Source organism: Dermacentor albipictus, chromosome 2 (genome assembly GCF_038994185.2).
Source record: "Dermacentor albipictus isolate Rhodes 1998 colony chromosome 2, USDA_Dalb.pri_finalv2, whole genome shotgun sequence".
NCBI classification, from domain to species: Eukaryota; Metazoa; Arthropoda; class Arachnida; order Ixodida; family Ixodidae; genus Dermacentor; species Dermacentor albipictus.
In genome coordinates, this window is record NC_091822.1 from 68,563,407 (window position 1) to 68,818,955 (window position 255,549).

General features: G+C 46.3%; 2 protein-coding genes and 2 long non-coding RNA genes across 8 annotated transcripts; 2 read left to right on the plus strand and 2 right to left on the minus strand.

Moving 5' to 3' along the window:
• The first annotated feature begins 693 nt into the window (after positions 1–693).
• LOC135903177 (3-beta-hydroxysteroid sulfotransferase-like) lies at positions 694–35,544 on the plus strand. The gene is made up of 3 exons (XM_065433579.2): positions 694–915; positions 28,034–28,143; positions 34,570–35,544. Exon 3 carries the CDS (start codon positions 34,570–34,572, stop codon positions 35,542–35,544), a length of 975 nt encoding a protein of 324 aa, XP_065289651.1. The 5' UTR covers positions 694–915; positions 28,034–28,143.
• A 2,984-nt stretch (positions 35,545–38,528) lies between these two features.
• Positions 38,529–237,164, plus strand: LOC135903197 (putative sodium-dependent multivitamin transporter). Of its 5 annotated transcripts, none has more exons than XM_070533662.1 (17): positions 38,529–38,740; positions 160,491–160,613; positions 172,284–172,544; positions 182,512–182,577; positions 195,820–195,871; positions 197,419–197,486; positions 202,864–203,021; positions 206,834–206,974; positions 211,863–211,992; positions 216,023–216,111; positions 224,712–224,821; positions 226,279–226,346; positions 226,432–226,518; positions 226,648–226,820; positions 228,873–228,973; positions 229,608–229,702; positions 236,032–237,164. In XM_070533662.1, exons 2-17 carry the CDS (start codon positions 160,503–160,505, stop codon positions 236,188–236,190), a joined length of 1,869 nt encoding a protein of 622 aa, XP_070389763.1. In that variant the 5' UTR covers positions 38,529–38,740; positions 160,491–160,502; the 3' UTR covers positions 236,191–237,164. The 5 variants fall into 5 exon arrangements, with proteins under 5 accessions (XP_070389763.1, XP_070389761.1, XP_070389764.1 ...); XM_070533660.1 differs by lacking the exon at positions 38,529–38,740 and adding an exon at positions 137,178–137,284; XM_065433599.1 differs by lacking the exon at positions 38,529–38,740 and adding an exon at positions 148,765–148,894.
• Positions 172,384–222,099, minus strand: LOC135903198 (uncharacterized). The gene is made up of 3 exons (XR_010564749.2): positions 220,837–222,099; positions 211,829–211,982; positions 172,384–172,520 (listed from the first exon to the last, which is right to left on the minus strand). It is a non-coding gene; the product is annotated as an uncharacterized lncRNA (long non-coding RNA).
• LOC135903196 (uncharacterized) lies at positions 185,070–190,375 on the minus strand. The gene is made up of 3 exons (XR_010564748.2): positions 189,969–190,375; positions 189,093–189,206; positions 185,070–186,753 (listed from the first exon to the last, which is right to left on the minus strand). It is a non-coding gene; the product is annotated as an uncharacterized lncRNA (long non-coding RNA).
• Positions 237,165–255,549: the final 18,385 nt, after the last annotated feature.

Consider the following 255,549-nt stretch of genomic DNA (forward strand, 5'->3'; position numbering starts at 1 on the left):
GGATTTGCAAATATCTATAATAAGATTCTCGGATTCGGCCCAGGTTTCGCGGTCAGTATCCTTCCCACCAAAGCATACGAAATTGGAACGACGGGCCCTGTCCTCGCTGTCGTCTAGCCCATGCACAAGGTCAGACAATTTGTTTGCGTTTTCTTGGACGAGGCACTGGACGTCGTTAACTTGGGCTTTAAGGGGGTCTAGTGAGGCGCATTCTTCTTCAATTTTTGTTAGTCTTGATTTTATCTCCTTAAACGCTTTCTCTTGTTGAGCCAGTCTTGCGTGAATTGATTTCATGTTGTTTAGAAGGGTTGATTGCCCGTTTTTTAGCTCGTCCAATGCCTCAAGCAATTCATTGTGCGAATCTGTCTAGCCTGAGCGGGTGTTAGATCCAGGTCCAGGATCTAGTTCAATGTCCCCACATAGCAACAGAAGGCGAAAAATGACATGTGCGCAGTCGCTTGCAATGGCAATACAACAAAGTGGACTCGGCAGCACTATCAAATCAGCGTAACGTGTGCGCTTCGCAAAAAGAGGGTAAGGATTGTTTACCTGCACGGAATAAAGGCGAGTCATTTTGACGTAACTGTCGTTGGAAGTACTGCGAAGTCCACTGAAGGGGGTGTTGATTCCGGGGGGCTTTATACGTGGTGATGGCGATGAAGATTGGGAAGCTGATAGTTCTGGGAGCACGAAAGGCAAGCTGAATGGCGATTCCGGGTGTGGCCCTGCGGGGCAGGAACGTCGGTCGTTCGGTAGATCGTAGGCCACTGCAGGGCGTTGCGGCTGGAACCGTGCTTCCGCTATGGTGGCAGGATTCCAGGACCGCGAAGTTCCGGCGCTCGGGACAGCAGCACGGCAGGTGTAGGAACCGGGCGTCCATGAACAGGCAAGGAAGAGCAGCTGCACGAAATAAAGGCGAGTCATTTTGACGTGACTGTCTTTGGAAGTACTGCCGAGTCCACTGTCCAACAGTGGGCTGGGATCTGTTCCTGTGGGCCAAGGATGTCGGGTACGCCCGCTGCTAGGCTCGGAATTCATGTACGGGGCACACCCGCACGCCAGCAGCACGGCCCCGCGCCCCGGATGCCGTCGCCATAGTATACACGGTGATGCGGGTACCAGCGCTAACTCTGGAACCTTCAGCGAGTCAGGTGTAAAAGCCGACTCGCTTGACCTGCAGAGCAGATTTTCGACGATCGTCGAATCTGCTCGCCGCTGTCGCTGTGCTTGAGTTAAAAATTTAAGTGGTTTTTACCTGCCAAAATCCCGATTTGATCATGAGGTATACCGTAATAGGGGACTACGGAAATTCGGGCTCTATGTGGTTCTTTAACATGCACCTAAATCTAAGTACACTATACTGTCCGAGTACGACTTGTTTTGCAACACTTCGCTCTGCTTGCAACGTGCCGCACGAGACAGATTGTCCGCGCCACGAAATAAATCATGTAATAAAATCACGAAATAAAATTATGTAAAGAGCTGCAATAAAATTCAGCGCGAGGGAGTATCGTAATAGTCGTTCAAATTTTTGCTTCCTTGTTTATTTATTCACTAATTCCAAAGCGTTACATGGCTCATAAGGTGGAAAAATCGGAGTCCGGCGTTGGCGTAACTACACGGTGGTACGAAAGGGCTACGAACCCTCAACCTTTGATGGCAGTCGAACACACGTCCTCTGCTATTAAGGCGACTATAGTGAAGGCACAGTTAATTACGTAAAAGTTAATTAAGGCAGCAGAACTGAAGATCTTTAGCCGGAGTCGAACTCACGACATTTGGTGCTAATTGAGGCGAAGCTAATCAACATACAGTGAATTCAGCCAAAGTTAATTAAGGCACTCGCACCCACGAACTTTGGTGAGACTTGAACCCTCATCCTTTGGTGGAATTGGAGCCCCCGTCCATTGGTGGCAATGGAACACACGACCTCTCGTGTTCATTAAGGTACAACTACTAAGATATAGTCATTAAGGCATTGAGCCCATGACTTCTCATGCGAGTCAGACCCACCACCTGTGATGTTAAGACATAATTATTTAATGCATTTGAACCCTCGACATTTGGTATTAATTAGCACAAAGATAATTAAAGCACAGTTATTTCAGATATAGTTACTTAAGATACTCAGACCCAGGACCTCTACTGAGAGCCGTACGCTCGACCTCACGTGGCAGTTGAGCCCACTACTTTTGGTGATAGTAAGGTGAAGGTAATTGGTTCTGCAGGCGTGAGTATTTTTCTGAGTATTTTGCGAAGGCCGGCACAAATTACAGATATCCGCGCACCTGTGTCGACGAGGGACTTCACTGGGACTCCACCCAACTCCACGTCTAATATAATTCCGAGGCCAGGCAATGTGATCAGAGGATATGCAAGCCGGGTAGGCCGGGTCGTTGATGCAGCGTCACCTCCAGGAGCTGCACCGACTACATTTTCTGTGGCACGAACGCGAGGGAAGAATAACGGCAGGCCTGCGGTGAACGAGACTGAAGACTTTGGGGCAATGGTGACCAGCTGGTTCGGAACGTCGTAATTATGTTGTCGGTATTCGTAGATGAATGACGCACAAAGAAACGGGGAACACATTGATCTGGATGGTCGGATGAGGAGCTCCACCTAGATGACCAACCACTGCGGCAATGACGAGCTATATGCCCAACACGTGAGCAATTGAAACAAATCTGCCTATTGTCCGACGGCGAGTTGGAACAACACCACCTAGATAGCACAAGGCCTGTTCACTACGCTCCATGACGTCATGCTACTTGGCCCGAAATCTCTATTGCCAAGGCTGGCGTGACGAAAGCGGCGTCGTCAAAGTCACGGTTGCTTACTCGGGAGCATCCCCATTAGATTCTATGGCAGTCGGGCCAGGTAGCATGACGTCATGGATAGGAGTGCACAGGCCTTGTGCTATCTAGGTGGTGTTGGTTGGAACCGCTTAAAACGGCGAAGCAGTGGTTGGCCGGGGCCGGTCCTGACTGACAGTGGCATCGCGAATGGGGCAAGGAGACAGGAGACCTAAGTTTGCTCTCTTGTCTGACAACGGCCTGTATAGGCGATACAGAACTTGGGTTGTCTCGGCAATGCTGACGAGGAACGGCGAGAGACATGGCTTCGAACTCGGGACGAATTAACCGCGTCAAATGTTCTTGTGCAGACAGATGATTTCCACGTGGGCGTTCTTCACACGAAGACGTCAAAGTTGCATTTGGTAACACCTTGATGTGCTGCGTAATGCGGCGACTCTTCTCCAGTTCGAAAGTGCAGCACTCTTCGTTGATCGCTTCTACCGACTCATAATTCTTGCAGATAAGCAGATTGAATGCGTCAGCTGCTATGCCCTTCAGGATGTGGCCATCTTGTCGGTCTCGTTCATGTCCTTGTAAGCTTTACGACAGAGCGCGAGGACATCTTGAATATATGCCACGTAAGATTCTGTTGACGTTTGCGCACGGCTCGATAGATCCTTCTTCGCCGCCAGCTGACGGCCAAAGAGCTTTCCAAAGAGGTCTAGAAGCTTCTGCTTACAGACGTCTCAAGGCATTATGTCGTGTTCGTGTGTCTCGCACTATGCTAGCGCAGTGTCTCGGAGGTAGAATATCATATTCTCTTCCATTAACGTTCGGTACCACTGATTATTTTATTATTTTCGTTTACACGCTCGTACCAGGAAATCCAGTCTTTAATATCCGAACAATCAATACCATAGAAGGTCCCTGGGTCTCGCGGCTGGCACAACACGACGGAGCTGAGAGTCTGCGGCACTGGAGGTGGGCGGTTGGTCATTGCGGCACTTCGGCTATCGATCATCGTGTCAGGGCTCACGCAGGGACAGCTGCGGAGCTCCGCGTTAGTACCCCACACCTCCACCAAAATGAGGCGTGGCGGAGATAAGCACGAATGTTGTTTATTTAAGGGTGCTGAAGCACCAGCTGGCCCTAGAACATGGCCGCTGAAACGCCCTAACAACAATGCTCCTTTGTCATCGTCTCTTGTTTGTACGGCCTGTTCTGCATCACGACAATATTATCAACGCCGACTCGGAGGCCAACATTTTAGGGATCCATCGGTGTCGTCATGTTAGAAATCTTGTATTTTGTGTTGACTGATATTGAAGGCATAACCACCGCCCCGGTACACATGGTAGAAGTGGTGGAACCAACAGTCTGTACCTTGTTTTGTCGGAAGTAGGAAGCATGCAGGTAGTTCCCCCGCAGGGGCGTCTGCGTGAGCAGGCGTTTGGTGTGTTGCGACACCACGGACCCGAGCACATGAGGGTTGGACCCTCCCGCGTGTAGCCGTGCGCGGCTTAGCCGTGTCTGGGGAAGAGGGGATCCTGGGGGTTGAGCTGAGGCTGGGTGTTTGGACCTTTAAGGCCCCCCGGCGGAGGCAACACACCCCTTTGGCCTCTGCTTCACATAGACAACACCCCCGGACTGACCCACCCGGGGGAAATCGGTAGTTGCCTTTTCCTGTCTCTCTCTCCCTACAACCTTCGTCTTTTCCTTACTTTCCACCTTTCCTGTCTCCTTCTCATTTCTTTATTACTTCCGACCTTCCTGGCAGCAAGGGTTAACCTTGTGTGAGTAGCCAACCTTGGTTATATCATATTGGGTTATAGCGGCAACGTACAGCTGGCGTTAGCAGGCCCTGTTTTTCAGACCCTGCAGCGTCCCCTTGTTGGACTCCATGGTGGATGGCTGGCGTTGCTGCCGAAAACTACACGTCCACACATGGCTACTTCCTTCCCTCCACTACTTGATCGCCCTCACAAAAGAGGGCGCACCGATGAAGTCTTTCAATTTTTTGGCCGCCAAAAAGAATCGTTCCCGCGTTTCCATGTTATTCATTCCGCAAAACCAGATAAACCAGTAAGAACTATCTCACCCTTCCTTGTTCCGAAGTCATTAACTGAAGCCTTTGGTCCTGGATATAAGGCGTCGAGGATGGCAAGCGGTGATCTCCTCTTGGAGCTCCGCGATCAAAAACAATATGAAAAATTGTCAACATTAGTGTCATTTGGGGAAACCCAAATAATTATAACCCCGCACCGCACGATGAACACCACCCGTGGTGTTGTCTCTGATGATGACTTGATGGAGCTCACTGAGACTGAACTCTTGGAGGGCTTCAGTGACCAGAATGTTGTAAATGTTAAACGAATTAAGATGAGGCGAGATGGAAAAGAGATCAAGACGAAACACCTGATACTCACTTTCGCCTCAAGTGTCCTTCCCGAGTCCATCGAGGCTGCTTATATCAAACTTCGTGTTCGGCCATACGTTCCCAATCCTCTCAGATGCTTTAAGTGCCAACGTTTCAGCCACAGTTCACAGAACTGTCGAGGCCGGCTGACTTGTGCCAAGTGTAGTGACAATGAACATTCCTCCGAAACGTGCCAGAACACTCCACATTGTGTCAACTGTGATGGCGAGCATGCCGCATACTCACGCGCCTGCCCGTCCTGGAAAAGAGAAAAGGAAATCGCTAACATCAAAGTCAAGGAAAACATATCTTTTAAGGAGGCACGTAGGCGGGTGTCATACCTGTCTAAGAGCAGCTTTGCCGATGTGGCGCGTAAGGGGGCAGCGTCACAACGGCGTCCGGCACCTGTCCGACCCACAAACAGTGAGTCGGCAGTTACACCGTCTGCCCCCACGGTGGTTGCAGCTAGCGCTGCTCCGCCAACCGAGCAGAAGGGACCTTCTACCCCGAAGTTGGGCGCAGCTGAGGCTGCTCCAACCACCCCGGCCCCTTCCAGCGCTGGCAACAGCCGGCGCAGCCAAATTCCCCAGGGAGCCCCATTGACCTCCGGGCCGGTGGGCGCAGCGGTCTTGCCCTCCAAGGCGGGACTCTCCCTGATAACTTCTCGCTCGCAAGAGCACGTGTCCGGCGCCTCACAAGAGGCAATGGACACAACACCTATCCTCAAGGCGCCCCAAGCGCCTAAGGAGCGGCGAGGATCCCTCGAACGCTCCAGAAAGGGCAGAACTCCCGTTACAGGGCCTCGAAAGGGCTCTGTAATTTAATCTCTGTAATTTTGATAATCACTACTTCTGTACACACAGCACCTACTGACCTCCAATATGGATACACAAATAATTCAATGGAACATCAGAGGTCTTCTTAGTAACCTTGATGATCTGCAAGAGCTTATCCAAAAACACAATCCACTAGTGCTGTGTCTACAGGAAACACACCTAAAACCACAACATTCAAACTTTCTCCGGCCGTATATTAAGTTTCGCAAAGATCGCGATGATGCTGTCGTATCATCAGGCGGCGTTGCCATTTTGATTCATAAAAGTGTTTCCTGTCAGCGTTTACAGCTACAAACGCCCCTTGAAGCAGTGGCGGTTCGAACTGTTCTTCTGGATAAACTCGTCACCATTTGCTCGATCTACGTACCCCCACACTACAAATTAAACAAACATGAATTTCAGTCATTTATAGACGAGTTGCCAGAACCCTATGTTGTTCTGGGCGATTTCAATGCGCACAGCTCCCTGTGGGGCGACTCTCGTACAGACGTGCGAGGTCGTCTTGTTGAACACTTCCTTTTTTCTTCAGGTGCGTGCTTGCTGAATAAGAAGGAACCCACATATTACTCCCTAGCAAACAGAACCTTTTCTTCAATAGATCTTACCATAGTTTCCCCGTCCATACTGCCCGAACTCGAATGGGAAGTCACGAACAATCCTTACGGGAGCGACCACTTCCCTATACTGATAAGAACATCTAAAGAAAACGAATATCCTCCGCAAACTCCTAGGTGAAAGATAGACACAGCTGACTGGGAGAAATTTCGAACTCTCACTAACATCTCATGGGCCGACATGTCTTCTCTAGAAATTGATGCTGCTGTGGAGTATCTTACATTATTCATAATAGATGCCGCATCAAAATGCATATCCGAAGCGAGTGGTCTGGCATGCAGACGACGTGTACCGTGGTGGAACAGCGAATGTAGGATCGCCCGTAAGAATCAGAACAAGGCGTGGGGGTTGCTACGCGCTTCTCCCACTGCAGAGAATCTTATGAACTTTAAGAAAACTAAATCCCAAGGCAGGCGAACCCGCCGACAGGCCAGAAGAGAAAGCTGGCACAAGTTCTTATCGCGTAATAACTCGTTTAGGGATGAGTCCAAAGCCTGGAACAGAGTTAATAGGATTAGAGGGCGGGAAACACATTCACTCCCCCTGGTAAACACACAGGGCGATACACTGCAAGACCAGGCAGACTCACTTGGGGAATATTTTGAGAGCGTTTCAAGTCAAACAAATTATACACAATCCTTCCTCAAATACAAACAAACAGAAGAACGTAAGCCATTAACAAGAAAAGGTCGAGAGAATGAGCCTTACAACCGTCCTTTTTGTATTGCCGAATTGAGAGCTGCCTTGAGCGCTTGCAACAGCTCCGCACCAGGATCTGATAGAATCATGTATGAAATGCTCAAACACTTACACAATGACACGCAGGTTACACTACTCACACTTTTCAACACCATTTGGGATGCAGGGTGCCTTCCAGCTGCATGGAAGGAAGCCATTGTGATCCCTGTTTTGAAAGAAGGCAAGGACCCTTCCTCAGTGGCAAGTTACCGCCCGATAGCCCTCACAAGTTGCATTTGTAAGGTGTTCGAAAAAATGATAAATCGGCGACTCATCTTTTTCCTTGAACAGAGCAAAATTCTTGATCCTTATCAGTGCGGCTTCCGAGAAGGACGCTCCACAACTGACCACCTTGTACGTGTAGAAGCAAATATCCGGGACGCATTTGTGCACAAACAATTCTTCTTATCCATATTCCTCGATATGGAGAAGGCGTACGATACGACGTGGCGTTACGGAATCTTAAGAGACTTGTCAGAAATGGGCATCCACGGTAATATGTATAATATAATAGAAAGCTATCTGTCAAATCGTACCTTCCGAGTAAAAGTCGGCAATGCACTTTCACGCCCTTTTACGCAAGAAAGGGGTGTACCCCAAGGAGGCGTGCTCAGCTGCACGCTCTTTATCGTGAAGATGAACACGCTTCGTGCTTCATTACCACCCGCCATCTTTTACTCTGTCTACGTTGACGACACTCAAATAGCTTTCAAATCTTGTAACCTCGCAGTCTGCGAGAGACAGGTACAGCATGGCCTGAACAAAGTCTCAGTGTGGGCAGACAAGAATGGATTTAAGATCAATCCTAACAAAAGCTCTTGCGTTCTTTTTACAAGAAAAAGAGGCCTGGTTCCGGATCCTTCCTTAGAACTGTGTGGACAACGAATACCTATCAGCAAAGAGCACAAATTCCTAGGTATCATACTTGACTACAGACTCACTTTCGTCTCCCACATTAAACATCTTAAAGAAAAATGTCTGAAAACAATGAATATAATGAAACTTCTATCCCAGACTACGTGGGGTAGTGACAGAAAGTGTTTAATGAATCTATATAAAAGCCTCATTCGATCGCGACTAGACTATGGTGCCGTGATTTATCACTCTGCCGCCCCGAGCGCACTAAAGATGCTAGACCCAGTGCACCATCTAGGAATCCGACTGGCCACTGGTGCTTTCAGAGCGAGTCCCATACAAAGTCTATATGTAGAATCAAATGAATGGTCTCTCCACCTACAGAGATTATACATTAGCTTTTCGTATTTCCTTAAAATACGCTCCAATCCTGAACATCCATGTTTTCATAACGTTACCGATATGACGTGCGCTACACTTTTCAGCAATCGTCCCTCCATAAGACAGCCTTTCTCGCTGCGTGTGAAGGAGCTTAGCGAGGAAATGCATGTCCCACTCCTCGAGCATCGATTAATGCACCTAACCAAGCTCTTACCTCCTTGGGAGTGGCAGGTGATACAGTGTGACATATCCTTTATAAAAGTTACAAAGCACGCTCCTGAGGCCGAAATCCGAATGCATTTCCTAGAGCTCCAGCACAAGCACTCATGCGCAGAGTTTTACACAGATGCTTCGAAGTCAAATGCCGGGGTATCTTATGCAGCCGTCGGCCCATCGGTTTGGGAATCCGATGTACTGCATTCGGAAACAAGTATCTTTACGGCCGAGGCCTATGCATTACTCTCTGCTGTAAAGCACGTAAGAAAATCGAAACTTCCAAAAGCAGCGATCTATACAGACTCTCTCAGCGTCGTGAAGGCCTTAATGTCACTCAGCAAACATAAAAATCCCGTATTTAATCAACTATATTCGGTCTTGTGCAAAGCGTACTCAACTAACCAGAACATCATAATATGCTGGGTCCCTGGCCATAGGGGAATCAAAGGTAACGTTCTGGCGGACGAGATGGCCACGTCAATCACATTGCAAGCTGTTAACCCTACCGTTGCAGTGCCTGTCACAGATCTGAGGCCTTTCTTGCGAAGGAGGCTGCGAGATCACTGGCAACACATGTGGGATGCGGAAACGGATAATAATCTCCACCTGATAAAACCACAGTTAGGATTTTGGCCGTCTACTACAAAATCGCGCCGAACGGATGTCCTATTCTGTCGTCTCAGAATAGGACACACGTTTGGCACCCATAATTTCCTACTCACCGGAAGTGAGCCTCCAGCCTGTGGGAGATGCGGAGAGAGGCTGACCGTCCTCCATGTCCTCCTGGAGTGTCGGAAAGCCGAATCTGACAGAAAGAAACATTTTCCGTTAGCATACCGGCAGCATATTCCCCTTCATCCTGTAATGTTACTCGGCCCAGAACCACTCTTCGACACTAACGCAGTCCTAAGTTATCTGAAAGATGTTGTGTTGCATGTTGTTAGCCCAACATGTTCGTAGCGTCTGCTCTCTTCAGAGGATGGCGCTGCGATAGTTTTTTCGTGTAGCACGTGCCTCTAGGCCCTTGTGTTTCAAGGGCTCTGGCGAGGCAACAGTGCTCCAGGCATTTTTACCATCTCATATATTTTCTATTCTGCATCATTCTTTTGCGATGGATTTTAATGTTCGTAGTATTCGTCATCTGTCATCGCCATAATTTTATAACAAGTTAATTTTACGCACTTTACAGCGAATATTTTTAGGCCACTTTACAGCCAAGTTACATGTTCCATAATACATCGTCAACATTACCACTTGTAATGGCGCTCTTTGGCCAAACCTGGCCCTTGCGCCACAAAAAACCACACATCATCATCATCATCATCATCATGCAGGTAGTTCACAGTTGCTTCACTGGTGAGTGATTCTTTGGATGCCTTTATACTACGTCGGAGAGGCGTCCTGCAGTAATCGTAGGTGCCACAAGGCTGATGACCGACACCCTGAGGGTGTGAAACCCGCTTAAGAACTGATGCGGAAAGTGCTGATGACGGTGGAGAATAACGCCTGCAGTCGTCATTCGGGCGCACAAACACGATGGTATAAATCAATCCCCGAAACATGACGAAAATCCACACTCAGCGCATCTGTGGCAATAGTCTTGGCTAAAGTGCGCTGTCTAGAGCTACGACAATTGTTCTAGCTATGCAAGCGCACCGCGGAATGCCGATGATAACGCGGCAGGCCTCTTGCAGGCTCTGAAGTGCTCAGTAATTTGACTTGCAGGTATTGGACTGCAAGGAATGGGGTAGAGGGGAAATTCAATGAAACGCGCCTTGTACAGCTTTAGCGTGAAGCTCACTGGTGATGCCCATCTCTTACCTGCACAGAATTTGACAGCGTGAACCGAAATTCTACAGAACCCAATTTAAACTGCGGGTCAGAATGAAAAGCGGAGCAGAACGTTTGCCGTAGGTGGCGAGGCACTACTAAGAGCCATTTGCGGCCGTCATTGTGGTAGTTGCGGTGGTATAAAAGTCCGTCCCGGATTGTGAAATGCTGCGCCTGTCGGCACAGCGCTCGATGTGCCGAAGTTGCCGGAGGATTTGACAAAAGTCGAACATCATGACGATCCATGGGTATTTTTGTTGCTCCGATGCCATGTCCAGGATGTCAAGTAGTGAGATTTGGATACGGCGCGATGTTTAGCAGGATCAGGAAGAATGCCTTGTTTGGAGACAACGTGGCCTAATATAGTCAGTTTTCGAGCTGCAAACCAGCACTTTAAGTTAAGCTGGAGACCAGCATTCCGGAGACAGGTCAAAACTTGATGTAAACGTCGAAGATGGGTCAGGAGAAATCAGGAGAAAAGACGACAACGTCGTCGAGGTAGCAGAGGCAAGTATGCCACTTCAGGCCGCGTAGGATGCCGTCCATCATGCGTTCGAAGGTGGCGGGCGCGTTGCACAGACCGAACGGCATTACAGTGAATTCATACAAGCCGTCTGGTGTTACAAACGCGGTTTTCGAACAGTCAGCGTCAGCCATGGGCACCTGCCAGTAGCCAGAGCGGAGATCTAAGGAGGAAAAAAACTGCGCTCCTTGGAAACGGTCAAGTGCGTCGTCGATACGTGGCAACGGGTATACATCCTTCCGGGTAATCTTCTTAAGCCTTCGATAATCGACGCAAAATCGTACGGTGCCGTCTTTCTTTATAGCTAGGATGACTGGTGATGCCCAAGGACTACTAGAATGCTGGACGACACCGCGATTGAGCATATCGTTCACCTGGTCATTGATAACGCGTCTTTCAGTCACCGATACTCGTTAGGGACGCTGTCGAATTGGTGCATAGCTCCCAGTGTCGATAGTGTGTGAAACAGTCACAGTCAAACAGCCGAGTGGTGTTGCTTGGCAGTCAAAGACGAAGAGAAGCCTCGGAGCAAGCGAAGAAGTTCGTCGCGCTGCGTCGTCGTAAGATCACTGGCAATAGCTGGCGTAAAGGAACGCGGCAGTGACTGAGGAGGCGATGCCTCGAGAGCAGCAAGATAAGTGGAGTCGTCCATCGTGTCAAATATTGAAGATGTGGTCAGTGGCTCTACTCTGCCAAGGCTTTCACGGCGGCGTAACGTAACTGGTTTAGCCGATGGATTGGATAGGCACATGAGAGAGGCGCCAGCTTTGAACTCGAGGACGTTGAATGGCAGTGGTAGTGAACGGCGGTGAACTAAGAATTCGGACGGAGCGAAGAATACTGTGCCGTCATCTACAGATTCGCAAGAGATACTGACAAGAGTGGAAGACCAGGCAGGTATAACGGTGTCGTCTGAAACAGCGACTTTGCGACAATGGTCCTTATGGTTAGTGATAATATCGGTCGAAAACTGAAACAGCTCGATTTCAGCGCGGGCGCAGTCCATGATCGCATGATGTGGGGAGAGAAAGTCCCAACCTAATATGATGTCGTGTGAACACGCTGTCAACACGATGAATTCTATATTATACAGGACCTCCTGAATTACGACGCGAGCAGTGCAAGCGCTGGATGGCTCGACGTGCTGACATTACCGGCACGGTTACTCGCCGCACGCAGTTGGCCGTTCCCGGGCTGCAGTGAGGCGTTCGTGTTGTCCACTTCTCCTGTGTCCGTGTCCCCACGCCTTACCCCTCCTTTACATTAAGAACGGATTTCTATATGCCTGTAACTCCGTCATAGTGGAGGCTATGCTCGGTCGCTCGGCTCAGCAGGCTCCGTAATCGGCATTTCATCGCTACTCATCATACGTCACGCTTTTGTGCTAGTGTGCTATGACGTCAATATTTTGATTCTTCCGCTGTGACGTCAGAACTGCCGCGCTAGCGATGGGTCTCGACCACGACAAGGAGCTTTTAATTACTTTTTGGGGGTGAATCAAAATTATTTTGAAATATTTGCAGCATCCAGTACCTCATTGTGGGTGTCCTTGCATACGGAAGCAGCCTACAACATGCTTTCTTTAGCCACAAAATTTGGTGTCCCAACCCGTTTAATGCCTGCTTCACCGCTGCCGCGGCTCAGTACGGCATTGTACTATCTTCGGGATCTTATGCGGTAGCTCCGCGAGTTCCTTGGACCTGTGACCTTCTACCCGGTTCTGTACCTCAGTGCGCGGCTATTTTGCACCCTCTACGCAGGCTATTAGGAACTGCGGAGGGAATAGCGGGAGCTCTTACTTGGACTGACGAAGAATGCAACGCTTTCCATCAAGTCAAGGAGGCTTTGGCAAACGTTGCTTCGATTGTGTATTCGCAGTCAAGCGTACCTCTGTGCATCATTATCAATGCCTGAAACGTGCCCTACGACGCAGTTCTACAGCAGCTGAGCAATGGAGTCTTGTGCCTGGCAACTTAGTTCTCGTGAAAGCTGACCCTTTCAGAAGAGCGCTACAGCACTTACGACCGAGAGCTGCTTGCCATTTATGCCGCCATCCTGCATTTTCGTCGCTATCTGGGAGGCGTGGATTGCTTTGTGCTTACCACAAACGTCCCACGTACACCTAGAGTCTCCCGACTTAGGACTGAGGAACGCACAGCATCCACGAACTGCGTCACATGTAACAATGATAGGCTGAGATACGCGCTAAGAAGTGGGTAGACCCGAGGAATGCTTGGCATAGAAAGACGGGTCGGTAACCGCGAAGATGGACATGTCTTAGTTTCGAGCGTTGAAAATGGCAACGCTATAGGCTGCTTCTGTCGCCTAGCGCTTTCGTTTCTGATTTGCTAACTTCAGTTTCAGTTCTACGAAAAGTTCCGCATGCAAACAAAAGTGGAAAGGGCCTAAAGTTCGCTCTTGTTCTGTGTGTATATCGTTTGATGTTTCGCAATAGGGCTGAGGATTCACCAGTATTGCACAACACTCAATTTATCTATCGGACATAGAACGAGCAATGTGCATTGTATGGCTGAAATGTGGGGCAGGTTAGCCAGACGCACGAAGGAAACACCCAGGGACACTTCTATGCTAACAACACGGCACATGGGACTGCTACGGAAAGTTAAGTTTGTTCTTTTCTCCTTGAAGTCGAGCAAAGCCTCTTCAAGGTGATTATCGGCGTTGAAGAAGAATGAGGAAGGTTGGAAGCAAAAAAACTTGAAAATATATTGCAACGAAAATATTTGCATAGTCAAATGCAGAGTTAGCAAAAGAACACTGATTCAAAACACACAAGTAAACAGCGCCTTACTCTTCTATTTTTCTTAAGTTAGAGCCTAGGACAACTGTCACTACATACGACCCACCAAGTCTCAGTCTTCTACCACTAAGTGGTTACGGCTCAGACTAGCGTTGCGTCGCAGGGAATCTTACTGGTACATCAGGTTTAGTTAATGATTACGGGCTCTATAACGTAAAACTATTCCATTATGTTTTTATTTCAATCCCCTGACGTCAAACTCGCGTAACCGCCAACGTAAGCACCGGGCAGTCATCCCCAGGGTTGTCTGAACAGACCAATGAAATGCTCTCCTTGTTCATAGGAGGTCACTTTTGTTTGCCTGAAAAATGAATAACATTGCCTACACTGAGCGGCTTCTCTTATCTAATTGGCTGAGGAGAGGCGAGGAGCACGCTGAAGTGCAGAGGAATTCGACAGGGCCGAGCCACTGCGCTAAAAGTCGATAACCGAATGAAGAAGGTGGCGCCGGCGCCGGCTATTGGTCCGTTTTTCCTTACTTTGCTTGCGGTGGCTGGGCGAGAATCCCTACGGCATGCAAAGGAAGCCTAAGAATGACGCTAAAACGGATCCTCATCAAAGACGAGTTGACAGATTGAGGTCGTAAACCTGCCGAAAGTTCCCGAAAATGTTACACGGCCACGCAAGCAGTTTTATTCTAAGCAAATAAATCCATGCTCTCCGGCAGGTGCGAGTAGCCAGCGCCTGAGCGACCGGCGGCAGCCATCTTTTGTTCCTTTCGGAACGGGGCAGCCTGCGGCTATTCAGAAGGAAAATTAATTTCGTTCGGCATATCAACGCATCTTTAATGCGTACACGTCACTTTGAGGCCATGAGCTTTTGCGGTTTTATGACGTCGCGTGACAGGCAGGTGAAATGGCTGCAGTTCGAAAACTTTTGACGAATAGCTGGGGGCTAATGGCAAAATTGCGTCGACTCAGAAATAACTATTTTTCTTTTTTCGGTGAAATCATGCATAATCAGTGTGTCATAATCAATGCATATCAGATGGGGAGCTATTGCGGTTTTCGCGACGTCGCGTGACAGACAGGTGAAGTAGGGATGGTCCAAAAAAGTTTTTGGACAATTGCAGAGGGCTGATTACAGAATTCGAATAGTTTTACGTTATAGCACCCTACAGCCTATAGACTCGTCTCAATTGTTATAGATAAAAGAGACAATTAAAAGGGCGGTAGGACCGTTAGCCCATCCCACAGAAGCAGTTGTCAATGAGAGTTGAAAGTCCGCTTAAGCCGTAACCCAAAGGGTTGGCCTTACTCTCAAAAGTAAATGCATCGGAAAACAACCCTGTTTTCCCTCTTCTAACAGCTTCGTCTCCCCCTCCTATTTCCAAGTGGTCAGTGGTGGCCTCAGCAAACACGCCAAGCACGCACGATTTATTGAGGCTATCTCGAACCTCAGCGGCGTTTCTAGCCAGCAGGAGGCTCGGGTGCTGGTGTCCCAACACCGCGTACCGCAGCACCCTTTAATTTTTTTCCTCGTGCAAAAATAATGACCGTTGGCGGCTTGCAGACTCGATGTTCTTAAGACGACGTTCTCCGAACGCGATCTCCGCATGCGCACCGCGCCTCTATCTACGGCGCGCACTGCAAGTTGCAACTCGACACCAAGCGGGCTCTCCTCAGCGCTCAAAACAAGATACACGTTGCTGCCGCCCGGATGCGTAGGGATGGTGGTGGTGGTGGTAAACATCTATTTCACTTATTTACAGAGAGAGTTGAGGACGACCTTAAGAGCCGGCCCCTTACAAAATCCAGGAGGGGTCCCTAGTCCGTGTCTCCTGAGGCCTCCGTGGTGGCTCGGGCCCTGGGCACGAGAGCTGTTTGGCTCTCTAAGCTAGAGCAGCCAAGGAGGGCAGCCTCCCACCTCTCTCGTGTGGGTGGCGGGAAAGATGAGGGTAAGCTGGGTTAGAGGGGCAAGCACACACCATGTGGAAAACGTCCTTGAACGCGTAACCACAGAGTGGGCACTCCCCAGAGAAAGCAGGGTTAAAGTACTGTAGTACTGCCGGGCACAGTACCATGTTAGTATAGAGAAGGAGGAACCAGCGCTCCTCTGCCTTGGTCAAAGCTTTAGCGGGGGGTTTAAAGCGACCGTGAGTGGATAGGTAGAGCTGAGTGATTACGCGGAAAGCAATGTACAGATTTGGTTCTAGATCCTGAGACGGTGGGTGTGGAAGCGACGCCCGGTGGTGGAGCGCGCGGGCTGAGGCATCAGCGGCCTCCTTTCCTTCTAAACCCGTATGTGCTGGAGTCCAGATGACTATACGCGTCTCAGGATGGTCCCGGTACTCGCCTTCTCGTAAGATGTTGGCGGCGCGGCTGGCTATTCGCCTTTTTTCGAACTTTCGGCAGGCACGCTGGGAGTCGGTGACGATGACTCTGCAGTCAGGATCTGCTGCGACGAGTGCTGTGGCGACTTCCTCCGCATGTGTTATGCTTGGGGCACGGAAAGTGAGGCCCTTAACGTGTTCGTTTTGCCGGGAGTGGGCCCCCGCTCTGTACGCGTAACACTTGGACAACATTGCTAGGTCCCTCTAAACCTCGGCGGCGTCTCTAACCTGCAGGGGACTCGGGAGCAGGCACCACAACAACGCGTACAGCCGTCCTACTCGAGGCTTCTCTGCGTGGACCTATTATGACCACCGGAGGAATGCCAACCCAGTGCGCGTAAAACCGCGTTCCCCGAATCCGTTCTCCGCATCCGCACGGCGTGCCGCGGCTCTTCATGCGACACCACGTGGGCCGTCCGACCGCTAAAAAACAGAAACGGTTGCTGCCCGGACGCGCTGGGGAGTGGACGCCTCCCTATTTCTGAAACACATGGGCAACTCGCGGCACTGCGAAAGTACATACAAAACAATCATGCAGCCCTACACCGTCCACTCTGTATGTTCGAGAGATGAGCGGCCTAACACGGAAGATATGTAACAAACGTGGGCTCTAGCTCTGCACAGCGACAGTCGCACTGAGGCATTCACAGTTCCTGGTTGGGAGATCAGGCGTCGTGGCGGTGGCTAGGCGTGCTTGGCTTCCGACGGCGGTGAGCGCTGTCGGGTTGTCGACTTGCTACGCACGAATAGTCAGGACTTGGCCCGAGCTCAGGAACACAGCTCTGGCGTGTAGCCTGGTTCAACTTGGACATTGGTGGCTAGGCTTAGGTTCAGCGGACGCAGCGCGAGAACGTAGCGCATGTTCCGGAGCGTTAGCGCTGAAACGTCGCCCGAACATGGCAGCACAGCAGCAGTGGTGAGAGCCTGGGTGACCGCCAGCTCAGCAGGATCTGCAACGATGGTCGAAGCCGGGGTGAGGCCTGGTTCGTAGTACAAGACCGGGCTGTCGGAACGTGGCCCGGCGTTCGATCGGCTCATGATACACGCCTTTGGGTCTGGTTCCGTCAACTGTTGAGCCCCGCCACAAGAGCTGACATATCGTGGCACGCGCACCAGTCAGACGCGCGCTCGCACTCCGGCGCCGCACACGAAACACAAGCACTGAAATCCCGCGCATTCCGCTTATGGTCCCTGTGCACCGAGCAAAAGCCTCTAAGTGCCGTCCTCTTATCACAGCATCTATGTCGCCGCCATTTATATTGAATTATTGTCTGTATTAAATTTACAGTTCTTAGTCGCTCATGTTTTTATACTGACGCCCCTGACACTCACCTTTGCGTGCTGAAAGCCATAGGACGGCAAAACACTCATGGGCTGACACACTCAGACTCAGACTAGATACTATATTGTTGGGAGTGAGTTCGAGTAAACTCTGCTGATTACAATTCTCGGGCGCCTGGGTCAGAGTGCGGCCGGTTGAGCAGAACTTTAGTGAGTAGGAGTCCTAATGAGCCCGGCTGAGTAGAATTCGCTGTGTCTGACCCTGTGTGAAGCCCTAAGAAAAAAATTGGAGCACCATCTCCCCACTGGAGAACTCTCATCTAGTGGGTAACATTTTTTGCAATAATTCCATATGAAGTCTATACTGTTCCCTTGAGACCAGGACTACCATATTTTAAGAGATAAGCAACACCAAAAACCTCACGCACACTCTGAGGGACTCCCCTCCTTCGTAAGGGGTTCCGGTTGTTCTAGTGCCTTTTCTCTCGTATAAGGGACCCGCCGACGCCCGCGTCTGCGTTCCAGCGCGTTTTGTTCAGAAGCTTCTCTATTTTGCAAACATTATTTTATGACTGCTTGCGTCTTCCGCACGTACCATGCCTGCGCTGGCTGTCACCTCCATTCTAACTGCGATTCTGTAAGCGCTGCGTATTGTCCATGGATGTCAAGTGCGCCGGTTGCGCATAGAGAAATTTTTAACAATAGTTTGGGCTTTCCCCGCAGGGGCGTCTGCGTCAGCAGGCGTTTGGTGTGTTGCGCCACCACGTACCCGAGCACACGAGGGTTGGACCCTCCCGCGTGTCGCCGTGCGCGGCTTAGCCGTGTCTGGGGGAAAGGGGATCCTGGTGGTTGAGCCGAAGCTGGGTGTTTGGACCTTTAAGGCCCCCCGCCGGAGGCAACACACCTCTTCGGCCTCGGCTTCACATAGATGGCACCCCCGGACTGACCCACCCGGGGGAAATCGGCAGTCGCCTTTTCCTGTCTCTCTCTTCTCAAACCTTAGTCTTTATCTCTCACTTTACATCTTTCCTGTCTTCTTCTCTCTTCCATTTACTTCCTTTCTCCACGGCGGCAAGGGTTAACCTTGTGTGGATATCCTACCTTGGGTACACCATATTGGGTTATAGTGATGCCGTACGGCTGGCGTCGTGCAGGCTTGCAGGCGTCGTGCAGGCGCCCACCACGGAGCCCCTCTTTGGGCTCCGTGGTGGGCGGTCGGCGCTGTTGCCGAACATACACCTTTTCCTATGGCAGCGCAAGCCTCTGTTGTTTATGATCGGCGTTTGAAGAGATGCCGCACCGAAGTACCATTTCAATTTTCCTTTCAAAGCAACGCCTCAACATTTCCAAAGTACTATGTAGTGCATAGTGAAAGCAACATTCCGGTAATGAAACTCTCTCCTTTCCTGGTGGCGAAGTGTCTGAAAGACAAAATCGGACCAACATACAAAGCATCCAAAATGTCTAGCGGGGATCTCTTCCTAGAACTGAATAACAAAGATCAAGCAGATAAGCTCTCTGAACTTACCAGTATTGGCGAAGCGACAGTAACTGTTTCAGCCCACAGAACACTTAATACAAGCAGGGGAGTAATATCTGAAGAAGACCTTATTGGTTTAAACGACGAGGAACTGCTGGAAGGTTTCCAGGAACAAAATGTCACCAAAGTACAAAGAATAGTAATCCGAAGAAACGATCAAGAAATCCCCACTAAACATGTTATACTCACCTTCGCAACAAGCGTAATGCCTACTTCACTCGATGCAGGTTATGTCAAAGTCAATGTGAGACCGTATATCCCGAATCCCAGACGGTGTTTTAAGTGCCAAAGATTTGGACATGCTTCACATGCATGCTGAGGACAAACAAGTTGTGCTAAATGCAGCTCCAACGACTACCAATCAGAGAATTCCACTTCTTCGCCACATTGTGTTAACTGCAAGGGAGTTCACCCCTTGCTGGAAAAAAGAAAAACAAGTCATTGCACTAACTGTTAAAGAAAAAATCTCGTTCTCCGAAGCCAGAAAAAGACTGTCGTACCTTCCCCGAAGAAGTTATGCCGAAGTGACGCAGGCGGGGGCAGCGTCACAGAGGCCTCCGGAGTCCTCCGAGCCCACGCGCAGTGGTGCCGCAGTGACTCCTCCCGCCCCCGTGGTGGAAGCAGTCAGTACTGCTCCAACCTCTTCGACGGCCCTGCAGACACCAGCCCCGCAGGGCCCTAAAATCAAACGAACCGCATGGCCCGAGGCACGTGTCTCGGCGCCTAACTCTCGGTCCTCCAGCGCCTCAGAGAGAGCGATGGAAGTCGACACAAAAACTCCGGTGTCATTGACACCGTAGGACAGGCGCTCTCTCGAGCGCGGTAAGAGGGACAAAATCCCAATAACAACTCAAAATCATCATCATCATCATCATCATCAGCCTGGTTACGCCCACTACAGGGCAAAGGCCTCTCCCATATTTCTCCAGCAACCCCGGTCATGTACTAATTGTGGCCATGCCGTCCCTGCAAATTTCTTAATCTCATCCGCCCACCTAACTTTCTGCCGTCCCCTGCTACGCTTCCCTTCCCTTGGGATCCAGTCTTTAACCCTTAATGACCATTGGTTATCTTCCCTCCTCATTACATGTCCTGCCCATGTCCATTTCTTTTTCTTGATTTCAACTAAGATGTCATTAACTCGCGTTTGTTCCCTCACCCAATCTGCTCTTTTCTTATCCCTTAACGTTACACCTATCATTCTTCTTTCCATAGCTCGTTGCGTCGTCCTCAATTTGAGTATAACCCTTTTCGTAAGCCTCCAGGTTTCTGCCCCGTAGGTGAGTACTGGTAAGACACAGCTAATGTACACTTTTCTCTTGAGGGATAATGGCAACCTGCTGTTCATAATCTGAGAATGCCTGCCAAACGCACCCCAGCCCATTCTTATTCTTCTGATTACTTCTGATTACTTCTTTGATTACAACTCAAAATAAGAAAGCGTTAACCTAAAGGTTATCGCTCATTTGTATTAGCCTTTTTAGATCCATGTCACTTATACCACACCTCTTTATTTTTCCGTAATGCTATTTCTTATCTTTCCATTTTAATATGGCTTTTAGTATCCACTGGAATTGTAGAGGGCTTTTACACAACTTATGTGACATTAAAGACATATTAATAAACTTCTCTCCTGTAGCCCTGTGCTTACAGGAAACAAACCTAGGCGAAAAACACAAAAACATTTTGAAAGGTTTTACTGTTGTACGGCGCGACCGTACTCAGGCGAACCGGCTGTCAGGTGGTGTAGCCATTGTCCTGCCAGTTGGTATAGCAGCCAGAGAAGTTCCCATTAACACTCACATAGAAGCCGTTGCTGTCACCGTTTTAGCTCACAAAACCATCACCATTTGCTCAGTATACATTCCGCCGCATTTACATTTTACCGTAAGAGACCTAGAGTTAATTTTAAACCAGCTACCCGAACCATTTTTATTAGCCGGTGATTTTAATTCACATAACACGTTGCGGGGTAGTCAACCAACTGACACCAGGGGTCAAACGCTTGAAGATTTTATTCTAACAAATAACATATGCCTTTTAAACACCGGTGCGGCAACTTACTACTCCCCAAGCACAGGCGCTATGAGTTGCTTAGATCTGGCACTATGCTCTCCATCTCTCTTTGACGATTTCCAATGGAGTGTTATTGACAACCCCTACGGTAGTGACCGTATGCCTGCTATTATTAAAAAAAATCTCCTTCTCCTACCATACCATTAAGACCACCCCGTTAGAAACTCCACCTAGCAGACTGGCCTGTCTTTAGTGAAAAGGCCAGTCTGGATAACATATCAGATGAGCTAACCATAGATGAAATGAATGATAAGATCACCGCCTGTATACTTGCTGCAACAGCGGAAACAATCCCACAATCCTCTGGCTTATTAAGAAAAAACCTGAAATCCTGGTGGACGAAGGAATGTACACAAACAAAAAAACAACAAAACAAAGCGTGGGGTATCTTTCGGCGATACCCAACACAAGACAATCTACTCTCCTTCAAAAAAGCAAAAGCGAAAGCCAGGTACACACGCAGACAAGCCGAAAGACAGTCCTGAAAAAATTACGTCTCGTCTATAAATAGTTCAATAACATCCAAACGAATGTGGGATCAGGTTCGCAAGTTTAGAGGCGACTACGCTTCTTACACTATCCCCATACTATCACCTCCAGGCACGCAAACAAATATAGACGAACAAGCAGACATATTAGGACAACACTTCCATAATATATCAAGCTCGGTAAACTATTCAGCTGAATTTCTAAAACATAAGCAATAAGCAGGAAAACTAAAGCTTCCGACCACAGGAAGTTCAGAAAGACCGTATAATGCCGCTTTAACACTAGCGGAAATCAATATAGTACTAACAACTGACAAGAAAACAGCACCCGGTCCGGACAGAGTACATTACGCGATGCTCAGTTCAGTTCAGTTTATTTCTTTAATAAGGAGGAGACATACATGTTTACATAAGTATACAGAAGGAGGTCCCAGAGCATGTGGCTGAAAGGGGACCTCCTGACAGAAAATATATACATTAAAGAAAATACAAGGCATAAAACAGCAATACAGTAGTCACAGTGATGAAGAATATTCAAAGTATAAGTACAAACTGTAAAGTAACATGAAGTCAATAGCTAGTCGTACAAATAAAACAGTAGTTTAGGGCATTCGCAACATAACAAACCAAAATACTTATAAAGGCTATAAATGAGAGAATAAGAAAACTAAAGAAAAAAGAAAAAAACCGGCAAGGAAATGAGCAGGAGTGAGGTGAATAGCTTAGATATGTGGATTATTTTGGCTATCTAGTAGGAAAGTGAATAATGTTTTCTTGAAGGAACTCAAAGAAGAAGAGTCCTTGACATTTAATGGGAGGCTGTTCCAAGTGGATACTGCTGCGAAGTATCCAGATTGTTTTCCATAATTAGTATGTATTAGTGGTAATAAGAAATTGTTGTTAGCTGCAAACCTTGTGCGGTTCAAGTTAACCAAAGTAGCCGTAGAAAATATATTTACTGGAGAAGAATTACGTATTACCTTAAATAACGTTATGGCTAATTTATATTTAACAATATTTTTTACTGAAAGTATTCTGTGGTTGAAAAGCATATCAGAAGCACTGCAGTTGAATGAGCTGAATGACAATATCCGGATGGCTTGATTCTGCAAATGCTGTAGTGGTGCTATATGAGTTGGATATGTGTTACCCCATGCTGTAATGCAATAATTAAGATGGCTGTGAATAAAAGAATAATACAAGGTCAGCAATGTTGGTTTGCTAAAATAATATCTAGATTTAAGTAAAATTCTAATACCGGGAGAAATTTTGCGCTTTAAATAGGCGATATGCTTCGTAAATTTTAAGTTTGAGTCAAGAATTATTCCAAGAAATGAGCATTCATTAACTGCACTGATGTTAAGAGAGTTTAGGTTGACAGTGGGAATGAACTCTGGTGTCCTGTGATTCGAATGAAAAAGCATAAAAGACGTTTTGGTAGGATTTATGCTTAGCGAGTTAAGCTGGCACCACGTTAAAATATTTTTCAGATCAGTGTTTAGCTTAATAGTCAGGGAAGTTAGTGAACGATCGGTAGCAAGTAATGTAGTGTCATCGGCGTAAAGAAAGGCCTCAGTTTCTGTTAAACAACCGGGTAAATCATTTATATAAAGCAGGAATAGTAGCGGGCCAAGTACAGACCCCTGCGGAACCCCTTTATTGGTTATTCTGAAATTAGAAAGTGAGGAACTAAAATACACAGCTTGTTGTCTATCTGTTAGGTAACTTTTTATAAGTGCTAATGCTGGGCCATCGATGCCTACTGCTCGTAGTTTAGTAAGTAAGATGACGTGGTTTATTGATTCAAATGCTTTGGATAAGTCGATAAAAATTGATCCTGCGTAGAAACCGGCATCTATAGCGCCTTTTATTTTATCCGTGAAAGAAAGTATAGCACAATCAGTCGAGGATCCTACCCTGAAGCCGAATTGATTTGGCGAAAGAATGTTAAATTTTGAGAAGTACTTAGTTAAGCGTTTTTCAAGACCTTTTTCGATAATCTTGCTACAGAAAGGAAGAATTGCAATAGGGCGATAATTAGAAATGTAGGAGCGGTCACCCTTTTTAAATACTGGAATAATTTTTGCTTTTTTCAGTTGACTAGGAAATACTCCAGTCTTAAAGATTAAATTGATAACATGTGATAACGGGCGAGCGATAAGATGAGCTACTAATTTAATATTAATAGAGCTGATTTCGTCCAGACCTGCTCCTGTAACCTTTAAATCTTGTATGATATTAATTATTTCATCTGGGCCAGTTGGAAATAGGTACAATGATTGTAAGCATCGTTGAAATGATAGTTGATTATCAGTGGTATGATCAGAGGAATGGTCACAAAAGAACTCATTAAATGCGTTCGCGATTTCATCTGCTTGTTCATACGTGCCGTCTGATGAATGAAGCGTATTTATTGGTTTAGCCTTATGGCTTCGGTTCAAGAAGGAATTTATTACATTCCACTACCGTTTTGTATCTGTGCCGGCTTCAGCTATTCTTAATTCATAATATTTTCTTTTGGCTACCCTGAGCTCATCTATCTCCTAATGCAGTTGAATCCTTGCTTCGTTTTTTTAATAAAATCTGGGAAACGGGAAAAATGCCGAAAGAGTGGAAGAAAGCTATCATAATTCCGTTCTTGAAAGCTGGAAAACCTCCCACAACAGCAACCAGTTATAGACCCATAGCACTCACAAGTTGCCTTGCAAAGTCCTATGAAGCCATCATCAACATAAGACTGACATACCTCCTTGAAACAGAGAACATGCTAGATAACCATCAGTGTGGATACAAGAAAGGTTGCTCCACAGCAGATCACCTAGTCCGGCTCGAAGACGAAATACGTGCGGCCTTTCTACACAAACAATATTGTCTCACTGTTTTCTTTGATTTAGAAAAGGCCTACGACACAACTTGGAGGTTTGGTATCTTAAGGGACTTAGCAGATTTAGGAATCCGAGGTAAAATGCTCAAATGTCTAGCCGATTTCATGTCGGATCGAACATTCCAGGTGCGGTTAGGAACGACGCTGTCACGTATATTCATCCAGGAAAATGGAGTGCCACAAGGATGCGTACTAAGTACAACACTCTGTTAACAGTCATCCCCCCCTCTGTTATGCACTCCATATATGTGGATGATCTGCAAATAGCGTGCCACGCCTCAACCTTACAAACATGTGAAAGACAGCTCCAGATAACAATAAATAAACTAACCGAGTGTGCTGAGAAAAATGGCTTCCGCTTCTCTACTCAAAAAACCGTTACAGTGCTATTCTCGCAAAAACGAGGATTGTACTTAGACCCGCTTCTAAAATTGAATAATGTCGCACTGCCGGTAAAACAGGAATATAAATTCTTGGGAGTAATCTTTGATAAAAAACTAAACTTCCTAGCCCACATTAAAACACTAAAAATAAAGCATTGAATATCCTAAAAGTTCTGTCTCATAAGCACTGGGGTTCCGACCGAACCTGTCTTTTACGTATTTACCGGTCTCTTGTGCGTAGCCTTTTAGACTACGGCTCCGTGGTTTACGGCTCAGCCAGGCAGTCCTACGTCCAACTCCTTGATCCAGTACATAACCTTGGATTGCGACTGGCAAGTGGTGCCTACAGAACGTCACCCATTCAAAGTTTATATGTTGAGTGTAACGAACCATCATTACAGCAGCGCAGAGCATTATTAACATTCTCTTACCTTCTCAGAATTCAGTCATCACCGCAACACATATGCTACAACTTCGTCACACAGTGCAACTCACGCTTACACTACACAAATATACCAAACATGATTAGACCACTACTCCTGCGGTATGAGAAATACTGTCAGGATTATGACATCCCCCACGAAGTCCTCCAGGTCGCCAAGAAACCACAACGGTTGGCGCCATGGTACAATTTCACGCAGTTGTGCGACGGGACATTAACACATTTAAAGAAAAGAAACACTCCACACGAACACATCATGCAAGAATTCCGTGCTCTTCAAGACAAGTATCAAAATCACATGGAAATCTACACGGATGGCTCCAAAACAAAAGAACACGTGGGTGTAGGGGCCGTAACAGAAAATTGGGAAACAAGTGTCCGTCTACCAACACATGCTTCTGTTTTCACTGCTGAAGTTTATGCTGTATGGGTTGCAGTTAAAAAGATTGTCACTGGCAAGCACAAAAACACAGTCATATACACCTATTCCTTAAGTACACTGAAAGCTCTACATCTGAAATCTGAGTGTGAACTCCTGATAGGAGACATTTTAAACATGTTGGTGCTTAACGAATACGGGAGGTCAATTCGTTTCTGCTGGGTCCCAAGCCATGTTGGGATACCAGCTAACGAAGCAGCTGATAGATGTACATTGATGGCAGCGCACAAAGATATTACAAACACGACACTCCCATATAATGATAGCATCCATGCAATTAGAAAAGCCTTCACGGTAAAATGGCAACGCGAATGGGACCGTTGTGCCGACAAGCTACATCTCACGAAACCCATAGTTGGCGAGTGGAAGTCGTGTTATCATCAAGAGCGGTTCATCGAAGTAGTTTTATGCCGGCCATGCATTGGGCACACACACCTCACACACAACTACTTACTTACGAAAGAAGACACGCCAACATGCGAGAAATGTCAACAGCCACTAACAGTTATGCACATATTACTCACATGTACGCAGACTGAAACACACAGACGAACACTTTTGCACAAATGATATCAACTACACATACCTTTACACCCTGCTCAGATTTTAGGTGATGATCCGCTAGTCCCATTATGTGACGTCCACAAATTTCTACACGACACTGGGTTTTTACATAAAATATAGATTACTAACCCAGCCTTTTCCTTCACAAACTGGATTTTAAAACACCGCGTGTTTGGCGCAGCATAGCCTTAGCTGCTTTTGCGCCATTAAACCCCATTTACCTAACTAATTAACTAACTAACTAACTAACTAACTAACTAACTAACTAACAGTTTGGGCTTTGGTAACTCTGTGGGCTTTAGGCGGATGTTTGTCGGTACCTGGGTTCTTTCTGTCAAAATACGGTACGTGATGTTTGTGCGCACACAAGTAGGGGACAGAAGTTTGTGTCTTCCCAGAATATTTACGTATTCAAAGCTAGAGGGTGTTGCGGGCTTTCGGGATACGAAAGGAGAGGACGAACGCAACGCAGCAGTAGATGAACCCGCGTACGTAGCCAATGAATGCTACGCAACCTTTATTTATGACTGTTTCTGAGTGGCTTTCGTTCATTTTGCCTATCTACGATGACATCAGCGGCACTTTACATAGCCTAGCGAAGGGTTATTATATCTTGTAGGAAAAGTTCCGCGTTCGCGATGCCCTTTAAGAAGCGTCTAAGTTGAGGCAAGCGAAATCGCGTTTGGCATAGAAAGATGACAAGTCTGCCTAGACCCGGCGTGGTGGCTGGGGCGTAGCGCTGCTAAGCTCGAGGACTCACGATCAAATCCCGGCCTCGGCAGCCGCATTTCGATATCGTTTCCATGCTAAAACGTCTCATAAAACCTCACACTAAGGAACCCAAACTGGTCTTGCTGGGGAGAGTGCCGATTCAAGTGGAGACCATGGATAGCGATTGGCGGCAGCATGACAGAGGGCGAGGTGGACACAGGCACTCGAATCTATCAATGTCTATCAATGTCTATCAATATATGTGAAGACAGTCAAGAAGACTGATTAACTGATGTCTCAAAGGGAGCGAGCTTTAAAGCGATTTCTCAGGCACTTTGGAAGTGTTTAATATGTGTATGTATGTGGTTCTTTTGATAATTAATCAATGACGTTCTGCTCTGCGGCTACTGCGGGACTTTCACGCTAGTGTCATTGCCAGACAATACCATCAGCTTTCAATGCCACAGCCATACGAACCTCTGGCAAGCCTCCAACGTTGGCGGTACAATGCGAAATAAGAAACAACAATGAATAATTATTGGCTAAATATTCGGGGTAATAAGTTGCACATTTCAATTGGGTATACACCAGGTGAATTTTATTTTAGGATCAATAAGTAATAATTAGGTTCTAAATAAACATATCAGTGATGACGCCCACGCAGAGGCATTGCAGCATCACCGTGTCAGCTTTCACCGCTACAGCCGCACTAACTCGTAGCTTAATTCTAAAATCGAGCCGCTATACCACGACGTAAAAAAAAAACAACATAAACACGAATTAGTGTCTAATATATATCAGCTGTTCTATTCGAAAGCATTTATGCAAACCAACTTCTGATTATAAGCATTGATCACTATGTTTCAGATCCAATTCTCGGCTCCGAGAGAACTTGCGTTGCATTTATATTTGAAATCGATGAGGCCGTCACACGTCATCCTTCACTGCCGCAGAAGAACTGCTGAACCAGCGTCATTGTAAGTAAAGATTGGATTACTATTTTGTCAGTCGAAACTAATCTAGTTTAATCTAACTACAAAGCGAAAGAATCGGTACTTTCATCACGCGCGCAGTTAAGACCTAACAACATTGCAGTTAATGAGGACTTTTCACCCGCAACTCGACTTGCCCGTAAAAAACTAATTGAGTTTGCGAAATCACAACCAGACTCGCCACAGTTTAAACTCAGCCACAAGAAACTGCTACTAAACAACAAATGCTACATGTACCACTCTAACTCGAATAGTATTCAGGAAATGCCAAGACGCAACGTCGGCCTAAACCATGTTTCAGCTGCCTCGCAACACGCTCCTACTTAGGGACACGTGAGGGGCAGTGGGCATGTGCAAAATAATCAAGTCAGCATCCTTTATACTAACATCAGAAGTGTTCTGAAAAACCGTGACTCATTATCATCCGCAACTGGCACGTGTTCAGCCCATATAATAGCTTTAACTGAAACATGGCTCTCGAATGACATTCAAGACTCAGAACTGTTTCATGATAACAAACAATTCACGATATACCGCTGTGACCGAACAGAGCGCCGTGGTGGCGGCGTACTTCTTGCCCTTTCGAAATGCATCCCATCGTCACCCATTCACATCAGCACCAATCTAGAATCAGTGTGGGCTACAGCAACTCTGAACCATCAAAAGGTAATTTTAGGCGTTTGCTATCGTCCACCTTCCTCGTCACCCGCATTTACCAATGAATTGCATGATATCATTAGTACCATTACGACAAAGTTTCCTTCTGCACCTCTTTTCTTATTTGGTGACTTTAATTTTCCTAATATAGTTTGGAACAGTGATCTACCTAACTTATTATCTTCTTCTTCTGATTCAAAAGATTTCTTAGGTATTTGTACTACATTTTCATTAACTCAATTAGTCACACAAGCCACGAGATTAACATCCACTTCCGCAAACATTCTCGATTTGATCCTAACCAATCGTCCCGATTATGCCTCTGCCATCCATTACTTACCGGGTCTCAGTGACCACTTATTGCTAAATATTCATTTTAATACTGCGTTTGTGAAACTTCCGAAGACTAAAAAAATAATTAGAGACTATAAGAGAGCTAACTTCGAAGCAATAAATAATGAACTCAGTCTATTTCTTAACATATTCATGAGTTATTTTGAAAATCGTAGTGTGCAGTCAAACTGGAACATGTTTTCGGCAGAGGTAAATCGCTTAATCAATAAACACATCCCAAGCCGTACTATAACATGCAACCCGCGCGCGCCTTGGTACAATAATCATTTAAAACGACTATCCAACAAAAAAAGACGACTGTATCGTTCCGCGAAGCAATCACCCACTGACTCACGTTGGAAAGCCTACACATTAGCATCTAACACCTATGTAGCCGCACTCAAATGCGCTAAAGAAACATTCTTATCAACCACATTACCATCTATGCTGATAACTAACGTAAAAAAATTTTGGCGTGTCATACATCCACCTTCCGATGATTCTATCACTCTTAACACTGGCTCTGGTAACCCTGTTCCGAAAAACCTATGCGCAACTCTCCTGAATAATAACTTTGTTAAAAATTTCTCGTGCACAGTTGATATTGAACTACCTATCTTGAATGACTATAATTTCTTAACTATGCCTCCAGTGACTGTTGAAGTTCCCGGAGTAATGCGACTAATAGACTCATTGAAGATGGATTCGTCACCCGGCTTTGATAACATCAGTGCTAAATTTCTGAAAAACACCTGCACTTATAGTTCCATTATACTAACCAAAATATTTCAACAATCACTCAACACATCTACTGTTCCATCAGAATGGAAAATAGGAAAAATAATTCCTTTGCACAAATCTGGCAGCAAAACATCACCTACAAATTATCGCCCGATATCATTAACCAGTACCTGCTGCAAACTGCTAGAACACATTATTTTTGCTAAAATTGCGGATTTTCTTGAATCTAATTCATTTTTTTCGTCATCACAACATGGTTTTCGAAAATCATTTTCATGTGAATCACAATTATTAACATTTACTCACAAACTACACCAAATACTCGACTGTTCTTCTCTTGCCGATTGCATCTTTTTAGATTTTTCGAAAGCCTTTGACAAAGTGTGTCATAAACTTTTACTTTATAAACTAAGCAAATAAAACCTCGATCATAACGTTCTCAAATGGATTGCGTCATTTCTCGCTAACCGTTCTCAGTTCGTAACAGCTAATGGCCATGACTCATCTCATAGCGACGTTCAGTCCGGTGTGCCCGAAGGTTCCGTCCTGGGCCCTCTATTATTCCTTATCTACATTAATGACTTACCTTCAGCAATAACCTCTGACGTACATTTATTTGCAGATGACTGTGTAATCCTCAGAGAAATAACTAACGAACACGACATCTCCCTGCTTCAGGCCGATCTCAATAACGTCAGCAAATGGTGCCGATTGTGGCGAATGGAACCGAACATTAACAAATGCAAATTTCTGAGAGTATCCCGATCTAACGATAATCTGCCTGTGTACTACTTGAATAACGTTGCTTTAGAATCTACTAACTCATATAAGTATTTAGGCCTACATATAACATCTAAATTAACATGGAATCATCACGTCGAATACATAATTAATCAAGCTAACCGCTTGATGGGATACTTACGCCGTAACTTTTCTCATGCTCCCACTCCTTTAAAATTACTACTTTATAAAACCCTGTTACCGCCAAAATTAGAGTACGCTGCAGCTATATGGGACCCTTACCACGAAAACCTAATACATTCCCTTGAACTCATCCAAAACAACGCCACTCGTTTTATTCTATGGAATTACTACCGTGGTGCGAGCGTTTCTTCTATGAAATCGAATCTGGGTCTTCAACCGCTAGCAACACGTCGAAAAATTTCCCGCCTTTCATTTTTTCATAAGCTATATCACCACCCTACACTTCACCCAAAATTCGTATCTCAACCATACTACTTATCTCACCGTACAGATCATCATCATAAAGTTAGAATTGGTACATGTAACACGACACACTTTTTACACTCATTTTTGCCACTTACGTCGAAAGATTGGAATGAACTTCCTTCTGACATTGTTTCCATTAATAACAATGATCATTTTCGAAAAGCACTAGCTAACAATATATAATAGCAAACATTTGTACGAACTGCTCCTGGTGTTTTCCTTTTTCTTGTTTAATGTTACTTTTATATGTCAAGCTCTATTACTGCATTTATCATACTTACAGCTAACATTGTATAATTAGCAAATATTGTGTATAAGCTCATGATTTGTTTCCTCCTTATTTGTTGTATAACCCACTCCCCTCTCTAATGCCGAAAGGCCCTGAGGGTAAATAAATAAATAAAATAAATAAATAAATAGTGTTTCTCTTTAGCGATCACTCACGTGGTGATACATGGTCTAGGGCTACTTCTTTCGGTAAAGTTACAAATCATTGTGGCTCAGAATCATCAAGCAGCTTTAAATATGTGGTATGCTCTACCCTCGATGTATTTGCCACTAAGTGAGTTTACCACTGCTCCACGGCGAGGGTGGGTAGTGAGAGAAGATGGCAACAGAACACTCCACTGCGGCGCGAAACGTCATCGGTGAGGTTGTAAACCTCGGTGGTGTCCGTGAACCGAGTGGGGTAGATGAGGTGGGGGAAAGGTGTTTGCCTGGAGTTGTCAAAGGCGTCTGACCTCTGATCCTACCTCTGATATTGTGAAATACAGGCGGGTGGGGGGGGGGGAGGTGATGACTATAGCATGCTGTTTGCGGTAGATTGTTGTGTAATTTGTCAATTTGTCGATATATCATTGGGGGAGCGAACTAGGGAGTCAGGTGTAGTTGCTTCATCGCACGGTGCGCGTGAGTCCGAACTAGAAAGCGCGCGCTGGCCGCTGTCCAGGGCGCCCGCCCGTGATATGATGCGCGGGTGACATCACCAGCTGGTGGGACGTTGTGACCGTCGCCCTTGATGCTCCAAGCCCTTCACAAAACAGCAAAGTAGCGCAATATGCGGAGGATGGTTGGGAATTCGCATGGTGTGATTAAAACGCGACTCACGTAGATTATATGATTTTCCAGACTAGCCCGCAGTAATAAATATACTTTCGTGTTAAAAAGTATTCCGCCACATGGTAAGACGCAAAGTCTGAAAATGTTGTCCTTGCGTACACCCTTAGAAATATATTCACCTGTTGGAGCATATCTTTTGGCCTAACTAAAACCACCTGTGACGATATATATATATATATATATATATATATATATATATATATATATATATATATATATGTGTGTGTGTGCGTGTGTGTGTGTATTTCGTGTGTTTCCTTGCTTTAATGATGCGGTCGCCATAATTACACGCCGCGAACCGCTGACAAAGCGTTCAATGCGCAAAGTGTGAACTGTAATACACGCACAGTGTCGCTTCTTGTTGAGGTACAAAATAATCCGCACAAGGTGTAAACATTTCCTCACAGTCTGAGAGTACTTGCTTGCACATGACGCCACAATGGCAGCAGCGCTGCTCTAAACATAAAATTAATTCAGCAAGATTTCAATGTGATATAATTGTTAGCCTCATGGCCCCCCAATTTTGTATTGCTGTTTTTCTTCCTTCCTAAGCTCTAGCGACTTGCTGCGACCGTATACATATTCAAGTGATGAAAGTGGGAACGCGTGTTCTTCCAGCTGACAAAGAAAAGAGTCGTGGGAAGACAACATTCATATGGGGACGGATTACCAGCGAAGCTTTTTAACGTGCATACATGGGCTGCATGCGTTGTGCTATTCATTTCTTTTTTCATATGACTTCACATAACGGCGACACAAGCGCCGCCGCGATCGCAGTATCACCCGTGTGCCTTCCGCAACCGCTGATGCAGCCGCAGCGCCTCCTCAGGTACGCGTGGCGTTATAACAATGGAAACGCAAGCCATGGCACACGCACCGTTGCCACACTCTTTCACAATCTCCCTATCTGTCTCCATTGCTGCAGCACGGTCGCCACACTCATTCCTTCTCCCCTACTCGTATCCCTTGCTGCAGCGCTGTTGCCAGACGCATCAGTTTAAGAACAACTTTTGGGATTGAAAAAAATTTGGCCTACGATTACGCTACTCCCTAACCCGAATTTCGAGAGCAGCTGTTTAGGCGTTTCGAATTCGCGAAAAATTACGGCAAGAAATTTGCTTCTGAAGGACAATGTCCTCTCGGCGGTGGCGCTGAGCCTCTGTTTGGACAGCTCGTTTAGCATCAGTCTGAGACGAAGCATTTCCAGCGGTTACATCGCTCATTATTCATAAAGGAAGCGTCTACACAGGAACGGGTCGCTCGTGCGGAGCGCATTCTCTGAGAGCGGCGGCGACGGCGGTGGCGGCACCGCAAGCTAAGTAGAGTATGCGCGCGGGGTCTGAAGCAACGCCGGGGCTTCGTTTCTGCGCTGTCTGCATGCCTAATCGTGCCGGCAGTACAAATTCCTCATCGCCCTTTTTGCCATACCCCCCTCAGCTTTCCGCCTCCTGATTGTGCTGCACTCTCCTTTCGGATTTTCTCCTCGCCTCTTTCGTCCTCCCGCTGCGCTCCACGTTCGCTTTCACCTTTCGCTGTACTCGTTCGCTCGGTTACGCCGACGCCGATGCTCGCCGCAGGAAATGGCGCATAAGAGCTGCGCTCTAATCGACACTTATGCAGTGGCGTAGTAGCTCGATCGAAGTCAGATAGGCTGAACCGCAAATTTACAGTGTCAGTGAGACAGAACTGGTTGCGATTGGGATGCCACGTTTACTGGTGCTTTCTGTTTAGTGTCTGCAGGTGTACATAATTCGGTCTGTGAGGGTCTCTGGGGCACGTGCGCGTTATGAGATTAGCATTCCTAGCATACTATCTCCGCCCTCCACAGATTCAAAATAATGATGTTTTAATCAACGCAGTGTGTCGCTGCAGTGCTTAAATGTTAATCATAATAAAGTCGACAGTCATCGTGAGGTGGATTATGACGAAATTGTTTTTCTGGTATCAGAGGTATACGAATATACTGAATGTTCCCACGACACTAAGTTTTCTATGTGGACATTGGGGATTGTCTGGTTCCAAAAAAATATTGTTATCAATCGTGCATGCACTGCCTGTATTTCAAACGTTTCTATCAGGAATGCTTTATGTTATGCCGATACTGACATACCGTTACTGATCCTAAAGTAGTCAGAACGCAAAGCTAAATAAACATGAATGCACGCATAATGATTAAGACTATCGTTCTAGGGCAACATAGGCCCCAAATGGTGCAAATTATTGTGATAGTATAACTCAGTTCTCAACGTCTGCAACTAACTATCTCTTTAACTTCCGCAAAACAAAAGCTGCATCCGGTCGTCTGCAAACATATTATGCTCTGTTTTCCAGATGTCTGTCAGGACAACGCAACGTCGAACACCAGCTTTTCAGATGATAGACGGTGTGCCAAGGTGCATCGATGTAGACCCCGGCACCCTCAGAGAAAACTTGAAGTTCCGAGCTAAAGAAGGAGATATCGTGCAATGCACGTTCCCCAAGAGTGGAACCAACTGGATTCAGTACATCACCCAGCAGATTTTAAGGCGAGGCGAGCCAATGAATGACTGCCGGGAATTCTGCGACGGCTGGCGTTTCATCGACTATATGAACAACAAAAACTGGAAGTCGCCCTACCCACTAAGATCATTCTCGACGCATTTGCCCTTGCCCATGGAACGTGTCAACGATGAAGGCAAGTACGTTTACTTGGCTCGCAACCCTTGGGACGTGTGCGTGTCGTTCTACAATATCGCGACCAGAATAAGCTACTATGATTTTCAAGACGGCACCTTCGAAGAATTAGTAGACGCTTTTCTCAGCGGGAACTTTGGGTACGGTGACTACTTCGAGCATGTGGCGGCGGGATATGCGTTGCGCAATCAACCGAACTTACTATTCCTTACCTACGAGGAACTCAAGAAAAACACTCGAGACGTCGTGCTCAGGCTGGCGTATTTCGTGGGTGAAGGCTACGGACGGGTCCTAGAGCAAGACGAAGAGCTGCTGAAGAAGGTGCTTCAGAGCTCAACGCCGGCGCATATGAGGAGCGTAGTAGTGGTTGACCTCGGCAGCGATTGGCACCCTGAGTTGAGACTGTCACCGTTGCGAGGGAAGGTCACTTGCGAGGAGGGCTGCGGGGGCGATAAAACTCAGTTCGCCTACGTCAGAAGCGCGAAGGTTGGTGGCTGGAAAGAGTACTTCACACCCGAATTACTTCGACGAATGGAAGCGAGAATTATTGAGCTAGAGAAGACGTCTTGCTTCATGGACCTGTGGAAAGACTTCCGTGCCGAAGCTTGTAGGGTGTCTTCAAGTTGGAACTGAGTAAAGAAACTATTCAATCACATGGTGAGGAATTTGAAGTAGAAATAAATAATTCATTTCGCTGCTCAAGTTCATTTTCATGGGCAAAGTCATTCGGTTCTTAAGGAATGAAGATAGCTGTGTCTACCTCGAATGATTGGCACACATTGGGAACTTTATGTCGTATGTAGTGTTTATTTTTTGTGAGTATTGTGCAGTGGCGAAGACAGAGAAAATGGCCCAAATCAAAGGAACGAATGTCAAACCAGGGCTAAGTTCAGGTAGGTAAGTAGCACTGAGGAAAGGAAGAAGGGAGAATACATTAAAAGGAAGCTTTAGCTCGGGTGCTCCTATCTAAATACATATAAAAGTAGAATTCCTTTTTCTCAGCAATCGCTGCACCAAATTTGACGAGGTTTGCTGCATTTAAAAGAAAAACAAAGTTAAAATCTAGTGACTGTTGGTTTCGAATTTTTCACTTAGGTTTCGAATTCTTGATAAAAATTGGCAAAAAAACGAAAAGTTTCAGCAAACGAAACTAGAAAGTTTACAACTGTAGCTCAGCAAGAAAAAATTTTATCACAATTCTGTGAATTGCATTTGATACTACATCAAAGCGGACAAAGTTGATATGTTACACATTAATATAAAAAAGTTCAGTAATACATAAATGCGACTTTTGCAGAACCATTCTACACAACGTAACAAATTCACGTAACCTATAAATTGACAAATCGAATTTGTCCGCTTTGAGTGATCGAATGAATACCGGTTACAAAATTACAAAACTGCAATATTTGTTCTTGATGCAGAGCTGTTAGTTTATAAACTACGTGCGTCTAAAATGTTTTCTTTTACAGAATTGAGGACCTAACTGTCAATTCCGCTTCCAACCGTCACTAGAATTTAACTTCGTCTCAAATGCAACAAATTTCATCAAAATCTGTCGAGGAGTTATATAAGAAGAGCGTTTTTGCATTTTACATGTGTTTCAATAGGCCGCATCGGAGTTGGGCCCGAGCTAAAGCTTCCTCTTAAGAGAATGGCACAGAACAGAGAACATTATTGAGGTCCATCGGAACGTGCACTAGCACGTAGCGGGCCGCTGCCACGACAGGACAGAAAGGCCTAGCCTTTCCACCATGGCGCGGTCCCGTTGGACTGCCTATAGTTGAGCTTCAAAATCGGGACTGCGTAGCGCAGCCTCCCACTTGGACGACGTAACGTCTTCGTCGGCCCGTAAGGCGGGGCACTGCTAGAGCATGTATTTTAAGTTGGCAAAATCTTAGCAAAGCGCGCAAGTGTTTGATGTTTGAATTACGGCATAGACCGGGTAAAAACGTGAATAATGTGGGTTAACCCAGGGGATCGATTTTTATTAGACATATCATAAGAAGCCAACCACCACTGACACCAAGGACAGCATAGGGGAAATTATTTGTGCTTAATAAATGAAATACAGAAACAATAAATTAATGGAAATGAGAGCGCATGAGAAAACAACTTGTCCCTGAATGTGGGATCGTTCCCCACCTGCGGCAAGTTGTATTTGTGGATTGTGCATTGTGGAATGCATTGTGGAAGGAAGGATAAACGAAGCATCATTGTCTGGAGCACGATAGCAAGCGCAGATTACTGTCGGCGGAAATGAGGCTTTAGAACAGGTGAATAATATTTCGATGGGAGAGTCAATAACATGAAATTTCAGGCTGCGGTGTGTTGCTATGAGAACGCCACCGCCTCGTTGACCCATGCGATCGCAGCGCAAGACATCACAGTTGCGGAATGCGGTCTGTACTTCGCTATCCGTTATGTTCTCATTTAACCAGGTATCTGTTAGTACGACTACATTGCTTTCGGTGGTGTTGATTAGGCTAGATAGAGCATCGCGTTTAGGCAGGAGGCTTCTAATGTTAGTGTAAAGGACTGAGAGCAAGTTGGGAGTGTTTTTTGGGTGTGTTTTGATGATAGCAACGGCGTTCGAGGTAACACTGATTGCGATACGTGATCGATTGTGTACGTCATGGTACCGATTGCCATCCGGTAATGTCGAAGGGTAAATTTTTTGTTGTTGACTTTTAGCGTAATCTATGAGGTTTTTACGGCCAATACGAGTGTTACGGGAGTAGTCTTCCGATACGCTGTGAATTGTACCCGTAAAGTGTTTTGTGTTTGAAAGAACCTGTTCCTTGGTTTTGACGTGCGCGAACTCTACAATAATAGGGCTGTTCTTTTCAGTATTGAAATTACCAAGCTGGTGGGTCCGTTTTATGTCCAAAGGTTGGATTGTGAGATTTAGCTCGGATTTGCAAATATCTATAATAAGATTCTCGGATTCGGCCCAGGTTTCGCGGTCAGTATCCTTCCCACCAAAGCATACGAAATTGGAACGACGGGCCCTGTCCTCGCTGTCGTCTAGCCCATGCACAAGGTCAGACAGTTTGTTTGCGTTTTCTTGGACGAGGCACTGGACGTCGTTAACTTGGGCTTTAAGGGGGTCTAGTGAGGCGCATTCTTCTTCAATTTTTGTTAGTCTTGATTTTATCTCCTTAAACGCTTTCTCTTGTTGAGCCAGTCTTGCGTGAATTGATTTCATGTTGTTTAGAAGGGTTGATTGCCCGTTTTTTAGCTCGTCCAATGCCTCAAGCAATTCATTGTGCGAATCTGTCTTGCCTGAGCGGCTGTTAGATCCAGGTCCAGGATCTAGTTCAATGTCCCCACATAGCAACAGAAGGCGAAAAATGACATGTGCGCAGTCGCTTGCAATGGCAATACAACAAAGTGGACTCGGCAGCACTATCAAATCAGCGTAACGTGTGCGCTTCGCAAAAAGAGGGTAAGGATTGTTTACCTGCACGGAATAAAGGCGAGTCATTTTGACGTAACTGTCGTTGGAAGTACTGCGAAGTCCACTGAAGGGGGTGTTGATTCCGGGGGGCTTTATACGTGGTGATGGCGATGAAGATTGGGAAGCTGATAGTTCTGGGAGCACGAAAGGCAAGCTGAATGGCGATTCCGGGTGTGGCCCTGCGGGGCAGGAACGTCGGTCGTTCGGTAGATCGTAGGCCACTGCAGGGCGGTGCGGCTGGAACCGTGCTTCCGCTATGGTGGCAGGATTCCAGGACCGTGAAGTTCCGGCGCTCGGGACAGCAGCACGGCAGGTGTAGGAACCGGGCGTCCATGAACAGGCAAGGAAGAGCAGCTGCACGAAATAAAGGCGAGTCATTTTGACGTGACTGTCTTTGGAAGTACTGCCGAGTCCACTGTCCAACAGTGGGCTGGGATCTGTTCCTGTGGGCCAAGGATGTCGGGTACGCCCGCTGCTAGGCTCGGAATTCATGTACGGGGCACACCCGCACGCCAGCAGCACGGCCCCGCGCCCCGGATGCCGTCGCCATAGTATACACGGCGATGCGGGTACCAGCGCTAACTCTGGAACCTTCAGCGAGTCAGGTGTAAAAGCCGACTCGCTTGACCTGCAGAGCAGATTTTCGACGATCGTCGAATCTGCTCGCCGCTGTCGCTGTGCTTGAGTTAAAAATTTAAGTGGTTTTTACCTGCCAAAATCCCGATTTGATCATGAGGTATACCGTAATAGGGGACTACGGAAATTCGGGCTCTATGTGGTTCTTTAACATGCACCTAAATCTAAGTACACTATACTGTCCGAGTGCGACTTGTTTTGCAACACTTCGCTCTGCTTGCAACGTGCCGCACGAGACAGATTGTCCGCGCCACGAAATAAATCATGTAATAAAATCACGAAATAAAATTATGTAAAGAGCTGCACTAAAATTCAGCGCGAGGGAGTATCGTAATAGTCGTTCAAATTTTTGCTTCCTTGTTTATTTATTCACTAATTCGAAAGCGTTACATGGCTCATAAGGTGGAAAAATCGGAGTCCGGCGTTGGCGTAACTACACGGTGGTACGAAAGGGCTACGAACCCTCATCCTTTGATGGCAGTCGAACACACGTCCTCTGCTATTAAGGCGACTATAGTGAAGGCACAGTTAATTACGTAAAAGTTAATTAAGGCAGCAGAACTGAAGATCTTTAGCCGGAGTCGAACTCACGACCTTTGGTGCTAATTGAGGCGAAGCTAATCAACATACAGTGAATTCAGCCGAAGTTAATTAAGGCACTCGCACCCACGAACTTTGGTGAGACTTGAACCCTCATCCTTTGGTGGAATTGGAGCCCCCGTCCATTGGTGGCAATGGAACACACGACCTCTCGTGTTCATTAAGGTACAACTACTAAGATATAGTCATTAAGGCATTGAGCCCATGACTTCTCATGCGAGTCAGACCCACCACCTGTGATGTTAAGACATAATTATTTGATGCATTTGAACCCTCGACATTTGGTATTAATTAGCACAAAGATAATTAAAGCACAGTTATTTCAGATATAGTTAGTTATGATACTCAGACCCAGGACCTCTACTGAGAGCCGTACGCTCGACCTCACGTGGCAGTTGAGCCCACTACTTTTGGTGATAGTAAGGTGAAGGTAATTGGTTCTGCAGGCGTGAGTATTTTTCTGAGTATTTTGCGAAGGCCGGCACAAATTACAGATATCCGCGCACCTGTGTCGACGAGGGACTTCACTGGGACTCCACCCAACTCCACGTCTAATATAATTCCGAGGCCAGGCAATGTGATCAGAGGATATGCAAGCCGGGTATGCCGGGTCGTTGATGCAGCGTCACCTCCAGGAGCTGCACCGACTACATTTTCTGTGGCACGAACGCGAGGGAAGAATACCGGCAGGCCTGCGGTGAACGAGACTGAAGACTTTGGGGCAATGGTGACCAGCTGGTTCGGAACGTCGTAATTATGTTGTCGGTATTCGTAGATGAATGACGCACAAAGAAACGGGGAACACATTGATCTGGATGGTCGGATGAGGAGCTCCACCTAGATGACCAACCACTGCGGCAATGACGAGCTATATGCCCAACACGTGAGCAATTGAAACAAATCTGCCTATTGTCCGGCGGCGAGTTGGAACCGCTTAAAACGGCGAAGCAGTGGTTGGCCGGGGCCGGTCCTGACTAACAGTGGCATCGCGAATGGGGCAAGGAGACAGGAGACCTAAGTTTGCTCTCTTGTCTGACAACGGCCTGTATAGGCGATACAGAACTTGGGTTGTCTCGGCAATGCTGACGAGGAACGGCGACAGACATGGCTTCGAACTCGGGACGAATTAACCGCGTCAAATGTTCTTGTGCAGACAGATGATTTCCACGTGGGCGTTCTTCACACGAAGACGTCAAAGTTGCATTTGGTAGCACCTTGATGTGCTGCGTAATGCGGCGACTCTTCTCCAGTTCGAAAGTGCAGCACTCTTCGTTGATCGCTTCTACCGAGTCATAATTCTTGCAGATAAGCAGATTGAATGCGTCAGCTGCTATGCCCTTCAGGATGTGGCCATCTTGTCGGTCTCGTTCATGTCCTTGTAAGCTTTACGACAGAGCGCGAGGACATCTTGAATATATGCCACGTAAGATTCTGTTGACGTTTGCGCACGGCTCGATAGATCCTTCTTCGCCGCCAGCTGACGGCCAAAGAGCTTTCCAAAGAGGTCTAGAAGCTTCTGCTTACAGACGTCTCAAGGCATTATGTCGTGTTCGTGTGTCTCGCACCATGCTAGCGCAGTGTCTCGGAGGTAGAATATCATATTCTCTTGCATTAACGTTCGGTACCACTGATTATTTTATTATTTTCGTTTACACGCTCGTACCAGGAAATCCAGTCTTTAATATCCGAACAATCAATACCATAGAAGGTCCCTGGGTCTCGCGGCTGGCACAACACGACGGAGCTGAGAGTCTGCGGCACTGGAGGTGGGCGGTTGGTCATTGCGGCACTTCGGCTATCGATCATCGTGTCAGGGCTCACGCAGGGACAGCTGCGGAGCTCCGCGTTAGTACCCCACACCTCCACCAAAATGAGGCGTGGCGGAGATAAGCACGAATGTTGTTTATTTAAGGGTGCTGAAGCACCAGCTGGCCCTAGAACATGGCCGCTGAAACGACCTAACAACAATGCTCCTTTGTCATCGTCTCTTGTTTGTACGGCCTGTTCTGCATCACGACAATATTATCAACGCCGACTCGGAGGCCAACATTTTAGGGATCCATCGGTGTCGTCATGTTAGAAATCTTGTATTTTGTGTTGACTGATATTGAAGGCATAACCACCGCCCCGGTGCACATGGTAGAAGTGGTGGAACCAACAGTCTGTACCTTGTTTTGTCGGAAGTAGGAAGCATGCAGGTAGTTCCCCCGCAGGGGCGTCTGCGTGAGCAGGCGTTTGGTGTGTTGCGACACCACGGACCCGAGCACATGAGGGTTGGACCCTCCCGCGTGTAGCCGTGCGCGGCTTAGCCGTGTCTGGGGAAAAGGGGATCCTGGGGGTTGAGCTGAGGCTGGGTGTTTGGACCTTTAAGGCCCCCCGGCGGAGGCAACACACCCCTTTGGCCTCTGCTTCACATAGACAACACCCCCGGACTGACCCACCCGGGGGAAATCGGTAGTTGCCTTTTCCTGTCTCTCTCTCCCTACAACCTTCGTCTTTTCCTTACTTTCCGCCTTTCCTGTCTCCTTCTCATTTCTTTATTACTTCCGACCTTCCTGGCAGCAAGGGTTAACCTTGTGTGAGTAGCCAACCTTGGTTATATCATATTGGGTTATAGCGGCAACGTACAGCTGGCGTTAGCAGGCCCTGTTTTTCAGACCCTGCAGCGTCCCCTTGTTGGACTCCATGGTGGGTGGCTGGCGTTGCTGCCGAAAACTACACGTCCACACATGGCTACTTCCTTCCCTCCACTACTTGATCGCCCTCACAAAAGAGGGCGCACCGATGAAGTCTTTCAATTTTTTGGCCGCCAAAAAGAATCGTTCCCGCGTTTCCATGTTATCCATTCCGCAAAACCAGATAAACCAGTAAGAACTATCTCACCCTTCCTTGTTTCGAAGTCATTAACTGAAGCCTTTGGTCCTGGATATAAGGCGTCGAGGATGGCAAGCGGTGATCTCCTCTTGGAGCTCCGCGATCAAAAACAATATGAAAAATTGTCAACATTAGTGTCATTTGGGGAAACCCAAATAATTATAACCCCGCACCGCACGATGAACACCACCCGTGGTGTTGTCTCTGATGATGACTTGATGGAGCTCACTGAGACTGAACTCTTGGAGGGCTTCAGTGACCAGAATGTTGTAATGTTAAACGAATTAAGATGAGGCGAGATGGAAAAGAGATCAAGACGAAACACCTGATACTCACTTTCGGCTCAAGTGTCCTTCCCGAGTCCATCGAGGCTGCTTATATCAAACTTCGTGTTCGGCCATACGTTCCCAATCCTCTCAGATGCTTTAAGTGCCAACGTTTCAGCCACAGTTCACAGAACTGTCGAGGCCGGCTGACTTGTGCCAAGTGTAGTGACAATGAACATTCCTCCGAAACGTGCCAGAACACTCCACATTGTGTCAACTGTGATGGCGAGCATGCCGCATACTCACGCGCCTGCCCGTCCTGGAAAAGAGAAAAGGAAATCGTTAACATCAAAGTCAAGGAAAACATATCTTTTAAGGAGGCACGTAGGCGGGTGTCATACCTGTCTAAGAGCAGCTTTGCCGATGTGGCGCGTAAGGGGGCAGAGTCACAACGGCGTCCGGCGCCTGTCCGACCCACAAACAGTGAGTCGGCAGTTACGCCGTCTGCCCCCACGGTGGTTGCAGCTAGCGCTGCTCCGCCAACCGAGCAGAAGGGACCTTCTACCCCGAAGTTGGGCGCAGCTGAGGCTGCTCCAACCACCCCGGCCCCTTCCAGCGCTGGCAACAGCCGGCGCAGCCAAATTCCCCAGGGAGCCCCATTGACCTCCGGGCCGGTGGGTGCAGCGGTCTTGCCCTCCAAGGCGGGACTCTCCCTGATAACTTCTCGCTCGCAAGAGCACGTGTCCGGCGCCTCACAAGAGGCAATGGACACAACACCTATCCTCAAGGCGCCCCAAGCGCCTAAGGAGCGGCGAGGATCCCTCGAACGCTCCAGAAAGGGCAGAACTCCCGTTACAGGGCCTCGAAAGGGCTCTGTAATTTAATCTCTGTAATTTTGATAATCACTACTTTTGTACACACAGCACCTACTGACCTCCAATATGGATACACAAATAATTCAATGGAACATCAGAGGTCTTCTTAGTAACCTTGATGATCTGCAAGAGCTTATCCAAAAACACAATCCACTAGTGCTGTGTCTACAGGAAACACACCTAAAACCACAACATTCAAACTTTCTCCGGCCGTATATTAAGTTTCGCAAAGATCGCGATGATGCTGTCGTATCATCAGGCGGCGTTGCCATTTTGATTCATAAAAGTGTTTCCTGTCAGCGTTTACAGCTACAAACGCCCCTTGAAGCAGTGGCGGTTCGAGCTGTTCTTCTGGATAAACTCGTCACCATTTGCTCGATCTACGTACCCCCACACTACAAATTAAACAAACATGAATTTCAGTCATTTATAGACGAGTTGCCAGAACCCTATGTTGTTCTGGGCGATTTCAATGCGCACAGCTCCCTGTGGGGCGACTCTCGTACAGACGTGCGAGGTCGTCTTGTTGAACACTTCCTTTTTTATTCAGGTGCGTGCTTGCTGAATAAGAAGGAACCCACATATTACTCCCTAGCAAACAGAACCTTTTCTTCAATAGATCTTACCATAGTTTCCCCGTCCATACTGCCCGAACTCGAATGGGAAGTCACGAACAATCCTTACGGGAGCGACCACTTCCCTATACTGATAAGAACATCTAAAGAAAACGAATATCCTCCGCAAACTCCTAGGTGGAAGATAGACACAGCTGACTGGGAGAAATTTCGAACTCTCACTAACATCTCATGGACCGACATGTCTTCTCTAGAAATTGATGCTGCTGTGGAGTATCTTACATTATTCATAATAGATGCCGCATCAAAATGCATATCCGAAGCGAGTGGTCTGGCATGCAAACGACGTGTACCGTGGTGGAACAGCGAATGTAGGATCGCCCGTAAGAATCAGAACAAGGCGTGGGGGTTGCTACGCGCTTCTCCCACTGCAGAGAATCTTATGAACTTTAAGAAAACTAAATCCCAAGGCAGGCGAACCCGCCGACAGGCCAGAAGAGAAAGCTGGCACAAGTTCTTATCGCGTAATAACTCGTTTAGGGATGAGTCCAAAGCCTGGAACAGAGTTAATAGGATTAGAGGGCGGGAAACACATTCACTCCCCCTGCTAAACACACAGGGCGATACACTGCAAGACCAGGCAGACTCACTTGGGGAATATTTTGAGAGCGTTTCAAGTCAAACAAATTATACACAATCCTTCCTCAAATACAAACAAACAGAAGAACGTAAGCCATTAACAAGAAAAGGTCGAGAGAATGAGCCTTACAACCTTCCTTTTTGTATTGCCGAATTGAGAGCTGCCTTGAGCGCTTGCAACGGCTCCGCACCAGGATCTGATAGAATCATGTATGAAATGCTCAAACACTTACACAATGACACGCAGGTTACACTACTCACACTTTTCAACACCATTTGGGATGCAGGGTGCCTTGCAGCTGCATGGAAGGAAGCCATTGTGATCCCTGTTTTGAAACAAGGCAAGGACCCTTCCTCAGTGGCAAGTTACCGCCCGATAGCCCTCACAAGTTGCATTTGTAAGGTGTTCGAAAAAATGATAAATCGGCGACTCATCTTTTTCCTTGAACAGAGCAAAATTCTTGATCCTTATCAGTGCGGCTTCCGAGAAGGACGCTCCACAACTGACCACCTTGTACGTGTAGAAGCAAATATCCGGGACGCATTTGTGCACAAACAATTCTTCTTATCCATATTCCTCGATATGGAGAAGGCGTACGATACGACGTGGCGTTACGGAATCTTAAGAGACTTGTCAGAAATGGGCATCCACGGTAATATGTATAATATAATAGAAAGCTATCTGTCAAATCGTACCTTCCGAGTAAAAGTCGGCAATGCACTTTCACGCCCTTTTACGCAAGAAACGGGTGTACCCCAAGGAGGCGTGCTCAGCTGCACGCTCTTTATCGTGAAGATGAACACGCTTCGTGCTTCATTACCACCCGCCATCTTTTACTCTGTCTACGTTGACGACACTCAAATAGCTTTCAAATCTTGTAACCTCGCAGTCTGCGAGAGACAGGTACAGCATGGCCTGAACAAAGTCTCAGTGTGGGCAGACAAGAATGGATTTAAGATCAATCCTAACAAAAGCTCTTGCGTTCTTTTTACAAGAAAGAGAGGCCTGGTTCCGGATCCTTCCTTAGAACTGTGTGGACAACGAATACCTATCAGCAAAGAGCACAAATTCCTAGGTATCATACTTGACTACAGACTCACTTTCATCTCCAACATTAAACATCTTAGAGAAAAATGTCTGAAAACAATAAATATAATGAAACTTCTATCCCAGACTACGTGGGGTAGTGACAGAAAGTGTTTAATGAATCTATATAAAAGCCTCATTCGATCGCGACTAGACTATGGTGCCGTGATTTATCACTCTGCCGCCCCGAGCGCACTAAAGATGCTAGACCCAGTGCACCATCTAGGAATCCGACTGGCCACTGGTGCTTTCAGAGCGAGTCCCATACAAAGTCTATATGTAGAATCAAATGAATGGTCTCTCCACCTACAGAGATTATACATTAGCTTTTCGTATTTCCTTAAAATACGCTCCAATCCTGAACATCCATGTTTTCATAACGTTACTGATATGACGTGCGCTACACTTTTCAGCAATCGTCCCTCCATAAGACAGCCTTTCTCGCTGCGTGTGAAGGAGCTTAGCGAGGAAATGCATGTCCCACTCCTCGAGCATCGATTAATGCACCTAACCAAGCTCTTACCTCCTTGGGAGTGGCAGGTGATACAGTGTGACAGATCCTTTATAAAAGTTACAAAGCACGCTCCTGAGGCCGAACTCCGAATGCATTTCCTAGAGCTCCAGCACAAGCACTCATGCGCAGAGTTTTACACAGATGCTTCGAAGTCAAATGCCGGGGTATCTTATGCAGCCGTCGGCCCATCGGTTTGGGAATCCGATGTACTGCATTCGGAAACAAGTATCTTTACGGCCGAGGCCTATGCATTACTCTCTGCTGTAAAGCACGTAAGAAAATCGAAACTTCCAAAAGCAGCGATCTATACAGACTCTCTCAGCGTCGTGAAGGTCTTAATGTCACTCAGCAAACATAAAAATCCCGTATTTAATCAACTATATTCGGTCTTGTGCAAAGCGTACTCAACTAACCAGAACATCATAATATGCTGGGTCCCTGGCCATAGGGGAATCAAAGGTAACGTTCTGGCGGACGAGATGGCCACGTCAATCACATTGCAAGCTGTTAACCCTACCGTTGCAGTGCCTGTCACAGATCTGAGGCCTTTCTTGCGAAGGAGGCTGCGAGATCACTGGCAACACATGTGGGATGCGGAAACGGATAATAAGCTCCACCTGATAAAACCACAGTTAGGATTTTGGCCGTCTACTACAAAATCGCGCCGAACGGATGTCCTATTCTGTCGTCTCAGAATAGGACACACGTTTGGCACCCATAATTTCCTACTCACCGGAAGTGAGCCTCCAGCCTGTGGGAGATGCGGAGAGAGGCTGACCGTCCTCCATGTCCTCCTGGAGTGTCGGAAAGCCGAATCTAACAGAAAGAAACATTTTCCGTTAGCATACCGGCAGCATATTCCCCTTCATCCTGTAATGTTACTCGGCCCAGAACCACTCTTCGACACTAATGCAGTCCTAAGTTATCTGAAAGATGTTGTGTTGCATGTTGTTAGCCCAACATGTTCGTAGCGTCTCCTCTCTTCAGAGGATGGCGCTGCGATACTTTTTTCGTGTAGCACGTGCCTCTAGGCCCTTGTGTTTCAAGGGCTCTGGCGAGGCAACAGTGCTCCAGGCATTTTTACCATCTCATATATTTTCTATTCTGCATCATTCTTTTGCGATGGATTTTAATGTTCGTAGTATTCGTCATCTGTCATCGCCATAATTTTATAACAAGTTAATTTTACGCACTTTACAGCGAATATTTTTAGGCCACTTTACAGCCAAGTTACATGTTCCATAATACATCGTCAACATTACCACTTGTAATGGCGCTCTTTGGCCAAACCTGGCCCTTGCGCCACAAAAAACCACACATCATCATCATCATCATCATGCAGGTAGTTCACAGTTGCTTTACTGGTGAGTGATTCTTTGGATGCCTTTATACTACGTCGGAGAGGCGTCCTGCAGTAATCGTAGGTGCCACAAGGCTGATGACCGACACCCTGAGGGTGTGAAACCCGCGTAAGAACTGATGCGGAAAGTGCTGATGACGGTGGAGAATAACGCCTGCAGTCGTCATTCGGGCGCACAAACACGATGGTATAAATCAATCCCCGAAACATGACGAAAATCCACACTCAGCGCATCTGTGGCAATAGTCTTGGCTAAAGTGCGCTGTCTAGAGCTACGACAATTGTTCTAGCTATGCAAGCGCACCGCGGAATGCCGATGAAAACGCGGCGGGCCTCTTGCAGGCTCTGAAGTGCTCAGTAATTTGACTTGCAGGTATTGGACTGCAAGGAATGGGGTAGAGGGGAAATTCAATGAAACGCGCCTTGTACAGCTTTAGCGTGAAGCTCACTGGTGATGCCCATCTCTTACCTGCACAGAATTTGACAGCGTGAACCGAAATTCTACAGAACCCAATTTAAACTGCGGGTCAGAATGAAAAGCGGAGCAGAACGTTTGCCGTAGGTGGCGAGGCGCTACTAAGAGCCATTTGCGGCCGTCATTGTGGTAGTTGCGGTGGTATAAAAGTCCGTCCCGGATTGTGAAATGCTGCGCCTGTCGGCACAGCGCTCGATGTGCCGAAGTTGCCGGAGGATTTGACAAAAGTCGAACATCATGACGATCCATGGGTCTTTTTGTTGCTCCGATGCCATGTCCAGGATGTCAAGTAGTGAGATGTCATGTCTGTCGGTAGAAGTGCTGCTGTCTGAAGTAACTGGGGAGAGCGAGAGGGCATCGGCGTCGGCGTGTTTGCGTCCAGAGCAATGGACGACACAGATATCATATTCCTGGATTCGGAGGGCCCACCGAGCGAGGTGGCCCGACGGGTCTTTTAGGTTGGACAACCAGCAAAGAGGATGATGATCCGTCACCACATCAAAACGTCGACCGTAGAAATATGGACTAAATTTTTTAACAGCCCATACGAAAGCCAGGCACGCTTTTTCTGTTACTGAGTAAGTGGCCTCAAGTTTCGTGAGGGCACGACTGGCATAGGCGACTACGTATTCGGCATTAGTGTTCTTGCGTTGTGCGAGCACGGCACCAAGGCCGACACCAATGGCGTCCGTGTGAAGTTCTCTAGGTGCGCTCGGATCAAAATGGCGCAAGATTGGCCGAGACCTCAGTAGGTGACGAAGATTAGTAAAGGCATCATCAAAGGTTTCCGACCAAGCAGAAACTTCATTGTCGCCTTGGAGAAGTAGGTTTAGTGGTGCGATCACAGTAGCAAAATTGCGAACAAAACGTCGAAAATAAGAGCATAGGCCAATAAAGCTGCGTAGTGCTTTGAAGTTAGTGGGCTTTGGAAATTTGGATACGGCGCGATGTTTAGCAGGATCAGGAAGAATGCCTTGTTTGGAGACAACGTGGCCTAATATAGTCAGTTTTCGAGCTGCAAACCGGCACTTTAAGTTAAGCTGGAGACCAGCATTCCGGAGACAGGTCAAGACTTGATGTAAACGTCGAAGATGGGTCAGGAGAAATCAGGAGAAAAGACGACAACGTCGTCGAGGTAGCAGAGGCAAGTATGCCACTTCAGGCCGCGTAGGATGCCGTCCATCATGCGTTCGAAGGTGGCGGGCGCGTTGCACAGACCGAACGGCATTACAGTGAATTCATACAAGCCGTCTGGTGTTACAAACGCGGTTTTCGAACAGTCAGCGTCAGCCATGGGCACCTGCCAGTAGCCAGAGCGGAGATCTAAGGAGGAAAAAAATTGCGCTCCTTGGAAACGGTCAAGTGCGTCGTCGATACGTGGCAACGGGTATACATCCTTCCGGGTAATCTTCTTAAGCCTTCGATAATCGACGCAAAATCGTACGGTGCCGTCTTTCTTTATAGCTAGGATGACTGGTGATGCCCAAGGACTACTAGAATGCTGGACGACACCGCGATTGAGCATATCGTTCACCTGGTCATTGATAACGCGTCTTTCAGTCACCGATACTCGTTAGGGACGCTGTCGAATTGGTGCATAGCTCCCAGTGTCGATAGTGTGTGAAACAGTCACAGTCAAACAGCCGAGTGGTGTTGCTTGGCAGTCAAAGACGAAGAGAAGCCTCGGAGCAAGCGAAGACTTTCGTCGCGCTGCGTCGTCGTAAGATCACTGGCAATAGCTGGCGTAAAAGAACGCGGCAGTGACTGAGGAGGCGATGCCTCGAGAGCAGCAAGATAAGTGGAGTCGTCCATCGTGTCAAATATTGAAGATGTGGTCAGTGGCTCTACTCTGCCAAGGCTTTCACGGCGGCGTAACGTAACTGGTTTAGCCGATGTATTGGATAGGCACATGAGAGAGGCGCCAGCTTTGAACTCGAGGACGTTGAATGGCAGTGGTAGTGAACGGCGGTGAACTAAGAATTCGGACGGAGCGAAGAATACTGTGCCGTCATCTACAGATTCGCAAGAGATACTGACAAGAGTGGAAGACCAGGCAGGTATAACGGTGTCGTCTGAAACAGCGACTTTGCGACAATGGTCCTTATGGTTAGTGATAATATCGGTCGAAAACTGAAACAGCTCGATTTCAGCGCGGGCGCAGTCCATGATCGCATGATGTGGGGAGAGAAAGTCCCAACCTAATATGATGTCGTGTGAACATGCTGTCAACACGATGAATTCTATATTATAGAGGACCTCCTGAATTACGACGCGAGCAGTGCAAGCGCTGGATGGCTCGACGTGCTGACATTACCGGCACGGTTACTCGCCGCACGCAGTTGGCCGTTCCCGGGCTGCAGTGAGGCGTTCGTGTTGTCCACTTCTCATGTGTCCGTGTCCCCACGCCTTACCCCTCCTTTACATTAAGAACGGATTTCTATATGCCTGTAACTCCGTCATAGTGGAGGCTATGCTCGGTCGCTCGGCTCAGCAGGCTCCGTAATCGGCATTTCATCGCTACTCATCATACGTCACGCTTTTGTGCTAGTGTGCTATGACGTCAATATTTTGATTCTTCCGCTGTGACGTCAGAACTGCCGCGCTAGCGATGGGTCTCGACCACGACAAGGAGCTTTTAATTACTTTTTGGGAGTGAATCAAAATTATTTTGAAATATTTGCAGCATCCAGTACCTCATTGTGGGTGTGCTTGCATACGGAAGCAGCCTACAACATGCTTTCTTTAGCCACAAAATTTGGTGTCCCAACCCGTTTAACGCCTGCTTCACCGCTGCCGCGGGTCAGTACGGCATTGTACTATCTTCGGGATCTTGTTCTACACGATGTTGCAAATGGGTCGCAAGCCCCAAGGGAAGCGTTGGCCTGGCGGCCTGGGGCACAGCTGGAAGCATCCGAAAGTCCTGGCAAAGGATGAGTCCACTGCTAACAGAACAACTTGTTTATTTTAGCATCGCAAAAGAGCGGCGGTCAGGTCGACCGAAGTGGAGAGACGGGAGACGATGTTACTCGATGGAAGAAATCGAAGCCTCTCTTGGCGTCCGGGGGCAGCTGCTTTTATACTCTCGGAGTCGAGGGCAAGGAGGAACAGCTCGGGATAGGGCGCACGTGACGGCGGCGCACGGACACGTTCAGACGAGTAGTGACGCATCCACCGGGCCGGCGCCGGTCAGACCTCCTCGCTTTACAGTTGGGGAGCTCCTCTCCCTGGCTGCCGCTCTTTGATAAGCGTGGGCACCAACATACACACACACACACACGCACACACGAAGACACGTGGCATTGAAACATGCCTGGACGCGCATGGCAGGAGGCGTTCCCGCAGCGCTGAAAGGGCCAAAATGTCCGCCGCCTTCAACGAAGCCACGGCGTCCATTGCATCCGCGCCGGCTATACCGCGCGTCGGTTTCTATGCAAGAGGGGTGAACTACATCCATTGTAGCTGCGGAATCACGAAGCACTCGGCACTCTTTCCCGTTCACGAATAGGTTTCGCATGTAATGCTCGAGAAGCTTCATGTTCTCTTCAGTGCTGCATAATGACAAAAACACGACTTTTGTTTTTGTTTCTGGACACTGCGCCGAAAAGTGACCCGGCTTCTGGCACGTATAACACACGCGCGCTTGCCTCGTGTCGAACCGCTTTCTGCGTTCGGCTTCGGCTGCCGCCGTCTCCTAACGTTCGGTCGGACTGCTTTCACTCGCATCCGCACTACGTGTGTCCCCGCTTGCTCTCATCGGCGTGAACTTCGGCCTCTCAAACTTGGAGCCAAATTCACCCTTTTGACCGTCCTTAGCTCCGCGAGCCCGACGCGTCACAATCTCCTCGGCTAGCTCGGCGGCTTTAGCCACTGTACTAAAGTCTGGCCTATCCAAGACCCAGTACCGCACGTTCTGAGGTAACCGACTATAAAACTGTTCCAGCCCGAAACACTGCAGAACTTTCTCGTGGTCACCAAACGCTTTCTCTTCTTTGAGCCACTCCTGCATGTTTGACATAAGCCTGTAGGCAAACTCTGTATATGACTCCCTTCTACCTTTCTCCTTTTCCGGAAACTTCCGACGGAACGCCTCCGCTGACAGCCTGTAATTTTTTAGCAGACTCGATTTCACTTTGTCGAAATCCTCTGCCTCCTCTCTCTTCAAGCGAGCGACTACGTCGGCCGCCTCGCCGGGTAACAAAGTGAGCAAGCGCTGTGGCCATGTTTCCCGAGAGAACCCCTGCTTCTCGCACGTTCGCTCAAAGTTAACCAGGAACAAACTAATGTCCTCTCCAAGCTTAAACGGCCGCATCAGGTCAGTCATTTCGAACGATACTCGTTCTCCTGCACCATGTGCCTGACTTCCATTACGAGCGCGTTCCATCTCTATCTCAAGACGCTTCATTTCCAAAGCGTGTTGACGGTCGCGCTCTTCTTTCTCTTTTTGCTCTTTACGTTCGCGCTCTTGTCTTTTTGCCGTCTCACTCTCGTCAGTGGTCTCAAGGCATTCTGACAACTCGTCATCCTCAGCTTCCAATTCAAGAATAGCCCTTAGCAGTTCTGGTTTTCTGAGTTTGTCTGAGACATCCAGACCCAACTCTCTTGCGAGCTCCAGCAATTTCGGTTCGCGCAACGACTTTAAATCCATGGCTGCTCTGAATGCTGCTTTCTCTACTGCCTACTATTGTCTTGCCGCAAACTAACCCGGCAGCAACGACAACCACAATTACCAGCTCTGTTTCTGACACTAACAAAAGCCTGGCAAAACTCAGAAGAAAGTCCCGCACTCACCAAACCTCGCAGCCAAGAATTCAGCACAGTCGTTCCGCTTCAGGCAACCAGTCATCACACAGGGCTCGTTGCACTGCTCTCGGATGGTCGTTGTGCTGCTCAGCATGAAGTGAACCGCATATCTTCGCTGCTGGCCTCCGTTGTCGAGATCTCACCACTGGCAACCAGTTGTTGCATCTTTGTCGCAAGCCCCAAGGGTAGCGTGGGCCTGGCGGCCTGGGGCACAGCGGGAAGCACCCGAAAGTCCTGGCAAAGGATGAGTCCACTGCTAACAGAACAACTTGTTTGTTTTAGCATCGCAAAAGAGCGGCCGGTCAGGTCGACCGAAGTGGAGAGACGGGAGACCATGTTACTCAATGGAAGAAATCGAAGCCTCTCTTGGCGTCCGGGGGCAGCTGCTTTTATACTCTCGGAGTCGAGGGCAAGGAGGAACACTCGGGATAGGGCGCACGTGACGGCGGCGCACGGACACGTTCAGACGAGTAGTGACGCATCCGCCGGGCCGGCGCCGGTCAGACCTCCTCGCTTCACAGTTGGGGAGCTCCTCTGACCGGCTGCCGCGCTTTGACAAGCGTGGGCACCAACATGCACACACACACACACGCACACACGAAGACACGTGGCATTGAAACATGCCTGGACGCGCATGGCAGGAGGCGTTGCAGCAGCGCTGAACGGGCCAAAATGTCGGCCGCTTTGAACGAAGACTCGGCGTCCGTTGCACCCGCGCCGGCTATACCGCGCGTCGTAGGCGCAACCTAACAACGAGGACACGAGAGTGGAGAAAGTAGCCCTTAAGAGGAAGCTATAGCTCGGGTGATTTTATCTAAATATATGTAAAAGGAGAATTCTTTTTTCTCGGCTACCACTGCGCGAAATTTGACAAGGTTTGTGGCATCTTGAACAAAACCGTAAAATCTAGTGGCTCTTGCTTTCGAATTTTCGATTTAAGACATTATTTGTTTATTGAAATTTGGCAAAATCGCAAACATTCGGGAAACGAAACCATCAAGTTTACAGCTCTGTCTTTCTGCAATGAAAAATGATATCGCAATTCTGTGCATTGCATATTACAGCACACCTAAAGCGGACAAAATTATTATATTACACATGAATATAAAAAAAATTGTAATATAGAAACACGGCTTTTGCAGAACCCTTGTACACAACGTAACGAATTCACGTGAGAGATAAATTGACACATCGAATTTGTCCGCTTTGAACGATCTGATGGAGGCCGTGTACAGAAGCGTGATATCTATTCTTGATGCGGCGCTATTCATTTGTAAACTTCGCGCTTCTATCTCATTCGCACTTTCAAATTTCTAAAATTCTTCTAACAACATTCAGGCCCTAAATGGAAAGTCCGCTTCCAAACGTCACTAGAATTTACCTTTCTCTCTAGAATCCTGCAAACTTCAGTAAAATCGTTCCAGGGGTTATCTGAGAAAAGCGTTTAGGCGTTTTACATCGATTTGAATAGGCAGCGCCGGAATTGGGCTCGAGTTAGAACTGCCTCTGAACAGGTTCACTATATATATATATATATATATATATATATATATATATATATATATAAAGAAAATAAATGCCTCAGCCGTCAATACCGCCACCCCAGATTTCGTCACGATAGCACCGTCACCATCGGCACGGCTCCGTGAGCAGCTACCAAGCAGTTCACTTTTGTTATCTTCATCCCCTCTTCATTCCCTCGGCGGCAGCGCATTGTCTTGATGCCAGCGACGCGCTATATCTGCACGATCATTGCGTCATGCATCGATTCTGCGACCAAGCAAGCTTTCGGCGGCACACGTTCGTGCTATATTGATAATAAGAATTTAAACTGCTTGCCTTCGAAACAACAGCGTGAATAAAAATCGAAAGCGGACTGGCCACAAGGAACATGCTCACGGGGCCATAAAATTGATGACAGCATCACAAAAGGCTAGGTGCGGTCAGGTTGACTTTACATGTTTGCAAGTAGTGACTTACAGGCTAGTTGATTCATTATCACAGAAAGAACAGCGCTTCAAGTTCTTAGCACAGTTTGCGTGTGGTGCCTCCTTTGTGTCCCGTCTTGAAGTGCTGTTCTGTGACTTTACATATGTTCTTTTTCTGCATCAGTTACGCCTTCCGAGAGCGTTTACTTAGAAAGTTTTTGTTCGCATGCCTCTTACAGAAGGATGATTAACCAAAAATTTTTCGCTTGGCCGCATAATCTCGAGGACGGGCTCCAAGCTGCTCATTTTCTTTAGCCATGTAAGATCAATTACTGAAAAGGTAATTAACGTAGCTTTGTTAATTATGCACACAATTTCTCAACTTTGCATCCAAAGGTTACAAAGCTGAACAATCGCATGATAAAATGATGTCACCATTGCTTGTATTGGTTTAATAGTTTTGTTTGGAGCAGTTAGAAGCACGCGGCATATTGGTGGTGCGGTAGGCTTCTTATAAAGTAAGTATAAAGTATGGACAGGTTGGCGCAAATGAACTTCATGAGCTTAAGAAGAAGCTTTAGCTCGAGCCCAACTTTGACGCGGCCTATTCATATACATGTAAAACGCAAAAACGTTTTTCTCAGATTACCGGTGGACTAATTATAATAAAATTTGTTGCATTTGACAGAGTAGCTTCAATTCTAGCGACGGTTGCAAGCGGAATATCGATGTAGGGTGTGAATGTTGTGAAAAGAATTCTTAAAAATTCGAAATTTCTAAAATAATAGACGGACGAAGTTTATAAATGAATAGCTCTACATCAAGAACAGATATCGGGGTTCTGTAAACAGCATCCATTAGGTAATTCAAAGCGGACAAGTTCGCTATATCAATTTATATCTTACGCGAATTTGTTACGTTGTGTATGAGGGTTCTGGAAGATCTGTATTTGCATATTACTGATTTTTTTTAGATTCATGTGTAACATATCAACTTTCTCCGCATTAGATCTACTATTAGATGCAATTCACAGAATCGTGATATCATGTTTCATTACTGAGTTACGGAGTTGTAAATTCATAGCCTCGTTTTCCGAAAATTCTCGACGTTTGTGAATTTTTTGTAAAAAATTGGCAACCTCAATAAAAAATTTGAAACCGCCAGTCACTGTATATTATGTCTTTCTTTTAAATGCATCACACTTCGTCAAATTTGGCGCAGTGGTTGCCGAGAAAAACGAATTCTGCTTTTACATATATTTAAATAGGAGCATCCGAGCTAAAGCTTCCTCTTCAGCACATGTGCCCAACCATGCACTTCTACCTTTACAATGGACTATTCTCAGCGCTAGGGTACATCACACAGGGTGTGCGAGAACATTGTCCACGCTGCTGTTTAGATGTATGAGTGTTGGTGGCATCAAGCTTGGTTTCGTGCCATCATCAGCAAAAAAACAGCTGCCTGGGGGAAAGCATCTGAAACATTTTCACTACTTTGTAACATATGGATCAGTGCGGACATGTACTGGCGCCCAAATTTTTAACTGGCGTGCGCGAGCGGCGACTTTTCGGTGTGTCAGCGCCGTGTGACGGGGCGAGGCTGCAAACAGTCTGAAGCTAAGCGCATGCGGACAAAGCCTGCTCAGCTGGGCCAATCGTCTGCTAGGCCGTATGATGGGGCGACTGCTAGGCAGCCTCGCCCCATCACACGGCGCTGACGCCCCGAAAAGTCCCCGCTCGCGCACGCCAGTTAAAGATTTGGGCGCCTGTACTTTAGCACGAAAAGTACTGAAGTATTAGGATTACGGTTTCGCGGCATGTATTTTGGCTGTCTGAAGTTAAGGTCTAAAGAAAAAATGCTGTGGTCTTGTCATATATAATGCTGACAGGAAATATGAGATCCGACACAGTACCCGTGGCGGAACTGGCCACTGGACTACAAGGCTACACTGAACCACGAAATGCTGGTTTGATAAATACCAGTCATTGCAAAACTTTTAGCTCTATAATTTTCTGCATGTCGGCGCCGCTGTGCAGTCCCTGGAGGCCCTTTTTACCACGAGCACTGTGTTTTAGCAAATATTGAAAGTAACTGTATTCTCTTTCTTTTGTGGGGCGGCTGAGCCTTTTCAAGCGCCTAATCTTTGTTCCAAAGTTATAGGTTAGCTCAAGACGCACCTGCATGTGTTTCTGATATCCAGTATGCTGTCACGGATTCAATAGCGAAAGAGGGTTATCTTATCAGATTGCGTGCGTGAAGCGAATACTGGCGCACGTTCTCCATCACATTCGAGGACAAGAAATTGTGCTGCAATGTGCGGGCATTCCAATCTGATGAACCGATGTCTTGATCCGTAGATCAGATCCCTACTATGCGCCCAGCCATTGTAGTGCTTTGAGTGTTTCGTGACTCCCTCTTTCGTCACTCAGTCTTTTGGAAGTGTTTTGTTCTTCACATCACTACAACAGGTGAGAGTATAGACGTTCTCCAGCTTCAGTGAGTGAATACTAGGAAACAGACTATATGGGATTCTTCTTGGCGTCTGCGTTTACGCATTTACCACAAGAACTTCTTATTCATAACTCACTTTCTAATTTCGGAGGCTGTAAAAGACAGCAGCCTTATATTAACATGAGTTCTTCATACCACAGAAAATTTGAATGCTTATTAGTCGGCTTTCACCTCATGTTAATGAATTTCAATAAAGATATCCTTACGATAATTACAATCCTATCCGCTTGACAACGTGTCATCTGAGTTCCCCTTTGCAAGCTGATACCGACATGCAGGTGGTTCCGATCGGTGGCCCATGACATACGTCCAACCGTCAGACAAAGAGTTACTCCGAATGTTTCATTTCAGGAAGGCGTGTTACCCTACTGCCTTTCGTTCCCGTTCGAAAACAGGCACGAGACGAAAGCGCTGCATGAAGAGCGTCATTAGTCCAAACCATCGTGCTACCATAACTCACATCGCCTATATCGCTGTCATTTAGGTTTAGATAAGAAATATATATTTTAAATCGACGCATCACGAAGCCGTAATGAGCTGCCCCCGACATGCCCAGATAGGTTTCTTTCATTTCGTACTGCGTGCTAGCGGCTAATAGTAGCTCACGAAGCAGAGCGCTAAGTGTGGATGTGGCCGAGAAGGCGCTTTGTATACTGTCTCGACACCCACCGAAAATTTCACGCCGCAGTGTTGGCCATTTCTAGAAAATTATATATGTGACATCCAGCCATTTGCAACACAGCAACATTGTTTTGCGATGGGAGAGTCCAGATGAGAGACAGGGTAGTTATGGAGATGAAGACACGCTATTTTCTGCAGCAACTTCAGAATAAATGAATGAATGCCTTCATTTATTTAGAAAAAGGAGCAGCAAGCATCAGTGAATGCACGTCTCGGCACATTGGGAAAGCAGCGAGGCACAAAGAGAGGAAAAGCTGGAGCCCGGGTTGCAGGCGAAGTCGCAGTTTATGGTCTAGAGAATATAGGCGAGAGTCGGTGAAGCCAGTTGAATTCCAGTGTGATGTGACAAGTAAATGATTATAGTCACCGGCCAGCATCCGTCCTTCGCGGTAGTATAGGCACCCGCCGTTGATGGTAACAAACATTTACTGAAAACCAATCTTGGCAATTACTTATTCATCAGCCATGCCTCACCGCTCATTCCTTACTGGCAGGGTCTGTTGATTACAACTACGCTTTCGCTTCAATTTACGACTATAACCTGATGCTGGTGGTTGCTCTTGCTGTATTCGGGACTCTTGCTATTGCGGGAATACTATAAACATGGGTTTGCTGCACAAGTTAGAGAACAGAGATTTCAGAACAGCGTTTCTCGCCTTACATACGCTCAACACAAGCACCATTCCAGCATATTACGGTGCGCTTCCCTTCAAGACAGAGACGCGAACGCAAACATAAGAACGCATGAGAAGGCAGGGTGCCAACTTGGACTATGTGCGAAAGATATCCACGCCAATAATATATTAGCAATAATGCTCTCGTTTCTATGCAAAGAGGTTATATATTTAAACTTCTGGAGTGGCAGTCCAATTCGCCGCCTACGGGAGCCGGTGAAGCCGCCGGCGGCCATATTGTTAGAGGAAAAGGAGGGCGACTAGAGTAGGTGGCCGCGGTATACGGCGCGGCGCTCCCTGTGCTTGCGGTTCTGCGGGCAAAAATAAAATTCAACTTTTTCAGAAGTATATACGTCTGCCGCTGTGTGTCGCTGTTGTCAAAAAAATGTCATGGTGGTGGCTGCCTGCAGGGTGTTCTGTGTCTAATAAGTTGCGCGTACTGAAAAACAGTCGTGTTTCTTCTTTTCATCATTCAGTAACCTGCCGCATGCATCGGCACTGTGATGGCCTTTCGTCGATACATGGTGCTGGCCCGTATTGGCAGCAACATGGCTTCGAAATGTATCATCCTTATGCCATTTCTTAAAAAAAAATCAGTGTTTGTGCGAATGTGTGTTTTTGGTTTAAACTAAAAGAACAAGAAAAAATACAATGGTAGGTCTCATTTTTGTCCGGCGTTTCAGTTTTATCCGAAAAGAGTCGGCGACAGGAGAAGAAGAAGAATAGACTTTATTGATAGGAAAGACAGAGAGGTCGACCTGAGCTAGTGCGCTCTAGTCTGCTACTCTGCACTGGGGAAGAGGGAAGGGGAGTGAAAGTATTGCGATGGATGATAATGATAAGAGAAGTGGTGAGTGCTTATGTACATGAGACAGTTGCCTCGCTACAGCCGCTCGTCGAGCTTGGTGTCCTGTAGGAACTTCAACAATAGTTTTGTTGCACGCATCGAAATTGCAGTGTCAGGCCATGGGCCGAGGATAGCTTCCTCCGACAGTAGTTGTCTGCCAACGCTGGCTAGGAAACTGTCCAACGTCCTTCGCTCCAGCATATATGCTGGGCAGTCGCACAGTACGTGTTGCAGTGTTTCAGGCATCTGGCAGTGTACACAATCAGGGCTGTTCGATTGGCCGATGAGGTGTGCGTAGCGACGGGTGAAAGCAACGCCGAGCCGAATCCTGTGTAGCAATGATGTTTTGCTCCGTGTAAGCTTCGGGGGCAAACAGAACTTACCGTCTGGGTCGATCATACGTAGACGTCTGTGGATGTTATCAGAGTGGGCTCTGTAAGCCTTTGTAAGGTCCTGCATGAGTGCCTTGATCATGGAGTTGGTGTCAGGTCGCGAGTAGGCAATCCGTACTTCATCAGAGGAAGGGGAGGCCGATCTTGCTTCACTGTCAGCGAGTTCATTACCAAAAACACCACAATGAACTCGCTGATGGCGAAAGGAAATTTACAATAAAGCTAATGCGACCCACGATCTGCACTTAGCCGCAAGCACATGCGCTCCAATGAGAGTAACCTGCCAAAATTAAGGTCATGTATCAGGTGGCGGCTCAAGCAATCTTTACTTTTTTTGCGTTTCTGCGTCCATTCTGCCTGCGTCTGCGACGAAAACGATAAGTTGGAAAGGCAGATATACAGAAAATTGTGGAGGGAGGTAGTAGCGTAATGGTTACCGAGCCCAGATCCCAAATGGAGGATGCTGCGAGTACATGGGCTCGAATCCCAGTGGTTTGTTTGTGAAAACAACTTTTTGTACTTTCTGGTGAAGGCAAAGCTCAGAATGGGGTGGCAGCTTGACGACAACGGTCGCCGTCAGCGTCACAGGATAAGCGGGCGTGCAAGGTAACACTTAAAGTCGAAAGTATATTCAGAGGAAATACAGTATGCTGCTGTCGACAAAAAAAAAATGTGATGAGAAACGAGCAGTGTTATTGAGCGAGGCTGTAGACTGATAATGTCCCCCAAAACAGGACCACGCTCCAATCCCGGTGCATGCTCAGCGGAAAAGTACATCGACAGCATGTCAGCTAGCGTGTAATTGATACTTAATAAAGGTCGTTGCGTGTTTGTGTTGTGTATAGCAGGAGGTAGTAGTGTAAGAGATGACACTGGAGAAAAGGCGGTGAGCGAAGTGTGCGAAAAGTATTTGATGATAGCCATATTGAACCTCGATGCCGGTTGAAGAAAGCCTGCGACTTCAGTTGCTCAGGTCGCCAGAAGCGATTGAATAATAGCATACAGCTGGGCATATTTGGTAACCCCAGTGATAGACGTCCACATTGCAGGGGTAAACAGGGGAAAGAGATTTAGTGAGTTGGCCGGCCCTTTCGAGCTCGGGCATAGTTTGAAAAATGAATGTGGCGAAGTATGACGCATAAAATCGTTTATGCCAACTTAAATGAATCAGCCTGGTCATACTTGCGCGACACGACATGGTGGCCTGCCACAAGGACACCTTGAGTTGCAGCGATGACTGTTTTCATTCGGTCATCATCATCATCAGCCTGGTTGCGCCCGCTGCAGGGCAAAGGCCTCTCCCATACTTCTCTAACGACCCAGGTCATGTACTAATTGTGGCCATGTCGTCCCTACAAACTTCTTAATCTCATCCGCCCACCTAATTTTCTGCCACCCGCTGCTACGCTTCCCTTCACTTGTAATCCAGTCCGTAACCCCTAATGACCATCGGTTATCTTCCCTCCACATTGCATGTCCTGCCCATGCCCATTTCTTTTTCTTGATTTCAACTAAGATGTCATTAACTCGTGTTTGTTCCCTCAACCAATCTTTTCTTTGCTTATCCGTTAATGTTACACCCATCATTCTTCTTTCCATAGCTGGTTGCGTCGTCCTCAATTTAAGTAGAACCCTTTTCGTAAGCCTCGAGGTTTCTGCCCCGTAGGTGAGTACTGGTAAGACACAGATATTATACGCTTTTCTCTTGAGGGATAATGGCAACCTGCTCTTCATGATCTGAGAATGCCTGCCAAACGTACCCCAGCCCATACTTATACTTCAGATTATTTCCGTCTCATGATCCGCATCCGCCGTCACTCCTGCCCTAAGTAGATATATTCCCTTACCACTTCCAGTGCCTCAATACCTATTGTAAATTGCTGTTCTTTTCAGAGACTGTTAAACATTACTTTAGTTTTCTGCAGATTAATTTTTAGACCCACTATTCTGCTTTGCCTCTCCAGGTCAGTGAGCATGCATTGCTATTGGTCCCTTGAGTTACTAAGCAAGGCAATATCATCAGCGAATCGCAAGTTACTAAGGCATTCTCCATTAACTCTTATCCCCAATTTTTGCATATCCAGGTCTCTGAATATCTCCTGTAAGCACGCTGTCAATAGCATTGGAGAGATCGTATCTCCCTGCCTGAAGCCTTTCTTTATTGGGACTTTGTTGCTTTCTTTAAGGAGGACTATGGTGGCTGTGGAGCCGCTGTAGATATTTTTCAGTGTTTTTGCATATGGCTCGTCTACACCCTGATTCCATAATGCCTCCATGACTGCTGAGGTTTCGACAAAATCAAACGCTTTCTCGTATTCAATTAAAGCTATATATAAGGGTTGGTTATATTCCGCACATTTCTCTATCGCCTTATTGATAGTGTGAGTATGGTCTATTGTTGAGTAGCCTTTACGGAATCCTGCCTGGTCATTTGCTTGACAGGAGTCTAAGGTGTTCCTGATTCTATTTGCGATTACCCTAGTAAATAGTTTGTAGGCAACGGACAATAACCTCATCGGTCTATAATTTTTCATGTGTTTGGCGTCCCCTTTCTTATGGATTAAGATTATGTTGGTGTTCTTCCAAGATTCTGGTACGCTCGAGGTCATGAGGCATTGCGTATACAAGGGCGCCACTTTTTCTAGAACAAATCTGCTGTTACCTGATCCTCCCCAGCTGCCTTCCCCTTTGCATAGCTCCCAAGGCTTTCTGTACTTCATGCGGCGTTACTTGTGCGATGTCAAATTCCTCTAGACTATTCTCTATGTAATTATCGTCGTGGGTGCAACTGGTACTGTATAAATTTCTATAGAACTCCTCAGCCACTTGAACTATCTCATCCATATTAGTAATGATATTGACGGCTTTATCTCTTAACGCATACATCTGATTCTTGCCAATTCCTAGTTTCTTCTTCACTGCTTTTAGGCTTTCTCCGTTCCTGAGAGCATGTTCAGTTATATCCATATTATACTTCCTTATGTCAGCTGTCTTACGCTTGTTGATTACCTTCGAAAGTTCTGCCAGTTCTGTTCTAGCTGTAGGGTTAGAGGCTTTCATACATTGACGTTTCTTGATCAGATCTTTCGTCTCCTGCGATAGTTTACTGGTATCCTGCCTAACGGAGTTACCACCGACTTCCATTGCACACTCCTTAATGATGCCCACAAGATTGACGTTCATTGCTTCAACACTAAGGTCATCTTCCTGAGTTAAAGCCGAAAACCTGTTTTGTAGCTTGATCTGGAATTCCTCTATTTTCCCTCTTACCTCTAACTCATTGATTGGCTTCTTATGTACCAGTTTCTTCCGTTCCCTTCTCAGGCCGAGGCTAATTTGAGTTCTTACCATCCTGTGGTCACTACAGCGCACCTTGCCAAGCACGTCCACATCTTGTATGATGCCAGGGTTAGCGCAGAGTGTGAAGTGTATTTCATTTCTAGTCTCGCCGTTCGGGCTCCTCCACGTCCACTTTCGGCTATCCCGCTTGCGGAAGAAAGTATCCATTATCCTCATATTATTATGTTCTGCAAACTCTACTAATAACTCTCCCCTGATATTCCTAGTGCCTATGCCAAATTCCCCCACTGCCTTGTCTCCAGACTGCTTCTTGCCTACCTTGGCGTTAAAGTCGCCCATTAGTATAGTGTATTTACTTTTCACTCTACCCATCGCCGATTCCACGTCTTCATAGAAGCATTCGACTTCCTGGTCATCATGACTGGATGTAGGGGCGGAGGCCTGTACAAACTTCATTTTGTACCTCCTATTAAGTTTCACAACAAGACCTGCCACCCTCTCGTTAATGCTATAGAGTTCCTGTATGTTACCAGCTATATTCTTATTAATCAGGAATCTGACTCCTAGTTCTCGTCTCTCCGCTAAGCCCCGGCAGCGCAGGACGTGCCCGCTTTTTAGCACTGTGTATGCTTCTTTTGTCCTCCTAATTTCACTGAGCCCTATTATATCCAATTTACTGCCCTCTAGTTCCTCAAATAGCACTGCTAGACTCGTCTCACTAGATAACGTTCTAGCGTGAAACGTTGCCAGGTTCATATTCCAATACCTGCCTGTCCGGCCGGTGCTTTCATTCGGTGCTTGAGAATAAAAACAAGCGCATTGGAGACGTCCGAGGAAGGTTTCTACGGTACAAGAGCACATCGCCTCCCCCCCCCTCCCAAAAAAGAAGAAAAAACGCACGAAAATAACCTTGCCAATCGGGACATCATAAGATCTAGCACTACGGCGCTTCATGATTTTGTTCAGGATAACGTGAGCGTTTTATTCAGGGTTTATTTCTTAGATGATTAGTTGAAGTTACATTTCTTTGCATCAAAATGGCGGCCGTAATCAGGGAAACATTGACAGTACTTCATTAGAGGGTGCCTGAGTACTCTGTGCAGATTACGTAGGACAATGGCAACAATGAACACAGAAAGCTTCGTTGACATCAATTTGCACATACGGGAGATGCGCATAATTTTCTAGGCTATAAATTTATGTGCTTAAGAATGGCGCTCATCATTGCAATATTCGCGTCCACAGTGAGCAAAAGCGGCTGTCGCGTCCGCGGTAGAATTGACTTAAACGGCTTTGATATCATGAACATTATATCGTTGCCAACTTCCGTGGGATTCTAGTCGTCAAAATGGGATACAAGTGACAGGAAAACCCGGAGGTTGATGAACGGCAAGAAGGCAGAAGCTTGCACAAGACCTCAGGGAAATAAAATGGCTTTTTTTAGTGTGGTCAGGCGGCCATGTAATGGTTTCAATGTCTATTAAAAATCCTCCAAAATATGAACAGAGGCCGACACAAATGCGGGCATCTGGGAAAGGTGAAACCGCTGGAAATCTCAGGAGAGCATTAGCCTAAATATAAAAGATGTCCTAAACATAAGAAATCATTGCTTTGACAGGGTGGCCAAATTTTGGCAAAAATAAATGGGCTGTTGAAGCAGTTCAGGTGAAACCCGATGGTGCAAAATAAGGAGAGATGGCGGCAAGTGTTCAAAAGAGGTCAAGTAGGTCCTGTGGCCGACGCCAGCGCCGGGCAACTGTCAGGCGACTGCACCTATAAGCGAGATGCCTGGTCGTCAGTTACAGGGTGATTCGGGTCTGAAATATCGGAAGCGGATTCCATCACATTAAATACAGTGCATTCTACGGTGTCATTCTTTGACGGCTGGTACCGATTCTCGTGCAATGAGGATGAGAACAAATTGTCTCACGTGCCGACTGTGACCTTCCTCGAACTGCCAACATTCCTTCCCCTTCGTAGTTCCTAAGCTTTTATTGGGTTTGGCTGCTAATCACGAGGTCTCGGAATCGAATCCCAGCCACAGCAGCCGTATTTCGAACGGGTGCGAAATAAGAAAACACCCGCGTACTTACGGTTAGGCGCATGTTAAAGAACCCCAAGTGGTCTAAATTATTCCCGAATTCCCCACTACGGCGTGCCTCATAATTAGATCGTAGTTTTGGCACATAAGATGCCATAATGTGTTATGTAACATTCGTTAAGGATCTCCTTGGCAGTCGCACAACTCTTCAATCCAAGTAATTGTCAGGAGTTGTGCGCGAGGACATGAGTATGTGGGTAGCCATTTCGGCGTTCGATATATGCTAGTCTACACTGCGGCTGTATTATATAGGCGGAACATGTATTACTGCACAATAATTTTAAATAATGGTCTTCTTTCACGCACGTGGATATCCGTGACAGGGACAGTACTTTCACAACTAACTGGAAGTACAGTATATGCCATGCCCAAAGTTGCACCTGGCCCAGTGGCCAGTAAATGGGACGTAATATTGTGGGCAGTTTCGGCCATAGCATGTTAACGGATGACCACACAGAGACAGTTTGCAGAATTCTTGTGTCGTGCCTTTTGCCTCAAGGTGCAAAACCAACTTATCCATTATTCCATCTAAATAGTTATGCACATCTCGATTTGGAGCTGCTGCGGCAGCCCATTAGGGCGGAAAGCAATACCGCTAGAGAAATCATTGGGGGAACCTTAACGAAATCGACAGGTGAAAATCAAAAGCCGTCCACGACGGCACCTCTCGTAGGCGCTCTACAATGCTCGGTCGTTAAGAATGTGTGCTGCCTGAAAAAACGCTGCCACAGAGGGTTTCCGATGGTTACTCTAGCTTGTTTACACCGTAGCATCAAAAAGGAAAAATAAAAAAAAATTGGAGGCTTATCAAGGTTAAGCCCAGTGGATGCAAAGCATCCACTGGGCTTAACCTTTGCGTATCCTTAGCGTTTGGAGGCATCTTGACCGCATACACGCCCGGCGCAAAGACGCTGGCGTGGTTGCGGGCACAGAGACTGACGCGACGGCGGGCGCCCGCCGCTTCATACCTGGCGTGACATTACATATCACGTGATGCAGCGATGGTGGCGCCGCCGCCGCGTCGCGCGCGATGGCGCGAACCGAAGCGTGGAGGCCTCCGCCGGGCGACGTCCGACGGCGCGGTATGAGGCCCCATCTGCAGCCGGTGTGACGTCATCACGTGACGTCACATCATGTGATCTCACTTCAGGGTCAATGGTGGCTACCGCCGGGAGGCGACCGACGGCGCGATATGAGGCCCCATCTGCAGCCGGTGTGACGTCATCACGTGACGTCATGTCACGTGACCTACTTGAAGGTCACTTGAAGGTCAATGGTGGCCACCGCCGGGAGGTGACCGACGGCGCGATATGAGGCCCCATCTGCAGCCTGTCATGTCACGTGTCCCCATTTCAGGGTCAATGGTGGCCACTGCCAGGCGTCGCGCGAAGGCCCGAAACCTACGTTAATATGCTTCGCATAAAAGAAAAGAAACAACCATATCAAAAACCCAGAATCAATCATCGCTCATCGCGACCAAACGCTCTTAGGATGACAAGTCATTTCCAGGTGACGAGTGGCTACGCTTTATCAAGGACACTGATAACGCCGGTGGGACAAGCATTGTGGCGAAGTTCAATGTGCAGGGATAGGTTTTGATTATTTTATTTTTGTTTTGTTGACGTCATCACGCATCACCGCGGGAAGTTTGAAAAGTTTTAGGTCAGTACGCCACGTGGTGGCACTCACGCGAACTAAAACCTCATGTCCAGAAAAGCTATATATGGGCGTCGAATCAGAAATAACTATTTCTTGACTTGTTCGGTCAAATTATGAATAATCAGTGTGTACACGTCATATCGCATGGAGAGCTATCTCGGTTTTCGTGACGTCGCGTGACAGACAGGTCAATTGGGGGTGGTCCAAAAAAGTTTTTAACCAATCGCGGTAGGGTACCAAATATACCCAAGAACATGCATCCAGGTTACAACGACGGCAGACGCAAGAGTAGAGGAGAGAAAATGATCCGAAGATTTGGGTCAGACGACAGAGCAACCTCCGCACACGGCGGCTGAATACCCACACAGAAATAATTGCGTAACAGCAATCGTAGGTCATGCCCAAAAACCCTTTACAAGCGCATCAGTGAATACCAAACATACCAAGACAGCAGAGGAGGTAGTCATCGCATTAGCATTGGTCTCCACAAATGCTCAGTACATCATTAGCGTTTCTCAAGCAGCCATTAGAAATTATACAAAATGTAGGATCTCTCCTGAGGCATGGCACATCATCAGAGCCAATGAAGCAAAATTCTCCAATGCAGAGAAGAACGGTAGGCAGTTGCTCCGGTTCTCAGCGCATATGACTTCAGGCATTCCCGCCGTCAACCTCAACGAGGTAGCACACCGCGGAGCTCGAGGTCTTACTGGCCGAGGTAAATACTGGTAAATACAAAAAGAAAACAAAGATAGTAGGTTACATGAGTGTTTAAATGGCACCAGTATATACAATATTAGCTAAGGCTTCAGGAACTGTTCATAATTAATAAGGCCTACAACTTCGGCGGGAAGATGGTTCCAGTCACGCGAGGTTCGCGGCAGGAATGATTGTGAAAAAAATTGTTTTGCATGGCAAAATACCGACTTTGTACTTATGATCAATGCGACGGGATACATAAATTGGATGGGGGATGAGGTGATCTCGTAGAGTATGCTGATGGTACAACTTGTGGAAAAGGGCAATACGAGGCACTTTTCTGCGAGATGCCAACGATGGGAGGCAAAGGTAAGATTCCATGTTAGTTATACTCGCTGTGCGGTTATAGTTAGCAAGAATAAACCGTACAGAGTTATTTTGAACTATCTCGAGGTCAGTGATTAGGTTTTCATGAGCAGGGTCCCATACCGGAGTCGCGTATTCGAGTTTGGGTCGTATTAATGTTTTATATACCAAAGTTTCAAATTAGTAGGCACGTTGAAAAAGTTCGACGTAGGTAGCCAAGCATGCGATTAGCGTTTTTGATTATGTCCTCAGTATGAAGAGACGAGTTTAGGTTAGAAGTGATGTAAACACCAAGATATTTATATGAAGAAACTGATTCCGACGACATGTTGTTAATGTAGTACGACGGTATTGTAGATGTTTTCCTAGAAACACGCATGACATTGCATTTGTTTATATTGAGCTCCATTAACCATTCATTGCACCAGTTCCCAATAGTGGTAAGGTCTCACTGAAGTAATTTGATATCGTTAGCATTGGTAACTTCTCTCAAAATGACGCAATAATCAGCGAATAGATGGATATGGGAGTTGATAACCGAGAGAAGATCATTAATGTAAATTAGGAACAGTAAGGGTCCAAGGACAGAACCCTGTGGAGCACCTCAACGTACCTCTGTAAAACCGGAGTTAATGCCATTAGCACAAACAAATTGCGAGTGGTTGAGACGAAAATACTCAATCCATTTCAAAAGTTACCGTCTATGTTAAGTTGTTTTAGTTTATGAAGTAATGGTTTGTGACAAACCTTGTCGAATTCTTTTGAATAATCTAAGAATTTACGATCAGCTAGTGATGATTTGTCAAGACTATGGTGTAGTGCATGTGTAAATGATATTAATTGTTTCATAGGAGTAAGATTTCCGAAAACTGTGCTGTGCTGACGTAAAGAATGAGTGTAATTCAAGGAAATTAACCAGGTTAGTAAAAATTATATATTCGAGCATTTTACAGCATGTACTGGTGAGAGAGATGGGACGATAATTATTAGGGGATGCTTTGCTGCCGGATTTTTACACTGGAATCACTTTGCCTATTTTCCGCTCTTTAGGTAGCGTACAATGGTCAAGGGATTGCTGGAAAAGTTTGGATAGTATGATGGAAGAATGATACGAAGTGTTTTTTAAGAATTTCCAGTTAATACAATCGTATCCTGGAGCAGAATGAATGCACAGTCCATCAATAAGCTTAACGACACCGGATGGAGCAACAATTATGGAGGGCATGGTAACATAGTTACGGTGCTGTGGTACTTGGCATACGTGTGCTGGATGTGGCTGTGAAAGTTTCTGAAAATGTATGGTTTAGTATGGTGGCAGAAAGGTCGGAAGGAATTGGAACACCGGAAGAGTCGGTTAAGGCAAGGCTGTTGTCAGTCGAAGGAATAATTGCACGCCAAAATTTTTTAACATTAGTGGTAAGCATTGAAGGGAGAGCCTGCGATTCGAAGTGCTTTTTTGGCGTCTTTGAGCGCTTGCACATATGCGTTTGAGGCCGCATTATACGATGCCCAGCGTTCAATTGTGGGTGAAAGCTTTGCGATGCGGTAGAGACGCTTCTTTTTATTTGATAAACCCATAATGTATTTATTGTGCCAGGGAGAGTTTGTATAAGTTGTAATGGTGCGTTGAGGAATGTACTGTTCAGTTATATGGTTGGCTACAGCTGTGGACATGTTCCAATTAGTTTGTACACTACGGTGTTCAAAGCCATTAAGGGAAACGCCAATAAACGAAGATAGTGCATTATTTATGGCCTGATAATTTGCTCTGTAGTAGTCTCGTATTATTTATTAATTATTTATTTATCTCGTATTATTTCGTAGTTTAATATCGAACTGTAGAAGTAAGTCGTCGCTAATCCCTGGCAGGTACGTTACAGGCGATACTATATCGGGTTGATTAGTGAAGACTAAATCTAGTGTATTCGCCGTGGTAGCTGTTATTCTAGTTGCCTGAACGCAGATCTGCACGAGTGAGAATACTGAACACACATCTAAAATATCACGAGCTTGACGTGAGAGTAGGGATTAAAGGGGGTCTGTATTCCATGTGATGTTTGGTAAATTAAAATCGCCAAGTAGGAACAGCGGTGATGAAGCAACAAGCAACGCGTGTTGCAACGGTGTTAAGAGCGTCATAAAGTTCGTTACTAAAGCTTAGTGACGACGAAGGTGGACGGTAGCATACCCTTATTACAACTTTTTGATGATTAAGTGTTATTGCTGACCATACTAATTCTAGTTGCGTCTGCACGAGTATACATGATGATTGTATGTCATTGGAAATTGCGAGAAGCGCACCGCCGCCTCTCTGCGTGCTACGATGACAGCGATAGAATGAGAAGCGATGAGCGTTGACGAAGATATCAGCGTCGCAGACATGCGCAGTGAGCCATGTTTCCGTTAGCGCAATTATTTTAGCAGATGTATCGATTGCTGATGTGAGTGAGTTGTACTTGTTAAGGACACTTCTTATATTTGTAAAAAGAAGCGATACCGAACCCGAGGATGTCTGGCCACTACCCCTCACTTGTCTCTAGGAAGTATTAGCAGAAATAGAAGCAGAGGGCGAGCTGGCATGTGCGCTTCTCATATCAGTGGAAATGACAGTGGCAGGGATAGGGTCATACATGTAACTTTTGTGGCGCAACGTATGGGTTGGGGATCCAGGTTGGGGTTCCGCAAAGTCGAGCCACTTTTTTCGTGCTAGACGTGTTGCGACCGAGTAATTTTCACTAATGGTGACCTTAATTTCCTTCAGGCTGTTGCGTTTGGCGAGTATTGGGTCTTTAGTTATGAAGTTCAAAAATTTCGCAATGATGGCGCGACATTTGTTAGGTGCGAATCTTCCTAAATGGTGCGCGCGTTCAATTGCGTGAGGGGAAAGGGGGTAAGTTAGGCAATCACTAAGGATAGCAGTCAGTTTTTCCTCAGTCGCCTGCCAGGTTTCATCGGAATCTGGGATGCGATAGAACATTAAATTGTTACGCCATGACCGGTCGTCAAGATCATCCTGCCGTGATTGCAAAGTGGTGGCCAGTGCAGAAAGTTCGTCTATTCGAGTGTGAATGGTGGCAATATCCTGGCTGAGTTCATCTGACATTTTATAATTTCCCTCTAGCTCATCTAACCGGTTTTGAATCACTGTGATTTTGGTTTCAATTGATTTCTGTCCAGTATCTGCCAATTCCGTTTGTGTTTTACAACTATGCAGCGAACGGGTGTGTACTTCCTTTATCAAGTGATAAATAACTTTCATCTGTTCAGTGGGATCCGAAGGTAAAGATTCAATGTCTAAAAAGGCTTCCGAGCGGGTGGTTGTGGGCCCAGGGTTGCTCTCAGCATCACCCGCGCGCAACAATAGAAGGGTCATAGAGAAACATTCACAACAAATTTCTCAAAACACTTGTGCACACGTGAACAGCAATGAGCAGACGTTATTCCTATTCTTAGCATACAAGGGAAGGTTTGTACGCACCTGCATAGCAAGCGGAAAGCAGTTCAGTGCTCTGTCAAGGATACTGTCCCCGTGTCCACTGAAGCAGCTGTTGCAGGGCCGGGTTTTTAAGTACTGGGCCGAGGATGATGTTGCTGTCGATCCGAGGGATGTTTTAAGGTCGAGCTGTACCAGGCAGAATGAGTCGACGAAGGGTGCGAAAGCAAGATGCGATGAAGGCACCTCGTCAATCGCGCAGGCGTAGCCATGATCCATGATTACGGGTGACGGAAGCTGGCATATCAGGTCACATGACGGGGCCGATAGCCAGGGCATGAAGAATGCAAGCAGGGGCTGCATAGCAGGCCCTGCTTGCGACTACAAACAGAAACCTATATGAGTCCCGTCCAACTAAAAACTTTATACCCCGATATATATGAGAGCGATATGTGCAAGCTATCCAAGTCCGTTAGAGCCACCCTATCTAAAACAAAATGGCAGTCTGCCCAGAAAAGAGCCACCCCAAATAAAATGCCAGTCTGCCCAGAAAATCTACGGGCGCGGTGGTCGGTCGTGCTGCTCAGCTCAGAACTCCAAGACCAACTTTAGGCCGTCCAGCAAGCCAAGGAAGCCGCACGGGAGCAGCAGCTCCCAGTGGCCATCTAGGCGGCCCTGGGCCCGGCCTCCCAATCGCCGGATTCCAAATAAAGTTTTCACATCATTATCGCGGTGGGCAGATTGCAGAATTGGAATAGAAAAGTTTTGAACATTTTTACGTTATACCGCCCCTTCTAGACATTTTTTGATGTCACCTGCATCACTAACGTGCTGAACAAGAACAAGTGTTCGAATAGGCCGGAGTTACCCACCTTGTTGAAGTTTCGCACCTGTATGGATTTTTCCCTTTAGCGTAAGAAGCCACGGTGAATTTTTTATCCGTGTGGCCACACGCTCAGGGCCAGATAAATCATGTTGAACGGGAAGGTAGTTGTCGATCTTCCCAGCGTGCAAAACTGAATCCAGTGTCGTATGTGCGCATGGTCGAGCACTTTGTCTAGAAGCACTTGTCAACCTACTGCCTATTTTCATTTAGTTTAGAGCGTGTTCCAATAGCATCCAAGCAGATTAATATACCCTGAAGAAATAAGTCTGTAACTTTGGGTCGCAATACGTTCAGTGTAATGCTGTAAGTCAGCCACGAGTGCAATAAATGCAATAGGAAGCCAGTAGACGGCTTCCTGAGTAAGAGACTTCTTTGCAAATTGTTATTTCTCTTGAAATGCTGTAGTGATTTTGGGTGCATTCCACAAGAACAGCTTAACAATTTTCCAGCACTGTGATCGTGAAACCTCCTTTTTGTGGATCGCGGTTCTTACCTAAATACATTAGGGAAAGTTGCAGTTTGCTATAACGGCTATCATACCATCCAAATTGTAGACTAATTTGGTTAACGTGTATTATAATAATATTGCGATGACAGACATTGGTTATCGTAAAAGCATATTTAATAATGTGTGCAATATCATTTGGAGCTATCCTTATAAAGCGATTAGCTTTCTAAAGGAAATGTTTATTCGGAGTGAAGACTTTAGCTCGGTCGTTCTCCTTCTTAGCATCCATAATTTTGAGCAGTGATCGCCGAAACAAAACCTGTGACTAACTGCGCAGAAAATGTTTTCGGTACAATATCACCTTCTGACCTGCAAATGCCGAACTGTGTGGGAAAGAAAATAGCTAATTGACAAAAATTACGAAATGAAGGGCGAGGGGGAAGTCACCACCTGCGCCTTTGCGACGGTGGTATCGCTGCCACTCTCATTTGTCGTGCTCTTAAGTCATTACACGTGCAATTGAGCGCTGCACGTATAGTTAATTACAGTGCAGAGAAATCCGAGAAAGGTTAATGTATTTTATTGTTTAGTGCGACGCGCCACTTATTCTGTATACTTCAGTGATGTGCGGCTTAACGAGAGTCACAAGACGAACTTATGCGGCAGCACCTGCAGGAAATGCACGCTGGCCATCTTTCAATGCTTGTAAGCTCGAGCTTGCGAGTACTACCGACATTCCAGCATGCGTTATGCGGCCAGAAAACGTTGTTTGAAGGGCACAGGTAATAAAATCTAGAACAATACACGAGATTCCTAAACTTTGGTTTTGTTCGACCGCATTCTTGTGCATGTTTCCTTCCGTCAGCTTTGCCTTGCCTGCAACACCTGCATGTCACTCCGTCACCTCATGTATGCGGTGTACACGTGTCCTCGCAAAAATAGTGTGTGATCTATCAAGATAGCTTCTTTTGTGTGACCAAAACAGCTCGCACTGCGACAGAAGGTCCGCATACTAAAACAAACATTAATAGGTGCTGCTATATCACTGTATGACTGTAAAGCGGTACATGTACTGTGTAAGCTTTGCAGACATGGAGGTACTCTGTATTTAAGGATAACATGGCTCTGTAGGCACGAATAAACGGTAATATTGCTCATTGGCCTGAAATAGATCTGTTCGTACACTGCTGCTTCTATTAAGCATCAAGAACGGCTTATCATTACTTTATGCAAGGGGTAGGTGAACTTCAAAGTTTATTACAATGAGAGGTAGCTCTGACATTTATTTGGAAGCACCTATCATCTGAAATTGTATAGGCTGCATTTTTATTATTGTCAAGTACAACATGTCTTTTGCTATTTCTCGCTTTGTCAACAAGGTCGGCATCAATGATTGCCTCGTGTACTTTTTTCTCACGATGAGTAATTAACTTGGATGTGAGTTTAATTTTGCCGCCGAGAAGCTTATGCGAACGACACAGCATGTTCAAGTTGACAACGAATGCACTAACGATGGCTCAAGTGCACATTTTTGAAGAATCAGGCGCCCTATCTGCTATTTTGACGTGAATTAAACTTAGTGTTGCTTGAGGGTGATATGTCAAAGAAATTATTTACAGTTATGTTGCATCTTTTTGACGTCCAGGTGCACGGGAATTTTCTTGAGTTGCAACTGCACATCCCGCCACTATGTGACTCAAAACATACCAACAAACTTTTTCTGCTGTTCATTTATCCTTTTTACTACTTTGCCGCCCTTTCGCCAGCGGTTGCTTGGCACCACAATGAGCGCTTGAATGCAGATCTTCCCTTGTCTACTTAATCCCAGGTCACTGCAAAGTTTGTGACACTCTGTCACTAAGCTGATGAATACGTACGCTGGTACCTATGGAATTAATTTGCCTAGCTCGTCGTTTCCGACGTCCTGTTTATAATTAGCTTTGCAAAGTATTTGTTTGCAACATGTTGCATAATGTAGATTCCATTCGGTTGCAACCAGGTCTCTTAAGCAGGTCTACAAAGCAGGTCCAGGCATATTAAGAACAAGGAAATACCTGGTTTCACGAATATACGCGACTTCGTGTTAAAGTTAAGAAAAGAATGATCTAAATTTCACCAAGAGAAACACAGCCGTTCGCGCGCTAACAACAAACTCTGTATTTAAAGAACACAACAAAAGATTGCGCATCAAGACAAAGTACAAAAGATGCACGACCAATGCCTCTTGCGAAGCTACAAAGCGTAGCTCGAAGAGGGAATGGGCATTGAAGAGGGTAATGCTTTTCACCTAGTCATAAAGGAATGTCCGTGACACCGGCAAACAGGCGCAAGTGTGAACTGCGGTAGTCGACGATGGGTCGGCACTGAGGAATCCGCGACTATCAACGAGCGGGTGTGCTGAGCACGGTCCAACGCCATGACCCCACGCCCCTTCGGCGTTCGCCAACCGGAGCTCGGGCATTGTTCTGGAACCGATGGTTTGCCCTAGGTCCGGCGCCCTTACGACGTTCGTGAACTACAGGCTAAGGGAAGGAGCTTGATGAGGTCTGTACTCTAGTGGGACCTTGCAGCGACCTTTGGTCAGGAACACGGCATGCTCCCACTTCCGCCCCCTGAACACTCTAATTTCCATGCATTCCCGCCTAGCATACCCCTTCCTCCTTTTAACTTGTTCCTCTTATTTCTGTTTCCTTTGCCTTCGTACTTGCTGGTGGAGAGCTTCCCAGACTGGCGTACTCCGTGTCATTGTCATTGTATTCGTAAGGTTGACACGGACTGATCTAGCGCATATTAGTCACCTTTCACACTCACAAAGAACTAAAAAGGAATATTGCTGTAAGTCAATACAAGGCGTCACAGAGGAATTGAAGTGATCGCTGGTCAACAGGAAGGACAATTGCTGCAGTAGTCACAAAACCAGCATCCTCTGGTACCATGAAAGAGGTAGAGAACGAGCAAAATACGTATCTGACATCCTCGCACAAAAGCTCTCCTAGTCTTACTGCAAGCTACTGGACTGTGCGAACGCTTGTGACAGCGGATATTTCTCTGCGACTAATTCAACAAATGACGGATTCTTTATTATTTTTTTCTGCTTTGTCCTTGTTGTCTATTCTTCCCATTTAGCTCTCCCCATGTGGAGGGTAGCCAACCGTGAGCGGCCTTTGTTAACATCATTACATTTGCCTTTTCTCTCTCTCGCATTTTGTTGCGTAGAAAGAAATGAAGCATCGGTACGCAGTAAGCATGAAAATATGCAGCAATAACATCGAAAACGGTAACCCTGAAAGCTGATCTAAAAAAGCTATTGACATTTTCTTCTGACCCATCATAAAAACAAGTATTTAGCACAAATGAACTAGTATCATCGTCCTGTGCTTGCTACACTAACGTTGTTTATTCATTCCTGTTATGTCAAACAATGTCGATCGTTCAGATCGAATGCTCATTGTTTACGCGCCCGCCTTCGATACTCTATGCAGTCTGCGGAAAACATTTAGGGCAAGTAAAAACGCTATAAAAATGCATGACATCTTGTATGAAGTCTGACACCGGGATATGAAGAAGCAACATTCTGACAATGTATTGCAATTCGCGAGATTTACTTTTCCGCATATTCCACAAACTGAAGAACGTCAAATCATTATTCAGTGTAACGTAAATCAAAGTACTTAGGTGCTTTGAATTACGTTGCGCAAGGGCTACCTCGCATACACGTTACCACTACCTCTGCTTTAACATGTAGCTAACCAGGCCCCATGGCAAGTTTTGCTTATACGCTGGATGAAGTTACGTGGCCTCTAGGGAGCGTTCTGCCGCAATTTTTTTTCAAATCGGCTCACTGATAGTCGAGATAGAAATATGTCAGTGCCGCTAAAGCACGATTTCAGCACACACACACACATATATATATATATATATATATATATATATATATATATATATATATATATATATATATATGGCTCCTCGCTTTCATTTCCCACACTTTCGCCGACGCCGTCACGCGCGAGCTGTTGTCTCGTTCGCGCAGCGCAAGATTTTGCGAGTTGTGCACCAGAAAACATGAATAGCGGTATAATTCAGTGCTACATGAATGCTGCTGCACCACAAGCGGATCCAAGAGCATGATCACGCGCTGGAACACTGTACAAGGTGGCATAGTTTCGCTACCTGCGCACGCGACTCCACGACCGTGGGAACAAGCAGACGAAGGGGAAATACATCTCTTCTGCTTCGGTGCGAAGTAGAACAAAAAACACGCAGTGATTCCGTTTGTGCGTTTTGTTATTTCTCTAAACTTCAATTCGTCAATTCAAGCAACAGATCGCAAAGATAACAGATGCTTTCTTGAATAATTCTCGAAGTCACATGTCACCGCGAGCAACATCACACTGCGGACACGACTACATAGGCGCAGGACATGACTACGTCACCGTCTGGCTTGCAGTGCGGCGACCACGAAGGGAAGTGAAAGAAGCCGTTCGGTTTGAAACTGCAAATCTTTCCGCGGCGCATAGCGATGTAATACTTTGCAGACACGATCGTTATCGCGCAATGTATGCTCTGCGCTTTTCAGCTCAAAATGGCCAGACCAGGTGAGGGGCCCTTTAACGGACATATTTTTGTAGCAAAACTACTCATGACACTTATCTCATCCTCATTTCACCTTTTTCCACCGTTCGTCATTGCAGCAAATCGTTGGTGCAGTGTGTGTCTACAGCTCTGCCACTGCTGTTTCAACATGCATGCGTATTTTTTTGCCCCTTAGTTTGAAGGATTATGTGCTGATAGCTTAGACATTCCTGTCTGTTGCCATAAACGCATATGCAGCATGAAAAGAAAAATTCTTGCAAAACACGATTTGTTCTAAACACACAGCGGATCCAAGGAAAAGCTCATGCAGTGAGTTAGCAAAAAAGGAGTAGATAGTTTAGCACCTCCGCTCTTTCCACTGAAAAGGACTAGTTTGACCCCTAGTACGAGCCCAACGACTCTATGACAAGACAGGATTTTATGGTAGTGACGCATTTGTATTCGTCTAAATAACATTGATGAACAGACGGAAGAAAGGATCAACATTCAATTCTTCCCATAATTCGGCACGAATGGGACAAACATTCATCCAATGCTGCAAAAGTCCTAAAGGAAAGAGGGTGGCCTAAAGGAAAGAAATATTCAAGTGGGTCCTGCGTTGTCGGTAAGGTCCGTTCGACATTGCGTTCGACAGTGCAAATGCACCTCTATCTCGTGAGAAGATGAAAACATTGATCGCGTGCATTCTCATGCAATCGATGATTACCAAATGACTGTTGAAATGGTACGTGATAAGCGCGTCCCATGTCGTTCTATCACTCATTCGGCCGGCTTCCGAAAATCATCAGCTAACCAGATTTTGACTGGAGCGTGTTGAAACCTCACCGATGGCACCGGTTGTTGAGATCCCACCGATGGCACCGGCTGTTGGAACCTCTGTGCTGACACCCGTTATTGCAATCGGACCGCTTGCGCCCGTTGTTGCAAATGGGTCGCAAGCCCCAAGGGTAGCGTTGGCCTGGCGGCCTGGGGCACCACTGGAAGCATCCGAAGGTCCTGGCAAAGCATGAGTCGACTGCTAACAGAACAACTTGTTTATTCTAGCATCGCCAAAGAGCAGCCTGTCAGGTCGACCGAAGTGGAGAGACGGAGAGCACGTTGCTCAACAGAAGAAATCGGAGCCTCTCTCTCGGCGTCCGGGAGCAGCTGCTTTTATGCTCTTGGCGTCGTGGGCAAGAAGGAAGGTCACGGGATCACACCACGTGACAGCGAGGCACGGACGGACTGAGAGACATGTAGAGACGAGTGTAGTGACGCATCAGACGGGCCGGCGCCGGTCAGACCTCCTCGCTTCACACTTGGGGAGCTCCTCTCCCCGGCTGCCGCGCTTTGACAAGCGTGGGCACACACACACACACGCACACACAAAGACACGTGGCACTGAACATGCCGGGACGCGCTCGGCGGGGATGCGTCGCAGCCGCTCCGAACGGGCCAAAATGTCCGCCGCTTTGAACGAAGCCCCGGGGTCCGTTGCGTCCGCGCCGGCTTTGCCGCGCGTCGTAGACGAAACGTAACAGACCGCCCCGCCGGGGGAAGGAGATCCCGATGGTCAGGGGACTGCATCCGCTGTCCGGAGGGATGTCGCTCGATGATGCTCATAACCGAAGTCGGTCGTCCCTCGGCGTTTCTTGAGCGCAGCGCACCGAGAAGGCCTCGTTCTCACGTTCAGGTTCACACAGGACACTGGAAAGTGACTTCGGGAGAGTTGTCATTTTTCTCTCGTTCCCAGCAAGCGTTAGAACTACACCAAAACTCAGCCGCTCAGTCAGCAAGCACGGCACAACCCTCACTAAGCCATGCCAGGCTCTTTCCCCTTTTATACTACTGCCTAGTTCCTTACAGTAGTCCATAGCAGCACTCAGAACGCGTCCACAAATTGGAAAATTGCACTAGAAAGCACATCATCACTTCGAAACACTACACAAAAGCAATATGTTAAAAAACCTGCATCAGGTAGAAAAACATCAATAACAAACAATTTTGAGGCTGATTCCCACGTTAGGGGCTTCGACTTAAGCCATTGGCGTTACCGTTGAGACTCCCCTTTTTGTAACGCACCTCACAGGAATATTGTTGCAAAGCGAGGCTCCAGCGCAGGAGGCGGCCATTTGTGAAAGAGATGGTCTGCAGCCATTGGAGAGGGCAGTGATCCGTTTCGAAGCATGCGAAGCGGAGATCGCAGCGAGCGACCGTACACTAGCTCAGCTGGCGAAAACCCCGTAGCCGCATGCGGCGCGGTCCTCAATGCAAACATCGCCCAAGGCAGAAACAGCTCCCAGTCAGTTTGTTGTTCAAACCACAAGGCTCTCAATACGCGCTTCCTGATGGAGTGGAGCTTCTCAACGGGATTCGACTGTGGGGGGTACACTGAGCTGTGTAACAGCTTTACCCCACACCTTTCGAGAAAAGTCGTCAAAGCGCTAGTAAACTCTGTGCCCTGATCTGATTGGATTTCCGCAGGAAAACCAACTCGTGCAAATATGGACAGTAGTGCACTGACTATCTCAACTGAGCTGAGTTCTCTAAGCGGCACTGCTTCAGGGAACTTTGTCGCTGGGCAGATCACAGTCAAAATGTGTCTGTACCCCGTGGCTGTTACCGGCAGAGGTCCCACTGTATAAATAACGAGCCGTCTAAAAGGCTCCGTAATGATAGGTACCAACTTCAATGGCGCCCTCGATTTGTCCCCTGGTTTGCCCACCCGCTGACAGGTGTCGCATGTCTTTACAAAGTGGTCTGCGTCCCGAAAACACCCTGGCCAATAGTACTGTTGCAAGAGACGGTCCTTAGTTTTCTTAACTCCTAGGTGTCCGGACCACGAACCTCCATGCGACAAGCGCAACAGATCCTGACTATAGCATTGAGGCACGATCAGCTGATCGAACTCCACTACCCTGCGGTCTAGATACTTCGGGTACAGGACCCCACCTCTTTCCACAAAGCGAGCATTTTTCTTGGCGATACCTTCCTTGACAATGCAGCGTATGTTTTCTAGGCTGCCATCCTTCTTTTGCTCGGCTATCAAAGCCGACCGGCTGACTTTTAGCAACCTATTAAGTCCGTCTGACGTAGGCGCGATGAGCAAATCTGCAGATAGCTCTTCTAACTTTCCCGCATCGGGAATTTCCTCTCCAGTATCTGGTGCCTTTAACGCTACAGGCTCAATTTTATTCAGTTCGGGCGTGCTCTGAATATCAGCTTGCTGCGCCTCTGACCCTTTCTCATTGTTCGACAACGTCGGCCCCGCAACTACCGCCTTTGCAGCGAGCTCCCGAACCTTCGATCTGGTTAAGGCCTGAACGCTAGCCTCACCAAACAAAAGCCCCTTCTCGCGCAGGAGGTGATCGGACCTGTTCGAAAATAGGTACGGGTACTGGGGGGGCAGCATAGATGACACTGCCGCATCTGTCTCAAGTGCTCCAAAAGGTCCTTCATTAAGCACTTTTGCTACGGGTAGACACACGCTGTGAGCTTCCACGGCTTGCTTGATGCATGCGCACTCGCCCGTGAACATATCGGGTTTTACGTAAGAGGGGTGAACTACATCCATTCTGGCTGCGGAATCGCGAAGCACTCGGCACTCTTTCCCGTTTACGAGGAGGTCTCGCATGTAAGGCTCGAGAAGCTTCATGTTCTCGTCAGTACTGCATAATGACAAAAACACGACTTTAGTTTTTGTTTCCGGACACTGCGCCGAAAAGTGACCCGGCTTCTGACGCGTATAACAAACGCGCGCTTGCCTCGTCTCGAACCGCTTTCTGCGTTCGGCTTCGGTTGCCGCCGTCTCCTTACGTTCGGTCGGACTGCCTTCACTCGCATCCGCACTACGTGTGTCCCCCTTTGCTCTCATGGGCGTGAACTTCGGCCTCTCAAACTTGGAGCCAAATTCACCCTTTTGACCGTCCTTAGCTCCGCGAGCCCGACGCGTCACAAACTCTTCGCATAGCTCAGCGGCTCTAGCCACCGTACTAACGTCTGGCCTATCCAGGACCCAGTACCGCACGTTCTCAGGTAACCGACTATAAAACTGTTCTAGCCCGAAACACTGCAGAACTTTCTCGTGGTCACCAAACGCTTTCTCTTCTTTGAGCCACTCCTGCATGTTTGACATAAACCTGTAGGCAAGCTCTGTATACGATTCACTTTTGCCTTTCTCATTTTCCCGAAACTTCTGACGGAACGCCTCCGCTGACAGCCTGTACTTTTTTAGCAGACTCGATTTCACTTGGTCGAAATCCTCTGCCTCCTCTCTATTCAAGCGAGCGACTACATCGGCCGCCTCGCCTCGCCGAGAAAGCTTATGATACTGCGTGGCGGTTTGAGATATTGAGAGACCTCTCACAGTTAGGTATACATGGCAATATGTTTAGTGTTATTGAAAGCTATCTGTCTAATCGCACATTCCGTGTTCGAGTGGGCAATGTCTTGTCACGGAAATTTATACAGGAAACAGGAGTGCCGCAGGGCGGTGTGCTCAGCTGCACGCTCTTTATAGTAAAAATGAATTCTCTTCGTCTACACATACCACGTAACATCTTCTATTCAACGTATGTTGACGATGTGCAGATAGGATTCCAATCAAGTTCTCTTGCAATCTGTGAGCGACAGCTCCAGCTTGGCCTTAACAAGGTCTCCAAATGGGCTGACGAGAACGGGTTCAGACTGAACCCGCAAAAAAGCACATGTGTCGTTTTCTCGTGAAAAAGGGGCCTGCACGCTGATCCTGAAATTCTGTTGAATGGTGAGCGTCTGCCTGTAAACCAGGAACATAAATTTTTAGGCATAATTTTAGACGCGAAATTAACCTTTGTGCCGCACATAAAGTATCTTAAAATCAAATGTATGAAAACAATGAATATCTTAAAGGTGCTCTCACGCACAACCTGGGGCAGTGATAGAAAATGTCTCATGAATTTGTATAAAAGCCTCATACGCACACGACTAGACTATGGAGCCATAGTCTACCAGTCGGCTACTCCAACTGCTCTAAAGATGCTGGACCCTGTCCACCACTTAGGAATTCGCCTGTCCACAGGTGCCTTTAGAACAAGCCCAGTGGAAAGTCTGTACGTTGAATCGGATGAATGGTCACTTCAACTGCAGAGAACATACTCGTCTTTCATGTATTTTCTTAGAGTAAACGGAAACAGTCAGCACCCCGCGTATTACACTATAAATGGTTTGTCCAGTTGTCAACTTTTTCGCAACCGGCACACAGTGGCAAAGCCTTTCTCACTGCGTGTCAGAGACATAGCTGAAGAAACAAGTTTTCCCCTGCTTGAATACCATCCTATGTCCCCTGCTATACGGCCCCCACCGAGGCAGTGGCAACCAATAGAGTGTGATATATCCTTCATAGCTCTTACAAAACGCGCTCCTCTCGCGCATATACGAATGTACTTCCTGGAATTACAACACAAATACTCATGTCCTGAATTCTTTACAGACGCATCAAAGTGTAATTCTGGCGTATCTTACGCAGCAGTCGGTCCATCCTTTTCGGATACCGGTGTTGTGCACACGAGCACAAGTATCTTTACAGCAGAGGCCTACGCCATATTGGCTGCCGTTAAACACATTAAAGAATTGAATATCCCAAAGGCAGTTATATACACAGACTCTTTGAGCGTCGTAAACGCATTGAAAACTGTGAAGAAATATCAAAATCCTATAATTGTATCTCTCTATTCAGCATTATGCACCGCCTATGCGTCCAGGCAGCATATCGTAGTATGCTGGGTGCCGGGGCACCGCGACATTGAAGGAAACGTGTTGGCTGACCAGCTAGCCACATCCGTGCACGCGAACGCTGCAGACATTTCCACGACTGTCCCTGTAATTGACCTTAAGCCCTTCAAAAGGAAAACGCTCAGGGCTTTCTGGCAGCGGTTATGGGATAAAGAAACAGAAAATAAACTGCATGTTATCAAGCCATATCTTGGCAACTGGCCGCCGGTATCAAAGAACCGCCACACGGAAGTAATACTTTGCAGACTTAGAATAGGACACACATACAGTACACACGCATACCTCTTGTCAGGTGGTGATCCACCCATGTGTGATAAGTGTGGTGAGCCACTTACCGTGCTTCACATCCTGATGCAATGCAGAGAATTAGATGCAAATAGGAAAAAGCATTTTCCATTACCTCACCGACAACAAATTCCACTTCATCCCAAAATGATTATAGGCATGGAACCTCTCTTCAAACATCAATCACTATTTCAATTTTTAAAAGGTGTACACAGCTTTCATACTATAGCCCCAGGAAATCCGTAGCACAGCCTCTTAACAGAGGTTTCTGCTGCGGTAGCTGCATTGAAAGAAAGCACCTGCCTCCCAGCCTTTGGGCTCAAAGGCTTTAAGGAGGCATATGTGCTATTTCCATATTCATGCATTTTAGCCCCATTATGACCTGTCACTCGTCCTATACCCAGAGACCACTCCACGTATCACTGTCATAATTTTATACCTATATATCGTTTTATGCTTCTACGATAGCGACTAATTTTAGGCCACTTTACAGCCATGTTACACCTCATCATCGTAAGTCACCAATCAGTGCTTAACACATCATTATCAGTCATGGCGCTCTTTGGCCACACCTGGCCCTTGCGCCACGAAACAACACATATCCATCCATCGTCTCTCTTCATTACTACTTCCCAGTTGTGAAGGGCCCTACCATATTGTCGAACGCGCATCCCCCGTCAACTACGTGATCAAAGCCGTTGAACCATCTTCGGACATCCGCCGCCATGGACGAGACATTGTCAATGTCGAGCACCTCAAGCCGTGCAATGATCCACTCATAGTGAGGAGCTGTTAGATGATCGGACTGCTCCCTCTTCGTTGTTGAGGTTATTTGCAGCGAAGAAGAAGGCTATAGTGGGCCTTCTCTATCGCCTCCTAGTGGGCCAATCTCTCCAGCGCTTTTTCTCGATGAACCTCACTCGTGCTGAGAGTCAGTGTCCTGCACTGACGGTCGGCAGAAACTGTGGCGACTATAAAACACCTATACAATATATACTGCGAGAGAGCTGTTAAACCCCGACGTTTTAATTTCCGGGTCGCGCGCTGAAGCCGATGACGCTGGCCATGATGAATAATATTGACACGTGTACTTGTCTTTATCGGGCGACAAGTTTTGCCGCCGAACAAATGTTATCGCACAGCGCGGGACGCGCCTGCATGTATCCGAAGTTTCTGGAAAGTTATCGATGCTTCTACCCGCTGTATGTTGTCGCCGAACGTTGTGTTATCAGATTTCATCGCTTGGCACGAATGGTGTAGAACATTTTAGAAGGCATGCGAGTCCCAACGTTTAATCTGGAACATTCGATGATTGCTGTATAAAAGCCGACGTGCTTGACCCGCTGATCAGATTTTCGACGATCGCCGACTGTGTTCGCCGCTTTCGTTGTGCTATAAGTGTAGCCTGTTTTGTGGGCACAGGTTCGCCCAATAAAAGCTAGTTTTGTATTCCACCGTACTGCTTCTTTCTTCGCCGTCACTACCACGTGACATCTGGTGGAGGTGCTTTACGTCCATGTACCGGACGCCCCCGACAAGCCGTAATACAAGCCCGGACCGCAAAGACAACACCAGCGCCGTCCCGGAACATCGAGCAAGCCGCCGTCTTCAACAGCTGCCCCCGGAGCACGGACTTCTACCTGAAAAGACCAAGAAGATAGTGGCCAAGGCAACCCCAATCGCAGCCCCAGCGTCCCCCATCGTGCTGCAACACCCCAGGGAACCTCCGACGTTCCGCGGATCAACAATCGAGGACCCGGAAACCTGGCTTGAGACGTATGAGAGGGTCGCTACGTTTAACAGTTGGGACAGCGACGACAAGCTGCGGCATGTCTACTTCGCACTGGAAGACGCCGCCAGGACCTGGTTCGAGAATCGGGAAGCCACCTTAACGACGTGGGACTTGTTCCGAAGTGGCTTCTTGCAAACGTTTACAAGCGTCGTACAAAAAGAGCGAGCCCAAGCACTACTAGAAACCAGAGTGCAGCTGCCAAGCGAGACGATCGCGATCTTCACGGAGGAGATGGCCCGTCTTTTCCGGCATGCCGACCCAGAAATGCCAGAGGAGAAAAAAGTCCGCTTCCTGATGCAAGGTGTCAAGCAAGAACTTTTCGCAGGACTTATCCGTAACCCGCCGAAGACCGTAACTGAGTTTTCTGCAGAGGCATCGACGATCGAGAAAACTCTGGAGATGCGCACCCGGCAGTATAACCGCCAGGGGCTCACGCCGCAGTACGCCATCCAAGGACTGGATTCCGACAGCCTTCAGGAGACCATCAGGGCCATTGTGCGCGAAGAACTGCGCAAGGTCCTGCCTTCGTCGCAGCCTCAAGTGGCCTCTATCGCCGACATCGTGAAGGAAGAGGTGCACCGGTCCCTTGGAGTTCCTGAGGTGCAACCAGAACCACCGCAGCCGCAAGCAATGACCTACGCCGCCGCCGTCGCCCGCCGTCAAGGCCCCCCTGCGCGACCGCACCAGGGTCCTGCAACACCGCAATTCCGTCGTCCACCGCCGCCGCCGCCAGCGCGCCCACCCGTCGCCCAGCGCACCTATACGAGGAAGACGGGCACTTGGCGAGCCCCCGACCACCGCCCGCTCTGCTATCGCTGCGGAGAAGCCGGCCATGTGTACCGCCGATGCCCATACCGCGACATGGGACTGAGAGGGTTCGCCATCAACGCGCCGCGTCCACAGCTTGGGGAGCGCCCACGTGACATTGCCGATTACCTAGCCGCCACACAGTGGAACTCTCGACGACCGTCCCGTTCGCCGTCACCAGGCCGCTACCTGTCACCGCAGCGCCGTCCATACACTGGCCCAGCCCGGGGCCGCTCTGCGAGCCCATACCCGGAAAACTAAAAGCAGCAACCGATGGAGGTGCGGTTGCTGTTCGTCGAACTGACGAAGATCCTCCGCCGCCGACGAATACGACGAAGAGACCATCTCGACGACATAACGACACGCCGCCGTCCCGACGAAGTCTGGAAGCCAAAACTACACCGACGAAAGACGACTTGACGACGCGACGTTCCAACCTCAGTTCAACACGACGCAGCCGTGATCCAACGCCAAGACCTAACTGCAATGCCAGACAAAGAACAACCGACCTCGACGTGCTTCTCGACGGCCACGCAGTCACTGCCTTAGTCGACACAGGGGCCGATTACTCCGTAATGAGTGAACACATCGCCGCCCAGTTGAAGAAAGTAAAGACCGCATGGGAAGGCCCTCAGATTCGCACCGCTGGAGGACGCCGACTGGGATCTCCACGGCAAGAATAACCATTCATGACCGGACTTACCCTGCCACCTTCGTTATCCTCCAACAGTGTTCACGAGACGTCATTCTCGGTATGGACTTCCTGGATGAACACGGCGCAATCATCAACCTGAAGTCGAAGTCAGTAACGCTGTCGGAAGATAAAGCAATGACGTCGGAGAGCCCTCGTAGTCACCACGCCTTGAGTGTGATCGAAGATCAAGTGAGCGTCCCGCCTCGCTGCAGCATCGTTATTTCGGTCAGCACCGAAACACCCGCTGACGTAGAAGGCGTCATTGAAGGCGACCAACGTCTACCGCTAGACCATGAAATTTGCGTCGCAAGAGGGATCGCTCGACTGCATGGAGGGAAAACTGAAGTGTTGCTGACAAACTTCAGCCAGGAGTTCAAGCACATCAACAACGGCACGACGATCGCGTACATCGAGGAAATTCTGGAAACAAGTAATGCGTTTGTCCTCTCGGATTCCGCCGCATCTATCCCGACGACCATGGTTCCCGAACCAGACTACGACATTAATCCAAATCTCCCTATGATTAAGCAACAGCAGCTCGGAAATCTGCTCCGACGATACAAAGGCTGCTTTTCGACGTCATCGAGGATTCGACAAACACCAGTCGCCAAGCATCGCATAATCACCGAGGAATGCGCTCGCCCACTCCATCAGAGCCCTTACCGAGTTTCGGCGCGAGAACGTGAAGCTATAAGAGAACAAGTCGACGAAATGCTGCGCGACGACATCATCCAGCCGTCGAAAAGCCCGTGGGCATCCCCTGTTGTTCTGGTAAAGTAAAAAGACGGAACCCTACGTTTCTGCGTCGATTATCGACGTCTGAACAAGATCACGAAGAAGGACGTATACCCCCTCCCACGGATAGACGACGCATTGGATCGGCTCTGCAACGCTAAATACTTCTCGTCCATAGACCTAAAGTCTGGCTATTGGCAAATAGAAGTCGATGAAAGAGATCGCGAAAAGACCGCCTTCATCACCCCAGACGGCCTCTACGAGTTCAAGGTTATGCCATTCGGACTGTGCTCGGCGCCTGCAACGTTCCAGCGCGTGATGGACACGGTTTTAGCAGGATTGAAGTGGCAGACCTGTCTCGTATACTTGGATGATGTCGTCGTCTTCGCCGGAAATTTCGACGTTCACCTTAGGCGGCTGGCAACAGTACTAGAGGCCATCAGGTCATCAGGACTTACTCTGAAGCCGGAAAAGTGCCGCTTCGCTTACGAGGAGCTTCTATTTTTAGGCCACGTCATCAGCAAATCTGGAGTCCGCCCCGACCCGCAGAAGACAGCTGCCATAGCAAAGTTCCCACAGCCCATCGACAAGAAGGCAGTGCGTAGATTTCTTGGCATGTGTGCCTACTACAGGCGATTTGTCAAGAACTTTTCACGCATCGCTGAGCCGCTGACGCAGCTAACTAAATGTGACGTCGAGTTCAAGTGGGAAACGCCGCAGGCCGAGGCATTTCAAGAACTCAAACGACGCATGCAGTCGCCGCCCGTACTTGCGCACTTCGACGATCACGCCGATACCGAAATCCACACTGACGCCAGTAGCCTAGGCCTCGGCGCCGTCCTGGTCCAGAGAAAAGATGGACATGAACACGTGATAGCTTACGCTAGCCGGTCGTTGTCAAAAGCGGAAGGCAATTATTCTACAACCGAAAAGGAATGCCTCGCCATCGTTTGGGCTACAGCGAAATTTCGCCCTTACCTATATGGCAGGCCATTCAAAGTCGTCAGCGACCATCACGCCTTGTGTTGGCTAGCGAATTTAAAGGATCCTTCAGGACGGCTGGCACGGTGGAGCCTCAGACTACAAGAATACGACATCACCGTAACATACAAGTCCGGACGAAAAGACTCAGACGCCGATTGTCTATCCCGCGCCCCCATTGACCCGCCGCCGCAAGATGACGAGGATGACGACGCCTTCCTTGGAATAATAAGCGCGGAAGACTTCGCCGAACAACAACGAGCGGACCCGGAACTTAAAGGCCTCGTCGATTATTTGGAAGGGCACACCGACGTTGTCCCCAGGGCATTTAAGCGCGGATTATCTTCCTTCACGCTTCAAGACAGTCTACTCGTGAAGAAGAACTTCTCGCCAGTCCGCGCCATTTACCTTCTTGTTGTCCCGTCAGGACTTCGTCCAGAAGTATTGCATGCCCTACATGACGATCCGACCGCTGGACACCTCGGATTTTCCCGGACACTATCGAGGATACAAGAAAAGTATTATTGGCCGCGCCTGACCGCCGACGTCACCCATTATGTCAGAGCATGCCGAGACTGTCAGCGACGCAAGACACCGCCGACAAGGCCAGCCGGATTACTACAGCCAATCGAGCCTCCTTGCCGACCATTCCAGCAGATCGGGATGGACTTGCTGGGACCCTTTGCGACGTCAATAACCGGAAATAAGTGGATCGTCGCGGCGACGGACTACCTCACCCGCTTCGCTGAAACAAAAGCACTGCGGAAAGGTAGCGCAGCCGAAGTGGCGAAATTCTTTGTCGAAAACATCCTGCTGCGACATGGCGCCCCAGAAGTCCTCATCACCGACCGAGGAACGGCCTTTACAGCGGAGCTCACCCAAGCCATTCTGAAATACAGTCAGACAAGGCACAGGAGGACAACGGCTTACCACCCGCAGACGAATGTTCTTACGGAGCGGCTGAATAAGACCCTCGCCGACATGCTAGCGATGTACGTCGACGTCGAACACAAGACCTGGGATGCGGTCCTGCCGTACGTAACATTCGCTTATAACACGGCGGTGCAAGAAACAACACAGATCACGCCGTTCAAGTTGGTTTACGGCAGGAACGCGACGGCGACGCTCGAAGCCATGCTGCCGCACGTAACGGACGAAGAGAATCTTGACGTCGCTACCTATCTCCAGCGCGCCGAAGAAGCCCGACAGCTCGCCCGCCTGCGAATCAAGAACCAGCAGAGGACCGACCGCCGACACTACAATCTCCGACGACGCTTCGTCGAGTACCAGCCCGGCGACCGTGTTAGGGTATGGACCCCGATACGCCGACGGGGACTGAGTGAGAAACTATTGCGACGCTATTTCGGACCCTACAAGGTCATCCGACGTATTGGCGCACTGTACTATGAGGTCGTGCCAGACGGCACTTCGCATTCACAGCGACGTCGCGCACGACCTGAAGTGGTCCACGTGGTGCGTCTTAAACCATTTTACGGACGCTAACGAACTTTCCTTATTTCGCTTTTTTCTTTGCTATGAGTGCTTACTTATTACTTTGATTTGTTTGCAGCATCGGGCCGATGCTTTTTTTAAGAGGGGGGTATTGACACGTGTACTTATCTTTATCGGGCAACAAGTTTTGCCGCCGAACAAATGTTATCGCACAGCGAGGGACGCGGCTGAATGTATCCGATGTTTCTGGAAAGTTATCGATGTTTCTACCCGCTGTCTGTTGTCGCCGAACGTTGTGTTATCTGATTTCATCGCTTGACACAAATGGTGTAGAACATTTTAGAAGGCATGCGGGTCCCAACGTTTAATCTGGAACATTCGATGATTGCTGTATAAAAGCCGACGCGCTTGACCCGCTGATCAGATTTTCGACGATCGCCGACTGTGTTCGCCGCTTTCGTTGTGCTATAAGTGTAGCCTGTTTTGTGGGCACAGGTTCGCCCAATAAAAGCTAGTTTTGTATCCCACCGTACTGCTTCTTTCTTCGCCGTCACTACCACGTGACAATATATACCGGACGAACGACAGGAACCCAACGGTGTCCTTCGGGATGAAACACGTACCGGTATAACATAGAATTTTCGATCTTGAAGTTATTCAACTGCCGACGGAGCCGAGTATTACGTGTGCGAGATGGCCCCCGAATACTTTCCAAAACGGAGTGGCAGTAGGAGTCACTACGTTGGCAAGATGCAAACGTATGAGAATGGCTGGATGGGAGCCGTTTGAGAGCTGCAAGTGAAGGGGATGCAGACGACGCATCCTGCGGTGTGCACACGGAAGGTGGCAAGGAAGCAGCGTTTGAAGACAGTGGTAGGGGACAACGAGAGAGAGCATTGGCATCCTGGTATTTTTTTTCCAGACTTGTAGGTGACCTCGAAGTCATATTCTTGTAAACGAAGCATCCAACAGCAGAGACGTCCCGTTGAATTCTTTAGCGTAGCCAACCAGCACAAGGCGTGGTGATCAGGAACGACCGTAAAGTGGCGGCCGTACAGATAAGGCCGAAATTTTTCGACGGACCAAAAAAACGGCGAGAGACTCTTGCTCGGTATGGTATGGTATGAAGAACTTTATTTAGATCCTGAGGGCTCAGTCTGGGACTGATGCGGGCCGCTCCCACGTCGGTAAAGAGAGACTGAGCCCCTGTGTCGTCACACTGGACAGCCCTGATTTGGTACGCCAGCACTTCACTGTGCAGCAACCGCTGCCACCACTGTTCACCTCGAGAACCATCACCGGCCAACGCCAAGCAGCGCCAAAGCATGTGTTCTATATCGAGCCAACCCCCACACTTACTAGAATAGACTGTAACCCCGAAGTCCGGATTATTTTATTCATGATGACCTGGTTAAGGTACGTTCTTGTCTACAGAAGCCTTAATGTAACCGCCTGTGACCAACTTAATTTAGAATGTGGCAGGGGAAATGCCCTGCGCCCTAAGTAATAGTGCTTGGTGATTTCGTTGTAGGTTAACAGTTGGTCCGTGTGCTCAGGAACGGGAGATCCAGCCCCTTCAGGCAGTACACGGCACACTAATCCTCGTGCCTCCCTGTGCGCCACCTCGTTGAGGTTTCGCGGGGCTCCCTCCGCTGTTCTCATGTGCGCCGGGAACCAAGTAACTGTATGCGAAGAGATATCGCTACCCTGCAGCAGTCTGTTAGCCGGTTCCGCAACAAGTCGTCTCGAGAACGCTTTAATCGCAGACCACGAGTCACTAAACACCAAAACTCTTCTTGAATCAATTAGTGCTAGAGCAATAGTCAACCTGTTCTGCAACCCCCGAATCTTTGGCATAAATGGAAGTGGCATTTCTAACGCTCCCTTTACCATCTACCACCACCACCGAATAAGCATTTTTACCATTATACCATGCGGCGTCAACAAACGCAGACTCCTCTTCCTGATCCTTTACCTCTCGCAACAAAGCCCTAGCTCTCGCGACCCACCTCCCTATATTGTGCACGGGGTGCACATTCCGCGGAAACGGACGAACCATAATATTTGCGCTAAGGCTCACGTTCAACTCTTGTAGGGGCGTCTTATCGTGAGACACAGCCACCGATTCTTCAATCGACTCTAAAATATACCTACCCGCTGGCGGACCTAGCAACCGCTCCCTCTGTGCAGTACGCTCAGCCTCGGCAATTTCATCTAAAGCATTATGCAGACCCAGTCGTAACAACATACTGTTTGACGTAGTCATGGGGCAGACCAAGCGCAGCCTTGACGGCTTTTCTGTTTAATGCTTCCAATGTACTTTTCTCCTCCCTATTACAATTTAGCATAGCTGCCACATACGAGAAATGACACACAATAAATGCGTGAACTAAGCGCATCGCACCTTCTTCTCTTAAACGCCTATGCCTGTTAGAGATCCTTCTTATAAGTCCTATTGCCTCCTCCGTCTTCTTGGTGATACGCTGAATGGTTCTAATGTTCGATGCGGTCGCTTCAAGTACAAAACCCAGGACCCTGATTGCTTCAACTTTGGGTATGACCGACCCTCCCCTAGCATGAATTCTAATGCAAGGCTCAACTTCCGGTACCAAACCCTTCGGCCTACGAGCTAGCTTCTTAGATTTGAAGATCAACAACTCCGACTTTTTAGTGGAGCACTTGAGCCCCATGAGACCCCGATACTCCTCCGTAAGCGTTACCACCTTCTGCAGCCTAGCCTCAAGCTCTCCATCACTACCACCGACACTCCATATACTAATGTCATCCGCGTAGACAGAATAGCCAATATCCTGGACAGTGTCCACTGTATTAGCCAACTTCGACATCGCCAGATTGAATAACATAGGCGAGAGTACGAATTCCTGCGGAGTACCACAGCAAGCCAATTTAAAGACTTCCGACTTTATCTCCCCAAACCTGAGCCATGTCCTTCTAGTCATAAGGAAAGCCTTGACGAAATGGAAAAGCCGCTGCCCCATATTCAAGTCCGATAGCACCCGTAGAATGAAAGAATGTCGGATTTTATCGAAAGCTTTTTTCACACCAAGTCCAATTAGTGCCTTAGTATGCCTTGTCCGCCGGTCAAAGAGCTGATGCTTAATCCTGATCATAGCATCCTGAGTCGAGAGGCCGGGCCGAAACCCTATCATCGAGTGCAGAAATACCCCATTGCCCTCAACATAACGCGTTAGCCTATTTAAAATCACATGCTCAGCGACTTTCCCCAACCACGATCTGAATGAAATGGGTCTGAGATTTTCTATCCCTATGGCCTTACGCGGTTTCGGTACCAGAACAGTAGTTGCAAGTTTCCACTCTTCCGGGAAAGAGTCTTCCTTCCATCGGCAATTAATCTTCCACGTAAGGAACTGAATTTACCCGTCGTCTAAATTCCGTAACATTTTATTCGTAATGGCATCCGGCCCTGATGCCGATCGACCCTTAAGATTCTGCAGCGCCATCTTTACATCACTTTCATGTATATTCCTCATTCATAGCTGCATTTTCGTCCCCACTATATTCGAAAATCACGTCAGGTGTATCGTGCCAGGTCTCCAACGGAAGGTATCTCTCAGCCAAATCATTCAGCAACTCCTGTTCCTTGGAGTCCCGACACGCCTGGTGGACCAGCTTACCTATCACAGACCTGTGATTATATTTAGTGTTTATCTCATCTAGTAAATGTCTGAGCAAACTCCAGGCGCCTCCCCTCTTAATGCGACCATCAATAGAATTGCATACTTCATCCCATTTCTGCTTGCACAGTACCCGACGATGGTCTTCAATGTCCTCATTAACCACTGATATACGCTTTCTAAGCCTTCTAATTCAATCTCTGACCCTTCCATCTCCCTAACATCGACTGCTTCGCTTCCAACAAATGCGCCAGGCGACTATCCATGTGTTCAGTGTCAATATCAGTCTAAAGCTCTTTAGTGGACGCCTCAACGTCGCTTTTAAGCTGACCAGTCCACTGTTCCAAGGTCAACTCATTTCCCTTATCTTCGATTCTCTGCGCTCTTCATTTCCTAAATGAATCCCAGTCCACCATCCTGAATGTGCGCTCCTTTCTATTAGCCACTACCAAAGTAATCATAAGTATCTAATGATCGCTACCAAAATCTATATTAGAATTGGACCAGGACGAATCCACCATCCCCCGAAAAAATTTGGGATCAGGTGTCAAATCTCTACATGTCAACGTGCCACATCTGGTGGGATAACAAGGGTCTGTAATCACAGGTAAACTTAAGTCTAGTGCCTGCTGCCACAGCCTCTCCCCCTTAATAGTGCTATAAACATACTACCACACATGATATGGTACATTGAAGTCCCCTCCAATAAGCAACGGTGCATCTTTAGCCAGATTGGTTGCCTTGGTGAAGAGAGATTTGAAACTCTGCTTCGTGTCCCGGGGGCTACTGTACAGGTTAAGCAGGTAAACGCTCCTGTGACAAGACTTTTTCGACCTATAATTACTGCCACCATAATATATTCAATCTTGCAATCCGTCTTGTGAAGATAATGTGTTATATACGCCAACCTCCTATTAATGAGAGTAGCGAGTCCTCTGCCCTGTTCATTATCCTTAACTTCCGCTTTGAAATCCGTTAAGGTCACGTTAGACGTCAGTGTTTCCAGTAACATGATAACTTGAAGTTTCACACCATGCGTTCTAACAAAATGCTGCAGAGACGCCTTCTTATGATTGAATCCCCTGCAGTTCCACTGCCAACTACTAAACGAACTATTTAATAGAGCCATCTTGACATCGGAAATTTGGTGAACTAGTTTTGAGCTCGGTAATTGTAAAATTTTTCTTTGCAGCTGTTAGCGAGCGACTTATGCAACCGTATGCAACCACACGTTCTTCAGAATTTAGCCGACGTTGCAGAAGAACAGCGCCGATGCCGTGGCCGCTGGCGCCAGTATGAAGAACAGTGGGTGCTGTGTTGCCAAAATGACAAAGCACAAGTCAGTCGTGAGGGCACGCTTGAGGGCGTCGAGGGGAGTTTGGCATTCGTCCGACCATACGTAGGGAGCTCCGGAATGAAGGAATTGATGAAGCGGCGCCGTAACGGTGGCTAACTTACGTATGAAGCGCAGAAAATATGAAGCTAGTCCAAGGAAGCTACACAAGTCTTTGGCACAATGAGGCCTGGGGAAGCAGAGGACAGCGGTAATCTTATCTGGGTTGGGTTGAAGGCCCTCCTTGCTGACAAGGTGCCCGAGTACTTTAATGGTTTTTCTGGCGAAGTGGCACTTTTGTGTATTCAGCTGAAGGCCACCAGCTGAGAGGCATGTCAGGAGTTCGTCGAGGCGCTGCAATTGCTGATGGAAGGTCTGCGAAAATATGATGATGTCGTCAAGGTAGCGTAAGCAAGTCTTCCACGTTAGACTCCGTAGTTCGGTGTCAATCATCCGCTCAAATATGACGGGAACATTACACAAGCCGAAAGGCATTACGTTAAATTCATAAAGTCCATCAGGTGCAGCAAAGGCAGATTTTTCCTTGTCTGCTTCGTGTATGGGTATATGCCAATATCTGGAGCGTATATCCAGGCTGGAGAAATACTCAGCGCCTTGTAATGAATCTAACGCATCATCGATTCGGGGCAGTGGATATACATCTTTGCGGGTTATTAGGTTCAAGGCATGGTAGCTTACGCAAAATCGCACTGAATCGTCTTTCTTACGCAGCCAAACGACAGGTGACGACAAGGGCTTGAGGAAGGGCGGATTATGCTACGTACACTTCAGCATGTCGTCAACGTGGGTATTGATGATCTGGCGTTCGGTGGAAGAAATGCGATACGGCCGCCGGCGCACGATGGAAGTGCCATCTGTGTGTATGCGATGAGGCGTCGTAGAAGTCTATCCCAGACGAGGAGAGCGGACGTCGAAGGAGCCTTTCTGCTTGGATAACAACACCAGTAACTCCTCCGCCTGCTGTGGCGTTAGATCGGTGCTGATGGCACTAACGAGAACAAAAGCAGGTACCGGATCTATAGCTGCGGGTGGTTGTGAAACAACAGTAGTCGAGCTAAGCACAGAAACAGGCTGAGTGTCTACGACGCACAGGACAACAGCGCCTTTAGGAAGCAGTACTGGCTCAGTGGTTGTGTTGAGTGTAGCCAAAGTGGCCGTGTCGTTGGTGAGGCGAACAAAGATGGGTGCCAGAGCAATCCCTTTTAATACTCAGCGGGCTCACGCTGCACCTAAAACGTTGCCATCGGTGATGTTCGAGTTAACTACTAGGAATTGTTCGCGGCCAGGTGGCACCACACAATCGTCAGCAGTTCACAAACGAAGGCGCGGTTGGTACACGTCGTCAGAATTGTCGGTCTCTGTCAAGGTAACGAGGCGTTGACAACACGAGATGTAAGCAGACGTCGAACAGAGAACGCCCCATCCTAGTATAAGCATATGAGCACAGGAAGACAGCACTACGAACTGGATATGGTGGCGTGTCCCGCTGATCGAAACTCGAACGGTGCATTGCGCCGATGGCCGCATCGCAACATTATTTGCACAACGAAGAGCTCCATTGTAAGGTATAGTAACTTTGCGTATACGAGAGCACAACCCAGCTTGAATAATAGAAAAAGCTGCTCCCGTATCAATCAATGCTACAAGTGGTACACCTTCTACACACACGAGTAAAGTATTGTCCGGGCACGCTGGAGGAATTGTAGTCTGTGTGAGCCATGCAGCTTTCCCTCCAAAGAGTGCACCATCTAGCTTTCTGATCGGTAGTCAGGAGTGCGGGTGGCCAGTTGCAGGGGTGATGTGGAGCTTCGGAGATGGGAGGGCGAGCGGCGGTGCCCTGGACGGTAGTTGCCAGGTGCTTCGGTAGGTAGAGAAAGTGAGTGTGGGGAAAGCCGGCGCTGGTAGGGGCTCGGAGGAAACAACGGGTCTCTCTCATGAGCATTGTAGCCACGGCGTTCCTCCTGTTGTCGCCTTCGGCAAAAACGCGATATGTGCCCGGGAATACGGCAATAATAAGAAATGGGGTCGGGCGTAGGCCGGGTATTGTAAAATTCCGTAGCACGCGGACGGGGTGCTAGAGTAGCGAGATGGTTGGGAGGACTAGCAGGAGCAGGAGGAGCAGTCAGAACGAACGCTGGTCGCATAGTCACAACCTGAGCATACGAGGTCGACGGCGACGGAGGGGCACAGCTCGCTGCGCCGGTCATAGAAGACAGTTCCTCTTTGATGATGTCGCGCAGGTCAGGAAACGAAGGTTGAGGCTTTATAGTGGGAGTACTGACCAGGCCAGGCGCTAGGAGATCTTCGCGTATGAATGTCCGAATCAGCAAATGCAGGTCCGCATCCGAATGAATGTTTAGTTTTTATTGGCGCAAGGGCCACGTATGGCCAAAGAGCGCCAAGCCAGTGTTGATGAATTCGCAATGTAGTTATGAGTTCAATGATCTTGGTGTGAGGTGGCTGTAAAGGGGCCTTAAAAATAGTCGCTCTAGAGTGCGTAAAATCTATGTGTTATAAGATTATGTCGATGACAATGACATGTTCTATGAGAAATAAAGTCCATCGTGAGGGAATGATGCATTATAAAAGGTCTGTGAGATGGTAAAATTACCTGGAGCACTACTGCCTCGCCAGAGCCCTTGAAACACAAGGGCCTGGAGGCATGTGCTATAAAGTATGTCTTTCACAGCGGCATCCTCTCAAGAGAGGAAGCGCTACGAATATGTGGGACTAATAACGTGTAGGACAACATCTCTGAGGAAACCTAGGACAGTGTTTGTATTAAAAAGCGGTTCTGGACCGAGAAACATTACAGGATGAAGAGGAATGTGTTGACGGTATGCTAAGGAAAAATGTCTCCTTCTCTCGGATTCGGCTTTCCGACACTCCAGGAGAACGTGGAGCACGGTCAGCCTCTCCCCGCATCTGCCACATGTTGGAGGGTCATTTCCGGTGAGTAAAAAGTTATGGGTGCCAAAAGTGTGTCCTATTCTAAGACGACAGAATAGGACATCTGTCCGCCGTGATTTTATTGCAGAAGGCCAGAACCCTAATTGTGGCTTGATTACGTGCAGCTTATTATTTGTTTCCCTGTCCCACTATCGTTGCCAGTAGTTTCGCAGTTTCCTGTGCAAGAAGGGCCTCAGGTCTGTGACAGGGACTGCAGCAGTAGGATGAGCAGAATACGATGCAATTGATGTGGCCATCTGGTCCGCCAGAACGTTACCTTCGATGCCCTTATGACCCGGCACCCAGCATATGATGACATGCTGGTTACAGATATATGATTTACATAGGACGGAATATAGTTCATTGATTACTGGATTTTTGTGCTTACAAAATGACATCAAAGCCTTCACAGCGCTTAGGGAGTCCGTATATATAACAGATTTTTTGAGTTTTGTTCTCCTTATATGCTTTACAGCCGACAATAGTGCGTAGGCCTCAGCCGTAAAGATGCTTGCTTCCGGATGCAGTACACCGGACTCCGAAAAGGATGGGCCAACGGCTGCATAGGACACCCCCTCGCGTGACTTCGATGCGTCTGTGTAGAACTCCGAGCAGGAGTGTTTGTATTGGAGTTCCCGGAAATGCATTTGTATTTCAATCTCTGGAGCGTGTTTTGTAACTTGTATGAAAGATGTATCGCATTGTATGATCTGCCACTCCCAAGGAGGTAGCAGCTTGGCTGGATGCATTATGAGATGTTTGAGGATTGGGACATCCATTTCAACACTAAGCTCCCTCACACGAAGTGAGAAGGGCCGTCTTACAGAGGGACGATTACGGAAGAGTGTGTCATATGTCATATCGTTAAGGGGATTAAAGCACGGATGTTCAGGATTAGAGTGGACTTTCAGGAAATATGTTTGGCTGATGTATGTTCTCTGGAGATGGAGTGACCACTCATTTGATTCGACATACAAACTTTCAATGGGACTTGTTCTGAAAGCGCCAGTGGCCAGTCTAATTCCTAAATGGCGAACCGGATCTAGCATGTTTAGCGCGCTCGGGGCTGCAGAATGATAAATCACGGCACCGTAGTCCAATCGTGATCGAATGAGGCTTTTGTGATGATTCATCAAACATTTTCTGTCGCTGCCCCATGCTGTATGGGATAAAATTTTCAGTAAGTTCATTGTTTTTAAGCATTTTACCTTGAGGTATTTTATGTGTTGAATAAATGTTAGTTTAGAGTCAAGTATGACACCTAGGAACTTGTGCTCTTTGCTCACAGGGATTTGCTGGCCATACATTTGGATATCAGGATCTGCAACGAGGCCTCTCTTTCTTGTGAAAAGCACACAAGAACTTTTGTTCGGGTTCACCTTAAATCCGTTTTCGTCTGCCCATTTAGATACTTTGTTCAAGCCCTGTTGTACTTGCCTCTCACACACTGCAAGGTTGCAGGATTTGAAACCTATTTGTGTATCATCTACGTAAACAAAATAGAAAATGGCTGGCGGTAATGAAGCACGGAGGGTGTTCATTTTCACGATAAAGAGTGTGCAGCTAAGCACACCTCCTTCAGGTACACCATTTTCTTGTATAAAAGCTCGCGACAATACATTGCCGATTTTCACGCGGAAGGTACGTTTCGACAGATAGCTTTCTATTATGCTTAGAATATTTCCACGGATGCCCATCTCCGACAAGTCTCGTAAGATCCCGTATCGCCAGGTCGTGTCGTACGCCTTCTCCATATCGAGGAATATCGATAAGAAGAACTGTTTATGTAAAAATGCATCGCGGATATTTGCTTCAATGCGTACAAGATGATCAGTCGTGGACCGCCCTTCTCTGAAGCCACACTGATAAGGATCAAGCATATTGTGCAGTTCAAGGAAATGTATTAGCCTACGATTAATCATTTTTTCGAATAGCTTACAAAGACAACTTGTAAGAGCTATTGGGCGATAACTTGCCGCCAAGGAAGGGTCTTTGTCCAGCTTCAAGACGGGAATAACAGTAGCCTCCTACCATGAGGATGGGAGGTATCCGGCAGCCCAGATAGAGTTGAAAAGTGCCAGAAGTGTCATTTGTGTGTCTTCGTGTAAGTTCTTAATCATGTCATAGACGATTCTATCAGCTCCCGGAGCAGAGCTTCTACATGTGCTCAATGCAGCTTTAAGCTCGGCAATGTTAAAAGGACGGTTATAAGGTTCATCCGGACGGCATTTACGATCAAGTGTCTTAAGTTCAGCTAAGTGTTTATATTTGAGGAATGATTTTGTGTAATGTGTGGAGCTTGATACATGTTCGAAGTGTTCGCCCAGAGCGTTCGCCTGGTCCTCCAAGGTAGTCCCTTGGTCGTCCACTAAGGACAGAGGGTGGATTTGTTGCCCCTTTATCTTTCTTACACCATTCCAAACTTTAGATTCTTGAGTGTAGGATGTGATGCCTGAGAGAAACCTCTCCCAGCTAGCTCTCCTTGCCTGTCTCCGCGTGCGCCTCCCTTGTGACTTTACCAGTTTAAATTCAATAAGGTTTTCTGCAGTCGGGGAGCGACGCAGCAAACCCCACGCTTTGTTTTGTTTCTTTCGTGCCAGTCTGCACTCTTCATTCCACCAGGGTACCCGTCTTTTACAAGAGAGACCTTGTGTTTGGGGAATGAACTTTTCAGCTGCGTCCAATATAAAAGAAGTAAAATATGCTACAGCATTGTCTATGTTAAAATCAGTGATAAAATCTCGGGATAAGTAAGTTGCTTCCTTAAAATCATTCCATTCGGCGCAGGCTAGTTTCCACCGGGGTGTATATAGGGGGCTTTCATGTTGAGGCAATTAATTTAATATTACAGGAAAGTGGTCACTTCCATATGGATTTTTTATTACATGCCATTGCAAGTCCGGGAAAATTGAAGCCGAGCCAATAGACAGGTCTATTGATGAATATGAATTGTTATGGATATTATAATAAGTTGGCTCCTTCTTGTTGAAGAGGCATGCACCGGAGTTCACAAGAAAATTTTCAATGAAACGGCCTCTCGCGTCACATCGAGAGTCGCCCCACATGGTGTGGTGTGCATTAAAATCGCCTGCGAGTAGGTAAGGGTCCGGAAGCTGATCGATTAGGTTATAAAAATCACTTTTTTCCAGATGAAAATTGGGGGGTATGTATAAGCAACATACAGTGATCAATTTATTAAAAAGAATTGTCCGAATCGACACTGCCTCAAGGGGCGTCTGAAGGGCGACCTGGTGACAGGCTACGGACTTGTCTACAATTATTGCAACACCGCCAGACGAGGTATTCGCCTCGTTGCGGTCTTCACGGTAGATGGCGTACTGACAAAGGAAGTTTGTTTGTGTGCATTTAAGATGTGTCTCCTGAACACACAGCACCTTTGGGTTATGTTTGTGTAAGAGTTCTTTAATGTCATCGAGGTTGCGGATAAGACCTCTAACGTTCCAGTGTATTATTTGTGTAGCCATATTGTTCGTGTTTTTATGCTGTGTGTCAAGAGGAGTTAAGTTAGAGAGATGACTTACGGAGCCGTTTCAGGCCCCGTGATTATATTACGGGTTCTGTCTTTTTTGGAGCGGTCGCGAGACTCGCGCTTCTCCCGAGGCGCTGGATGCGCCTTCTGGCTCGGGGTTGTGTCCATCGACTCCTGGGAGCCGCTGGACTTCCGCTCACTAGAGCGGGGTGTTTTCAGGGTAGGCCTTGCCTCGAAAAGCAGAGCCTTGGAGGCCACTAACCCAGAGGTCGATGGGCCCTCCTTTAGAGACGGCGCAGCAGCGCTCGCTACTGTCGCCTGGGGGGCTGAGGACACTGCCGTGGCCACACTCTTTGTGGGCCGGGCTGATGCCCCAGTCTGCTGCGGTGCTGCCCCCCCTACGCGCCGCACCAGCATACCCTGCGGTATGGAGAAAAGAAATACGCTTTCGTGCTTCTTGAAAAGAAATGTTCTCCTTGATCTTTAATGTGATGATTTCCTTTTCCTTCTTCCAAGAAGGACATGACCGAGAGTATGCAGGGTGGTCACCCTCGCAGTTTGCGCAGCGGTGTGCCTTGGTACAATTATCGGCAGGGTGTTCGTTTGAAGCGCACTTTGCACATGTGGTACGGCCCCGGCAGCTCTGAGAGCCGTGACCAAATCGCTGGCACTTAAAGCAGCGGCGCGGGTTCGGAATGTAGGGTCTTAGTTTTATTTTCATATAGCCTGTTTCAATATACTCTGGTAAAGTGCTTGTGCAGAATGTCAAAATTAGGTGTTAGTGGGGATCTCTTTGTCATCCCGCCTGATCTTTATCCTTTGGACATTTGTCACGTGCTGTTCCTTCCAGCCTTCAAGCATCTCAGTTTCACTCAAATCAAGGAGATCTTGTTCAGATACGACTCCGCGTGTGCTGTTCAATGAACGATGCGGATTTATCGAGACAGGGGTACTATTAATTTCAACAAGTCCAGATAGATTCTCGTACTGTTTCTTGTCACTAACTTCGAGCAACAGATCACCGCTGGCCATTTTCGTGACCTTGTAGCCGGGACCTAGTTTCTCAGTAAGAGACTGCGACAACAAATGGTGATAGGGTTCTTGCTGTTTTATCAGGGTTTCCACAACTTAGGACATGGTACTTTGGATAAATTTCTTTGGTCTGGCCAAAAAGTTTCAGGGAGTCATCGGTGCGCCCTCTCTTGGAAAGAGGGCGATCAGGGAGTCGGGGGAATGATGAAAAAGCCATCAAAATAAATATCACTTCGGTAGCTATGCCAGCCGCCCACCACCGAGCCCAACAAGGGGACGCTGCGAAGCCCAAAAGCTACGAAGACGCCAGCTGTACATAGTCACTATAACCTAATATACGATACCCAAGGTTGGATAGCTACACCAGGTTAACCCTCGCCACCTGGAAGTATGGAAGTAAGAAGAAGCGAAGAGAAGACAGGAAAGATTGAAAGTGAGAGAGAAAGACGAAGATTGAAGAGAAGGATAGGAAAAGGTGACTGCCGATTTCCTCCAAGTGGGTCAGCCTGGAGGTGCCGTCTATGTGAAGCAGAGGCCAAAGAGGCGTGTTGCCTCCGCCGGGGGGCCTTAAAGGTCCAAACACCCGGCATCGGCTCAACCTCCAGGATCCCCCTTTCCCCAGACACGGCTAAGCCGCGCACGGCGACACGCGGGAGGGTCCAACCCTCGTGTGCTCGGGTACGTGGTGTCGCAACACACCAAACGCCTGCTGACGCAGACGCCCCTGCGGGGGTCCGCATCCGAGGAAGGAGGCGTGTCACAGGCTACAGGTTGCAAACGGATGGCCTGCAGTGCGCCCAGGTGCAGGCAGGTCGCGGTCACATCATTAACAGTATTCCAATTCTTGATCGCGAGTGCGTTGAACGCGAGAGCAATGCCCTGTAGGAGATGACGAACACCATCAGATTCCGTCATGGTGGCGTCAACACGGCGGCTAATGGCGAGGACGTCCTCGATATAAGAGGTCTCTCTTTGCCCGAGAAGTTGCATGCGTCCGTCAAGCTTTTTCTTGGAGACCTCAGAGCGGACGTTGGGAGCGCCAAACATCTGCCGAAGCTGGTGTTTGAATGCCGCCCAGTCAGGCAAGGTGCTCTCATGGTTGAGAAGCAAAGTCCCCCCCGCCCCGCAGGGGCGCCTGCGTCAGCAGGCGTTTGGTGTGTTGCGACACCACGTACCCGAGCACACGAGGGTTGGACCCTCCCGCGTTTAACCGTGCGTGGCTTAGCCGTGTCCGGGGAAAAGGGGATCCTGGGGGTTGAGCCGATGCTGGGTGTTCGGACCTTTAAGGCCCCCCGGCGGAGGCAACACACCCCTTTGGCCTCGGCTTCACGTAGACGGCACCCCCGGACTGACCCACCCGGGGGAAATCGGTAGTTGCCTTTTCCTGTCTCTCTCTCCCTCCAGCCTTCGTCTTTCTCTTACTCTTCATCTTTCCTGTCTTCTCCTAGCTTCCGCTTACTTCTAATTTTTCCAGGCAGCAAGGGTTAACCTTGTGTGAATAACCAACCTAGGTTATTTCATATTTGGTTATAGTGGTAATGTACAGCTGGCGTTTGCAGGCTGTGTTTCACAGGCCTGCAGCGTCCCCTTGTAGGACTCCACGGTGGGTGGCTGGCGTTACTGCCGAAATTACAATCTCATATGGCTACCTCCTTTCCCCTACTACCTGATCGCTCCCTGAAGAGGGGGCGCACCGATGATGTTTTCGAATTTTTCGCCCGTCAAAAAGAAACTTTTCCACGCTTCCACGTAGTCCACACCGAAACACCAAACAAACCCGTAAGAGCAATCTCACCATTTCTTGTATCCAAGTCTCTGACTCAAGTTCTTGGTACAGGTTACAAGGTATCCAGAATGGCAAGTGGTGATCTCCTCTTGGAGCTCCGATACCTGAAGCAATATGAAAACCTACCCAAGCTAGTATCATTTGGCGACGCCAAAGTGACAGTAACTCCGCATCGAACTATGAATACCACCCGTGGCGTGGTCTCCGATGATGATCTCTTGAGCTGACTGAGGCTGAGCTCTTGGAGGGCTTCAGTGAGCAGAACGTCATCAACGTTAAGCGAATTAAGATGAGGCGTGACAACAAGGAAATACAGACCAAACATCTGATACTTACTTTTAACACAAGTGTCCTGCCCGACTCCATCGAGGCCGGGTATATCAAGCTCCGTGTTCGGCCATACATCCCGAATCCCCTGCGTTGCTTCAAATGCCAGCGTTTTGGTCACAGCTCACAGAGCTGCCGAGGCCGCCAAACCTGCGCTAAATGCAGTGCTAATGAGCACACTTCTGAATCTTGTGAAAACTCTCTCCACTGCGTAAACTGTGAAGGCGAGCACGCTGCATACTCGCGGTCGTGCCCATCTTGGAAGAAAGAAAAGGAAATAGTTACGATTAAAGTAAAAGAAAACATAAGTTTCAAAGAAGCACGCAGGCGGGTATCTTTCCTGCCAAAGCACACCTTTGCCGAAGTGGCGCGTCAGGGGGCAGCGCCACAACGGCCTCCGGCGGCTGTCCGACCCACACCCAGTGAGGCGGCAGTGACGCCATCCGCCCCCTCGGCGACTGCAGCTACCGCTGCTACGCCAACACAACAGGCGGGGCCAACGACCCCGAAGGTGGGTGCAGCCGAGGCTACCCCCACCTCCCCGGCCCCAACCAGCGCTGGCAACAGCCGGCGCAGCCAGATCCCTCAGGGAGCCTCATCGACCTCCGGGCTGGTGGGCGCAGGGATCTTGCCTTCCGAGGCAGGACCCTCACAGAAAACTCGCTCGCAAGAGCATGTGTCCGGCGCCTCACAAGACGCAATGGACACTACACCTAACCTCAAGGCGCACCAAGCGCCCAAGGAGCGGCGAGGCTCCCTCGAACGCTCCAGAAAGGGCAAAACCCCGATTACAGGGCCTCGAAAGAGCTCTGTAATCTAAGGCATAACATCCGTTTCCTGACACACAGCACCTATTCACTTCCAATATGGATACACAAATAATTCAATGGAACATCAGAGGTCTTCTTAGAAACCTAGATGATATGCAGGAACTCATTCAAAAACACAATCCAAAAGTGCTGTGTTTACAGGAAACACACCTAAAATCCAAACATACAAAGTTTCTCCGACAGTACATAACTTATCGCAAAGATCGCGATGATGCTGTCGCATCATCGGGCGGTGTCGCCATTGTTATCCATAAGAGCATTGCGTGTCAACGTTTACAGCTACAAACGCCTCTCGAAGCAGTGGCGGTTCGAGCTGTCCTCCTAAACAAACTCATCACCATTAGCTCTCTTTACATACCCCCACATTACAAATTAACGAAACATGAATTTCAATCCTATGTAGATGAATTGCCAGAACCTTATGTTGTTCTTGGCGATTTCAATGCGCATAGCACCTTGTGGGGAGACTCTCGCATCGATGCGCGAGGTCGTCTCGTTGAACAGTTCCTTTTTTCTTCTGGAGCGTGCCTTCTAAATACGAAAGAACCCACATATTACTCTCTTGCAAACAGATCCTTTTCGTCAATAGACCTTAGTATAGTGTCCGCGTCTACACTGCCTGAGCTCAAATGGGAAGTTACGAGCATTCCTTACGGGAGCGATCACTTCCCCGTACTGCTAAGAACATCTAAAGAAAATGAATTTCCCCCACAAGTTCCTAGGTGGAAGATAGATACAGCCGACTGGGAGAAATTTCGAAATCTATCTAGACTCTCATGGGCTGATATGTCTTCTCTAGAAATCGATGCCGCTGTGGAGTATTTTACAGCGTCCATAATAGATGCCGCATCTAAATGCATATCTGAAGGAAGCGGTTTGGCATGCAGACGGCGTGTCCCGTGGTGGAAAGAGGAATGTAGGATTGCTCGTAAGAAACAGAACAAAGCGTGGGGGTTGCTACGCGCTTCCCCCACTGCAGAGAATCTTATCAACTTTAAGAAAGTAAAATCTCAAGGCAGGAGAACCCGCACGCAGGCCAGAAGAGAAAGTTGGCAGAACTTTTTATCAAGTATTAACTCGTTTACAGATGAGGCGAAAGTCTGGAACCGCGTAAATAGAATTAGAGGGCGGCAAACATATTCACTCCCACTAGTAAATACACAGGGCGATACACTGAATGATCAAGCCGACTCACTGGGGGAACACTTTGAGAGTGTATCAAGCTCAAATCATTATTCACAATCCTTCCTAAAATATAAACAAATAGAAGAATGCAAGCCACTCATCAATAAATGTCGACAGAATGAACCGTACAATTGCCCTTTTAGTGCTGCCGAGTTGAAAGCTGCCTTGAGCGCATGCAAGACCTCTGCACCGGGATCCGATAGAATCATGTATGCAATGCTCAAAAACTTACACAATGACACACAAGTAACACTACTTACACTCTTCAACACTATCTGGGACGCAGGGTACCTTCCAACGGCATGGAAAGAAGCCATTGTGGTCCCTGTTTTGAAACAAGGGAAAGACCCTTCTTCAGCGGCAAGTTACCGCCCGATAGCCCTCACAAGCTGCATGTGTAAGGTATTTGAAAAAATGATAAATCGGCGACTCATCCATTTCCTTGAACAAAACAAAATTCTTGATCCCTTTCAGTGTGGCTTCCGAGAAGGGCGCTGCACAACCGACCATCTTGTACGTATTCAAGCACATATTCGTGACGCGTTTGTACACAAACAGTTCTTCTTATCGATATTCCTCGATATGGAGAAGGCGTACGATACGACCTGGCGCTATGGAATCTTGAGAGATTTGTCAGAAATGGGCATTCATGGTAATATGCTAAACGTAATAAAAAGCTACCTGTCCAATCGTACCTTCCGGGTGAAAGTAGGCAATGTGCTGTCACGTCCTTTTGCACAAGAAACCGGTGTACTCCAGGGTGGCGTGCTCAGTTGCACACTCTTTATTGTTAAGATGACAACACTTCGTGCTTCCTTACCACCCGCCATCTTTTACTCTGTCTACGTGGACGACATTCAAATAGGTTTCAAATCCTGTAACCTCGCAGTGTGCGAAAGACAGGTACAGCATGGTTTGAACAAGGTGTCAGGGTGGGCAGAGAAAAATGGATTCAAAATCAACCCCCATAAGAGTTCTTGTGTTTTGTTTACAAGGAAGAGAGGCCTGGTTCCGGATCCCTGCTTAGAAGTGTGTGGACAACAGATACCTGTAAACAAAGAACACAAATTTCTAGGTGTCATACTTGACTACAGACTCACTTTCATCCCCCACATTAAACATCTTAAAGAAAAATGTCTGAAAACAATGAACATAATGAAACTTCTATCCCAGACTACGTGGGGAAGTGACAGGAATTGTTTAATGAATCTATATAAAAGCCTCATTCTATCGCGACTAGACTATGGTGCCGTCATTTATCACTCTGCCGCCCCGAGCGCACTAAAGATGCTAGACCCTGTTCACCATCTGGGTATCCGTTTAGCCACAGGAGCTTTCAGAACGAGTCCCGTACAAAGTTTATATGCAGAATCGAATGAGTGGTCACTTCATATCCAGAGAACATACATCAGCCAAACATATTTTTTGAAAGTCCACTCTAATCCCGAACATCTCTGTTTTAACACCATTAATGATATGACATATGCTACACTATTTCGTAATCGTCCTTCCGTAAGACAGCCTTTCTCGCTGCGTGTGAGGGAGCTTAGTCATGAAGTGCATGTTCCACTCCTCGAACTTCGCCTAATGCATCCAGCCAAGCTGCTACCTCCTTGGGAGTGGCAGCTGATACAATGCGATACATCTTTCATGGAAGTTACAAAAAACGCTCCAGAGATTGAAATCAAGATGCATTTCCGGGAACTCCAGTACAAATACTCCTGCACGGAGTTCTACACAGACGCATCGAAGTCACACGACGGGTTGTCTTATGTAGCCGTCGGTCCATCCTTCTCGGAATTCGACGTACTGCACCCGGAAACTAGTATCTTTACGGCTGAGGCCTACGCACTGCTGTCGGCCGTAAAGCATATAAATAAATCACAATTCCAGAAATCAGTTATATATACGGACTCCCTTAGTGTAGTGAAGGCCTTGATGGCATTCTCTAACCACAAAAATCCGGTAATTAACGAACTTTATTCTGCTCTGTGTAAAGCGTATATAGGTAATCAGCATGTCATCATATGCTGGGTGCCAGGTCATAGGGGCATCGAAGGTAACGTTCTTGCGGACCAGATGGCCACGTCAGTTGCATCGCATGCAGTTAATCCTACTGCTTCGGTCCCTGTCACAGACCTGAAGCCTTTGTTAAGAAGGAAACTACGAAGCCACTGGCAACGCATGTGGGACGAAGAAATAAATAATAAACTCCATGTAATAAAGCCACAATTAGGTTTCTGGCCTCCTGTAACCAAATCCCGTCGGACAGATGTCCTATTCTGCCGTCTAAGAATAGGACACACTTTTTGCACACATAACTTTTTACTCACGGGAAATGAGCCTCCAACCTGTGGTAGATGCGGGGAGAGGCTGACCGTCCTCCACGTCCTACTGGAGTGTCGGGAAGCCGAATCCGAAAGAAAAAACATTTTCTCTTAGCATACCGCCACCACATCCCCCTTCATCCTGTTATGTTACTTGGTCCAGAACCACTGTTTGACACCAACGCCGTCCTAGGTTTTTTGAAAGATGTCGTGTTGCATGTTATTAGCCCCACACGTTCGTAGCGCTTCCTCTCTCCAGAGGATGCCGCTGCGATAATTATTTTTAATAGCACATGCCTCTAGGCCCTTGTGGTTCAAGGGCTCTGGCGAGGCAGTAGTGCTGTAAGCAATTTAACATCTCGCATATTTTAAACATTGCATCAATCTTTTACGATGGATTTTAAAGTTCATAGTATTCGTCATCAGTCATCGCCATAATTTTATAGCACGTAGATTTTACGCACATTACAGCGACTATTTTTAGGCCACTTTACAGCCAAGTCACATCTTCCATAATATATCCATAACACTACCACCAGTCATGGCGCTCTTTGGCCAAACCTGGCCCTTGCGCCACAAAACAACACACATCATCATCATCAAGCAAAGTCCTGGCAACGTCAGTGAGGTAGAATGCGACGTTTTGAAGCTTGTGCCTATCATCCCACCGGTTAGACCATTGTCCAGTCAGTCATCAACACCCTCACTACGAAGGCCAGCGAACATGGTGGGATCGCGCTGCCGCGTGGGTAACACACTATAATACAAGAAAGAAATAGAATCGGCAACAAAGAAAGAAAGTTTAGGCGCTATGTTGAGGGAGCACAGACAATAATTTAATGGAAGAGAACGGTTGGTTCCTGGTAGCGAATTCCATGTTTCAATTGTTTTAGGGAAAAAGCTCTACTTAAAAGTATTAGTGTGTGCAAAAAATGGTGTAATGTTAAGCGCGTGATGTCTCCTATTAGAAGAGATTTACGCAAATGTGATATATATAACATGAGGGAATAATGCCATGAAAAATTTTTAAAGAATTAACGTGTCACTGTTCAGCGAGAGATGTTAGGTTGAGTGAGTACATGACTGACGATGGTGACAACTGGTGTTAATAACGTCGGTAGACAAATCTAATGGCTTTCCTTTGGATGGCCTCAACTGTGTCTATTTCGTACTGCTTGTAGGGATTCCAAACGATACTACCATACTCAAGTGTAGGGCGACCAGTAGCTTTATATGACAGTAATTTATTGCCGCGCGGATAATTTGACAGAGTACGACGTAAATAACCGAGTTTTTGTAGTGCTTTAGTCGTAATGGAATCAATGTGCTTTGACCAGGACAGGTTAGTGGTGAACATGAGACGAAGATATTTATATTCAGAAACGCGTTGAATTAAATTATCATTATATTCGTAGCTGAAAAGGAACGGGTTAGATTTATTAGATAAGGACATAACGCTATTCTTACGGAAGTTAATATTCATTTGTCATGTTTCACACCATTTAGAAAATCTGACGAATGATTCACTAAGGCGAACATGCTCAGGGGGAGGTGAAATGATTTCATACAATATGCAGTCGTTTGCATACATTCGGATTTTAGATGATATCTCGAGTGGCAAATCATTAATATACAGTAAGAAAAGTAGAGTACCGAGGACCAAGCCATGAGGGACGCCTGATGACACATCCACCACCGAGCAATTAATAGAGTTAAAGCTTACGAATAGAGTGCGGTGAGTCAAAAAACTCTCTATGCGGTTCACTAATTGAGGGTTGTTAATAATGGTATTTAGTTTGGACAGTAGTTTTGAGTAAAGTACAGTATCGAAAGCTTGGGAAAAATCTATGAATATATCGTCAATTTGAAATCCCTTATCCATATTAGAAGCTATGTCATGCGTGAACTCGACAACCAGTGATAATTATGGTCTTAAAACAGCGTATCAAACCATGCTGTACATAAGAGAGAATGGTATTTGATTCAGAAAATTCCATAATATGTTTGTATATTATATGTTCTAGTATTTTGCATGAATATGGTGTTAAAGGTATTGGCCGGTAGTTAGAACATCTATGACAAGCTAAAGCTTCTGGATGCTTGCACTGTTTTGTATGTATCTCAGTGTGCGCGGCAGAATGTATTCAATGGCCTCTACAGGCACGTACCCAGGATTTTTTTTCGGGGGGAGGGGCCACAACCTCCACCACCACCTCCACCATCATCATCATCGTCATCATAATCAGCCTGTTTTATGTCCACTGCAGGACAAACGCTTCTCCCTGGGATCTCCAATTACCCCTGTCCTGCGTCAACCGAATTTCCTAATTTCATCGCTCCGTTTAGTCTTTTGTCGTCCTCGATTGCGCTTTCCTTTTCTTGGTACCCATTCTGTAACCCTAATGGTCCAACGGTTATCTAGCAGGCGCATTACATGACCTGCTCAGCTCCATTTTTTCCTCTTGATGTCAATTAGAATGTCGTCTGTACCCGTTTGCTCTCTGATCCAAACCGTTCTCTTTCTGTCTCTTAATGTTATGCCTAGTAATCTTCGTTCCATCGCTCTTTGTGCGGACGTTAACTTGCTCTCAAACTTCTTTGTCAGTCTCCAAGTCTCTGCCCCACATGTCCGCACTGGCAAAATGCACTGATCGCACACCTTACTTTTCAATGATAATGGTAAGCTTCCAGTCAGGAGCTGGCAATGTCTGCCGTATGCGATCCAACCCATTTTCATTCTGTGAATTTGCTTCTCATGATCAGGGTTCCCTGTGTTTAATTGACCTCGGCAAACGTACTCCTTCACAGTCTCTAGAGGCCGACTGGCGACCCCGATCTCTTGTTCCTTTGCCTGGCTATTTATCATTATCTTTGCCTTCTGCACCTTCTGCATATTAATAATCAACCCACTCTTACACTCTCTCTGTTAAGGTCTCCAATCATTTGTTGTAACTCGTCTGCATTGTTGTTGAATAGAACAATGTCATCGGCAAACCGAAGGTTGCTGAGACATTCGCCGTCGATCTTTACTCCTAAGCCTTCAAAATTTAGGCGCTTGAATACTTCTTAGCACGCAGTGAAGAGCATTGGAGAGATTGTGGCCCCCTGTGTGGCCACTATCTTTATAGGTATTTTTCTGCTTTTCTTGTGTAGAATTAAGGTAGAAGTATAACCTCTGTAGACATTTTCCAAGGTATTTCCCTAAGCGTTCTATACTCCTTGATTACGTAATGCCTATATGATTGCTTGTATCTCTACTGAGTCAAATGCCTTTTCGTAATCTATGAAAGCAATATAGAGAGGCTTATTGTACTCTGCGGATTTCTCGATAACCTGATTGATGAATGGATGTGATCCATTGTAGAGTATCCCTTCCTTAAGCCAGACTGTTCTCTTGGTTGACTAAAGTCCAGTGTTGCCCTTATTCTAGTAGAGGTTATTTTGGTAAATATTTTATATAATACTGGGAGTAAACTAATGGGCCTATAATTTTTCAATTGTTTAACATCTCCCTTTTTGTGGATTAGTATAATGCTTGCATTTTTCCAGTTTTCCGGGACCCTTGCAGTCGATAGACACTTCGTATAAAGAGCCGCCAGTTTTTCAATCACTATTTCTCCTCCATCTTTGATTAAATCGACTGTTATTCTAACTTCTGCCGCTCTTCCTCGTTTCATGACTTGCAAGGCCCTCCTGACCTCATCGCTAGGTATAGGAGGAGTTCCTGTATCCTGTTCATTATTGTTTCTAATTGAACTATTGTGACTCATCTGGGTACAGTGCAGGTCAGTATAGAATTCATCGGCTGCTTTTACTATATCTCCGAAAATGCTGATGATATTACCCTCCTTATCTTTCTGTGCATACATCTTGGTTTTTCCCAAGCCAAGTTTCTTTCTCACCGGTTTCAGGCTGCGTCCATTTTTTACGGCTTCTTCAGTCTTCCTCACGTTATAGTTTCGAATATGCCTCATTTTCGCCTTGTTGATCAGTTTTGACAGATCCACGATTTCTATCCTATCTCTTGAGTTGGACACTTTCATTTTTGGTCGTTTCTTTATTAGGTCCTTTGTTACCTTGGAGAGCTTGCCTACCGGTTGCCTTGGTTCCTTACCTCCCACTTCTATTGCTGCATCTGAAGCTAACCTAGTAACGATTTCATTCATTAGCTCTATGCCATCATCCCTCTGTTCTAAGGCTGCATATTGGTTTGCAACTACCAGCCTGAATTCGCCTGCTTTTACCCTTAGTGCCTCTAGGTTGACCTGTTTCTTCTTGACCAATTTAGCTATTTATCTCTTCAAATTGAGGCGAATCCTAGCCCTCACTAACGTATGATCATTGCACTTGAAGCTACCTATCACTTCTACATTCTGTACTATGTGCGGTTCAGCAGAATGTATGAAGTCAATTTCATTTCTTGTTTCACCGTTAGGGCTTTTCTAGGTCCACTTTCTGTTGCTACGCTTCCTGAAAAAGGTGTTCATTATTCGAAGCCTATTCCTTTGTGCGATTTCTACCTGCTGTAAAATTCACTGGAACGTAAATTGAAGTTGCTTGCACGGCACGCGAATAAGTAAAATTTGTATAAAAAGAAATACAATCAGTTTGCTCGCATTTTTGATGCACCCTGATGCTGCATAAACGGAATAATACAAGGACGACTATCGTTTGCGGCTCTCTTATGCGCTCGTATGGTTTTAGAGTTGTTTAGCAACCTGCGTGCGTTCAGGCAGTCCAGTTTGTGCAACAGAATAATATGAAAAACTCAAGGGCATGACCTACTTTTACCAGCTGCGGCGTTTCATATCCGTTTGCTTTCATGCATAATGAAATATTTTTTTTCCTGCTATGAGAGGCCACGAAACTTTGCAGCCATGACTATTCAACATACTGTCTATACCTGTGTGAAAATATAGCTGCTTTCGAAATAAGCACGCCCATTCCAAAAGACTCATCGTAACCTTAACACCGTAATTGTAAACGCGTAACTGATCATACCTTTGACTTGAAGTGTCGTAACGACACCAAATAATAACATTAATAATACAATCGTGTGTTGCAGAAGTGGCACGCGCATAAGCAACGAAAAGCTTCTATTGAATATGGACTTCCATATAGACATTCTCAGCTTCTGACCTGCTAATAGAGACGCTAGGCGGTTATTCTGACAGTTTTTTTAACAGCTTCCTTTAGTACACAATATTAGGCAATAAAGTTCAGCGGCATGTTGTTATAACAAATGGAAGCCTGAATTAAATGAACCTTTAAAACAATGACGTTATGGGGGTGTTGCATTTCATTCTTCACAACACGGCTTCATCGATAGTCCACCCACGCTGCAATATTCTACATTGATGTTGCTAAGCCCTACGTGAAACTTAATAGGCTACGAGTCATATTCGTCATCTGCAGGCTAGGTAAGCTTTTCTCGTTGACGTAGGCTTCATTACTTTTTTTCGCAACCCTTAAAGAACAGAAGATCGAGATAAGAACATCGAGCAATGTAATCAACACGAGCGCGACGCAGGACTGATGCCTTGGAAGTGCTAAAAATGGCAGGCGAGCACTTATTCTCGAAACGTTATGTGCATTGAACTAGCCACGGCCGTCACCTCCATGCCTTCCGGGAACAAACTGTCATTGATGGTTTCTGTCGCCTACTGTTTTTTTTTTTTTGCTAATGCACCAGAAAACTCTGACGTTGCATTTACATAGAGATATTATTAAAGAAATGTGCAGCTGTTACCGCTTTTAGAGAACCATTGTGAGACGTCTATTTAGTGAAACACCTTAATAGACGCCATACAGCTAAACGCGCTACGTACTGCTGCGTTTATCTTCAGCCCACGCAACAAGCAATTTTATTCAATGTTTCAGGGACTCCCTTGGCGCTGAATTTAGAATTGAATTTAGAAAAGTTCTGTAAGAAAATAGTAGATTTCGAGGTCATCTTAAAGGCCACGCTGCAGTCTTGTTAACCAGGTTGCCTTCAGCGATTTCTTTAGCTCGTAGAGCACTTACCACTACAGCAGCATGCTTTTATAGTGCGGAGCATCATATCATTTTTTCTTTGCCTGTTCTCTCTTGAAATAATTGAGCTCAGTAACTACGGGGAAATAGACAAGAACCTAGCTGCTAATGGGGCGGTTTATTAGGATGGACGATGAGGTTATTAGCAATGCGCAAATATTGTGAAATATCCATTTTATAATAATAAAGTGATTATATTTTTGTGATAATAAAAACGCACAGTGCGGATTTTATAAATAGGTTCTAACTTTTTCTGTTGTGATGCACGCAACTTCATTTCTATATGACATAGCAATGCATATGTTGTGGAGTTCGAACAACATAGCTGGACAGAATTTAACGCTCAAAGAATTCCCTTTACTAAGTGAGCTGGATATATTTATTTATTATATACAGCTTTGCAAAAACTATTTAATCGGAGCTGTTTGCCAAAAGACTTATGCTAATATTCTTTTTATTCGCTGTGGTTCAACAAGTTGCTATTTGAATATATTTGATTCAGATAATTTTGCGTTCGTCGTCCTTTCTTTCGTTTCTTTTTTGCGGGTATGATGTGTCAAGGTGAAGTAGCGTCGTGGTGAGCGTAACAAGTTTCAAGAACTTGCTTAAAGCAGTCACTTTTTTTCATTGTTGAGTAGAACAACGTCAAGTTGCCAACCTGGTTAACAAGACTGCTGCGTGGCCTTTAAGATGACCTCGAAATCTGCTATTTTCTGACAGAACTTTTCTAAATTCAATTTTTATGTAAATCGGTATTAGGAAGGAGGCAAGCTGCAAGATACTTAGGCGGGGTCACATCACGGGCGATGCACAGGGCATAAGCGACGCAGATAAAGTACCAGCCAAACTCCTGCGAACCGGGCCGCTGATCACGGCGTCAGCAAGGTCTAGCGGTTAAACTTTGGCGGAAGACAAAAATGGCTGTGGCTTAGGTAAGGTTAAGCCCAGGATGCGAAGCATACTAGCCTTTATTTTAGTTGTTGAACCACTGTTTAGCCTGGTGAACTGATGTTGCTTGGCTATATTTGGTTCGGCTAGACGAAGAAACAACTCATGCATTACTGCTTCGCCTTCAAGAGTGGAACGCGACAGCGTTCCCGTCGACCCGCCAAGGGGTGTAAGACAATGGGCTACAGGGCAGCGACTACGCGCCCCGCATTGGACGCGGTGAGCGTCGAGCAAAGCAGCGTTCGGCGCGGCAACGAAATGTGCGCCTGAGCAAGAGACGCTCGCCTTAGAAACAGCTCGTTTCTAAGGCAACACCGCATTCACTAGAGGCGCTTTTGTACCGCTTTGAAGCATCGTACTCGTGGCTCAGTGGTAGCGTCTCCGTCCCACACTCCGGAGACCCTGGTTCGATTCCCACCCAGCCCGTCTTGCAAGAGTTGAGCCAAAGCCACTTCTCCTCTGTCGTGACGTCACGGTGTCACGTGGTTTCAAGGCGACACCGCCGCGCCTGAGGAGCTGGGCTGAGCTCTTGTAATATGCTTCGCATAAAAAAAACATACATGAAAAATCTGATTGCGACAGCAATCAGATGAAATTGCACGGCTCGTTTGTGTCACACATGGCGTTCGCATGGCATGAACTGTTGCTTGCGTCGTCTCCAGCGGCATCGTGGTTGCTCTTTGAGCAAGCTGACTGCAATTTTACGCCTCCGCTGTCCCAGTGGCACACGGTGGTGATCGATAAAGGGCAGCGATGGTCCGCAACTGCTCTGTTGAACTCTGCAAGAGCGGCTACGCAAGCTGCAAAGAAAAGGCACTCTTATTTAATGATCCTTCCGATCCGAAGCGATTAAGAGACTGGGCAGAAGCATTTGCTCACAAAGACCGTGTGCTGAGTCAAAAAGATGCCATTTGAAGCAAGCACTTTACGAAGGAAATGATGGTTGATAAAAGATATTTCGCTGAGTTTGGTGGCAACATTTTGTTTGACGATCCAAAGAGAACTGTGCTGGCCGATGACGCCATGCCTTGCATTTTCCCCCCAGCAGACGTAAATAAGCGGAATCCACCCATGACCAGAAAAACATCCCCACCCGCAAGGCCCAGAAATAAACGACGTACAGCAGAAGTCAGCGTGAATGATGAGGCTTATGGAGCACGCCAACACGATGAGATGAGGCAACGATCGTTTGCTCCTATACACGAAGACCCAGCTGTTGCTTCGGCAGAAAAAGACTTTTCTTTGGTTGAGCTCACGTGTACAGAATCTTCTCATTTCAACGTTGGTGAAGACAGCCCCAGCAGGCATCTAGACACAACGCCAAGCAAGGACTCTGCAGCAGTTAAACGCAAGCCAGCTCCACCATCGATAATTCGCTTGTGAGTTAGGTGTTAATCCTAGTTCGAGAATGCTTGTTAGCAGCAGGACCAAAATCGCAGAAACGAAGCACACTGACAATTCGCTATTGTGTTCGCTTCTGCAGACTAGGACACCATGTGGGTACAGGTTCCTCAGAGCGAGTGACGTGCTTCCTCTCCCATCCGTCAAGACCATTCCACGATACGTATTGTTGCGGAAGGATAAAAGAAGAGGACGGAAGAACATCGCAAGACGCTGTCTGTTGCATGCTGTTGCTGGTCAGCCATTTTTAACTACACTCGCTGTGCCTGTGTATATATTGTAAATACAGTCTTTCTATACTCCCAACATCCGCGTAAAAATTTCTTCGTTTGGCATGAACGGCGGTTTAGATAAGATTTTTTTTGCAGCCTTGAAGAAAGAATTAAAGGAAAAATCCACCTTTTGAAAGCACGGAATGCTGTTGCTCGACGAAATGCAAGTCCACCGGTGCATGCGCGGTAACTCCCAGACATTAAGCTATGACGGCTAAGTTGATGACAAAACTCAGAAGAAACCCTGTTCCGATTTGGCAGATAATGCACTGGTCTTCATGTTTTGCCCTTTTACGGAGAACTACGAGCAGCCTGCCGTAGTATTTGCTTCTAAGAATTCCACCCGAGGCCTCGTGTTATGTCAACACCTTTTGCAGGCTATTGATCTCATTGAAGGCTCTGGAGCTACTGTTGATGGCGTAATGTGTGACGGAGCGAGTGCGTATCGCACAGTGTGGAAGGCTCCAAGGGGTTAGTGGTGGCGTGGACAGCAGAAATAACTTCTTTTAGCATCCAGTCAACGCGGAGAGGAAGGTGCACATGTTTTCGGATGTGCCCCGTCTGTTTAAATGTATAAGGAACAGGCTACTCAGTCAGAAATGTCTAAATGTGAATGGGAAGGAAGGTAAAGGGCGAAAATATGTTTCAGTGTTCAAAGTAGATGAAATAAATCCAGGAGAACTCAAAATGAGGCCCCGGATAACGATCCACCATTTACACCCTTCAAGCATGACCAGGATGCGGGTGAAGTTTTCAACGCAAATTTTTAGTGCTTCTATGGCAGCTGGGATGAAATACTACAGGGAGTGAGGTGCCAAAAGCGTAAGTAACTGTTCTGGCAACATTGAGTTCACAGTAAGGGCTAAAGACCTCTTTCATTCCCTAAATCGCCGGCACCATGCAGAAGGGGTAAAGGATGGCGGCAGAGATGTTAAAATTCTGCAAGAAGGCTTGAAGTGGCGGAATCAATGGGAACAAGAGCTTTTAGACGGCCTTATAAGTCCCGACACCTTCCTTATATCCCGACACAGGCTTTGGAATCTCACCACGGTTAAGGATAATTATACTAATTTTTGATTATAGCCTCAGCTGCTGGTTATTGGGACATATGTTCTCGGCATCACGAAGTATCATTTATTGTCATTTGCATACAAATACAAATAGAAGTTACCCAACCGACTGTTTTTCTTTCTGGAAGTGGTTACAAGATACCCAAATTCCAGATACGTCAAATATATGTAAAAGCAGCTAAGAAGACTTTCTGTTCAGAAATTCTTCGCATACATATGCCAATCTCATTACCTGATGCATCGAAGGCATCTAGCTTTTTGCGCGACTTCTCACACTATTCAGGAGTACTAAGCTTGTGTATGCAGGCGGTTCTTATGACGATTCATCACAGACGTTGTGCTCGGCGGCTGCTTTGGGGCTTTCACGCCGGTCGATTTGCCAGAGAACGCCATCAGCTTTCGCTGCCGCAGCCGTACGAACCTCTAGTAGCCCTCCAACTTGGGCGGTACAATGCGAAGGGAGAAACAATTACGGATTACTGCCCTGGAATAAGTTGCGCATTTTAGTTGGGTATATGCGAGGTGAATTTGATTTTACAATAGCAAATATTGATTAAATTAAATATAAACTTCCTATGACACGGCGCACACGTAGCGTCACAGTGTCAGCTTTCTAAATACTAACTAGCAGCTGAATTCCGAATTGGAGCCGCTACACCGTGACGTACACCCTGTATATTGGTTGGTCTGTTCGAAAGAAATTTACGCAAACCAACTTTTTATTATAACCATTGATCACTATGTTTCAGAGCAGATTCTCCGCTCCCGCACAACTTGCACTGCATTTACACTTGATATCGTCCAGGCCGTCGCACGCCGGCCTTCACCGTCACGGAAGACCCACTGCTGAACCGGCGTCACTACAGGTAAAATTTGGAGTAATAATTCATCGGTGGAAAGTGGTGTAGTGTTTCCCTTTAGTGTCCCTCACATGGCTACACGTAGTCGAGGGCTACTTCTTTAGGTCAAGTCACAAATTTTTGTGGCTCAAAATCATCAAGCAGCTTCACATATATGCTAAGCTCCATCGATGTTGTTGCCAATAGGTTTACCACTGCTCTATGATGAGGGTGGGTAGCAAGGGATGACGGGATGGAACACTCCACTGCGACGTAAAACATGGTCGCCGAGACTTCGCATCCCGGATAGGTGTCCGTGTACCGCGTAGCGTAGAGGAGGTGGGGGAAACGGAGGTGGGGAAAGGTGTTTGTGTGGGGCTTTCCGGGCTGTGTGACCTCTCATATATAGTCCAAAATGGCGGGGGGCGGGGGGTGGAGGTGACGTGCGCCAAACGTCCGCGCCGTCGGTCGCCCCAGAGCACCCTCACGAAGATCAAGAAAACTTTGATGAAACTGACACTAAACTTTGATGAAACCTTGGAGAAATGCATATAGGTCAGGAACCCTTACTCTAGAGCGTCTATGATGCCACCGCCAATGGCCTTGGCCGGGTGGATGATCTTCCGCCATGCCTGAGAAGTTCTGAGCACCGCGAAAGGTCACCTCCCACTGCTTTATGGTGACGGAGGGAAGTAAGAAAAGATGGGGGTGGAGCACTCCACTGTGACGCAAGATGTCGTCAGCGAGGCACTGCACCCTGCAAAGGTGTCCGTGTAATGTGTGGGGTAGAGGACATGGGGGAAACGGAGGTTGGGAAACGTGTTTGGAGTTGTCGAACTCCTGTGGCCTCTATTCTTAAGAAATATGGTGGGAGTGATTAGTATACCGTGCTGTTTGTGGTATAGTGTTGTGTAATGTGTCGATATATCATTGTGAGAGTTAATAAGGGAATTAGGATAAAGGCTTGGGCGAGTATGTCGTGGTTCATAACGCTCATAACTAACATGAAGTTCAATTGGACGTTAGCGCACTTTAGTTGACTCTGTCCTTCCTTTTCTACTTTCGTGTGCTACGCAAACACCGCCGTTGATTAGGGAGTCAGATGTAGTCGCCTCATCGCACAGTGCGCGTAAGTCTGAACCAGAAAGCTCGCGCCGACCGTTGTCCGGACCGCCCGTCCGTGATATAGTGCGCGGGCAGCTGCACCAACTGGGGGGATTTTCTGACCGTCACCCTTTATGCTCCCTGCGTTTCACAAAACGGCAAAGTAGCGCCATATCCCGACGATGCCTGGAAATCAGCGTGAAGATGATTGCGTGACTTACGTACATGATATAATTTTTTGGTGTAACCCGCGATAATAAATGCACTTTCGTGTTAAAACTTTTTGCGGGACAACATATGACGCAAACTCAGAAAATATTTCCTACTGTGTGCTCCCTAAGAAATTTTTTGACCTTTTCGAGCATATCTTGTCGCCTAACTATAACCACCTGCATATATCCACAATTTGTGTGTGGGTTTTGCCTGTGTTTCTTTCATCCTGCGGCCCCGATAATTACAGGCTGCGAATCGCTCACAAAGTGCTCCATGCGCAGAGCGTGAGGTACAATGCAAGCGAGGTGTCGCTTATTCTTGAAGGACAAAATCAGCCGCAGAAGGCGTAAACATTTCTTCACATTGTATGTGCGATTTCTTGCACATGAGGCCACAATTACAACAACGTGGCCTTAAATATAAAATTATTACTGCTGGTTTCTAATCTGACATAATAATTAGCCTACTTCCCCTACATTGGTGGGGGTATCTTTCTTAATTCCTAAGCTCTAGCGACTTGCTGCGAGCACACTTCATAGATGCATATGCAACCCATGAAAGTGATATCGTGGGCTCTTCCAGCTTAACATTAAAATAAAATTCGTGGGGCCGCAATACTTTTGTGGGTACGCATTACCAGCGAAGCTGTTTAGCCTATATACATGGCTTGTGTAAATTATGAAATCGTACATGTTTTTTTTTCCATACGGCACCACACTACGCCGGCGCGATCACTGCACCTGCCGTGAGCCTGCTGCAGCCGCTGCTGCAGCCGCGCCGGCCCCTCAGCAGCGCGGGACGTTGTAACCACAGAAGCGCAGGCCACGTGCACAGGCGCTGTCGCTGCCGTCGCCAAACTCTTTCTCTATCTCCCCCTACCCGTCATTATTCCTGCAGCGCTGTCGCCACACTCTTTCCTTTCTCCCCTGAGCGTATCCATTCCTGCAGTGCCGTCGCAACACTCATCCCTATAAAAACAACTTTTGGGACTGAAAATAATTTCACCGAAGATTACGATATCTCCTAACGCGAATTTCGGGCGCAGTTGTTTACGTGCTCTGACTTCGCAAAATATTATGGCAAAGAATTTCATTCGGAAGGACAAGGTGCTCTCGGCGGCGGCGCTGAGCCTCTGATGGAGCCGCTCGTTTAGCACCAGCGGCAGACGAAGCATTTTCACCAGTTGTGTCACTCATTGTTCAGAAAGAAAGCTTGAACACGGAAATGCGCTCCTCACGCGGAGCGCATTCTCTAATGGCGGCGGCACTGTTGGCGAGGCAGCGCATGCGCAGTGGGTCCGAAGCCATTGCGGCGCTTTGTTTCTGCGCTGGCGGCATAGAGTTAGTACAACAAATCTAGAGGAATAGCTGGGCCGGAAAAGTGGGAGCCTCTAGGGCGCCACCCTGTTGCTACTGGTCAATGTGGCCAGCGCAATTACTATTGAAAAAGCTGAAAACAAGTACAGGTCACCTTATGCTTTGTCATCTAAATACGCATGCCTGATGGCTTTATGAAGGTGGTGCGTTAATATTAAGTTTACAGAAAGCGATCGCTAAGTCCGTGACTTATGTAAATCACGATATACGCATTCATGCAATAAAGGATGACGCGAATTTCGGTTTCGAATCTGTTTTTTGGATGCGTAGTAGTTTCATACAGTTTAGATTTGAGGCGTTGGTTTGACATGCGATCGCGCGTCGACATCGGACGCTATGGCACACTCGTGCCTTATGTGCCACCGAAGCCCTGAAGTGCACTGGCATATACCTTCACATGTAAGTAAACGAATGTATCTCCTTGTTGAGAATATCACGCGAGTAGGCAGCTCTTGTGGTGCATCACAATCGTTTCAGAAGCGTCACAGTAGAGCATTTTTCTACATGCGGAGCGGTGTTTTTATTTGCTGGTTTCCCTTCAGTAGGAAATTGCAGGAAAGGCGGACCAGCGCACCGGAATTGTACTGGCGAAGCCACAAGCAACGCAAAGAATCTGTTTAATTGTTACACTTTGAACAATCATGCTTCTACAAAGGCCACAGCAGAAAAACAGCCATGATGCCGAGTATTTCTGTGCCATGAAGTAATCAAGAGGCGAGTGCCTAATGCGGACGAAATCGACTGCATCGAGACTTAGAACGACAGGAAGCTGAACTAGTTGGTAAGGATTCAATATACAAAACAGAGGTGAGGCGTGCAGACAGGACACAAGAGTAGAGAAGTGGACGGCGCTCGTGACGTTTGCTTGTAAATACTCTAACTCTTTTGTCCTGTCTGCACGCCTCACCTCCGTTTTGCATAACGAGTGCGTCAACGCACATATTATTAGCGCAGGCGTTTTATTAACTGTGCAATATTTTCAACGCTTCCTTGCATGCCATCTCATGTGGAATATCTTTCTTGGTCACAAATTTGTGCCGCGAATCTATTTGCATGATCGACTCCGGGCCTGTGGGACCGTTCACTTGCCCTTGATGCTGAGTCTTTTACATGTATCCATAAACTGCAGATATCCACATCAGTCCCCTGCGAGCACTTTCAAAATTCAATTATTTTAAACAACAGGCACATATGCAATACTGACCTAATCTCAAATACCACTAAGCAGCTCCCCGCAGGGGCGTCTGCGCAAGCAGACGTTTGGTGTGTTGCGACACCACGGACCCGAGCACACGAGGGTTGGACCCTCCCGCGTGTAGCCGTGCGCGGCTTAGCCGTGTCCGGGAAAAGGGGGATCCTGGAGGTTGAGCCGATGCCGGGTGTTCGGACCTTTAAGGCCCCCCGGCGGAGGCAACACGCCTCTTTGGCCTCTGCTTCACGTACACGGCACCCCCGGACTGACCCACCCGGGGGAAATCGGCAGTCGCCTTTTCCTGTCCTCCTCTCCAATCTTCGTCTTTCTCTCCTACTTTTCCACCTTTCCTGTCTTCTCTTCACTTCTAATTACTTCCGCATTTCCTGGCGGCAAGGGTGAACCGTGTGTATCTACCCAGCCTTGGGTACATATATTAGGTTATAGCGGCGTTGTATAGCTGACGTCTACAGGTATGTTCCTAACCTCGTAACATCCCCTTGTTGGGCTCGGTGGTGGGTGGCTACCATCGCCGCTGAATATTCTAAGAATACATGGCAAATGCATTCCCCTCCCTTGCAGATCGTCCTTACAAAAGAGGGCGCACCGAAGCAGTCTTCGATTTCACTTTGAAAACCAACGCAGAAACGTTCCCACGCTACCATGTGATCCACAGTGAAGGATCTCTGCCAATGAGAAAACTATCCCCATTCCTAATAGCAAAATGCCTAATAGAAAAAATCGGAAAACAATACAAAGCTTCAAAGATGTCAAGTGGGGACCTTCTCCTTGAACTGAAAACCAAAGATCAAGTTGAAAAGCTCGCTGATCTCACCTGTGTCGGAGACATCAAAGTCACAATCTCAGCACACCGTTCGCTTACCACAAGCAGGGGCGTAATATCAGAAGAAGGTTTCTTAAACCTGAGTGATGAAGAACTCCTGGAAGGTTTCCAAGAACAGAATGTAATCAAGGTTCAAAGAATAGCTCTCCGAAGAAATAACGAGCAAATCCCGACCAAACACGTTATACTTACCTTTGGTACCAGTATTGTACCTACTACACTTGAAGCAGGCTATCTGAAGATCACCGTAAGACCATATATCCCAAACCCGAGGCGGTGTTTTAAGTGCCAGAGGTTCGGACATGCATCGCAGTCATGCAGAGGTAAATCAACATGTGCAAAGTGTAGCGCCAATGACCATCAGTCGGAGAACTGCAATGCTGCTCCACACTGTACAAACTGCAAAGGAGAGCATCCAGCATATTCAAGATCTTGCCCCTGCTGGAAGAAAGAGAAAGAGATAATTGCAATCACAGTGAAAGAGAAGATTTCCTTTTATGAAGCAAGAAAGAAACTAGCACACCTACCTCTAACAACCTACGCCAGTGCGGTGCGGCAGGGGACAGCACCGCAGTGGTCACAGGAGTCTACAGGGACCACAGTCAGTGACCCAGTAGTAACTCCATCCGTCCCCTTGGTGGCAGCAGCCAGTGCTGCTCCATCATCATCATCACAGACGGGCCTGCAGACCCCGTTCCCACAGGGTCCCAGGCTAAATCGAACTCCCAGGCCTGAGATGCGGGTCTCAGCGCCCGGTTCTCGATCATCCAGCGCCTCGGAGAAGGTTATGGATGTCGACATCAAAACTCCGGCGTCATCGACGCCAAAACATCAGCGCTCCCTGTTGCGCACTAAGAAAGACAAACTCACAATAACTACGCGAACAAAGGGACCGGTAACCTGAACGGTTACCGTTCTTCCAATAGCATATTCCCACTAACAAATGTCACCTACAGTTACTTAGCACATATATGTAAATTACCATTCTCAATTCTGCCACTATGGCTTTTATCGTGCATTGGAATTGTAGAGGACTGATTCGTAATTTAGGTGACATAAAAGACATAACAAATAACTTTTCGCCAGTCGCATTTTGCCTACAGGAAACAAACTTAGGCCCTAAACACACTCAATTCCTTAAAGGCTTCACCGTTGTCCGAAAGGACCGCGATTGTTCCCACCGGTTGTCAGGTGGAGTGACTATAGTCGGGCAGGGCGGCACTCCTACCCGAAATGTCCCATTAAATACATCTTTAGAGGCCATAGCTGTCACCATTCTATCCTACAAAACAATCACCATTTGCTCACTATATATTCCACCCCACACACATTTTACTATCAAAGACTTAGAAAATCTAACAGATCAGTTACCGGAGCCATTTGTCTTGGTAGGATATTTTAACGCTCACTGTACTCTTTGGGGCAGTGTCAAAACTGACCAAAGAGGGCAACTCGTTGAAGATTTTATTCTTTCAAACAATATCTGTCTTTTAAACTCAGGTGCGCCAACTTATTTCTCACCGACTTCCCGCACTTTTAGTTGTTTAGATTTAGCTTTTTGTTCACCCTCTCTTTTCACTGATTTTAAATGGGAAGCTCTCGACACATCATATGGTAGCGACCATTTACCCGCACTCATCAAACACCTATCATCACCACAAGCCCTAGTAACTAGACCACGCCGATGGAGATTACAGCTCGCGGACTGGCAGGTATTTATGCAGAACGCGAAACTGGAAAATGTCTTTTCGTCAGAGCTCAGTATTGATGACCTTAATAAAAAAATCACTGAAGTCATAATCACAGCGGCAGAAAAGGCGATACCGCAGTTTTCCGGTATTGTGCGCAAAAAGCTAAATCCTTGGTGGACAAGCGAATGTACTAAAGCCAAAAAAGAACAAAATAAGGCCTGGGGAATCCTACGAAGGTACCCCACTTATAACAATCTTCTAAATTTCAGACAGGCCAAAGCCAAAGCGCGATATATTCGAAGAAATGCAGAAAAATTATAATGGCAAAAATACATATCTTCAATCAATAGTACAGTCACATGAAAACGAATGTGGGACCAGGTGAGGAAATTTAGAGGAGAGTACTCATCATACACTATACCACTACTTACATGTCCAGGCACACAAACAACACTACAGGACCAGGCCAACTTATTAGGTGAACACTTTCATAACATATCCAGCTCAGCTAACTATTCAAGTACATTTTTAAAATATAAAGAACCGGCTGAGAAAGAGAGGCTGCCTACCAATGGGGCTTCAGTTGAAATGTACAATAAACCCCTCACAATACATGAATTGAACAGAGTTCTCTCCGCTGGTAAAAAAACGGCCACAGGTCTTGACCGTGTGCACTACGCGATGCTGGCACACCTATTCCAAGCATCGGTAGGGGCACTTCTTAAATTTTTCAATAAGATATGGGAGTCTGGGGTAATACCCACAGATTGGAAAAAAGCGGTAGTAGTTCCTTTTCTGAAACCTGGTAAACCCGCTACATCCCCTAGCAGCTATAGACCCATTGCACTAACAATTTGTCTAGCCAAATCTTATGAGAGCATTATTAACATAAGACCCACATTCATCCTAGAAACAAGAAACCTAATAGACAAACACCAGTGCGGATACAAAAAGGGCTGCTCCACCACTGACCATCTCGTGCGACTAGAGCATGAAATACGTGATGCGTTTCTTCACAAGCAATACTGCCTTGCTGTTTTCTTTGATTTTGAAAAGGCGTATGATACCACATGGCGATATGGAATTCTGAGAGACCTGGCTGACATGGGAATTCGCGGAAGGATGCTAAATTCTCTATGCGATTTCATGTCAAATCGAACATTTCAACTACGTCTTGGCACAATACTCTCGCGTACATTCACACAAGAAAATGGCGTTCCACAAGGTTGCATTCTTAGCATGACGCTCTTCATAGTCAAAATTAACTCTGTGAATAAAGTCATCCCACCATCAGTTATGCACTCAATATATGTCGACGATTTGCAGATAGCTTGCCGCGCCTCAAACCTACCCACCTGCGAACGACAACTACAAATAACAATAAATAATCTTACACAATGGGCTGATAAAAATGGTTTCCGGTTCTCAACACACAAAACTGTTACAGTTCTCTTTTTGCAGAAGCGAGGTTTACACTGCACTCCAGGTCTCACTTTACATGGTACAACGCTGCCCGTCAAAGAACACTATAAATTTCTAGGCGTAACGTTTGAAACTAAACTGAACTTCCTGTCCCACATTAACGCAACTAAAATTAAAGCAAATAAAGCGCTAAATATCCTTAAGGTCTTATCACGTAAGCACTGGGGATCTGACCGAACATGTCTATTACGTATATACCGGTCCCTTGTACGTAGCATCCTCGACTACGGTAGTGTAGTTTATGGAGCAGCTAGGCAGTCCTACATTAAGCGACTTGATCCAGTTCACAATCTTGGCCTACGACTGGCGAGCGGTGCCTACAGGACATCGCCTGTACAAAGTTTATACGTTGAGGCTAATGAGCCTTCATTACAGCACCGCAGACCACAACTTACACTTTGCTATGTACTAAGAATTCGGTCATCACCACAACATATGTGCTACAACATCGTAACACAGTGCCCATCACGAATACACTACACAAATAAACCAAACATGATTCGGCCACTCATCTTAAGACACGAACAATATTGTCAGACCTATGATGTTCCTCCCGAAGCCCTGCAGGTTGCCCCCGTGGTGCAATTTTACACAGCTGTGTGACTGGACGTTAACACATAAATAAAAAAGGCATTCCACAAGATCATATAATACAAGAGTTCCGAGCTATCCAAGAAAAATACAAAGATTACACAGAATTTTACACTGACGGCTCTAAAACACAAGAATACATAGGTGTCGGGATCATAACAAAAAATTGGGAAAATAGCATTCGCATAAATAATTTTTCTCCAGTCTTTACCGCCGAAGTTTATGCGATATGGATGGCAGTTAAGAAAATTACTTCCGACAAGCAGAAGAATGCTATCATTTATACTGACTCGTTAAGTGCCCTAAGAGCCCTTAACTTAAACTCCGCGTCTGAGCCCCTGCTTGGCGATATCTTAAACATAGTATTTAACAAGAAATACGAAGGAACCATACGATTCTGCTGGGTCCCAAGCCATGTTGGGATAGCAGGGAATGAAGCTGCAGATAGAAGCGCATCCATGGCAGCGCACAAAAGCATCACACACATAACACTTCCATACAAAGACAGCATCAGAGCGGTTCGTAAGGCCCTTGCATCAAAATGGCAGCAAGACTGGAACTCATGCGTAAATAACAAGTTACATATAACTAAACCCCTGCTTCGCGAGTGGAAATCATGCACTCACCAAGAACGATTCTATGAGGTAATGTTATGTCGACTTCGAATTGGACACACGCATCTAACACACAACTTTTTACTTCGAAACGAAAGTCCACCAACATGCGAGAAATGTCACGAAACGCTCACAGTAACCCACATCATTATATCATGCCCACACACTGAAACACAGAGACAGAAACATTTCAAAAATCTGTATCACTTACATATACCTCTGCACCCTGCCTTGATATTGGGCGATGACCCACTAGTGCCATTCACTAACCTGTTCCAGTTTTTAGGTGAAACCGATTATCTACATCGACTTTAAGGTAATACAGCTATAACTACCTTAACATTAGATCTTATACTCTCCTGTGACTGGCGCAGCATGGCCTTAGTCGCCTTTGCGCCATTAAACCCGAATTAGCTAACTAACTAACTAAGCAGCTGGGACATATTTCTGTTGAGCATACTCGCAGGTAAAATAAGTAGATAATGTGGACAGCTCCAACTCATTTTCCTTAAATCAGTGTGTACAAGGGGTATGCAAAAATAAATATTTTCTCGCGCACCGATTATTTTGCTATATAAGCAAGAAATCCCACCACGTTAGTGTAACATATCTTGTACATCACACTAATATGTGCTTTAATTTACCAAGTGAGATGAGTTACTTTTATGGCTCATTCAGTCATATCACACTGCAAGCTGCATTCATCAATCTTCAATTGGATTTTGCAAATGTTTAATGAAACATGTTTCCCTTTTATGCAGATATGCAATGGCAAGCCCTTCCGTGTGTTCCAACGGTAAAATTTAAGCTCTAAATTAAAGAAGACATTTCTAGTCAGAAACAAGCAAAAATGGTGAATGCAGAGTATCAGAAGCGCAACGTACAGAAATTATGAGAAGTGCCGAATTATTTTAAGGAAAGAGTCGTATTAGAAAATGCAAGACTCTTTAGTGGAGGTCAATCAAGTCAATATAGGTAGAATACTGTGCAAAATTAAGCGAGTGAGGGGATGTCAAACAATGGGTCAGGAAATACGTTGTTTTTTTGCAAAACAAAAGCTGATTGTCATTACGTAAGTCACTTTAGCATCATGAGACTGCAGCTTGATAAATTCAAAAATAAACCAAAAAAACAAGGCACGCAAAAACAAAAAAAAACAATTTAATGATGCTCTCTCCACACTGGGATGAATAAAAACAAACACATCACATCTTATGTGGATATATCAGATGCTTTGTGAAACACTAAAGGAAAAATTCAGTTTCGAACTATGGCACTCGCCGCATATATTTGCACTCGCCGCAAATATGAAGCGATTTCCTTTCAGGAAATGTTCGCCCGCAGACGGAAAGGCGTGTTTAGGCTCCAACCGCGGCCTTAGAGCAGATGTGCGCCAGTTATGATGTTTTATTATTATTATTATTATTATTATTATTATTATTATTATTATTACGAAATGGGACTGGCAGTATTGTACAGAACTTATGACACAACAGCTCTGTTAATTTAGCCCTGGTTGGATGAATTAGTGTCGACATCCAAGCGCACAGTTTCCGAGAAAAGAAGAAACCTGCACCGCATCAGCATGAGCACTTTGGGGATGACTGCAGACGGCACATACTGACAAGCAGTGCACAAGAGCATTTCAAAATGCAAAATGCGAGAGGTCACTTCATTTTTAGGTAACTCTGACTTCGTTTGCATGAGCCCGACACGAGCGATCGAGTCAGAAATTCGGCATACTGAGCCTGATAACACTGTATTTACAGGAACTCGCTTCTGACAGGTCTGGACAACGGCGTCACGCAGCATCGAGCAGATCTATTAGCAAATTCGAACAGTGCTTCCGGTTCCCGCAGCCGTCTCTAGCAGCATTATCTCATGGATTTATTCTAACGATAAGTTTGCACTGCACAGGGCTTGTCTTTGCGTGGTCCTGATACCATTCCCTCTGCCGGCACATCAAACGGTTACATCTTATGCTTCTTAACCAGTTTTAGCGATAGCTAGCCACACCCCTCCACGTTTACATGCACGCTACAGACGTGTCAGTCTCCGGGAACCTGCGCCATGCAATTGCACGGGCTCCACCCAACTCGACCCTCGCTCAGCCCGACTGGCTCGTGTTTATATGAGCTTGACAAGCCAATTCCAGGCCAATAAGCCGACCCCAACCACTTCTGTTCAATGTCTAATGAATGCCTTCCACAACTACCTCGATGGAGAACTGACTCAGCTGACTGGGAAAAGTTCAAAAATCTTGCTACTTTATCCTGGGAAGACATGTGTGCTTTAAGCATGGACGCTGCGGTTGAATATTTTACTGTTTTTCTCCTTGACACCTCCTCCAAATGTATCCCTGTAACAAGTGGATTGTCCACAAAACGCCGTCTTCCGTGGTGGAACGATGAGTGTCGAAAAGCGCGAAAGAAGCAAAACAAGGCATGGGCTTTACTTCGGGATTCTCCGACAGCAGAAAATCTAGTTAATTTCAAGCAGGTCAAATCCCAGTGTCGGAGAACGCGGCGACAAGCTAGAAGAGAGAGTTGGAGAAAGTATATATCGGGAATTAACTCATACAGTGATGAAACAAAGGTTTGGAACAGAGTGAATAGAATAAACGGTCGACAGCCTTACTCGTTGCCTTTGGTGAATACTCAAGGCGACAGCATGGAAGACCAGGCGAACTTTCTTGGCGCACATTTCGAACAGATATCCAGCTCGTCGCACTATTCTGAAACATTCCAAAGGTACAAAAAGCAAATAGAAGGAAAACCACTAGACCGGAAAAGCACAAAATGCGAGGCATACAATAGACCTTTTTGCATGGCAGAGCTTCAGGCAGCCCTAAACAGCTGCAACAAATCTGCCCCCGGTTCTGACCGCATCTTATATGAAATGCTAAAACATCTGCCGCTTGAAACACAAAAAACGCTTCTTTGTCTTTACAATTCTATATGGTCGTCCGGCCAAATTCCCTCTGCTTGGAAAGAGGCCATCATAATTCCTATTTTGAAACAGGGTAAGGACCCTTCCTTGGCAAATAATTATAGGCCTATAGCACTGACGAGCTGCTTATGCAAAGTTTTTGAGAAGATGGTAAACAGCCGCCTGGTCCACTATCTAGAAATAAACAAGAAATTAGACCCATATCAATGTGGTTTCAGAGAAGGCAGATCGACGACAGATCAGCTTGTGCGCATGGAAATGTACATCAGGGATGCCTTTGTCCACAAACAGCTTGTATTATCAGTGTTTCTTGACATGCAGAAGGCGTATGATACTACGTGGCGCTTCGGGATCCTTCGGGATCTTTCTGCAATGGGTATTCGCGGCAACCTGCTGAGAATAATTGAAAGCTATCTCTCTGACAGGACTTTTCGCGTTAGAGTTGGCAACGTGCAGTCTCGACCATTCACACAAGAGACAGGTGTACCGCAGGGTGGAGTACTGAGCTGTACGCTATTTATTGTTAAAATGAACTCTCTCCACACCGTATTACCTCGCACACTCTTCTACTCCGTCTATGTAGACGATGTACAGATAGGGTTCAGGTCATGCAATCTTAGCATTTGCGAGAGGCAGCTTCAGCTCGGCTTGAATAGACTCTCAAAGTGGGCGGACGAGAATGGTTTTAAATTGAACCCCCAAAAAAGCACATGTGTCCTATTTTCAAATCGGAGAGGTGTATTACCACAACCAGACATTAACCTTAATGGAGAAAGACTAACTGTTAGCCCTGAACACAAATTCTTAGGTGTCATCCTGGACACAAAGCTCAACTTCGTTCCCCACCTAAAATATCTTAAAGAAAAATGCCTCAAGACCATGAACCTCCTCAAGTTGCTCTCTCGAACAACCTGGTGCAGTGACAGGAAGTGTCTGCTGAGCCTGTATAAAAGTCTCGTACAATCACGCCTCGACTACGGAGCCATGGTGTACCACTCCGCAACAGAGACTGCGCTAAAGATTCTCGACCCAGTCCACAACCTCGGTATACGGCTGGCAACAGGCGCCTTTAGAACGAGCCCTGTTGAAAGTCTCTACGTTGAGTCCAACGAATTGTCCTTACATCTACGCAGAACATTCCTAAGTTTATCATACTACACTAAGGTAAAATCAGACACCGAGCATCCATGTCATTCCATAGTTAGCGACCTGTCCACTTCCAGACTTTACACTAACCGCCCACGTATTAGAACTCCTTTGAGCTTGCGCTTGGAAGCAATGGCAGAAGCAACAGACATCCATATCCCAGAAAATATCCTTATGCCTCCCACTCGCCTGCCACCTCCTTGGGAATGGCAGACCATGCAATGCGACATCTCTTTTGTCGAAATAACAAAACATGCACCAGAGGCACACTTACGGTCACACTTCTTCGAACTCCAAGCTAAGTACTGCTGTGCCGAGTTTTATACAGATGCTTCCAAGTCATCTGCAGGTGTCGCGTATGCAGCTCTTGGACCATTTTTTTCCACCTCCGGTACTCTAAATCCCAACACAAGTATTTTTACGGCTGAAGCGTACGCAATACTTTCAGCTGTAAAGCACATCAGACATAAAAACCTGAATAAGGCAATCATCTTCACAGATTCATTAAGCGTAGTAAGGGCTTTAATGAGTTTTCGAAAACATAAAAACCCTATTTTTAATAATCTATACACAGAACTATGCTTAGGCTTAACATACAACCAAAACATAGTCATATGTTGGGTGCCTGGCCATAGGGGCATAAAAGGTAATGTAGCTGCTGACGAAAGTGCAAGGTCAGTCGTCTTTAATGAAACGGATGTGAATAAACCCATAGCAGCTACAGAACTTAAGCCATTCTTACGCCACAAACTGAGGAAGCACTGGCAGGACCAATGGGATAATGCAGTAGAGAATAAGTTACACCTTATCAAACCAAAATTAGGGAACTGGATATCTGAAAGAACAGCAAGACATAAGGAAGTGCTTCTTTGTAGGTTAAGAATAGGACATACTTACGCCACTCACTCCTACCTTTTGACGGGAAGCGAACCTCCGACATGTACCAAATGTGGCAAGAGGCTTAAAGTTATCCATGTTCTTATAGAATGCACAGAAATAGAGGCAGAAAGAAAAAAGCACTTTCCCTCTGCTTATCTCCAACACACACCGTTACACCCAGCATTCTTTCTCAGCAATGAACCCCTTTTTACTTTTCAATCAGTATTAAACTTCTTAACTGAAACGGACACCTTACAAGTGATTTGGCCAGGCTACCTGTAGCACGGCCTCCACCAGGAGGTCGTAGCTGCAACGAAACCATTATTTAGAGCACGTGTCTCCCAGCCCTTGCTTTCAAGGCCTTGCTGAGGCACTAGTGCTACAGATTCTACATATTTTACTGATCATCCCTATCTCGTGGAACATCTATTGTCATCGGAGAAACGATCAACCACTGTCATTTTTAATATGTAGATATTCTTATTTTACGCATTTTAGAGCGAATACATTTTAGGTCCTTTTACATCTTCATTGCACCACATGCATATTTTGCACATTTTAGTGAATATTTTAGGCCACTATACAGCCGTGTTTTATTACTCCTCGCATTTAACAGTCACATATCATTGAGAAGCACTGATCATCGACTTGGCGCTCTTTGGCCACATCTGGCCCTTGCGCCAACAAACTCTGCTAATCAATCAATCAACCACTTCTGTTGGGCTCACCTAAAGGCCCTGTATAAGTGTGGAGTGACATATAGCTTGAAAGTTTGTGGCCGTCAAACACAAAACGGAAGTTATTCGGCATCAACGTTACTGTTGGGGTCTGCTAATGCAAACTCTCTCCTCGTTGTACGTTGCACTCGTTATAACTGGGACGGTATATGGCGTCACAATAATAGGTATATCCAAAAATTAGTTGTATATCCAGCTTTCACTTACACCTACTGTCCCATGCGCATCGCATATTTCAGTCTGTGAAGGAATTGAACATGAAAAAGACGGCGAAGAGGCGGCCGACGCGACTTAAAACGGGATGCTGTAGAAGCTCGTTCTCCTTTCTACTGCAGTAAGGGACGGGTTGTGTTCCAGAAATGGCTTGGAGGAGCATGTCAAGCGCAGAATATGTGTGGGGAGAGCATTAGCGTGGCTGTCAGGGCGCAGGAGTAGCGGCCTGCGAAATTCTGGACCTACGGTTGCAGCAGGGTCCTGCCTGGGCACAGATATCCCATCAAGATCCTTCCCGTAGCCGCGATTGGCGATTGTCGCAAGGGCGTCCAACCCCGATCGACCATGTGCCATGGCCTAGCTCCGATTGACGAAGGTTCAAAGGGCGGCTTAAGGCATGGCTCCTATGTTTCGAATTTGAAGCTATGTCTACGTCGACCATCTGCGTCGGCCTGTGTACCCATCTGTGCTAATAATACCTCCTATTGTTGAAAGTTTCCTTTATTCCAAATGTACTATAGTGTTAGAGCTTATTTTGCAGTGGCTTGTGCTTGCGCGTGTTCTTGTTTGGCCCTGCGCTTGTATACCCTATTTTATGTCCTTGTAATTCAGTCTTCGTTTGCCGTTCCTATACAAGTGGCCTCGTCATTCTCGGCTATATGAGTGTTCTGTCATATTTATGCTTAAGCTGAAAACTCGAAGAGCATAGATTAAGGACACCTACTGGCCGCTCGTTATGTGTTATTTTGACGGAAACATTGAGCCCACTTACCAATTCAACAATTTTCGATCACTAAAGGCAAACAGCGCCCTTAACAACGCATGCTAAGGAGAAATGTTAATCTCAGATGCTACAGATAACACGCATCTATATGACGTCACTTTACCTTGTCAATGATGGCCACTTCCAAAAAACTTTAGAGTTTTATGCGCATCATACAGACATTGAAATATCAGAACAAATAGAAATTACGCTTTCTCTTAGAATGAAAATCAAGGAGTGCACCTATTTGTGGCAAACACATTGTCGCAGCACCGCATGACTGCGCCAGGGAAAGAAGTAAGGGAGAGGCGCCTGAGGTTGGCTCTACTCCGGCCGGCTGGTCCTTCCCTGTGGCTTCGTCATGGACCTCGTTTCACTCTTCAAATAAACATCTTTCGTAACATCTCTGGTGGACGTGCTGGGTACATGCTGAACGATCCTGGATGACCCAGGTCTACAGAATGAGCGACGGATTTGACTTTTGGCCGGTTTCCATCCACAAGCAGCGGACTTGGCCGATTCCGGACAAGGTAATGACTGCCCCCGCAGCGTCGAACCAGCCAGCAATCACACATGGCAGGCTAGCTACTGGACACTGCTGCCAGAGCCACCCCCCAGCCACCCACGAAACAGTGAGTCACCACAACCACTCGAGCACTGCGAAACATCTGGATAACGTGTTCTTTCTCGCTGTACTCCCGCTCCTCTGGTTTGAAAAGCACGACAGCGTGCTAACTAGCAGGAATTATTGAGAAGAACAATTCACAAAGTTCTTTGGGGACCCAACCTATAAAAAAAGAAAGCTGAGCAGGTGCTTTCCCGGAAAGCTTAGTTACCTGGCGAAACTTGTGCAATCTACATAGAGGTTGTTTTGAAGCTATGCGGAATTGTCAGCGCCACTATAACCCACGAAGGCAAAGCAGCACATCTCTTTAAACGTATCGCTGAAGATGTTTATACCTTCTTGATGGGTGCCCAAACCGAAAACACCCGCATACTTATATTTAGATGCACGTTAAAGAACCCTAAGTGGTCGAAATTTCCGTAGTCCCCTGCTACGGTGTGCTTCACAATGAGATCGTGGTTCTAGCACGTAAAACCAGGTAATTTAACTTTTTATACTTTTTTATAACGAAGGAACAGTTTTAGAGCTCAATCTGATTTGAAGAAACACTTCTGGGTGTCTGAAACGTCGGAAATGAGGAGGATTGTACCTAAGCTCGGACGCTTGGACAATGTAACCATCACTGAAAGTGTGTCCATCCCAGCGCATGGCGACATCTCCTCAGTGATACCGCAAGTTGTTAAAGAAGAACTCGCACACCTTAAAGTTGTTTAAGGCGCTCATGTGTGTCATCAGTGTGCATTTGATGGGCACTCTCATGCGCCACCGGCCACCTGGGCACTACGTGGATACCGAGAGCCTCGCAGAGCCTATGCTTATCTTCCAGAAAGCAGCAACTTGAGACTGAAACCGCGAAGTGTTGAACGCCGGCAAAATGCACCACAGTTCTTTATTCCGCGGTTTCCTACCTACTACAACGAGCCTGCGAGCTCACTTTTATCTGTGAAACCCATATCATCCGTCTCACTTATGACAAGCCACGCCTCCGCATTTGCTACAGCTGTGCTGTGCCTGGACACACTGCTAGGTACTGCGAGCGCCGCCAGCAGCGTTTTCCACGTTTTGATGCCTATACACGATGTGCGACCACTGACGAGCCTTGGTCATTTCCCAGTTCCTTCCGACGGCTGCAGCAGCGACACGTGAGCCATAGGGACTCCCCAGTCTCGGAGCGCAGCCTCGCACCACCACCGACGCGACAATGACGCCCTCCGTCACCTCGTCGTCGCTCATTGTCACCGCCGCCACTGGGAAACTAGCTGGTGCGGCCAACGCGGTCAATACATTCAGCTTCACCAACACCGCTTTGTGAAATAATGTTTAAAAACAAAGTGTCTGTTTGAATTGACATTGTGAGTACTTTTGCTTGAATTGATACCGGGGCTGCAGTTTCTGTAATGAGACTGTCTTTCAAAAATCGTCTTGGAGAAAAGTCATGTTTTCTTGTGATGGGTACGCTTCCTTTCGGGGGATGGTCAGGGAAATGATACGCCCACTTGAGGATTGTTCTCTTTCAATTACAGGGGGGATCGGACATTTCGTAGTGAATTTACAGTGCCTACGCGAGCAACGCATGACATCATCTCTAGCCTCAGAAAGGCTAGAGATGGTGGAAAGTAGAATCGCTGTGCTCGATCAATGGCAAACAGATGTCCGTGCGCTAGAACAGTCACTCAGATGTGCTGGAAAATAAATAGTCATGCTACATTCCAGACTATATGACGCGGAGGACCGAGCTCGTAGCGACAACCTCATGTTCTACGCCATATCTGGTGCGGCAACAGAAAACACACAGCAATTAGGGCAAAAAATATTAGAAACCACAGGCACCCTCCTGAAAACTAATGATCCTGGTGAAAGCATATGCCGTGCACAAAACATCGGACGCGATGAGCCCTCTAAATCCTGGCTAATAATAGTGAAATTTACCAATAGTAAAATAAAAGAAGTGATTCGTTCGAAGTGTCACATGCTCCAAGGCAGTAACATAGGCGTTAGCGAAGATTTCTGCACGAAGACTCGCAACTTACGAAATAAATTAGTCTAGTTGGATGAAAACGTCAAGAAACCATTTAAATTGAGGCATAAGGGGCTACTAGTCGACGGGAAATGCTAGCAATATTATCCGGTGGATGGCTCTGTTAACGAACTTCTTCCGTCAACGAGCGCACTTCCGTTAACGAGTGCATTCAGAGAACGACGTCTCTCACCCCGTTCACAAAGCTCAGGTCGCGCTCGCCCTGTGGGAAAGCAATAAGTAAACGAAAGAGGTGGTGGTCACACACCTGCAGCAACGGCCATCTCGATACTATATGCCAGCGTACGTAGTTTCATACCAAGGCGGGACGAACTAAATGGCGTAATTAGCGATTCAAATGCAAACATAATAGCGCTAACCGAAACGCGGTCAAGAAAGAAAATATCTAACTCGGTACTTATTTACTCAACTAACAAATACATTGTCTACCGCAATGACCAAACAAATAGAAGTGGCGGCTGTGTGATGTTCGCAACAGATGAAAACATAAATTCGTTTTGTGCACCTCGAAACAGAGACTTAGAATTATTGTGCGCTGTGTTACCATCAACTGCAAGAAGCTCATTATTGGTGTTTATTTTCGCCCTCCTACTTGCCAGAGTACATTCTGCGACAACCTACATGATTCTTTGAATGAAGTCAAATTTCGTTTTCCTGGAGCAGAAATTTTATTACTGGGTGAATTCAACTTCTCGAAAATAACCGGACATGTGCATCCCCCTTTTAACAGCCCTTATGCACACAATCTGAACACTTTATCACCTTATGTGCTGACTTTGGCTTCTTGCAGGCTTTACTAACATGCAACGCATAATACTTCAACACTCCCGTATCTATCGCTAACCTAATGTATTGGTAACACTTCAGAAATAACGCACTTACCGGATTTAAGTGATCATGACATCTTGCACTTCACGCTAACCTCAACACGACCATTCCAACGTTAACTTATAAGATTATCTGGGGTTATAAAACCCCAACTTCGCAGCTGTAAACGCGGAACTCCTTACCTTCATCGAAAATTTCTTATCTAACTATCATGAAGGCACCATTCAAATGAATTGGCGCATAGTTAAAGGCGAGGTTCAAGAAACTATCCATCGTTATATTATCCCACGAAGTGTGCACAGCAGCAACTCCGTGCCTTGGTTCAATTCTCAGCTTAATCAACTAACAAGAATCGGCTCTACCAAAACGCGAAAAAAAAAAATGAACACGCTGGATCGTTGTTTGCATAAAAAATTGCTGCAGAATACCTATTCATACAAAGAACAACCAAATTCACCTTTCTTAATTGTAGTCTTCATATTATTTTTAGAGCAAACCGAAAATGCTTCGGAGTATTGTTGAGTGAAAAGATAGCATCAAAATATTGCTTACTACATCATCTGGTACTGCGGTACCTGATTATGACCGCGCAGCTATTCTAAATGACACATTCGTAAATTTATTCTCACGCGCATCGGTTCATGATTACCACTTCTCCGCCAGTATAACTACTCCGCGATGGAACCCATTACATTTAACTCTGCTGGTATTCTTGCTATAATTAGCAAATTACCGCTCTCTTTTTCCTGTGGTGTTGATGAAATTAACTCCATATTTCTTAAGAAAACTAAGGAATACTCTTCTGTCTTATTAGAATGCATTTTCACCCAATCACTTACCACTGGGTCACTACCAATGGATTGGAAAACAGGGTAAGTCATACCGATTCATAAATCCCGCGATACGTCTAACCCACGTAATTGCAGACCAATATCGCTGTCCTCAGTACCATGCAAAATAATAGAACATGCCATATACCCGCATCTGGCCCGATATCTTCAGAACAATATTTTTTTTACTGCATTGCAACACAAGTTGGAGGCAATGTTAAAGGCACAGAGCCTGGAAGATCAGCGAAGTCTGGTGGACCGGGCCCGGGCTGCGCCATTACCCAACGGCTTTCTGGACTAAGAGAGCCGCCCACCTAGGGCGAAGAAAGAACGCTTTCTCGCTGTTTCTAACAATAAGCGTTCATTCCTCCTCCTCCTCCATCGCAACACGGATTTCGAGCGTATAATGGTACCAGCAAGTTCTGACGCGAGCACAAGAAGAAACGGACAGGACAACGCTGGACTTACAAATGAAGTTTATTGGGAATACATTCCACAAATCTCCGCCACACATGCGTATACAACCGAGACCAATAACAAGGATTATAGTAAAAAATCAACCAAAGATATAAACGTACAAAAAGGCCTAGTCACACTACTTCTCTGGATACTTGGACCCTTTTGGCGTCCAGCGTTCCTTGGAAGTTGTGGACTGACTAAACTCAAGTGAGATCTGTGCCAATGTTGCGATGTCTGTAGATATTGAGGAAATGTTCTATTCTATTTCACACGAAGACCTGTGTACAGCTGTACGTGATCTGATGGAAGAAAGAGGGCAAGTAACTTTTATGAATTCATGTCCTTTGTCAGTTGAGTCTTTTATGGAACTTCTCACGTTTTACCTGTCAACCACTGTAGTGTACTTAACAAGGATGTCTTCATTCAGAGAAAGGGTATTTGCATCGGATCTAAGGTTGCTCCTGTACTGTGCCACAGTTTTTTATCAAAGTTTGACAGTAATGTAATTCACAGGCTGCAGGACAAAGTATTGTGCGAATTTTTAGGTATGTGGATGATTTTTTTAGTGCCTTTAAGGTTAAATTCTGATGATAGCCTAGAATCAAACGCTAGAAAGATTTTAACGTGTTTCGAGGCGTCCTCCCGGGATGTCAGGTTCACGTTCGAACTTTTCAAAGAAAACTTGACCAGATTTCTCGGTTTGCAAATGAAATTTAAAAGAGAGACTCATGTGTATTGGCGTCATTGCCCTAGATAGAAAAAATCACTCCGCCCGTAAGAATTGTCCCACTCCAAATTAATAAAACGTGGCATAGTTTCCTTGCGCTTGACGAATGCTCTTTACAAGAGGTGCACCCACTAATTTCAGAAGAGTTTGAAGCCCAGAAGGTGGGGGTAATATCGGCAGGGTACCCAGTCTCACTTTTGATGGCTGTGGCTAAAACCGTGTTTAGAAAGTTGTCAAAAAAGAAACCTGTGGAAACAGCAGATGACAATGAATCTTCAAAAAGAAAAAAAGTCGTAGTGATGCCGTATTTGCATGCCTTGTCACATAATCTTAAGAAGTGGCCACTAGAAATTGCGTCACGCTAGTGTTTTCAGTACCGAGCAAACTGGTTAGGCTGTGCAAAAGCATCACATGAGAGAAGAAAGATGCGACTAGTTGCTGTGGAAAAAAGCACACCACATTTTTTTACAAACAAATGTACATCTTGGGTCGTGTATCACATGCCTCTCTCCTGCGGACTGTCCTATATTCGCCAGACAGGTCGTTGCATTAATGATCGCATGCGCGAGCACCGCTATTTGCTACCCACAGGTACAGAAGGGAACTTGCAAGCATGCCGTTGCGTTGCAAAAAGCACAATTGCCGACTATTTTTTGATAGTGTATCGATTGTGAGGAGAGAGCGTAGTAAACTGGAAGGAGAAATAAGCGAAGCGTTCCACATCAAAAAGTTGGGCGCGCATACATATGTGAGTGAACCTTCGGACCACATCAATGATAAAGAGCTTCAATATTTAAATTAATCATATTAATTCAAGAGTTGTTGCCCCTGTCGGGAAGGGGTGTGACTAGGCTTTTGTGTACGTGTATATGTTTTGTTCATTTTGTGACTATAAACCTTGTTATTGTTCTTGGTTATACACGCATGCGTGGCGGAGATTTGTGGAATCTATTCCCAGTAAACTTCATTTGTAAGTCCAGCGTTGTCCTGTGCATTTCTTCTTGCTTGTGCTCACATCTGTACTTGCTGGAACCCTTATACCTTAACCACGCACCAACTGGTCCAGCAAGCACACTACTAAATGAATTTCAAAAGAAATTTTCATGTGACACTCAACTTCTATTGTTCACTAATGCTTTACTGAACAATATTGATTCTGGTATTCTTACTGAGTGCATATTCCTTCACTTTCCTAAAGCTTTTGACAGAGTAAACCATTGTCTCCTTTTACATAAAAAACAAGTACTTAAAATCGACCCTGCTATAATTAAATGGCTTGAAGTCTTCCTCACTAACCGCGTTCAGTTTGTTTTTGCAAATGAGACAGCGCCACCTGCGACGCATGTCTTATCTAGAGTGCCACAAAGCTCCATCCTCGGTGCACTGCTCCTTTTAATATACATAAAATTACTTGCTGGTTAACATTCTCTATCATTTTTTTTTATTTTGCAGATGATTACGTGATCTATTGTAAATACCTAGTACTATTGACTCCGCTTTTCTTCAAAGAGGTCTAAACGCTGTGCACGAGTGGTGCCGTACCTGGCAGATGGAAATTTATATCAGTAAATGCAAGGCCATGCGTATCCTAACGTGGCGTATTCTGCCTATCTCATAAATAACCAACCATTAGAATCAGTAACATCATACAAGTACCTAGGTGTCCAAGTAACCAACAACTTATCTTGGGATAAACACACCCGCTATATCAAACCTAAATCCAAGCGCACTCTAGTCACCTCAGTAGAAACTGCTTTACACTACCATCTTCCGCTAAACTACTTTTATACACTACATACATTCGACCACAGCTTGAATATGCGTCAGCGCTGTCGGACCCCCCACCACGTTAGATTAACCCAAAACATCGAGGCAATACAAAGCCACGCCGCCCGTTTTATCTTATCTAATTACCACAGAACATCCAGGGTAACCTCCACGAAAGCACCATTACAACTTCCTTCACTTGCCGCTCGCAGAAAATATTCTCGCCTATATTCACGTTCCCAAAAGCAACATAGTTATCCGTTCATTGTCCTCTCTTTGGCTAAGACAGTGAGAGACTGTAACCAGCTCCCTGGGCCTAAAACAGGCATCCGCGACCCTATACGTTTTAAAAACGACTCAGCAGTTGGTTAGCCGGTATTTAGCCATTGTGTACCTTTATTCTTTTTATTGTATTTCTGCGTGTTGTATTAGATATTTATTGTAGATATATTGTCATTCTGGGCTGATGTGCTTATGTATTGCTGCTGCATTTTTTAGCCCATGTTCTTTCCTCAATTATTCCTTACCTATTATCAGGCTGATATACCTAATGTAGTCTGTGATTCACTGTAATGTACCCTCAGGATAAAATAAAGAAATAAATATATTCAAGAATTGACTTCTTACGTGAGTAGGGGGCAACTTTCGATTGTGGCACTGTTGCGATTCTTTTTGCCGCAACGTGCGAACTCCACTGACAGACAGCACCTGCGACGCTCCGGACGTTCTCTCTGTGTCGCAAGACGTGTGTTTGCCTCCTCAGACTTCAATGTTTGTACCTGTGAACTCTTCTCGCCCTCGTACGGGTTTCAGCTGTGGTTTAGCTGATCCCGATTATAACAACACCCTCAAGAAAAATGTGATGGTTTCTTGTTCCCTCGTTGTTACCAGTAATGGTAGTGCTCGTTTGTGGACAGCGGACGTTTCAACTCAATCCATAACTTTTCTGCTAGGACTAAAAATGGCAAGCATTCACTAACAAGCCATTGTAGCGTCGGAACGGTTGAAATGGGAACTGCCGGAAAGAAATCCAACCCAGATGCGAGCCATGATTATTCGGTTGACTTTAGGCGCATGATTAACAATTTATTGTTTTCTAGTGCGCATTGTCTGCTCCAAGGAGTGCTGTCTCAAAGCGCCACAATGTATTATTTTGCTCAAGGCAAACCAGCGTCCCATACACCCCCGACATTTCGTTGCAACACCGCATCCATACAGGGCAAGGGACGCCATTTCCTTAGAAGAATTTTCACGTTTCACCATCAGAGAGCAAAGTTATCGCCGAGCAGATCGAAAAAACGTTACGAAAGGAAGTTATCCAGGAATCATCTAACCTCTGCGCTGCTCCTGTGGTCCTATAAAAGAAAAAAAAGAACTCATGGAAATTCTGTGTGGGCTATTGCCGCCTAAACACCCGCACAAAGAGAAACGTGTACCCCCTACCACGAATGGAAGACGCCGTCGACTGCATCCATTCCGCGTTGTACTTATCCGTTGTTCATTAATGGCCAGGGTATTGGCAAATTCCAATGCATCACTCTGGTAAGGAGAAGATAGCCTCTGTAACACCTGACGGCCTCTTTCAGTTCATCGTTATGTCATTTCGCTTGTGCAGCAGTCCAGCGACATTCGACTGTTTTATGAATACAGTGTTTCATACACTCGAACGGGAAATTTGCATGTTCTGCTTAGATGACGTCATTATATACGGCCGTACAATGCACGAGCGCAGTCAGCACCTATCAGCCGTTTTTCACTGCGTCCAGCAAACTGGCCTTATTTTAAGCTCCAAATAGTGTCATTTCGGTGAGCGTCAAGCCCTCGTACTAAGATTTCTGGTCAACCAAGATGGCATACAACCAAACACCTAAAAGATAACTGGTTCACGACTTCCAGCAGCCACAGGCGGTGAAAGACCTGCAAAGTTTTTGGGCCTTTGCTCATATGAGAAAGAAAGAAAAGAAATATATGAGAAGAAAGAAAAGTCGGCTAGAGTTTCTTTCAAACTTAATCAATCATAGGATAGCCTTAGACACCGCTAAATACGTATGCCCCTTGACAAGCAGACCCACTCGGCACCCCTACCCTCATTCTCTAACACCTATTTTCGCAGGGACTGACACTTTTCGGTACTCTTTTTTTCCACAAACAATAGATGACTGGAATAAACTAACTGAAGCATACCCCCAGCGCCCGTGAGCTGTACATAATTTGTGTAAATCTTGTTATTTCGTGTACTATTATAGTTGTATTGTAATCAAGTTAAATTTTTTCTTAATCGTCTACCTTACGACTAAACAACTTGTGTGAAAACGTGTTACTCACTTGTTTCATCTTATTCTTTTGTGTATACCATCCTTTTTGCTCACCCTGCTTGGACTTCTTGTCCGCAGTATTGTATAAATAAAATAAATAAATAGAATTATATTTCTAGCAGTTTATCAAGAATAGCACACAGCTTGCCTCTCCCCTCACGTCTCTCCTTCACAAAGACACCCCATACTTGTGGACCCCTCACGGTGAGTATGCATTTCAACAAATGAAAATTTTGTTGACTTCTGGACTGGTTCTGCGGCATTTTGATCGGGAGGCTTCAACTAAGCTGCATACTGACACCAGCGGTGTGGGTGTTTGCGCTGTGCTTGTTCAGATCTACAGTGGTCGCCAGTACGCCATTGCCCATGCTATTCGGACACTTTCAATATCGGAGGAAAACTACACATACACGGTTACTGAACTCGAGCGTCTAGCAGTCGTCTTCGCCATTCAGAAATTCTGTCCCTATCTGCATGGCCACGCATTCACGATAGTGACTGATCGTATTTCACTATGTTGTCTCGTTGGCCTGCGCGACCCATTGGACCGGTTGAGCCGCTGGGCATTGCGCCTACAAGAGGGCAGTTTTTCTGTCACCTACAAGAGCGGACGACGTCACATGGATGCTGATTGCCTATCCCATCTCCCTTTACGGCACACTAAGGCTGAAGACGATTACTTCTATGACTACCCAGCTTCCATCTCCTCCAAGTTTCCAGACCGCAGTACCTTCTAGAGTGAGCAACGTTGCGACCCTAACTTGAGATCTCTACGGGCAGCTGCGCGTGAGTCAGCAGGAACGCCACCGTTTATTTTCACACTGGTTTGCCGTATAAAAGATAACTCAGCTGATGGTCCTTCATTAGTTCTAGTTGTGCCTGAAAACTTGGGCCTGCAGTTGTTGGTTTCGTGCACGGCGACATCACGACATCAGCTTGGCTTCGCATGCTCACTACACCGACATCGTCAGAGATTGTTCTGGCACAAGCTCTGTAAAATAACGGCGCAGTATGTCGCCACGTGTGCTGTTTGCCAGCGTCACAAATGATGACGGCTCCAGCTGGCTATTTTCAGCCCGTTAGGCTAACCACATTGCCTTTGAAAAAGTTGGCATTGACTAGATCGGCCCGCTGTGAAATACGGCAGCTGGCTACCGCTGGAATATAGTATGCGTCGAATACGTGACTAACTAAACGGAAACGGCGGCACTTCCATCTGCAACTGCAGCAGATGTCTCTTTCATTTTGTTGCGTCATGTCATACTGCGTCATGGCGCTCCAAGGGTTGTAATCAGTGAACATGTGCGGCAATTCGTCACCGACGTCCTTAAAGAACCTTTACGGCTTTGTGTTTCTGCATATCCTCATTCCACTCCTTTCCACCTACAAAGCATTGGCCTCACGGAGTGGATGAATCGGATCCTTACCAACACGCTGTCAGTGTATGTCACCGCTGACCACAAGAAATAGAGAAATTTTGACGAACAAAACGAATATTCAGGCAATGCACACAAAAATGCTAGTACAAAAATTATGTATAGCATACCTTGCTAAATGAAAGTGGCTAGGTGACTATTTGCCACCACCCCGTTTCAAAGAGATGCGAATAAATAATCAACATCGTATCGTGCCACTGTCATGAGATGTGAGATGTGCGCCGCGTAGCATCGATGCGTGCGCACTTGAGATTGCAGTTGCGTATTATCACACCAGGTAGCAAGCCATGCACCAGTTTATAGGTTGCGGTACAAGGTATATTGAGGAGCTTTGAAAATGAAAAAAAAAGAAGACAACCATTCCACTCTGTGAAATGGAATGGCAGCGACAGCTGAACGATTGTCAAAGCCCTCAAACGAAAACTAAAGTGCTTTCGCTACCATTACATCTTCACAAAATGGAATGGTCATTTGTTTGAAGTGCCTCCTGATGCGAGTTGATGTGGTTGAATGGCATGGACGGCCACTCTAGATAGGTTTTGGCTAGAACAAAATGAATGCACGTCCGGTGATGCGTGGTAGGTGTCATGGGTAGAGTAACATTGCATGCCAAACTCTTCCAACATGTGTTGCATATACTATGTCTTACCTGGCTTAGAAATGTGCACGTTGAAGCCTCCGTTGATAATCACAGGTGTGGTATCATCCTTTTTAACCCATTAGAAATGTTTCAAAAACACCTGCTCTTACCCGTGTACCTGGGACCTCTTTGGGTCCCATGTGCGACAAGAATAGCATAAAGGCGTGTTTTTGCTACCCGAGCCCACAGGGGTATGTGCCATTCAGCTTGGACCCTTTGTGCACTATCACCAGGATCGGCTCACATCATGATTCAAGGGCGCGTTACAGGTTCCCGAGTTCACAGGGGTCTGTGTCATTGAGCTTGGACCCTTTCTGCACTATCACCAGGATCCGCCGACATGATGAATTTTTCTGCTGCCGGTCACCGAAAAAACTACGGAAGGTAATCATATAAAGCTTTCGCTGTAAAATAATAATAAGGGGATGCACATACAAATGCTCGAATGAAAAAGATATACAGTAAACATCATTAAGTCAAGCTGGCTGGCTAGAAAGGGTGATTTTTCGTCACCCCTTCTCAAAGCCGATGCCAATAAGTAACAATAATCATCTTTTTCATCGTATTCTGTCGCTTGTCACGCGATGTAAAATACGCGGCTCGTAACCTCAATATGCGCTCACTTTGCTTTGCAATTGCATATTATGAGACCAGGTAGCACTCCACGTAGCACTTCATAGGTAGCGGTGCAAGGTAGATAGACAAGGTTCGAAGCAGAAAAAGAAGATTAAGGAGATGTATACAAAAATGCTTGAATGATAAAACGTATAGCATACCTGAATAAATCAGGCAGGCCAGGTGACTCTTTGTCACTGCCTCGTCTCAAGAACAATACCAATAAATGAGCATCCTCATCACCATCATATCGTGCCACTTTCAAAACTTGACACGTGCGGCACGTAGCGGCATTGCAGTTGCGTAGTATTCCACGAAGTGTCCCGGCATATAACAGCTGCATGTAGCAGTTGCAGGTTGCATGTAGCTAGGCCTGGTCAACTCAAACAGTGTAGGTGGCTATTTTGCACCGCCTCGTTTCAAAGGGGATGCAAATGAATGATGGTCGTCATCATCATCAACAGCGTGATATTGTACTAAGGGTCAAGGGATCTGACGTGAACCACGCCTAGTCTCGATACCAGTGCTTACTCTTCGGCACACGTTATGGCGCCTGCTCGAAAGATACGATCCCTTTAGTGCGTGCTGCCCAAAGTGGTGCTCCTATGGAGGCGCTCCTCTAGCTTACGCTGTGAATATGCTGCGTGTGCCGCGCAGGCTTGCTTTCGTTATTCAGTTGGATTGTAATTTACGCAAAGATTTGGGCTGCACGAATATAATGCAGTTTTTGTACATGGCACCATGTTCGTATTTACTTGTATTCATCAATAACATTTCCCGGTCTAGTTGTTTGACAGGCAATGTTTTCTTGCATGCTTCGCACAGCCTGTGTGAATTATGAAACAGTCTGTAAACAGCATGAAGGCACAACTGGTGTATGGATGCACAGATCCGCCTGAATCTCGCAGTGTTGTTTGAGTCAGGTGGCCAATGTTCTGGTAGATCAAAATTATCAAATAAGTAGCCGGTTTCAGTCATTCTGTCCGAGCGTGCGGCGTAGGCAGGCTCTGAGCAGCTGTTTCTAAAGCCTTCGGCTCACTGCGAGCAGCTGTGCTAGCTGCACAAGTACTCTCTGCTGGTGGCACACATTTCAGTTTTGCACGTGTATAGAACATAAGCGTGAAGCCTATTACAAGCTACATTTCTCTTAGTGAACACTAACACCTGAGTTGTAAGGGCGCGCAACGGTCGTCCTTCTGTCCTTTCTGAGCAACGTTCACCCACTGACGTGGTAAGTGGACTAAAAATTCATAAGTCCAAGGCTTACAGGGATTTTCGGGGGTGCCCTTGTGCATTCTCCGACAAGCCAGAAACATTGAATGCTTGGGAGGTGTGCCAGTGATAACACAAGTAAAGGTTTACTCGGTCGTCGATGAACCGGTAAGCCAATTCTGTGTTAGGTCCTTCGTTAAAGACGCAATAATGAAATGTATCAAACAGCCAATCTGTGAGGACTGAGGTAGAATGTATGACGAGCAAAACATCTTGCCGGTATATTGTTAGCACTTCCTTCGTCGTTTTGAAATGCAACCTCATGGCACATTTTTGTATTGTATCGACCAACTTTTTTCAACAAAGAGTAATTCGTTAAAGTTGCAATGTTTAGTCCAACAGCTTTAGGCCGCATTTCCTGCGCGGAGAAGGATGATAATATTGACCATAATAAGATGCATAGCTTACGAGTAGGCCCATTTTATGAATCATCGGTCATTCACAACCTTCGAGTTTGCCGTATTTTGTACAGTCTTGTATATATGGTGTTCCAACGAAATCATTTATTTTTTTAATTGCCCATGGCAGATACTACAATTCTGGTCAATGAACTGATATACTCAGTAAGGCAGGCTTTACTCGCACAAGAAATTGAAATTCATAAAAGACGAATTACCCAAATTCACCAGTTCTTCTTTAACTAATTACTTAATGGCATGTACTGCCATTTGCATGTTCTAGCGGGTGGGACTGCAAGGCCTATCCACTTGGAAAAAATTGTATGGATGATGGAATTTACGTGATATGCGCCGTGAAACTTGCGGTAAAAAGGCATGGTCGTTCTACTTACTTTCTTCATAAAATATCCTTTTATGCACGGAGGCACAAAAGTAACTGAAACTGTTATGCATTTCCTTACCCCGCGAGGTTCGGCAAATACTGCTTTGAAACTGGTGCCATCCTGATAATCTTTTTCAACTGGATTTGCCTTCCGAAGTCCCCGAGACTAGAATTTGTAACTTAATATATGTGCCATAAGGTAAATAGTTAGAAACTTAGGCGGTGATTTTCTGTTCCTATGTAGATAATGTATTTAAATGTATTTGTATTGTTAGGTCAACCTCTTCGAGTAGACAAGCTCACGGACAATAATTGTGCTAAATGCCCGCGACAATTTAATAAAAATTGGAAATGCTCGTTGGAACACTCGCTATAGCTTCTATAGCAAACGCATGAAGTCGGACTTAAGAAATGGTTCAGATATACTATAAATACCGGCGTTTTACATTCTAGTGTTCTTGAGATTTTTCGTTCGTCTAACAGGTAGATAGACTTAAATCAGTCAAAGTTGGTACAGATGCTTCCGAGCCCTTTACTAGACGGATGGGGATGGCAATCTTCTTTAAGAATATTGCTATAGCTCACGAACCGAAGCAGACAATTCTCAAGCACATAGTCGCAAGAGGGAAAAAGAAATGCGAGTCTTGCTGTATATCTACATGTGTAATATTTTCATCACATGTCCGTATTAATAAAGAGTCCCTTATCAAATTGAAAGTCTCTTTTTCCAAGCCAGTTATCAGTCATGGCCGAGGCTATAGCAGCCAGCCACATAGGTTACTATCATCATTTATGTATCTCACCGAAACATCCGTTGTGGGAGACTATTACTCAAGGGTAACTCTATTCCTACCCACATTAAGATGGGCTACTTTAAACGTTCTATACGGCCTTTCCTTCCCAAGACAATTCTAATGAAACAGGCGGATCCAGCTAAGGAACGCGATAGAGATGTACGTGACCAGGACAGTTTGCTTGTGCAGTGCTAAAGCACATGCTGCAGATACCTATGCAGCCACGGCCCTCAAATGTGCGAATTGCCTTGGGTCCGTGACGCTTCGTCGAACGATTTCTCCAAGATGAAGAAACAAACGGTGGTTATCAAACAGATGAGGGACAATCATTCGTCTTACTGAAAAGCTCTAGTTATAATAGTATATAATAATTTTATATATTAATATAATAGTTATAAGCTTGACGCAACAGGATTTCTAGTAACGCCCCGACTTCTGAGACTTGTACGCAACATTCGGCTTCGCCTTTTTCCTCCCGTAGGCTGGGTGTGGTTGATTTGAATTCAGAAAATAAGTCCGTATTATAGAGCAGAAATATTGGAGCTTGACCCAGGCTTTCATAGCAACAAGCGGGACCACAGCGAAGCCACAGTCACTTCTAGCGATACAAATGCTGCGGTAGAGTTGGAATAAGCGCCTGTTCCCGACTAATTACACGCGAAAGAGCTGCTAGTGGTTCCATTGCTTCGATCTCTTATGCTTTCGATGCTCCGTCACAATTATGTCAACCTGCTTTGGCAACTCGCTACCCGAGGAACGACATTTGTGTACCAAATACAGGCAGTTCGCGAAACCTATCTGCTTCGTTCAGCTGATTGGGTGCATATTATTTATTTCCACCAAAGAGGCACAGCGCACGTAGCAAAATGAATTTACATTTGCACCAATTTAACGCATGCGGCCCACACAGCAGACAACCTTGGAAACACCAAGTATGTCTGCCTCCATGTTATAAAACTGCTTCTTCTTCAACTTATTAAGCCTACATATACACAGCAGATTGCTTTGACGTCATCAGGCTTAGGAGCATGCTTCTAGGACCATTGACTCATTGATGATCAGGCTAAATGCGCATCGCAAGCCTTTCTTTCCTTAGCCATAGAAAATTGCGTGCAATTTTGCAAAAACAGAAACTGCACGAAGGAAAAACCTGCCAGACGAAACATTGCGAATTAGTGGTCTCTACAGCGGCATAGTCCCCGAGTCCATGGAACGAAGCGGCAGGGGTCTCCAGAAGGAATGTTCCCATCCATGGGGCCTGCCCAGTCAACCCTAGGATCAGGAGAAGCAAGGCTGGTGCAGTTGGCCATACCACATCGGTGCAGCCGGCAAAGGTGGCATGCCCATGACCGGCATTCGGCATTTGTGAATGGTAGTGCACAGGCAAACATCGCTTGTGAAGGCAACCTAGTGGACATAGAATAATTCCACCAGGATGCAAGCTTCCGTTATGACCTGCACGACAAAACAAAGTTGGTTAGTGGTCTCTAGAGCGCCACAACCATCAAGCCCATAATTAAACAGGCAAGGTCAAGCAAATTACAAGAGAACAAAATATAAACTGGTTTGAAAGTCAAAGGACTGGATGCCTTCGTAAAAAATCATACAAGTATAGATAACCACAACACATTTAGCCTATGAGAAATGACAGAAAACTTGGCACTACGCGCCACAACGGAGCGTCATATCTACCTCTACTATAGCCACCCTACGAGTGCCATTCAAATCCTGGTGAGCAGATGCATCTTGTTCTTTAGTTAACGTCTACTTGGCTTGCGCATTTAGCTTCCTACAGCTAGGTGGGAGGTGAACGCGCACACATACGCGGATAAGTAGAAAGTGCGATGAAGCCCATCTCGTAGGAATGATACATGGTGAAGAAAAGGAAGGGACCAACCGAAAGAATATAAAGATGCTTTTAATTTGTTTTTGTTTGGTGTCCTGTCCCCTTGCTTCTTTTATTACAGGATCCCGAAGAAAAGAACAAAAGTCGTTTTGTTCTCGGTATCTGTATCTTCTTTCTTTAGCATAAACAGATCGAGTGTGATAATAATAAAAGAAACTTACTCTGTCATCACAAACAGAAAAAAGTATTGTAAGCACTATAAACGTACTTCGTCGTTGTCATTTATACATAGCCATCATCATCTTCCCTGTTCTTCTACTTCTTCGCGCGTGAGCTGGGGCGTCGCCTTTTTTGGAATAAGCAGCGCTGGACAACTTGATCGGTCTCGGTATTATAAAGTGGTGGAAGCGCGTCGAGACCCCGACGTCCTCTCGCGTTCCCGTCCTCTTTGGAGCTCCGTTCCGGTCGTCGCCTGCGCCCAGCCTCCCCTACAACGCCGGACACTTCCAACCCCGGCCACACACAGACAACCGCGCCTGTGGCGCCCTCTTGGACTGTGACGAGCCCTCAGCGCGATCCCGCTGTCTTTGCGGGACTCCGCGGTGATGACGTCGACGATTGGATCGACCACTACGACCGCGTGAGTTCTTGCAACAAGTGGAACGACACCCAGAAATTGAGGCACGTCGCATTCTACTTGACCGGTGTTGCGAAGACGTGGTATTTCAACCACGAATCCTACATAGCCGATTTGTCCACGTTTACGTCCAAGCTGCAACAAATCTTCGCTTCCTCGTCTGGCCGTGCAGAAGTCACCGAACAGAAGCTGGGAACGCGCCTCCAACTTCCACAAGAGTCTTACACCTCATACATAGATGTCTTGGCTCTGTGCCACCGTGCGAATCCTAGCATGACGGAAGCCGAACGCGTTCGCCACATCTTAAAAGGCATTGGGTCTATCGCGTTCAACGCCTTAAACGTCCAAAATCCGGCTTCTGTCCAAGACATCATTTTCACGTGTCAACGCCTAGACGAGCTGCAGTCTATTCGTCTTCCACATGACAGCCGCGATCCTCAGGTTGCGCATTCTCTAGATCTACGTGCTCTTATCCGCACCATCATCCTCGAAGAGCTTCAACTACAAGACCTACGGCGTCCACCTGCTGTCTGCGCCCCAACCCCCACCTTCGACTTGCGCGAGGTCGGGAAGCGAGAGTTGACAGCAATGACTACACCCACGACGCATCTTGCTCCGGTAGCGCACCCAACACCTACCTACGAGGATGTTGCTTCGCTATGCACCCCTACCGTGAACCCCGTGCCTACTGACGTCCGTGCCTATGACCACTTGGCTTCGATGGGAACCAGAGCAAATGCCGTGCCATGCTACCCTCAGTGGCGTCCTCGTCGTCCGGTTTGTTTTTACTGGGGTATACGCGGCCATATATCTCGCTTCTGCCGCCGTCGCCAGCAGGATGAAAGACGAGGCTAGAATACAAGAGAGACCGCGCTCGCCGACCAGACGCTTACTATCCCAAATCGTACTCGATCCCTCAACACCGTTCTCCGTCACCTTCAGCTGCTCCCAATCTGCCTCATAGTTCCCGTTTGGCGAGACGTCATTCTCCATCGCCTTACCGGCGTGCTACACCACCGCTTCGCCCCGCTTCCCATCTTGTCGACCAGCACTCGGAAAACTAACTGTTGCAGTCATTGCTGCAGTATAAATAAAATTATCAGTGTATTTTCCGTTCAAGGCACTTCTATAATAAAAACTGGCATTCCTTTTTTTGGCACGCTATAGGGATACATATTCTTAAAATGCTAACATGGTGTGCCAAGACAAATATACGAAACAATGTGTATACTGCAGCGTTGTTCTAACTACTACTTTTAATTACAACTGCCGCTTCGGAGGTTGCAAAATGGTACGCTGACCTTAAGGTAGCTCACAATAATTGCTCGAAGGCCTTGGCGGGCTGGCTAAGAAAGAGTAGTCGTATGTTTAATATATAAACAAAAAAAAAGCCTGCTTTAGTTAAATTCTCCTAAACGCCGGCGATTAGCAATGTGGTGTGTATCTTCCGCACAAAGAGTTTTGACATCCTATTAGCTACACTTAGCTTGAACTGACTCTATAGCATCCTTCAATCCTAAAGAAATAGAAAAACAGCGTACGTCGACACCTGAATTGCGAACACATCGGCTCCATCGTTTTTGAATGTTTGTGCAGCCATCTTTGCCACCATTACGGATTCAAGCACATCAAGTAGATGGAAATAAAGCTATTCTATTCTATTCTTCTATTCTATTCACTGGATGTCTGAAGTCACCGGGAATTGGCGGACACCTTTCTTTAAGGTGCGACTTCCATTTTTGGACTTTTACTGGCCTTTCTTTGTGCATCGAACGTGTGCGGCTAGCAAAGCGCAAGTAGGCCTACTTGGCCGGCTGGCCGCAATGACGGAAACGCGCATGGAAGATGAAAGCGCTACCGGATTAGAAGAGAATGAGGAAGATCTAGGCTGGCAAATTGTGACAAGCCGGAAATCTCGCTCCACCGCAAGGATTGCTGGCGATGGGAATACATCGCCGCAGAGCCAGCAAAAGCAAAGAAACAGCAGCAAGAACAAGGTATTTACAACCACTAAGTTCAACAACCGGATTGTCAAGGCATCAAGGATGCCCCAACTGCCCATAGAGCACAGCAAAATTATCATCTACCAACGAGGAGATCTCGACTTGAGCAAAGTGAGCACCACAGCGATAGGCGTGGCGATTACTGAAACATTGGTCCTACCTCCGGAACAAGCCGAAGAGGATGTCCTTTGCCCTAACTTCACGCAAAACGTCGCGGTGGTTAGTGCACCAGATCCCAGTCATGCTGCCAGGTATGTTCGAATCAAGGTGGAAACCGAATATGAAGATGTCGCCTAAGAAACACCTCCGCATACCACGTGTAAAGGGGTGATTCAGAGAGTTGACCACAGAGACAATCACGCTACGATAACGAAGAACATTGTGCATGAATTTAACCCACTGGCATTGGCAGCCAAACGTTTTAAATCGACGGGCTCGGTCATTGTTCTGTTCCATGGGCTAAAGGTACCCAATTTTGTCACATACGGGTCAACCCTTATACGGTGCTACCTGTATAGGAAGCATTTTGATGTCTGCTATACTTGCAGAAAAATTGGGCATCGATCAGGTGTATGTCCGAAACCGGACGTGGTACAGTGCAGAGGATGTGGAGCTCAAAACCCGGAGGACAATCACAGGTGTGTGCCTAACTGCAAATTCTGTGGAGGGCACCACCCAACTGGGGACAAGACTTGCCGACAGAGGTACGAAATTCCATACGTGCTGCGAATTCGGCGACGAGAATGCAACAAACCTGTATCGGGGGCGACATCAGCTAGGCTCCAACGGGATGCCCAAACGGGTACCAGGGGGCACAGGCGCTCAACGAGCCCCACGCGGTCTAGACGCCACTCGCCGTAGAAGGGCAGAAGCCGCTGCAGATCACGTGAAGTGCAGGTGCGCTTCGAAGGAGGAGGGCAGACGCTTGGCTACAAGGCGACATCTGGAACAGCCTGGGCCGACAAAGTGAAAGGTACTGTGAGGGCTGCGGAGAGTGGTGCGGGGCGGCCGGTCGGAGATAATGATGCCAGGATAGAACAGCTAATTAAAAAGTTAACATATCTGAGAAAGGAAAATGAAGAACTTACTAAGCAGGTTGTTGAACTTCGCAAGAACTCGCAGACTAGCTCCACAAAAGTAGCAATAGCCAAACCGGTGAATAACGACAACAGTCAAGAAGAAGAAAACATACCAGCTCCAAAGCAGCGGGCACTAAGCCTAGTATAAACGACAGTGCTCTGTTTTGGAAGAGATCAAGGAGGCGATTAAACAACTTAGAGATGCGACAGATAAAATTACTTTCAAAGTTGATAAGTTCTGGAAATGGAGATTGACGACTGAAAAGAGGTTTACCAAGTAGAAGCGCAAGGCGAGGACGATGAATACCTACCCTTAGAAGCAGAAAGCGTCAGATCGTTCGCTGGCGCGTCGGGGGGTTTTACGAAGCGTCCTCTAGCGAGTAGCAGTACGGCAGGTTCTATAAGCAATGACTAGCAGAGAGAGCTTTACCGTGTGGCAATAGAATTGCCGAAAATTTTATCACAAGAAAGCACCTCTCATGCAGTTAATAAAACATCTCCAGATAAACCGAAAATAATTACGCTGCCGAGACCTTGGTGGATGAGATCGGGCTATCCGGATACAAAGCGACATGCAGGGGCGAAGAGCCGTGTAGGGAGCTAGCCATCCTGGTAGATAAGAAAATACCATACAAATAACATGATTTGCGCCTTGGACTAAACAAATTAGAATACTTACTTCCGGAAATCATTTTGAAATGGAATAGAAGCAAACCGCAAAGCCTATTTTGTCTCAATATTTATAGCATCCCTAGCGATATCAAACAGAGTTTCAGGGCACTTCTTAATAAGACTATGGCTGTTACTAAACACTCCCCACATCAAACCTGGGGATATCGCTGGAATACTAAGAAAAGGGATGGACTCTGGCACCTAGCTACAGATCTTAATCTCTCCCGCATCCATGACCCAGCTGATCCCACTAAGTGTGGTACATCTACATGCAGGGACTCTACCAGAGACCTTACTTTTGTATCAAATTTAGAGAACGCTGGCTGGAATAACTCCAATAGTGTCCTGGGTAGTGATCATTACATATTACAAGTACTATTAGAAACGCCCAGTAATGAGATAAAGCACTCTAACTACACTGAGTGGGATCTTTTTCGGAGCTGAGACAGAGACAGGACAAACGAAAACAATCCAAACTTGAACCACTCAGCTCAAGGAAGACGTAAAGGCGGCAACGAAGGATATTACCACAGAGGAGGATATCGAAATTATGGACAGTAGGCTCGCGAACTTGATTGAAGCCAAACAATCGATGTTAAAAAGATGGAAAACGCAATGGCTGAACAGGAGACTGAGGAAGCGCATAGCATTGTTGAATAGGGAGATTGAAGAAGACTCCAGAAATTTACAGAAACAACAATGGGATGAGCTGTGCAATTCCACGGATGCTCGAATCAAACGAGGTGCAAATTAAAACTGAAACATTTGCTTGATGAGAACGACACAAAATCTAATAGGAGAACAGTAGTAGCACGACTCGTCCATCGTGAGAGTGAGGACACAACGGAGGAGGCCATTGTGCATCGGCTCGCTGCTAAATATTTTCCTCTTAATGATAGCAATGAGAGTACAGACCAGCCTCAATATACAAGGAAAGACTGTGAGGCTCAAGACTTCACAGAAAGCGAAGTTCGCGCAGCCCTGTACGACCTAAACAGCAGATCCGCTGCCAGTCCAGATGGCATTTCCAATAGGCTGTTGAAAAATCTGGACGATGATTTTATAAAATATATAACAGCGTATTTCAACGAACTCTTGAAAAACGGTGATTATCCGAAGGAATGGAGAATCGCTAACACAATCCTTATTCCCAAACCAGGCAAGCAACTCAATCTGGATAACCTAAGACCCATATCGTTAACATCATGTATGGGCAAAACCATGACTAAATATGTAGGGAACAGAAATGTTCTTCCGCATAACCTGCTCGGTTTTCGTCCTCGACTTTCGACTCAAGATGCAATGCTTTTAATCAAACATCACGTTATTATTGCTAGCCTGTTACATACGAGAGCTTTCCTAGGCCTAGATGTAGAAAAGGCCTTTGATCGCATCAAACACAGGGCCATATTCGATATGCTCTCGGAGATGGGATTGGGTAAGCGATTGCACAATATAATGAAAGCCTTTCTCAGTTGCCGTTCTGCTTGACTCCGGTTAGGCGAACTCCAATTGACAACCCTGGAACTTGGGAACCGTGGGACACCAGAACGGTCTGTCCTATCTCCCATGTTATTTAATTTGGCAATGTCAAAAGTGGCTCGAGGTCTGACGCAGATTGAGGGCATTCACTTTGCCATATATGCAGATCATGTAACAATCTCGAGTGCCGAAGGTAATATGGGACAGAGACCACACTACAGGAAAGCATTCTTGTGTGGGAAACAATGGTTGAAGGTATGGGGAAGAACTGCTCTGCTAAAAAATCAGAAATATTGGTGCTACGGAGCAGTACGCGTGGGCGCAAGTCGAACGGATATATCCCAGAGGAAGAACCCCGCATTGACAAGTGCGCCAAGATTGAAGAACCAATCAGGCAGGTGGAGACTATTAGAGTGCTAGGACTTCTCCTGCAAGCGAATGGATATAATTGCAGGATAGTACAACACATCTCTAACAAGCCAGAGGAAGCCATTAGGCTTCTGCGTAGAATTACCAACAAGCATAAGGGGCTAGGAGAAGACAGTGCCATAAGATTTGTACATGCATACGCCTTTTGCCACTTCTCATACGTGGCAGGCGTGCTACAATGGACACAGGCTTAGAAGAACAAGATAAACGCTCTAATCAGACGACTTATACAGACTGCACTAGGACTTTCCATCAGCGCGGCCAATGATACCTTATTGTGTCTAGGGCTGCATAACACACTAAAAGAGATAGCTGAGGCTCAACAGGTTGCCCACCAGGAGAGACTAATGGGGACGTGACCTGGGAGGGCGCTACTTGATGAAATAGGTGTATAAATTACCAACCACACCAACAACCGAGAATTATTAATATAATTGCAAGCGGGACTACGAGAAACAATTAAGACGACCCCGTTCCCTAGGAACATACACTCGACACATAACCTCGAGAGACGGAAAGCAAGGACCAAGGCACTCCTTCAGGACATAGATCAACATAAGCTGCAGGCGGTGTTCGTTGACGCTGCCTGGGTTAAAGATAAGCATGCGTACACCTCCGTTGTTGTAGACACACAATGTAACATACGGGATGCCATCACCGTCTATACCAAGGACCCAACCGTAGCAGAAGTAGCAATCGCCTTAGTCATTCGGGATAACCGGTGGACACATATTTACAGCGACTCTAGAACAGCCATACTCAACTTTACTAACGGATATGTGACACGGATAGCAACAAGGTTACTAGAGAAGGTCAACAGTGAGAGGATCGAAATCCACCGGTTTCCTGGACATCTGGGGGTGGTGAATGGAACTCTGAGAAACTTTAATGAGGTGGCAAATGAAGCAGCATGAGTACATTGTAGCCGTGCTCTTCAAGACCGAGAAACTTACACTTCACCCGGGTAACGCAGGGATCGATTATTAACATATAACGAAATCACGTAGAACTATTATTTAAGCAGAAGGGAATACCCATTGCCAAACGGTAAGCTTTGCAGATCCCAAGCAGTCACATTACGTTTGCCACAGATAAGGACATACCCAAGTCCAGATTTTATTAACAGGATCTATCCGGAGAGGGAAACTCAAACCCATTGTGGTAAGTGCAATGGCATCGTTACGCTTGACCACATCCTCTGGCAGTGCCCCGCGGTCTTCACAGACTGTGACAAGGAACAGGAATGGCGGCGACAAATGCTGCACAGTGAATCACTCTCTGACCAATTACGGGCAGTCCAGAAGGCCCGCGATGTGGCTAAATGGCTCGGCCTGACAGTCCGAATGTGCGAGCGGCCCGCGTCAACATAGGGTTCACGTTCTGGACCCAATAAAGTTCTTCATGCCATAACATACGTCACTTATACATCTACTTGTTTCTGATGCTTCAGTTTCATATAGTTATTGCTTTATTTCCTCTTTTTACTAATGCTGAATCTGTTAGCCGCACATTTGCATTACTGCGTCAGCTTCTGTTTGCGATTAATTTTTGCCTGGTTGCTGTACCCGCCTTGTGGTGGCTGCCTGCGCCTTTGTAAAGCTGTCTGTAGAGCTTTTGCCCAGGTAGCCATCGAGTGTGAGACGGCGAACGAACGAACGAATGAACGAACGAACGAACGAACGAACGAATGAATGAATGAATGAATGAATGAATTATTGAATGAATGAATGAATGAATGAATGAATGAATGAATGAATGAATTTATTTATTTATTTTACCCTCATAGGTGCTTAAGGCAAATGTAATCAGAACTCAAAATTCATTTTTGTGCAGGTCATACGAGGCATGTCTGCACCAGCCAGCCTGGACGTCGCAGACACAGTCGTCTTTGGTGTCCTCACAGTCGCGGGATACCTGATCGGCCTCTACTTCTCCTTTGCGCGCCGGAGATGTCAGGTGTGTTTTACTTTGCGAGTTGCAGCTCGCCTGCTCTCTTTAAGGCAGTTTGCTCTCTTACCTGTTTCACTGAACCACCCAGAACACGTCTTGAAGGAGTCTTGAATGAGGGGACCAGTCGAGGCGTATAATTAGTGAAAGTGGCTGAGCCCGTCCAGAACACGTTCTGCGTACGGACCTTGCAAGATCGAGTAGATGTCTCGCATGGATTTGCCGTTAACTCATTTCGATTGCTTATTTTCATTCAGCTGCAAAAATTGTCGGGTTTAATATCCCGAAAATGCGCCACTATGTCACTAAAATCAATTGCTGGATGTTCGCATGCCATAACCACACTCTGATTATGAGGCATGCTGTATAGTGGAGGACAGCGGATAAATTTTAACTACATGGTGCTCTTCAAGGTGAACCTACATCTTAGTGCCCGAATGTTTTTTTGCCGTATGGCACCGACTGAATGCGCCCGCCTCAGCCATGATCAAAGCCGCGAACATGTGTTCAGCTCCGCGTCGCCGCAGCCACTAAGTTCCCGCGGCGAGTATGGCGCTCTTTGGCAAGAAGTGTTCTTCGCGCCATTAAAACGCATTAATCAACCAACCAACGTCAGGGAGTCTGGCAATCAAGTCGATAAATCCTGACTAATTCAGCCATCCTCTAATTTAGCGTCTAACTCCGGAAAGCCAGTAGTGCCATATTGGATCTCCGAATCAGGGTGTAAGCTTTTCTTTGTGCTTCTCTTGTTCAGGAGGTTGAAAAGGGGCTGTTTTACAAAACTGATGCTCTGAGATGGATGACAATTTTACCACGAGGGAGGCTCCCTCCATCTTGTCGATTTGGACTCTTCCTCATTGAACGAAGAGTTATACATGGGATGGTTATTGCTATTTTAGAACCTCATAACTTTCGTAGTTGTAAAAGTGATCCGAAGAATACATGCTTCTGTACATGCATAAGAAGCGTGTGAAGGAACAGTAAAAATATTACAAACCATTTCCCTAGAGGAGAACGGCGGTAAGCGTAGATTGTGCTTCGTGCAGCTGACCTTCGTCACGGTTAAGTAACCCGCGGGCCATGGTGCCGCATTGCTTCGGCCTCCCGCTCCCTCAGCTTGGGATCTTCTTTTTGCTGTCGGCTTGCCTAGGCTCAGGCAGCTCTAACGGCAGGATCGGCGTATACACAGCGAGCTCTTGCACGGGCGAGTTCTCGCCGCCATTTGTCGGAGGCGGCAATTTCTTCGGGGGAACGCAAAACGCGGGGCCGTCCTATCCGTTTCCCGATAATGAATTGAACAGAAACGAAACCGTTGCAGCGCGCGCGGAACCCTTTTCTGCCCTACCCCCCCCCCCCCCCTCGCCCCCGCGGCGGAAGCGTAACGGCTCTGATTGATTGCGCGCATGGCGTGAGCACGCGCCTATACAGCTACACTCCTAAGCAAAATTACACCCTTTGGGTCGTATCTCGCCACACAACAGTAATCGTCATCTATCTTGTCCGCATTTCCTTTCTTTAATGCTGCGAGCCCGGCACTTTCCAAGTCACGAACGGCATGCACGTTATCAGCATGACTGAGCATTCTCTACAGGAAAGTAGCGAGTGCAGCGTTTTCACAAAAGGAAGCGCAAGCACGAAAGCTGCCGATTATCGTTGTGTGACAAGATATGACCCAAAGGGTGTAAATTTGTCTAAGAGCCTAGAATTCCTCTTAGTGACTCACGCTAAGGTGCCGGCGCAGCTGCCAACCCTTCAACCAGCCGTTTACCGCAGCTGCTCTGCTAGCAACTAGGTCTTTACTTGACCAGACCGCCATCGAAACTTGTGATCGAATGCAAGCTTCGCTTAAAAATAAGACAATATTGTATGCCTCAGAAAGAAAATGTATGGCTCCTTCCTTGATTTAGTGATGCGAGCATGAATAAAGGAAGGTAAAATTTTATGGCAGATTGTTATGTTTTTAGCCGTTTTCATGTCCAGACCTGTGGATAATTTATTCCACAGCTCCGCTGCAGCGCACTAAAAGAAACATGAGCCATAATTACTACAGACACTCGGCAAAACTAAGGTGTTTGTCGTTGTTGATAGTACTGGGTATCAGATATTCTCTAAAGAAGCTTTACTGAATGACATCAAATAATTTTGGGCATAAGTTTGCAAAGCAAAATAATAACACGGTCATAAATACAATCTTTTACGGAAAGTATGCTAATAATTGGGTCAGCAAATGTAACAGCGTCAATTCTTTTTATCTAGAGCATAGACCAAAGCGCAGCCTCTAGCGCGAAAAAAAAATGGACAATAAGGTGGCAGAGTACATAAGGCTGCAAATGGTAATTGCGTAGGCAATATCTTAATCTATGAAGTTAGATCGACCGAAGTATATGCAATTTAAAGACATTGCTTAAATCGTAATTTTGGGATCTTCTTGAATATTTTAGTGTAGTTTCATGGAACTATTTATGCCATTGTATCTCTCAAGGTAAACTTGAATATATTCATGCCGTTAACCCCTTCCAAAGACAAGTATTAATGCTCAGAAATTTACTGCTCGTTAACCGAGTGTTTTCGCAGTGAAGACTGTGTAGCTGCTTTTAGCTGTTTTGCATCGCAATAACTGAAGTAAACTACGAAATTAGCTTTGTACATGTTTGTACAATTCGGTGCGCAAAATATGTTTTTTTTGCGCTGCAGCCCGTGAACATGGCTGCATAGCTCGTGAATGCGCAATAACCCCACTGCTTTCCCTCGGGGTTAATAAAACCTGGCAGAGCACTGCGAGAGCCTGCTGTCTGGATTGCTTGTATAGTTGAAATGGACGAATAACTTTAAGCACTGTTTACCGCATGTGGTAAGCATATTTGTCACAACTGCTGCAGCTACCCCATGACTTCTGTGTAGACATTGTTTTCGGACGATATTGGTAAAATGTTTGATGGCTGCGGGAGGGTCATAAGAGGCATCATCGTTCAATACTTTGCACAGCACTGTTCAAAGGCTTTATGCCCGAAGCAGTAAAATTTTATTGCGATGGCAATTATATGGGTACTCCTGCCGCATTTCTGCCGTCCCCGTGGCCGTGATGTTCGGTATGAAGTGCAAGGGCGATAACACCGTCGCCGCTCCCTGTACTGTATGTGAGAGTGAAAGGGTGCGAGGGTAGCTGGCAATCACGGCTCAATCTCCCCCCATCGAAAGGCAAGAAAGCGGATAGGAAGCGCACCGTGCTCCATCGCGAGGAGCGCCGTCTTCTTGCGTGAGGCACTGACTGTTGCGAGGCACTGGGGGGAGGGGAGGGGGGGTAGGAAGTGTTCTAGTGTGGCTGGAGCTGCGCTTGTGGCCGCTGCGCGTGGCCGTGCGGCCGCACCTTGAGAGCCATCTGTGTTGGGGGCAGAGTCTAGGTGTGTCGACGGCTCGCAGCTTTGTGCGTGCTGCATGTTCTCGGCAATCAGTTTGTGCGGAAGCGATAGACGAAACGAAGGTCAATTCGCTCGCTGCTGCTGCCACGTTTCCTCACTCAAGCATTATGACAGCCAGTGTCCGCGGTCATCGAGCATCATGTTTGTGTTTATTGTGCGCACGGACACCATGCTTTTTTAATTTAGTTAGCAAGCGAATGTTTACAAGTTGATACGGCTGCTAAAAGTACTATCCTGACTTGGTATTACTTTCTGCTTATTTGCAATCACAATCGAGGCTTCGCCTATCGGGTGAAACTGCGACTTTCTTTCATTGCGTACAATTTCTTTTTCATATTGTAGGCAAGCAGAAGGCTTAGGGCGATAACCGCTGTGCGAAAGCGAACTGGCATGGGGGAATGAACTATTAAAAATGCATAGTTAACGAGCCAGAACGTGAAAAAAGCGTCGCCATTACAGATTATCTAAACAGATCCATAACATCGACAGGGCTGGGTCGGAAACGACGCACTTGATCGTCATCACATGCATTGTAGTTGCTATTACAGCTATTATTACAAATATTGTTATTGCTATCGTGCTGTATTACAATTTCTATTATTCTTAAATATAATAGTGTGCTTTATAGTCCATCTTTCTATGGTCGGCCTGGCCATTGGTTGCATATACAATCAATAAAAAGTCGCAGTTCTGCCGGAAAGGCGAATGCTCTATTGCGATTGCAAGTAAGGCAACTATACGTAGTGAGGCTAACACTTTTATCAGCTGTAGACGTTCGTTTACAAAATAAATTCACAAGCATGGTTTTCTGCGTGCACCGGCAAACGTGAACACATCTCAATCAATGACCGGGGCCACTGGCTGTCACAACGCTGGCGTAATGAAGAGCGGCATCAATGGTGAGCGAGCTCCCCATTCTACTGCCTCTCTCTTCAGCGCGTATGTGAGCGCGACAACACAGTGCACTCGAGAGTCATCCCCTTTCACAGATCGGTTAGCCTTCGAACCCATCGCAAATTACCACCAAGATAGGACGCGTACCCGCCGTGGTTGCTCAGTGGCTGTGGTGTTGGGCTGCTGGGCACGAGGTCGCGGGATCGAATCCCGGCCACGGCGGCCGCCTTTCGATGGGGGAGAAATGTGAAAACACCCGTGTGCTTAGATTTAGGTGCACGTTAAAGAACCCCAGGTGGCCTAAATTTCCGGAGTCCTCCACTACGGCGTGCCTCATAATCAGAAAGTGGTTTTGGCACGTAAAACCCCAAATATTAATTATTAAGATAGGACGCGCGCGACCGGGCTCAGCCGAGCCATGCGCAACCGCGGCTGGAGTACAAGCGGAATTGCGCGCTACTCTGCCCCTGCTTCCATGCTAGCACGCGCCGATCTCACCCCTCCTTTCCTAGCATGCCGGAGTAAACACTGCCGACAAGCGCCGCCATCTTCACGGCTCATCGTCGGTTTGTTTCCCTGGCATCTAAAGCATACGACATGCGCCCGCGAGCTTTCGCACTACGGTTTTATATCGAACAGCACGGCAGCGCCGATGCCGGGATGGTGAAAATTCTCATCAAGTGTTGATGTAATTTTACCGCAATAATAACAACGGCATTATTTGTGTGGCGACTTCTGTACGCGTACGGCGGACAAAACGTGCAAGGAGAGATTCCACATCCCGCACGTCGTCAGAAGGAGACGTTGGGAGAGTGCGACGGTGGAAGCTTCGACAAATGGGGCTTCGTCAACAACACATAGCAGCGACAGCAAAAATCACTCCGAGCAACCTTTACCGCAAGAGCCTAGGGGGCGCTCCCGATTCAGGGGACGCTGTCGCTACAAAGGGAGCCCCCAGAGTCGCTCTCGATCCAGAGGGCGCTCTTGTTCCAGAACCAGGACCAGATCATGCTCCAAGGGTCACTCCGGATCCCGGCGCCGAGGCAGTGAAGTCCGGTTCAAGTCCTGCTCGAGGTCCTGCTCCAGGGATCGCCGACTCGAGTGCTACCCGACTTGGGCCGATCGAGTTCGAGAAACGCCGGAAAAGGTAACGCGGGGCTCACCGCCAGAGCATGATATAGGTAACAACAGACTAGCACAACTTTAGCGCGAAAACGAGATGATGAAGAAGACAATAGCTCGACTGATGACAGAAATTGCCGAGATTAAGAAGGGCAGTCAACCCGTCATGGCTGACAAGCAGCCAGCCACTCCCCAGCCAATGGAAATCCCCATGGTTGAGAAGAACGATACGCATAAGCAACCGGCCGCTCCCCAGCCAATGGAAGTCCTCATGGTTGAGTAGATTGATACAGAGAGGCCCGCTAAAACGAGGGCAATCGCTAACGAGCAAGAAGGAGCACCAAGCAGGGCCAAATCGGAGATTCGCGAGTTTCTTTCCGCTCTCAGTGACAGCATTAAGCATATAAATGAAAAGTTCTCGCTCTCCCAGAGCAACATAGCTTCCTGGGAGAAGCGCACTAATAAGCGGATAAGCAAAATTGAATCCTTCTTAGAAAATGTTGTAGCATCTGTGCCAGTACCTAAAGCTCCTACACCCCCAGCAACAGCATCGCCTAGTAACAGTGCGGGGCGATCAGCCCTCCGAAGGTTAGCACAGCAACTCAAGAGCAATACGATGGCCACTCAAACTAGCTCATTCAAGATGTGGCAATGGAATTGCAGGGGTTTCCTTCCCAAGAGGGCTCCCCTGCAACAATATATTCGCTCAGACGCAGAGAAGCCAAATGTTATCATTTTACAAGAAACATTAACATCTAACGTCACGCTGTCTGGCTACAGGCCCGTAGCAAAGTATGAAGAAGGCCGAGGGATCGCCGTACTGGTTAGCAACAAGCTGGCTTACATCACTCACGACCTTAAGGTGACCGCAAGTAAAGTCGAATACATGATGATAGAGATCATCCCTAGCCCAACGAACCGCGAAAGTATATTAATCCTGAATATCTACAGTAGTCCCAAAGCTCCAAGAGAAGGCTTCGAAGCCTCAATCACCAAGGTCACGCAACTAGCGCGCGACACTCCTTTGATCATAGCTGGTGACGTCAACGCGCCGTACCACACCTGGGGCTACCCATATAACACTAACAAGGGGGAGGAGCTCTGGCGTGAGGCTATAAACCTAAACTTGATGATAGTCACGGACCCAGCGTTCCCCACCAGATGCGGAACATCGTCGAGCCGTGACGCGACACCGTATCTCACCTTTGTCAGGAGCATTTCAGCGGTCAAGTGGACGAACCTCGGGGTAGACTTTGGTAGCGACCATTATATCTTGGCCACGCACCTCCAAGTCGAGCAGAAGAGAAAGCGCATGTTCCAGTACAGAGACTGGGACAAATTTCGCAAAATTAGGGAAGTGCGAATGGAGAGTGAGGACAAGCCTAGCCTCGAAGAATGGGTTGTACAGGTTAGGCATAACATCAAAGCTACCACCAAAGATGTTTATACCAACCTCCCAGTGGAAAAGATGGACAGCCATCTGGCTCACCTGTTGGAAGCCAAGCAGTCCCTCCTCCCCAGGTGTAAAGGACAACGGCTCAACCGCAGGCTCAGAAAAAAAGATATCGAAAATCAACAGAACTGTAGAGGAACACTGCAGATCCCTCTCTAAACAGCAATGGGATCAGGTGTGCAACTCGATCGACGGGCACATGCGAAACGGGGGCACCTGGAACCTCCTAACTCATCTCCTCGACGAGACGAGCACTAAAACCAACCAACGCAACACACTGGCGCGCACTCTACACACAGCCAAGCGAGAATATTCGAGCAAGGAAATTTTATCCAAACTCGTGAAGAAGTATCTAACAGTCACGTCGGGCCCTACACCACCTTCCCCTGACTACGAAGGCTCCAAAAAACCCTGAGCTCGACGCAGAATTCTGGATTGAGGAGATCAGGCAGGTGCTCCACGCCCTCAACGGCAGATCGGCTCCGGGTCCGGACAAGATCACAAACAAAGCTCTACGTAACCTGGACGAGAATTCCATCGCGTACCTAACTGACATCTTTAACCAAGCATGGAGCAGTAGTAAAGTCCCGGAAATGTGGAAATCGGCCAACACCATTCTCATCCCCAAGCCAGGCAAGCCGCCCAGCCTCGATTACCTCCACCCCATTTCGCTCACATCGTGCGTGGGGAAGGTTGCTGAGCACGCAATCCTAAACAGGCTTTCCCGCTACTTTGAGGACCACGACATTTACCCACACAACATGATCGGCTTCAGGGCCGGACTTCCGACGCAGGACGCGATGAATCTCATCAAGCATCACATTATCGACGGTAATACGCAGGACACGAGAGCTATACTAGGTATTGATCTGGAAAAGGCATTTGATAACATTCTCCACTCGTGCGTTTTGAACACAATCTCGAGCCTTAACGTGGGGAAGCACTTTCATTCCTACACGAGATCTTTCCTGTCAGACAGAGAAGCCACCCCTAAGATCGGGGAAATGACTTCAGACATGATCAAGCTGGGGTCTAAGGGGACTCCCCAAGGGGCAGTCATATCCCCAACCCTCTTTAACCTCGTCATGATTGGTATATCCAGGACACTCTCTGCTATCGACGGTATCAGTCATACCATATACGCAGACGACGTTACCATCTGGTGTACGGGAGGTAGTGACGGGCAGGTAGAGATGGCCCTACAAGAGGCGATTGATGCTACCGAGAGATACCTTGAGTCCACGGGCCTTCGGTGCTCACCACACAAGTCGGAACTGCTGCTTTATCGACCCAAGCGCAGAGGCCCGAAACCAAAGGGATGGAAGACACTCTCCGAATGCGACATAAAACTGCGCACAATTTACGGAGGATATATTCCGAGAGTGGATGCTATCCGGATTCTCGGCATGATCGCTGAGTCGAGTGGTTCAAACAACCAGACAGTGCTGCGACTCACTAAGAAGACGGACAATGCCATCAGACTAATCAGAAGAGTGGCCAAGCGGCAGCAAGGCCTCGGAGAAGATAACTTCGTGAGATTAATACATGCGTTCGTAATGTGTCATTTCACTTACGTCGCGGCCATGCACAACTGGCAAAGATCGGAGCGGGATAAGCTCAACCCGTTAATCAGGAAGGCAATCAAGAGAGCTCTCGGCCTCCCCATATACACTCACATGGAACGCTTACTTCAACTTGGCATGCATAATCCGCTAGAGGAAATAGCGGAAGCACAGGAGAGGGCCCACTTCGTCAGGCTATCTACCACACAAGCTGGAAGACACATCTTACAGGAGCTGGGCGTTCCCCCAACAGTAATCAAAACAAAGTTCTGCAGCATCCCTCGAGACCAGCGAGACCGCATCACTGTCGCCCCGATCCCACCAAACGTCCATCAAGAACACAACGTGGGAAGACGTCGGGCGCACGCGAAGGCTCTACTGGAAAAGGCTCGTGAACGGGCTTCAGAGAACAGTTTCGTAGACGCAGCGTGCTACGCCGACGGACAGGCATTCGTTGTAGTTAGCGTATATCATGAAAGGCAAATAACGAACGCAATCAGGATTCGGACGACGTGCTCTGAGATCGCAGAGCAGGCTGCAATAGCGATGGCCTTATTGGACGACAAGAGAACATCAATCTACAGTGGCTCGATATCAGCTGTTAGGGCATTTGCCAAAGGAACCATAACCGAGCTGGCCCTAAGGATACTAGGAAGCAAGGAGATCAATCCACACACATTGATCTGGTTTCACCCCACATGGGACAGATCGAGGGTGCCCCGCCTCACCTCAATTAGTCGGCACATGAAGCTGCGCGAGGGATCATCAACTGCTTAGTTACCGGGCAGTGTGACGCTGGGGGTACTGACAATCGGGACTCTCGTTCCTCGTACACCGAAATTACTAAGCACTTTTACTTGGCTTGGAGGATCTACCCCCTCCCACACTGCAAACTCAATAGACCTCAGGCTTTGACACTAAGGCTTCTACAGACGGGGGCATACCCAAACCCCCCACTTCTTCACAGATGTACCCTCAAATTCAAACCACAAATGCATGTGCACTATGCAATGACTTAGCAAACTTACCTCACATGCTCTGGCGATGTCCCGCGTTACGGGGCGATGAAAGCAACACTTCTTCACGCTGGGATTGGGTGCTACACAGCCCCAGCCTCGAAGCACAGTTATGGGCTGTCCGGCGACGCGGCGGAGAGGCTCGGCCTCTCTGTCCCGACGTGGGAGCGGCCCGCTGCGCGCTAGTGCGCGCCCTAAAGGACTCTAATAAACTTTTTCATTCATCCGTCCATCCGTTCTCTACGCGTTTCTGCATACGGGCAAAAAAAAATTCACCAACGATTACGACAACTCCTAAGGCGAAAATTTTAGCGCAGGTATGACGTGCTTCAACTTCGCGATATGTTGGCTGGCACGGAAAACCTCTCTGGGGCGGCACGTTCCAAGCGGAGTGAAGTGTGGCGTGACAGCCTCTTTAATCGGGAGATCGCGAGAGCCTGAACGTAGTTGACGCGTGGGCGCGATTCAAAGCAGCCGCCACATACAGACCTCCGCTCATGCAGCGCTTTGATGAACACAGGACTCGTAGAGTGCCTCGATACGCGCGGCCCCGCGAACGGAGCGGAGGCGAGCGAACGCATCGAGGCACCCTAAATAGGCGCGCTACTCTGACTCCACCTCGTAGACACAGTCACCATAATCCGTATTTGGCGCCACTATACGCTATCAGGGTGTAGACGAGCCGTATGTAAAAATACTGAAAGTTATCTATAGCGGCTCCACAGCCACCACAGTCCTCCATAAAGCAAGCAACAAAATCCCAATAAAGAAAGGCGTAAGGCAGGGAGATACGATCTCTCCTATGCTATTCACAGCGTGTTTACAGGAGGTATTCAGAGACCTCGATTGGGAATAATTTGGCATAAATGTTAATGGAGAATTCCTTAGTAACTTGCGATTCGCTGATGATATTGCCTTGCGTAGTAACTCAGGGGACCAATTGCAATGCATGCTCACTGACCTGGACAGGCAAAGCAGAAGAGTGGGTTTAAAAATTAATCTGCAGAAAACTAAAGTACTGTTTAATTGTCTCGGAAGAGAACACCAATTTACAATAGGCAGTGAGGCACTGGAAGTCGTAAAGGAATACATCTACTTAGGGCAGGTAGTGATGGCGGATCAGGATCATGAGACCGAAATAATCAGAAGAATAAGAATGGGCTGGGGTGCGTTTGGCAGGCATTCTCAGATCATGAACAGCAGGTCGCCATTATCGCTGAAGAGAAAAGTATATAATAGCTGTGTCTTACCAGTACTCACCTACGGGGCAGAAACATGGAGGCTTACGAAAAGGGTTCTGCTCAAATTGAGGACGACGCAACGAGCTATGGAAAAAAGAATGATAGGTGCAACGTTAAGGGATAAGAAAAGAGCTGATTGGGTGAGGGAACAAACGCGAGTTAATGACATCTTAGTTGAAATAAAAAAAAAAGAAATGGACATGGGCAGGACATGTAATGAGGAGGGAAGATAACCGATGGTCATTAAGGGTTACGGACTGGATCCCAAGGGAAGGGAAGCATAGCAGGGGGCGGCAGAAAGTTAGGTGGGCGGATGAGATTAAGAAGTTTGCAGGAACGGCATGGCCACAATTAGTACATGAGCGGGGTTGTTGGAGAAGTATGGGAGAGGCCTTTGCCCTGCAGTGGGCGTAACCAGACTGATGATGATGATGATATGCTTTTCTTTTTCACAGTTTCGCCATACCCTCCTCCTCCGCTTCCAGGGTCATGGCTGCGCTGCACGCCCTTCTCTGCTGTTCTCCTCGCGTTATTTTCGCTCTTTCTGTCTTTCACCACCCGCTGCGCTCTGCGTTCGTTTTCATCTTTCGCTGTGCTCGTTCGCTGTGTTACGAGGCACGACGCCGACGCTCGCCGCAGCAAAGGGCGCCTAAGAGGTGCGCTATAAAAAGAACATCCGAACTGTTCCTAGTCCTCCAAGTGCCATTCTGTGGTTGACGTCATATTCCTCTACTTGTGTTCCTGCATGATGCAGCGCTATTTGCGCCAGTCGCCTGCTACGAGACAAGCTTAGAGCTATTAAATAAAACAGCCAATATTCCTCAGTGGTAGCCTTACAGCTCTGCCGCAGTGATTTCAGTGGAATATACTGCTCTTGCCATTAAACCGCAAATTAGCGGCTAATTACGACAATCAAACCATTCGTGGCATCCACACTACTGTCGCCGTGCCGTATATTCTCGCTCGATTCAGGAGTCGTCCAGCGACCGCAGCACCGCTGCCGCCGAACAGGAGGTGTTCCTCGGTGGCCGCAGCCTTCCCGCTTTCGCCCTCGCCGTGTCCGTGGTCGCGTCCGTGGCCACAGCCGTGACCGTGGTGGGCTTCGTGGCGCACTACTACGCCTACGGATTTCACGTCATCTGGCCTGTGGCTGGCATACCCTTTGCGGCCATATTCTCGGCAATCGGGATGGTGCCACTTCTGTACCACCTGCGAGTTGCGTCCATATTCCAGGTGAATTCGTGAGGTTGCAATGGCGGAAGCATCATGCCCTCCCCTCCTCCCCTGAGGTAGTGCGTGCATTGCGCGCTCCCTTATGCAAAACAATCATGGTTATATTGCGCTCAGTTTTACACAGACGATATAAGTGAAGGACGGGACGTGGACGGACGTAGCGCAATCCGTCCACGTCCCGTCCGTCACACACGTCGTCTGTGTAAAACTGAGCGCAATATAACCATGAACGTTCACCAACTAGCCCCCTTCATTGCTTTACTAAATGCAAAAAAATGCATTAGCTGAATGGGTAAGAGCATCGCACGCGTAATGCGAATACGTGGGTTCGTCTTCCACGTGCGCCCATTTCTCTTTTCGTCTACTTTAATTACCATTTATTTATAATTTATTTATTTTAATTTAAAACTGCGAATAATTCCCCCGGCACTGTGATGTGGTTGCTTGCTTGTTGGGGTACAACTCTATATTGTTACGAATGATGTTTATTTACAAGGAGAAACGAGGTCCGAGAGGGAAGCTACAGGCCAGGCCCTGTCAGCGCAGAGTACCCCGAGATCACGCGCGCACACTCTACTTCTTCTTTCTCTGCCTCAGTCGCGCAGTGCTGTGACATTTTCCCCGGGGGCAGACGAAGGTCGCTGAGCGAGTTAAAGGGACCTGTGATGGTACTGCTTGAGTCTGGCCACGTGAGCAACTTGCGTCGCACGTGAACGCTGATTACTTGCCGTCACTTTGGCGACGAAATAGTTCACATCACTGAAGCGGCTGAGTATAACGAGTGGCGAGAAACTTGCGGTACAATCCCGTTTTGCGAACAGGTGTCCACAGCTAAGCATAATCACCGGGAGTAAAGCTGACGGGGATATGCCGCGCATCATAGCCAATCTTGCTGTTGCCTTGTGAGGACAACGTCCTAAGATGCGCCAGACGACGCGCTTCCTCAGCACGACACAGAGTTTGGGCGATGGAAGGATCTTCTTGGCACGATAAAGGCAGAATATTGTCCAGAAAGCTCTGGGGAGCGCGTCCATACAGCAAAAAGAACGGCGCATATCCAGTAACTTCGTGCTTGGCACTATTTTACGCTTACGTTACAAAAGGTAAGACGGCGTTCCAATTCTTGTGGTCAGCGGCTACATACATTGATAACATGTTCGTAAGGGTTCAATTCTTTCGCTCCGTGAGGCCATTGGTTTGCGGGTGGTAAGGAGTGCAATGACGATATGCAGAACCACAAAGCCGTAAAAGCTATTCAATGACGTCGGCGGTGAATTGCCGTCCACGGTCACTGATGACAACACGGGGGAGCGCCGTGACGGAGTATGACGTGATGTAACAAAAATGAAGATACATCTGCTGCAGTGGCACATGGAAGTGCCGCCTTTCCGTGTAGCGAGTAAGGTAATCTACGCATACTGCCCAGCTGACGTCTTTGGGAGCGGCAAAGCAAGTCGATGCCGACTTTTTCAAAGGGTAACGTCGGGGGCCTAACTGGTTGTAAATAGCCTGCTGGGGCCCTCGTCGTTTGCTTGTGGCGCTGGCAAACAGTACAGGTGGCGACATACTGTTTCGTTGCTTTCCAGAGCTTGGGCCAGAAAAATCTCTGTCTAAGTCGGTGTAGTGTGGGTGCAAAGACAAGATGCCCGGACGTGATATCATCATGCATGGAACGAAGAACAGCAGGGCGCAGGTTTTCGGGCACAATGAGAAGCAATGGGGGACCATCAGCTGAGTAATTTTTTTGTACAGCAAACCATTGCGAAAAGTAAACGGTGTTGTTTCTGCTGGCTCGCGTGCAGCTTCCCGTAGGGATTTCAAGGTAGGGTCGCAACGTTGCTCTCTCTCGAAGGTACGCAGGTCTGGAAAGTCGGAAGATATGGAGACTAGGTAGTCATCGAAGTCATCATCCTAAGCTTTAGTGTGCGGTGAAGGGAGACGGGATAGGCAATCAGCATCCGTGTGACAGCGTCCGCTCTTGAAGTTAACGGAAAAGCTGTACTTTTGAAGGCGCAAAGCCCAGCGGGCCAACCGGCCAGACGGGTCACGCAGCCCAACCAGCCAACAGAGTGAATGAAGGTCAGTCACTATCGTGAATGCGCGGCCATGTAGATACGGACGGAACTTCTTAATGGCGAAGACGACTGCTAGGCACTCGAGTTAAGTAACGGTGTAGTTTGTCTCCGCTTTTGTAAGTGTCCGACTAGCGTAGGCAATGACATGCTCACAGCCACCGCGGCGCTGAACAAGCACAGCGCCAACACCCGCACCGCTGGCGTCAGTATGCAGCTCCGTTGACGCCTCCGGATCAAAATGCCGCCGTACCGGTCCAGAAGCCAACAAAAATTTCAGCTGTTGAAACGCCGACTCACAGTCAGCAGTCCACAAATATGGGGTGTCTTTGTGAAGGAGAGACGTGAGGGGAGAGGCAAGCTTTGCGAACTTCTTGATAAAGCGCCGGAAATATGAGCAAAGGCCCAAAACGCTTCACAGATCTTTCACCGTTTGTGGCTGTTGGAAGTCGTAAACTGCTGCTATCTTTTCAGGGTCTGGTCGTATGCCATCTTTTTCGACTAGAAAGCCTAGTACGAGGGCTTGACGTTCACCGAAATGACATTTCTTCGAGTTTAAAATAAGGCCAGCTTGCTGGATACAGTCAAGAACGAACGGCAGGCGCTGATTGTGCTCGTGAAATGTCCGGCCGTAGGTAATGACGTCTTCTAAATAGCACATGCAAATTTCCCGTTCGAGTCCGCGGAGTACGTGATCCATAAATCGCTCGAATGTCGCTGGAGCGTTGTATAAGCCAAAGGGCATAACGTTGAACTCAAAGAGACCATCAGGTGTCGCGAAGGCTGTCTTCTCCTTGTCTGAGGGGTGCATGAAAATTTGCCAATATCCTGACCGTAAATCAACAGAAGAGAAATACGACACGGAGTGGAGGCAGTCGACGGCGTCATCTATTCGTGGTAAGGGGTACACGTCTTTCTTTGTGACGGTGTTTAGGCGGCGATAATTCATACAGAATCTTCATGAGTTGTCTTTTTTCTTGCCTAGGAGCCCAAGGGCTACATGATTCCTGGATCACTCCTTTCTGTAACATTTCTTCTACCTGCTCGGCGATGACTTTTCTCTCTGAAGGTGAAACGCGGTAGGGCTTCTGACGAATTGGCGTTGCTTGCCCTGTATGGATGCGGTGTTGCATACGAGACGCCGGTGGTGTATTGGACGCTCGTTGGCTTTGAGCAAAATCAAACATTGTGGCGTAGTGAGCGAGCACAGCTTCCAGCAGACACTGCTCACTAGAAGGCAGCGACTTGTTAATCATGCGCTTAAAGTCAGCAGAATTATCATGGTTGGAATCGAGGTTGGATCCTTTTTGGCAGTTGACATTTCGACCGTTCCGACGCTGATAATGGCTTGTTCATCAAAACTTGCCAGTTTAACTCCTAGCGGCAATGTTTTGGATTGGGTTGAAACGTTCACTATCCACAAATGAGTACAACCATCGGTGGTGAATATGAGGGAGCGAGGGACTATCACACTTTTCATGAGCGCATTGTTATAATCACGCTCGCCTAAACCACAAAAAGAACCTGTACGAGGGCGAGAAGTATTGACAGGTACAAACATTGCAGTCTGAGGGGGCAAACACACATATTGTTACACGGAGAGAACGTCGGCAGCACCACTGGTGCTATCTGTCATTGAAGTTCGCGCGTCGCGGCGAAGAGAAATCGCGCCACTTCCACAATCCAAAGTTGCTCCCCGTCTAAAATAATGTCATGCGTTGTACGTCCAAGCACAGTAAATTCACTTCGAAATGTCTGGTCCCCTATCGTAACTGGAACAGAACAGACCCCGAGTGGGCGTAACATTTCCCCGCCAACTCCACGAAAGGTAGCGTTCCGATCCCAAGAAAGCACAACTTTTGTCCAAGACGATTTTTGAAGGACAGGCTCATAACAGAAACTGCCGCCCCGGTGTCAACTAAAACAAAAGCACTCACATTGTCAACTAAAAGACACACTTTGTTTTTAAACAATTTTACACAAGGGGGTCTTGAGGACGATGAACATATTGCGGCCTCACCCCCGTTGGTCGCACCAGCTAATTTCCCAGCGGCGGCGGTGATAACGAGCGACGACGAGGTGATGGAGAGCGTCGTTGTCGTGTCGGTGGTGGTGTGATGCTGCGATCGGAAACGGGGGAGTCACTGCGGTTCGCTCGTCCCTGCTGCAGCCGCTGGAAGGAACTGGGAAAGGGCCAAGGCTCGTCAGCGGGCACGCGGTGTGTGTAGGAATTAAACCGTGGAGCACGCTGCTGGCGGCGGTGGCAATACCTAGCAATGTGTCCAGGCACACCGCAGCTGTAGCAAATGCGGGAATCGCAACTTGTCGCGGGTGACACCGGTGACATGGGTGTCATCAGCAATCACGCAGGTCAGGCTGGCTACTGGACACCGCTGCAAGAGCCACCCGCCTTTTCGGGAAGGCGAACGAAGACGTCGACGACTGGCTTAAACACTACAACAGAGTGAGTCGTCACAACGACTGGTAACTACGAAGCAGCTCTCAGGCTGGTTGTAGGAGGGAAGAGCCCGTGGAACAAATAGTTGTGGTGCATCTTGTCGGCGTCACAGACTTTTTGGTTGTGGTGGCGAGTTGCTGCCAGCATATGATCAGCATAGGTCCTGCGAGGTTCTCGGTAACATTGAAATGCCCAGGTGGCCGGTGGCACACGAGAGCGATGATCACATGCACACTGATGACACACATGAGCGTCGTCAACAACTTTAAGGCGTTAAAGCTCTTCTTTAACCACTTGCCGAATCACCGAGGAGATGTCGTCGTGGGTTGGGAGGGGCACACTTGCAATAGTGGTAACATTGTCCAAGCGTCCAAACATTGGAGCAATCCTTCTCATTTTCAGTGCTTCAAACGCCCGGCAGTGTTTCTTAGGGTCAGACGGAGTACTAAGCTCTTCCTTCGTTATAAGAAAATTATAAACATCTTCAGTGATTCCTTTGCGCAGATGTTCTACTTTGTCTTCGTCTGTCATGGTAGCGCTGACGATTCCACATAATTTCAGAACAGCCTCTATGTACGTTGTACACTTTTCGCCAGGCAGTTGAGCGCGTGGGGAAAGCGTCTGCTCACCCTTCTGTTTCTTTGAGATCGGGTCCCCGAAGCACTTGGTGAATTCTTCTACAAGATTATCCCAGCTTCTCAGAACGTTCTCGTAGTTTTCAAACCGGAGGAGCGCGGTTCCAGCGAGAAAAAAAACACGTTATCGAGCTGCTTCGTAGTTACCAGTCGTTGTGACGACTCACTCTGTTGTAGTGTTTAAGCCAGTCGTCGACGTCTTCGTTCGCCTTCCCGAAAAGGCGGGTGGCTCTTGCAGCGGTGTCCAGTAGCCAGCCTGACCTGCGTGATTGCTGTCTGGTCCGCCGCAGGTGGGGTCATCATTGCCTTCTCCGGAATCGGCCATGTTCGTTCCAAATGGGTCCGCCTTGTGAATTCCATGGCTAGAACTCTATGGCTAGATTCCATGGCCACAAGGTAACTAGGTTAAATGTTAATTAGCGAATATTTGTTAATTAGTCGATTGCGCATTCAAGTTCTTCTGCAAGTAGTGTCCTCCGCTTTGAGTAGACCACCTCATCAACTCGAATTGTGCTATCAGCCACAGGCAACCCTTAAGAATTTTCGAAATTATTCGCTGACACCCTGCACATATATGCAGGGTTTCCTAACTATCGTGAGCCAGGATTTAAATACATGCAGATGCCACGTAAGTAAACAGAACGAGGCAACGTTATTTACCGTCGCTCGGAAATATTTTTTTTTCATTCTGCCTAACGAAGTAATTTGTTACAATTAGTATTAACTTTCTAGAATCAAACTCATTCTTCATCCTCAGCAAAAGTTACTCCTGTGAAACACAATTAATAACCTTCAATAATAACTTAGCTTCCTCTTTAGACAGAAGAATATTAGTTGATTGCATCTTCGTAGACATTGCCAAGGCGTTCGATAATGTCCCACACCAACTGCTGCTCCTTAATATCAGTGCCGTAAATATAGATCCTAACATACTGAAGTGCATTGAATGCTTTCTTGATAAGCGTACGCAATTTTCTACTGCAAATGATCTGTGTCGCTGCATTGCGCAATTCGATTAGGTGTCCCACAGGGCTCCGCCTTAGGACCGTTATTACTTTTAATATATATTAATGACCTCCCCTGCGCAATTAACTCTCCAATTAAACTCTTCGCAGACGACTGCGTCCTTTACCGTTATATAAAAAATTCACAGGTGTCTTTTCTTCTGTAGACTGACCTGGACATGATATGCAACTGGTGTTCCAAGTCACAAATGGACCTTAATGCAACCATATCCAATGTAATGACCGTTTCTCGGAAGTCTAAGCCATCCAACACTTTCGAGTACAAAATTAACGAAGTTTGTCTTGAAACAGTTCCCTCGTACAAGTATCTCGGTGCCCATGTGGCTAATAACTTCTCCTGGCATCCACATAGATATCTCCAAAATGACCAATAACGTGTATAATATGTTGGGCTACATAAGCAGGAATCTTTCACAGGCCCCAGAACACTTGAAACTGCTTCTGTACAAAACATTCATTAGACAGAAGCTAGAGACTCATCTCTATGGGATCCTGGACAACAAACACTGACAGATGGGATCGAATCAGTACGAAACCGATCAGCTCCTTTCATTATTTCTACTTATTCACGCGGTGCTAGTACTTCTTTATTAGAGTGAAGCCTAGAGAAGCTACAAATTAGACGAAAAATATTCCACTTTGAAGAAACAAGTTGCGCATTCAAAAAAGACAACCCCGGGAAAAGGCGACGGAAACAGAAACAGCACGCTTTCCGGCTCCGTCGCTTTTTCCTGTAGTTGTCAGTTTTTAATGCGCAACTTGGTTTTTCAAAGCATTGCACAACTAGCCCAGAAAATATTCTTCTGTACTATTCCGCTTCTGCAGTTTATTCCACCAAATTTTCTTTCAGAACAAACTGCTAAGTCATGAATTTTTTAAACAACCAGCTTATCTGTCTTCCAGAACCGATCACCCGCAAAGCGTCATCGTTCCCTTTAGTCGAACAAATGCATTGTCTGACTCTTTTTTTTTTCCCCAAAACAATTTCCCAATGGAACCACCTTCTCTCGTCAATCACCCGCATAGAAGACAATGATTTTCAAGGCTGCCACTAGTGACTACATACTTCATACTAGTTGAGTAATAATATGCTCACTAATACTTTGGCATTTGATGTTTATTCATTTGCTTATTTGAGTGTACTCTTCGCGCGCTAAGTCTGTAACATTTTTTAGAATTTTTTTGTTTGCATTTAATGTTTTGTTGTTACTGATGTTTTCCCTTGTGTACATTCTACCCATGCCATCTATAACGCCCAATGGGCCTTGAGGGTATTGTCAATAAATAAATAAAAATAAATTAATGAATTAATCAACTGCTCAAACATTATAATTAGATTAAAAGTGGCAATGACAAAATTGTAGAGCAAGATGAAAAACTGCGGACACATCTTTCTGATGCTTAATATGTGTTGCATAAAAGTGTTTTTCCGAGCGCGAATACACGCAAGGTGCTTTGACCGGCCAGTCGCGTGGCAATGTACCTATTAGGGTGTGTATCTAAAGTCACAACCGCACGAAGCCAACAGACAATGACAACAAGGAAAGCACAGGCGGAATTACTAGCTCGTTTGTTTGACAATGTAGAGATTGTAAATACTTCACCCAGCACCACCACTTACAGCCGTGGTTGGGGCCACTGGCAAACACTCCCACAAGTAAACTATAGTACATCTGCATAAGTACGCAATAAAGGCGACGGGTAAACTGCGCCGCGGTAGCTGAATTCGTAAGAGCATCCCACCCGTAACGCGAAGGCGTTGGTTGATATCCCACCTGGGCCCCTTATTTTAGAGCGAAAGCTGTTCTCCTCGAGGTACATCTACCAACGTCAATCTCGACGCGCGTTTGACCTTCAGCCGCCGGCGTGCGTGTGAAGGTGTCACGTCACGTGACGTGATGCGCTGAACAGACGCGTCGCAGCTGCGCTAGCTCGAGCTTCGCCGCTGTGTACCACATGAATAGGCGAGCTGCTTCAGCGGAACTCGGTCGCTCACTCTCGCAGTGGGTAAAGCACGCGAACAATGCTTTCGCTCGTACAAGCGAAATCGATTGCGATCGATTCCGATTGCAATCGCAATCGATTTCATCGTAATTTGCGCGCAAAATTATGCATATTTGCACTTGATGCATATGGAACTATACTTGAAAATGTAACAAGATATATCCCGCACGTTAATTGGACCTGCTTCACAACGCCCTTACCAAAAAAAATAAAAAATCGTCGCCATGGTGCCGTAGTGGCGTTGGTGTTGTGCTGCTAAGCCCCAGGTCGCAGAATCAAATCCCGGCAGCCGCAACCGCATTTCGATGGGAGCGAAATGCAAAAGCACCCGTGCACCACGCGTTCGGTGAACGCTAAAGAATCCCTGGAGGTCGAAATTATTCCGGAGTCATTCACCACCCCGTACCTAATAATCATACATGGGTTTTGGACGGAGAAACCTCGGTAACCGTAAAACTTACCTCAGCAACCGCCTTGTCAACGCGCAGCTTGCGACCTAGTAGATGTCAGTGGACGTCGTGGTCACGCGGAACATCAAATTTTTGCAAAGCACGGTAGTTTCTTGAAAAACACTTGTGGCGCCGCTTACGTCGCGTCACGTGCACACGTAATCACGTGGAAGGTTTATTTCCCGCGACAGGCGTACAGCGCTAAAATAAAATTGCACAGGATACAGCGCTGTGAAAACAACAGAATGGGTTGTTTTAAGGCGCAATAACAATTTTCCCTTTGAAATTCACATATCCGATTACACGAACATTGTAAACGTGCTTAAGTAATGTTCTTAAATGAATCCGGTAACTAGCGTAGCGGAAGAGAACTCATAACCGAGCATTGTTGGTTCCATATTCCCATGTTTTACCCGATTTAAAGCGGATAGCTTTCCTTGGTGTCTTCACCCGTTGCCAGGGTCGGTGTTTGGTCGTTTATAGACGGATGGTTGGTGGTCGGACTTTCGCCCAATATAAGAAGGCGCCAGTGCTAAAAGGCGACGTTGTTGACGTTGAAGTTCATTTTATTTACCACAAAAGACAAAGTTTGGCATTCGTCGGCGAATGGCAACCGCAAATATATCGGATTAACGAAACTTCATGCGAACGTAGTTCGTACAAAGTTAGCGTAACCGTTCCTAAGTTATAACAAAGTTAGGAGTACTAGATACGACAGTTGCAACAGAAAAACAGACACTTCTTGGAATTTCAATAAACCCCATTGGCTGTTGCGGCAGTTGTGTAGACAGGAAATGAGGCAATGAGATGGCTAACTCGGCTCCGTTGTAGACACGCCTTCCTAGCATCGAGGTAACGGGGTTGTGCTGGTACGGGAATAGCAGGGCCTGCCGCCACGTGCTGTGTGAAGGCTTAGGTGCCGTAGTGGAGTGCTCAATAGAACAGCCCTCCTCTTTTTCAGCTGTCATCTCCCCCATTGTTGGCTATAGGCGGGTGATTCGCCAATGCTACAGCTTTGCTGGCTAACGCTTCTGTTCCATTGCGAATTACACAATAAAAAAACAAACCCTCACAATATCGCCTCTGCAACAAATCTACGCTTTTCCATGAATCTTCTGTATTCGCTTGCATTTACGATCATCGTCGACAATTTATTTCTTTACCACTTTAGTTAAGGTTAGTAGGGACACCTAGTATCAGGATAGAAGAATTTGTACTATGTTCTAGACTACGAGCCATTATTTAGGTGAGTGTTTATGCTATGTGCTTCGATGTAGATTTCATTTCTTATATACTTGTCTTATTCGGTTCCCCGCCATTCTAGTACCTGCGCATGCGTTTTGACAACATGGTCGGCATCACTGCAAGCATCGTATACGTGTTCCTCAGCGTGAGTCCATTTTCTATTGCACTCTGTTGCGTGTGATAACAAAACTAAAGCAAGTGATGTTATTTCAATGTCGCCGCCATAACTGAGCGGTTGTTGAAGCTCTATCCTGTTGCGACGAGACTAGTTTTGCGTTTGAAGTGCTTTTACTACCAGAAATACTGAAGGCAATACCTAAATATACAGTGCCGCCGTCCCTAAATGCTTCTTCCTAACATAATCAAGTGTACTGCATCAACAGTCGCTTAAAAAGTCGCTTCATGTCATGCTGAATGCGCGAACCTGTGTTTACAAAATGTCCAAAAGTAATTTCGTTGACTGCCATTTACACTCTGACGGTATCTTGTGCTATTCACTCTTCGAAAGGCGCAATGTTCCGCAAACCAGGAAAAAAAAAGGAATTAAGAGGAGCAAGTGCTGCATATGGAAATTACAAACTTTCGCTGCTCCCTCGCACATAGTGAATTGGAAACAAATTTTCGAGGAAGAAAGATTGAAATGGCAATTACAAGAACAGTTAAACGAGTATCGGCCTGTGTGGAAAATGAGCTATTGTTTCGGGAAAAAAATTCAAACAGAGAATGGAATATGTCCCAAGCCAGAGTTGATAAACATCTTAATCTCAAGGCCCTTGAGCGAATATTCAATATACCATGCGTTCAGGCACCGAGGTGGAAGCAAAAACAAGATGGGATCGACACACCATAATTTCGAAGTCTGTAGTCGGAAAACATAACCGCACGCTAATGGTAATGGAGCAAGCACTACCCTAGAAACCGTAACACATAGCGCAGGTCAATTATGGACGCAAGCTTTCCTGTAAAAGCTGCCACGAACAAAACACTGCCTCAGTATATCCGGCAACTGTCTTCACCTAGGGTTCTATTCCCATGAGGAAAATCGACGATGGGTTCCGCATTGAGCGAGAAAAAGGAAAGGGGGCGAGATCAGGGGAGGTTGGCTTGCCGTAGAAGGTGCTGCCTGCTCTGTCCAAGATTTCCTTTTTACATTTATTCCACGTTCGAAAACGTCGCATCTGCTGCGATTTAACACAAGCCACCTAAAGCGCCACAATTTCAAGAGTTCAGCAAAGCATTCTGCGCCATCAGCTGACGACGGCTGCAAAACAAGTAGCGCCTTCATATTTAAATCTGCACCGACAGGCTTTCCCATATACTTCGCCTATAGCGCACTTCGCATTTCCGTTCAGCCTTCTGAAAATTTGTTTCTGGGTGGAACTTCTAAGCTCCAAGTTCCTGAGAAATACCATACTGTGGCAATCAATGCTGTTAATTCATGAAAATATGCACCACGTACGTTTGCATTCTGAAACCCATCCTGCGGTCCTATATGACGACGTTGGTCATCAGATTTGCTTAATTTAAAAAAACTAGACACCACAATAACAAGAAAGCTCCTTGCACAGAAGTCAATTACTCAGCACAATAACGCCTTCGTTCGCATTGATGTCTTAGTTTCGGTCTATCAGAAGAGATATGCATCATTCACAGCAACAGAAGACACAAGGTCTCATCTTACGGTAATCCAGCGTGCTGCCTTCCATACCCTCCACAATATACGCGCAGAGCGTGTAACGTTGAACTCCTGTTGATGCCTCGTTAAATATCTTCTTCAAGGTTACGGTGTGGCTACGAAAAGGCTAACAGCCGCACGCGGAAGTGCTCTCTCATGGCAGGAAATTAAATTCCGTAATCTGCATGGGCAATGAGAATTCTAACACGTGCAACGCCGCACAGGCGCCTTGCAAACGTGTCTAAGTAGGCCTCGTCCCTTACAAAAATTTTTAATGTGTTTTTTTAGAAAGTCTTTTGAACTTTCTCTATAGAACTTTATTGTGTTTATTTTGATTGCCTATAGAATTTTCCTATAGAGTTTCAAAAGTTATTTGGCCACCGCATTCTTATAGGAACTCTAAAGACACATTTCTATAGAACATTTCTATCGAGTTGCTTTAGAGATGCTAAAGACAAATTTCTATAGAATATTTCTATCGAGTTCCTTTAGAGATGCTAAAGACAAATTTCTATAGAACATTTCTATCGAGTTGCTTTAGAGATGCTAAAGACAAATTTCTATAGAATATTTCTATCGAGTTGCTTTAGAGATGCTAAAGACAAATTTCTATAGAATATTTCTATCGAGTTCCTTTAGATCTGCTAAAGACAAATTTCTATAGAATATTTCTATCGAGTTTCTTTAGAGATGCTAAAGGCAAATTTCTATAGAATATTTCTATCGAGTTCCTTTAGATGTGCTAAAGAGAAATTTCTATAGAATATTTCTATCGAGTTTCTTTAGAGATGCTAAAGGCAAATTTCTATAGAATATTCCTATCGAGTTTCTTTCGAGTCCCTACAAGCAAATGCCTATAAAAGCTAGGCCGATGTGTGTAAAGTACTTGCAATTTACCAAAGTTCTACTGTAGGCAATAAGGACTACAGTAAATGCAGTGGCAAAATAATTGGTGCTACAACCACAAAGTATTCAGTTTGAAATGTTTATTGCACTTCAGACTAGATACATGCTTCATATATGTGACATACACACTTCAGACTAGAACTTGCAACACGCAAACTGTAGCTGCCAACATGCTTCTCAGGTCAAGCTGGTGGTGCAAACACACGAAACATGAGGTAAAAGAATCAGTGGCAGACTTGATTACAGTTGACACCTCGCAATAACAGGCTTGACTAGGACAAGAAACCATACCATTAAAACTGCAAAAGGAGTGCCTGTTCCAGCAGTGCACATTAAATGTTTGGATACTAAAGCCTGAAAATAGACTGATATGAATGTGCACTGCAATGTTGTGTCAGCCTGACGAAACGACACAGCATTTTAGTCTGAGCAAAAATAACACTGGCAGTCGCTGCAAAAATGTGGCAAATAATGGCTTTCACAGATAAGTACACCATATACCGAAACCACACAGCATTTTAGTCTATGTTTATGTGTAAAATTAGCACTGGTAGGCCCTGCAAAAATGTGGCAAACAGGGGTTATCATAGAGCAGTACAGCATATATCGTAAAAAGTTTAAAAGCTTGTATTTCGTTGTAAGGGAAACGATTTTGAGATCAGAGCCAATATTCTAATTAGGGTGAGAAATACAAACCAGACCGACACACGCAATGACTAAAAAAGAGATCTAGCTCAGGAGCTCCTATGTAATGCACATGAACAGTAAAATCGTTTTTCTCGGCAACTATGCAACCAAATTTGATGAGGTTTGATACATTTAAAAATGTTTAAATTATAGTTTTTACATTAACACCATCAATTTTTATTAAAATTTGCTGAAAATAGCAAAACTTGAAGGAAAAGGACTTAGTTTGCAACTGTAAATAAAAAAAAGAGCTAGCACAAGTTCGTTAATTCTGTAAATTTTCCTACTCAAATACATCCAAAATACAGAAATACTTTTGAGACAACCACAGCACTAATTTGAATTAAGTTTGCGGCATTTGAGAATTCTACCTGTTGCAGGAAGGACTATTTGGCAGGTTTAAGAAAAATAACACCACGAAGCTTACTAATGCTCGTCTCTGTGCCAGAAAGAGATATCATAGTTCTGCAGACTCCATCTGCTATGTCTAAAGTCAACAAACTGTATATATGAATTTACAGCTAGCATGAAATTGTTGCAACGTTTGAGAGTTTCGCGCATCTACTCATAAATTAGTGATTGTATATTAGAGCAGCATATGGTATCTCTAATTTGACAGATTAAATTATGGTATTAGGTCCAACAGAAATGTGATCTCATTTTTTGTTATATAAGATTTGTTAACCTTACGGCTCTGTTTCTTCAAAATTTACAGTTTCCATGAATTCGTGCTACGTGAATTATGCTTTTTCAAATAACGTTTACTTGATGCAACAATATTTCTTTATTTTACCTGACTCCTTGCTAAAAAAACTGCACAGTATTCATGAGATATGAATAAATAAATATTAAGTGAATAAGTAAACAAATAAATATTGCGGTTTGTCTTATCATTCCACCACCAGCATGAACTGTAGGGAGCTTTGGCTACTGCCCACATGGTTGCAAGTTCATTCTTACATGACCACCTGCTATTTCACTTCCCAGGAATGGAGCGAGGAAAGGCTAGTTTTTGGCCTCATTTGGTCCGTCTAGTAACGGCGACGGTGGAGCCTGGAAAATAAAATTGAAATTAATTTTCAAAAGGTGTAATGAACATTCAGTCATAATGTATTAGCAGGCACAAACATGCCACAAATATCTATATAGTTGTAGCATTATGCTAAGTTTCATTTCAGTATTTCAGAAAAAAATTATAACAGAAAGGTGGCAGAACGCCCCACCTCCCCACCACTCTGCCAAACAGTGGCAGTTCTTTTGAGAATCACTTTTGAGAATATTTTTACTTTCCCAAGATTCGGTGACATCAGCACTGGGCCAATGTGCCTGGCAGTAGAATATCATTGCTGATGACAAAAAGCATCTCCGAACGACAACAGCCTAGTCACACATTAATCTCATCTTGCAATGACAACACATTCCCATTTATAACATAAGCAAGCAGGAACACCCATGAGCTAAGAGTCCTATACAGATGTCACACTATGCATAGAAAAATTTTTTTTTGAAAAGGGAATGACCTACTGGCTTCTATTGCTGAGCGGTAGACAAAATTAATATTCCATCCGCTATTAGCCATAGTTGGTATGTACTATGCTTAATATGCGAATAATAAATTTCTCACATGGAGCTTGGGCATCTAAGTATGCATTGTATGGGGAACAATAATGTTTTAAGTTGTTTTCGCAAACTATGATGGATAACTGCCAATTTGTGGTATTTGGAACACAGTCGCGGTGTCACTGTCAGATACAATGGACACAGTATATTCGTGCTTTTTGAGTTATTGAAACAATTAGTTTCTAATCTAGTACGGGTATGTACACTGATATGTATCCTAAACGCAATGATAAGACTGCCCAATTGCAATTGAAATGTTAATTCAGTTTTAATTAAAAAGGGTCCTTCTTGCAACCTGGCATGTAAAAAACAGAAAACAAAAATTATACTAATCAAGTAACTTTGAAAACTGATTGCATAACTGCTCTATAGGTCAAGCAGAAAATTTTACAAGAAATAACGTGCCTAAAACTAGTTGCAACAAACAAATTTGTTACTACGAAGGTTGCGGACAATTCAGTAAACAGATTGTGACCCAGTCTTTTTATGTGGCATTCCTCAGCGATGTTGTTGGCCAATTGGTTGCCGCAGCTGAACAAAACAGATGAACAGTCTAAATCAGGTGCGCAGCCCCAGTCCCATCGGTGCATGGTCAAGTGGAACGAACATACTGATCCGGGGAGTGAATTATGGTGCTGTCTTAGGTACGTGTTGAGGCACCGGCCAACCTGTTGCATGTACATTTGACCAAATATACACATGATCACAAGAATAGACTACACTACCCCTGACAGACAAGACAAATTTAGTGGTATCTAAGCAAGCCTTTCTTTTCAGGGTGCCATATGCACAGCAGTGTGCAAGAGAATTGAGAAAGGCAAGCAGGCAAGGGAGGCTTGCTCGGTGAAAGATACCACCAAATTTGTCGTGTGTCACAGGCAGTGAGTGCACTGTATCCCTTTCACATGTGGTCAAGCGTACATACGGCAAACTGGCCGGTATCTTCTCATGTGTATAAGAGATCCAGTATGGTCATCCAACTTGGCCGTACATTTCCACAACGGGGCTTCATGTTGGATTACAATCGTTCATCTGTTTTCATCCACCGTAAAAACTGACAAATGAAATCGATGAGGCATACCACATATATAGTAAAAGATGTGGGTGAGCCCCCATATTTAATGCAACAAACAAAAAAGGCATCCTGTGTAGGTCAACAAGGTATCCATATCAGTCTGTGCCTATGTACTACAGAAGTAAATGCAGCTTAGTAAATACTGACCTTCATATTAATTTTCAAGAAATTAAAGCTCACCAAATGTGTATTTTGCAGTGGCCATTACTATGGGAACAGAGAAGTAACTGTAAAGATATCAATGATAAACAAAGATGTGCACACTACGTGCTTAGACCTGTGACATATTTAGTCCACTACCCTTCGAATTCCTACATGCACAGAAAACTGCACGAGATTCTAGCACAAACAGAAAAAAAAATATGCAAATAGGGGTACAGCATAGGAAATAGTTTTCAAAGAATAAAACCCCAATAAAAAATCATAAATACACTATGTACAAAGCAAAAAATATATGTAACTTGCAGGTAAGCAACTTACGCAAAAGAAATACTAAACATCAGGAATGGTTGGGTATAGTTTTATACAGAACACAATCATGTGGGCATAATGGCTATGCACACTAATAGGTAGCAAGTTCAATAAGGTTGCATAAATATTTAGTCTCTTTAGTATGCTGCATTAAGTAATGTGTCGACAAACTTCACCATGAATGACACCAAGCCCCCTTTTTGGAACACGTACATTTCATACACACCTGTCATGACGATCCAGATCACACGCCATGCTGCTGCAGCCATATATCCACAGGGTCGGCATTTCTTGGGGCTCCTCGATCTTGTAGTTAATGTTGTGGGTCACGGCCTCGCCACTACAAAATCAATTCTATGTTAGCTTAAAGCAGTGGCACAATAAAGCTGTGATATCGTGAAAACATGCAATCAGCACCTAAAAGAGTCACGAAAACAATGTCTGCACTAATGTGGAAAGAGAGCAAATGCTCGAAATCATCGAATGTCATGACAATGCGGACCTCTACATCAAATAAAGTTTTGGACGCACCGCAGCAGCAGATTACAATCTAAACTTAATGTTTTTTTTTTCCATTACTTAGCATAGGCAACGTTCCCCTGTCATGCTTAGTTAAGTCAGTTATGTCAACACATCTTGCCTTGGAAATAAAGCTGTACTAGTAGCAAGCTGTGATTGGCTTACATTTTTTTCTTAGAACTGTTCGTTAGCCAAAAACCTCGTAAGCAGAGATTGTGCACAACGTCGAAGCATTTATAAGTGAGGAAACGTCATTGAAGAAAGAATCGATGAAGAGGTAGACGGGTCGTTACTATGCAACTTTAGCAGACAGGCGGGAGCTCACGCACAACTGCACAAGGCGAACACGATTTCCGAAACTTTTCTCAGGGGAAGCAAACGCTTATCAGGATTATCAATTCCGCATTGTGGCAATAGAGTTGCGTACACAATTCTTACAACCAGCGCGTAGCAAGTATCAGCACAGGGTTCACTGTTGTCGTGGGTGTTCCACTTACTACGTTCGCAAGGCACTCTATACACACACGGGAAGCACACACAACACGGGTGAACGCACGTGTAGTTGGCGAGCACGATTGCTTACCGTTTCAACAGTACGACGAGGTCGAAAGGCACTCTCCAAGTTTCCAGTGATGCGTCTGCGATGTTACTTGCAGCAAACAAGCCACTGGGTAGTGGACGAGCTGAGGCGCGCTAATAATACGCATTACTTCTCTGCGCCGTCCACCAAACTTTCCACGAACACAAGCGGAGACAAAGGGAACGCACTCCATGGCATGAAAATCGTTGGTCCACATTTAGCTGGAGCGCCACGCATACGGCGTGCTTACAGCGAGACTCAAGCCATCTTCTGGCACTTTCGTGCTCGCGAACTACGTCTCATTTCATTACAGCAAACCTAATAACACACGGTCAAACAAACACATCGACGCAGCTCGCACGACAACCGTTGAAGACGGAGCAATAACAACACGCCGTAGCTTCGTATTCTACCTGTCGCGTTGAATACGAAAATACCGGCGCCGCCAGCGCCGTCTGTATAATAGTGCGGCTGCTGTGGCCTCCGTGATTCCTACAATAATACCCACTACAGCAGGTTTTGTGCCGTTTTGAGCCGGCCTTTGAGCCGAACTACATCCATATGTTGCTAGACAAGAAGAAACATTGACATGCTCATATTGTGTGCTATAGTTTAAGGCAGAAATAAATTACATGCAGTATTCTTGCTTTTGAATCGCTTATGCCACATGTAGTCAGCAAAAAGCACGGCCTTCAAGATCTCGACAATTTACCCTGTGTAAGCTATCGCTGCGGTGTGATTTTAACGATTTCAACCTCGGTCACTGGCCTTAAAACCCTAACTGACTTTATGCGCAGCCGTTACCTGCAGTGCCTGTGCCCTCACTTCGTTTCTCATTGAAGTAACTTCCTGCTGTCGTTTAAATGTAGCCCAGAAATTGTCGACACAACCTCGGAGGTACACGTGTGCAGTGTGTGATGTTTCCGTGCGCTTGTGTCCGTCGCACAGCAACGTATATACGATGATGTTTAATTTTACCCGTGAGGTACAGGTTACGCTTATGTGTTCCCTATCTTGCTTTCGTGGCGATGCGCTTATCATGCGCGGATCGCGCTCATGTGGTCTGTGGCTGTTCAAGATTAAAAAAAAATCGTTTCTGCAGCGTGCATTTGAGTGGTATGTGCCAGAAATTTGCGGCGGCGTTCGATCTGTTTCCGCCCCAAGTGCTGCAGTCACTGCATGCCAGCAAATAGATATGACGCGATTGCTAAGGCGCAGTTTTGCTTAGTGTTTCTTGGTATACATCTTTGTGATTTACCTGCATATGCGATATAAACCACAATGCGCGCTTCCGTTATATTTCTTTGGTTTTCCTAATTTCGATTAGTGTGATGTTTGCCTTGGTCAATGAGTGTCTTTTTAACGATGCTCTTACTTGATAGTAAAAAACCTCTGAAATGCCGATTGCAAGAACCAGCGTCTTCCAGTGCCTTCCAGTGTGAAACCAGCGCGTTTTTCTTTTTCCTTTTTCTTTCTTTTTTTTTAAGCACTGGATCGCACTGGGTACGCTGGCGCTCGCTGGGACTCACTCGAGACCAGTGAGAACGCTGGATAAGAGCTGGGTCACACTGGAAGAGACGCTCGCATTGGAAACGGCGCTGGTTGTGTTTGTGCCGCGCTGGCTCCAGCACGCAAGGACGAGCGCTGCTGAATATTAAATGCTTTATACAATTTCATGGCTTGATACTAGTCTCTTGTCCTAAATAACGCTATATCTTAGGGTCATAGAACTATTTCGTGTCGCAGCATGGAATAAAGGTGCGTGAGCTGCCTTGTTTATTCCTGCACATGTGACACTGAAAATCACTTTCGTTTTTTGCATTTTGCCTTGTGACAGGGCGGACAGCTAAATTCTTTAACGAAACCACGCATAGACGGAGGACGCCGCTTTTTTAGTAGTTCGCACGTAACGTATGACTGGGAGTTATCGCCATTGTCGCAGTGTTGTGGAGTGGACATGAAATCCAGAAGTCGTTCAGACGCGCTCGAACGGACCCCGAGTTCGATGCCTACCGTTGCTTGATATTATCGCACCGATAACAAGGCTGAGGCGATTCGTGCGCTTCCACTTTCCCTATTGTACTAAAAAGAGTTCTGAGGCTCAAATACACACATTTTAGCTTTCGCCAGCTACCCGCGCCGAGATCAGTCCCCATCGAAGCTTAGGCATAGCGTATCCGCCGAGTCCGTCTGCACGCTATCGGCGCGTCTAAACTCAAGAATCAAGAAGTCTAAAAAGGATAAATTACTTTATATTTCAGATTTCGCATCGGTGCTTTTAAATAAACAATTTTTTCATGTCTACAGTGCCAGCACAAGAAGTGAGGAGCGCCGATGTGACGCATCATAAACGCAGGTATATGTGCTGTCGCCGAAGGCTCCCAGCACTAGCCTGCGTTTCTCTGACGAATATATATGGCTAGACAGACGTGTAGACTGAAAGGCATCACTGAACTAAGAAAACATTGCATACCCCTCGCGTGAAGAACAAGAAACGGCTATCGAAATCGGCAGTAACAGCCCATTCATGCAGCGTCCCGGGTCGGTGGTTCATTTAGGACTTTTTTTCGAAGCTAAAATACCAATCGCAGTCGATGTGATGGCACTTCCGAGCACACTATTGAATATGGAAAGCAAATTTTTCTTTGAGGTACAGGCGTGAGTTTTAGTTGCTGGCCGATAGCGCATCTACCACGTCTGTGCAAGACTTCTCTCTGTGAAACTAAAACTGCTTCTCGATTTTGATAAGCTAAATTATCCGCCCATGTCCCTACGCTGACGCGGCGATAGCGGTAATGAGCCGGGCTGGGGATCTGCAGGTACGACGATCGAATCCTGGTCAGAGCACTTCTGTTTTTACATGTTCATTTTTTCGATTTATATTGTACTAAAACGCTATCTGTTGCTTTCTGTATTTAAAAAAAATACATACGGTGTCCAGGCACCACGTATTTAACGCGCTAGAGCTGTTTTTCGCACCAGTAACCAGCGCCTGCCAGTACGCCGCGCTTGCCCACGCCCCATGCATCCAGCGCGCGGCACTGGACCCATAATCCGGCGATGCACTGGATACTGGGTACTGTTTATAGAGTGAAAATATAGAGCCGTTCTTAGACAGGCCGCACTTTAGCTTGTTTAATTTCCTATAAACGTTCCTTTACAGAACTCAGTACGTATGCCATATGATGGCACACTTTTAGAACGGGAATGGAGAGCCAGTCTAGAGACAGGCCGCATTAGAAGTTCTGAAAACGTTCTATAAATTTTTCTATAGAATTTGGTACATAAGATGTCAACACGACCTCTATAGAACTTTTATGGAGGATGTAGAGCCATTCTATAGACAGGCCGCATTAGAAGTTCTGAAAAGGTTCTATTAACATTTTCCTGTAGGATTTGGCACATAAGATGTTAATACGACCTCTATAGAACGTTTCCGAAAACGTTCTATAAATTTTTTCTATAGAATTTGGTACATAAAATGTCAATACGACCTCTATAGAACATTTATGGAGGGTGAATGGAGAGTCAGTCTATAGACAAGTCGCATTAGAAGTGTTAAAAACTTTCTATAGACATTATTTTATAGAATATTGTACATATGATGACAATAAACCCTCTATAGACTGCTTATAGAGCGTGAATGGAGAGTCAGTCTATAGACAAGCCGCATTAGAAGTGTTAAAAACTTTCTATAGACATTATTTTATAGAATTTAGTACATATGATATCAATACAATCTCTATAGTACATTTATAGAGAACGAATGGAGAGCCATTCTATAGACAGGTCGCGTTAGAAGTTTTAAAGACATTCTATAAAAATTACTTTATAGAATTCAGTACATAGGACGTCAATACACCCTCTATAGAACATCTATTGTGTGTGAAATGACTTGTTTCTATAGAAAGGTTTCTATAGACTTCTTATAGAGATTCTATGCGGACGACTCTATAGATCGCGAGTTCCTATAGAGTCCCTTTTGACTCCATAGGAACTCATTAGGAGTTCTAAAGGAACTCTAAATCCATTTTCATAAGGGGTCTGCAAAATCCCCGGCCTAACGCGCTGCTTCACAGTGGATCTCCCAGAATCCCATGATTGCTTGAGTGTGAACTGCGCTGCGCCTGCAAAATGTAAGGCGACAGGGGGCGGGAACGTCATCACATCGTTGTAGACACGCTACTTTAACGCTTGTTAAGGTGACGTTAAGCAACGTGTGCGCCGATGGTGTGTTTAGTCCGCGATAACGGAAATAAACTTATTAGGCTGTCCAGGCAGTGCTGCAAGAACACCAGCCAAAAGGGCCATCCATGCGGCTTCTTTAGATTTGGGGTGCCACAAATGTCCATGCCATGATAATAACGGCACAGAAGCTCTTTAGCTTTATCTGTCTAAGCTGCACTGCACTGCACTGCAAGTTTTGGATAGTTCTTTTGTTTATATGCCAGATCTTTCGTGTGTTCTGGGCGTCACTTATCATGGTAAATGCGGGTGAGCAGGATAGTTCCACGCAGTTTACGTACGCGTTGCACGATGATTTTGTGGACGGAGTTTCATCAAGTCACCGCTGTGAAGTGCTGCAGTAGTCGAACGACGTTAGGACACCGCAACTCAGGCCAGTGTGCCTTTGAACAAGGATGTAATTACTTAACTGATCAGCCTAATAAAGGGCAAAAATCAGTTCCCACCAATCGCACCGTGACCCTCTGTCTGGTGAACTCCGATGTGAGCTGACGATGGCTGCTCTAAAGCGGCCTCTGAGAAACACGTTTCCTGCGGTAAATGCAAAACTCCCGATAGTGACCAGAAAAATGCGAAAACACCCGTGTACTTAGATTTAGGTGCACGTTAATAAACCCCAGGTGGTCCACATTTCCAGGGTCCCCCACTACGGCGTGCCACATAATCAGATCGTCGTTTTGTCACGTAAAACTCCATAATTTGCAATTTTTTTCGATATTGATCATCGCTAGATAACTCAATTGCCTTTTCTGTAGTCTTTACGCTTAGGAACAGAAGAATTTCTTATGAAGCAAGAATCCCATGGGTGCATCTGCTTGACGCTTTGTCATTCATGTGCTTGGAGCAACGTATAGCGCGACCGTGTAGAGTACAACTTGTATCGGCATTTCCCTCACTGCGTCAGGTACGAGGAGATGTAGGTACTGGGCCATCCAAGTTTGTGTCGCTGGCTGCTTTGGAGACACCGTATGTCGTTATATCAGCTTTCCCTTATTCCACTCTGCTGCTTCACCAGTCATGAAAAGTTAATTGCAGGACACGTAAATACACGTCAGGTGCAGTTTTTAAAAGCCTCAAGCACTGTTTTGAGAGACTCAAAAGCGTTATTTGTTCCGGGTTAACCGCATGGTTAGTGCAATATCGGGGTGCTTTTCCGAAAAGCTGGACTACAGGCTACTCACAATAGGTCCAGATATTTTTGTCATAACGCCGAACAACGAAACAAAGATGTAGCGGTAGCCTGAACAAGCAAGTAACGCCAATGAGACTGGTTCTATTTCTGGCTATATCACAAATCAACGCTCCGATCTAGGGCTTAAACTTCCCAGCTAACGTCGTCGTTCGCCACCAGTCTATGCCACGATGTGACCAAAGCTCCAGCGCAGCAGGTATCTAGCTGTTTTTATAAAATATATTGTGCTGCCAATAGAAGGCACAGTACAATAAATATTTCTGTTCCTCAAAAAAATGCTCTTGCATTCACTGCGCGAAACCGCAGTGAAAAATACACAATGTGATCGCTGCTCCTGTTTTACTGCGAGCTTGTCTTGTGTCATTAAAATTGTAGTTTTCTCATCCTGATATACTTTACCACGTTACTTCATTACAGCAACTCGTGGGCGCAGTGGGCGTCTACAGTGCTGCCATTGCTGTTTCGACAAGTACGTATCCGTACAATTCTGGTTATTATCAGTAAGCTGTTTTTGGTGCCCCACGAGTCGCGCCTCTTCCCTAAAATATCGCTCAGTTCGCCTCAGGGACTGAACAGTGTCATGCCATTAAGGCACGTTCTGACAGAAGCATCGCTCCGCAAACGGTAGAGCGCTACACAGGACATGACTGTTCACCAACACGTACATTGCAAATGTTTCGTCACGCGCTCTGTTCTTTTTTGGGGCAGATTACAAATCACTTTAGCCAAACTTCTGCAAAAACATTATTGAGAAGGAGAAGCATGTCAGGATTTCTCCAACTCCACTGCCTGCAGATCAAAATAGATAATTTAACCATCGGTCAAATGCATGGCAGAAAAAAAAAGGTATGTTAGGCTAGGTCAAAGAAAGAGAAGAATTGATTGGTGGATTCACATTATTGGACAGAATGATGCCACTTCGGGCTAAGTGTGACAAAGAATAATTGGAAGAAAATACAAACACTGACACACACACTTCACATCGGCCAGTCCCCTCCAGTCGAACGATCTAACTCCCACAAGCACAGCGCCACTTCCGCACATGCATTGTTCCCTTAGGGGTGGTCAAGTTCCTTAACGATGTAATGTCCAATGTATGACAAATGTTACGTAATTTTCGGCGCATCTGATTTCTTATTTCAGCACGGGCAATCTAACAGATCGCCTGTAGCAATGCGTTTGATATGCTGGAGCAACGTTTCCCTAGCTGTGGTTACGTCAGCAAACCAGTTACTAATAAATTAATTATTATACTAAATACGTATGCCTCACAATAACAGTTCAGCGCTTTTTCGCACAATATACTCTCCATAGGGAGAAATGCAGGTAAACAAGTTCTCATTTCCCTTGTTTTTGAACTGTGTTTGGGCATTACAGTGTTACAGATGTGATTGAATAGTGCAATTGCTGTTTTGTTTTTCTCTCTTGCCTGCCTGTGCTGCCTTAAGGGAGGTGTGTAGTCGAGCTGATGTCAAAGACGAAATAAACGGCCAAGTGCTCAGCAATGAAGTCAAGACTGCGTGCGTAAAAGTGATCGACAAACGCTTTCAAAGCATAGAAGTTTCGACAAGTTTGCACTTCCTCGCATCTTCGAAACTCAGCATAGAAGCTGTGTACGACATCTTCGTGTTCATGGAAGCAGCCCTCTCGGTTTTTAGGTCTGGGACGGATACGCTGGTTTTGGCGGTATTTATATTTATAGTGCAACACGCGCTTCAAAATATTTCATGATTGTAGTGGTCGGAGCCTGGGAGGGGGTGGAAAATGATTATGTAACTTCGTCGCCATCGTAACGCCATTTTGACCCCAAAGCAAATCTCGACCATGAAGTGTGACAAAATGAGCGTGGTAGGAATGGGAAAAACAAGTTCCAAGGTTTCGAACATCGCGGGCTGTCGCTATGCAGGTGATAGAGAAAAGCGGCAGCATTCATGTTTCCCATGTTAATCAGTTCTCTTCTGCACTAGAGCGCATGATCTTGCTCACTCTAGTTCCCGTCTTTCTCTTACCTTTCAGTGTACCCAATTCCACTGCTGTACTCGAGCATTACCATTGGCCTGGCGGGCACTGTGTACACAGCTCTGGTAACAACAATGTTGATATTCTGCCTATGTTATAGAACCTGCAGGAAGTGTTTAACCCGGTGCGTTTTGTTATAGTGTACATGGTGTTCTCCCATAGACTGACGACCGTATTCAGAAACACTGTTTCACTCGATGCTCTTTTCGTGACTCCTCTGAGGCTTCAAGATCGGTGTCGCTTGTCCAATCGAATAATTGCATCAAGCAATTCCCTGCGCTTCAGTAACACACAAAACCACTATTTTTAAAAAAAAACTAACATTATGCCATTCCTTGTTGTTAAGGGATTCAAAACAGCGTGCTAAGTTCATGCCATAATTTTGGACAATAAGCCCCTTACACGTACCATTTTCATCACGCCACAGAGGCACACGAGGACATAACTGAGCAGAACTTTTAATGTACGACCTGTTAGAAAATTGTACGGTAGGCGCAGGTTAGCCTAAGTTAGAATGAAAATGTGGAACAACTTTTTGAAGACGATGAGAGAGAGCCCACGATTTTCGTATTTTCTTAAGCAAGCTACAATCCATAGTGAGTATGTTACAATAGTACTACATTAACGGATTTTACTATTGTTGGTATTTCTGTTGTGATATAAAAACTTTATTGTTATAGTCCTAACAACAATGTTAGCCGAATCTACAAATCGCGTTACTTCTTAACCTGAGCTGCAATGGTGTTCTTTATTAATTTGCATGGGCCCAGAAATAGCAGCGTTGCTAAAGGCCCAGCTGATTTTCAGCAATGCTTGCAACCCTATATAGAAATATTCTAAACTGAGCTGCAAACAAAAACAGACGAAGTACTGAGCTGCAAACAAAAACAGACGAAGAGGCTGGACTCTTTGATAAAAATGGTAGAATCTTAGTCGGCTATTCCTCAGATTGAGATTCGTAATCCGGCACTTTCAACAGGCGTCCCTGTGAATTGGTGGCTATGGATGCTTAGGACAAGGTCATCGGTTCGGTTCCTGGCCGAGGTTGCCACATTCCCATGCGTGCGGTATGCAGGAACGTTCGTGTGGTTAGATACTTAGGTAACGCTAAAGAACCACAACTGGTCGAAATTAAAGCGGTGTAAACCTCTAGGGAGTGCCTAATAGCATCTGTGCTGCTTGTATATGTTAAACACCATGCATCAAACAATATATGGCACATAGAAACGTGGCAGCAGTGGTTTTAATATTGTTTTTAAATAGTGCTCGGCATAAGCCAATCTCTAGCCTCTATTAGACATTTATTAATAATGAAATTCATTCTTTGTAATAGTCGCTTAAGGTTACTCGAGCGCTGTGGCATACTTGGCCTGAGCGGCGGCGATGTTCTCTACTCAGCGCGGATTGCACAACGATTGTTAAGGTGACATGCGTATGTGAATCATTGGACAAAAACACTGAAATGGCTTACCGATTGGGAGCTTGTAGCGTAAAGTCGATTGCGCATATCAAGGTGTCTTCTGCGTGCTTAGGCAGATGTCGCAGGCATAACTATGCGCATAAATTGGACTTCCGCACAGGAGCAGCAATAGCGCCATCTTTTTTCGCTGTACTTCAGAAACACATTACCACATCCATTGTCCATACTTCACTTCCGGCCATGGAGGGCCCACTTATACAAAAAAGCAATGAAATGATGTTTGAGAGCATCTAATTACTATATTATTTTTTTATTCGTCTGTTGAACTTTGCACACCTGAAACTTTACTTCAGCAAATTCAAAACACAACTGCACGGGCTTTGCGTTAAGCTTCCTGTGAATGAAAGAAAAGTTTGAGGCATCCAATTACGCCTAGCCCATATGCGTTCGGGAAAACAGGCATACATTGTCGTGGTTGACTGAGTTTTTATTTTTAGGAGTGTACACATATGTTTATAATTACAAGAGGTGATGTGGTTTCCCACTTCAGCGCATATGAAGGCTAAGTCCATTCTTCCTCTTCTCTTTAGCCTTCTCACATATTCAAGATCGGCTACGTAGTTACTGTGCAAAGTGTGGCACAGATAAAAGAGCGGCAGCATTATACCCGTCTTTGAAGCAATTTTAAATTTTTATTCATTATTTCTGCATATTGCTAGGTACGTTTCCTTCTTGTATGATGCTTTGATTTCAGGGATCATTTTAGAAATGTGGGCTTTATTAGTGCTATTCCCCAGCTTTTCGCAGTTGCTAAACAAGCACAAATTCGAACTGCAGCTGGTTGCAACCTGCAATGATGCGCATACCTGCGCACGAACACATAAAAACCGTTTTCCAGCAATCGGAACAAGGCGCACAGATGTTTCTGGCTCATCAGAAAAGGCACCTACTTCGCACCGCATCAGCTCTTCGAATGGCCTTCGTGGCGTGATTGACGCAGATCAAACTTACCATTCGCATTCCTGCCAGCTTCGGCTGTAAGTTCTACGTACGCCAGCATACTTAGATTCGGCAACATGGGAACCCTATGCAGCACGTTCATTTATCGAATATTTGGACTTGTGGCTTTGATCACCCCTGCGCTTGATCCTGCTGCCGTTTGAGTTAGGCTTCTGTTAGTTTATCTCTAATTGGAAATCTGCTTCGTGACAATGACGAGTCATCTTTCTTTATATTGCTCGCGCTGTAAAGCTGTGTCAGAAATCATGGTTGTTCCATTGAAATTGGCCAAGATGAGCCTCTTTAGAACGTAGCGGCATATTTGATTCACAATATTGATGTTCCCAGTCATCTATCTTCTATCACGCCTCGGTTCAACAAGCAGCTGAAAGGAGCATTATCTAAGGTGAAGACAAAAACAAAAAAGCTGTGCAGTAGCCTAAACCTTGACCTTTTAGCTAATCATGCAGATAATAGTGAAAGAAACAGTTTTCAGGTATTGTTTTCCGCGAAATCTCACAATGTGAGATGCCCTCTAAGGGTAAGCATTTCTGAATGAGATTACTGGCAGAAGATTGTTCCTGCTTTTTTGAAATAATAAATAAATCTTTTGGACATCAAAGATCCGTTTGTGGCAAAGAGTTCAGGAAGTGTTGTAGAATTTTCAGCAGGTAATTCCGCCAAGCGCATGACTGCTATTTCTGCAGATCTAAAAGATCTGTATTATTCGCTCCCTCATGACCAGTTGCTTGCTTGTGTGGAGGACAGCATTGATTCCTTTGGATTCGTCGCGTTTAAGAATGCTTCTGGTGCACCACTGTGAGAGTTCATGGAACTTTTACATCTTTATCTAAACTCGACCTATGCGGAATGTAATTACACTGTAAACGAAAATAAACCCAGCTGAGAGTTTTTAAGAGGTGATGTGCCCTAAAACCTCCCCTCCTTAAATATTTACTCCGATGTATGGGAGCAAAACAGCCCCATTCTCTCGTTCCACTCGGCTGGCTAGCTGCGGGAGTATTAAGGCGACATGACGCGATTTTACTCCGCTTAAAAATCTTGTTCTCCCGTGAAACTCCGACAGGGAGTTTTAAAAAACTCCCCTCTGCCGATACAGGTTGGTCACGTGGCGCTTCCCAAGAGGCTGTGCGCCTCGCCAGCGACCGGGCGCGCTCCGGCGGAGCGGGCAGTGCTCATGGCTGACGGTTTGTTTACGTCTGTGAAGTGTCGTTCCGTGACAGCGTTTCGTCAATTTGTTTCCCGTATCTCCTTCCAGAAAGTGTTATAGGCATGCCTGAAGCTCACTGTATCTCAGCTTCAAGTACATTAGCTGTGATCACTTTGCTGACAACGATGATTGCAAGAGCCACGTTTTCAAGTGCGGAAAAAGGCTTAGGTATACATCGAAGCTGCTCACTGGCTTGTGATGTCGGCGCACGTTCTGGCTGTGTTTTCGTGCTGCGTCACCCTGTCTTGTGTTCTTCAGTACGTGAAATGAGACTTCTATGTCCTTTTGAGTACATGCTGACAACGTCCAGTGTAGTGTTTGAAAGGACTGCGTAGCAATGGCAACAGCAGCCACTGTTCGAGCGACGACATCCGTGCTTGTCGCGCATGAATGGCGTAACCCAAGTTCGTTGCGGTGCTGTGTTGCCAGTGAAAAAGACCGGAGTGCAAGCAACTGTTTTTATTTATCTGTGAACGGATATCCCCGCCCGAAGAAAAACGGTAGGACATAAGTATGCGCGCTGAAAATAAAGCTTCTTATTGAGCGATGTGAATCGAATTGTTATCGCGCATATAGGTTTTGGTCACGTCGTTGTTTCCGATATTGCATTACCATTAACGCTCTATCCGAGACACTGATTTAGACGCATTCCTGCTGGCTCCGAGTTTAGAGATTCACTCGCCAGATCAGCGATGTAGCTCTTTTTCGCAACCGAGACAGATTGCTTGGACGCAGAGCAGGTAGTGCGCAAGTTTGAGGAGTGCCCGCGAGGAGTGGTTTACCGTATTCTGTGCAATTGTGGTCGGGTATTACATAGCGCAAACTGCCAAATGCCTCAATGAAAGGCTTGGTGAACATAAGCGAAATGTGCAAGACCTACGAACGGGAACTTTTCTGACCATTGCCATGATTGTCCCAGCAAAACATGCAAGCCGATGTTCGTCGCATGCACAGTGGAGGCGAGAAACAAACACTGCTGCATGCGCGAAATAATCGAAGCCCGGCTGATTCTAAAAAGGGAGCAGACTGTATTAGTACACCTCCAGTTAATCTTTCTGACAAGGGAATCGCGTTCATGGACGGTAATGGCGTGCGCATGCTAGAGTGTGACCTACATTTTGTAGTTATGTGTCTTTTGTATCTTTCCGTACCTGTTTCGCTATACATCTGCCTCTGTGTTTCAATAAACGTCAGTTGAAAGTTAGCGCTGTCCTGTGGCTCTGACACGTCCCTCTCTTTTTGAATTGCGCTAAAGGATTTGCCAGTATGAGTAAACCATGCCAGGCAGCCCAAGCATCAGCCTTGTGGGACAATTTCGTAAGTTTTCCATAACGAATACCCACAATTGATTATATTAGTAGCCCAACAACACCTACCCAACAAAATGCATGCAGGCTGGCAGACTATGCAAAGGCAACATTATTAAATGGCCGTACAAAGGTCGTATAAACGCAATTCTATAAACTGCATTTTTTTCTCGTCTACTTCCAGAACAGTAGAGCATATGCGATTGCCATGACGGTCGTCTCAACGATGACATTTCAGCACCTTCATATAGGCCCAGGACCAATCACATTTAGAACACTACCCGAGTTCCTCGCTCAACAAGTAATGGCCAGTAATGTCCTATCGTACATAGTTACGTAACGTTATATCACTCTGTCATGGCACAGAAGTGACCGAATTTTCAAGGCTGAGACACCCTGTCTTACAGTGTCCTTACAAATTATTGCGCCACGCTATAACTTTTTAATAACTTCACCGCTTATAACACTTGTTTTTAATTTTACAGGGTGGACTCCGCAGTGTCGTGTGGGCTGACTTTGCGCAGGCATTCGTGATGTTTTCTTCTCCCTTTATCATCATTGGAAAGGTTATCTACGATTCAAGCAGTGCAAGTCCACCGCTAAAACCAATAAGCGATATCAACATTACGGACTACATGTTCCGGTGAGCGATTTCATGGTGTAAATGCTCTCGGGCATATTGTTGCTGTCTCCATATTTGACGCTGCTGAGTGTGTATGGCTCTTTTTGAAAATTAAGTTTCCAATTGCGAGAGAGCTTTACTTTGTTGCACCACCGTCGACTGCCGTTTACGTAGCTGTTGTGCGGCAGACGTTTTTCATTTCCATGTCACTGCTTTGTATATACAGCCCAAATTGAATCAGTGGTAAGCACGTGCATGTTGTCGGGCACAGCTAGTCATAATTTCAAGATTAGGCACACGGTACTCAACCTGGAGTTCTTCAGCTGAAGAAGAAAAGTTTGTACGCTTTCGTGCCGCCTTTGGAGTGACATTCCGTTCGGCTGCCCGCGTCAGGTTCTCTTGTCAAATGGGCCGCATTTTTTACACCATGCGACATTAATTTCAGAGCGAAGCTTTCAGCTCCGCGGCTCTTCACTGGTGACAGCAAACAGGGCCGTAAATTTGTTTATGATAGTGTCTTACAGCCTAAGATTGGGTCGTCGATAATTACTGAGATTGAAGAGATGGGGGTTCTTGGCCTGGAAGTTCACCAATCCATGTCTAGCATAACCTAAATTCAAATGCTCTGAAACTGTTCATTTGATTAGGAGAATTGCGCCAAATAGCGCTGGAACCCGTCCTGCTGTAGATCGCTGCCCCGGGCGCTCTGTCCTGCAGCCGCGCATTATTTATATCCAAGCGATGTCCCCGCGGCTCTCTACTCAACAGTGCGACAAACTTTAAGTGACAAATAGAGGTGACAAGAGCCCGAGGCACTTAGCACCATTTCTCTGTTTCTTGATGAACGAGAGGAAGCAAGAAAGCTTAATTAACAGCGCACACTGACCGTCGCAGCGTTCCGTTCCCATTTCTTGGGTATTCTGCCGTAACAACGACGTAGACACTCCTCCACCGTGACATTCCACAACGATAACCACTAACAAGACGACAAAGCGTTACCAAGTAGTTCAACCGATTCCAGTAATTGAGACGACCCTACTTACCGGACACTGTGTCCTCTACAAGGGCGGTGGCGGTTAATCCAAGATAAGGACAAATTACTTTCTTATATTCCACACATTCTGAGAACGAAAGTACCAGCCGCTATGCAACGGCCTTTCCATATACATTATTATTCAAACTCAAAGTTGTACACCATGCGGTCGCAGCCCTTCTCAACTTCTCTTAAGCAGCGGACGCCCGTCGTCTACTTTGAACGTGCACTTTAGCAAAGATAGTCCACGATAGGATATTTAAGGTTCAGAAGCTAAGAAGTCGCCAACAGTAAGATTATGACTGATGGCTTGTGGGCGATACGTTTCATCAGTAGCTGTTGCAACATCTGCATACAACGGGCCTCCATGCTTACAAGTAATTTCATTCGGACATTAAGTCGTGCGAGAATCCAGGTAAATAAAATGGCGCTCTTCGGCCCGAACTCGCCCTTGTTCCAGTAAAATCCAATAAGCAATAAATCAAGTGAATCAGGTAAATGAAATAAAATTATGACTGTTTCACACTTGTCTGTACATATACCTGAGATCACCATTTTTTTTTCGACAAGCACGGTAAGTAGTTTTCGTCCTAATGTTGCGGCTGAGTTGGCGTTTTCCGCTGGGTATCCGCCTCATATGGAGTTTGCATTTCGACACAACGTGCGAGCACTATAAAGCATACATAAAAAATTCCACGAGTTGGAAGTCTTAGGTGGGATAATTTGGCTGACGTCTGCTAACTTAAAAAAATATCTTAGTGCTGCCTACATTCTGTTCAAATTTCGCAAAAAAGGTAGCATTTAATTATGATGGCAATTCTGTATTATCATTCGCACTTTTGCCATCCTCGTTTATTTGTGAAGAAAAAAAACACAAAAATTCGCCTTAGTCTACGCCCCTCGTGGTGTACACCCCGCACCACGCAGGTAGTCATCGACGCGCCCTGGAAGGCCAGCCTTCGTAGGTACTGCTGCCGCCGGAATTTCCTAAACGGCGTCATAGCTGCCATTTCTTGGGCACTTTTTTTTACTGGAAAGGAGCGCAGACGAAAGTGACTCCGGATTTTTTCTTCAAAGCCTAGCCAACAGTGCCAAATGTTGCTGAACAATTCGCACCATAAAAAGCGCTATCGCAGCGAAATGTAAGCCGAATCAAAGCAGCGAGCAAAACAAGAATAGTTTTAAAGCTTTTAACATAAAAATCCTTCGTCCTGGTATCAACTAGCCAGAATTCTGTAACGTACCGTCATCTCTACTTACATAGATCATGTTTCAACGTTCTCGTCACCAGTGCCACCACCATAATAGGCGGGCCCTGTCGCCGGTTATCTTCCTTGATAAGCCTTGCTCTTGTGGGTCATGGACACTCTTAAGCGTGCCATGATGATGCCATACGCCGGCAAATGGTTCGTCAATCTAGCTGGCTAAAGGCAGTAAGACATCGGGAGACGTAGACGGTACAAGCTTCTCGGAAAATGCCTCCGTACTGTTTTTTCACTGCGGAATCAAAATTGCCGTGAAAGTCATCGGATGCAGCTATTGCTATTCAGATAGGTTAAACTTAGAAGTCAAACACCGAGGCCAACGTTCTCACGGTTGACGCTTCAAATCACGAGCAAGCACTGTGCACGCCAGAAGGTAAAAGCGATTGAAGAGGCACTCAAATATGACGCATGACGTAATAGAAACAAATGTCACACTCAGGTGGCAAATTGATTTAATTCTAGCTAACCGTGCCTTCGGTATTACTCGGTTATGGAGTTGTTTTGTGCAAGAAGGTGTAGCCATTCAAGGGATCCTGAATACTCACAATAACCGGGTTGGAAAGCACTTGTCGATAAGTTGCCTCGTTCTTGTCGATAAATACACGTGCTATTTTTACCGACAGTTATAAATGCACATTGAAAGTGTATTGGTCGATAGTGGAGGCCCTTGCAACTGACTGCAAGGGACAAACATTAAGTTTAGTTGTCTTAGGCTACCCTTTAAAAAAGGTTCCCCGCCATCCACGGCTGTCCGAGAAGTAGAATAGTTGACGTGATACGCCCATTGACGGCTTTCCTTTGGAAACGACTTTGCTGGTACCCGTTCGGAAGATACTCTCAGATACAACGCCGGGAAACACACCAGGCTACGTTTCCTTTAAAGTAAGCACAGTTCGCAGGCAAGAAACAATTATTTTTTTTATCTTACACCCTCATCTGCCCGGAATACAGCTCAAAGACAGGCTATATATTTAGATTTCTCCTTATTAATCAATGGCATACTACGAACGTGAAAAAAGCAATTTTTAACATCCTTGGCTGAATGCTACAGACACAAATTTATTATACGTGGAAAAAGAAATCGCATCTATATGATTTTTGTCGTAAAAGCCGTTTTTCTTCACCTAAACACTCAGATAACTCCCTACTATTGTGCGATAGTTTAACGTGTTGAAGCTACAACCCGGATTTTTGTGTGAACTCACAGTATTGAAAACGCATCTTACGAATGTATATCGTCGTCTGGGACGACACAAGTATCACAACCAAATTAGCTTCAATTTTCCTAAAATCTGTTCGAAAGAATGATGCTGAATCACTTCCTGGAGTTCATATTGCATTCGGGATCAATACTGCATGCAATGGCTTGCGAGGTTTCTATTAGATCTTTAAAAGTAGCGTGAATTATAAGGTAAAAGGGGTCTGACGAATATGTGAAGCGTGTCGACAACAAAGGCAATCGTTCAACACTGTTGTCAATAATGGACATTATTGTTGCTGCCAGTGACACTTCGGCGGCTCGCTCTGACATTCAGGACGAACTTTGACGTCACGAGCGACGAGAACCTGTGGAGCGGCTTAGTGGCGGCGGTGCCCTTCAGCCTCGCGCGCACAGCATTTGATCAGATGGCTGTGCAAAGATTTATGGCTGCCAAGACACTAGGAGACGCGCGGAGGTACGTAACCCCTCACCTCTTGGACTCTCACCTAAATAAAGAGCACTTTACATACCTGTAGTCAAAGCTGGAATTATCTTTCGCTCTCTGTTTTGGAGGCATTCACGCCTTCGTGCTAAAACTGCGGTAGGTGATTTCGTGCACGGTTATAGGACGCGCGTGGACGGCGTCGGGTAACCTAACCTATACTCCACCTCACAAGTCGTTTTCAGCACTGTGAAAGCTGCAGGACTCTTTAGCCAATAAGAAGACCAAAGGTCCCTCGAGATGTACTCACCGTTGCCGCGTCGTCTGTTACGTGGCTGCTGAGTTCGCGGCATACGAAGATCGTGCACAACGGTGATAAAGTGTTACGTATCACTGTGACATGCCACGTGCGAAGCTAAAATAAACCTTTGTAATTCTGCCATCATCGACGGTCAGGCCCGGAATATGTTTCGCCGATCAAGGATATTGCCTGTGTACCCGTCGTACCTTCGGCAGCATTGCTAATGACTTGAGAGATGAAGTATGCTTTATAACTCAGCCATACAATAACACAGCGTTAATCATGTAGCTTTTCGTACATTAGCTTGTGTATGTGTTATATGCCGCACTGAAAGTTGCTAATTATGTCGAGTATCTTCCTTGCCTGTCAGAAGAGAACCTCAAGCAAAGGAACAGACGACTTGGTGAGCGTTTTGATAGCACGAAAAAGACTCACTAGAGACTTTGGGACTCCTTTAAAGAATGGTACAACAAATAGACGAGTTGTGACTTAATCTGCATTAAGGAATCATAATCTTCTAGAGACATTAGCTGCAGGCGTTAATTGCAAGTGTACTACAGGAATCCGTTAAAGATTTAGAATGATCAACGCATACTCTCGCCTTGTAGTTCTTCACCATCGGAAACTCTTGGTTTTCCAACCCTAGTAAATATGCGATTTGGCATGCTACTAAGCGCATATGGACGACGACACAAGGAGGCACGGGAAGACAGGGACATGGGGCTAACATTTAACAACGTGTTTTATTTCCGGTTACCATGTCTTACTTATATCCTGAGCCTCGCGCATCGACGAACGGGTGCGTATTAGCATTACCACATCTTCAAGAGCAAATAAATAAAATGCAACAAATATTGCAAACAACACTTGGGGGAAGAAGAGAACGCTGACGCTTTCTCAATTTAGGCACATGCGCCAAAATTCAAATTCTTTATTTGGCAATGAAATAGATGGCTTCTAACGCAAGCATCGTCACCTCTGACGATCCAGCCTGCTCCTAAATTCAAGCGAGTTAACTTGCCTGATTATATAGAATTTCTGACGCCGCCTATTCAGACTAGCGAACGTCAAGAAACAAAGCGGCCGCAGTGGCGACTGTCTCATTGTTGGCAGAACTTTGCACGTAGTTCAGATTTGACACGGACTTCTGGTCACACATGCTATATCTCAGCCGTCATCATAGACTCGTCGTGCATAGTAAATGGGGTAAACCACGTGGGTGAAGCCATCGATGTTCACGTGCATGCGACATTACGTGCGGTAAGTGTTACATATACGAACTTCTACTTTCGAACACCAGTTCATCTGCTCAAAAAAAAAATAATCTGTCACTTTTGATCCGGTACAAGCATCCACAAAATGCAAGGTGCAGTGGCTGCTCTTGAATGCACTGTAGTCTACAATCCTCTTATAATTACAATATAAGTGACATATGGGGGCAAACAGCTATATTGTCATAGACTGCGTAAGATTTGGAGGTGCGATACCATTAAGTAATTGGGGACATTAAATAATAATTAAATTCTTGAGTTTTACGTACGTAAACCGACGATATGAATATGGATCACGTTGAAAAGGAGGACTTTGGTAGTGGAGGACTCCGGTATAATTTTGGCCACATAAGGTTCTTTAACGTGCTACGAATGTATGGTACACGGCATTTTTTCGTGTCCCCTCTTTCGAAATTCGGCCACTGAGGCCGGGATCTGATCGCGCGTCTGCGGGCTGCGCGGCGCAATGCCATAGCCACTATGGTGGGGAGAAAAACTGTGGGAGGCAAGAAAAATGTAATGGAGATGTTGCCTGCGAGAAGCCCTGGTCCTGCAGTGGACGTGAACAGCCTGATAATGATGGTTACTGGTGCAATGATTAATATAATTATCATCTTTTATAGAGGTAGGAGGCGTCGAATCAACCTGTTTACTACCAAATTCAAGAGCGCGGGTTGCGCGTAAATGTTAGCAGACATACGCTGCTTTTTCCAGCTGACCCAGCCACTTCTTCTTCACGCTCGCACTGGCTATGGTGTTGGACTGCTGAGCACGAGGTCGCAGGATTGAAACCCGGCCACGGCGGCCGCATTTCGATGGGGGCGAAATGCTAAAACACCCGCGTACTTATATTTAGCTTGTTGAACCCCAGGTGGTTGAAATTTCCGAAGTCCTCTACTACGGCGTGCCTCATAATCAGAAAGTGGTTTTGGAGCATAAAACCCCATAATTTAATTTTTTTTCTCGCTGCCACAAGCGCCTGCTCACAGTAGGAATATTCCCAGGTGATCATCGTAGCCGGCGTTAGAGCACCATCTTCCGAGGCCAACCATTCTTAACGGCACAGGTTCATTGCCATTCGACAAGTACGCATACTGCAAAATTGCTCGTACGCAAGGTGTTGCAATGATGGTTGCTTCAACATGGTCTATATTTTCATGCAGATCCGGAAGTCTGTAAAGTCAACATTATTACATCTTTGATATTTTATTGAGATAGCAATTATATAGACACTCTAGGCGCATTTTGCCGTCAGCGTCGTCGTGGTGCGCCGTACGTTGTATGCGCAAGTGCGAGGGCAGCAGACGATCGCGACGCAATCTCGCCGCCCGCGCAACGGGGGTGAGAGCGGGGAGGAATCGCGCCGTCTTCTGTCGCGCGTTGTGGCACCCAACGTTGCGAGGCAACAAGACGGGGGGGGGGGGGGGGGAGGGTGTAGTCTACTCCAGCTCCAGCTGTTTATGTGGCTGGTGTGCACGGTCGCGAGGCCTCATCTTGACAGCGCTCTGCGTTGCGGGCAGAGTCTCGGTGCGTTGACGGCTCTTAGCTTTTTGCGTGCTGTTTATTCTCGGCACGCAGTTTGCGCTGAAGCGATAAACTGCACGAAGGTTACTTCACTCGCTGCTGTTACGGCGCTTGCTCAAGCCAGCGCTTCGACAGCGAGTGTCCGCGGTCATTGAGTGTCATGTGTTCATGTTTGCTTCTGCGCGCTGACAATATATTTTTAAACCAGTTAGTAAGCGAATGTTCGCAACATTTAACGCGATAGGGTTAAGGAGCCCGTGTAGTGGAAATGCAGCGTCGACATCCCGCGTCGGCGTCCGGCGTCGTCACCGCACAAAAATTTCGTTCCACGTACGCCCAGGTCTTCCATGTGACGCAAGGAATTGACTGAACTAATTGAAATTCTCAAGCTAATATACGTATAAAAATCATAAAGTACGACTTACACACAACCTACAGACATGATAGCTTTCAGATTGTAATTGGACTATAAGAGAAACAATAATTCTATTACGCGAAAACTCAAAGAAACCCTTTCACACACAGCAACCGGCCATGGAGTCCGCCATTTTGCGCGCGCCAGCACGATGGCTGTCTTGTGGGCCACGGAGCGACGCGCCCAGTTGCTTGCAACACCCCCAGCTGGCGCTCGCCTCCGCCGCATCGCGGTCCACGCAAGAGGGCGTGTTTTTACCACAAAGCACGCATTCGTGCATAGTGTTCGTGGCCAAGGCTTCCCGGTAAACGTTACGTTTACATACGCTCCAGTGTTCGGGAAGCGTGAGAAGCAGTCCGGAATCTCCGAATGCCATCGCGCTCCACTCTTAGGAGCACCCGAGCTAAAGCTTCCTCTTATCTAAATACATGTAAAAGGAGAATTCGTTTTTCTCGGCAACCACTTCACCAAATTTGACTGGATTTGCTGAATTTAAAATACAAACTTAAAATCTAGTGACTGTTGCTTTCGAATTTTTGAGTTATGTCATCAATTTTTTACAAAAAATTGACAAAAATTGCAAATTTTCAGAAAACGAAACTATCAAGCTTACAACTCTTTAACTCAATAAGAGAAAATTATATCGCAATTATGTGAATTGTATCTGATAGCACATCTAAAGGGGACAAAATTTATGTGTTACACATAAACCTCAAAAAATGTATTAATATGTAATTACAACTTTTGCAGAACCCTCGTAAACAATGTAACAAATTGACGTAAGATGTAAAATGACATATTTGTCCGCTTTGAATGATCTAATGGATGCCGTTTACAGAACCGCGATATCTGTTCTTGATGCAGAGCTATTAGTTTTTAAACGTCATGCTTCTATTTTTTTTCAAACTTCGGAATTTTTGAAAATCTTTCTAACAAAATTCAAGCCCTAAATAAAAATTCTGCTTCCAAGAGTCACTAGAATTTATCTTATTCTCTCACATGCAACAAATTTCATATAAATCGGTCCAGGGGTTATCTCAGAAAAACGTTTTTGCGTTTTTACATGTATTTGAATAGGCCGCGTCGGAGTTGGGCCCGAGCTAAAGCTTCCTCTTAAAGGCGAAACTTAAGCGTCCTCCAATTTTTTTTACAGCTCATAATACTGCTATCCTTACTGCTTATAGCTGTCTGCTAATTTGTTGTAGCAATCGATGCTTAGCCTTCCGGGTGAAACTGCGACTTTTTTTTCGAAAGCCGTTTTTGTTGCTCGCAGTTCTTGCAAACCTGGAAAGCGCATTCCATAATTGCGATGACAATGAAAATTTACGTTATAGTGGATTTTTTTACGTGTAACATGGAGAAAAGAGCATTCTCACCTTTACGACATCTACACCGTATCCTCATCTGCAGGATAGCCATCGGGGGCCCTCTCTTGGTGTTTTCCTTCTTCTTCCTGGCTCTTGCAACTTCATTGGGCCTCGTGTACTGGTACAGAGACTGCGACCCGCTCTTGAGTGGTGCCATCAAAACCTATGACCAGGTGACAGTCACATTATGTGCTTTATATTATCTGCGCTATTCTCAACTGGTCTTTCGCTTTGTTATCGTAAATACTTTTCTTTCTGTGCGCAGTGTCCACTAAACTTGATTCCACATACCGAGAATGATATGCATGGAGAACAGGTCGAAACCGGTGATGAGGCGGTGAATAGACGTTCACTTGGTACACAAACATGCTGTTACCCAGGCGCACGTGCAATACGCGATGCTTCCAATTCTACAGCTGCACTATTCAAAGTTCACCTTCCCATATATCTCGTCACTACACAGGCATTGCTAAACCTGAGTTTATCAGAACCTAATTGTGCTAGTTGGAGTCATGATTACCGTTAAGGAGCCAGGCACTAGATATATACAAAGGTGTCCTTAGCACATGAGCGTGCTGCTCTTACCCCAATGAACATAAGCATTTAACAGTGTGCCACGTTCTAAATCTTCTTTGGTAAAGGCAACATGTATATGCATATAAGTCAAAATGTACAGTTGGTAACCTGATGCGACATGTCCAGAGCTAAGCAGTGCGAAATCGCACCGACAGAACGACGCATGCAATGGATGGCCCCTTTTTGTGAGATCATGTGTATTTGCGATTCTGCTTTCTGAATATGTCATTGTTCAAACTTCTGTTTATAGGTCTGCATGTGCCATAGTTACGTCGAACAGTATAGTCTTGTCACGGTGACGCAGAGAATGCGAGCAACTCGCTGCGGTGAACTTGTGCGTCCTTTATAGCGAAGACGTGAAAAAAGTTACGGCATAACTGACCTCACAATCACTCACGACGATAATGCAAATAGCAATCGAGCGATGTAGCGACTGCCATATCCCTGAAGTCAGATATATTTATAATCTGCAGTGGTAATTCATCGACGTTCTTTGCTTCACCTATATGCCACGTACTCCGATATCGACTCTCATTGCTATGGCACTCGCTGGCCAAGCTCGCCCATTGGGCATGAATTAATGACGATGACTCTATGACGCCAACACATTGATGATGGAATGACGAATAAGGAATAAAAGTGATTGAACTACAAATTCGTATAACAACGACGGCATAACAAGAATGACATTCCGATTCTTAAATTATAACAATGGTATCACGACGACAGCGTAACGACATGAGGACAATGAAATGATGACTGTATGACAACGGCGGTGTGACGACGACAGTATGCCGACAACTGGAATAAGAAGCTCGAAGGACTGCGATGGCAAGAACAAGAAGCATGACGACGACCGTATATGACAACGGATGCATGATAGCGTCTCTCTGACGTCGAAGCAGTGAAGAAAGTAGCATGACAACGGTGGCATAATCATGACTGAATGACGACAGCATGGAGACAATGAAGAACAAGCAGCGATGTGGATGGACCGGCAAAAGTGCTATAACGATGACGACATGACCACAATTGGATGACGACACTGAAGGGTGACCACGGAGAAACGACAAGGTGACGTTGATGGCACGACGACAGTGGTATGACGATGACGTCATGAGTCGGATGTCGTAATATTGCAGTGAAAACGAATGCGCAACGACAGTGGGATGACGAGAAGCGTATGATGACAATGGCGTGGCGAATACTGTATAACAAAACCTTTGTGACGACGAGCGCGTGACGATGATGGCATGAGAAATCAGACGACGAAGCTGCGGTGATGATGGTGGCATATGCACGAGGACATTACGAGGAAGGTCAGCCAACGGAGGCATGATAGCGACTATGAACGATGACGGTATGACAAGGACGGCATAATTACGATTCAATCAAGACAATATAATTATAATCCACAAAAGAAGGAAAACTGACATAGACGGAACAACGACGGCGGTATGGGAACGGCGGCATAATGAAAATGGGATGACGTTGCTTGAATTTATGACAATATTAAAACGACAGTGAATTCATTGCATCTGCGTATGCGCCTATACTACGCCGGCAGGGATAAGCACTGCCCGTTCGTCTCGCATTTCAGTGCTTTGCGCAAATGAACCCCACAATATACGTGAAGTTCACTATCTCCAGAGAGCCAGGTGAAGGTGTTCGTCTGTTGAGATGCGTCACGAATCATTCACAACTCATGCCGTCATCGTTGGAGTCAATAAGGTTGAATATGAATGGCTTGACGGTTTGGCTTTGCACGCTTGAAACAAAGCCACTCTCGTTCTTGCGTTCCCTTAAGGTAATGTGCGCCAGCGATGCAAAGGGCCGTGGCACTGCCTTCGTCAGACAAAACGTCAGAAGGCCGTGCCACGGCCGAAACGTTAAAACAAGAAAAATGCAATTTTCGTAAGTGTGCTCATTCATTTTTTCATTCATTCATATATATATATATATATATATATATATATATATATATATATATATATATATATATATATATATATATATATATTGCCACGAGGCACTGCACTTGCGAACGTTGATCAGAGGACAGACCAAGACGATGATCGCCGATAGTCTCGTGCGTTGGCTCCATCTTGGTGCCTATCTTCTGGCTGTCGTATATATCTTGTAAAGATATTGTCAAGCGTCTTCGCTCCCCGTAAGAACGCATATAGGAGACTCCGTATTAAATTCGGCCACCTGGGGCTTCCTGTACCATGCACCCAATGCACGGGCATTCTTGCATTTCGCCTCCATCGAAATGCGGTCGCCCTAGCCTGGATTTGGTCCCCCCGGCACTCCGGCGTAGCAGCCGAATGTGAAAGCCACTGCGCCACCACAGCGAGTGTCAAAAAGTAGCAGACCTCTTCATATGGTTCATGTGCGTAGATATCTCTCTTTATTGCTGAACTCTACATTTCTTGGGGAACTTGGTGTAATGAACGTTTATTTCACATCGCATCGAGGACAATGAATTTTTCAAACTTTCGCTGACCGCACTTTGGGTCGCGGCAAGCGTTATTAAGCGACACCCAGTCAATTGGGCATACTGAGTCATTTTAAAAGATACACTGAGGAACGTGAAAGCAAAAACTACAAGCACGCAATGCGCTCATAATAAAACAGGTTATTTCGGCCCAAGCGCTGGAGAAGCGCGTCCTTTTTTTTTCTAAGATGGTCTTAACTGTATCGTTACATGATGTACCTTTATCTTTGACGTATCTTATGGTGTGCTGATGATTATATGAGAAGTCTACTTGTATCCTACATACGTATACAATTTGACATCCCTGCCTTCTCTCTTTCTTTTCTCCTCGTACACATGTGACGGTATAATTTCCTACTTGAACGATTGTGCGTGGGCCTAAATAAATTTCCTTCCGTCTTGAGAACGATGCATCCTTCTGGTTCTTGGCTTTTTTTGTTTTTCTTTTGCGCATCATCTACAACGAATCGTACCCGGCTTGCCCAACTTGCCGTCGTTCAACAGCGTTTCAGTGTCGCTTCTGTGGTTTTAATTTTTACCCGTCTTCCTTTTGTCTCAAAGGTGAAGATTACGGGTTAAGTATTTAGGGGCTTAGTTACCTTTATTATCGGAAATATACTCACTGACCATCCGACACATACCACTAATGCACATTAGACTTTGTGGCACTGAGACGGAAAGAGCCTAATTTAATGCACTCTAACCAGAAGAGTGAAACAGTAAAAAAGATTGCCGATGTCCTTCGAACAAGTTAATATAAGGTGCTTCTGACAGCTAGTCAACCAGTGCATCTTCTTGTTCAAGCTGATGCTAAGTTTTCAGTTATTGTGCTCTCAGAATACATTGGGCAGAATATCGATTTCTACAACTTTTGCATCCACGGCATCTTTTTCTAAAGTATGTCTGCTACTTCGAAAGTCATAATCGGTCACCTAATTGAATGTCCTACCAAAAGGAGGAAATTGTAACACAACAGGTCTCTGTACCAGCCTGCTTCATGACATCCCAGAAACATTCATGGTACCATAGCATATACTGCATCATATATGGTTTTCCTGGCTAATATTATTCAAAAATTGTGACTTCGCTTATTTAGAAAAATTATGCTCTCTCTTTTTATCATACGCAAGATCGTTCCTCATTACATGACTGAAAGACTGGCCAGAGTAACGATGCTACGAGGTTTGTTTCTGGCTGGTCTTATAGGAGCTTCTACAAGGTAAGATTGTTTTATTTTAATTTTTTTATTTCAGAATTACTGCGAGCTTTCAGCGAAAGCCTTAGGCGAGAGTAGAAAGCGCGTAGAAGAAGAGCGAAAACGCATGACGTAAAAAATAACCAGTCCACCAGTACGTGAATAAAGCAAAAAATACATAATAGAAGAAAAAATCGAAGCAGTCTAACAACACGTGAATATAAGAAAATCAGACGTGATCAGCCCGCTCGAGGAGCTGGCCTGTGGCGAAAAAATGGGTCGAATGACCTGCACATACCCGTACACTGTTCGTACAGTAATTGTGACAAAAAGTAAAAAATATAAATAAAATAAAATAAAAGGCATATGTATATAAGACCAAACGCACTAAGATAATGAGCGCTACAGGACCACCACAGGTCAACAGATTAAAAAACGGCGATTCAATCTGATTGAATGACACGAAAACGGACCGATACCCATTCAGATAAAGAACTACAAAATAAACAAGTATAGAATAACACTGGGAATAAAACTAGACATAGTAAACCACAGCGATTTAGAATGCTAGACACCACACGCGAACTGATTAAAGACGGTGTCTCAATTTTGATAAAAGATTCTTGACAGTCGGGCATTCCACAGTATCAGCAGGAGGTGTATTCCACTGGCTAACTGTCTCAGGAAAGAAAAAATTCTTAAAAGCGTTAGTTTTACAAGTATATTCTTTCTGTTTCTTTTTTGAATAATTTCCGCGCATAATCCGCCGAATAGCAGGTTCGATACATAGGCTGGTACTTATTCCTAGTTTATTAAGGTATAGAAGATGCATATACTTGAGTCGTTCATGGAAGCGTTGTAACTCTGAAGGATCTAATTTCGGTTTTTGTGCGAGTGCGGTTGACAAAGTGTGTCAACTGTATGAATTATATACGAACCTCGCTGAATTTTTTTTTGATATTTTCGAGTTTGTTAATTTTAGACTTCGTATACGGGTCCCATACAACTGAAGCATATTCAAGTAGTGGCCTGCTGAAGATCTTGTAATATAGAAGTTCTATCTCTTGGGTCGACTGCCGAAGGGTTCTTCTCGATTAGCCGAGTTTTCGCATAGCCTTCTTTTTTCCAGTGTAACGCGTATGTTCATTCCATCTAGGATCGCTGGTTAGAATGACGCCTAAGTATTTAGTAATTGGTACAGATGATAGCAAGTGACCATTAATACAATATGAAAACGTCAGGGGGTGTCCTTTTACATGTTATTGTCATTGCTACTGTTTCTTTCAATGTTTATTTTCTTTTGCCACGAGCTGCACCAATTTTCTATTTTAGGTAGCGATGAATTTAGTAGAGACTGATCATTTTGATGCTTAATTTCTCAATAAATTATGCATTTCTCTTCAAAGAGTTTTATTTCGTGGGCACTTCGATCACAATATCAATAATGACTATTAAAAACAAAAGATGCCCAAGGTAAGAACCCTACTGGTCAGCCCAACCGTACCAATTTGGAGCTAGAATATACACCTTCAATTCGCACACATTGACGCCTGAAGGAAAGATACGCTGCCATCCAGGAAAACAATGTGTCATTTCTAAGTGTTGGTTTTAATTTTAATAATAATTTCTGGTGGGCAACACAGTCGAGTGCTTTTTCGAATTCTAAAAGGATAATGCCTATTTGGCTGTGCTTGTCTATAGCTGCGGCAAAGTCATGTACTGCCTCAAGTAGCCGCGTGACCGTAGATACACTCTTGCGGAAACCGTGTTGCCGAGAATCTATTAAACTGGGCTTTCCGAGAAAACTAGTTATGTGTTTAAAGATGATATCTTCCATAATTATTCCGCTGGGGTACACGAGAGAAATTGATTGGTAAGACGCAAGAAGCGATTTGTTTTCTGCTTTTCGTATTGGTGTGATTGTCACGTTTCCAATCATTTGGAAGTGCTGCTTCTGACAAAGATTTTCAAAATATAACGGTGAGGTACTCAGAGCACCATTCTGCATACCTGAACCGGAAGGTACTTGGTGCACCCTCAATTCCTTGCGATTTTTTTAGTGTAAATATCTAGTAATAGCGATGGAACACCTTCTTCTGATATACATATGTTATTCTTAAGTGGGTTGGTGTTATCGACTGTAAAGTATGGTTTTCTTCAATCGTCATCTTTATATGCGGAAAAGAAAATCTGATTGAAAAAATTTGTTATTTGAGATTTGCCAGTCACAGTTACATCTCCAATGCACATAGTGGTGAAGGGCTCTTTCCTAGAAGAAAAATGGCGCCAGAACTAAGCAAAGCAGGTGATGAAAGAAAGAAGTTTTTCATCGTTAAATTGTGGTATTTATGTGTTGAGCTTTGTATACATGCCTTAAGCTGTTGGCAAATGCTTGTAAGCTTCAGAACATTAGCCGCAGAGGGGGGTTGCTGGACGTGTTTTCTTTTTTTTTCGTTTTCTGTTTTAGGCGCAGTTTCTTTGGTGATCCAGGTGATCCAATTTTGCACCTACTTCGCACGCATTCATTCACACATTTTAGTACCAGATTTTTTTATAAATAACCACAGATCTTCGACAGAGCATGCGTCGTACTCATAACGGGAAGTAAAATCGGAAAAGGAGCCATCCAGCTCATCCAAAATCTCCATGTGATCGGCACGAGCGAAGTTCGGAAGTACACGATATCTTTCTTCCATTTGGTGACAGCGTTGAGACGTAGATTTAAGCATACCATCCTGTCACCAAGACAGGTGTTCTATAGGTATCTGTTAAAAGCCTGCAATCCAAACAATTCAGGTAAAGAATTATATTCTTGGAATAAATATTTAGCGCCCGTGAACAAGGACAAAAGAGAGATGACACCACAATACACCTAACTTAACTTGATTTCAGGAAGCACCCACCTATTTTACCCATTCACAGTGGCGCCACTTCATCCAAATCTAAACCAACCAAAAAAGCCGTCTCCTTATCCTTATTGCTGACAGTGAGTTGACAGATAACCATATATATTGCTTATTTCTCAGGTTTAGACTATGTTTTCGTAACCGGTCATTAAGACACCTTCCTGTCTCTCCGATGTAATTTTTCCCACAGGACAGCAGGAGCTCATAAACAACAGCTTTTACGCAACCAACTGGTGCTTTAGGATGATTCGTAGACCAGTTCGTAGACCAGTGCGGATCCGTTAATCTACATATCTTTTCGAGTTTTTCGGGCGATGAAAAGACCACTTTTGTGTCCGCCCGGCTAGCCATTTTCTCAAGACTATGTGCCGCTCTATCCAGGTAGGGCATCAGCGCTACCTTCCCTGTGCGTTTCGTCCGTTGCTTTGCCGCTTCCCGAGTGTGCTGTCTGACCCGCATCTTTTTAGCAGCCCCTCTAGGACCGACACTTGCACTGACTCTGGAAACTCTACTGCTAATAACATTCCCAACTGATCCTTAAGACTCGTATAGATCTTATTGGGGCAAGATTTCTTTAATGCATTTCCAAAGCACAAGTTGGCAATGCTCCTCTTGACGAGCTTCGAGTGGGCGGACCGATACGGCAACAGGGGCATATTAGCTCTAAGTTTACCAAAGATAAAGATATGCGAGAGATTATTGAGGCTCAGGCGATCTGTCAGAATAGCGATACGTGTGTTAGTGCGCCTTCGGTTGAATTCTTAGATAAGGAGACGGCTTTTTTTGGGGGGGGAGGGGGTTAAAATTTGAATAAGGTGGGGCCACTGTGCATGGGTTAAATAGATGGGTGTTTCCTGAAAATCAAGTTGTTGAATTTAGCGCAGTGCGGTGTCATCTTCCTTCTGTCCTTGTTTGCTGGCGCTAAATATGCTTTCCATGTCATTTTACGAACACGCCCAAAAATGGCAACACTGAAGTATATTCTGCCTCACGCATCATTTCTTGTGGCGCAGAATAATCCTAATGTCGCTGTTGTATTCCGCACCCAAGCAAATGTCTAACAGATTGCGTTCTTTCGAAGAGCGTACCAGGGCGGAAAGTGCTCAAAGATATGAAAAGATTATGACGCATGCCGTAGATGGAGAATGACCGGTTAATTTTGAACCAATGGGATGCTCTACCGTAAACGCAATGCAACGGGGGGAAAAATATTTGTTAGTCAACTCTGAAACGATCCATTTTATTCTGGTATGTACGTCTCCTTTACGTATGTCTATTAAAGATCGATATGTACCTGCTGTTCGAACTAAATGTCGCAATGAGTTGGGAAAGAACAGAGGACGTTGCACAAATGAAGCCCACTCTATTCTGATAAGCCTTCTTCCCGCAAGTCATGAGCATTGCTTTTGTAAGTTTTACGCAAATAATCTTTAATTATCCCTAAATACCTTTGATATACTTGATGTTTCCATAATGTGTCAATGCGAAATTCGTGAACGATGAAAAGAAAAAAAAAGACGCAGTTTCACCCAAAAGGCGAAGCATCGATTGTGATAGCTAATTAGCAGACAGCCATACGAAGTAAGGATAGTACTCTATCGGCTCTATAAACTTCGAAACATTCGCTTACTAACTGAACTAGCAAGCATGGTTCCGGCGCGAACAAGGAAACGTGAACACCTCACGCTCGATGACCGCGGACGCTCGCTGTCGAAACGCTGGCGTGAGCGAGCGCGGCAACAGTAGCGACCGATGTGACCTGCGTGCATTCTATTGCTTCAACGCAAAGTGAGCGCCAAGGACATGCAGCAACCACAAAGGAACGAGCCACCGACGTACTCACCTAGGCTCTGCCCCTAATGCAGGACGCAATCAAGGTACGACCGCGCGCAGCCACCAGATGCGCAGTTGCTGCCGCAGAGAACCCCGCTTTCCCTGTCACCTCCCCTCGTCGCGTCGTAAGGTTTGGTGTTCGCGTGCGAAAGACGGCGCGATTAGCACCCTTTAACTTCGTAAAACAAAGCTTTATCGTAAAGTAGTGACACTCTTCTCCTCCGCCTTCACTCCTAGATTCTCCTCTCTTTCACGCTCTCTCCTCGACCGTGGCGCCGCCTACGCCGCTCGAGCGTAGCAGACGACCTTTCGCAGAGTGAGTGCACGCATTGCAAGGCGCGGTGCGCTTTAAGCGTTCGCATTGGCTTTCTAGCTCCGAGTAAATTCGTGTACAGCATAGAATTTCTATACGGACGCTTATACGAATTCAGTAACGGCGGCTTTTTTTCCTGTTTTGATAACTATATCTTTAAATAGTATGTGAACGAGCGCTAAAGTTGTGCCATGACGATACCGAATGTATCGCGTGCGCTACAATTAGGTACGCAACATTTGTTAAGTGCGTGTCGCAAAACGTTGTTGGGAATCGTTGTAAATGACGCATTACCTCCAGCAAGCCCTCAGTAGCCCAAATAATTCGTGCCGTTCTTACCGTGTGAATTCGTGGCGCGTATCAGCTATGACGTACAAATGCCGACACAGGCACGAACACTGGCTGCTCTTAAGGTTCGGAAGAGTAATACAACTACAGTGCCACCAACGTACCTACTTGCCAATAATAATATATGGGGTCTTACGTGCCAAAACCACTTTCTGATTATGAGGCACGCCGTAGTGGGGGACTCCGGAAATTTCGACCACCTGGGGTTCTTTAACGTGCACCTAAATCTAAGTACACGGGTGTTTTCGCACTTCGCCCCCATCGAAATGCGGCCGCCATGGCCGGGATTCGATCCCGCGACCTCGTGCTCAGCGTACCTACTTGCCAATCTTCTAAGCACGCACAGAGCCTCAGTGGTGGGCGCTGGTGCTATTATGTTTCTCGCACCTCAATGTCGACAAAAATACGCGCGGTCGATGATTGAGTCGGGATTCTGCGTATATAGAAAATGAAAGCAGTTATTATTATTCGTTGGCGAAACGGGAATGCAGTAACAGGTCTTCATTCGCTGTCAAACGAATGCATTATTTTTTCAGGTTAGTCACTCATCACGAATAACATTTAATCGTGCGTTAGCTCATCCGTTAGGTAGTCCGTTCACGAACTGACGTAGATGTTGTGATCCGAGTTTCACTAATGTGTATGCATTGCGGACGGTCCCGCTCGCTCCCGAATAAAATTTCCCAGGTATGACTTTAGTGAAGTGATAACCGCGCAAATGATTACCGCGCTATGACGCGGTCATTCACATTGAGGTACCATTTGTTGTCTCATTACGTGCGTCTCAGAGCCATAGCAGAAGAACCAGCTATTAGACAGTTTTAGCAGAGCGCTTGGTTGCGCTCCGCTCCGCACACCTTTCACGCGCACTGGTGGCTGCATAGAATGCATTGATTTCCCTTATCTAACAAGCGCGTCTACCAGAGACGCCACTGACGTGCTCTCAGCTTGGCGGTAAAACGATTACGAAAGCAACTACACGCTCCCTGACGCACTGCTAAATCAGGTTTCTAGCGGAACGTGGTCAGCGTCCCACATTCCGCTGCCGCTATGTCTGCTGTGCGCACGCGCGTCAGTGCTCGAGGTAGCGTTTTGCTGAGCGGCTGCGTGCAAATTGTTGTGATAGGCCGGTCTGAGCGGAGCGGACCGTAAGCGCTCTGCTAAAACTCTCTAATAGGTGAACAAACGAGTAAGCGAATGACTAAACGAAGGAGCGAACGACGACTAAACCAGCCAGGGAACGCGAGGGCTAGCGCACGTTTTCTTTGCTAGTGCTCCACCGCCGCATCTTAACCTACACACACGTTCAAGCTGACACGAATGAACGCGTACGTGTTCGGCGATGAACGCGGTTTCGCGAGAGCGTGCGCGCACACTTTTCCTGTGTAACGCAAATGCACGGGCGACCGCCAATGACGAACACGAACAAAAGAGGCAAGCAAAGTTATTCGCTCTCAAAAAGGCTAGTTAGTAACCACAAAATGCAGAGTTTCTTTCCTAAGACGAGTTTTCACGCTCAAGCCTCAAATTTTTTCAAGAGGAATGCGCTGAATCCTAAAGGTTTCGTAATCACGTTTTCGCACGCAGTCTTGCATGCCCGCGAATTCAAGCCTGTTGGAGTACAATACGATTAAGCGCCCCAAATACGACGACGTACTATTTACGTGAACAAAGTACACGTCGACTAGGTCTATATCATCAGAGACTCGTAACTACCTCGTACACTCGTGTGGAGCGTGTTGGTCTGAAGTTCTCCCTGCCAATCAATGAATCATGTTTTTCTTAACCCATAGCGCTTACTGGACGGTATCGAGAAGAGCTTCTTGTGCTTTCTGAAACTATTTTTGCATACGAAGACGCAGCAGGTTATGGTGATCGAAAATTCTGTGAAGCGACGTCGCACTTGCCACAAAACTTAGTTCAATGCGTTCGCAAACCAAACAGCACAGAATAGCAACGGCGACAATATGCGCTCCTCACCACTCCGCAGACACTTCTCAAGGGGAAAGGGTGCTGAAGTGCGACTGCAAATAAAGCCCCTTGAGGGGCTTAACTGCAAACAAACGAAGCCGACGCAAAAGCCCACGTGATGCCGTTAGACCAATAGCGACGCGGCGTCGGCCAGAGCGCGCGAGGTGCAGGCGGCATTCTTCAAGCCTTGGCGCAACTTTACGAAGTTTAAGTAACGTTGGTTTAAGGGGCTTCAGGCGCACTTCCTCTTCGCATCTGCCCTTTCGCGTGAGCGAGATCGAATGGTGATAGTCAGCTCCCCGCACAAGCTTTCACTCAAACACATAGCGTAGGGCGCGCGGCAACGGTGTTAACGCCCTTCCACTTTATAGCGAACGTCACAGCGACAGCAGAAATGCGCTTGGAGTGTCCACATAATGCTTCGCAATTTTAAACCAAGGCACCGTTTAAATAACGTACGCCTTCTATGTATTTCTGCTATCATTGACGGGCGGAGGAGTCGTTCCGTAATATTTATCAAGAAAGAGCGTAGGTTAGGGCGTGTTGGTATTCCATAACTGAGGTCTTTTAGCGCACGAAAAGGGACGAGAGACAGTGGCTAGACGCGAACACAGCGCTTTCAAATTATGCACAGAGCGCTTATCAAATTATGTCCGTTTTACACAGGGGGAGTCAAAGCACAGAATACTTATAGGTGGCTTTAAATGCGCTTACCTGTCCTATGTGTACATCCTCCACAACTCTTGCACTGATACCTTATCTATAGGAAGGTAAATAAGGTTGGCAAGTTGAATTTATTCAGGTATATACTTGCGCCCAACGAAGATATGCTCATGACTAGCATGAAGAAACCTATTTAAATATGGTGGTGCCATTTGCACTGCTTCCCTGTTACTTTTTTGTAGCATTCGGGGACATTAGTTGGCGAAGCCGGCATATGATAGATAGACGGACAGACAGACAGATAGATAGATAGATAGATAGATAGATAGATAGATAGATAGATAGATAGATAGATAGATAGATAGATAGATAGATAGATAGATAGATAGATAGATAGATAGATAGATAGATAGATAGATAGATAGATAGATAGATAGATAGATAGATAGATAGATAGATAGATAGATAGATAGATAGATAGAAACCAGCCGGGGAAAATTTGCATGTGTGAGAGTTCGTCAAGAAACACAGCCAGCCAGAGGGGCACTAATTTTTCTTTTTTTGCCTGTTTTTTTTTTCATCTTCCACAGCACAGTTTCATCGGTCGTCAACTCACACGCAGCAATATTTTACATCGACGTCATCAAGCCGCATGTGAGGATGACAGGGCGGAAAGCTGTTTTCATCATGCGCGCCCTGGGTAACGTGTTCTTGGCTTACTTCAAGCTCGCTTCACTGTTCAACAACGCTTAGAATGCAGAAAAAACGCCTTGCATAATCTTGAAAGTGTGACGAAATTGCGCCGTTGTTCAAAAGGGCGTGGTTTGACATATGCATCTCTCACGTTTTGCAATACGAAATTCATGATCCCGATAAACCTCAACGTAGAAGTGCAACAACCGTTAGAGACACCTTTAGCTTGGGGCCAATTTCGAATTTCCTATAGACATACGTATAGAACTTAGAAATACTAATGGTAAGATAGCCGCTTGGCCAAATAGAATATGTTGAATTTAAAAGACAATGTTAAATTCTTGTGACTGTCCGAAGAAAAATCTTGATGTTTGGCCTGAAATGTTTTTTCCTTTTTATTCCTGACTCTTGGTAAGTATAAAGCAATGAAGCATGAAGTTGACGAATCCGCATCTTGAAGACTTAATATACGAGGTTACAATGTACTTAAAATGGTAAAGTCTTTTAAAAGGTTTTGCCATACTCCTACTAACAAATTAATGGCACGATACAGAGCTGTCCGCAAAAAATCAACTTGGTCCCCAAAGGTGCTTTATTAGGTTCGGTTGACAGAATTGTCACCTTATTCACTGTGGAGGTACAGAGTTGAGAAACACTATTCACATATTTTTAAGTCTTCCAATTTCCCCAACTTTTCTAAAAAATTACGGCCGAAATAACAGCTTCTCTTTACCTGTTTCTTTTACATGCAACACAACTAAACAAGTTCGGTACGCCGGTCACCGAGAAAACAATTTCTCCGATCCTGGTATTTAGATAGAAATTCACGAACTAAAGCTTCCTGTTAACGTCAGTAAGCAAGATGACTATTACAATAGCTTTCAGGTCTAACTACCGCAGACATCTACCGCGTCTCACGATATAAGCAAATAAGCGCTTCTATTTCCAAGCAAATGTTTCCGTCGGAGGTTGGCCGCACCATTTCTCTATTTTCAATCAATCAATGAATCTTTATTATTTCACAAAAATACTGTACAGATACAGGTACAGAGAAGGAGGTCCCCTAGTAAAATTTAACTGAGACCTCCCGTTCATGGTTCACATAAAAGTTACAATGGGAAGAAACAGAAGCTGAATCAGTACAATTACAGAAATCATAAATAATGAAATACAGATATAACTAAATGGAGATATTAGCAAACGATGTATTAGCAGTAAGTAATATTGTGCAACCATACAAAACTAACATAGAAGAGGAAGAAAAAGAAAAAAATGAAAGAAATTAAAAGAAATATAAGCAACACGTTGAAGTACCTGAGAATGGCAGGTATTTGATATTGATACTTTTGAAACTTTATTATCTGTCATGCACTATATATGAAAACTCTCACGTCATGCTGTAAATATAGAGTCCAGCAAGTTTTTGCAAATTCAGAATTGTAACGACTCCTCACTTCATTGCAGCGTTTTCAAGCGGCACCATCATGACCCTCTTAGCGATTGCAGCACCGCACATTGCAACGGCGGCGCGGGTCTGTACGCCGTTCCATTTATGCTTAGCTCTACCAAGCTATCTGCCCTCCACTCTTAAACGACTCAATGACTCTTTCTCAACAGCTTTTCTTTACCTTTTACTCCACTGCCTCGGGTCCATTCGCTGGGCTCGTTCTTCTGGCCATCTCCTCGCCCTGGGTCAACGCAAAGGTAAGCGTCCGTCGACCGCCTGCCGTGTGGATAAGTGTTGTTTAGATGCCTGCTTCTTTAAATAAATTATGCCTTATAACCAGGTATTGCAGGGAGTGTGCTTATATTGTCGTTTCTCCTGTGTTGTAGGGCGCTGCTTGGGGCACTGTGCTGGTCTGCATCATGCAGTTGTGGCACGCCATAGGAAGGAGCCTGTCGTCGGTTGCGCCACCTCGCCTGATCACTAGAACCTTGGAGCGATGCCCGCCCCTAAATAATGCCTCTTTTGAAGCGAGAAATCATACAATGTTGCCGTCTGAAAGGTAGCGGTGACGCCCAAACGGCTGCATGGTTGAATGGTCGGATTTCATTTCAATACACGCAGGGCCGCTCTGTCAATCGGAGTAGGCTTATAGTTGTGATACACTTTTAATGCAAGCGTTATGACCGGCTTTATTGCAATCTTTCTGCTAAACTTCGTGCGGAGTACTGTTCGCCTTTGGTGTAGGTAAACGACCGTATTGAGAACCAATTAGGCTGGCGTTAATTTCCAGAGATATGCTGCAGTATTAGTATACAATCAGTATTTTCGATCCCGCAGCATGTTCAGTTGCTCAGTGCGAGATAATGAAGCGCTAGCAGTAGCTGACACTCGCTGTCACCTATCCATTTCGAAGTAATAAAATATGCAGGTCACCGACGCATCACACACACCACACCTAGAAACTCACTGCGATATTGATATTCGACTGCATGCGTCAATGTATGTTCATTTTCATGTTATTTCTGCGGTGGTTCATGGTTAAGTAGGTAATTGTTCAGAACAAAAAACCGGCACACAACCGTAATTTGTGTCTTTACAAGCACGAGCCTGCCTAGATTAATATGTGAATTGCTCGTTGACTAACACGAACAGGTCATCATGAGGAAAGTGCATGTGACGCTCAGTGTTTTGCATCAAACAGCATCTGACAATAATTAAACAGACTGAAGGTAGAGCTTCAATAAAAGAATGAAAAAAAGCAAGTTATTGTGCTTTGATTCCTTCCTTTATTTTTCTCTTTTGTCCAGGTCTACATTCACGTTGTTAGTTTAATCATGTCCTAAAAAGCAGTCTGGACCACCGTCTCGCATGTGTAATTTGTTCTAAATTCAAGCAAGACTGAGCTAAACTCGAAAACGAATTACACAACAAGTTCTTCCTAGAACAGTCGTATCTTATGCGGACCAAAATGTTGCGTGCATGCGTGAGCCTGATATCGAATCTTGCATTACCATCGTTTTAAGGGACACCAAAGGGCCAGGGGTGCCTACGGTAACCTGTGCAATGTGCAAGCCTCATATATACGGCTACGTTTTAGCTGCCGTTCCAGAGGATTGTTGACAAATGTGAAGATTCACAGCACTCATATACATGTACATTACGATCGGGCGGAAACGCTCGTGTGCTTACAAGAAAACCTGGCAACTGCATGTAATTAGCATGCTCCACGCGGGCTGCTCCAAAGGGACAAGCTGTCGAATAAAAGAAATGGAGCACCACTTGTCCGTTTAAACGCTTTACATGCTACACACGGTACACACCGAAAGTATTTATAGAAGCTCCTGCTCCTCACTTAAATTGGACGCTTTATGATCTGCTTGTTTGATCGTCTTCCTCATCAGTGTCCTGCTACTGCTCGGGCAGAAACCCAATGGTGATTTCAGGAGAAAAACGACTACCGTAATAACTCTTGATGGAAGTCACTCTGTGACTGAACCTCAAGACAAAATTGCCCGCTTGCGAGAACTCGCTTTGATGGTTCGCGTCTCCACAGGAGCACACGTGTGCGCTTTTGGTGCACACGAATTGTCAAGTCGTTAATCTACTAAAATCACTATTACACCACACACAGGAAACACAGTTCGGGAGAAAACCTAAAGTGTAGCGAAATGCTCATTTCTTTTTGGATACGCTATGAAATCAGATCCACTAATGTATTGCAACGTAGAATATTTCTCCTGAGTAGTGATAAATTTCACCGCTTCGTGTTACTGCAGCTGTGTTTTGCAACCTGCCTTTTTGATTAAGAGTATTGTTATTGAAAGGGCCAATATCATCCGCGTGTTTACTCAAAACGTGCACAGTGAAGTTACAATGGCAGGGAAATCACTCTTCCATATGCGCTACTAATTTGCTAACGAAGGAATAGCGTGATGTGAACCTGCCAACATTTAGTATAGATGGTGATATAAGGTCATGAAGGGTCATTAGGAATATATACAATGAAGTAGCGCCTGCGAGACCAATGTTTGAGCCCACGCTTTGGCCTTGATGTTGAGGAAGTGCTGGTGCGTTCGATGAAGCGTTCGCATTAATTTATTTTATTGTGCAGGGCACCTGTGTTCTTGCTGTACCAAGCCTCCTTTTATTGGATGTCCTTTTCTGGCTTTGTGCTTACTCTTCTCCTCGGAACTACCCTCAGCCTAGTGACAGGTGAGCACTTCGTATATTCGATACGCTTCTCAACTATAAAGATTTGCAATTCACAAAACAAATTAGGAAAATGTGTTCGTGACACCGGCACTAAAGTTGCATACGCTCATATCACACCGAAAGTTCGTACTTTTCTGTACTGCTCAGTATTTTCATTCCTTACTTCTCTGAGTCACCCGCGAGTGCCCTGAAAGGCAATGAGCCCATCTATACTCATTTACAAATCACGCTAACTAAAGTACTTTCTGCTTAAACATTTTACTACGTGGTGACGAGCATTAAGGACGAAGAATTATCAAGGGACTGAGGTGATATAAAAGGAAGTTTGCAGGCATAGCATGGAATCGGCGGACGTGGGACAGGTAAAACTGGAGGTAGCTGGAAAAAGACCGCATTGCAGCGTAGAACAAATAGTCTGATGTTGTTACGATATATATCACCACTGCTCTTCGCAATTCCTCGACAATAGGAATCTCCCATTATGGGCCACGTACATGTATATTAGGGAGGGGCGGATTCATGTCATGGTTTTATTTTTGCTCAGTAACTAGGCAATTTTCGTTACGCATCCTTGTCCGATCTTCTTAACTGTCTAAGAGAAAGTAGCTTCATTTTACCATGTTACATTTAACAGGTGGTGACAAAACTGCTAGGAACAATGTGCCGCTCACAAGCCCTATATTCCTGAAGCTATGGGCACGTTTCAAGTTTTTTCGCCATATGCTGCGGGTAAGGTTCAAGTTGTTCCTAATCTTTCTTTTGTTTTTCATACATATTTGCGAAATTCAGAATCTGGAGAGAAACCTAGCAACGTCTAAATAGTATCCCGTACGAACCTCACAACTTGAAGATGTGCCTTGTTATATTGCATCATTATCTTTTACAGCGAAGTTACTAGCCTCTAGCTGGTCGGGCTTTCTCGCCGGGCGTACACACGCAAAAAATATATTCAGCGATTAAAAAAGAAACCTTCAGCGATTGAAGCGAAAAGTGGATACATTCTTCGGCATCATCCATTACAGATCTAGGACAGCACTCTTTTCAATAGATATCAAGCTTAAAACAAGCATCCAAACAACATCATTGAAGATAAGACGCTGCTGATAACAATGCTAAGCACGTATACGTTTCCGCATACGTTTCCCGGTAAAGGTTATTGTGGCGCAAGCTGCCGCCGCTTCGCCACATTGCTGCGTGGGGAGCAACGTCACTAGCCTTTCATATATCAAAAGACCATCCTGGCAACTGATTTATTTCATTGTTGTTGCAGCGCTGCTATGGGTAGGCAACGCATAGTTAGAACTCCTAAGGAGCAACGTCAATTCGAGAAGTGACAGAGGGAAAAAAAACGGCAATACAATAAGCGGTGACGTGCTGCTAAAATTACCACTAGTTCCATTGCTACCATTACTCACAATTACCAATACTAACTTTACTGTCACGCAATAAATCATTGCATTCCCCTCCTCACCAGTTGTGGTGGTTTTCAACAGCGCTGGACATCCACTTTCGATGGGCCAGGGTGGCGATCCAATTTTTCGCTTTGTTTTTGAGTGTGATTTTATCAGTCAGACCACGCAGTGCTGAAAGTTTCACCATACATCATTCGTTGAATTTGATCATGTTGATGTTATAATGTGTATAATTTTGCCCTCCCGAGGAACATGCCAATTTAAGTGACCATAAAGAAAAAAAATATCAATCTTTTAGTATAAGTTGCTGTAGGCATTTTAGAATAACCAAATTGAGAAAATATGGGTGTTTTATCCCGCTTTGTAATGGGCTTAGCGAACAAGAAAACTATCCCAAAAGTTATCAAATTCATGAGGAAGAACACAGCAGTAGGCAAGAGCACAACCGCACAGTTATTGCAATAATGGACACTTGTGCTCTTGCCTACTGCTGTGATCTTAGTTAGCCATATGGTGAGACCACGCGGGTGGCAGCCTGTTATAACATAAACACGTCGAAAGGAGTGACAAAAGCCGCAACATGTTAGCATTTCTCCTAGAGTGGAAATTATTTGCATAACTTGCAGAGGGTCATGCATGCAGCAAAGCAACAACATCCACTTATTTCATGGACAATGTCAGTTTTTTGCATTTGGTAGGAAATAAACCGATGTGATGGTTCACGAGCCTCTAGTCAATACACATTCGATATGTTCCGCCGTCTTTCAGCAATGTAGTAGTCGGTGACGAGAATGAGCATGTAGAAGACCCAATAACTTCACCATCGAGCAAGCCATGCAATTCTTGCTTTAGCTATTTTTCAGCCCCTTCTCATCAGCAATGGTATAATGAACACCACACAAGCTTGAACTTCCGAAGAAAGTGACAAACAGCATACGATAGTATGTAAAGCTTCACCACAAATGGAGCTATGGAATCTTTAAACTGAAACTCAACTCTCATTCAAACACAAGTAGTCTTTGAAAAGAGGCTGGCTATCTAGCCGGTTTTTTACTCAACCTCCGGCGTATCTGTAGCCATTATTGTTTTCTTCGGGTTAAATACGTCTCGCATGGTGAACTCCTCCGACTACGTTGTAGCCACAGCAAATCAATTCAGAAGTTGAGCTCGATAGAAAATTGTTCGCGTACGAGAGTGCCTAATGAAAGGACTACATATGTATTTAGCAGGCTCTTATTGCTTGATGTTCACTGTCCGTTCCGCAGAGACCATTGTACGCACAACTCTGATTTATGCACGCATTTGTTAAGCAGGAACCCTAGTAGGTGCGCGCACAACACTCGTGCCAGCAGCGGAAGGCTGTAGCTATGCTCTGTTGCTGAGCCGGCGATGGAGCTTCGTACGTATCCGCGCTTCCTAATATTAAGTGGCATAGTCACGGATGAAGATCGAAAAATAAAGATGTGGACTAAGAAAATGCATTGCCGTAACAGGCGTGGATGTCTAAGCAAGCGGCATTCAGAAGCGCACATGCACTATGTGCCCGTGTTATCCCTGTAATACCACATAAGCAAAACGAAACAAGAAAACCGAAAAGAGAAAAGCCAGGTACGCTGTATGAGAGAGGCAGGCTTACTGGGGTGTACCTGAAACGCTCTTGTGCGTGCTGCGGGCGGTGCATGGGCACTTCGGTACAGTAGTGAGGGAAGCAATCAAATTTTACGCATTAGAAATGTTACAAGCCCAACTTCTTTTACAGCCAGAGGGCGTCTTACGGTCTTGTCTTGCGCTATAATGATATCTCAGCAATTTGACAAAAAATACAAATTACGATTTTCATGTTTTAGTATGTACCTTTAATATTTCAGTTCAGCTGACAAACCTAGGGCAGTGTTGTTTTCAGTGGCTGTTTAAATATCTTTTTTTATTTCTATGTGACATATAGTGATATGTAACTCCCTCTTATCGTTCAATCTTTATTGCTATTAGGCTATGGACACTCTACTAGCCTTGTGGATCTGGGTCCAGGCACTTGTATGTTTTCATTTCGTGCGCAAGTATACGTATATTTGAAAAGATACTGCAGATCCCACTCCCTGTGATAATCGATGTTCTGCAAAGCAGTATGCGGGGAACCTACCAAGTTATGGAAACGAACGTGCGAGCACCAATTCGTAGGCGGCTGTCTCATGATCCACGTGACACGCATGTAATGACATTCATGTCATGACCTATTTTTTATGTTCGTCATACGCTCCTGTTATACTATGCCAAGTTTTGTACATAGGAAGACGTAGGCGGCTGTTTCATGCCTGCATGACACGCATGTCATAACATTCATGTCATAACCTATCATTAATGTCCGTCATACACTCCTTTTACACTATGCCAAGTTTCGTACATACGAAGATGTAGGCGGCTGTTGCATGACCTACATGACACGCATGTCATGATCTTCATGTCATGAGTAATCATTTATGTTCTTCATAGACTCTTGTCATACTATGCCAATTTCGGTACATACCAAGACGTATGCGGCAGTTTCATGACGTACATGACATGCATGTTATGACATTCATGTCATTACCTATCACTCGTCTTCGTCTACGCTGTCATACTATGCCATATTTGGTACACAATAAGTTGCCAAAACGACCATGAGAGCACGAAGACGTAGGCGGATAGATAGTTGCTGTTAATGGGGATGGCGAATGCTCGCCAAGGCCTGCTTCGCATTTAAAAATTCCGCTCGTTCCCTATTCGTAGTGGACCCCCTGGTTTTGGAGAGAGAGTGTTTGGGCACTAGCGTAAAGAAATGACCTTGCTACTGGCGGCGCCGGACACTGCTCTGCGTCGCTTGCCACCGCAGCAGCCGTAGATGGCCGGGGCTCCTGCGCTTCCTCTCCCTGTGAAGGCGAACACGGTCCGGCGTGGTCAAGTGGGCGTGACATCGATTCTATTCACGCGATTTCCGGGCCCGCCGTATGCAACGAGGCGCCGCCATAACCCAGCAATTGCAGGAGTTCTGCAAAAAACTCTACACTTGGTGGCCTTATAACTCCTGATGTGCAATGGTTTAAGTCTGATAGCTGTTCCTTGTACGACTGAGTGAGCTCTGTCAAAACGCGACCGCTGCCACTCGGATCGACACGCCTACTACCAAGCTCTGCCTCTCTGAATGCCGAGCGAAAGACTAAATTTAGTTCCGATTGTATCCGGCGTGGCAATACGACGGGAGTGATCCGCGCACACGACGCATGTATAAGAGAGTAGTGTTTTTTTTATGTACAACAATACCAAACTAAGGAGCGTGGGTACTACGGTGCAAAAGAAATAAGTGATGACGCTAAAACATTTCACCATTAGTTGTGGCTTGAACAAGTGACCTCCTCTTGCCGATATTCAAGACATTTCAAATCCGAAAAGAAATACGAAAAAAATCACTCTACATCATAGCATCGCACAGGACAGGTGATCAATTTACATGGTAGACTGACAATGACCCTTATTAACATGAGTATCAGTAAAACAACCAGCCTCCAATAACTTTTATTATCTAGTCTTTAGGTAAGCCATATAATTTTGTAATAAACGCAGGAAAGGTTGGCTCAAGCATGGGCCACTCTGCGTCTGAATAGAACAAAAAACTTGTATCGCTTCTGAGACAGCTGATGCCAAATCGCGAGGGCTTGCAATCACGCAAGCTCTTTTGTATTTAACGCGCTCTGAGAAATTGGCGGAATAAATAATTACACCGGACGTTACGCGATAAAAACGACCCAATTCAAAGATTTAGTACGTAATAACAGCTTCTCTAGTGAAACTCAGGCAATTAATTAAATTGTAATGAAGAAGAAGAGCACAAGAACAAGGCCAGCCAGATCGTCTGTTCCATGCCTGCAGTGCAACCAGTGGGCCAGCCGGATCGTAAGTGTTTAGCAGGAGCGGGAGCCGTTCGGGCAACCAGCTGTTCCTGCTCTGCGTCACCTGCCTTCTCGATTACGAACAGACTAGGGTGGTTGCTAGGGCCAGTTGGTAATTCATGATAAAAAATAACGTACAGCGCGAAGGACAAGGACTGCGATATACGACATACACAGCGCTGTGTATGTCGTATATCGCAGTTCTTGTCCTTCGCACTGTCCGTTATTTTTTATTACGAACAGACGCTACCAACTGAACTGTTCAATACATTCCATTACAATTCGTGGAGGCGCGGGGTATTTAAGAACACCTACACCCTGGAACTCCGGTCTCGGACTCTGCCTCCCCTCATGCCTGACTCTCCCCAGCCGAGGTCGCCGCCACCCTCCGTTCCGTGCTCTGGCGCTGTCCCACAACGCCATCCAGCGGTTTTCAGCGGTACGGATGAGCAGGACATCAATGACTGGTTGTCTACCTACGAACAGGTGGGCTTGAACAATCGATGGGACCATACTGCCAAGTTAAATGCCATCATATTCTACCTTGCGGGAGTGGCTCACCTCTGGTTTAAAAATTACGAAGCCGACTTTCAGTCCTGGTCCTCGTTCAAGACCAGTTTCGCTGATGTTTTCGGTCGCCCCACTGTCCAAAAGTTGCGCGCCGAGCAGCGGTTACGAGAGTGAGTGCAACAACCAGGTGAAACATTCACCTGTTATATAGAAGAGGTTCTCGACCTATGCGAACGTATGGATGCTTCTATGCCCGGAAATGACAAATTGAAGCACACCTTGAACGGCATCGTCGATGACATTTTCCAAATGTTGATCGCCAAGGGTCCGCGCACCGTAGCAGAGCTAAACTTGTGCCAAAGGTACGACGAGTTGAGGAGGCAGCGCGATTTTACCAGGCGCCCCTCAGTGGCTGACGAGGCTAACATCTGAACTCTTCAATACTGCACTAGAAAATAATTAAAAACCTGTGTCGCGTTTCTCGGCTGCTTTAGCTGACAGCTTGCGAGGCCCGTTGGTTCGCTACACGCCACTTTGTGAGCTGCACGGTTTCTTCCTGCCGCAAGTGCTTTGCTTAGACTGACTCCCACACTGCTTGGGATCTTCACGATTTTCAATGAATGGTTGGTAGGATGTTCAGGTTTTGTGGATACAAACTAGCTGAAACGGAAGCGCAAGTGCGCAGCCGTTGTCATATCATCGTCGTCACGTGGTCGTCGTCCCACTGTCCTCATGCCATTCAACTTCTGCTGCCGTCCTCGTCGCGCTGTCATCCTCTTCGTTATCTCCACACCGCCGTAGGCGTTGTCACGTGGTCGTCATGTCACGATGATTTGAATATTGATATGTACATAGAAGAAGGATGTTATTCCGAGATTTTCAAATAGATATACGGAAGATATATACATGAGATTCAATTCGTTCTTGCTACTTCATATTTTTTAATCGTTCCAGGTTTCCGCAATTTTGGCGTAAATATTTCCTGCTTGACCGAAGACATTGCTCATTACGAATGATAAAGTTTAAATCATTCTGCTGAACACAGCAGAAATTATATAAGGTGGCTCAGTGGAAACAGCGTAGAACAATTGTTCATATCACACGTTTCTAGAAAGGAGCTCTCAAGAGATGAACATGTCTTTTGAATGCTTGTTCGTTAATTTAGAAACTATATCACAAAAAGCAGTTCTGACGTCATTTCTCTTCGCTGCAGCTTGACGATGGCAAGGTGGAGAACGGAGCACACGCGCTGCAACAGCGGGAGCGAGAAGAAGACAGCAGCGAGGTTTCACCGATGTGCGAAGGACGAGAACTGTCGCAGAGCTTCACTTCCAAAGAGCTCCGAGCACCGCTTAATCGAAACAAGCATTGATACACTGAAATTCGTTAGTCGGCCACTATTCACACTTACGGGGACTAAATATCAATCACCGAAATGCATCAAGTGATCACTCGACGCATTTATTGCTTTTTTTTGGTCAGGCCTAAAGATTGAACTGTTGGTATACTTAGTAGCAAGATACACTGGCAAGCATGGCTTACTTATTAGTTATATCTGCAAAGGTGTCAGAAAGGCTGATGCGTTATGGTGACTATATCTGAAGAGAGAATCTCGCAAAAAACTACTGTAAAAAATAAATAAACACGAGCAAAATAAACATCCTGAGAAGTAAAGAGACATCCTAAACAAGAACGGCAAATTTAGCGGGTGAATCGATATATAGGAAAAAGAGCGAAAGACCATCTTTGCACAAAGGCATACAGTTTTCCTATGTGTGTTATGTCGCTTATATGGTAGTGTGTATGCAGGGAGCAGGAAGAATAGCCAAAGATACTATAGGCAGAAAAAATACAGAAGGAAAAGGAAGACAAAGAAAGTTGGAGTAATTATTCATTTCATGATATTAAAAAAAAACTCAATCTCTCGCCATCGCGAAGCCTATAATTATCGTTATTGGCAGAATTGAAGCGCAAAGCAACACACAGGGACGAAGGCACGAACATGCTCGACCCTGTAACATACTACCAACTTTCGTGCTTTCATGCTCTAGTGTAATTGTCAGCTCTACCACGATAATTCTTTTCAGAAAAATTTATCGAGAAAGAAGATTTTACAAAAAGGAAGACCTTCAACAACGCACACAAATTTAGTGAAATGAACCACAGATAGTGCTACTGCGCTGTAAAAGTTATGAGAGGCCGACAAAGAAATAAAAATATACAGTAACAGTGTCCTGCACATATACCTAAAACAATGGTAAAGAGCGGCGCTACAGAAAAGAGCACTTTCTTCTGTGAAAATGAAACCTATTCTGATAGTTTAAAAGCCTTTCATTATCATCATCAGCCTGGCTACGCCCACTGCAGGGTAAAGGCAGTAAAGGACTCTCCCATAGGTCTCCAACTACCCCGGTCATGTGCTAATTGTGGCCGTGCTGTCCCTGCAAACTTGCAGCAATGGCGTAGAGATAGAGCATCCGCCTCGCGTGCGAAGAGGACCGTGGTTCGAATCCCAGTGCAGCGAAATTTTCCACTGGATAAAAATCCCCGTGTTAATAAAGTTGCATAAACAGGCATGCAGTGAGGCCAGATCCCGGTGGCCAGAACCGGTAACGCCCTCCCTCACCAGAGCAGGATTGGGCACCCCGTTGCAGTACTTGGCCACAACCTCCAATAAGAAAGTCTTTATGCCTACGCAAATCGATATACCTGATACCCGTATTGTAATTCCCCTGATTATATACCGCATGCTTCTACGAAGACACTAAAAATCAGTGGGCAGCGAGTGCGCTGGAGCCACGTACTCCTCGCTTTCGCAGCGCGCTGGCTGCCTGCTGCTGGATGACGTAGGCAAAACGTCGCCTCGAGAAGCTCGGCTCTGCGCTCGCTACAGCCTCCCAGGTTCGGTTTCACACGCTGCGATTGCCGAATTTCATCCTGCCACAGTTTCGAGACTCATCAGATTTTTCTAAATGCAAAAGCTGATATAGCTTCTACGTGGAGTTCGCCTCAATTTCGCAATGTTCTTGGAAACTCATACATCATCAGCCACTCTTCAATGTCGACATCATCAGTCCAAGCTTGGTTTAGGTTGCCTTCTCTTGAAAGCAGGGACTGGCTTGCCTCTACTGGCGCTTGGCTTTTGTTCCCCATTCTTGTTTTCTCGGCGGTAGCGGCTTCCCTCTTTTGGCGCTTCGCTTGAGCTTATCCCTCTCGAAGCACGGGATTTGCGCGACGTCGGCGCTCCCGCGGTACGAGTCCCGCACCAGGATGAATTTTTCTTGAACTGCTAGGCTATCTTCATGAGAAACCCGTACGTGTTGCCTTTGCAGTTTCGTGCAACAATTCAGGTGGATGCCAATTTTTCCCTTTCGTGTACTTTTCTCCACCTTGCAGCCTTCCGCAGGAGTGATTTACCATAAAGCTATGCACTATGAACGTATACGTAAGCGAACGTTCCGTGGGCTCGGCAAATGTTCTCTGTATGTTCACTTGTCGATGGGACTGTACAGCTCACCTTACTCTTGTCTGTGCTTTCATAGAAAATTCTGCAGGTGTTTCTTATTTGACTGTCTTCCCAGATTTTCAGTGTTTCTCGCGATTTTTCTTCTTTTTTTGCCCAGTGAGAAGCACCGGCTGGCGCCACCAGTTATGTTACATTTAGAAGTAATTCCCCCCTGCACAACACAATTCGAACGCACAAATAACATGTAAAGCCTGCGCAGCGCTGATCACGTAAATATCCCACTCAGACGAAAATATGCAAAGTATCACCTTACCTTCCCAAGAGACAGCTGTTAAGCCTTCAGAGCCCCGTTGAGCTTCACAAAGAAGTGGCCTGCCTAATTACTGATTCTCGCAAAAATTAACCATGGCTAAGCGATATCATAACGCTAGGCAAACGCTTGAATGTCTGAGCCAGAGTATTGTTGGGTGCTTACTTTACCGGGGAAACGTGACGCGGGTGCATTGGTGCATATTTGACGCGAAAATAATCATGCGGACTGGAATGTAAAGGAAGGCGTCTCATATTGTTTTGAGCATTGTTGTCTTCTATCCACTTGTGTTTGAATATCGTGACTATGCTATTACCGATGAAGGCGCATTAAAGCTAGTTCATAATAGTGAAGGTTTCTGCCTTTGTTCTTCTTCGGGATGTCAATTCCGCGCCTAACATGCCAATATCTGCAAATACTTAGAATTTGTTCTTATACTGTATACTTTTGCACCACTACTTTTCTTCTTTTCTCGTAATTTCGAGGCTGATGAATTCGAAGTTGCTTGCAAACTCGTTTTTTTTCTTCTTTTGACATTGCATCAGGGATGCAAAACTAAAACCCATTCTTCTAATCCCTCCCCTCCACACACACACTTCACAAAGAAGTCATCATCATCATAAGCCTGGTTACGCCCACTGCACGGCAAAGGCCAGCAGTGGGCGTAGAAGTTGCCTTCAGAGAAATGGCCTGCAGCATACGGCCGGTTGGCCGTCTTACTCTTTAGTGAGGCATTATTCTGTCAGTTATTTTTCTCATGCACAAGCTCACCTTGTAGGCGCTGTGGATTTTTTTTTTCAAGCTAATTCCTTTGGTTAGTTTGCGCTCTTGTTCTCTGTTATATTTGGTTCTGTTATTTCCGCACCTTTCACATAACGCAAATCTAATACAAACTTATGAAGAAACTCTACATAAGTGAACTTAAAATGCAGCCATTTCCAGCTACAAGATGTAAATTCAGATATTGTGCATCAACTATGGATATTTCATCTTGTTTCAAGAGTTTTCAATATTTCAGTGTAACCTGGTATTACGGTGCACCTAATATCCCGTCAATGGGGAATCACGATTTACTTGAGAACCAACTAGGGCTATTGTGGATTTCCAGTAGTGTCAGATGAAACAATGATTTTGTTGCATCCGTTTGAGAGGTAGGTTTGGTGTCAATTATTACGACGATACATTTGTGTTAGGAATTTTGATCGTAGTTAACACCACATATCTTGTATGAGCAGTGGGTTTTACCTAGGGGTTTACCGCACCATGTATTCTTACTACTATCGACCTAGCAGGGTAAAGCTTTATCCTGCTAGGTCGCTAACTGCTAACTCATGCATCAGCGGAATGCATGAGTTCCTCGCGCCTCCCCTGCGCTCCCGCGGCTAGGACAAAAATGGGTTATCGAGAAGTAAAGAACTGCAATAGGGACGAGAAAGCAGTGCTGCAGAAATTAGGTGGGCCGGCAGGCCGTTTACATTTGTTGTTGTGACGCTGGCGGTGCTTTTGTCCATAAATTTCAGTAGTTCTACTACAGTCCAATGCTGACTGTGTGAGTGAGTGAAATAATCTTATTATAGGTCCGGCGAGGACACGAACTTGCAGCGCACCCGGCTAGTCCCACGTAGGAACCGGCAGGTCTGGCCCACTAGCCCGGACGCGGCACGCTGTACAACATGGATTTACTTCTCTAGAGCAGGGCTACGCAGAAGCGAGACCCACTCCTCCTTGCTGAACATGGGGTATTTCGACCTGCGTTCCCGAGCACATGCGCTAGAGTAGGGGTCTCCCGGCTGGACGGGCAGGAGGTGTCGCGATATACAACGAGGTAAACTTCGTGTAGTATGGACAGCCGGATATGTGCCGGTCTGTAAGAGTACAAGAGAAACGGCTTGCGCCCTATTCAGCTTGGGATAAGGGGGTCGGAAGACTCTTCCAGACATGCAGAAGAATTTCGTAACCTCATTGTGACTAGCGTGTGCGTCCATGTGGCCGTAGAAGGGAAGGGAGTCGGCGCCCCTTACAGAGGAAGCGCGATCTGTGAGGTCACGCGCAGCCTCGTGAGCAGACTCAATGAGGTTCAGGGGAGCACCCTCGGCTAACCATGAGCGGGAAACCAGTGAATCGAATGATGCATGAGAGCATACACAATCGAGACGCTAAGAAGACGAGCAGCTTTCTCGGCGATGCAATCTTTTTGAAAAGCCGTAATTGTCGTATTCGAATCACTATAGATCACGGACCCATGACCGCCTACCAAGGCCACGGCGATCGCGGCTTGCTCGGCAACTTCGCGGTCTGAAGTGCGTATCCAGGCGCTATTGCAAATCTAGCCGCTGCAGTAGACCACGACGACACCAAACGTCTTCGAATTACTGTACTCGGCAGCATCGACGAAGCTTCCTCTGATGTCTTGTTGCTTGATTGGTTTGAGGATTGCTGCTGCTTTGGCCTTGCGCCTGCTCTCTTTGTGGACCGGATCGACGTTTCGAGGCATGAACGCCACTTGTAACTTACCTCCAATGCACTTACGGATCGGGGTACTGACCCTAGAGAATCCCGCAGGGTGGTAACCCAGCTCTTCGAGGGTGCGTTTACCTGCCGCTGCGCTAGTCACGCGAGCGAGTTGCGCGCATTCTTACGCTTCGGCAATCCTCTCGGCGGTGTTATGTGGCCCCAACTTGTGAAGATCATCGATATGGGTCATGATGGGTAGCGCGAGAGCCCTTTAGACTGTTTTGCGGATGAAAATGTTGAGCTTGTCTCGCTCCGCTCAGAGCCAGTTGTTCATAGAAATCGTTTACGTGAAGTGGCATAATAGGAAAGCATTGATCAGGCGGAGAAGATTGTTTTCCTTCATGCCTCGGTGTCGGTTTTTGATTCTGCTAACGACGCGGAAAGCTTTGTTCGCCTTTGCGATGATCTCGCGGAGAGCCGTGCCATTCCCGCGGTTGAATTCGACAAATATGCCCAGGACCCGAATGACGTCGACCCTGGGCATGAGCCACCCCCCCCCCCCCCCCTCACAAGTGCAAAGACTGCTGGTGCTTTCGGAGACTGGCTTCCAATCTTTGGGTCTGCCTCCCTTCTCTTTTGGGTAAAGGAGAAGCTCCGACTTCGCGGGGCAGCACCAACGTCCAGTGGGGCGGAGACTCCTCGATCACGTCGATCGCCTCCTGCAGGGCTTCTTCGACTCTGTCCTCGCAGCTGCCGGAGCACCATATGGTGATGTCGTCGGAGTAGATGGCGAGCTTGACGTCCTCGCCGCGTGCCAACATCTCGGACAGACGAGTCAGCTAGATAGCAAGCAGTGTTGGGGAGATGACGGTGCCCTGAGGAGTGCCCCATCCTCTGAGAAGCACATATTGAGGGCAAAAGTCGCCATTGCGAAACTTGGCCTTCCTGCCCGTTAGAAAATAGCTGACGTAGCTGTGGAATCAGAAACCGGGACTCAGGTTCAAAATAGTTTTGATGATAAAGGTGTGCAGCAGCCTGCCGGAACCCTTCTCGAGGTCCAGACCGAGCAGAGTCTTGGCGTCTCTGGAACGGCCGTCCACTATGTAATACTCGATTAGTTTCATGGCATCCTGCGTCAAGAGTCCGGCGTGGAAGCCGATCATGTTGCACGCGTAAAACTCGTTGTCTTCAGGGTGCCCGTTCGGCCTGTTCAGGACGACGCGCTCCATGACCATGCCGATGCAGGACGTTCGAGAAATCGGCCTCACCAAGGTTCCCGATGTTTGAGGCCTTCGTGGGCTTGGGAATGAACACCGGGCCGGCCATCTGCCATCCAGCAGGAGCAGCGCTGGTCTTCCAGGACTCGTTGATCTTCTCGATCAGAAAAACAATCGACGGATAGTGAATGTTTCTCAACATTCTGTTGGTGACTCCGCCCAGATCCAGCGCAGATTTGCGATTGAGTGTGATTGAGTGACCTCAGAAACGGGCCCAGGCGGCACATCAGGTCGGGCCTACGTTGGAAACACATTGGCATTTCCTGGCCCAATGACGGCCTAAGATTAACAGCGTGCACATGGTTCCAATATTGGCAGTGCCATTCTGATTCCTGGCCCAATAATGGCCTAAGGTTAACAGCGTGGCGCGAATATTGGCTGCGCCATTCGGATAGAGATCTAACGTTGGCCCCACATTACACAGTCAGTAAACAATATTGGCTGTGCCATTCTGATAGAGATCCAATGTTGGCCCCACATTACACAATCAGTAAACAATATTGGCACTGCCGTTCAACAAGGCGGGAAGTATTGGACCGATTTTCGTACGGATTTGCCAATATGGGTTACTAGATGGCTTTTTTTGGAGGACATTGGCCCGTATTAGGCCAATTTTTGCCTTGTCGGTTTTCAGTGCTCTACGACTTGCTGAGATTGAACAACGTGTTTTGAAAACTAACGCACTGATCACAGGCACACTGCGCAGGAACCTAAAATATTTTTGCAAGCTGCGACCACCTGTGGAACCACCTGTGGTTCTCCCATGTCAACTCCATGCATGGTACACCGCCATTTTTGCACTTCGCCTTCACCGAAATGTGCCCCCTAAAGAGAAAAGTCAGTGCACCACGTTGCAAGCAGGGGAAGTCGCATAAAATTATCCGCTGCTTTACTGATCGTGCATGGGAACATGAGCTTTCCATGAGCACCAACGGTATTGCGAATTTGCCTGCGCATTGTATATTTTGCATGCACGCTTCGCGGCTTTGGAGGATCAGGATTCTGAGGAGAATCAGAATTACAGTGCCACGGAGCTGATGGAACCATTTTATATTGCATCGAGATGGAGCGCATATGTATTAGTGAAACTTGTTTGTTTGTTTAGCGTGCATGGCATGTTGCGGTGCTGGGGCGTTTTGTATTTTAGTAGCAACATATACTGGCGAGCGCAGTTTCCATTATCGCTAATATCTGCAAAGGTGTCAGAAAGGCGGCTGCATTGTGGCGACTGTAGCTGAAGAGAGACCCTTGCAAAAAATAATATTGCAAAAAATAATTACGAACAATATACACATTCTGACAAATAAAGTGACATCCAATGCAATAAAGAGAAATTTAGCGGATGTATCGATATACAGTGAAGTCTCGTTAGAACAAACTTGGTTCAGCCGAATTCTTGCATATAACGAAGAACATGGAAACGTTCGTTTGATTTTCCAAAGAATCAAGGAAACAAAGCCCGCTTAAGATGAACCGCCTCAGACGTGCTCTTCGGTTAAGCCAACATTCGGCGCGACCGCCAGCGCTACCACTCCTCCCTGGCGCAGCGCATCGATGCACCCTACTGGAGGCATGCGAAGCACATCGCCCGTGTACAGTAGCGAAAACAAAAGGAGTAAACAAAAAGAGACAGTAAAGTTTCACTTCGTGAATGCGGGTGACGCGCAAGCGTATTAGTGCTATAGCGCATACGAAGCTATTGGCCCTCGGTGCACCTAGACTGCCCGCATCGCAGATTGCACTCAAGACAGGGCGCGCGCGCCCGTGCCACACGCAGCAGCCGCCGGAGTAAATTGCCCCTTTGTAAACATTCACTTACTAACTAAATGAACAAGCGTAGTATCAGCGCGCACAGGTAAACATGAACACATCACATTGGATGACCGGTGCACGCTCGCTGTCAAAACACTGGCGTGAGTAATCGAGCAAGCAGCAGCGAGACAAATGGCCTTCGCGCAAACTTGATTCAGCGCAAACTGAGCGGCGACAACACAGCGCACGCAAAGCTACAAGTCTAGACTGTGCCCCATAGCAGATCGCGTTCAAGATAAAGTCCGCGTGACCACGCGCCACCGAAGTACCACACCCCACTTCCTCCCTTCCCCTGTGTCATGCGCGCGAAGGAAGATGGCGCTTCAGCCCCCTTTCCCAAGCTTTCGTCCTTTGCGCACGCGATATTGAGCCGCCGTCGTCGGCTCACCGACTCACGCTTTTACTCGCACGCACAACGTACGGTGCGCGATGACGATCTTTCCCGAGGCGACCCCGGTACGTTCGTATCTCGTACGAAGCCACAGGAAGTCAACCAAGCGCACCTCCGCCTACCTTCCTCCTCAGCCACGCTTCGCCTTGTTTCTCCTTCCCCATTTCGCTCAACGTCACAACGTCACCTAGACTTTCCTCTAGGGTGCGTTGCTCTGCCGCGCCGTCAGCACGCTCCTTCGTATTTCCGCTAGCTTGGAGCCTGCAACTGTGACCTGTGAGGCAGCAGATGCCTGCTTGAGCTCCCTAGTAAACTTCTTCCAGCAGCACGAAGGCACAGAAGGATTTTTGAGGTCATTAATTGCGATGACATCGTTTGTGGCTGCTCGCCGATTTGCACAGAAACACCAAACATCCCTCATAGACTGGATGAAACCAAGCACGAGTACCATTTGAAAACAGAGTACCACTTGGAAACAGAAAACAGCTGCCGTCGTCAACCTCTTCATAGCGGCAAATTATGTCAGCTGCTTATAAATGCACATCCAATAGTAGCTTGTCCTTCTGCAAAAGTAAATGCTCATAGAGGAAAAAAGTTGTGGCTTTCATAGTTACAATAGTAACAACGATACTTGAGTGCACTTTACGGAACCACCCCACCGACGCTGCACAAGCCGCTAGCTCATACTTGCGGTGTTGTGCAGCGTCTCACTCACCGCATCAGCAAGCTGTCGTAAAGCCTCAACGCTTTGAAACATTAAAAAATGGTGTATTTATTCTATTATCGAATAATAGTAATAGGAAAATTTGAACGTTTGACTAGTTCCTATGTTGTTTTATTTAACGATGCACGCATGGATACTTCCTGAGCAGGGGCACCCTTGCACATCGCTGCGACGGAAATCGCGCTGCCTCAAACACATGTGAAAGCTGTCAGCGAAAATTGCTCTGCGACGTGCGCGACAGAACGATTTCTTTCACCCCATTCACGCCATGTCAAACAGCCTATAGGCGGTGGTCTTGTCAAGAGCACGCGGGAAAGGAGGTAGCAGTACACCGACAATCCCGGCGACAACTTTCTTTGGGAGCGGCGCAATATGCATAACCGTAGCCGAAGCACACGATTGTTTGTGGCACGCACCCCTCACGTATGCGGACTGGGTTGGCCTAAGCTCCGTTGGCGTCGTGTAAATGCGCGCTCTCGTTGAAGCCTGCGCCTTTCATGCGGCAGTTACCGCTGAAGCAGCCATCTGGGGCTCGAACAGAGAGGAAAATACCAGGCACAATAGTGAGTTATCATTGTTGCTGCTACATCCCGAGCGTACCTTCGAGAGCGCCCGCTACGTGGCCATCGGTGGCGCATCTATAAACGATGCACTGCGCGTGTAGCGTTGTTGCTGCGCTGTTGCGTATGCTCTTCTCTGCATCAAATTAATCTAACGTTATCTAAAATTTCATTGGGCGCTAATGCGCAATGGTTTTCCATCAATCTCCTCTGCTGCCGGTGCTCATCGCATCCGCGTTGTGAGACGCCTAGTAGATGCCAGGGCACTTTTCCTTCTGCCCAGCCCTAGTTGCCTTTCGTGCCAGCACATTGTGCGCCCGAGGAGTTCAAGCACAAAGGAAAAGCTTTCGACCACTCTCAATGTTTGGCGCTGCTCGTGAAACAGCCATTTTTTTACGCCCAAGCGTACATGCCCCGTCTGTGAAATAGATGATTTTATGTGGGTCGCCGCGAGGGTAGCGAATACCGGCGGAGGAAAGCGCCTCGAGATGAAGAAAATCGCGCGCCGGGGAAAGTATGAAGCGGCGCGCTGAGCGTGCTAGTGCTACAACATATGCTATCAAAGTTAGCAGACTTCCATGTAGGCCCGCCATCTTGCGTGTAAAGCAACCAGTGCTATGCGGCGAAGCCGGCTTTGGTCTTTGCCGGTGGCACGCCTAGCGTATCGCACATTGACTGTGGGTGCTCTTCGAACACTTGTCAACCGCTTTTACGGCTAATTGAGTACAGGGCGCACCAAGACATTTGACTAGCTAACATAAGCACGTAAAAGACGCTGCTCTTGTCAGCGTGCAGCATTATATGTGGCGCTAATATTATTTGTTTTTTGTTTCTTGACTCGCGCATAACATGCGCTCGTAGGTGATTCGCCTATGCGCCATCCCCAAACTTTTTACCTTATTTCAGTGGGGCAAACTGAGTGCATGTTCCAGATGCGCCGGCCAAATGCAGCTTTCGTTCATCTTGACAGTAACGTTGCATCATTCTCCGACCAGTAATAAAGGAATGTGTTCATAACATTATATAATTGAGCCCGCATATGCAACAAAAATACGGAGTGAATGGTACCCTAAAGAGTTCAGGAATAGCGGCCAAGTGACTCAGGTGGTTGTCAAGCGTAGAGGAAAATACGATGCTATCGTCCAGACAACATAAGCAAATGGGCCACGTATAGCCAAAAAGGAGGGAGTCCATCATTCTTTCGAAAGGTGCTGTGGCATTACAAAATCTGAAAGGCATAATCTTAACATGGTAAACGCCGTCCGGCATAACGAAAGCTGCCTTCTCACGTTCGATTTCGTGAGCCAAAATCTGCCAATGACTGGATCGGAGGTTGATTGAAGAGAAGTATTTCGATCCGTGAAGACAGTTGAGGGGCATCATAAATCCGCAGGAAAGGGTTCACATCCTTTTTCGTGATGTGGTTCAGCTGATGCTAGCCGACACAAAATCGCCATCTGCCACCATTCTTTTCAGCCAAGACAATGCCCGAGGACTAGAAGAGGACTCATTTACACTTTTGCTTAGTATCTTGTTTACTTCAGCTTGGATAACATGGTGTTGTGCGTGAGACACGCAATGAGGTCGCCGGCGGGTAAGTCTAGCATCACGGGTGTCAATCTTATGGGTCCCAACGGAAGTCTTCCCCAGCGGGTGATCCTCAAGGATGGCGCGATAAGACACCAGGACACGACAAAGACCCGCAGCTTGTTCGGGAAGCAGTTCTTGAGCGATCACCTTCGAAAATGTGCCGGGATCGGACATTGCGGAACTGATCGAACAGCAGGTGGCAGCAGACGAACATAGAACATCCAATACAGAGATGGCAGTATCGTCGTTGGGAGATACGTTGCCGAGTGACATGCCTTTCAGGATAACTTCTATACCTAAATGAAAATTTAAAACAGGAAGAAATACGTAGTTATCAGAGGTAGTCACAATGGTATGTTGAACGGCAACTGTGCATAGCAGGGGAAGATTGACATTAGGAGACAGCACGTAATCCCCGTCAGGAACAGATGGGAAGCACGTCAAAGGCACATACATGACGGCTTGAGGCGGCAACAGTACGAAGTTTACAGAATACAAACGAGGTTCACCTGATTTTGTTGGACAGCAATAAACAGGCAGCTCGATTTGTTGAGTGTTGTGTTGAGCTAAGTGAGCAGCGCCCTCAATCGGTGCTGAATGATCCGATGAAAAGTTGAGGCCGAAGGTCAAGTCACAGGAACAGCATTCCAGAACAGCAAATAAAGCTGAAATGTTGAATCCAGCAACAGTTGTTCGGGCAGGGCACAGGTCAAGGATAATGGTCGTTGCTCTGTCAGCGACCCAGATAGCACGACATGCCGCAGGTGTAAGAACTTTCTTCAGGCCGCAAGGAAGACGGTTGCTCATCATCGAGATATGGGCTCCACCGTCAACGTCTGTATCGACTATATTGCGTGCGGTCGGCAGGGTGAAAAGCTTTGGCGGAGCTCCATCTTGTAGTTTTCCGAAGGTGTGTTCTCAGGTCCGAACGGCAACGACAGGGGACGGGACTGGGGTGACCTGGACGACGGGCGACTACTTTGCGGCGAACACGAATGGTGACTGCTCGGTGCTCGGCGACGGTGGTCAAAGGCGCCATGCGGTCGTACGGTCAGTGGCTTGTAGGTTCGGCTCGGCTTGCGGCTGGATATGGCGAAACCTGCCATGTGGACCAGGGCTGTTCGAGAACGGCATCGAGAACCAGTGGTTACGGTAGTATCGGGCGACGTCACAAATACGGTGACAACGGAAGCAGATAGCTTTTCCGTCCGGTGTTCGCCACTCTGGCGTGTTGCGATAACCTCGATTGAATTTGAGTATGCTCGAGCGAAGGACGTTCGGTTCGCCGGAAGCTGGCCACGGCGCCGATTGACTGCAAGCCGACATTGGAGAGTTCTTGGCGCGCAATAGCCTCAATAAGGGGAAGAATAGGAGCTCACGTATCGATGACAGGTGGGTACAAAGCCGCGGGACACATCGCTTCCACCTCGCGATCTTCGTCAACTGCTCTGTGCGTTGCTTCGGCCGCGAAAGGGAGTCTTGTCGGTCTTCACAAGACGACGTCGCAGCCGTATTGGGACGCCGTGCAAATGGCTGATAGATACGACGGATTTCCATCTGTTCCACACGCTTGCACTCCGCGATATTTTCAATAACCGAAGTACAGTTCTTACAAATGCGTAATACGAAGGCATCATCGGTGATACCTTTGAAGGCATGCCGGACTATATCAGACTCCGGCATTTCAGTGTCGGCCTTGCAGCAAAGTGCCAGGACGTATTGCATATAAGTGACGTAGCGTTCGATGGACCTCTGAACTATTCATGCCAACTCTTTCTTGGCGACGACATTCCCACCCAGTGGTTTCTGAAGACATCTCGCAACTTCTGCTTGCAGGTGTCCCAGTTATGCAGTAGTTGGTCCTGGTGGTTTCGAAACCACACTCGCGCAGTTCTCACCAAGTAAAAAATCATTTTTTTGATGGGCGAAGAACGAGGACACACGAGAAAAAAAAACACTCGTTTTGTGCGCAGGTAAACTAAACGTCTGAAAAGCTATGAACCAACTAGCCCGCACAGAACGTCCCACTTAAGAAATTATGTTCCGCAGCATCACTGTGGGATCCCATTTGTTATGGCTGCTTGCCCACCCATACATCTGCCGACAATCATCGACGTCGGTGACATCGGGGCCGCAGAAAGTTCCTGTGTCATGCGGATGCGTGGGTGCGGCAGCCGGCGCAGTCGATGCAGGCGTTGCCGTCTCCTGCGATATCGATGAAGAAGCGAAGCGGTGGCCACTGCGAAGCTCCGTTCTGAGTCGTTACCCCGTACCTCCACGATATATTAGGAAGAGGAAGCCCGATGTACAAATGTATGTACAACTATTTACAGAGGGAAAGTTAGGGGTAATACGACAGGCGGGCACAAAGCTCACAGCTCCAGTAGACAGTCTACCACTTTCTCTTCGTGTCACTCTTGCGCGCACAGTCCTATCCAAATGCACTGGAACTATATATTGGCGTCCCCTTTGAATGTGGGCGGTGACATAGTTACGTAGTAAGCTTGATATAATCAGGCATGCAATAGATGTTTTTTTTATATTCTTACAGTTTTGTATACGTTTCCGTAAGGTTCTATTTTTTCCTCATACCTAGTAATGTGGAAAGTTGGGCTAGTTGGTAATTAATCATCATACCTTACTGGTGAAGCAGCGCACTGACACGGACACAGTGAAGACACACAAGAAAAGACGACACTCGCTGCACTTGCAACTATTTTATTTCAGAACACATACTTCATATTTATATACCTGCGCACCCCTCAGGAGTAAAAAAAAACAAGGCAAGAATAAAGGCATTCTTTTTTAATCATTTGCCCGCGCATACTCGGGCGACAAAGATACAGCACCTATCTATCATGGTGTGCAATCCTATCGTATTTGTTGCACCCCTGACAAACATTTTTATTACACAATTTTTTTTTCGTCCCTTACAGTACTTCCAAAAAGGCAAACTCACCATGGCTTATGTGTACAGATGGCTGACTGATACATCCCTCTCCCCTCTTGTGAATGTGGAAGGCCTCAATTATTTGCCTGGTCAGCTGATCCTTATGGTCTGATAAAACTGTAGTATCATTGTGAAGCGGCGAGAACCCATGTTGTAAGCCGTGCCCTTTATTATGGGGATGCGTGTTTCCCCCCAGTGACCTTTTGTGCTCCAAAAGTCTAGTGTTTAACCGCAGACCCGTTTGGCCGTTGTATATTTTTCCATACGATATGGGCAAACAGTAGACAACGTATGACCTGCAATCGACAAGTATTTCTTTATGCTTGACCGTGCACTTACAACCATTTACTTTTATTTTTGCTGAAACGCTGCGATCCAGCCCGGCACATATTTTTCAGAGTTTGGTAGGTGCTCGAAAAATTACGCTTAGACCATATCTGCCACCCACGTTTTTTAAGTTATGCGCAATTTTGTGTGCATATGGTATTGGCACAATTTTGTTCCTCGTCCGCTCATGAGCGGTGGATAAATTCCAAAAGAACTAATATCAATCAGACGGAATATTCACATCCCAGCAGCACGGGCTTCTTTTTGTTTTGTCAGACACCTCCCCCGACGTCCACAGCCGCATTTCTTTGGAGTCCAAATGCAAGAACGGTCGTGTCATTACACTTACACTCACAGTAATTAACCTCAGGTGCGTGAAATTAATGCGGACTCCTACTACGCCATGCCTCACGATCATATCATGATTTCGGCACTCAAAACGCAGAATTTTGTTTTCATTTATTCAAAGCATTTTCTACCTCCCGCGCCATCTAACCGGCTAACAAGTGCACAGAGATGCCGAGATAATTTTAAACCTGTGCACACAAATTGGACATCGTTGTGAAGAAATCCGTCTATTGCTATCTTTTTCTGCAGTTTTTACAGCCAAGCTGTTTCCTTAGTAGTAGTAGTAGTGATTTTAAGATGAAAGGAAGAGAAAAGTGCAGTGCCGTAACTGTCTCTCAAGGGAGGGCACCTCAACAGCACTGCACGGGGTAAGGGGAGTGGGAAGAAAGAGATTAGAGAGAGAATGAAAGAGAGCGGAAAAAAACCAGAATGTTAAAGAAGAAGCAAAGCGGGGCTTACAGCCACGTTCTCAGCTGAGTCTCGTCACAAAAGCCAAGGAGGGCAGCAAGCGCTCCCTTGGCGATGGAGGCGGGATGGATGGATGGATGAAAAACTTTATTAGGGTCCTTTAGGGCGCGCCCTAGCGCGCAGCGGGCCGCTCCCACGTCGGGACAGAGAGGCCGAGCCTCTCCGCTGCGTCGCGGGCGCGTTGGACAGCCCATAACTGTGCTTCGAGGTTGGGGCTGTGTAGGACAGCATCCCAGCGTGAAGAAGTGTTACTTTCATCACTGCGTAACGCGGGGCATCGCCAGAGCATGTGAGGTAAGTTCGCCAAGTCATTGCATAGTGCACATGCATTTGTCGTCTGAATTTCGGGGTACATCTTGTGAAGAAGTAGGGGGTTTGGGTATGCCCCCGTCTGTAGAAGCCTTAGTGTCAAAGCCTGAGGTCTATTGAGTTTGCAATGTGGGAGGGGGTAGATCCTCCGAGCCAAGTAAAAGTGCTTGGTAATTTCGGTGTACGAGGAAGGAGAGTCCCGATTGTCAGTACCCCCGGCGTCACGCTGCCCGGTAGCTACGCGGTTGATAATCCCTCGCGCAGCTCCGTGTGCCGACTCGTTGAGGTTGGGCGGGGCACCCTCGATCTGTCCCATGTGAGCAGGAAACCAGATCAATGTGTGTGGCTTGATTTCTTTGCTTCCTAATATCCCTAGGGCCAGCTCGGATATGGTTCCTTTGGCAAATGCCCTAACAGCTGATATGGAGTCACTGTAGATTGATGTCCTCTTGTTGTCCAATAAGGCCATCGCTATTGCAGCCTGCTCTGCGATTTCAGAGGACGTCGTCCGAATCGAGATTGCGTTCGTTATTTGGCTTTCATGATTTACGCTAACTACAGCGAAGGCCTGTCCGTCGGCGTAGCGCGCTGCGTCTACGAAACTGTTCTGCGAAGCCCGTTCACGAGCCTTTTCCAGGAGAGCCTTCGCGCGCGCCCGACGTCTTCCCACGTTGTGTTCTGGATGGACGTATCGTGCGATAGGCGCGACAGTGATGCGGTCCCGCTGCTCTCGAGGAATGCTGCAGAACTTTGTTTTGATTACTCTGGAAGGAACGCCCAGCTCCTGTAAGATGTGCCTTCCAGCTTGTGTGGTAGATAGCCTGATGAACTGGGCCCTCTCCTGTGCTTCCGCTATTTCCTCTAGCGTGTTATGCATGCCAAGTTGAAGTAAGCGTTCCGTGGCAGTGTATACGGGGAGGCCGAGAGCTCTCTTGATTGCCTTCCTGATTAATGCATTCAGCTTATCCCTTTCCGATCTTTGCCAGTTGTGCATGTATGCATCTCATGCATGTATTCCCCAAGGAGGTTACGCAAGCCGGTCACGTAAGCCTGACTGGCTTGCGTACCTCGGACCGACCCGCAGCGGAGGTGAAGCTGGCTTCAAGCACCACAAACTTCCAAAAATAAGTTTAATGTCGTGGGTCCGAAGAGAACCACATAAGTTCGATTTTGTAAGAGAAACACTATTTACATCCATATTAGTAAGTGCACCTAGTGTTGCACGTTGCCCTTCATGCGGTTTATTTGTTTTAAATCCTATTTGACAAATAAGGAGAGGAGGAAAGAGTGTGGCGACGGCGCTTATGCACGTGGCCTCAGCGACAGCGCTCGAGTATGAAACCATTACCACTTCTCTCACGCTTCTGTGCGATCAGCACTGAAAATGCTACTGAGTTTTCGCTAACGCACTGCGATTCACTCATGCTGTGTTACATCATGTGGAGTGAAGAGGTCTGCAGTAGCTGGCAGGAAAATTAGTGACTATTATAATAACGAATGGAACGAATCTGTATGGCCAACTTCGTGGAACGCTGCTGCAACTGTCCGTATGTATTACCAGTACTTCGAGATGTGTGTGTGTGTGTAGTGACTTTTGAAGGAGAGGAAGAGAGAAGTGCAGTGCCGTAACTGTCTCTCAGAGGAGGACACCTCAACAGCACTGCACAGGGAAAGGGGAGTGTGGAGAAAAAGATTAGGGAGATAAGGGAAAGAAGGCGGAAAAAAATAACAACAAGGTTGCAGCAATGCGGGGCTCACAGCCGCGCTCTCAGCTGCGTGTCACAGCAAAAGTCAAGTAGGGCAGGAAGCACTTTCTTGGCAATGGAAAGGTGGGCTGCCGGAAAGAGAAGTGCTCGCTCCAAGTCACAGGGCAGTCCCACACGACGGTATGATTCAAAGAGCGCAGTGCGCTCGTACGGCTTTCCTCGAGGATGCAGAAATTCGGTCATCCACCTGCTTTGTATTGCTAACGTTCCAAGGAAAGGCTTCAGCCCCGGAACGTTGGCAATAGTGAGTACCTCTCGTTAAACAATGGCAAAGGGAGTAGCACCGCTTCCTGTCAAGTAAGTTTCGCGCACCAAGAAAATACTGCCTGCTGTATCGCCAACGTGTCAAGAATAAGGGAATGGGCGTACGCTTCAATCTATGCGCACCATATAACCGCAATAAATGATAGACTACACCCGTAGCACACAAATGGTCAAATCTAAACATTTCGTGACAGGCCCTAAGGCTAAGCGAGTTACTAGCAACAATACATCTTTGCTACAAGGTATTACAGTGTAGAAAACAACCTTGGTGTGGAGAGAATAAATTTATCAGAACTGAGCTCACCCGTGTACGATTAGGCAGTAAATAATCAAATAGTGAGAACACCAAGGAACTTGACTGAGTCAGAAACTTGCCAAGCCACTGCTTCAAAACATTTGCCAAATAAAGAACGAAGAGCGAAACACACTAATCCCTAATCAATTCACGAGTAGAACATTTGGATAGCTGTGAGTACATATTTAGCCCGGGTTTTGGAACAAGCACCATATACGCTGCTGGCGCCGTTTGGACATAGCTTAATCATCTCCGAAATCGCTTTTCCATGGCCAAAACTGCGGTCAAAGCTTCGTGCTCACCACCCAGTTACAGTCTACGATATCTCCCGAAACAGAGGTTTGCTAAGCCCCACCGGCATCATAGACATCCATTGTAAATGATGAGGCAACGGAGGCTGTTGAGGCAAGCAATGGACACGCCACCACGTGTTCAAATATGGCAGCGCCCACGAGATCCTCGCGAAAAGGCGGAATAACATCACCAGAGTCGGAGGTGGTGGCGCGGCTGCAGCAGCGGTTACGGCAGATGCATGGGAGGTGGGGTGACCGCGGCGGCACTTGTGTCGGCGTGCTGTGGTGCCGTATTGAAAAAAGAATGTATAATTCCGTAATATATGCAAACCTTGTAAGCAGCCTAAACTGCTTCGCTGGTAATCCATCCCCATATGATTGTTGGCGACCCACAATTTTTTTTTATCTGCAGAAACTGGCGATTGTCGTGTTCATTGCGTGTCACCGTAAGATAAAGCGAAACTACTCAATCTAGCATCCAGACGCCATAGTATTAGGGAACTGAATGTAGCTGGGCAATGCACGCAAAAAAAAACTATTCTGGAGGAAGGCAGAGGGCAACGAGGAAAACCATAAGCATATTGCCCGCGCAAACGAGACTTTTACAGAAGTAAATTTCAAATAAATATTTTTGGAATTTTGAACACGAGTGAATTTCCGGGTGCAGAGGAGTTAAAAATCGGGTTCCAGCGGCGGTCGTTAACGGTGGTTTTACTGCGATGGAAATTACATGGGCACTCGAGGCGCCTCTGTGCTGTCGGCGTTGCTGCCATCCTCCTGTAAGTCAAGAAAAGTTCAAGAAAGAAGATTAGATAGTGTATAAGTCGGCATGCAAAAAAAACAAAAGAAGAAACCTTGTAAGTCAAAACATGATCACCCAATATCATGTATTATTGTAATTTATGCATCATTTTTCAATAAATCCCGCAACCATCCATTCCCTTGGCTGTGGTTTCCCTTGTGGTAGACTCCCTCCCCCCCCCCTTTTTTTAGAACATTACATTATTTGACTAAGGCCCTTTTCATTTATCTTGCTAATTAGGCAGCCTGCAATACTTAGGTGCAGGAGGCAGGGCTTAGCTTTATTTTAATTATTTTCATTTTTCATAAATTTTTATTGCTCAACA

Bases quoted from the DNA above. Each gene is read 5' to 3' on its own strand.
- LOC135903197 (XM_070533660.1), top strand. From the start codon at position 137,210: ATGACGCCCTCCGTCACCTCGTCGTCGCTCATTGTCACCGCCGCCACT. The intron at 160,614-172,283 runs GTGTGTTTTACT...CGCTCGATTCAG, and splicing joins TTGCGCGCCGGAGATGTCAG to GAGTCGTCCAGCGACCGCAG. The intron at 197,487-202,863 runs GTAACAACAATG...TTAATTTTACAG, and splicing joins GCACTGTGTACACAGCTCTG to GGTGGACTCCGCAGTGTCGT.
- LOC135903177 (XM_065433579.2), top strand. From the start codon at position 34,570: ATGTCTGTCAGGACAACGCAACGTCGAACACCAGCTTTTCAGATGATA.